Here is a 224993-nt window from a genome sequence, read left to right as displayed (position 1 = left end):
CAGGAAGGTGCGGGAGGCGGGGCCGCCCGGGGTGAGGGTTGTGTGAGGTGAGGGAATCTCGCGGGGTCTCGGAGGCTCCGGGCGCGGCGGCGCGCGGTGATTGGCCGGCGGGGTCACGGGGGCGGGGCCGCGCCGTGGGGGGGGCTCCGCACGGCCGCGCGCGGTGGGCGGGGCGCGCCGGGCGCCGCGCGGTGATTGGTCGGGGGCGGCTCTCGCGCAGCCCAGCGGGCCGGGCGCGATTGGCTGCGGGCGGCGTCGGGCGCGCGCCCCGCAGGGGGGGGGGAAGCGCGTGCCCGCGGCGCGGCGCGGGGCGGCGGGACCAGGTGAGAGCGGGGCCGGGGCCGGGGCCGGGGCTGGGGCCGGGCGGGGCGGGGACCCGGGGCCGCCCCCAGACCCTCCCGCCGCCCGCACCGCGGGCCCCCTGCCCTCCACCCCCGGCCCGACCCCCCCGGCCCGGCCGGCCCCGCCCCGCCGCGGGTCGCGCTGTCAGGGGCCGCTGCGTCCTGCCCTGCGCCCCCTCCCCGGCCCCGCGCCGCCCCGTCATTCATTCACCACTTTCTCCCGTCCTTCGCCCCCCCCCCCACCGCGATCCCTGTCCTGCCCCGGCCCTTCCCTTCCTCTTTCTGTTTTGATCTTCTTTTAGCCCCCCTCGCCCCCCTCTCCTCGCCCTGCGCCCCCCCTTCACTTTCTCTGGGTCCTTGTGTGTGTTTCAGGCCTTCAAGGAAAAGTTGCAAACTCCCGAGTTGTTGCTGCTGTGAGGGAGCAGGTGCCTGGAAGGAGGGAGCAGGTGTCTGGAAGGAGGGAGCGATGTAGGAGGTGCCCGGGCTCAGGGAGGTTCGGGGGACACATGGAGAGGGTGCGGGAATGGCAGGGCTAGGCCGGCCAGCCCTCGCGGGGTGTTCAGGGCAGAGGCTCCGAGCCCTCCCTCCGGAGGGAAGGGGGATTGATCACGGTGTTTAATTTTTATAACAAGACAAACAACAAAAATAACCAAAAGTGAAGGAAAAACCCCACCCCGGCCCCACCCCAGCTGCCCAAGGATGGAGTTGGAGTAGCCAAGCCCGGCTGGATGCTGGGGAAGGGGTTGGCGCCCGCACACATGAAGAGACTCCCCGAGTTGTTTGGCTTCGCGAGGAGATAAGGCCAGTGGAGCTCCATGTTTTTAAAGGTGGGCCGTGTATGATGAAACCCAACTTCTTTTAAAGTGTAGCAGATTTAATTTTTATGGCCAAATGACAGCTTGACCCAGTTGTTATCCAATCAAAGGGCATTTTTTTGAATGTCTCTTTGTGGCACAACAGCCAACGCAAAAATGATGGCGGCTTACAATGGCGGTACGTCTGCGGCAGCAGCAGGTCACCACCACCACCATCACCACCACCTTCCTCACCTCCCTCCTCCTCACCTCCATCACCACCACCATGCTCAGCACCACCTGCACGCCGGCTCGGCGGCCGCGGTGCACCCCGTGCAGCAGCATGCCTCCTCGGCCGCCGCGGCCGCCGCAGCCGCGGCCGCCGCCGCCGCGATGTTGAACCCAGGGCAGCAGCAGCCGTACTTCCCATCCCCGGCCCCGGGCCAGGCCCCTGGACCGGCTGCAGCAGCCCCAGCTCAGGTACAGGCTGCAGCAGCTGCTGCAGTCAAAGCGCACCATCATCAGCACTCACAACATCCACAGCAGCAACTGGACATTGAGCCGGACAGACCCATCGGATACGGAGCCTTTGGTGTTGTCTGGTGAGTAGAGACAAAAGTGAACCGATACCTCCTTGTCATTCTTTACCTGATCATAACTCATCCTTGTTTTTGTCATTTGAATCAGAATACCAGAGAGCTGCTTACTGCGAGTTTTTTTGCTGATTCTTCTCCGTTCTTAGAAAGTTGCTTCGCTTGTTCGCGTTGGCAGAACGAGGTTCCCAGTGGTGAGGAGCCACTTCTGACTAACAGCCCACCCTGCCGTTCTCTTCCGAGACAATGCAGCTTGTTTATGCCCTTTTTGTACCTTTAATTAGAGTGTGCATCCGTGCAGCTAAGCCGTGCTTCCTAAAATTTCAGGTTAACAAATGAGCATTAGAATATTCATTTTGACCTGGCTTAAGAGTCAGAAATGAAAAGCGTATGAAAATGTCTTCCTTGTGCAGTCACCTGTCAAGATCTTTGTCTCACTGCGGTTTGACCCGCAGTAGTGCTGTGCGCTGCCTAAAACAGCACAGCTGAACTTTGCTCCCCTCTCAAAAATGGAAATGGGATTTCCTGCCTCGCTCGAGCTCTGCCTTAGCTCTGCCTCCGGCCCTTTTATCCCCCAGCCGCGTTTCAGAGGAGTCTGTCAGCACAGTGGAATCTCTTCTAATGCATTTTGTGACTACCTTAGAGCTATGTATGTAATTAGTGCCCTTCAGGAGCACTGGCACACAACTGGCAGCAGTATATATATATATATACATACATATATATATAAATACGTATTTGTATGTAAATGTTTTTCAGCGTGCCCTGTTCTGAGCTGTGCCTGGGAAGCGTGAGGGCTGGCAGGGGGTGTTCTGGAGAGCAGCCGTGTTGCAGCGCACTTCCTGCAGCACCAATGCAAAGTTTGCAGCGTGCAGCTGTGTGTCCCAGCCCTCTGCAGCGTGCCCAGCCGAGCCTCGGGGGTGCCCCAGCATTTTGCTTTGGGCACTGGCTGAGCTGCAGCTTCACTGAGAGGAGTGGCCGGGTCACGGTCTGGGCCAGTGGCAGAGGGCTCAGCAGGGCAGGCCTCAGGAGAGAAAAACCCTTCTGCCTGCAGCCCAGCCCTCCAAGCTGGCCATGCTTTACCAGCCCAGTGTTGGTAGCAAAATGGTGTTTTCTGAGAAGGCCGAGGGAGCTGAGAGGTGTAGGGCAGTGTTGTGGTGCCTTCCCTCCGAGCTGGGGAGTTCATTTGAACACCGAGTTCTCCCAGTCAGAGGGGAGCTGTTGTGCAGTCAGCACTGCCGTGCTCTGGCTGTGGTACAGCATTAAAAAGTGGGTGTAAAAGAATGAAAACTGACAAGGAGTCTGCTGTAAAAATTATCTGAAGGTATTTCCATCAGTTTGTGTATTTTTGAAGTGTGGAGCTTTTATAACTTAATTTGTCATGGTCTTTGCTTAAATTTATGCTGTTATGTAAGATCAGCCCTTTTTACCGGTGTTTTGTTTGCCTGTGCAGTTCCCAGTTCTTTATTTTCCCCGTCCTGTTCTCCAAAAACAAGGTGCAGAGAGAGAGAGAGAGATCTGCTTCCACAGTATTCAGTAGAATGAAAGGTCAGGCTTGCATATTTAAATATAATATCTCAGAGTGCTGAGGGGAGGAAGGCAGTGTGGAGGGAAGGGCCTGACTGACATCAGGTAGGAAAGGCAGAGCCAAGAGCATCCGCCCATCCCGGGCTGTGCACCTGCGGCCGCCCGGCAGGACCTGCCCCCGGGGGACTGTGCCTGCAGAGCTGCAGCTACAGCTCTGCTTGGAGGTAACAGCAGCTTGGGAAGGAGAAAACAGCCAAGGGGGAGGGTGTCAGCTGAAAGCAGAAGCTGGGAGCTGGGATCCCTGCGGCAGAGCTGGGGCTGCCCTGGCTGAGGATGTCATTGGTGGGAGTGAGTTCCTCTTGGCTCACGTGTGTTTGAGTTCAGTGGTCACTGCTCGGCTTTTGGCATTTCGTATTCACTTCTGCTGGGGAGTGCAGGCTCAATTTAGGAGTCTGTAAGCAATAATTAAACTGTATTTTAGTTTCATTCAAAATGTGGAAGAATGCCCATGTAACTGAATTTTAGCTACGTGAGATAAGTAAACACTGACTGGAGTATTTATAGTTTGAGGTGACTTGGACATGAGCAATGTGCACTTGGGTTCAAGCGTGGCTCGGATTCACAAAGCGACTTTGGAAGGAGGATTCTGTTGTTTATCAGTATCTTGTCTGAGCATTATTTGTGCTGATAGGTAACTGAAAAGTTTCTGTCAGTGCTTCTGAGGGAAATGGGTGTTATTCCACGGACAGCTGGAGTATTTGCAGCAGTGTTTCAGACTCTGCTGTGCTGTTTGGGAGGTAGAGCTGACCTGCAGCTCGGTTCAGCGCTCAGCCCGTGGTGTTGCACTTCCCGTTACCCCAGCCAGAGATTCTCTCTTGGCAGTTGAATTAGCATTTGTCATTAGTTCATTTGTCTGGTGCTCGATGATGTTTCAGGGTAGCTAATGTGCTGCTGGAGTTTTTCACTCGTGAAGAGCCAAAGGCTCGTGCTTCAGCACTTTGATTATTAACCCCTGCAGGCGGGGGCTGATGGTGTCTGTGCACACAGGCCATGTCCCAGCTGGGCACACGGCTGGGGGAATCAGCTGTCCCTGGCACAGCATCTGCTCTGCCTGCTCACCTGGGATGGGGATGCTGCAACAGGGCAGGTGTGCAGGGACTTGCCCCAGGTCCTGCAGGTTTGTTTCCCCACGCTCTGGTTTGGTGAATTGCCACAAACCTAGTCGTGTTTCTCATTTGCCAAAACCAGAGCAATTTGCTCTTGGAGTGTTCCCTGCTCCCGTGTTCCTAAAGTGCTGAAAAAACCCAGATTTTAATGTCAGCAGCAAGCTCTGTCTGTGTCCTGCGGTTCAGACTGAGCAGGGCTGAGTTTTGAAAGTCTTGTGTCTCTTCCAGAATAAGGAGCTGTCCTTTGGAGAAGTGCTCCCAGTTTTGCTGGGGAGACATGCTGCTGCCATCTGGTGGGGTTCCTAAAAAAACAATAATAGTGATAATTAAAAAATGTATTGATTGAACCTGCCAAGGCTGATAGGTTTGAAATGAGGGGTGAAGGCTCAGTCCCTCTGCAAGAGGTGCTGGTGGTGTTCCCTTGCAGGATTCCTGGACTGGTGGGGAGGCTCTGCAGCTGCAGGAGGGTTGTGCGCAGTGCTGACTCTTGTTACTGGTTCAAGGTGGTAACCCTGCTGCTGAAATGCTGTGCAAGTGTCCTGTTGGTTGGGATATATCCACTCCAGTGGGATAGGAATGTAAGGTGTGGGGGCATTCTACATGTCTTCCTTGTCTCTTAATTGTGTGAAGTTACTGTTGTTCATTAAAGACTGTGGAACCAAGCAGTCTCTCTAAATAATGTCAAATCCTTGTTAAAGTGCATCTCAGTGGAAAAGCTGTTATGAGTGATGATAGAAGAAGGTATTTGAATTAATATTTTTAAAAATTCCTGATTTACCCCATTTGAAATTGTGTGTGGGGGTTAGTGTACTTGCTTCTAATCCTTTTTATTCAGAGGTCACATGGCAGAACAATGTTCCAAACAGTTTGGCTGTTGGTGTTGACACAGGACGTCATGTTCAGGCTGCCATAACTTTAAGGGGAGAAATAATTTAACCTTAATCTGCTGTTCACTCCTGGTCTGCAAAGGCCTGAAAACACCAAAGTCATTGCTCCCTAAAACCCCAAAGAATATTGCCTACAAGGGGTTGTTGCCTGGACCCTGGAACTATTTTAAGAGGGTTTTATCCCAGCACTGATACTAAGCACAGCAGCAGGAAAGACGTTTCCAGGATAAACTGATAATCTCCCGTTCCTTTAAAGGAATGTGTCCTGCTGAGCAAGGATGCAGCGGGGATTATGTGTTTGGGACAAAATGGCTAGAATGTATATTAAGGAAAAAGAGGTGTTATGGCTTCAGAGGAGTCTGAAATGCGGCAGAAGTTCCCCTTCTGCTGTCTGATACTGCTGAAAACCGCAGTGATGTTTCACATAGTTAATGCTATTAATGATGCAAGAAAAGTTCAGCAAAAGCTGAACTGCAGACGTTTTTTTCATGAAATTTATTGGGATGTTTGGTGGGAAAGGTTTGTTCTGAAGTTAAAGCTGTCTGTATCCTTTTCCAGCCCCTCAAACCTCACCTGCTAACAGAACACAGTCCTTAACCATTGGGAACTATTCTCTGCTAATTAACAATTAGGTGGACAATGGTTTGCTGTGTAATGTGACATTTTGTTTGTTGTTATGCTGGGGTGGGAACATGAGGGGCTCCATCCCTGGGGCACAGGGCTGTCCCAGCCCCTGTGGCATCGCTCCCAGGGCGCAGAGCAGGGGCAGGAGGGAGGATGAGGGGTGTTGGCACCGGGGTGTTTGTCTCCCCAAGTCACCTCCCCCCAGCTCTGTGGGGCTGGGCTTAAACCAGGACAGTTTTCCACTCTTTGTGTTCTACTTGAGTGAGTTTGGCTGTTGTCTGGGGCTCCTGATGCAGACAGACAATGATTTCATAAGAAAGAGGCCGAGTCATTTTTATCCAGTTATTGGAGGGAACCGGGAGGATGCCTGAGGCAAAGGAGGCAGCACTGGTGATGGGCACGAGTAGAGTGGGGCTGGGGTTTCACATTCACCATCACAATGGAAGGAGCTGCAGGTGATCATCTTGCATCCCCATACCAGTATTTTTTATAGGGTTCCTTTATCTAAATTGAATTCTGACCGTATTTGTGAAGAAATGTAGTAGAACAAGGACCCTATTCAAGTTTTTCTGTGTGGGAAATTTTGCAAAGCTTTATGTGTTGGAGTGGTTGGGGCTTTTTTTCAAATTTCCTGAAAAGAAAAATTCTGTTAACATTTAAATGACTGTTTCCCAAATGGAGTGAATTAAATGAAATGGATATAATAACTCCTTGCATTCAAATTAGACGTTGGGATTAGGTGAAATTCTATCCAAGTAATATATGAGATTGTTCATTATTGTCTTGTAACATGATGCAAGAAAGAAGGAATGTGAATAACTTTTTTTTTTTTTTTCTCAGAGTTGTGTGAGGACCATTTGGGATAAATTAGTTCACTGTAAATTATGCCAAGGTCAGTGTTTCACAGGTCACTTGAAATGCAAGTTGCTTTGCAGCACCTGCAGACCTTGATGTTGTTTGTATCCACACAGGGCTGGATGCTGATAATCCAGTTAGATCCTGGTAGCATTCAGTGTTTCTTCTTTTTTCCTCTGAATTCTGCAGATGTTACAGCTTGTGACTGGATTTGCAGTCTAATATTGATTTTCCAGAAGACATATTTCAGATGTTCTTTTCCTCTGCCCCCCTGACTCTTTCATCTCTTTTTTAGAGGATATTTAAGTTGTTGAATTCCCTAATCCAAAACAGAGCTATTGGTGTTTTGGGGGGTTGAAAGTGTGAGAGTGCAGCCCAAAGTGTGGGATCCCCCAGAGCAGGAGATAAAGGCCATGAAAGGATCTGGGGAGAGGCTGCTGGATGTGCCTGGGCTGCTTCATTTCTGGGGGAACAATGGGATAAAAAGAATAGCTTTGGGCAGGTAAAGTGGAGGAGGCCTTTGGGATATGTTTGAAGTGCTTTTTGATGACTTGTAATGGTTGTATCTGGGTCTCATGTATCTTTAATCCTCTGGAAAGTTCTGCCTTCTGGTCTGGAGTAGGTAACACGCAGCTGTTCTTGTGAGAAAAGCTGGCTCAAAGGTGTGTAGAGTTTGCTTAGAAGGAATTTGTGTTCATTAATATAATTGGTGATGTTTTTAAAAAGGCATTTTAAAAACCCACAAAGAGCTTTAAGTGCTAGAAAATCTCACAGTAGGTGCTGTAAGTTTTGGTTTATTGGTAGCCAGAGTAACTGCTGCACCTGGTGTGTAAAAGTAGACCCCTGAGTAAGGTGGGAGATGCTTAAATCAAAGTGGCAGATGGCAGGCAGTACAAACATGTATGAAAAGGATAGAGGCTTCTGGGTCAGTGCTTTATTTATTGATGATAGTATTTGTTCATAATCTGCAGTGATGGGGGAAAAGTGGATGGGATAGGCAGTGAAGGGGTGCTAGCTACAGGTGGTACAAACTGTAGCCATTGCCTGTCTAAGAGGGGTTATAAAAGCTAGTGTTGTTGTAGCAGTAATTTTTTTTATAATAACATAGGTCATATATTTTCTTTAATTTTTCCCCCCCACTGTGTTCTGACTTTTTCATCACTTCTGCCCGTTTTTCATATTTTCTACCATTGTCTGTGGTACTTGTTATGAAGTGCAGCTCACCAACAGCATGCTTAAATGAAAACAGTAGTTTGGAGATGAGGGGTGAATTGTAGAAAATAAATAACGTTTCCCTGTGGAAATCTCTGGAGCTCCATCCATAGTGCATTGTAGGAGAAAGCTGGAGAAGGGCAAAGTCATCTCTGTAAGACATGGTCTTCCTTGGTGTGTCCTGTGGGTGCTTGCATGGGCTGCAGCCTGCTGTGTGCAAACTGTGAACATTGGTGATTCCAGCATGTGGCTCCCAGAACTGAGTCTCATTTGGGGAAATCCCCAACTTGCCTTAAAATCACTGAGGTGCTGATACTTGTGAGGTTGGATTTAGGGCTGTGAGTCTGCTGAGACCCTCGATCAATGAAATTGTCAGCTCAGTTTGTGGTTCACAGCTCCCTAATTTTGCTGTGAGTTCCCTGAGGGGGGTTTCAGTAATTGTGGAAAAATGCCAGTGGTGTTTTCAGGTGAACTCAGGTGTGTGGAGTGAGCGCACGTGGTGCTGTTCAGGCTGGTGTGTGCCAGTGGGCACAGCCCTGAGAGCTGCAGGGGACGACTGCCAGGTACCAAAATGCTGCTCAAAACACACCAGAGCAATACACCAAACCTACCAGAATAAATCTCCATCTCAGTATTTAAAGCTGCATCATCTTTTCTTATGCAATCGTGATGGATAAATAAAGGCAGACTTACACCAGCCTTGATATGAAACAACTTCCATGGCTACAGCTCTGGAACATGGCCATGTACAGTCTTTAAAAGTGCTTAGTAAGAATTTGAGCTTTAATCTTGAGGGCTGTGCAGAATCAGTGTGTCCTGGTAATATCATCCTTTAATTTCCTGATGTGGTGTTTTTCTACAAAAAAATGGAAGCATTTGTGTGTGAGTGGAATTTTTATGCTCTTTATGCTGTTGGATATAACACCAGAATGGTTATAGCATAATCATTTTGTAAAATACATATTCTCTTATTTCTTTAATTTTCTTAGAACATGGTATGATGGTACTTTGGTGTAATTCGAAAAAAGAAAAGGTTTTTCAGAGCATTCTGTTAAAGAACTCTTGCAGGAAATTTTGTGGAAAAGTGAAATATACTGGGAGCTGTAGTAATCCTTGGACTTTAGAGGAGGGTTTTCTTTCCTGCATTCTCTTTTTATATGAAAATACATTTTAATAGTTGCAAAAAAAAAAAATTGCTCACCAGAGCACCAGTTTCCATGTCCTTTTGGAATGGTGCTAATCCCCAGTCTGCTCCTGGTCCAGAGCAGTTTGTCTCCATTATCTGGGGACCACCAGGCGGTGCTCAGGGCTTTTTTAGTTTTGCAACCTAAGTGATGTCAGGGCAGAGCCTTTGCTTAATGGGACCAGTGAAGTTGGGGATGGTATTGAGCTGGTGGCCAAATAATTCTTCAGGGTTTGAGCTAGTTTATTGTGTTTTTTCTGAAGAGTGACTGACTCCCTTTTCCCTTGGCAGTGTGTGTGGAGTTGGCTAGTGCCGGTAAGACACTTTATTTAATATAAATCCATAACTCTTGAGGATTATTTGTCTGTGAACAGCAAAGTGGACTCCATGAAGGAGCAGTGCTGTTCCTGAGCTCAGCTGCTGAAGGGTGTGCTGGCACTGTGGGTCAGGGAGGGGAGCCTGGATGTGCTCTGGGCCAGGGGACTGGCATGCTCTGAAATCCTTTCTATTCAGCCTTAGCTACTTTGGTTCCTAATGGGTTAAGGCATGCTGCAGGAAATAGGGAAAGGTTCTCTCCCAGTCCATTTGGAGCCCTTGATTGATGTAGGGCACTCCTGTCTGGAGCAGAGCTGCAGGTCACTGGCTTCTGAGCACAAGTGTGTCTCTGCCTTTTAACTGGGGCTGTTTGGCTTCCTCCTGCCTTCGTTTTCCAAGGCCCTTGGCAGCCCATGTGAGACTGTTTGAAAGCCCTCAATTAGAGTTTTTTCCCCCCAGAGTCTGCACAGTGGCAGGACAAAAGCATTGTTTAAAGGCTGTTCTCATCTTGCAGTAGAACTTCTGTTTGGGTGTTTCTGTAAGTTCTGCTTGGAAGGGGGATTTCTTTTTGGGTCAGGGAAGAGAAGGCATCATTATTTCCGGATTGCTTGCCATCCATCTTTGTTAATTTAATCAATTCCTAGGCTAGCGTTTTTGGTGAAATGAAGAAAAGAATTTCCTGAGCCTGTCGGTGCTCTCTGGCTCCCCTGTGTTCTCCTGATGCGTTTGAAGTGCTGGAGACCAGAGCTCCTTGATGTTGATTGTAGCTCGTGGGTATGATGATGAAGCAGAATTGCAGTTTTTGTTGTTGCTCTGGCTGCAGGAAGGGCTGTGCATCGAGCAGGGCAGCAGTGCCCAAGGTCACAGGTGGGCTGTGTGCAGGGCTGTCCCAGCACCAGGGGGGCAGCTCACACCTGCTCTGGGCTCCTCTCAAAACACAGAGTGAGGACAGTCAAAACAGCACAGGGGAACTGAGATACTATTTCTGTTTTTGAACACAAGTGGGGAGTCTCCCAATCAATTCACATTTTTCAAGTAACAACTCTATCTCAGTGACAGGACGTATCAGAACAGATAGGAATGGACCCAGAAATGAAGAGCTGACCATAGTTTTGTCAAGGGCACATGTCCTCTGAGTTATTGTTCTCAGAGTCACTGTTGTTAACATGATGTACAGGTAAAGACCAGTGGGTTTAGTGCTTTTTGTTTTCCTGTAGTTCAGCATATGGAAATGAAAAAATCCCCAACTACCAAACAAGAACCAACCAAGGCTTGTATAAAAATAATACCCAGCTTTTAAAGTGAAATGGCAGTGAGTAATGACTAGCATCTACTTTATTCTTATGTCTAAATTCAAATAGTTGGGGGCAGAAGCTCCCACACAGTAATTGCTGTTAATTTAAAGGGACAGTGGCCTGCATTATTAGTGCTCTGTCCAGTGCTGCCTCACCAGTGAATATTCACATCATGAATTACAACAAAAGCATCTGAAACTGAGACTTACTAGAACCCTCTTCAGGTTTAAATCTAAAAGCTATTGCAAGTTGCCATTTATGATGTGGCAAGAAAGGGTTTTATCTTCTTGTAGATGTGGACTGTTTGTGGAGAGGGGAGTGTCTGTGTGCTGGGGACTCCTGTGTCAGTGAGTAAAGCAGACCAGCCCAGATCCTGCATTCTGCCAGTCTTTGTGCACCACTGTTCTAACAGAGAATGTCCTACAGCCACACCGAGAGGCAAGGATGTATTCAAAAAATCTCTTTTACCATGGATCACTTGATTTAATTGAAGACAGTAAGAGTTCTACCTAAGAGCTTAACTAAAAGCAGATTTTAATTATTAAGTGGAAAGTACATTTGATTTGTTTTTCAATTATTATGGATACCTCAAGGTATCAAAGTGCTTTTCTGAGCATATTTGCTCATTGATTGCACTTGAAAAGTCGGGATTAAGGACTTGCACCGTGCCTTTGCTGGCAGGGCATTCACATCCTCACCCAAGCCTGTAAGCTGAGCTGCAGCTTCCCTTCTGCCCCTGCTGAAGAAACAATGCATTTTTCTTTAGGTTTGGATTGCTTATTGTTTCTGAAGCAGTTGAGGAAAAGTAGGTGAATGTTGACAGAATCAGGACCGGCTTTGACCTACTTGTGGCTTTTTTTCTGATCTCTGTCTTGGGCATGTCACCTTATCATTTTTAAGCTACTGTTTACTCATGTGAAACCTCATCTAAAACATTGAGAACTGACAGGTGTTTGGTAATTTGAATATTAAATGTATATATCATCACTCCCACAGTTGTTCCCAAGGAGATTTTGTCACTTACCATATGACCCAGTAAAGGGAATTCTATAATAATTTTATTTCATCCTGAACTATTGTTTAAATTTCAGGTTTGAAGTATTTTAGAGTCATTAATTTCATTCCCCTGAAATTGCACCCATGGTAGTGATTCCATCTGTTATCACAAGGTTTTTGACAGACTCAGAATAGAGAAACATAAATTAGGATTTTCATGTCAGTTCATGGAGATCACTTGAAGCTAAATACAGCTGTGAAATGAGGAGGTCAAAGGGGAGTCCTGCAGGTCAGACCTTGCTGTTTCTGTGGATGGAGCTGTGAGTCCAAACCAACTGCAGTGTAACACATCAGTTAATTTGGTTTATAACAATTCAGGCTGGTTTTCTTCTGGTGGGAAGAGGGAGAGACACACTTTCCTTGAAGATCTTGTAATATTTTAAACATTTCTGTGAGATGACATTTTGTGGGTGAGTTTTAGGAGGAGGAAAAGGCTGAGGATCACTGGAGCTGTGCTGCCTCCAGCACCTGGTACAGGTCACCTGGCACTGAGACATGAACAGGGTTGGCTGGCTCACCAAAATTTAGATTTTGCAAATTTTACAGCATTTCAGACATTTGAATAGTAACCAAACGACCTCTCACAGAAATTCATCAGGTACATGTTGTGCTGCTGCAGACACGAAGGAATTCTGAGCAGTCCCACTCTCAGCAGGCTGTTCACTCAAAGGTGCTGTTCACCTCTGCACTTCAGTGTGTCTGAAATTGCCTTTTGAATCTATTGAAAAGGAGTGGTTATGGCTCCAATGTAATTGAGACTGTCAAGGAAATAGGTGGAATTTTTACAGCTCTGTGAGACTTGATGGTATGTGACAGAGGATCATTCACTCCACTGGCCCATGCTAATGGGAGACTGATGTGTCTTTAAGCGCCCTGGTAATAAATAGAAAACGGATTTTTACTTTTTTTTCTTCCTTCTTTTTTGCAAGGCTGCGGGTCTTTCTTAAATCTTCGTTAACATGTACTAAAATATAAAGCACTTCTTTCATGTTCCAAAAATATCCCATCTGAGACATCTTCTCGACTTTTGGACTGTAGAGGTTATGAATTTATTTATTTCACACTTGTGTTTTGACGTGTCCCTTCTGTTCCTGCAGTAATTCAGAGGAGGAATGACTGGGCAGGGTTGAGCACATAGAAATCTTTACATAGAAAAAAAAATTGCAGCAGTTTGCAATAATTTACGTGAGTAAAATGTGCAGGGGAAGGCTGATGTGAGGTGCCTTGTGCACAGCCCCAAGGACACAGCTGCTGATGTGTGGCTGGGCCTTTGAGCACCATTGTCACAGGAGCTAAAGGATGATCCTGAGCTGCCTTTCTGGGAGGGAGGCAGAGCTGACAGAGCTGTCAGATGTGCTGCTGCTCTGGCTCTCTGCTCCTGCTCTGGTTTGTTCAGCAGCAGAGCAATTGAGATGTCTCTGCTCAGTGTTTACTTTGGCTGTTGTGGAGTGTTGGGGTTGGGAATTGCAGCATCTTACAGGCTTAGTGTGTATTTTAAGTAATATTATAAAGTTTGTGATTCTAGTATCCATGCCTGTGCAAGACAAATAAAATACTGTTATCTAAATTAATTTCTGGTGAAGAGAATGGAAGAGAAAGTGGCAACTACGAAGCATTCTGGGTTTCAGTTCTGTGTCCTGTATTATTGTAGAATACAGAATTCCTGTGAATAAAGAATGGGCAGAGTAAGCTGAAACTTGAAAGGTCAGTAAATAAGATTTGCCTCTTCCAGCCAAAAACTTTGATGAATGCTCGTGGATTTATCATCACTACAGAATTTGGGGAGATGAGTATAAAGAGCAGTAATTCATATAATTAAAAGGTACCCTCAACCTCATAGATATATACATATTTATTTGTGTATATGTATACAAATACATCAAAGTGCTGAGGCTCAGTCCTTAACCAACTGATACAAATATGTCCCTTGGTGGAAGCAGGGAACACTGCTGTAATTACTTTGAAGTACTGGGTTCCACATATTTGTACACTCTGGTTTGAATCCTCCTCTGATTTTCTCCTATGTCAGGAAACAGCCAAACATGATTGTGGTGAAAAAAGGAACGGCTGCAGTAGGAGAGATGTCCCCTGGAAGTGTTGAGGCATTGATTGGGATGAGTTGGGATTGCTGTGTGATTCCCCCAGGTGATGAGGCACAGAAGAGTTCAGTCACCACATTCTGGTTTTTGTTCTGTCCTTGTCTGAGCTGTGGCAGTGGGAGGGGCAGGGAAGTGCTGCTGGAGCAGAGGTGCTGGCAGGGTTCCTCAGGAAGAGAGGTATCAGTCAGGGATGTGACCAGAGACCTTATTAACCTACTTTGCTCTGGAGGTGCAGAAATACTCCAGGAACTGTGCCAGGCCTGCAGGCTCGTTGGACGTGGAGGAGAAGGTTTCTCATCTGGGCTTTTCTTGGTTGGCTGGTGGGAATGGGAATAGAGGTCAGTGAATTGGGGCAGGAATGTGCATCTAATAGTGGTGTAAGCTTTAAAAATAAAGAAGAAAAAACTGTAAGAATACATGGAGCTTTATGTGTTTATTGGGCGTGTTATTTATTTGTGAACATCACAGACCTTACGGAGCTATGCCATTGGCTGAAAAAAAAGAATTAAAAATGGAATTAAAAATGTATCTGAATAAATGTCATGTGTAGTGTAGTAATTTATTGTAGCTGTGGTTCATATAGGCAGTTGAGAAGTGAATAAAAAGGTCTGAAGCATAGTCAGAAAATTTTGTGTAAATGGGGAAGTAAATTTCATTCGGAAAGCAGTTTCAATTTTAAGCTTCCATGAAGGAAGACAAATTAAACATTTTTAAAGATATTAACCATAACAGTATCCCTTTAATTTTCACTCCTTTCTTTTAAGTAAGATACTCTGAATCACTTTTTGTTCAAGGAGACAGATTTCTTGCAGTAATCAGTTTTGCTTTTAGCTCTGATTTGTAAAGAATAAGTGATAATGGCACACATGCTGGAGGGTGTGATTAGAACCAACGTTAAAAGGCTTTTTAGGACATGGATGGTTGGAAAAGGAGCTCTGGAGAGGTCTGCATTTAGCAGGAGCGAATGAAGCACACCTTTGAAGTCGCTTAACCCTTTCCCATAAAATACCTGTTAGTGGAAGTGAAATCTGGATGTTTTCTTCAGGCTCATGTGAAAGTTCTGCATAAAATCTGTTAGCTTGCATTCAGGCAGTTCTTTCCCTGAACAGATCCCATACCACTGAAAAGACCAGTTCCTGAGGATATGTGTTAGAAGGGCTTGGCTATTTGGAATAACTTACAGGTTTTTTGAAGTGCCTTTGGGTATTTTTTGATTAATTTACAGTATTCCATGGAGAATGTTGAGAAAACTTAATGAAATGCTGAGAATGCACATTGGTAGTCAGTTAATTAAATTGTCTTTTTGTGTAATCTTCTTAAGTAACTTATTTTCTGCTCAGTGCCTTTCCAACAAACACAAATTGTTGTTCACATGCAGATTCCTGCATGCGAAACCTACTTCACTTGCCAAAATATTAAGAAAATATTTAGCAGCTGGAGTATATTTGTATAGGTCTCAGATGTCTAAAAGTACAAGAAGCTTTTACTTTTGTCTGTGAGCACCTTCACCCAACTTTTGCCAATCCAGATCAGCCTGCCCATGGCTTCTTGCAGGTGTCATTTGTGTCAATGAGCACTCAGAGTCCTGCAGCTCATCCCCAGGCACGGGTGAAACAGGGAACTGTCTGACTTGGCTTCTCTGCCTCAAAGTTAAATCCAAGTGAAATCAAAGTTTTGCTCACTAGTATCTCCTTAGCTATCTTTTTTTCCAGTTTGCTTTCATATCATATCTCTCAAAGATTTTTTTTTTTTCACCCACTGTAAATATTTCATTTTAGTATCTTTGAAGTATTGCCAGCTGGAGGCTGCTACAGAGCAATAGTGACCTGAAAATCATTAACAGCACATCCAGTGCTTAAATAGCTCGAAAAATAACAGCTGTTCTTTTTGATAATGTCTTTTAACAATGAAACCTTATTTTTCCATGCTTGTGTGCTAAAAATTCTGCTGTCACTAGCAGCTCTGCCTGTGTTTCACACTCTTCTGTGGTGCAGCTACCACAGGTTTTGGGGTTTTTTGGAAGTCCCCAAAGTGCTGATGTGGATTGGTGGCCACACATGTCAGTGTTTGTGTCCTGCTGAGCTCCTGGGTGAGCAGGTATTGAGCACAGCTCACAGGTGGGATAACAGAAATGATGTGGTTTGTCCCTGGGCTGTGTCTCTGGCCCCTGGTGGGTGCAGGATGCTCCTCACCCCTGGGATCCCAGGGTGATCCCCACCTGGGCTGCTCCTCACTGGGGACAGCCTCGTGCTGGGGTTCAGAGCAGCTTCCAGAGGGCTCTGGGCATGGCAGGAAAGTGAAGAGGACTGAGCACTGCTCTGCTGTGATATTTTCCTCCTTTTCCTAATGAATCTGTGGGTGGCTTTTCCTTTAAAAATTATAGCTGAAATGACTATGAATATCTCCTTTAAACGAGATTGTATCAGCTTTTGCATCTCTCAGACAATGTGTGTACAGCCAGAGGGTAAAACCCATTATAAAGCCACGCTAATTGCATGAATGTGTGTGCTAAAACTCCCTTGTTGTGAGAAATCCAAGCAAAACAAACCTGGCTCCTGGTGATCCCTGTGCAGCACTGCTGAGGGGAGCCCAGGTCACCCTGCTGGCAGGACAGGGTGGGGTGGCCTGTGACACACACTGTACACACAGCGAGAAAAGACTCCTAGGAAATCAGAAAATTGGGTTCCTCAAATGGTTATCACTGAGGGGGCTCTACTGGTTCTGTGCACTCACTGCTGGGGGAGGCATCTCTAGAGAAACAGTTCATGTGTTACCCTAAAGCCTGAAAAACCTGAAAAAGAGATGAACCCCACCTCTCCCTGTCCCTGCTGGCTTGGCACAGGCAGTGTGACTGACTGAGATCCTCTCTGACATTTGCCCAGGCTGCCATTGTTCCTGAACAAGTGTCTGTCTGTCCTGCCTTTGTCCGTGCTGCTGGCTGTGTCTCGGTGCCAGCCCAGCTGTTTGGGGCAGCCCGAGCTCTGCCCAGCTCAGGAGCACCACACTCCCAGCTTTGGGCTGCAAAACTCTCTTTCAGGCTGCTGGAGTTAGACAAAACCACTTAGCATTGAAATAATTTAACTCCCATAGGAGTTGTCAGCTTTAAAAGGTGTTTTATGTGCGTTGGGTCAGTGTGGGACGTGGACTGCAGTCTGTGATGGGAGAAAACACTGCTGGCAGCAGGCAAGGTCAGTGCAGAGCCTGAGCATCACCTTTGTCCTGTCTCCCTGGTGTTTGAATTGTTCTAATGGTAAATTGCTAAAGCAGCTGCTGTGCTTAAAACCTCAGCCTGTGTGGACACATTTCTGTTTTTTCCTTCAGTAAAACATCTGTTGCTAAATCTGCATGTATATATTGGTTTCTTTTCTAAAGGATTTCACGCTTCCTGCTTATTTTCCTCACCTCTCCCCTCTGCTATCCAGCAGTCCATTAAATGTTGTGGGTCAGTTTTTGTCACATTTTGGTGGGGCTTTACAGAGAACAGAAACTGGTCTCATGGCCTGTGCCTATGTGCAAATTTTATGTACCCAATCTAGCATTTCCCAGATAAGAGATTTGATAAGTGCACAGCCTCTCCCTGCCCTTGAGTCCTGAGAATCTTGTGGGTTTGTGAGCTTTTCTAAGGGATTTTTAATATCATCCCATGCTCAGGTATATTTTGAATACACCACGATGTGACTGATTGTGATACCATGTACTGAAAAGGTGGCATATTGGGCTCACATGCCCTTGAGTGTGAGCTGTGCTGTTTGTTTTAAAGTGGTACATCAAACATGCCTGGGTGAGCAGCTGAAATGCTTGTGGGACCAGGTCACTTACATATCTCAGGGTAAGGCTTGCTGGAGCAGCCTGTGTCATTAAGAGTCAAGTAACTGAGGAAAAAAGTTCACTGACTAATAGGAAAAACTTGCAGAGTAATCCTATTAAATTCCCTCCCTTCTGGTAAGTCCCGATGTAAATTTATAGATATTCTCTATAAATGTGAAGGGAGGTTTGTTTCCCTGATAGAACAAACTCCACCAGCAGTTTCCCACACCACCCCAAGAACATTCTTTCATTATCTTGCTCCTGTGTAATAATTGCACGGAGCAGTCACAAACTTGTTTTTCTACCAGTTGAAACTACAGAACAATGTGTATGCCTTGACCTGGATTCAGGGAGAGAAAAAGTCACTGTTGGCATAGACTCCACCTTGAAAATTTGCCATCAGTGTGGCAGAGAGTTGCTAAAGGCTTATAATGCGTAATTGAAACGGCTGAATGCCTGCAAGGATTCTTTGAGATAAGGATTGTCTTTGAAAACATTTTAACTAGAGGTCTGGATTGTGTCATTAATCTCTTCTGTAGTCCTATTACTTTTTAAAATTGTATTATTTCTGGTGTGATTAGCCTGCGAAGTAAATAGAAGGTGCAGGTTTTGTAAAGTATCTTTTTTCTTTATGTGTTTTATGTCAGGCTATTTTAAAAGCTTTTTATGTAGTTCTCAAATATAGCAAGACATACATGCATTATGTATAATCAGCAGAACAAAAGGGTTTCTCATGACAGGACAGGGCACCCAGTGCCCTTCAGGGGCTGCTGGCCCAGGGCTGCTCTCCTGCTGGGATTGTGATGTGCTCCCCAAAACGAGCTGGCCCAGCTCCCCTGTGTCCCTGCAGGGATTCACTTGGGATGGCTCCACTCAGAGTGTTGAGTGCTGTATCTCCCAGCTCAGGGTCACTGTTCAGTGTCACTCCCAAAGGCATCCTTAGAGCTGAACTGTCTGCCTTGATACAAGATTTATTCGCATATTTTTGCCCCATACCTATATATAAATTTTTGCTCAGTTATTTTTGGTTTGAATCTTGGTCTGTGATCTCTTTATCCCCAGCTGCAGTCGGTGCTGAGTGAGTGGAGCCTTTGAGGCTTCAGTAGTGTGCAGAAAGTGCAGCGGTGCCAGTGCTGGAGGGATGGAAAGAAGGAGGGAGGGATAAAGGGATGGATGGAGGGATGGATGGATGGATGGATGGATGGATGGATGGATGGAGGGATGGAGGGAGGGATGGATGGATGGAGGGAGGGATGGAGGGAGGGATGGATGGATGGATGCATGGATGCATGGATGCATGGATGCATGGATGCATGGATGGCTGGCTCCTGCCTCCTGGGCCCTTTGCTGCAGGATTCACCTGTGCTGGGGTGTCCTCACAAAGCAAGGCAGGGAATTCAAATGGGTTCTTCTGAGAGCACCAGTAAGTAAAGCTGCCTTCCTAGCTGTTCTCTCAATTAGCTCCTAGGAGATTTTCCTGCTTTTCTAGTTCCTCCTGGGGATATGTGACCTGATAGCATATTGCTATAAATAATTATTTTACTAGTATCAAAGTAGGTACTGTACACAAACACAAAGCAACATTTTCAGCATCTTTTTTTGGATGCTGTAAATACCAGGTTTTCAGACAGGCTGTTTCCTTTCTTCCTTTCTTGTTTCTGTTCTTTGGAATGACAGTTCTGATCTTCAGAACTTGCACTGTTAGTTTTGTGCTGCCCCTTGAAGTGGAATTGCTGGTGAGTGGCACAGAGCTCCCAACCCAAGGGAGGTGAGGGGCAGGCTGGCATTGCTGCTGCTGTGGGGGAAGAGCAAAAAAAGTTATGCAGATTGTGTTACTGTTCATATGTAATTAGCATTGATATGAGAACTTTAATTAAGGCAACTGGAAGCTGCTTCATGGTTCTCTGCAGAGCAGGTGTGAACTTAGCTCTAGATGGTCGACATCCACCTCCCAAAATGCAGTTTCCATCTGTTTTTGGTGAAAGCTGACTGTTGATTTCTGTGTCTTGTGCAGCCATCGTTCTGTAGAACAGCTGCAGAAAATGAGTGGGTCCAAAGCCATCAAAAATCCAATTTTAATACCTTTCTGCAATGACCTCCACTTGAAACATTCTGGTTCCACATTTTAACATTTCCCTCAGTTTGGGCAGTGGGAGGGGAGTACTTCTGGCCTTGTAAAATAATTTATCATGTTTCAGACTTTGCCTGGAAATGTTTTGGGCTACTATTCTAAAACTGAATTCTCTTCTTCTACTTTAATATTTTATTAGAAGTTGGGAATGACCATTTTAATCTGGAATTCAATTAAAAGGACACCTTTTAAGGTCATCTGGTAATTCTGTGTGGAGGTATGGCACTATCTGAGGAGTGTACATGAGTGTAGGTTTTATTAGCTTGATTTTTAAACTAGTAAAAGGAAAATGTTAGCAGTTTTTACATTTCATTTTCTTAGACGGGAACTATGTAAGATGTTTTACAGTAAAAATGGGATGTTTGTTTAAAATACACATTCAAAGCTCCCTGTATGGAACATTTAAATAATTTCTGTGGAATTTGCTTTGACCTGGAGCTGGTTGTGGAGCTGGACATTGAGCAGGGACATCCCCAGTGGGCATGGTGGGAGCTACTTTGGGGGATTTTGTTATCCCTGCTGCAGCAGCTGGATGAGCCTGTGCTGGGCACTTCATCAAAACCTCCCACAATTTCACCACTTTGGGCAAAAATCCTGGAGAAAATAGGAAATGCATCATGGATTAGAAGCTCTTTTGAGATTGTTTTTAGCTGTGTTTGTCACCACAGAAATGGTGTGGTGTCACCTTTGCCCCTTGTTTGGAGCACAGAGGTGCAGGGCTGTTCACAGGCAGGCTGAGGTGCTGCACTGACTTTGGATGGGTTGAACTGGTTTGCAGTCAGATGTGGTAATTGGGAGTGAGGTGGATATCTGAACCCCCAGTTTAATTTTTTGTTTAGGTATTTAAAACATGGACCTGAGGCATAAGGAGCTGCCTTGCATATCTGCTGTTGAGTCACACAAGAGAGAAAAGCCAGCAATTTTTTAAGGACAGATATAGTTATCAGGGTGCATAGCTGGATGGGGATTCTTTGCACTGAGATGGAAGTTATTTTGGTCATCCCAGTAAAATTGTGCATATACTCTGTTCTGTAGTAGTGTTTGAGAAACTCACCTTAAAAACTGGGATTGGGAATTGAGCACCATAATCTCCTTGCTCTAGTTTTATGGTTCTCATTATAAAATTCTATTTTCAGAATCCAATTATTTTAAATTAAAATACTTGCCATGTGCAAAGCACCTTATAATTCCTGAGCTACTATACTTGCATTCCATAAGTTGTGTTGGAGAAAGACCAGTATCACTCCTGTTTGACACTTGTGGAAACTGGAGCTTCTCCAGATGTGAAGTGATTGGTGACAGGCCAATGAACAGTCTTGCACTTGCCAGTGCTCTGCCAGAACAGGATCATTACATCTTTTACCCTCTTTGGAGAGGAAGGAGTGAGCAACAGACTTGATAAAATCCAGTCTGGATAACGGAGTGTTTTAGTGAGGTGTTTTTGGGAGGTGAAGGGGGTGTTGATCCTGACATCCCTCCAGGTGCTGGTGTCCCCATGAGCTCAGTGAGAGGCACTGCTGGGCTGGGTGTGTGCTCCATCCATGGAATGGTCACATCTGTGACACTGCCTCTGCAGGACAGTGCTCAGTGCCCTCACATTAATGCTTTTTTCCCTAGAAATGTCTTCACCTTGTTTCAGACTTAGAAAAAACCAGTCTAACAGGTGTGTGTGATGTTCTTTGTCTTTTATTCCCTAGGTCAGTAACAGATCCACGAGATGGAAAGAGAGTTGCACTCAAAAAGATGCCCAACGTCTTCCAAAACTTGGTCTCTTGTAAAAGGGTCTTCCGGGAGTTGAAGATGTTGTGTTTTTTTAAGCATGACAATGTAAGTAAATTCAAGCTAATCTTGGAATCTTTCAGAAAAGCTAAATGTAAAATGGAGCTCTCTGTACCAGAAGTGTGTTTTGTTACAGGATATTTAAAATGCTTTCAGAGCTCACTGATTTTACAGTGATCAGATTTTCTGGAAACTCTGATATTTCTGTTACTATAAAAATGGAACTATCAAGAATCTAAGGACACACATGATTTCCCCTCCAAAGTGTTTGCAAACAGACAATCAGACACTTCTGCCCAGTCTTATTTTAGGCTTTGGGTGAATGTCAGGCTGCACAGAGCTGTGTCAGCTGGACCCTGTTCCTTCTGAACCCTTCTGTCCCTTTGCTGGTCCTCTCCCAGACCTGCTTTAGGTACAATCAGTCAGCATAAGTTAAAACTTTTAAGCACTATTGGGGTTGATCCATGAAGTTTGGAGTGCACCTGCAGTTTGGGTGCTTCACCCAAATGCCATGAACATTCCTAGGACAGGACCCAAATGCCCACACCAAAGAGTATCTTTTTCTGTGAGAGGATGTGAATTCTCTGCTTTTCTACATTTTTGCTTTCTTCTGCCTTTTCTACCTTTTGCTTTTTCTACCACTGAGCTGCTTATGCAGAGTGGGAACAACTTTGGGGTTTGCAATTCCCATGTGGAAGCAGTGAATCACAAAACTCAAAGACTAAAGGCAAAACAAAGCGTAATATCTTCTGCTTTTACATTTCTTTCCTGGAATTACTTCTTTCAAAGATTTTATGTTTATAGCTATTGTAGAGAAACTACTTTTTATTGGATAGGTAAATTTGTGCTTTCAAACTACTGCTGAAACATCTGGAAAAATTTCTTGAGTTAAAAAAGAGAGACATTGAATGTACAGAATATCTGACATGGTGGGTTATTAAATTTACATACCTGGTGAGACAGAACATTGGTCTGTCTGTGGGGTAGAATAAAATGAAGCCATGTGAGAAATGTGCAGTCTGTCTTTTGGAAAGGGATTTGTTTCTGTTTGGCTGGAACAGGCCCTGACCTTGTGTGGTGTTTCCTAGGTACTCTCTGCCCTCGACATCCTCCAGCCTCCACACATTGACTATTTTGAAGAAATGTATCCTAAATGTAAAAATAGAACATCTGTGCTGAGGTAGGTGTGATTTTCATTAGCTTAGGATCTGCCGATGTTGGTGTGGTCTGTGAAATGGAACCACAGAACCCTGAGCCTGCCTGGGGACAGCTTGGTGTGAAGAAGTGAACCTGTGGCTCCCAGATCCCCAGGCTGGTGTTGGAGGTGCAGGGCTGAGCTGAGCCCTGGATTCCCTGAGCCAGGATCAGGGAGTGTGGATCTGACCAGCAGGTCCTGTGCTGCTCAGGGCATTCCCCAGAATATTGCTGTGGAAACCACAGCCAGGAGTGAATCTCCTCTCAGTTATTAGTGCTTGTGGTGGTTTCAGAGAGTTCTGCCTTCACAGGCTTTGCCAGCTGACTTGGCAGAGAGGTTTCAGGGGCTGGCAGGGCTGTGGTTTCCTTGCTCAGCCCTGTCCTGGTCAGCACAACTGCCCAGAGCTGTGTCCCATGAGTTCTGTGACCCATGAGTTCTGTGTCCCTGCCTGTGGGCAGTTCTGCCACTGAAAAACTGAGGGAAAACTTGACATGAGTGCCATGAATTGGTTTGGCTTTTTATCTTTTCAGACCTGGCTTGGGCTGTCTCCTAGCTGTGAGTAGGGAATTTCTGCTTTCTGAAATACTGAGGAGTGAATCCCTGAGCTGGGAGGGCTCTGACTCTCACGGGAGGAGAAGTTCTTTGTCACTCCTGTGGTTAGATTTGGGCAGGTTGGGTTTTGTTGCTGGTGAGCCTCAGCTGCTTTTTTGTGTGACCCACTTTACAGTTAATGGGTGGGAAATTGTCATTATTTTTAGGTAACCTGAACTTTTGAAATGTGGTTTGATCTATTTATATGAATACCTTGGATTGGTTGGTGAAGAAAGTAGGTGTAATCAACGTGGTGATTTTAACCAAAGTACAGCACAGTTTGCTGGTGGAGAAACACATTATTTAGTTGAAAATACTGCTGTGCTGTTCTGGGGCTTTTTCATATGAGTTTGCATAAAGCTTTAAAATTCTGCTTTGATATTTCTTTCACGTGAAGAGCATATAAGATGTCTTCAGAAACTGGATTTTGGTTATGTGCACTAGTTCAATGCCCTCATTTAAACAAGTCATATGAGTTTAAATCAGATCTAGGTTAAGGATTACTCCTTCTGTGTAATTGTACAATCAAGAATATTTAAATGGGATAAGCTTATTTTTATGAGCTTGGCTGCTGCCAAGTTTTGAATATAAAACCAAACTGGTAGTTTCCTTCATGGCTAAGTGACTTTAAGTCATTCTGAGTAGTGTTCTATAGGGCTGTCTTTTTTATATCTTTGGTAATTTCTTGACTCTAATATTGGCAATAGAAGACTGTTGCTCTGTGTAGTCTTCTTTGTCCTTTCTTTAGAAAAAAAATTACAATAACTGCATTTAGGACCCTTAAATTCCTTAAAAGAATGAATTAGTAAATGTTTTGATTTATATACCCACTTTTAATTGCATGTTTTTCTGCTTACTGTAGTGTAAGGAGAGCTTATTTGAGATTGGTTTGAAGAAGATCAGGTAAAGATGTTCCATTTTTGGGGATACAGCTGTCAAACCTTCCTTTGTTGATCCTCTAGTAGAGTTCCTAAAGATATCACAGGGTTGTTCCATTTTTACAGTAGGACATATTGAACAGTGATGAAAGTGTAAAGGGCTGGAGTTGGTACTGAGTGATTTCCTTTGTTCTTTCCAAAGGGTTGTAGTGCCCTTTTTGAGGAAAGAAATGTAATAAAAGAATGACTAAAATGATGTGAATGATGTGTTGCAAATGAGCTGGTACAGTTCATTTCAATTATTCAGTGTTTCGTAGGTACCAGCAGGAATTGCAGAGTGTATTTTTTAAAGGGAACTAATTATAAAACCACCTTGAAATTTTAATGATAAATTTAAAGATTTCTTAGGAAACCGGTGATGAATAAAGGGATTTTATTCTAGTTAGATTTTTGTTTTAGGATGAAAATTCCTGGCAAACACTCAGATTAAGATATAATTTGAATTAATAATGAGGTTTTTGGTTGAAGATCTTTGTGGCCATTTTGAGTCTTACAGGTATTGATGTTTTAATCACCAGTATCACCTAGTGCACTAATGAACGATTGATAGCTCTTTTTTCCAATTACAAAATCTTCCACAGTTGACTGTAATACTGAATTCAGCAACTGCACAGATGTTCTTCTTTAAGAACTATCCAGAGTTTCTGTGATAACTTTTTGGAAACTTTACCCATTAAAGTGAATATCAGAAGCTGCTGAAAAGTTTCCAGGGTGGGGTCTGGAAAGGATTTGAGTATCAATAAAAAAGATGGGCAGTGACTGTCCCAGAGAGGTGACACAAGTGTTCCCTGCTCTGTGGGGTGGAGCAGGCAGAGAGGAGCAGGTGAGATGTGTTCTGCAGGCACACAGGGTCAGTGCCAGCCCTGCTGTGCCACACTCACCCTGGACAGGATTTCCTTCTGAGCCATGGCTGGGGCGAGTTCCTCTGGGCAGCACCCAGACCTGCTGGGCAGGGACTGCCAGGGGTACAGGGGTTTGAGGGATGCAGAAACCAAGCAAGGCACAGTCCCAGCCACGAGGAGAGTGCCACCTCACCAAGGGCACTCCATCCCTTCCTAACATTTATCTGTCACTTTATAAAATCTACCAACTCAGCAGGTCCCAGCCAGCAGAGCAAGTCGGGTTCTTTTGTGCCGCGCATTTGCTTTGATAATTACTCTGAAGCAAATTGGTACATTTGTAGATCTAATTTTATACAGCTACTTAACTAATTACTGCTGTCAGGAGCAATTTCTCTGTGGTAGCAGTGCAGGGTGGTGGTGTGCTCAGCCACAACCAAGCCTGGCTCTCGCAGTTATAAACAAGCTGCAGGTAGCAGTAAGAGGGCTCTGCAGCCCTGGCTCTGTGCTGGCTCTGAGTGTCCCAGCAGGGCAGGCTGCAGGGTCCCAGCCACGAGGACAGCCTGGTTTGTCACAGCAGAACCTCCTGCTCCTCTCAGAGCCTGGTTAAATTACCCAGAGACAATAATCAGATGGCTGCTGCCGGGCTAATGGCACCTCTGAGCCCTGTCAAGGGCTTTGTTTAATGCGCCCCAGACCTGGAGTGGTGCAGGTGCCATTTCAGGCCCTCATTTAATTTAAGCTGCTTTAGTTGGCATGGCAACTAGTTGAGACATCTGGGAGACATTATGCTGGGGATTGAGATTTAGGAGGATTTGTGGTGTAGCAAAACAAAAATCTTGTCATAATAAAGTGCAGAGTAATGCTTTTGGGTTTTTAAAAATGTTTTGCTTTGAATTGAATGTAAAGATTTGTTGCAGGTATAAGGTATACTGCAAATTTTAAAAGTCTGGTATAAATATTTAAAAGGGTCCTTGCTAAAGGAAGAGAAAAATTAGAGGACTACAAATTATGGTGCTGCAGGGTTGGTTTTTTTCTTTATGAATTCTTTATGAATGCAGTTTTAATATTTTTTTTCTCAAAAAGTTGGAGATATTTAATTTATAAAATGAGTTTTTGTGTGGTGCTCTGTTGGCTGATGAACCCTTTGGCCAACGGGGATTTGGCCGGGAGAGGGTTTGTAGAGCAACAGATGAAAGCAGAGCATTGACTGAGTGGAGATGAAAGGAAATAAGCATTCAATATCATTTAACATGGGGCAAATGTGCTCTACCTCCTTCAGCCACAAATGTGATAATAACAGAGTTTCTGTTTCCAATGTGACTGCTAACCTGAGCTTGTAAAGCAGTGTTTTTAATTAATGCCTGTAGTGCCCCAGTATGTATTGTGATGATTTCTGTGTGTTGTTGTTGTCCCACACCCAGGACACTGTCAGGGTGCTCTCCATCCCTGGTGGAGGTTTCACCCCATTCCCTGCTTTAGGAACCCCCTGAACACACACAGAGCCCCCTCCCCTCAGGCTCAGTTGTAATTTGCCTTTCAGTAACTTTGTACAACCTCCTGTTTTCTTCCACAAGCCGTTTTTTATTTTCATTCCTGTAAGAATGTGACCTCTGAAGCAGCTTTCTTCTCTTTGACTCAATAGTTCTGGGCTGTAAGAGCTCAAGTAGGAGTTAGTGAGTGTTTCAAGAGATTCTGTGCCTGTTGTGCTTTTCCTTAACCCTGAACTGCAGCTATGTTGTCACTGAGTTGATGCAGAGTGACCTCCATAAGATTATCGTCTCTCCTCAGCCACTCAGCTCCGATCATGTCAAAGTTTTTCTTTACCAGATTTTAAGAGGTAATTTTTCTTCTTCTAAAATTAATGAAAATTATGTATAAATATTTTTTTTTTCTTTTTCCTAATGTTTATTCTCAAGACATTCTCATATTGAATAAGCTTCCTGTAGGAACTTCTTTTAATTTCATATTTGAATAAATACCAAGAATGAATTGTTGTAGCTACAAGAGCGTGGCACCCCTGCTGCCTTAAAGCACTGTCAGGGGAAGAAAAGTCATGCTTTTAGAATCAGGGAACAGAAAGGATGCCTAGACTGAACCAGATGGGTAAATATGTGTAATTATACCCACTTAAGGTAAAAATTGTTACTGAAAAACAGAGCAGTAAGAGGTATCTGAAAATTCCAGGGATTAGCAGAGTCTCCATGCTATAATCAAAGAGATGATGTTTTGCTTTTGATTTGTTGTTTGTTGGATTTTGTGGGGGAGGGGGGTTTTTATAAAAAGACTACTAAATTCCCTTTTCTGCCTATTTTATATACTCCAAAGTGTTACCCTGTCATTAAGTGACTGAGTGTGCACAGTGGCTGGGAGCTCCTTTCAGTTATAAAAACTGAGGCACAGGCAAATTCTTTACTGATCAGGAGTTGCCAGACCTTCCAGGAAAAGTTGTCAGCCTAAACTTCTTTTAAAAGGGAAAAAAAAAAATTATTTTAATTTCCTTTAATATTTCAGGTCTGAAATATCTACATTCTGCTGGCATTTTACATCGAGACATTAAACCAGGGAACCTACTCGTGAACAGCAACTGTGTCCTTAAGGTGCTACTTATATTTATTGAAGGTGTTTGTGTGTGTGTGTTAATTTTTAAACATAAAACATTCAATTAATAAATTCAGTGAATGAATGAATGAAACACTTTCCCTGAAAGTCCATGTAAATGGATAAAAATCCCAGATTTTTCAAAAAGTAGGAATGAAGGAAACATCTGTCTTTCCCCTTTTCTCCCTGCCTCTCCCCACCTTTCTGAAAGGAAGAAAGTGAATTCCTGAGTTTGCTTTGGGGGGATCTCCTGTGCCTGGGAGGGGCAGGGGATTCTCAGGGTGCCTCAGTGTCCCTGTGCTCCTCAGGGGAAGATGACACTTTCATTCACCTTGGCACAGGGAATTTTGGAGGACTGAGGTGTGTTGTGCCAAACACAAAAATTCAGTGTTGCTCACATGGATTTGTTAAGAATTCTAATTGGCAAAGTTTAGTCTCTTAACCCTTCTGGTTCAAGACATTTTTAACAATTCTCCCAGCTCAAATGAGCAGAGCTGAATCTTGAATATTTTGAGACATGTCATGAACAAATGAAGTTTGAGTTGAAATCCTCTGTACCCAGGGGCTGGGCTTTTTGTAGTGTGAGGCTTTTTAATCTTTCAGATTATAAATATTGTAATGCCAGTTTAGAACGTACTGTGATTTCAAATCAAACTGTGGGGAGTTTAAATGGCTGTGGAATGAAGCACCATGATTTCTCCTGTCCCTGTCCCCTGGCCTGGGCAGTCACAGCAGCTTGTCTGTGTGCTCAGCGCCAGCTGGGGCTCCCCTGCCTCCTCCCGGGAGCTCGCCTGTTTGGAACGCAGAGAAGGTGTTTTGGTTGTTTTAATTGTTCTATTTACCTTCTCAATTTAGATTTGTGATTTTGGATTGGCCAGGGTGGAAGAGCTAGACGAGTCGCGGCACATGACTCAGGAAGTTGTCACTCAGTATTACCGCGCTCCGGAGATCCTGATGGGCAGCCGCCACTACAGCAACGCCATCGACATCTGGTCTGTGGGCTGCATCTTTGCAGAGTTGCTGGGCAGAAGGATATTGTTCCAGGCACAGAGTCCCATCCAGCAGGTATCCATCCTCACTCTCCTGCCTGCCGCTCCTGCTGCGCCTCGGGGCACTCGGGGAGGGGCTGGAAGTGTCCAGGGAAGGGAATGGAGCTGGAGCTGGAGCTGAAGCAATATCTGCCTTTCACCTCTTCTCCCTGCCTCTCCCCACATCTCTGAAAGCAGGAGGGAGAAAATCAGTCCTTAAGTGTGAGCTGGGGGGATCTCCTGTGCCTGGGACAGGCAGGGGGTTCTCGGGGTGCCTCAGTGTCCCTGTGCCCCTTGGGGGAAGATGACCCTTCCATTCACCTTGGTACAGGGAATTTTGGAGGACTGAGGTGTGTTGTACAGCTGTGCCCCTGACAGGAGGGGACACCAGGGGGGCACAGGGACAGGATGTGAGTTTGTGCCAGCCCTGGAATGTGCTCTGTGTGCAGTGTCTGAGCTGTGTGTGTGTGCTCTGTGCAGCTGGATCTGATCACAGACCTGCTGGGCACGCCGTCGCTGGAGGCGATGAGGACGGCTTGTGAAGGCGCCAAGGCACACATACTCAGGGGTCCTCATAAACAGGTACTGACTGCCCCCTGCCCCCTGCCCACCTCACAAACAGCTACTGCCCTGCCCACCTGCCCCAGGAGGGCTCCACATCCCAATTCCATCCTGTGGGCTCTCAGAGCTGTGTGTGCTGGGAGCAGGGCTGAGCTGACCACAGCTGGTTGAGGTGCTCAGGGGTGGGGTTGATGTGTGCTGAGTCCAGCTACTGTGCAGACAAGGGGGCTTTTCACCAGCCAGGGCCATTTCTGGCTTCTGCCTTGGGCTATTGTTGGACCTGATGACCCAGGTGGAAGCGTCCCTTTTTGAGGTGACAGTGTTTTGATAGCTACGTTGAATGAAATGTTAAATTTAAGTGTTAGTACTGGCAAGAGACATAAATTAAAATTGACAATATAATTCAGAAAGCCCTGGAGGGCTGCTGCACTGCCAGGATCAGGAGTGTCAGAGAAGGAATTCACCCAGAGCCCAGGGCAGAACCTCCAGCACCCCTGAGCTCAGACCTGAGCTGCTCAGGAAGGCCCAGCCAGAGGCTGAAAGCTGAGATACAGCATTCAACACAACTGGAGTAAAAGTTAGTTTTAAAAAAGGCACCAAACCAAAGGAAAAAGGCAGGATGGAGTCATTGTGCTGAGTGGGCAATAAAAAGGGCAAATGCAATATAGTGTAAAGAGATACAAAGAAATGCTTGTGCAGGCATCTCTAGTGCAGGGATGTGGCTCTGTGGCCCTCCAGTAGGGTCATTTGTGTGATTGCTAACAAAATTAATAAAATTACTGGCCTGTACTTGCTCCAGCAGTTAAGTTTGCATCTTTATTTTTTGCATGTTGAAGTAATTTCTCAGGTCTGCTCACTACAATAGTGGTTACCATAGAAATGAGCATTGCATGTATATTCTGCTTTATTATTGACATGTGGGAGTTCTGCCTCCCTGGCACTTGGGATCCACTACATAAAGTTGTCACTGTTCCATTTCATGACAGGATTTTTTAATTTGAGCATTAATAATAGGAGGATTTCCGTCAGATATTCTCTACTAGTTTTAAGTCAAGTTTATTTTTCTGCTGTCATGTGCTGTAAGAGTTGTGACTCCTAAACCCAGTGTCTTAAGGGAATCCTAAACAGCAAGTGAGGTGAAAGGGTATAAAAAGTTTCCACTACAGATTTAATGTCCTATAGCCACAAAGTTGGGAGAAATACACTCTAGGAGTTAGTTCTGTGTGTGCTGGGGAGAGCAGTGTTCATTCTCAGTGGAGTGCCATGGGAGCTGCTGCCTCATTGCCCCCTGGAGCCAGGGGATGCAGAGCATCCTGATTAGTGATATTTCTGTTTTTATCTTGAAGCACACTTCATGTCTGAGTGCAAATTCCTGGCTTTTCATGTTCTGAAATTGAGCTTTTGCTGGTTGTAAGTGGTTAAATGTTACTGCTTTCCAAATTAGACTAATAGGGAGAGAAGCCCAAGTTAGAAACGGGCGATTGCTTTGTCACACAACTATTTTTACTCGCCGTAGGTGAGCGCAGTGGGAGAGAGGGGTGAGGCATTTTGCTGCTCCGTGTAAAAATAGATTAATGCCAGAAGTTTCTGATGAACCCCCCCTCCCCACTGTGTGCTGGCAAAGTGGGGATTTACATACTCCACAGACTTTGTCAGTTTGGTATTTAAAAGTTCAAGTGGAGTGTGTCCCAGGCAGCCCCAGGGTGAATGAGCTGTCCCTGCCCCTGTCCTTGTCCCTGTCCCTGTTCCTGTTCCTGTCCCTGCTGACCCCTTCCCAGAGGAAAATGTGTGCAGTCCATCCCCTGCCTGCTGTGATCCCTGTGCTGTGGGACAGAAAGCCAGGAGGGGCAGAGTCACCAAGCACTGCAGCTTTATATTCCATAGACTGCCCTGAGAAACAAGGCTGGGAAGTGCTCAGGGCTGTGTCAGCTCAGGGTTAACTTGGACTGATGTCATGTGGAGGTGTAATTCTTATTTATACTGGGAAATTTACAGCAGCCCTGACATCCTGCACAGTCCTTCTGTCACTGTCAGTCAGATGTGGATTGCCTGGGCAAGGAAAAACAAAGTGTTCCATAATTTGGGAGGGATTGGGATTTAAAAATGAACTGCTGGAAATGATGGAGTTAATCAAACCCCAGAGCAGCTACAGCTGGGAGTGGTGTCTGTATAGAAAAAGACATAAATAAAAGCAGGTTTTTCTGGGGATTACATCTGAGCTAAGGGAGGCAGTGATCAATCAGCCCTTTATGGCAGTGGCTGGGTTTGTGGTGGTGGTTATTGTCGTGCTGGAAAGCGTTAGGTGCCACTTGTCCCCTTTAACAAGGAGTTTGTCCTTGCTGTGTGGAACGGCGTGTGTGGGAACAGGGCTTTCCTGTGATGGATCTGACAGGACACTCTGTGCTTCTCTTCCTCCCATTCCCCCTACAGCCATCCCTTCCTGTCCTATATACACTCTCCAGTCAAGCTACACATGAAGCAGTTCATCTCCTTTGCAGGATGTTGGTCTTTGATCCAGTAAGTAGGACTGAAAATCACCTCTAATACTTCTGCTTTGAACAGTTTCTGCTGCTTAAATGAGTGTTGTAAGTCAAGGGCTGCTTTAGCTGGCTTCCTTCTACATGGCATTGCAGTGCTTTTGGTCCATAAAAAATGTAAAAATATCGTATAATTGGCCAATCAGTTTCCCCTGGAATGGGGGTTTCACGTTTCAAACGAGTGGTCCTGGGAAGGAAGCTCTGGCAGTGGGAAGGATGAGGCTGTGCATGACTCATGCTCTTTTCCGAGCTGGGTGTAGGTAGCAGAACATCAGCTACTTTGATGCAGTTCTAATTAGGGACACGGGGGTGTTCCTGGTCTTGCAACACACGAAAAATTCCTCCTGCATCCCCAAGCACAGAACAGGATCGTTTTTCCACTGAGCATCTGTTTTTCTAATAAAAATGCACTGCTCTGGATTTTGGATTTTATTTCTTGGGACATTGTGGAGAATTGTCACGAAAAAATCTGATATGTGAATTGATAATCTTAATGATTTAATTCCCACAGAACCCCCCCAATGTTGCAAATGTAAAACAGAGTGACTGCAGTGCAAAGGAGGCTGGGAGTTGATGAAGCATTTAGAAGCACTGCCTTTGGAGTCTATTTTTTTTAAATCCTAAGATTGCATTGCTGAACAGGACCATGGAAATGTTAAACCATTAACTTCCACATTAAAAAAAAACCAAAACCAAACCCTTTCTGACTCCCTCACCACTTAGAACGCTGTTTTTCCCAGCTTGTTTTTATTTATTGCAGGAGTCATAATTTTAAGGTTATCTGGACAAAAAAAACCATTGAAAAACCTGTTCCTAAAAGCCATGGTGGTGCTGAGGGTTTGCCATGGTGGCTGTGAGCAGGGAGGTCGGTGCCAGGCTGGTTTGTGAGCCTCAGCTCCCCTCTAGTGGCAGCTCTGACACAGCCCCTCGCACAGATGATGGGTTTGTAAACAGCTGAGCGTTCCAAGCTCTGGACACAGCCTCACTGTTGCTCTCTTCCCTCCCCATGCTGTTCCCAGTCCAAGAGGATATCTGCTAAGGATGCCTTAGCTCACCCCTACCTGGACGAGGGGCGCCTGCGGTACCACACCTGTATGTGCAAATGTTGTTTCTCCACCTCGACTGGCAGAGTTTATACCAGTGATTTTGAACCCATCACTAACCCCAAATTCGATGACACTTTTGAGAAGAACCTCAGTTCTGTTCGGCAGGTTAAAGGTGAGCAGGAGGAGCCTTGCGCTGCAGCAGGGGGGAGTGGGATGGATGGACTTGGGATGGACTTGGGATGGATTTGGGATGGACTTGGGATGGACTTGGGATGGATTTGGGATGGACTTGGGATTTGTGTTCTGGATCCACACAGTGACCCCAGTGCTGCTTCCTTTGAGGTACTGTTCTGGAAATAATTCCTTTTCACCCAAAAAAGCAGAATTGTCAGTGTTCTGAGATCAGGCAGTGGCACAAGCACGAGCTGACCTGCAGAACTCTCTGGATTTCAGACCTCACCAGGGCCCATCCCTGGTGCCCTGTTCCTCATCCTCTCGTTGGAGGATGGCACTGGGGGAAGGGGAAATCGCTGTGGGGCCTTTTGTGGCTGTGAGGTGTGACCTCCAAGCTGTCCTGCAGAAAGGGGCAGCAGCAGCCAGGAGCTGAAGCTGAGCAGTCAGATTTAGGGAAGCTGGGGCTCCTTTATCCTCACTAAAATGTACTCTCAATAAGGGAAGTTCTATTCCCCTCCAGTTGACATCGCATTTTACTGAAGCCAGAGGTGTTAATGCTGTGTTGTTTTGTATTTTTCTCCTGTGTACAGAAATAATTCATCAGTTCATTTTGGAACAGCAGAAAGGAAACAGAGTGCCTCTCTGCATCAACCCTCAGTCTGCTGCTTTTAAGAGCTTTATTAGGTAACTGTATGTAATCACATCTGATATTAATTCCCATTTATTAGTAGTACATCCAGAATGTTTTAGGTTTTCAGTTCCTGAGAATAGGAAGGGCCCATAGATAAAACCCTTGTGAACTGTTCTTTTGAATTCTTCTAGAATTTAAGTTAAACGTGCAAAAGTTTCAAGTAAAAGAACAGAAGTCAGACTGGAAGTGAAACTGGGAAGGTTGATGAGTAGTGGTTGTAGAGCTGTGCAGTGGAGGAGAGGCTGAGGGGTGAAGATATGCAAAGGAATCCTGGCTGTTGGTGCTCAGTGCAGGAGGGCTGGGGTGAAGATTGCAGATAAAGGAATCCTCACTGTCAGTGCTCAGTGCAGGAGGACTGGGGTGCAGATTGCAGATAAAGGAATCCTGGCTGTCAGTGCTCAGTGCAGGAGGGCTGGGGTGCAGATTGCAGATAAAGGAATCCTCACTGTTGGTACTCAGTGCAGGAGGGATTGGGGTGCAGATTGCAGATAAAGGAATCCTCACTGTCAGTGCTCAGTGCAGGAGGATTGGGGTGCAGATTGCAGATAAAGGAATCCTCACTGTCAGTGCTCAGTGCAGGAGGACTGGGGTGACAATTGCAGATAAAGGAATCCTCACTAGTGCTCAGTGCAGGAGGATTGGGGTGCAGATTGCAGATAAAGGAATCCTGGCTGTCAGTGCTCAGTGCAGGAGGACTGGGGTGCAGATTGCAGATAAAGGAATCCTGGCTGTTGGTGCTCAGTGCAGGAGGATTGGGGTGATGGTTGCAGATAAAGGAATCCTCACTGTCGGTGCTGGTGGCTGTTGGCGGGGTCGGGCTGGCTTTGGGGTTTGGCTCTCCCCGGGGTGTTTGGTCCCCCTGGGCAGTGGGGCTGTGGCCAGGAGCCCTGCAGTGGCACTGATGTGTGTGTGTGTGTGTGTCCCCTGTGCAGCTCCACGGTCGCCCAGCCCTCCGAGATGCCGCCGTCGCCGCTGGTGTGGGAGTGACCGGAGCCCCCCGTACTACTGAAGATGTAATGTAGCTTTCCACTGGAGTCTGGGATTTGCAATTCTGGAGGTTAATCATGCTTGTACTGTAATTTTACTAATGAAGTTTTAAATTAACAACCACTACTTGTACAATATGAATAATACTTAGAAATGTACTAGACTTTTAATCTTGTAAAGTGGTTGTGCTTTTAGAAGAAAATATTTTACCCAGAGTTGCACGTGTTTTATGAATTCTAGTGCAGCTGTGATGGCTCAGCTCAGAACAAACAATTGAACCAAATTCGGGGAGGTTTTTCTTTTTATTTTCTTTTTTGTTTTTCCATTTTTTTTTATTGAAGTGAGATTGTACAAACAGATAGACATACATTTTGATATTGAGCCATTCCTGAAGATTTTGGGTTTTCTAAAACTAAGGAATACAGAAAACTTGACTGCGACCAATCATGAAGTCCCTGTGGGTGGCGGTGGCCATGGGAAGTGACCACGTCCCCTGATGCCCAACCCTATAAATAGCTTCTCACTAGAGCTGTGATGGTGATGTGTGCTGTTCTAAAATCAAATGTTGTGAGTAGAGAGAATGAGTTTGTGACTAGGAGAGACTAAACTTCTGTTTCCTTACCCAGTATAAATATATATATATATTTAATCTATTTTTATTAGAAGTTTTTCTGCTCTTTCTTACATAAAACCCCCCAGCATGCATCTTCTATGTGTGTAAATAATTCCATTTATGGGCTAATTTCAGAGATCCCTGACATCATTGCTGTATAGAGAGAAACTAGCTTGCACATTTTAGGTCTGTGAAATTTTGTGAGAACTTTTTCCTGCACTGGACAGTTGAGAGAAAAAAAAAAAAAGAAAAGGACAAAAAAAAGCACATAGGGAATTCTGTTAATTGTGTTTGTGTCTTTAGGCAAAGCTGTGGAAGTCTTGAAATGTCACAGTAGTAAATAACTTTTATTACTTTTTGGCTAATTCTTTTTCTGTTGGAACACTGAATTCTGTGCATATGTATATATGAACACAAATTGAAGGCCTCTACCTCCTGGAGTATACAACTTGGTTTGTTTACCTCCACATGATTTTTTTTTTTTTAAGTTTAGTGTGGAGACTTGAAACTTGAATGTCCCTTCCAACTTTTGTATTTAAAACAAGACTAGAAAATTGAAGACTGTTTTTCACCTGTACAAAGGAATACTAAAAGGTGGTCTTAAAATTTGAGCCTTGGTCTGGAGAGAAACCATGGTGTTTGTTATGGACAATTAACTGTTAAAGTTATTGTAAGTTATCTGTATTTAGCAGAGTATTTTCAACAAGAGTGATCTGAGCTGGAATTGGAGACTATTAGTAAGTTATGTTTGGAAGTTTTAACTTCAATGAAGTAATTATTTGCTGTGAAAGAGACAAACATTGAATAACTGAACAAAGATGGTGCAATATCTTTGTTTTTTATGAGGCTCCTGAGAATAAAACCAACTGAAGCATTTCAATTCACTTGAATGAGAAACGTGTTTAATTATCGAGCCCCAGAAGACACTGGTATGAAAGGTAAAATCTCAGAGGTTGGTCAGTTAATGTGGCACACTTGCTGGTCACTTTGTAAAATGTAGATTTGGAGTACAGTGGTGAAAACATTAAATGTGACATTTGAAAACGCGGTGCTGCCGTCGTTCTTTCCTGCCCGCTCTCCCCCGGGGCTGCTTGGGCTTTGGGACGGTTCCCAAAGGATGGAGCCCTGCAGAACGGGACCTGGGCAGCGCTTGGTACCGGGGCAGCCAGGCCGGAACGGGACCCGGGCAGTGCTTGGTACCGGGGCAGCCAGGCCGGAACAGGAGCCGGGCAGCGCTCGGGCTCTGGAGCTCGGCATCCACACGTCTGGGGAGGAAATGGCTTGGTCCGAGGTGTGCGGGACGGGGGGGACAGAGCCGGGCTGGGGGGCGCGGCGGTGGCACCGCCGGGAAAGGGAAGGGGGAAAGGGAAAAAAGGGAAAAGGAGAAGGAACAGGGAAAGCCGCGGGGGCGGGGCCATGCCAGGGTGTGGCAGAAGGGGCGGGGCTACGTCAGGGTGTGGTCGAAGGGGCGGAGCCACGTCAGGGTGTGGCCGGGGGCGGGGCCTGTGCCGCGGGACGTGGCCGCCGCCGGGCGCGGCGGGGCGGGGCCGGCGCGGGGGCGGGGCCGGCGCGGGGCGGGGCGGGGTGCGCTGGCCATGGCGGCGGCTCCGCGGTGGCGGGAGCGGCTCTTCGCCCTCTATTTCCTCTCGCACATCCCCATCACGGCGCTCATCGACCTCCAGCCGCTGCTGCCCGCCGGGATCGCGCCGCGGGCCGTGAGTGGCGCCGGGGACCGGGCCGGGATTCCGCGGATGCGTGCGGGGCATCCGCCGGTTTGAAGGGTCCGGGGGCGGCCTTGGCCGGGTCTCGTGTGTGGGGACAGCGGGAGGGGAGAGGAACTGCCGTGAATGTGTGAACGAGCGGCTGGGAGGGAAGCGGTGCTGGTGCCCGCGGGATGAGTCACAGCCGGGTCATTCATTGGGGAGGAGCGGGAACGGGAACGGGAGAGGGAGCGGGAATGGGAACGGGAAAGGGATGCTCCGTCCGCGCTCGTTGGCCGTGGCGGTGCAGCCGTGGCCGGAGCTGCCGTGGCCGGTGCTGCCGTGGCCGGAGCTGCCGTGGCCGGTGCTGCCGTGGCCGGAGCTGCCGTGGCCGGAGCTGCCATGCCCGGAGCTGCGGTGCCGGGACGTGGCGGCCGCTCCGTGCCCCCCGCGCCAGGGCGGCCCCGGGAGCCGCTGCGGGGTCAGCGCTGCCCCGGCCGGGCGGTGCGGGTGTTCCCGTGCCCGGAGCGGGCTGTGCGTGTTCCACAGCTGCCCCAGCACATCCCTTCCCTGGGAACGGCCCCGCTGTCCCGGGTCCCCGCGCTGGCCCGCGCCACGTGCCCGGACGTGGCTCCTGCGGGCCCGGGCATTCCCATCCCGAGTTCTGCTCCAATCCCTGCCAAAAACGCAACAGAGAATTGTTGCCGCTGCAGATGCAGGCATGCCAGCGGCCGGATTTATTAGTAAAAATCTCTGGTTTGCTGGGTTTTGAACAAAATCGTAGAAGACAATGAACATCATAAAATCAATTGAAATAACGGATGGCAGATAATTAGTTCAGCCCTCATCATCAGGGTGCGGTCGGCTGTCACCTCCTGTTTGAGTTTTACAACTGATGATTTGTCTTTGCCATCGGAATTGCCTGTAGGATTACTCCACTATAGCAACGATTCTCCATTAATAGTTAACCAGCAGATCTCAATGCCTATCTCTCAGTTCAAAGTCCAGCATAAAGCCATGCTGGAGTTTACATTTCTGTCAGGGAATTAATTGTGACTGAGTGAGCCCAAGTGCTGGTGCTGAGCTGTTCCTGCAGCAGCCCTGGGAGGGAGCCCCCGGCCCATCGGGAATCACAGGCTGTGCCCTGCTGTGGTGGACGGCAGGGACTGACTGTTGCTTTGGGATTTTTCAGCTGACAGACCTGTTGCAGCAGTATGCAACTGCCTTCAGGGACCCCATGATGCTGCAGCCCCCGGAGTGGTTCAAGGCGTTCATCTACTGCGAAGCCTTTCTCCAGCTGCCCTTCTTCCCCGTCGCTGCCTACGCCTTCCTGAAAGGTGGGGACAGGCCAGGCTGATCGAGGCCACGTCCTGGGGGCATTTCTGCAGGACACCCGCTGCTGCTGCTGCAGCAGAGAACATTTTTGTACCATGAGTAGGGGGCTTGAGGGATGTGCTGTGGAGGGCTGGGCTGCTAGGGCCCACACGAGTGTTCTACCTGAGAAGGCAGCACAGAATAAGGTTTTTCAGAAACAAAACCTTGTAGCTACAGGCTCTGGTCAGGTGCAGTCATTTGTGTAACTACCATCAGATTTGACATCTGGCTGATTTCCAGGGCAACTAAAGGTCTGGGTCAAGCCTGTGTACTCATTTTGTTACTTTAGAACTTTCGGGATCACCCCTTAGTTTGAAATTGCCATCAAGGGACAGAAATTTCCTTGGTTTCTGCTAGTACTGAGGGTTTTTTCTGCTCCTTATTCAATCTGAGTGATGGCTTACCCTGGCAGAGGCAGCAGTCAGCGTTCTGTCACAAGCCTTGGAATTCTGGCTGTTTCAAAATACTTCAGTATTGTTTCCTTTTTGCTTCTGTACAGGTGGCTGCAGATGGATCAGAACTCCTGCCATTATCTACTCCACCCATGTAGCCACCACTCTGTTTGCCATCCTGGCCCACATCCTGTTCCACGACTTCTCCAGGTCGGAGCACGCGGGCCCTCAGACGCTGCGCGAGCGCCTGGTGCTGCTCTCCATCTACCTGCCCTACCTGCTGATCCCACTGCTGCTCCTGTTCACCATGCTCTGCAACCCCCACTACAAACACGTGGAGAAGAGGAAAAGGAAGTAGCTGGCTCTGGAGGTGGCACACACCAACCTGGGCTGCATTTGGTTCTGACCCTATGCTGGTGGAGTCCTCTGGGACAAACGTTTCCCTCGAGTTGGCTGCAGCTCTTCCCAGAGCACTGGTTGCTGCAAGGAAAAATGGAATTGGTTGGAGTGCAGAGCCCTGCTGCCACCTCACACAGCTCTGGCAGGGGCCTGGGGTCGGCTCTGTGCAGGGCCTCTCTCCCAGGAAAATGGACTGTTAACCCTTTGGTGTATAACTCTGTGAGGGGACACACACACACTCACTCACACTCTGCAGCTGATACTGTTCTTCCAAGGTCCCTTTTTCCAAGATGACTGTTTGGAAACCACTCAAGTAGGAAATTTGTCTTCCAGCCACATATTCTGAAGACCCCAGTCCATTATACACAGATTTGCAAAGCTGTTCTTCTGAAGCATTTCAAATCATATCATGATTCTTAACTTCCTTGCCTCTTCCTTTAAAATTTCCACTGCCTTTGCTCTGCTTCATTTTGATTAATTATAAATGTTTGATCAATGATAAATGTGCCCAAATCTGGGTTTATGAATGCTTAAAGTTACCCTTGACAACCAGGAGTACTGCCTAGAGGATTCTGAAGTACTTCAGGAATTGTGTCCAAGGAGTTGGAAATTACTTTCTTCCCTAAAATCACTGCTGGTATGGAAATAAATAACTAAATGCATTAAACTGCATTCAGTCTTCTTCAGGGAATGGCTGAAAACTTACAGTGACCATGAGGTGGTGGAGAGTTCACAGAGTAGATCCATGTATAAGTTACAGCTACAGACAGAAGTTCTGTGGTTGGGGCTGGTTTTAATCTGGTGAGGTGTCACTGGTTTCCCTCATCAGTCTGGTGTTCCTTCCTAATAATGCCCATGAGAGGATGCAGGTCTCATATTATGACAGTCCTGAATGGACATTCCTCAGGAACATGGCAGAGTTCTTAGTTCTTATGTAGTTTCTGCTTTTTTGTGTTTGTCCATTCTGGAAATCATACATTTCTGTCTTTTTTTTTCCTAATTCTATAGAAAAAGTAACATGGACGATATAGATCCAATACTGCTGCTTGTGTGCAAACCCCTACACTGAAAAATAACAGAGCAGGAGCAACCAATTCTGGTACAGCCAAACAGTCTGAGAACAATAATTTATTTTCTGATTTCTATGAAAGAGCTGTAGAGTTCAAAAAGAGACACAACAAAACGCCAGTAGCATTAATTCAACTGTAATTTGAATTAGAACTACTGACTGTACAAAACTGGTATAAAATCAAAGGCCAGAACAGTCTGTGCAGCTGTGAGCTGTCAGCCCTCCTTATTGCCATAGTACCCTCCAACCGAGGCACAGCCCTCCATTGTACAAACCATCTGCACTCCTGCACAGTGGGAATTGCATATTTCTGAAATTCTCAAGATTCTGGAATGGTCAAGTTTCCATTGAGTTGGTTTTTATCCTAAAATCCTCTATTTCTGGAAAATGAACTGGTCGATGAACTCGTTCTGGTCCGCTTCGATTTTGCAGAGAGTCTCGTACTCGATCCGGTACCTGGGGGACAAAACGGGGTCCAGGACCCCCCTGTGTGAGTGGGTCAGGGCAGCCCCTGGCAGGCTGGGCTACCTGTGTGAGGAGCTGGGCTAGCTGTGAGTCACCTGTAAGCAGCAGCTGCCTGAGTCACACTGAGCAGCTCTACAGGCCTTTATCAGCCAGATAAAGGCTGATGGGTGTCTGAGTTCTGCCCTAGCTCAGCCCTGAACTCCTCAGGATGAGCCTTCTTTGGTTCACTGCAGGTGACTCTGGGCCTGTGGCATCGTTCCTGTGTGCTCTGACACACCTTGATGCAGGTCTGAACCAGCCAAGGGTCCCAGAGCACAGGCTGTCAGCCCTCTGAGCCTTCCCCTCCTGCACAGCACCCCACAGCACTGAACATAAACCAAAACTCACCTTTCCAGCTGCATCTTCTTCTCAGCTATCAAAGCCTGGAGCTGCTGCTCCTGAGCCTCCCTCTGCTTTGCGATGGACTTGAGCTGGTTGCGTGCCCCGATGGCCTGGCAGGAGAGGCAGGGGTGTGTGCAGGGTGCTCGGCTCACTCCTCCAGCCCCGTTCCCTCCCAGCAGGCTGGCTGGGCCATTCCAGCCCTGCCAGAGCAAGGGAGGTGCTGCCGAGCTCCTGAGGGGCCTCTGGGGCTTCCCCCAAGCTCCAGGAACAAAGCCAGGGACTCCTGGACACCATCTGGGCACTGCTCCTACAGCCAGACAAGCTCAGGCTGCCAGAGGCTCTGGAGCACAAGTTCTATCAAGACAGAGTGATTAAAAACCACACTGTTCTGTTTCTGTGCAGAAATACAGACAAGCAGGGAGAGCAGGACTGGCTCATGTGGAAGTAATGTGACAGTCACAGGCTCCATTAATTCATTAGCATCAATTAAAATTCTCATTAATATTAAAGGCCCGGTTAATGCCAGGGGAATGCCGGCAGGATGCTGACAGAGCATCAATCATTGTTTCTGCTGTAAACAGGGAGGGATAGAGAGGCCCCACACAGGACAGCGCACACGAGAAGCCAGAATTAACTGCACAAATTAACTGCACGGTACCTTCATCTTCTCACTCTCTGCAGCTTTGGCCAGCTGGTCAACGAGCTCAATCAAGCTGCCCACTATTTTCTGAAATTCTGCTGTTTCTGTAAACAAAAAAAATTGTCAAGTGATACCCAGAACCGCCCTAGAGATCTAACGCTCCTGCTTTGTACAGTTTTTAGACGCAGCTGTGGGTTTAGAGTTCAGTGCAAACAGCCCTGCTCGAAGCTTTGGGCTTTCACTAATCAGAGGAGAAGGGCGGAGGTGCGGGAGCGGCCCGGCCCGGCACTCACTGTCCACGAAGGCCCGGCACTCCTCACGGAGCTGCGCCGTCTGCGCCGCCACCTCGGGCTCCAGCACCCGCAGCTTGTTCAGCTCGTCAAAGTGCAGCCCCGCCGCGCCCAGCGCCGCCTGCGCCATGCCGGGCCCGGCGGCACTGCCGGGGGTTCTGACAGCACTGCCGGGGCTCTCCGGGCACTGCCGGTGCTCTCCGGGCACTGCCGGGTTCCTCAGGCTGCTCCGGCTCCGCCTCCCCGCGCTGGGCCCGCCGGGAGCCGCGGAAACTCTTCCGGGCCGGCGGTTCCCGGGGCGGGCCGGGCTGAGGGGCGGCTGTGGCGGTGGTGAGTGACTGAGGGCGTGGGGCCGTGTGTGGGGCTGGGCCGCCTCTGCTCGCTGCCTCTGCTCGCTGCCCCGCTGGCCGGGGCGCACGGAGCCTGTGCCGGGCCCGGGCTGTGCTCGAGGCCCGGGCTGTGCTCACCGTGCGGCCGGGGCAGGCCCGGGCAGGGCCCGCGGGCCGCTCCGTGTGACCCGCGCGGGGCCGGGCCCTGCCCGGGGTGCGGGACGGGTTCCCGCTCTCCTTCGGTTCCCCCCGAGCCGCTCGGGTCGCTCTTTTCCCGTTGGTGCTGAGCAGGGCCGGGCCCCGCTGTGGGCCATTGTTGGCAGCCCGGCCTGCCTCCCACTCGGGGCGGGATGTGCGAGTTTTCGGTCGTGTCAAAAGGGGCAATTAGAGATTTTGTGGCTGTTTACCTCTCAGCCCCTCAGCGAGCACTTACAGGAGTTGGGGCTGGGCAGGCAGTTTAGCTTCTTTGCTGGTGTTTGCCTCGTTCTTCGGTCGGAGCAGCGAGAAACTGCCTGGAGGGACGGGGCTGACCGCGGGCTGCTCTGGGGAGCTCGGTCGGACAGGCTGGATTCCTGTCTCCTCCTGGCTGCTGCTACAAACACGCCACTCTTCTAAAAAGGGGACTTTGGGGGTTTAAAGGAAGGCAGGACATCAGTGACAAGCAGTGGTGTAGGTGGTGGGGAGTCTTTATTTTCTTTATAAATTAGATCTGCGTTCTCTGGTCAGGGTTCCAGGATGGATAAAGGGGAGTTTTGAATGAGAGGAGTTACCAGAAAACAGAGCATTGTGATCCATCTTTTCAGTGTTGAGGCATTTGAAGGGACATTTGTGTCTCCAGTTAAAAGCCTGGAGGGGCAGGAAGCTCTTCCAGGGATTTTCAGAGCTGGGATCTTTTGGGAAGCCGAGGGGGAGCTGAATTCCAGCAGCGTTTGAGCTGAGTGGTGTTTGCAGTGCTGGCTGGAGGGACAACAACAGGAAGTTGGCAGAGTTTCACGTGCCTCAGTTGTGACGTAGAGATAGTTTTAGCTGCATGAATTGCCTGAAAAAATAGCTAAATCGAGTTTGGTCAGGATGTGTGTAGCTGTGTCCTTAGGAAGTGTCTCTTCCGCAGGGTGACATCCGCGTCTGTGTGTGGAGTGGCCGTGCTGACCCCCAGGCCGTGCTGACCCCCAGGCCGTGCTGACCCCCAGGCCGTGCTGACCCCCAGGCCGTGCTGACCCCCAGGCCGTGCTGACCCCCAGGCCGTGCTGACCCCCAGGCCGTGCTGACCCCCAGGCCGTGCTGACCCCCAGGTGATGCCAGCCCCTGTACCGTGCTGACCCCTGTGCTGTGCTGACCCCGAGGTGATGCCAGCCCCTGTGCCGTGCTGACCCCTGTGTCATGCTGTGCTGACCCCCAGGTGATGCCAGCCCCTGTGCCGTGCTGACCCCTGTGCCGTGCTGACCCCTGTGCTGTGCTGACCCCCAGGTGATGCCAGCCCCTGTGCTGTGCTGACCCCTGTGCTGACCCCCAGGTGATGCCAGCCCCTGTGCCGTGCTGACCCCCTGTGCCGTGCTGACCCCTGTGCGGTGCTGACCACCAGGTGATGCCAGCCCCTGTGCCGTGCTGACCCCTGTGCCGTGCTGACCCCCAGGTGATGGTGAACCCTGTGCCGTGCTGACCCCCAGGTGATGCCAGCCCCTGTGCCGTGCTGACCCCGAGGTGATGCCAGCCCCTGTGCCATGCTGACCCCCAGGCCGTGCTGACCCCTGTGCTGTGCTGACCCCCAGGTGATGCCAGCCCCTGTGCCGTGCTGACCCCGAGGTGATGCCAGCCCCTGCCCCGCTGTCCTGGCCCGCTGAGGCGTGACGACGGCGGCACCACGGCGGGGCTGGCCCGGCCCACGCGCTGCAGGGTGGTCATCTACCTCCAGAAGGACATGTCGGGGGACACGTGCCTGGGCAGTGCCCTGTGCCCCGCCGTGGGCCACAAGCCCAAGGCCGGCGGGCTCAAGGCGGGCAGCCTGGGGAACAAGTACGTGCGGCTCAACGTCGGGGGCTCGCTGTACTACACCACGGTGCAGGTGCTCACCAGGCACGACACCATGCTCAAGGCCATGTTCAGCGGCAGGATGGAGGTGCTCACCGACAAGGAAGGTAAGGGAACGCTTTCATTGGTGACAATTATGTAAAGCAGCTGGGCTTTGGTGGTGGTTTCGCTCCATTAAGCATGTAGAGAATGATGTATGCCAAAAATAACTTGGAACAATCGGCAGCCAAGTCCTGTTGGTGCTAGCAATCCTTTGGCTTTGTAGGAATACCTGTTTTTGTTACTCAGATGAACTGGGGAAGGACTGGTCTCTTTCCTGCCCTCACAGCTGGTGAGCAGATTGTTGGTGGGGCTGTAAAGACTGAACAGACAGTCTGTGGGTTGTCATTTCTGTCACATCGAGCAGTGGCATTTTTCAAACCACGCACGTAGGGAGGGACGTGCAGTTTTCAGCTCTGAGGCTCATAATAGCCTGCCTTGCTTTGTTGAAAAATGTTTTTTTCCCCCTTTTCCTGAGCACCATGTTTCAGTTGTGGCTCATGGTGCCATGATAACGTTTAGGGCTCCATCAGGCAGTGTGTCACCTCCAGCTGGACACAGGATATTTTAAATCCCTGATACATAATAAAGAGCAGAACAAGCAGTTTTATGCAAGAGCCTCAGCCTGAATGGAAAACAAGAGTCATATTCTGATAGCTCCAGCTGGAGAGTCCAGCAGGGTTTAGCTTATTTTGCCAGTAAACTTCCTAGATTGTTTTCTATACCTAGATTCCAAACATTTTTCCTGCCTTCCACATTATGGGAAAGGGTTTGGCACTGTACTGAGCCTTGTGCATGCATCCCACGCTGCTATTGTTTGGCAGCAATCAGACATCCTGTTTCCTTAGGGAATGTGACTTCAGGGATTTTGTAAAATTGCAAGAATTTGTCCGTTTGCTACTGCTCATTTCCTCTACTTCATCCCCTCTGTGCTTCCTCCTGGTCTCTGTCCTGTTCTTTGCTCCTGTTTGGGGACTAGAACAGCTTTTCCCCTACACTGAGTTTTCTGGGCTGATCTGCCTTTTAGCATCTTCAGAACATTTCTCTCCCTTTTTAACTCCAAACAGCAGCAGCAGATGTGTTTGGAGAATTGCCTTGTTAGGCCACAGAACTTACCCAAATCTATGTCTTGCCGACATTGATGAATTCTTTCTTGTAGTCCTCCCTTGGCTCTCAGAAGTTTCTCAGTGTAGCACTGCAGCTGGGTTCCTGTGCTGGAAGCTCAGTGCTTTTAGCTTGGGGCTTTGCTTTTGGGGTGCTGGAAAGCAGTAGGAACATTTGGGCAGTACCAGAGGGGCTCCCCTGTCAGGTTCTGTTCTGGAACCAGCTTCAGTTTGCTCCAGGTCAGTAGGGACTTGCACTGGGTGGGTGGCATGGGAGAAGCGTCCTGAGCAGTGTCAGGAAACCTCAGTGCTGTTTAACCTCTCCAGGGAGCTTTTTCTAGCCTCTCGTGTTGAGGTGAGTGAAATGTGTTGGTTGTTTTTCAGGCTGGATCCTTATAGACCGTTGTGGGAAGCACTTTGGAACAATTCTAAACTATCTCAGAGATGACACGATTGCACTTCCAAAGCACAGGCAGGAGATCAAAGCGTTGATGGCAGAAGCCAAATACTATCTCATCCAGGGCTTGGTGGACATGTGCCAAGCAGCCCTGCAGGTAAGAACATGAATCCTGTCACGTGTTTCATGGTGCTTTGCTTTTAACATTTACTTAAGACAACTTGAGAGATTATTTCATGGCCTTAGATATGTCACCAAGTCTGAATAGGACTTTTTAAAATAGGATGTAGTGAATAGATGGTGAGGGATCTGGGGACACGGCCTGTCCAGCCCACGCTTGGTTTTTGCTCTGTGTCCTGAGGGCTGGCTCGTGTTGGTGACATCCTGTTCTGCCATCTCCTGCTCAGTTCACGGGGCTGATGCTCTTCTGGGCAGTGGTTTGAGTTGATTGAAACTACTGCAGACTCCTTCTATCCTTTTCTTCAAGAAAGGATGGAATAATAAACCCACTTAAACCAAGTATGACTAGACCTTGTCCGTGCTATAGCTGAGGACATCCACCTGCATCTCAATATTTCAATTACTGCTGCCTTCCGGGGATAGGAGTTCTCTGCTGTGGCTCTGGGTTGCAGAGCAAGGTAAGCTCTGTGGTTGCTGTAGCAACCCAGAGCTTTTTCCTGTGTATCACAGGGTTTGGAACATGGCTGGAGGGGCTGAAGGAGGCAGCAGCAATGTCAGCTTTAGCATTTCTCTCTTATTTCCTCTCCTTCTTCTTTCATTAAAACAGGACAAGAAAGACTTGTATGAACCTGTCTGCAGCATCCCTATTATCACATCTCCAAAAGAAGAGGAGAGACTGATAGAGTCATCAATGAAAGTAACTGCTCTTATCAACTGTGGATTTATGCTAAATGTGTTGAAAAACATAGAACTTACCTTTTCTTCTTTTCTCTCACTCCCAACAGCCTGTTGTTAAACTGCTGTATAATAGAAGCAACAATAAATATTCCTACACCAGGTATGTCCCTTCTTTTTTCCCCTCACTTTAGTGGGAAAATTTCTCTTTGGCTATGGGAGTGGAAGATGATGATGGATGATGTAACTTGGCTTCTTTTGGTTTGTTTTGGGTTTTGACAACTGTATCTTGCTTTGTGGAGTAATTAAGGCCCTACATTGCATGTCCATCAATAAAACTGAGTTTTTAAATAGTGTATTCAGCCTGGCAGTGAGTCTGTGGTGTGCAGGATGCAGAGCACATGGCCCTTCCAGCACACCCCAGCTGACTCTGGGCTTCTGCTGTCACCAGGCCAGAGAGCTGCAGAGAAGTGGGCTTTGATGTAATGGTTTGGGACATGGTGCTGTCCTTATTAATTGTGTAAGTTGACCTGTGAAGGCTGGTGTGTTTGCTCACGGGTCAGAGCAGTGTGTTTGTGTCTGAAATGGGCTGATACCCTCTTTCCCTGGCAGCACGCGGCAGTGAGTCACTACTGATTTGTATTCTGCGGCTGGAGCAGCGCTGAAAGCTGGCGGAACAGGCAGAGATGGCTGCCTGGAAAGCCCTGTTGGTGCTTTTGTTGCTGTGTTTCAGTAACTCGGATGACAACCTGCTGAAGAACATCGAGCTGTTTGACAAGCTGTCGCTGCGCTTCAACGGCAGAGTGCTGTTCATCAAGGACGTGATCGGGGACGAGATCTGCTGCTGGTCCTTCTACGGGCAGGGCCGCAAGCTGGCCGAGGTGTGCTGCACCTCCATCGTCTACGCCACGGAGAAGAAGCAAACCAAGGTAGTGGAGCCTCGCCCGCCCCTGCTATGGGTTAGAAATGGTCGTGGTTAGCTTGGTGAGCCTGCAGAGTTTCTCTGACTTCAGGAGTTAACTTCTGGTTTGCAGTGGTGCAGCTGAGGGGCCAAGGTTAAGAACTGGAGATAACTGTATTCCCTTCTAGAGCAATCTAAAAGATTAGGTGAGGGAGGTGACCTGGTGCTGGGAATAACCTTCTACCAGAAATTTTTTACTCTCTATAATGTGTGGGTTTGTGGCTTTCCACATGCGGTGTGTGTTCAGTTGTTATCCTGGATGGACGAGGAGCAAGACACGCTGTGTGTTTTGTAGGTTGAATTCCCCGAGGCACGAATTTACGAGGAGACACTGAATGTGCTGCTGTATGAAACACCCCGGGTCCCAGACAACTCCCTGCTGGAGGCCACGAGCCGCAGCCGGAGCCAGGCCTCGCACAGCGAGGACGACGAGGGCTTCGAGCTGCGCGACCGCGTGCGCCGCATCCACGTCAAGAGGTACAGCACCTACGACGACCGCCAGCTGGGCCACTAGCCTGTCCTGCAGCGGGGCCACTAGCCTGTCCTGTGTGCCAGCCCTGGCCTGCCCTGCAGCACAGCCTGCCCTGCAGCACAGCCTGCCCACCTCACCTCCTTGTCCTTGTGCAGCAGGGAGGGATCCCTGCGCTGCCCACCCCTCTGCACCGGGCGCCTCGGCCCCCCAGAGAAGCAAACGGGGATTTGTGTGCACAAAGCAGCACTAAAGGCTTGGAGAACTGAGTTGTGCACCTTGTGCTTTACCTGCAGGCTGGCTCCTCTTCCTGCTGGGGAGGGGGGATTTGGAATGCTGGTTCTCAGTTTGTGGTTGCTCTTTCCTATGTAATGATTTGCCAGTTTCCCCCCTGCCGTGAGCAGCACTGCTCTTCCTGACTGAGGTGGTGTGGATTGAAAAGCTCTTTCCAGACTGCTGCCCTTTCAGGGCTTTGTATAATGGAACTTGCAGTTATTCAATCAAGAGACTGAAGAGAGAACTGGAATGTGGCTGCTCTTGGCAGACACTACAGGGGATAACCCCAGAGGAACACTGAGCTGACCAGTCAGCTGCACCTGTGCTCTCCCACCCCTGTGAACACCTGCAAAGGTTTGTGTCCCAGGAGAGTGGCTTTAAAACTCATTGATTCCAAGGCAAGCTCTTCCAAAGTGGTAAGAATCAAGTTATCAGCCTCCCCATGTGGAAAATGGAGATCTCTGAAGTAATGACTTGTCCTGGGAGAGGAGAATGGGTTTGGTGACAGAAGGAGCCTGACGTAAGCAAACCTGAGCAGGTTGTGGCAGGGTTGCCCTGGTTGAAGCTTGTCACAGTGAAATCCTGTTTATATAAACAAGGGCAATCTGGGGAATTGGTTTTACATTAGTTTCCTCCTGTGGCCTAGAAGTGCTATTTAATGTTAAATTTCTCAAGCAGCAGGGGAAAAATTGCGGTGGCTGGAGAAGTACAGGCTAAACTGTTTTCTAAGGCTAGAACATGTGAATTCAAGTTCTGTGTCCTGAATTCCTTCTGGAGTGTAGAAGTTAAAGAAGAAAAACAACTGTGAAAATATTGTTCTAGCATGGAACTGCAAGAGGCTTTGGGCACAGGAGAGAGATGGCTTAAGCTGGATTTTAAACTGAAATAATCACTTTTATTACGAGTGTCTGGCTGGGTGCTGATTGTACAGGGCACTTCAGGAGGTGGGAGTCAAGTCTGCTCTGCAAATGGAAATTTCTGAAAATTTGCTGGAAACGGTTTCAAGTTTATTATGAAAAGCCATTACTGTATTTTTAAACATTTGCTTGTATGTTTGAGCTGTAGGCAGCAGCTTTGCCACTGTCATCCATGGTTGTTCCTGCTGGCTGCCCACTGGGAGCCAGGGCTATGTTGGGTGTGTTCCACAGCTGCCTTTGTGCTCCCGTGTCATACTGGGTCACAAAGCTCCAGATTCCACAGTGGTCAGTCCTGGACTGCTTTGGCCAGTGCCAAACCTACCTGTAGGATTTAAAGAAAATTGCTGTAAAAGCCTGACAAGAAAGCAATCCCAAATTAATGCAGGGAGATCATAAGGAGAATTGAGATGTAGGTGGTTTGGGCGTAATAGAAGCAGGAGAGGGAGCAAAAAATTATTTGCACTCATTTAGGTTTTTCAAAATTAAATTGTTGTGGGTTGGTAAGAAAACACTAACAGACTTTTAGGATTTTCTTGCCTGTACATGGCAGGATTCACTTCATTCTCCTCACATTCAGGAAGCAGCATTGCACAGGGATCGACCCGCCTTCTTGTGAAAGGCCTCTTGAAATCTCTAACAATCCTAACAACCTCTTTTATACTGCTTTCTGCAAGTTTTTGTTTTCCAGCTGGTTATTCTGTTTTGCCAGGGAAAATACAGCTGTTGAGATTAGTTCCAACAAGATTTTTGTGGCATTTCTCTCTAATTCTGCTGGAGCGTGATGTGGATTTTTAAAATTTTATCCCTCCACTGATGCTATTTAATTTGAAGGCACCAGCAGAGGCTGCAGTGATGGGTCTGTGCTGCATTTAACAGCTTCAAGTTATTGTCTTGTGCTTTTTCTGTCTTGTAACAAAGGCTGATGCCATTTAGAAAACACATGTGGCACTTCTGTTTCTTGGCAAATTATTTATATTACTTTTTTGTTACTGTCATAGTGAATGTTAACAAAATAAGTGATGCTGATAGCCTTGCAAAACTGCATTTAAATGAAATTAGAAGCAGAAAAATGTCATATTTGCATTTATTTTTTTGGGGGAGGACAGGTATGGGAAGTGGTGTGTGAAAGAGAATGTCAGGTCCATTTGCTGCTCCAGAGGTTTTCTGTACTCACAGGATTTATTAATGAAATGGATCCAACTTGTCAATTATTGCACTGTAAGAAGCAGAGAAAAGCTGGTGTTTTGGTTTCGTTTTCCTTTCCCTATTTCCCACAGCCAAGTAGTATTTATTTTGAATTTAGATTAATTAACCTGGGAAGCAAACAGTTTTGAGAACCATCTGGGTTGTGAGAATCTTTTACCAAGTGCAGAGGATCTTCCTGGTATTGTGGAATGTGGAGTGAGAACTGTCAGCAGTAATGAACACGGTTAAAACACCTGCAGACATCCTTTTCATTTCACTGTTGTTCCTCCTGAGTCTGTCTGGACCTGCTCCATGGGGTGTCACTGGATCTCCCTTGCCCCAAAATCATGTCCTGGGGTTGTCCAGTCTCTGTCCCACCAGGTTCCGATCATTTTGAGTGCTGAAGTTGTGATGTAACATGTGCTTTGTGTTCTCACCTTAGCCAGTCCTTACATAATTGAAGGCTATTAATTACTGTGACAGGAATGTTCCAGACATTCTGGAAGCTGAGTTTGCAGCCTGGTGTAGTGCAGAAGCAGCAGCAGTGAGCAGCATGATGCATTTAAGGGCAGCATTGGTGGGTTTGCAGTGAGCTCTCCGAGGGTCCTCTCTGCTCACATTAAGCACAGATTATGACAACACAGGTTTCTAATTATATGCATTTGTCTGCAAGTTGAGACTTGTACTGCCTTGCACCCAGACCATCACAGTGGGTGCATTAAGGATGTGCCCAGGAATTTGGAGTAGCCTTTGGGAGAAAAAAGATCCTCTTTGCCCACTTGGAGGGTGTGAACAGCACTGCTGTCCTCTTCACTCCTAAATTCACAAACCTTTGTGCACTCAGGCACTGCCTGGCAGAGGGGCGGTGGGTGGGAGCCTTTCCCTGCCCAGCCCTGTGCCAGAGGGTGTTTCCCAAAGCAGTGCCATGGCCCTGTGCAGGGAGGGAAGCTCGCTGTCAGTCGGTGCCTGCTGGGCAGCAGCTCTGGGGTCGGTGTGAGTGAGAGCAGAGCTCTGCAGGGCTCAGCTCCGAGACAGCAGCCCCTGCTTAACCTTCACCTTGACATTTTGTGTTTTCAGCTAAAGGAGACATTTACCCTGCTGAAACGTTGCACTCCAGTGACTTTCATCTTTTGCACTTCTTGGTTAAAACAGAAAATCAGTGATGGACGGGGCTGTGCTGGCACTGGGAGCTGTGTTTGAGTGGCCATTGCTTGGTTTGATTTTGTTCTTGTCGAGGTTTTTCATTTCCAGAGTTCTCTCCAGGCAGTACTGGGTGGGTGTGCCCAGCAGCCCCTGCCTTGCACAATCAGGCTGTGCTCTGTGACAATCCTGACACTCAGTGCTCACAGCCCCTTCCCCCGTGCTGGGAGGGCTCAGGTGTGCCCGGCAGGTGAGTCCTGTGCCCCTCCCTCGGGCACACGGACACACGGCAGCTCTGCTTTCTGTGTGCCTGTCACTGCTCATCCAATGCAGCGGTGGTGAGACCCTCCCCTACCTCACAGGGTGGCTGACACTTAATCCATTTATTGGGGGTAAAGGATTCTTTTGGGTTTCTATGATATTTTATATCCAGAGGATAGCAAATATGATTGCTGATCTTGTGTAAACTGATATTCTGTGATCAAGTTATTTTCTTAGAAATTCAAATCTTAGAGATTTGTTTTATTTTCATGTCTAACTTTTAAGGGTCAGTTTTACAGACAAAGTACCTGGTTAATGCAGTAATTAATCAATTACCTGTTGATTAAAGTGTTTCACCAGTGCATTAAATGGAAACAGAACACTAATTTTTAATAAAGTGATATATTTTGTCTCCTGTGATTTTTCTCCAACATCATAACTTGTTTTTGGTGCTGTTGGCCTCTGGAACTTTTTGTTCCCCACTTGTGATCCCAAATGAGAATTTGGGGCTGAGCTCCTGGGCTGGGACCAGCAGTGGAGCGGGGGATCCTTGTCATGGTGTCCCCCTGTCCCCCTGCCCTTTTCCACCCGTCTCTCGGTCCTTTTATCCCTGTCCCTCTGTCCTTTTATCCCTGTCTCTCTGTCCCTCTGTCCCCCGGTCCCCTCTGTCCCTGCCTCTTTCCACCCTTTCTCTCTGTCCCCCTTTCTCCCTGTCCCTCTGTCCTTTTATCCCTGTCCCTCTGTCCCTCCTGTCCCTTTATCCCTGTCCCTTTATCCTTTTATCCCTGTCCCTCTGTCCCTTTATCCCTGTCCCCCTGTCCCTCTGTCCCTTTCTCCCTGTCCCTCTGTCCCCCTGTCCCCCTGTCCTTTTATCCCTGTCCCTCTGTCCCCCTGTCCCTTTATCCCTGTCCCTCTGTCCCTCTGTCCCTTTATCCCTGTCCCCCCTGTCCCTCTGTCCCTTTATCCCTGTCCCTCTGTCCCTTTATCCCTGTCCCCCTGTCCCTGTCCCCCTGTCCCTTTATCCCTGTCCCCCTGTCCTTTTATCCCTGTCCCTCTGTCCCTTTATCCCTGTCCCTCTGTCCCTGTCCCTCTGTCCCTTTATCCCTGTCCCTCTGTCCCTTTATCCCTGTCCCCCTGTCCCTTTATCCTTTTATCCCTGTCCCTCTGTCCCTTTATCTCTGTCCCTTTGTCTCTGTCCCTCCTGTCCCTGTCCCCCTGTCCCTTTATCCTTTTATCTCTGTCCCCCTGTCCCTTTATCCCTGTCCCCCTGTCCGCTGCCCGCGCACAGCGCCCCCCCGCGGCCGGGCGGTGTCCCCGCCCCGCCCGCTGACGTCACGCCGCGGTGAAGATGGCGGCGGGCCCGGGTCGGGAGCTGTGAGCGCCCCGGGCCCGCCAACATGAGCTGCTCGGCGGACGCCGTGAAGGACAGGCTGCTGTGGAACGTCAAGAAGGAGGTGAGGGCCGGGTGAGGGCCGGGGGCTGTGCGGCGGGCAGAGCCCCGCGCTCCGGGCTCCGTGTTCGGGCCGCGGGTCGGACCGAGCGCCGCGTGGGGAACGCCCTGAGGCCCGCGGGGAGCGGAGCGGGGTCTGTGCCCCGGCGGGGAGCGGGGTCTGCCCGCCGCAGGACGGGGGAGCGGAGCGGGCTGTGTGCCCCGGCGGGGAGCGGAGCGGGGTCTGTGCCCCGGCGGGGAGCGAGGTCTGCCGCCGCAGGACGGGCTGTGTGCCCCGGCGGGGAGCGGAGCGGGGTCTGTCCCGGCGGGGAACGGGTTGTGCCCCTCGCAGGACGCGCTGTGCCCCGGCGGGGATCGGGCTGTGACCCCCGCAGGACGCGCTGTGCCCCGGGCTAGCGGGGCGATGCTGCTCCCGGACAGCCCCGGCTCTGTTTCTCCGGGCGCACCTGGAGCGGGGATGCCGCTCGCGGGGCTGATGCTGCGGCAGGAGCTGACTTTGGCTCCCGCTCTCTTTCCCGGAGCTTGCCTTCCCCGTAGTGCTCGGTTTTTATGACTTTTTCCTTACCTGCGAGCTTTAGAGGAGAAGAGGGGAAATCGGGGGTAAGAAAGTTGTTGCTGAGGTGTCTGTGGCTGAGCCGAGCTGGCTCCCCGGCGCCCTGGCACCTGTGCCCTGGGAGGGTTAATTTGGGTGGTTGCTCCTGCACACACCTGTGTGCCATTCCCGGGCTGGGGCAGTCAGAGCCGTGTGTGCATAAAGAGCCCGGCCCCGTACCTGAGCGGAGCTGTTTGGTCACGCTCGCCTTTGGGCTGGTGGCATTTCATGCTTGCTCGGGAGGTGCCCGGTACCTGCGGGCGATGCTCCGTGCCCAGTGTTTGGCAGGTGCCCCGTACCTGCGGGCGGTGCTCCGTGCCCGGTGCCCGGCAGGACGGACAGGGAGCTCGCTGCGATGGCATCACGCTGGAGCAGCTCCTGCCGCTCTTTTAACTCAGCAGTGAAGTGAAGATGTGAGGCTTATCCATCATAGCAGTAAGGAGTATTTTAAACAGGTACTGCCCTCCTACTCGAAGCAGCAGGAGCCATCAAAGTTCACATGAAAAATTGTTGCTATGGGCAGGGTTCCCGAGCCTGTCTCCCATGCCCTGGTACTCACTAATGCTGGAATCAGGAGCTGCAGTCAGCGTGGGGAATGTGGAAGGGGCAGACACATCAAGGACAGTCTGTATGAGGAGTGGCAGGACCGTGTCCCAGGATGACCCAGCCAGCAGTGGCTCTGGGCAGGTGGTACCTGCTGAATGCTGCCATGATCCTGCCACTTCCATTCCAAATCTCTGCTTGAACTGGAGCCTTGGAGCTCAGGCTCAAAGTGTAAGGCTTCCTTTAGAAGTGGGTGCACTTGCTCTCGTGAGTAATGCTTGAATATATAAATAAATCTGATAAATGTTTTCCAAGTGTGAACATTGCAATCTTGTGCTAATGCATGAGATGGAAAGTGAAATGGATTTTCATGATCTGAGGAGAGGTAGTGGTGGGTAATTAAAAAATCTGAGTCTAATTTGCTTTTAAAGTCTCTAAAATGTTTTTAATTGGACTCTGGTTTTTAAATTACTTCAATAATGCTTGAAAGTGTTATTTGTACCTTCTGTGTCATCTGCATTTTTGTTTTGTCTCTGATTTGTTTTTTCCTTCTCCAAATCCTCGCTAGTGCTCTTTTAGAGCTCTTACAGTGGCTTGGCTTTTTAGGGATTGGCTGGAGCTTTCCAGCCTAAAGTAGCCATGAGAGCCTTTTTTTGATGATAAGCAGGTTGAGGTGACACCCCTCACCTGTGCCCTCACAGAAGGAAGGGCCCCTGTCTTGCTCACAGTAAGAAAATGGCTCAGGAGGCAGTTGGAGACACTGAGATGGAGATTTGATTTGTCATCAATAATCAATTGACAGAGGCAGGAATTGAGCACAAGCCACTAGTAACCACCCACCAGATGATGCTGCCCTTAATGACTGTAATTAACTTTTTCCAATAGAATTTTCAGCCTCATTTTTTATCATGTCTCACTTCACGCAGCCACTTCTGCGTGCTTGCTGGGAGAACCTGACTCTGTGTCCGTGTCTGTTCTCAGAGCCCCCTTCCCTTGTCCTTTAAACACAGACTCTCTTTCCTGTGGAATTATTTTCCCATAACCTCAATATCCAAAGGAGTTCATAGGCAGCAGATTCTTTCTGTGGGCTGTTGCACCAAGCCTGTTAAAATTCAGTTGTTTTTTCAAAGTATAGGACAATCATCTCCAAAGTCACTTGGTCCAAAGTGTTCAGTTTATTTTGCCTCAGTCTCTCAGTTAAAACTTGTATTTTTCCTTTGGGAAATTTAATGCTGCTTGCTTTTCCTCAGATGGACTTTCAGTTCCCATTGGTAGGGAATGTATTTTGTTGGCTCTCACAGAAAGGAAGACAAGTAATGTGTTTAGAAAATGTAACTGCTGGGATTCATGCTGAGGCCGCTTGGAAGTTCACGTTTCAAGCATTTATCTCTCTCTGCAGGAAAATCTGTTGTGACAAGCAGACTCATAAAACAGGCTTTTTTCTCTGGCCATTTCCTTTTGCCTCCTGAAATGGAGGGTTTTGCCATTTCTGGATTTAAACAGCACTTTCTAGCTGTGAAACAAACAGGATAACAATAACCTTAGCAGCTCTACCCTGAACGATTTCAGAGCACTTCAGAAACTCGATTGCTCAACTTGCAACTGAAATGTAAGGACTTCTGAGCAGAAGTGCAATAGTTATTGAACAGCTTTTATTACACTCCAGTCTTTCATCAGGAGTAAGGAGTCAGTGCAGCAGGAGCTGTCAATAAAGGAGGTGAGCAGTAGCTGCACAAGCTGAAGAAGACATGGATGCTGGACATTAGGTTTTCTCCTTTGAGGAAAATATACCATAGACTTTAACTGTGTTCCTGATTATTTTGGTACGTTATGAGCATTCTTCTTTACCATTTTTAAAGTTTCCTTATAATAAAATTATAAAAAATTAAACATGAAGGCATTTCTATTGTGTATTTCTTGAGTGAAATTTATTAAATAATCCATGTATTATGATGTGTGTTTGGTGTTTGCTTCTGAAAGTTTTGGCCCTTGTAGGAGGTGGGAGAAAGTGAGAGCAGAGGCTGTGGGAGCAGCTGGAGGCTGCAGCCCCTCCATCCCTTGCACAGACACAGGGACAGGCTGATTCCTTCCCCGTGGGGGTAGATGCTGATGTTTCTGTTAATGAGATTAATTTGCAGTTTGGTCAGGTAGCTGCTAGTGGGTGTTTGTGGAGGCTTGTGCTCAAAAAGCTCCATTGTCAAGTGCCTCCCAAGAACAGAGACAAAGCAGCAGAATTCCCTGTGAAGAGCTGTGCAATATTGCAAGGGAATAAAGGAAAATAGCAAAAAAAAAAAGCTTGTGTTCCATTTGATCAGAAACACTTGCTTTAGCTCCTTGCCTGGAGCATCCACGGATTACGTGGCAGTGAGGGATGACGTGGGATTGAGGAACACTGCATTCCAGCTTTTGAGTCTTCTCATATCCTGTCTATGCCTTAAAAATGTTTTCTAATAACATTCAGTTGCTCTCCAGAAAATACATGGAGCTTGCTTGGCATCTGGTGGCAGTGGGGAACACACAGTGCCTGCTCTGGAGTCTGGGCTTTGACATCTCCTGAGAGCACAGGATGGTGCTGCTCTAGAAAAGTAGGGTTGATTATTGAATCTGAAACCCTTTTCTTTCTCAGTTTTTATGCTCTTAAAGTTTTTGTTGACTGAGGTCTAAATAACATGCTGAGCTGATTGTGGTGCTCCTGGGAAATGTGTGGTAGCAATGAATTGGCTGCTGAGCACTTGGGCTGTTGCTCCTCGAAGCGACTCTCCTTCCTCTCTGTTCAACTGGATTGGAATTCCAGTTACTGTTCTCTGGGATGCTGCGACTGATTTCATGGTCTGTAGTCCTGGTTTCATGTCTGTGACCTGTGCCCAGGCTGGTGTGACTCCATGCCAGCATGGTGACTCTGCACCAGGGCAGACTCTGTGTTCATGCCAGTGGCACATCAGCCCTTTCCTCCAGAGAATAAAACTGTGCCAGGGGAGTGCTGAGTACACAGGACAATCCAGATGTGAGTGCCCATTCACGAGACCTCCTCACACCTTTGCTTCTTCCTTGATACCCTCTTACTCCTCCACCTTCAGCTGCTTCACTGGGAGGTTCTGAGTTCAAACAGCCATGTCAGAAACGCCAAAGGAAAGGAACAAATTGCCTGGCTCAAAGTTTGTGTTGTCAGGCCTCAGGTGTGAGCAGTGAGCCAGGTTTTATAAAGTGCAGAAGACTTGTTTTGAAGTCCTCAGCTATAAAACACATTCTACTTTCAAAGCCTCTTACATGTTTGCTTTTTCACCTCCAATCTTTTCTTTGCAACTCAGAGGGCTCCTGTTTGATAAGGAGCACAAATTCTGGAGGATCCACTTGATCCAGAATTTGGAGTGAGGCAAATGCCATGCGTTGAAAGGCTCGTGCAGCAAGTAGCAGAGCTGGAGCCTGCTGCCAGCCGGGCTGGGGGTGTAGGAGTGGGCACAGAGGCCCCAGGATGATTACTGGGGGAGGGGAGGTTTAATTACAGCATGCAGAATTGGTCTCACAGATGGCCTTGCTGGGGGAGGAAGCCCTCCAAACTGGAGAAGCACCTCCACAGGCAGCTGCAGAGCCCAGCTGTCCATGGAGCACTGCACCTGCAGCTTCTGCTGGTCCAGCACTGAGGGGAAATCTCAAAACCTTGGGACCTGTCAGTGCCATGAAGTGGTACCCAGGTAACTCTAAATGTTGGAAGAAGAGAGTGTCTGGTTAAGTCTTCTGCCATGGTAGCAGTTACTTTCATATATTGAAAGTGAATTGGCATATGTTTAGTCAGTGTCATAACCCTGTAATTGTAGCTCACAAATGAGAAGTCAAAAATGATGGTTGATTTGTATATGGAAGAGAGCAAGCTCTCCACAGACAGGAGGAAATGAGTGTCTGATAAATGAGTTGGAGATGAGTTGGAAGCCAGTGAGCTTTCCTGTGGTGTCAGGCTGAGGAAGCCATTGGGGACACAGGGGAGGAATCACTCCAGAGGAACTGAGTGACTACAGCCTCTTGCCAAGAGCTTCATTGTAAGAATTGTCTGCTTCTTCTTTAATTTTTGGAAGTCAGTAATTTGCAATGATTTCCCTTTGGAGCCTGACACATCTTGAGCCCTGAAACCGGAAAGGAACTTTGCTTTAAATCATTAAAAAGTGCGATAAGTGTAATTTTATTTGGTACAATTGTTTAATTGTGTCTTGAAGTGAAAACTGAAGGCACTACCTTCTCTGTAGGTACTGTAATAATTTTGTATGCTGTCTGGTGTAACAGAGCTTCCAAGGCATAATTTGTAATTAGGGGGAAGAGGGCCTGAACCTCTCTGGGAATGTGTGCCTGTGACACTCAGGGGTGCTTTGTGCTTGAAATAGAGCAGAATGGCACAAGTGGAAATGGGACATACCAACACAGTTTGGTTCCATGAGCAGAATACTGTGTGAAGGCCAAGGATGAATCATATAAAAACTCTTTCACAGCTCTTTGGAACTTATGCTGGAGAAGTTCTTTTGGAGGGTACTGTAGGCACACTGAAATCTGCCAAAAATGAGGGTTTCACCTCAAACAGACCTGTCCTTGTTCTGCCTTGTTTCCTCCAGCCCCTCAGGTTTGTTTGTGCTTTCCCTCCTTAAATCCATTCTTCTCTGCAAAATGTGGAGAGTTGTTAAATCTGTTGGTGAGGGAAAAGGGACAAGCAGTGGTTGAAACTGCAGCTCCCAAGTGCTGATTTTGTTGGGATCATACAGTCATTTCTCTCTGTTCATTTTAGGTGAAGCAGATCATGGAAGAAGCTGTCACCCGGAAATTTGTACATGAAGACAGCAGTCACATCATCGCCTTATGTGGTAAATGTCATGTGCAAGAACTGACACTACCTAACCTTGCTTTTCCTCTAGACATTTCTTTTCTCTGCTGTCAGAGGTAAATGCAGGGATTTAGATATTAGAATTCATAGTGTTCAGGCCCATTTCACCTCTGTATTTGCTCCATGTGTGTTTACATTACAAATTGTAAAGAATTGTAAAGTAACTCTTACTAAAATGTCATTATCCGAGCAGGTGGCCTTACTGCAGGCTGGCTGGGTGTTCCAGGGAGCTCCCACTGTGGTCTGCCTGGTCCCTGTTCCTGGAATCCTGTCCTGGAAGCTGTGATGGGGAGTGGGGTGGCAGCTATTTCTGTTAGACTCTGCTTGGCCAAAATTAGGAATATTTTAAAGTCTTCATACTTGTCTCGTCCTCCTACTGTGATTCCAGCTGGTTCTGTGTTCTGAATTCTTCATAATCTGAGGAATTAATAACTCTGCACTGAGCTGCCTCATTATTGCCCAGCAATCCTGCCTGTCCTAAGGCAGGACTCCAGCCTGCTGCTGCTTTGAACGGAGGCCTTGATTAACCCCAAGCCAGAAGGTGAAGCTGAATGTTCTGTTTTTACTTTGGCTGATAGAATGGAGAAATCCCTTCCAGCAGATTTGGCTAACAACTCCTGGCTGCTGCTCTCCTGTGTGTGCAGTTCTCTCCCCCACTCCAGTTTCATGTGACTCTTCAAGAGGTTTTTCCCTTCTATTTAAAATTAGATTGGTTCAGTACATGAGTCATTTTTGGTGAATCTTCGTTACAAATATAGAATTCTTGTGAATCATTTTACTCTCCTGCTAGGCTGAGTTTAGCAAGAGTCTCTTAAATACATGATGGCTGATTTCAGGGTCACTCTGCATCAGTAGCTGGGCAGTTTGTAGCTGCCCTAGGTCCTGAAGGTGCCAATTAAATGGCATGTGCTCCTTGTCCTGGAGGAGATGCTCCAGCTCTGTGCCAGCCTTGCTGTCCTGCAGGAATGGTGCCTCTGAGCAGGTCAGCTGTGCTCATCCAGCAGGAGGGTTTGTAGCCTCAAGGACTGCTCCAGGCTGTGCTCTCTGCCTGGCTGCTCTAGAAGGAAAGCAGTGCCATGTTCTCATCCCTGTGGAGAAGCAGTGAGTGCAGAAGATTCTGTGTTTGCCCCTAAGTTACGTCCCAGGGGCTCTGTCATCCCCTCTGATTTCTAGATCTGGCTCTGTGCTTCAGAGCCACAGCAGCTCCATTTGGCTGTGCCTGATGTGTGCCACTGTGGGACAAAACTCTGAACTCTTTGGGCTGGGGGTTGCTGTGGGGCGAGTTGCACTGCTGCTGCGTGGCCAGTCAGGGCACAGTGCAGCACTGCAGGTGTGTTTGGAGCATCCTCTGTGGCTGTGCCTGTGCTGGCTGTGGCAGCCTGGGCTGTGAGAGGTTTCCTTGGGAACAGCAGTGACGTGGGGCTCTGAGCTCTGTGCAGCAGGGCTCTGCTCCCGCTCCCTCCTGCCCAGTGCCTGGAGTGCTCTCCCAGGAACCTGCCCCTTCCCTGCCCTTCTCCAGTTCTCAGGGACAGGGGGAAGACAAAGGAATATATATCACATCTCTGTTTCTGCAGTTACCTGAGGAGTATCTACAGGGTTCCAGTTCAGCCCATTACACCTACAGCATTTGTCCAGAAGCTGCCTGCACTTTGCTAAACCTTTTCTGTGTGGCTTCCCATCTTTAGTCTGACAGTAACATGCTGCTTGAAGCAATTAAAAAACTTGTTTAAGTCAGCTTCATACTGTAGGGTTTATTCATGAATGCCTCAGACATGGTTGTCTAAATTATCTCTACATTTTCAGTATCTACTTTGAAATGAGTCTTAGTCGTTTGTTCTCTTTGAAAAATATTTTGAGTGTATTAAATGAAATAATCCTGAATTCGCCATGCTATAAACTAATCACTGTGGAATTCAGGTGGGTTATAGAGAGTTGGTGAGTGTCACAATCAAATACATGTTGTTTAGGTGTAAATCTAGCATGCCAACTTGGCAGAGGGAATATACTTACTGTGTTTTGGGGAAAGGTTAGTAGTAAACATGAATAAAAATAGTAACTTGGGCACTGTTAAACATGCAGAATTTGGCTTTTCATTGAGATTTCAGTTGAAATTAAGGAATGGATGAACTGCACTGAAAAGCTTTTTTAGCCTGAATAATAAACCTGCTACCAGTAATTAAACCCGTTAATTAAAACATGCAGAATCCCTTTGTGGCTGAACTGAAAGAGCTGCAGAATGGTATTTAATGTACTTGGGGCTTCTTGTAAACCTTGTTTGAGGATGGAATTGCACGTGTCCCTTGGGCTGTGAGGGACAGGAGGGAGCTGGGGGATTCCACTGCTGCTCCTGGGGGATGCACCTGAGCTGTGCAGCCCTGGGTGGGTTTATGGCAGGGGCATCACCAGGGCCTTTCCTGTTCCTGAATCTGAACTCAAATCCTGTAAGACATTGAGGCTCTTCTATCAAAGAAAACAAAAAATGCCATCTTCTTTTTGTTTTTTTTATGCTTTGTAGGTTTTTTGGTATACTTTGGATACTTGACCTGTGCTATTTCTTCCCATCTTCAATTACTAATATCAAATTTACCACCAGTGTTGGTTACACTCCTTCACATTTGTTTTTCATTTTCTTCAGTGTCATTGAATAGTCTTTGCCTTCCAAATCTGTTCTGAAACTGCGTTTAGACCAGACTTACACACCAGAAATGTTTTTCCCCTTTTGAACTGAAGCAGAAATTTTGCTGTTTCTGGGTGTTACAGTACTGCTCTATCCTGATAGATTTGCTGAGGATCTTTGCTGCAATTCCAGATGCAGAGGAGAGGAGCAGAGAGCCTCTCCTGGAGGAGCTGAGGAAGCTTGGCTGCATTAACCTCACCTTTCTCTTTTTCCATCCCCATTATGCATATTTCTTTTCTTCTCTTATTAACTGATGAAAATGACTGTTGGTTTTTTCCCTGGGTAATGGTGTGTTTAAATAACACAGATCTTGAAAACAGAACAAAGCCATGTCACGATCTGTCCAGTCATGCACTGGGAAAGGTGACAGGGTTTGACTGCAGAGCTGGATCTGGATATTAACTGGAGGTGTTTGTATGGGACCTGTGACTGCTTTAGTCATGTGTGCAGCCCTTCAAACAAAAGAAGATGAGGTGCCTGCCCGGGGGAGCTTGGGAGATAATGAATTCCCATTAGTAAGCAGCCCTTGGTGCTTTCTGTGTGTGAATAATACATCAGAGAGGTGGCCTGAGGGCTTTCAGGGGACTCTGCCCAGCCACAGAGAAGGGACACTTGCCTGAGCACAGCCAGGCCAGCCCAGCCCTCGGAAAGCTGAGCCTGTGAAGCCTTTGGTGGGTCTGGACATGGTGCTTGAGGATGTCCATGCACAGACAGGTGTGTGCAGCAGCCCTGCAGCGCTGTGAGTGCCCCTGGCCAGCTCTGCAGGTCCATCCTCCTTCTGTGGGTGATTCCAGCTCTAGGAGCACGATGTGCCAGGGAAGTGTTACCATACTACTTCTTGTGTGCTCCTCCTGGTTGTACAGCAGCTCTTTCAGCTTCCCTGCATTTCCTGCACTCAGAGACACTCCAGTGCAGTCTCGACTTGTGGCAGGTCAGAGCCTGATCCATGGCTGCCTTTGTGCAGCACTCCCGAGCTGGCATTTGTGCCTTGTGCTCCTGCTCTCAGCTCCTGCATCGTCTGTGTACATCAGGGCTGCATGAGCATTTATTGTTCTCAGAAACAGAGCAAGGAGAGCTATCACCCACAAGTGCTTCTGAGATGTCTGTGCTTCAGGCTGTAATTCCTCACTCGAGATCTGATGTGTGGGCCCTGTATCCATCCGTGGCAGCTTCCTTTCACAGAGCCCTGGGGCATCTAGGCTTGGATAATCATCAGTGTAAGATGCTTTCTCCTTCAAAAAAAAGAGGGAGCTGTTATTTGAAATAGCTCTGTGTCACTGAGTATCTGTTCACAGCAGAAGGGCTGGTGTGTTCTGAGAACCAGAGTGGCTCTTGGGTCCTCTTCACAGTTTAGAGCCAATGCAGTGTGTGACAGGATTCTCATTAATGAATGTGCTAAACACTTGCTGAGATTGGGCTTTCTATGGAGCACTTGAGCAGTTACTGCCCAGCTTCCTAAGGCAGATGAGTACTGCATTCCTTCTGGAGGAGGGAGGTGGAGGAAAGCTCGTGGGGCTGAGTTTTCTCTTGTGGGGCTGGGTTTTCTCTTGTGGGGCTGGGTCTCTCTTGTGGGGCTGGGTGTTCTCTTGTGGGGCTGGGTTTTCTCTTGTGGGGCTGGGTCTCTCTTGTGGGGCTGGGTGTTCTCTTGTGGGGCTGGGTGTTCTCTTGTGGGGCTGGGTGTTCTCTTGTGGGGCTGGGTTTTCTCTTGTGGGGCTGGGTTTCTCTTGTGGGGCTGGGTGTTCTCTTGTGGGGCTGGGTTTCTCTTGTGGGGCTGGGTTTCTCTTGTGGGGCTGGGTATCTCTTGTGGGGCTGGGTTTTCTGGAGCCACATAGTTGAGATCTGGTAAGGGTCTGAAATTTGAGGGCCTTGCACATCTGTAGGAGCACAATCAAAGAGCTTCAGCTGAGGTCATGGATGAACCTCCATCCCCGCTGGCAGAAGAAAACCAGGAATCCTTGGAGCATGAATTTGACTCCTGGAGGCCAGACAGGCAGGGTGCTCTGGGATGGGTTGGTGTCTGAGCTGCAGGAGGGGCTGGCACTGCTGGTTTAGTCTCATTGCTGATGACCCCAGGGTTAACCACAGCAGTTTCCTTCATTGGGCTTTGGATGATGACTTCTTATCCCATTTTGCACAAATTGTGTTTGAAAGAAAACACAATTTGGTTCCCATAATTTTCAGCTGGAGTGAGAGCATTCCAATTCTTCTGAGAATCAGCCCCATTAGGAAGAGGTGTCTTATGCTTTGGGGGTTTTGGCTGATTGCCTTGGGGCTTCTAAATAGCACCATATTCAGATTTGTCAGAAAACAAAGAATTCCGTTTTCTCTCTTTTTTCCTTAGCTCACAGAAATGTAGCTTCTGTAGAAACAGATGTAAATAACCATTGCCCAACCTGACAGTTGATCATCTTAATTCTTTTGGGTTTCTACCCATGGCATTGATTTTTTAAAAAATGAATATAATCTGCTATGGAAATGCAGATCTATCACGAACAAAACACAAGTCTCCCTGTATTTTTGCTCCTATTTAGGAAACAAACATTTTCAATGATGAATAATGCTTAAAAAATAGTTTACAGAGATTCTACCTCACTTGATAAACACATTAGCCCAGAGAGTGTACCAGAGATGATCATAATTGGGGGGAGGCAAATATTTTTTCATGAACATTTAGAAGGTTTTTGATTTTGTTCCAAAGATGATGCTTAAATTAATGAGTGGTATGCTGTAGTGGGGAGGAAAAAACCAGAGTGAATATTAGCTATGATGTGAAATGAAAGAGTTTTTGAACTGCATGTGTTTTTAGCTTGAGAAGTGAAATAAAATCTCTTGTGCTTTTTAGAGAACTCTGCTAAACATTTTGCTTTGATCCTGAGCCGTCAAGTTGGATCGTTTTTAATACTTAGAGAAACTTCAGTAATATTGATTAACCCTTAACACTATTTAATAAAAACACTTATGTTTTCTGAAGGTTGCTGAGATCCTTGAGGCTCAATGATCATGATTTTAAAGAGGAGCAGTCACCTAATTTCAGCCCTGAAGTTTCCCAGCCACTTTAGAACTGGGAGTTGTCCATTTGGATACTATTTTTTTTTATTTTCTAGGGAATTATGGAACATAGGATGTTGTGTGGCACAGCCCAACACCAGCAGGTTGAGTGCAGGTGCACAAGGGCAGGTTTGGGTGTGTCCTGTGCAGCCCTTTGCTGCCAGCTGGCACTGGGTACCAGTGACATGGCAGGCTGGGACTTGGCAACAAAACTGGTTTCAAACTGGGCAGATCTGTGATCAGCAGGATAAAGCAACAGCAGCTGGAGATTGTGAGCATCTGATGGCTTCTTGATCATCCTCCTCTTTTCACTTGTTTTTAATTTCTTCAGCCTCATGCGTTCAATTCCCTGTGCACAGTTTCCATGAAAACAAGGTATTTAGCTGCAGTATTTCTTCCTGTCTAAGGAAAATCTCATCTGCTAAGTACACCTCATAAATAATCTTTCCACAGGCCTTCTCTTCTCTGCTCACCACCCTTCCAGCCCCAGAACTCTCATTTCACAGTCCATTAAGACATGTCAGAATTTTCATAGAGCCAAGAAAGGACAAAGCCAAACTTGTTCACCTGACCCTGGAAGAAGTGGCAGTGGTGAAGTCATAAAAAAGTGACATTTTCTGAAGCTTGGTGGGCACCGTGATTATTTGAACTGTAAATCAATAACATATCTGCACTTAATTAAATTCAGCAGTGAGCACTGCAGAGAATGTTCCTCAAAACTGGCTGGAGTTAATGAATTTTGAGATGGCTGCTGTTAACTGAACCATACAAGGGAATTACCTGAGCTGTGCTGATTTATTCCCAATGCAGAGCTGCTCTTCTGCTCTGTGTGTGATGCGTTGCTGCCTTTTTATCTGGCCAGTTTTTGTCTGTGTTTGTTGTTGGTGCAGTGACAGTAGGCAGGCTTGGGATCACGCTGGGCAGTGCAGTAGTTACTGAGCTGTGTGCACACATCCCTGTAGCCAAAAGCAAGTGTACCTGTGTATGACCTACCTGTGTGTGCACAAAACCACCCAGGCATGCTTTTCTGATATTACCAGTTTCTCCAGAAGCAACTAAATAATCAATTTTTGGGTCTTCTTAGAGTATCAGATTCCAAAAAGGGGAAAATGGTTAATTTTCTGAGAAATGGATGAGTAACCCCATTTCCCTGTCCCAAAGGTTCTCGTGCTATGACCCCTGAAATAGTTTGTGCTGTCTCTTCTGCAGCAGTGCAGTTTGTGCCTCCTGGCCATCACCTGGTTCTGGTTTATCAGAAAGCACCACGGCCAAGGTGCTCTCGTGTCCTTTCAGAGGTTCTGCAGCTGGAGGTGACTCTGCCAGCCTGCTCAGGATGTGACATTTCCTTCCTGGCTGAGCTTGGCCGTGGGCGATGCTGGCAAGGTGCGGTGGGATCAGTGCCTGCCTGGGACACAGAGCCAGAGGAAAGCCCTGGGGACTCTGCCAGGGAGCTGCTCCCTCCCTGCTGAGCTGTGTGCGTGGGAGGGGTCCCTTCCTGCTGTCCTGCCCACCTGGGTGCCATCCACACAGTCCCCTGGCTTGGAATGGGCTGGCATCTGTGTTGCAAGATGTGCTCCCTGCTTGGACGTTCTGCAGTGTAACTGGATAAAAGCCACGGTGTATTCAGCACATTCAGTACAGGCACATTCTGATCAAGCCAGATGTGAGTGTATTCCAGCTGTTCTGGAACAATTCTTGTAGAAAGGAGCCTGGAGAGGAGAGTTCTGACAGCCAGTGCTGCTAGTCTCAGTCTGGGGGTGAAGGTCACACAGATAACCTGCCCCCAGTCCAGGGGTGCCTTACACAATCAACTGGACATGCATTAATCTCCTGTCCTGTGGAAAATACATCGTGAGGCAATCCTGCAGCAAATTCCTTGCAAATGACCCCTACATGTGTTACAGGCAGTTGGGGACTGATCTTACCCAATTTCTTGTGATGAGAGATGTCACAATGGAATAATTAAATATTGGGGCTCTAGGGACAGTCACTGGGGAGATTGCCCTCAGTGGCAGCTGCAGTATTTATTAATAATTAAAGCTGGGCCTGCTGTGCTTTTCACTAATTTTGTTTCATTAATATTTTATTGTTTTAAAGAAATAAAAAAAAGCAGTGAAGGTGGGAAGAGAGCCTGTTTCCTAAGCAACAGCAATGCACTTCTTTGCAGTTATTTTTAAAGGCGGGTTGCTTCATTTAAGATTTGGAATCAAATTGCTGCATTGCTCCAGGCATCCGGAAAGCTGCTTTTCTTTTTTTTCTTTTTTTTTTAAATTTCTAATTGAAAGACAGAGCAAAGCAGTTGCTGGGTTAAGAACTGTTGTGATGGTTGCTAGCCAGGAGCTGGGCTGTGCTGTGAGGAACTTTGCCTTGCTGTCACCATCCCTGTCCCCAGGTGTTTCTGTGTGCCCCAGGCTGGCCTGGGACTCAGGTTAGTTTTCAGGGTCCCAGCAGTGAGGACAGGTCTTTCTTGGATGCAGGAGCCTTCAAGTACAGTAAAGAGGAGTCTTGAGGGAATGCTCAGCACCTGGCAGTGTTGGGTGTAAAGTGCCACAAAGCGCTGCCTTCTGTCCAGAAGAGCTGCGAGTGTCAGAGCAGATGGAGTGCCATTTGTTACTGTCAGCAGTATTTAACTGCATGTCCACGGGCTGCCTGCTGCCACCAGCACAGGAGAGCCCTGCCCGGTGCTGCCCTGCCCTGGGCACACACCTGGCACACAGAGCTGGGTATTTTCCCTTGCCTGTGAATGAATGGTCTGTTCTCCTTCATCCCTTTGTGTGACTCCGTGAGTCATCTGCAGTCTCACTTCAGAAGCTGACAGACAAGGAAGGCTAATGTTTTGTTTTGATTTGTTTTGGTTTTTTTTAATTTGTATTTCTCATTTCCTTTCCCTGCAGCAGGTTACATGAGACCTGGATACATTTCTGCTGCACTCTTGCAAGGCTGGCACAGTGCAGTGCAGTGTTTCACTGGTAGCCATCAGGGCATAGTGTGGTTCTGTGGGGCACATGTAAAATGGGGTGAAAATACTCAGAGAGATTGCAGTTCATTTAACACTGCCATGATCTCCAGTTCATTTGTGTGCTGCCATTATCTGTAGTTGCAGGTTAGACACACACTCATGCCATCTGATTCTGAGTTCTGTGTGTGTGCCCCAGCTCTGCTGTTGGCCCACAGTGCCCCGTGGCAGTGAGGTGGTGCTGGCTCAGCAGCAGCAGCAGCAGCACAGCCCCATGACCGTGTCCCTTCCCCAGGTGTGGTGGAGGCGTGTCTCCTGCACATGCTGAAGCGCAGGGCTGCCGGATTCCTGCGCACCGACAAGGTGGCTGCACTCTTCACCAAGGTGGGCAAGACCTGTGCCATAGCTGGAGACGTGTGCAAGAAGGTGCAGGAGCTGCAGCAGCAGGTGGAGAGCAGGTGAGCTGAGCTCTGTGGTGCAGCTGTGTGTGCACAGGCTGACCAAGAGGGACTGTCTCAACCATGGCTGATGCAGCTTTGCCTTCTTTGTGGCTGTAGATGTTTGTGTCTGATCAAGCTGGCACTGAGCAAAGGGGCAGAGATGGGCAGTTGGGGCTTTGGTGTTTCATTTTGCCTCTCAGTACAGCAGAGGAGCACATTCAGCCCACACACAGCAACAGAAGTGACTAATGACTGGTGATTGCAGAGGGCTCACAGTCAGGGTATGGCTGGACCAGCTTGGGCTGTTGGTGGGAGGGGAGGGGGTGGAGGGAGGAACTCCAGAACAGACATACTGAAAAGTTGTTTTGGCATGCTCCTGCCAAATCAAGAACAAATTTGTAGGTATCATAGGAGAAACAATTAAATTAGTGGATATGAAGAGTGATGGGAAGAAGGATGTTACAGCAAAAGCTGTTCAGTACACACTGGACTTAAGCACAACAGAATCCTGGAGTCAAGGACTTGAGGTTACTGAAAGTCTTAGACTCCTTGCAGGTGGTGAGTAGGAAAGTTAAAATTTTCCATGAGTGTCTTGTCCTATAAGCTCAGGACAAGAGCATTTTTATTTCTGTTTGTAGGCACTGCTGAGCTCTAAGGGTTCTTTGCACATCATAGGAACTTTAGCTTCTGATCAATTTGCTGTAAGAAGGGCTTTGCTGAGAGAGCTTGTCTTCAGTTATTGACAGTTATTTAAATTGGCTTATAAATAATTTATATTTCTGTGTAATTTTCTGACATTTGTCTTTATTAGACTTGTAATTATCAGACTTTGTTATGTAGTTTTTGACAGCTGTGTACCTATTTTTGATATGTTTTAAATTGTGCCTACCAATACAGACTGGAATTTTATTAATTTTAGTTTTTTAAATCCTGGGAAGAAGGGTGTTTTGTACTGAAAATTCACCAGCCTCTCTCCTGGTTAAGAGCCCACACAAACACCCCTCTAGCCACCAGAGAACTTTGGCTGTGTCCTCTAACAGAGAGGAGCAAATGAACTTAAATTCTGGGATTTCTCTTGGACAAATTTTGTGTGATTTTCAGCTATTAACAGCCACGAAATTGAAGTGCTGTAGAAGATACACACAGCAAGGATACTGTTGGGAAATGCTCTGCTGGATGTAGGAAATGAGACAGAAGGCTCTAGCAGTCTGATTGTTCCTGGGACTGGAGCTTAAGAAAAGCCCTGTTTAGGATACAACTAAACACTGAAGGAATGGTTCTGGTGTCAGTGGTGTCCTCCTTGCTTGTAGGGCCTGGGTCCCTGGCAGTGCAGAGGAATTACAGAGCTCACCCAAACCACCCCAAACAAATGTGTTAACTCCATGTCACTGAACAGTTTCCTGAAAGGGAACCCAAGTGCTGGCAAAGAACCTGAACGTGTCAGGGGTTCTTTCCTCATTAAGGCAAAATGGGACCACATTCTATTTTAAGGGGGAAGTTTTCTGGGAAAGACTTTCGGAGGGTTCCTGTTCCCTCAGCCCAGGGCAGTGTGTGGAGAGCCAAGGCACATCCCCCTGTGCTCTGTAGCCCTTTCTCCTGCAGCTGCACTGTGTCACCTGAAGCAGGAGGATGATGGAGCTGTCATCAAACAATGCACATTCTGACTACTTTTATTTTACCACTTTTTGTAGGAAAAACCAGCCAAATGGGCAGGAACCCCTCAAAAGGCAGGGATCAACCACAAGCAAAGCACCTGTCCTGACACCTCAGGCCATCAAGCACATCTGGGTTCGGACAGCCTTGATTGAGAAGGTGCTGGACAAGATTGTGCAGTACATTGTTGATAACTGCAGGTAAGGAAAGCAGCAGAAGCACGGGGATTTGTTGGACTGATGCATTTAGGTGTCTGCAGCGAGAGATTTCATCAAAGGTCTTTGGCAAACTCCCTGTGATGCAGGCTTCTGGTAAGATGAAAACCAGTTACATGGGCATTTAGAAAAAAAAGTACTTTAGTTTTCATCATTGACAGTGTTTCAGGCTTACAGAAAACCTTAACAGACATCCAGCTTTCCAGAAATAAGCTACAAACCTAACTTCAGGTATATTAGATGCTCATATTCTAATGGGACCTAGACCTTAGTGGAATAGAAATATCTTCTAATAGGTCACAAGTTGAAAATAATCCTTTGGAACTTTAGGATGTCAGGGAGGAAAATGACTTTTGTAGAAGAAAGAAAGGAGAATTAGAACAGGAGGAGTGAGTGACATAAAACATTAGGGTTGTGAAAACAGATTCTTTGAATCAAGTTTCCTTTTTAGAGAAAATCAAACTTTGTGTAAAGTAGAAGTCTTCCCTTGCAAAACCAGAGAAGAACATCAGTGCTTTATGGATGTATTCTCCACAGACTCCTGAAGAGGCAAAGATGAGTCCTCTCTATTCTGTTCTTGCTTCCTGCTGCCCACATCAGCTCTGGTTTGCAAGGAGTGGCTCTTAGCTCTACCCTTCCTGCCCTCCCATAACCCATGATACAGAATGGGGCACAATGAGGACAATCTCCCATAAAAAGAGAAAGGAAGGGACCCTAAAGCTTGGTGTGGTCCCAGAAAAGCAGTTTGCTGGCAGGGGTGCTCTTGTTGTTCTGCACTGGGAACGCATTCTTGTTCACCCAAAGCCAGTGGGTCTGAGCAAGGATGAGAACTGAGGGCAAAGCAGCTTATTTTCACAGTATTTTCCAAGTTTGTGTTACTGTTTTCCTTGTCATCAGCTTTATTTTCGTGATGTATCTTGCCACTAAAAGCAAGAGAATGGAAGAAAGGTCTTTGTGCTGTTCAAGCAAACTGTTGCTCTGGGATATGTAATGCCAGCTTGGATTTTATGAGCTGTGTGCAGAAGAGACAGAGGGAGGGTTGGCCGTGTCCCAGAGACACAGTTAATGAAAGCATTTTAGTCCACTGCCTCAGTGTCTGCAGATACATGGGTACAAGGGGTTTTAATTTCTTTTCAAGATAATCCACAGGAGACTCATCAGGGGAGTTTGCTCTCAGTTGTTCATCACTGTGTTGTACATGTTCACCTCACTGCCCTCCCCATAGATCAGGTCCTTCAGTGCAGGTGTGTGATTTTGAGAGCCTGACTTGGTGAATAAAGAAAACCTTTTCACAAGGCTTGTTACCTTGCATTTTTGTGTTATTACTGCTCAAATGCTCCATGTTCACATCCTTCAGCTGTTCAGTCCTGGAGGAGGAGCAGGTGCTTTAGAGTTTGAGCCCCATCTAGTGAACAGACCACAGAGGACAGTGGCATTTGAGAACTGTGGGTGTTTGGAGTTTTTGGCTCTGTGGGGTCATTCCAAGAGCAATGTAGTAGTTAATTGTTCTTCACAGTGTTTCAAGATGTTTCCTCACAGATGGAAGAGATATTTAAGAATGTGTGGATTGTTTTGTCTCTGTGGAAAATGGACAAAATTGCTTGCAGAGAACTATTGTTTGTTCCCATATTGCAATTCTGCCCGAAGCCCCAAATCAAATATATTGGGTAAACACACTGAGCACAAGGCAAGCTCCTGCCTCTCCAACCTCAGTTGAAAAATAGATGAGAATATCCAGGGACCCATTGTGTTAGACCTGTAGCTAAACCCAGGCTTTCAAATGGTTCATACCAACTAATGTTTTTAACTGGGCTCTGATCTTTTATTCCTAGTAAATACTATGAAAAAGAAGCTTTGCTGGCAGATCCTGTTTGTGGCCCAATACTGGCTTCTCTGCTAGGTGAGTTCTTGCAAAGTTACAAGAAGTGAATTTTAGATCTTGTATGTAGTTAACTATTTAGAATAGAGCAACAGTGAAGATGTTTTGGTGCTTACGAGACCAGAAGAGACTGATCATCTGGTTTTATTAGTAATTGTATTGATTGGATCAGAAAGCAGAATGGGAATGGATTTTTACTGAATGCCTGCTGGCAGTTTGTAACTGCTAATGCTGCTGGACAGGTGCTGGACACAGGTACAGTGTCCTACAGGAATACTCTCATACAGCCCTGGGTAATAGGAGGGATACATGATTATAATGTTGTCTGTATTGTGGGCTGATCCCGTGGGATCAGTGACCATTATTATTCACTTGGCTTGAGAAGGAAACCTCACCTTCAGTGCTCAGCCAGCAGGATAGCACTGGGTTTGTCTCTGGACAGCCTCAGAAGGCTCTCCCTTGGTCTCTTTGCCAGTTGGACCGTGTGCTCTGGAGTACACCAAGCTCAAGACAGCTGACCACTACTGGACAGACCCCTCGGCCGACGAGCTGGTGCAGCGGCACCGCATCCACGGCGCCCACGGCCGCCAGGACTCGCCCTGCAAGCGCCCAGCCCTGGGAGTAGGTATTCACTGTGTGCCTGCTCCGAGTCAGGGCACGGGCTGGGCATGGATCACCCTGTGAGGGTAAATCTGGAGCAGCCTTTCTTCTGTCACAGAGCTTTATCACAGATCAGAAGTCCATTTGGGCCACAGTGTTCTCTTTATCTGTATGCACAAAAATTTGAGATCCAGCACTAAATTCTGTGGCTTTTGATGGTTGTGATCTGACCGTGTAGTTCACAAGAAATTCAGAGTTAAGAGTGCAGGTGATTTCTCTGCAAAGGCCCCTGGCTGCACAAGAGTTGCAGTCTCTGGAGGCTGAGTGTTGTGCAATGTTGTGCAGTGCTGTGCAATGCTGTGATGTGCTGTGCAGTGCAGAGCTGTGCAGTGTTGTGCTGTGCAGTGCAGTTCTGTGATGTGATGTGCAGTGCAGTGCTGTGCTGTGCAGAGCTGTGCTGACTGCCCTGTGTCCCGTGTGTGCAGATCAGGAAGCGCCACTCCAGCGGCAGCGCGTCCGAAGATCGCTTCGCTGCTTCTGCTCGGGAGTACGTGGAGTCCCTGCACCAGAACTCCCGCACCCACCTCCTCTACGGCAAGAACAACGTGCTGGTGCAGCCAGTGAGTGTGTGCAGCTGGGGCTGGGCTGGGGGAGGCAGGGCTGTGCTTGGGGTACAGCTCAGACCTGCCAAGGCTCCCTGCATTCTGTTCTCGGCACAGAGCTGCCTTCTGCTTGGCTCTCCTGTGCTGGGGTAGATTTGACATGAAATGCTTGCATGCCTGACCACTGTCAGTGAGCAGTGGGCCTGTAGGCAGGAACAAACAGCCTGGATTGTGTTTCATAAACCAGCTGAGTATGTTGTGGTTTTTCCCCTCTTTCCAGTAGCACTATTGTGTACCAGTACTTTTGCTGTTAGGGTTTCCCTCAGCACTTCCCAGATACTGCAGCTTTGGAACTTGCATGGCATAGAAGGACTGGAACATATATTTAATGCAGATATTTTGTGCACTTGAGTCACCTGGGTTGTCTGTTTGTTGCTTCTGTGAACAGAAAGATGACTTGGAGGCAATTCCTGGGTATCTCTCCCTTCATCAATCAGCTGACAGTTTGACATTAAAATGGACTCCAAACCAGCTGATGAATGGAACCCTTGGAGATTCAGAACTGGAGAAAAGGTACTCATTGCATTCAGGAAAGTTGGGAAGCACTGTGTAACCTGCTGGGGGAGCACCAGGAAAGAGGAAGGGGAGGGGAAGAGGGAAGCAGAGGTTGTACAAACCTGATACCAGAATATCCAGTGTGGAGAAACTAGCTTTCCTTTGCTGTTTATTTGACTAATAATTTACTTTAATTGACCAAATTTAATAAGCAGTTATTGACTTAGCAGAGTCTTTCTGTCAGGTGCTTGGAACTGCAAGCATTCCTGGATATGGAAAATACAATGTTTCCTGCACTTTCCTTCCCTTTCAGTGTTTACTGGGACTATGCACTGATTGTGCCACTGAGCCAGATCGTCTGCATCCACTGCCATCAGCAACGTAAGCATAACCTTAAGCACATATTCCTCAAACAAACAGGAGAGCCACTTGTTCCCTCGGTGTTGGGAGCACCTCTGACTAGTTCTGGCCATGTGGGAATGAGTGTTAAAATCTCCAGTCCCAGATGATAGAGGATAATAACTTTATGAGGCTTTTAAAGTTTGTTGTATCTTGAGTTTCTTTGGGACTAAAGGGCTGATATCATCCTTACATCACACTGTGCCTTCCAAAGATTCATTTATCTACTTAGAGATGATCCCAAATAAAATTTACTTAGAAGGTGAGGGCAGAAAGCAGGCTGTGATGTAACAGTGTGGACTCCCCTTGTCCTCCTTGCAGCAGAAAGCAGATGGACACTAGTGCTGGTGAGCCAGGACGGGACGCAGAGGCCTCCGCTGCACTTCCCCCAAGGAGGGCACCTCCTTGCCTTCCTGTCCTGCCTGGAGAACGGGCTCCTGCCCCGGGGCCAGCTGGAGCCCCCGCTCTGGTCCCAGCAAGGAAAGGTACTGCTGCTTCTGGGGAGCTCTGGGCTCAGGCTGCTCTTGATAGCTCTGCTCCACAGGGGCTGGGCACTGACCTCCAGCTGCTTCATGGTGAAGCAGGATGCAAAATAACTCCATTTAGTCCAGTTTGCTTCTTGTACACGTGGTCCATAAAAATTGTTCATACCTTCATTACCCCATTGAGCAGTGAGCTGGAGTCTGCTGTGGCATCAAGATACAAACCCACACAACAGAAGTGAGACTGAGATGGAGTGGACAGAGCTGCTCCCAGCTGCTGCTGGGGTGCCCAGCTCCCACAGATTACAAGAAAAAACTGGTTTAGAGCACACAGAAAAGTAATATTAAGTGCTCCTAAACCACCAGCTCTGTATGACTCCACTGTTTCCTGCCTCACCTCCTACCAACGTTGCAAGTTTGGAGATTTAAGATGCCAGAGGTCTGCAGTATTAGTTTGTTGTACTCTGTTAGTCACTCATAGCTGACTGTATGGAATTACTATTTTCTCTAGGGCAAGGTGTTTCCAAAGCTTCGAAAACGGAACAGCAACAAATCAGTGGACCTGGAGGAGATGCCAGCTGAGGACACATCCACAGACTATGTCTTCAGAATTATTTATCCTGGACACAAGCACGATAACAGTAAGTGCCTCTGTTCTGCTTTGTTTAAAAAAAAACCACCAACAAAAAAACAAAAACTAAAAACCAAATCAGGCATCTGAGAAAATCGTGAAGTAATGTCCTGGGAAGTGCCTGCAGGTGACAAGCCACGTTTTTGTAAGGGGATAAAAAATCAAACTTCTGATAATTTTCACTGAGAGATAATTGGGATCAACAGGTACATCTTAGGTTTCTTTAATGCAGTGAGACTTGTTATCTTAGTGGAAATGGAGTTGAGGTGGGAATCTTGTTTTTACTCTGTGTTTTACAGAGGAAGTTTTCAAAATACTCCCCTGGGCTTGCAAACTGAGACTGAAACAAAAAAGATTGCTTGACTAGCCAAGAGCAGTTTTGCTCCTGAAGTGAGGATATTTTTACTGGCCACAATGCTTGCTCATAATGTTGTTACTAGGAAAAAAACCCAACTATAAACTCTTAAAAGTACCCCAAGAACTCCCTGGGCTAAGTTTTCCTGGCTTGGAAGCACAAACTTAACAATGGATAAATAAAGGCCCTTCCAAGGAAATGAAATGAATTCCCAAGCACCAAACCACCTCATGTCATCAGTGAATACAAATTCCTTACATGCAAGAAGGCTTTGAGCTAGTTCTCAAGCAGCTTGTTCAGTGTTATTCTCCTTGGCAAAGAAGCAAGAATTTCCTGGGAAGATCAGAGCCTGAAGTTTACAGGGGATTTGGAGTTACTGCTCATACTGGGACTTAGTGCAGCTGGGGAAGCAGGAGTCTCCTCTGCAGCCTCCTGAGCCTGGGCCACAGTGCCTGCTGGGCTTTGCCACAGCTCCTGGGCTGGCACAGGTGAGTCCGTGCACACACCAGCAGAGCACCTGGTGCCTTGGCCTGGTGCAGGGGCTGCAGGTGCTGTGCCAGGCAGGAACTCTGCCTGTCTGCAGAGCCACACACAGCTGGGAGTGAGGGTTTGCTGTCCAGAGGCATCTGGCACAGGGTTCAGAGCAGAGTCACAGCAGCTAAGGGCACAGTGACAGAAGCTAGCTGGAGCCTAGAATTCCCGTGGAGCTTTGCTCAACAGCATACTCAGCTGCTGCAGGCTGGCACTGGGATCTCTCTCCCTTGCCATGGTCTGCCATGTGTGCTCTCACAGCCTGTGCACACTCCAAGGCTGGCCTGAGTTTGGTGGAGCATGCTTTGTTTCTGTAGAAACTCAGTTTTCACACCCATTTACAAGAGCTTGTCCCCTTGAGCAGAGGGCAGGATTCAGGTCCTTTGTCTTTGCTGACCTTTTGAGCTTTCCCACAGCATTGAGTTCTTTCTTCTTATGCTCCTCTTTCACTATTTTCTTTGAGCAGTAACTATTAACTACCACCACTTAGCTGCCAGCCGCTCTACCTCTGTTGACGATGATGAGGAGGAGGAAGATAAGCTACACGCAATGCTATCAATGATCTGCTCTCGGAACCTCACAGCTCCTAATAGGATGAAAGGTTTTTATCCTCCTCCCCCTGTGCCCCAGAGCTCTCTTGCAGCTCCTTCCACTGATGCATACAACAGTGTTGGCATTATTACAGGGAAAGACATTTCACCATGAGATCTGGAGGTGACTGTGCAGAGAGGCTGGGAATGGCTCACAGCCTGTGGGGACTGGGAGCAGCATCTTCCCTCTCCCTCCATGTATGTGCTGCTGAGCAGCAAACCTCCTGTGGGGGGGCTTCCTGCCCCATCCTTATAAAGGCTGGATGCTGGAGCAGGTTCTCAGGAGAGGAGGAGGGAGGTGAGAGCTTTGTGGTCTCACAGATGAGGCAGCAGAGTGTGCAGAGAAGGCTGTGTGGAGATGCAGAGCCTGTCTGGGGTTGGTGCTTTCATTCCACTTGCATCCATAGGCTGGGGGTGCTTCAGAGGATCAGCTGTGAGCTTCACCACCCTCCACTAATTTGTCATCTATTCATATTATTTAAATTGGTATTCTCAAGATGTGTGTGCATTTAGCATCCAGTAGTTTAGCTCCGAATTCTGAGAAGTCCTTGCTTTCCCTGACACCCTGGACTGGTGGGACTGACTGCAGGAGACAGTAATTGCCCTGCATTGCTGTACAATGCCAGAGTTCTGGGTTAGACAGGGTATGAAAGGTGTTCAAGGAGAGCCTCAGTTCTTCTAGGCTGCCCACACACTTCTCCCAAGGGAGCAGCCCCTGGAAATTGATAAAGCCTAGCCCAAGTTAATAAAGAGTTCTTGGAAGGCATGGATGGAAAGAAGTTCCAAAAATAGCGTTCCCCTTGAAAAATGTCACTTTAGGAAGTTTCAGTGTGTCCTAACTGATTGTGTCTGGATATGGGCTAAAATGGGAAGGAGAACATTTAACTGCCACATCCACTTTAAGCATAAGGAGCACAATTTAGTCTTTAGTCAGGTGATAGAATATGGAAGTTACCCACTAGAATGGCTGCCAGGTGTCTGCTTTTGGTTATTTAATCTTGAAGGGGATGGTAGAGGTAGGGATGTGTCTGGGAATAGCCTGGCTGGGCTGCTGTCTCTCCAGCAGCCCCATCCCATAATGACAACACTGTTGTAGCAGGTTTGCCAGCCATCTGCTTTGACATTTTGCAACATGCTCGACTTTTGCATGTAGCTGAAGTTACAGATAACACCACTACAATTCAATAAAAGATGCTGTTCACTCTAATTCTTCACTAATTCAGGTACCTTTCATCTGAATCTTTAGGTTCTGTGGGGTTCTTTCCTTGTTTCTCTAAAAAACAGAATAAAAATTTAAAACTGAAAAATCCAATTTTCCTGTCTACAGAGGGGAGGTAAAAACTAATGATCTAAAATGTTTATCCAGTGGTTTTTATTTGAACCCAACAAGAAGCTGCAATAAAGACTGGGTCGTTCAGCTCCTTCCTGAAGAATTAAGGTGAAGAGCATTTTTGCATCACACTTTGTTTTGTGAAATGAAACACACATGACTGCTTCCGCATGAGCCTGTGCTTTTTCTGTTAACAAATGGGTTTACTCCATTCCCCCCTCACCTCTGCCCACTTTCTAATAGGCACTCCTAAAATGCTTTGTGCTACCTTGATTTAAAATGCATGAGATGGTTTGGAATTGCCCCCCCCACCACTCAACAAATATCTGTTTTAAAAGCACGGCCCAGGGGACTGGATTTTGCTTGTAACTGTTAATTTAGTGGCATATTATGACATACATTATTATATTTGCCTTAATTTTAATCATGGGTGAGCTGAAAGGCCAGTTATTTATTATAAACCAAAAACCCCACGAGTTCAAGTGCCAGCTGGGAAGGCTGAAGGGCTGAAGCCAATCTTTCTGAAGGGAGCTGCTGATTTTTTGATTTGCCTTTCTGAAGCTGGTTAAAAAGGCAAATAGATTTGGTGGAGCAGGGGTAACTCAGGAAGCTGCACTGTACAGTTGGATCACATACTCCTGTAGAGAGTATCCTTTTATAAATATGGTGTGGACATTTGCAGGACTGGAACTGTCCTTCTGTGCTAAGTATTTTAGGATCTGAGGGGGAAAGAAGCATCTTCAGAAAGTTAACTGACTCAGTTTGCCTTAATTTCTTTCATGCTCCAGCTTTCACTGTAGCTGGACCAGCAGCTCCATGGCTGATTCCAGGAACTGCAAAATGAAATTCTGAGGCCTGAATTAAATAGAAGGTTGGGCTAGATGATCTCTTCTGGCCATAAATAACATTTCCAAGAACCAGTTGAGTTGTTACTGCAGCACCCTTTTCACTATTCTCTTGAAATGTGAATTGGGATGTGCATGGGCAAGAGAGGGGCAGGTGGTGAAGGGGTTTGGCTTCCTGGGAAGGGACCCTGCACAGCATGCTGCAGGTCCAGAGCAGTGCTTCTGAGGATGCTGCTCTCTGTGTCTGGAGCCAAGGTCCAGAGCCTGTTGGGAAGTGAAGCACAGGAGGAGGAGGGGGAGAGAAGGGAAAAGGCTGATGTCCTTGTGTTTGTTTGGTTTCTCCACAGACACCAGTGAGATGATAGAGATGCAAGGCTTTGGGGCACACCTGTCGTGGCAGCTGGAGCACTGCAGCCAGGGCTCCTCCTGTATCTCCTGCTCCATGGGCAGCTCTCCCTATGACATTCCCAGCTGCTGCAACTGCATCCACGACCGGTGAGCACGGGCTTACCTGGGGACTGTGTGCATGCCACAGTAAAAGCAGCAAGGTTTGAGTGGTTCCAGCACTCAAGACAGAGTGAAGACTTTCAAGTAATGATTTTCAAGTGGTTTCTAACATAAAAAGATGAAGTTAGGCAGCAAGAAACTTAGTTTATTAAACTGTGCTCAAGTCACATTTTGATAGAAAAATTGCATCTAGTTCTTTTGTCTAGTAAAATACTTCAGATCTAGGAACGTTATCTTTACAACAATTAACAGTTGAATGAAGGGCAACAGTTCAATTTCACACAGTGCACCTGCAGCAATTGTGGCTGTGTGTGCTGGGGGGAAATGTCTGGGGCCAAAATGTTGGTGGGGGAAGTGCTTTAGTAAGTGGAGTTTGTTATTATTGTGTCCTTTAACTAAATAAATAAATCTTGGTGCAGAGAAAAAAATTGCTGTGTTTAGGACACAGGGATCAGCATGGAATTCTCTCTCCTTACCACCTGCTCTTGTCCTGTTGATGCCTCTCCACAGAACTCCACTAAAGATGTTGTGTGAAAGCATGAAGAGGCAGATCATTTCCAGAGCCTTTTATGGATGTAAGTGAAGCTTCTTATATCTGGCCCACGTGGTATCCATATGTTTATCTAAACAACATGGGATGTTTGGCTTACAAAGCAGTCTGACCCTAAACTCAGGGCAGTGTGTCAGTATTTGTGAGTTTTGCAGCTGGCAGTGGGAGGAGTGATGACAGTGAAGACAGAATGTGGTTGTACCTGGCAGGGGAGGGAGTACATGATGTGGGTGTTGCTGGTCTGTGTCTGGTCTGCTCAGCCTTTGTTTCTGCTGTAATTGCTCATTCTCACACAGTGCAGAGGGAGCTCAGTGCAGGCAGGGCTGGCCCTGGGGATCCCAGGTGCCCTGAGCAGGGCTGTGGCTGTCCCTGGGGCTCCCAGGTGCCCTGAGCAGGGCTGTGACTCTCCCTGGAGCTCCCAGGTGCCCTGAGCAGGGCTGTGACTCTCCCTGGTGCTCCCAGGTGCCCTGAGCAGGGCTGTGGCTGTCTCTGGGGCTCCCAGGTGCCCTGAGCAGGGCTGTGGCTGTCCCTGGAGCTCCCAGGTGCCCTGAGCAGGGCTGTGGCTGTCCCTGGGGCTCCCAGGTGCCCTGAGCAGGGCTGTGGCTGTCCCTGGGGCTCCCAGGTGCCCTGAGCAGGGCTGTGGCTGTCCCTGGGGCTCCCAGGTGCCCTGAGCAGGGTGTGACTCTCCCTGGGGCTCCCAGGTGCCCTGAGCAGGGCTGTGGCTGTCCCTGGTGCTCCCAGGTGCCCTGAGCAGGGCTGTGGCTGTCCCCGGTGCTCCCAGGTGCCCTGAGCAGGGCTGTGGCTGTCCCTGGAGCTCCCAGCCCTGCAGCTGTGCTGAGCTCTCTGTCCCCAGGGCTGGCACACTGCCGGCACCTCTCCACGGTGCGCACGCACCTCTCGGCGCTGGTGAACCACAGCATCGTGCCCCAGGACAGACCCAGCAGCGCCGCCGCCGGCCTCACCAAGGAGGTCTGGAGCAAGTACCAGAAGGACAAGAAGGTCAGTGCCACGTCCCCTCATCTCACTGCTGTGCTGGGCAGGGAATCACCTGCGGTGGACCCCAAGAAATACCAAAGGTGCTGGACCACAAGGTCACTTCTCAACTACTGAGACATGATCAGTTCTTACAGCCTCTCCTCTCCTTTGCTTCTCTGATGATGGCAAAGTTATAAACTGGTATTAAAGCAACTGATCTATTCAAATGTAGATTATTTTCATGGAAGGCATGACAGCCTATATTAGACTGGATTTCAGTAAGGCCCTAAAGGCTTGAATCAAGCTGCAGAATTTATTTAGTGTCCTGCATGTATTTCACTGTCTGTACTTAGTGTGAAGTGTCTCTGAGTGTACCCAAGTTAAATACAGATGTATTGCCTTCAACACCTCTTTCTCCTGGCCACTGCAGAACTACAAGGAACTGGAATTACTAAGAAGAGTTTACTATGGTGGGGTCCAGCATGAGATTCGGAAGGAAGTGTGGCCATTCTTGTTGGGTCACTACAAATTTGGCATGGCCAAGAAGGAGATGGACCAGGTAAGCCATAGGTTCTGTGTAATCTGAGTTACATTTGCAGAGTAGGTTTTGTTTTCTGAATAGCAACTGGTGGTCTTTATTACTGGGTAATAATCCCAAGAGAAAGTCACTACTGAAAACATGAGTAACACATGCTAGCAGAGGGGCTTTGATACCATACTTTAGTGTCAGAATGTCACTAAATGAGAGCTCGTTCTTGAAGTCAGGGAGTGTGCATCCAGCTCTGCCTGTGGCATGCACGTGCCCTGAGCACACCCTGTGTCCACAAATTTGTCACTGAGAAAATGGGGAGACATTGACATTTGGATGGGAATTTTACTCACCTCTCTTTTATATGGTGTGTTAGCTGTGTGCTCTTTGAAATAACTCCCTTTTCTCCATGGTTCTGCATGTGCATGCATGGACTTCTGCTGGAGCTGGGAACAGCCCAGATGGACTCTCTGGAGTTGCTGTGTGGTGGTAAAACATTGCTTTTCTGTGACATCACCCAAAGATTGGCTGAACTGGATGGAGCAGTAATGAGGTTTGGCCTGGAATATAAATAACACATTAATTTGCTTTTCAGTTAGTGTTATTACCAGGGAGGTAGCACTCATGCAGTAGCTGATTCTGTTCTGGATTGAATTGATAAGGAGTGGTTTATATATCAAAACATTTGGCATTTGCTAACTCCCAATTATTTTACATGCCAAGGAGTAATTTATGTCCCTGTGAGCACCTGCAGAGCAGAAGGGCAGTCTGACCTCCAGCCTTGCCATGGACAAATCACTGTCTTGCAAACAGGGCACTTCATAAGCAGCTCCCTTTTTACTAAACACTGCTGTGGCAATTTGAGTTGTTTTCCTCCCAATAATCTTTAAAAGCCTGTTCTGAACGCAGATGGAGAAACAGAGCCCTTCACTGTTCAAACTGGGTCACAGTCCAGATTCTCCCCCCTGAATCCAGTCATCTTAGTAGATGTTTATTACAGATTTTCTGGCTGTAGTGTGTACATCAGGAGTGTTCTACTGAGCACTGCTCCATTCTTTTTTTAATCTCAAATCTTCAGGAAGGGGAGGATGTTGGAGGTTTCTTGCATAGATTGCATTTTGCTGTCTTGGATCTCCACAGGTATATGAACTATCAGATTTATGATGCATGTGTAGAAATAAAAGGTAGGTCTGGAAATGAACAAAAGGACCCAGATGCTTCGTTTTTAGAGTGGGAGATGTGAACCCATCTCATGGATGCTAGCCCCATCTCCAAAGGGCACATGCATTTGTACAGCTGGAACACAGGGGATTTGGCAAGGAGAGATAAATACTGGAGTCTGTAAGATAGGAATTACAGTAAATTCATACAGAGATGTTACAAGATAGGAAGGATCTGATCTGCAGAACACAGGCTCCCACAGAAGATTTTTCTCCCTGAGTTTGTACCCTACTAACCCAGGGGTATTCTGAACTTACCTGGAATTGTAATGAGCTACTCAACACCAGTAGTAAACAAGAGTAACAAGTGACTCCTCAAAGGAATGGCTTGTTGGAGGCTGAAGCTTGCTCTGAATGTAGGAGTGTGTTAAATGAGTGACATGAAAACAATCATAACACCTGCATGTACAGGAACTTGTCGTGTCCTTAACTGAAGTCACTGCAGGTGATTTATCATCTTTGTGTTCCAATGGCATTTTCCCATTCCCAGATGTGGCTGTCCTCCAGCCCTCCATAACTGTTGTATTTTATGATTTATGGCTCGCCAGCTACTTCAAGTGACAAACAGCCTGCAGCTCTGAGCAGGAGAGCTTGGGCAGCAGCTCAGCCAGCCCAGCACTGAGCCTGGAGCCTGCTCACAATTGTGGCTTCTCTTCAGCTCCTGACAAGTGACAGAGTAAAATTGCTACATGTCCCTTAACAGCTCAAGGGGGTTTCTGTGGCTGCCTTTCAAAAGAGAAAGCCACCAGTGACAAAGACCTTTATTCCTGTGGTGCCCAGTGCAGATGGATTTGGCCGTGCACTGATGGGGCTGTGGGAGCTGGGATTACAGAGTTTCTCCCAGGATCTGACTCTGTTCAGGCTGGTGTCTTTAAACTGGAATTCTTCACAAGGGCTGTGGTAGAGCTGGAACAGAGGAGTTGGAAGAGGTGTGATGGAATTAGGGATGATACAGGCAGAGGCAGCACTTGCTCTGTAGATTGCATTTGACTTCTTACATGACATCTTTTGTTCCATCACACCACAGTGGCACAGTGCTGTTAGTAGTGTATACACCTGCTTATATGGATCCTTTCTGGTGCCTACAGTGTTACTAATTCCCTGCATCTAATCCCCCACACCTGACTACTCCTCTCCAGTCACAGGGGTGTGCTGCTGCAGCAAGAGGGCCTGGGCAGCTTCGGGCTTTCAGTCTGAGACCTCTCCCTTTGTTCCTCCCAGTGTCAGTGCCTTGTGGCAGCAGGGCAGTGTCTCAGGATGTCTCTGTGTGCAGGTGGACGCAGACATTGCTCTGAGGTACCAGAAGGTGATGGCTGAGTGGAAGGCCTGCGAGGTGGTTGTGAAGCAGCGAGAGAAGGAGTCGCACTCGGCCACGCTGGCCAAGTTCTCCTCGGGCAGCAGCATCGACAGCCACGTCCAGCGGCTCATCCACAGAGACTCCACCATCAGCAATGATGTAGGTACTCCCTTCCCACTCACCCCCTGGACTGGGCAGTGCTCAGCACCTGCAGAGGTGCAGCCCCTGGAGGCAGAGATGGAGGTGAGCACAGCTCCTGAATCCTGGGCAGGCATTGGAGCTGTGGTGTCTCCATGTCAGAGTGAAGAGCAGGTCTGAATTTTGGATGCTTACAGCTGTTCTTAAGCAGGACATGCCTAAGGGGCTCTCAGGTTCACCTACAAAGGCAGATCCCCTCTCAGCAGAGCAACAGCTCTCCAGATCTCCTCCTTGTAGGTCCTTCAGTCAGCCCCAGCACAGGTGATCACTGTGTGAAGCGTGTGTTCGTTTTGCACGTCACAGGTGTTCATATCTGTGGATGAAGCAGACTCCGTGGAGCAGGAGCCCAAGGGGCAGGAGGAGCCCACGCTGACAGCAGCCCCTGCAGCCCCTGCAGCCGTGGAGTTCGACTCGCCCGACTCGGGGCTGCCGTCCTCCCGGAACTACTCGGTCACCTCGGGCATCCTGTCCAGCATCGACGACGGCCAGGGCGGCTCCTTCGAGGAGGGGGCTGAGGAGGAAGGCAGCACTGAGGGGGGAAGGACTGAGCTGGGCACACCCTGCGTGCAGAGAGCCAAGGCAGGGGTGCTGCAGGCCCAGGACTCTGTCTCAGAGGAGCAGCTGTGTTCCCAGGATTATTTGGTGGATGTCGCCTCTGTCTGCGCTGCGTCCTACACGGTAGGTCCCACCTGAACTGCCATCCTCTGCACAGCACTGCTTTCCTAGCAAACCCTGCTGCTCCTTCAGACAGCACTGAATGAGAGTCCCAAACTAGAACTGCAGCTAGTGGGATGATAACTGAGGAGTTTGCAGCAAAATATTTTCATCTGGATTTTGAGCTAGATTGGAAATGCAGCAGCAAGAAAAATTTGGGTGGTTTTTTTTAAGTAGGAGGGCAAGACAATCATTGTGGTACATTTCTAGCAGTTAGAACTTTCCAGGGCCTGGGGGTGTAGACAACATACTGCATGTAGGATTCTATTGTTACTTAAATCAAGCTAAAACCTTCATCTAGTCAAACTGAACCACAACCTAAATCTAGATTTGAGATGCCACCACCTCTGTTGCTCTTGTCACACAGCAGCATAGTTTTTGCTTCTCTCTGCTGAAGTTATATAGCTGGAAATAGCCATTTGGAAATAGGACAGATTTGGCACATTTCCCAGTGAAAACAAATGTGTTTTACCTGGCATTTTTGACAGTAATTGAGTATTTCGATGCCTTCATCTGCTCAGAATACAATTGTACAGTTTCTGGCTTGGTGATTCTCAGAGCAAATCTGCACAGAGTCCTGGGAATGCTGTAAACCTGGCAGATCTAACTAAAACTTCTCTGTTCTAGATAGAGTTATTGGATACTGTTGCCTTAAATTTGCACAGAATTGATAAAGATGTCCAGAGATGTGACAGGAATTACTGGTATTTTACTGCTGAGAACCTGGAGAAGCTCCGAAATGTCATGTGCAGGTAATGAGCTTGTAAACCCAACTACTTTCTCATTTCCGTCACAATCCATAAGTTAGTCTGTAAACTATAATAATATGCAAATAACAGTCAATAAGAATTCTCAGTAATTAATTTAAAACAACTTGCCAGAAGGAGGAACAGGCAGGATGACAGCTTAGAGCATGGGTCCAAGTTTGGAAGGCAGATTTGAGATTTCTCAAGTGACAGCCCCTGTTTTAGAGAACTGTTCTCTGGATATACTCTGAGGTTTGGGTTTCTCCTGATCAGGATGATTCCTCCATGCTCAGAGGGCCACTTTACCCAGCAGCAAACAGTAAAGGGCAGTGAAATACTCTGGGAAGTGTCAGAGGGTTCTGAGACTCACACCTTCAGCAGCTGCTTAGGATTTGTCCTCACATATGGAATCAGCCTTCAATGCAAGGATTTCTTCTTTCCACAGCTATGTCTGGGAGCACCTAGAAGTTGGTTATGTCCAAGGCATGTGTGACCTCCTGGCTCCTTTGATGGTTATTCTTGACAATGGTAGGAAGGGTTTTCCTCTGGGATGTGCTGGTATCCTTAGTGAGGTCTTTCCTTAGAAATGCTGTTTCAGGAGTTGTCTGCATTAACCAGGGCTGGGTCACCAGCAAAATCAAACCTGCAGCTCCTGATTTGTGTTTCCTCCATCTGTTGAAATGGCTAACAGTAGTGTTTTGGGGCTGCCCTGTCACTCACTGATTTGCAGATTAAATTTTACCAAAGTGAGTAAAATTACTGTATTCTGGCAGTTGCTGATGCTGAAAAGTCAACTGCAGGCTGGGTTCTTTGAAACATAACTGGTAAAAATGGTCCAGAGTCAGGAACCAGCCTCTCTTTCATCTAAATCCTGGGATTCAGAGAACAGCAAATGGGAGGACCCTGTTTTTCCCAAGCCCTGCAGTGCCATTATTTTGGTTCAAGAAGTCTCAGAACTGCCAGCACTGAGTGTCTGCCTTGTCCCTGCAGATCAGCTGGCCTACAGCTGCTTCAGCCACCTGATGAAGAGGATGAGCCAGAACTTCCCCAATGGAGGTGCTATGGACACACACTTTGCCAACATGCGGTCCCTCATCCAGGTGAGTCTGCTCTAAGGGATCTGAGGGAGCACAAGGCTGGGGCACAGGCTCAGGACTGCCCTGGTGCCACAGGGAAGGGCAAGAGCTCCAAGTGTGGGGTTCAGGTGTGACCTCAGAGCTGGGCAGGAGGAGCTGAGAGTGGATTTGTGGAGTTACAGCCTGAGAGCAGAGGCGGGGGTGGAGATGGACATTTGGCACTTGTTGAAAATCAGCAGGATCTACACCTTGTTCCTTGGCCCTTTGAAGTCATGGTGAAGATGGACTGTGACTCCTGAGCTCAGCACTGAGTCAGGACACAGCACTGGCACCCACAGCAAAAGTTCCTGTGCTGAGCAGCTGCTCTGAGCACAGGAGGAGGAGCAGAGGGGCAGTCCAGCACCTCTGCCCTTGGCTGCTTCCAGACCACATCCTGACAGCTGATGTTTTCCATTCTAGATTCTGGACTCAGAACTTTTTGAATTGATGCACCAGAATGGAGATTACACTCATTTTTACTTCTGCTATCGCTGGTTCCTACTTGACTTTAAAAGAGGTAATAATATTCTGTGCCTTGTGTTTAGAGTTGTGTAGAACTGTACAGCTCTGTGTTTTGGTGTGAGTGTCTGTCAGGATAGTGAGTGGCAGCACTGCAGAGTTTGTAGCCAGGAAAGGTAATGCAGCTCTGAGATGAAACAGCACTGGAATGAGTCCAGGCTTAGAAGGGGGCGTTGCAAATTCCTGATGATGTCATTGGAGCCAAGTTCCTGCCAGTGCAGATGCCTGTTTGCTCAAGAAAGTGATCCCAGTCCTCTGTAAGCTCTGACCCTCCTGTCTCTGCCTGTGATAGGAGCAGCTCAGGAGTGGATGCCCTGTATTGTGTGGGAGCACCCCTGGATCCCAGGATCCTTGCACAAGCACACTGCAGCAGAGTTGGTGCTGGCAGGCCCAGGGCAAAGCTGAGACTCACCTGGACTCGTGTTCAGGCCTGCAGCCTGTCAGGTAGCCCTGGAACACCTGGGCTCCTGTGCTGCTCTCTCATGGTCACTGGCTCAGGGACCTTCCTGGCCTGGCTCTGCACCACCCCACCCCAGGCTGGGCCAAGTGTTCTTCAGTCCAGTTTGGTCCTTAGGTGCACAAGTGACAGGAGGTGGCTGGAGGAGAGGGGGAGAGGAAAGGGAGGAGTCATCAGGGTCTGGTCATGGCTGAGTGAGGGCTGTAGACATTGGTGAGGGAGGAGGGACGTGGTCAGTTGAATAATCAGATGCTCTTGTAATGTTTATTCCCATTCAGAATTGTTGTACGAGGATGTATTTACAGTGTGGGAAGTTATTTGGGCAGCAAAGCACATCTCTTCAGAACATTTTGTCCTTTTCATTGCCTTAGCACTTGTGGAAGTTTATCGAGAGATTATCCGTGATAACAACATGGACTTCACTGATATCATCAAGTTTTTTAACGGTAAGAGCCTTTTTGATAAAAAGTAATGAGACTTTACTCTTTCTCCCTTCCTGTCTGGTGCAGTTCTTGTTGTGACAAATCCCTGCTCATTTTAAGCTCTGAGTCTCAGTGCCGGGTCCTGCAGCACAAGGGATTCATCCACTTGTGTCTTTAATTGTCCAAAAGCAACCCCCTGGAACTCTGTGGGCTTGCTGCTTGTCACAGTAATTAATTAATGCTAATGCTACAGGAATATCAGTGGCAGGGCAGGAAGGTGGTGCTGACAGTTCAGATGTTTGTCTGTGTCTCTTAGAAATGGCTGAGCACCACGATGCTGCAGAGATCCTGAGGATAGCCAGAGACCTTGTCTACAAAGTGCAGACCCTGATTGAGAACAAGTGACCGTGGCCAGGCTGTCCCGGGGCCTCGCTGGGAGCCACTGGATGGAGCATTCCTTGCACTGTAATTCCAAATGGTGTTCTAATTGCATCTTCCATGTAATGTAATAAATAGCAAGGAGATGGTGACAGACTTTTAAAACCTGAACTCTCCCTTCACCAGATGAGGTTGGTCTTTGATAGTCCTTGTTACACTCACTTTGTATTTCTAGACAAAACCTTTTTGCATTCTCTGTCTCCCTCTCTAGAAGAGATCTGTCCACATCTTGGCGATTTGAAAGGGGGGATTTGACAAACTGCACCATTTCTATTTTGACTTACTGCACCTGTAAAGCCTGGATGCACCTGGTGTGCTCTGCCAGAAGCTGCAGTGGAGGCCAGGCCAGGCCCCTGTGGCGAGCACTGGATTGGGTCCTTGGAGGAGCTCGGTCCTGGACTCGCTGTCTTTGCCTTGAACATGGAAGAGAACATGTCTGAGCTCATGTTGCTGAAACATTTGGGTTTGTATTTAGCAGTGATTAAAGCTGATAAGGTTCCAGGCTGGGAGGATGGCCTTAACCCAAATGCCACAGTTGGTGGGAGCAGTGAGGGCCTTGGCTGACTGGCTCACACTGCTCAGCCCTCACAGCCCACACAGCCCTGCCTTGGTTCTGCTTTGCAAACTGCCAGGCCCTGCTCTGGGCTGCTCAGGTGAGCAGGTCCAGCCCCTGAGCTGTGCAGAGCCATGTGGATTCACATCCCCTGGAGCACAGAAGGCAGTGCCCAGCCTGGGCAGGGGCTGGTGGGGCACGGTGCTGGGCTCTGCACGGGCACAGCTCTCACCTGTGCTGTCCCCAGGTGTGTGCTGCCAAGGGAAAGTGAATCTCTGGGTCAGCCAGAGGGAGGGAGGAGGTTCTTGCTCCTGCAGTCGGCTGCAGATTCCACAGACAGTTGTGAGCCACGTCCTGGCACACAGGGTCCTGCAGCCCCTGGCCCAGCCTGGACAGGTCCGAGCTCATCCCAGCCCCGGCACTGCCCGACCTCCACTGCCCCCACGGCTGCTCTGCAGTCCCAGAAGTGCTCCAGGTGTGTCTGTCTGTTCACTTGAAAACTGAAAAAGTATTTTTTAAAAGAATAAGAAGAGTGAGAAAAAACCTCCAACTCCCAGACGCCGGGGAGTGATGGATGTACAGATAATACTGCACTATTTTCCTTTGGTATGTTGGGAATGTTCTGTACAGCTGTTTCACACAAACCCAGTCTGTGAACTTTGCTGTATTTGTTAGAACATTCTGTCTGATTGGATTTTATCAATGTTGTGTATTATTTATTTTTGTTTGGAGCAGACTATTCTCTTTATTGCTCAATTATTTATGTTTAAATGTAACTTATGAATAAATACTTATTGTCAAGGCATCCCGTGAAGCTCTTTGGGAGCTATTTCTCTTCCCCCAAGGTGATTCCAGCAATGGAACAGGGATGAGGCTGTCTGGGAGGACAGGGTGAGATGTAATTAATGTTTCTCTGATGAGCTGCATAGGCTGTATTGCTAAAGGCAATAAATAGGTCACCATGAAGCAGTCTCCTGAGGCCCCTTAAATGGCTTTAACCCACTGGCTGAGCCTGAGCCAGCCCAGCCCACAAACAGAAACAGGCTTATGACAAGTGTTAAAAAGTAAGAGTTTGATCCTGAAATTTTAGGCCTGATTGTGCTGCAGCTGCATTAAATTCAGCTGAGCTGCTGGACTTCCAGGGGAGATCCTCCTCCATCACTCCCTTTCCTTGTTCAAAGCCCATAAACTCCTCCAAATACATCTCCTCTGCAGCAGGGCTGGTCCCTCCTCAGTCTCACCTGCAACTGGCAGTTTTTGCAGCTGTGTTCCAGGTTTTTAAGCTAAAGTTCCTGGGGAGTTATGGAAAATTTCCCCATTCCACCAGAGAAAGGCCCAACAAAGGCCTCTGCGTGCTGGGGTGGGTGCAGCCACCCCTCAGCCACTGCTCCTGACAGCTGCTAATCAGGCATTTATCCCTATCAGCAAGGATCAGCCCTTTAGGAAGTGCAGCCAAAGCCAAATGAACTCCAGTGTCCCTGTGTCCTCTGAGTTCACCCGTCTGCCTGGTGGGACTGGGGTGGGCACCACACTGGGGTCACAGCTGCCTCTGCTCCCTCTGTCCTCCCCCACCAACCAGGCTCAGCAATTTTCAATGCAGTTATTTACACGCCTGGTGCTCCCCCAGCCCCTCTGCTGAGCCCCAACTCCCCCTGGGGTTTGACTTGCCCGGTGCTGGGTGAGCGTCCACGTCCATCACGGCCAGGGCTGGAGACGGGAGCAGAGGCTGCAGCACCTGCAGGACACAGAGCAGCTCCATGAGAGGCAGGGCTGGAGACGGGAGCAGAGGCTGCAGCACCTGCAGGACAGAGAGCAGCTCCATGAGAGGCAGGGCTGGAGACGGGAGCAGAGGCTGCAGCACCTGCAGGACAGAGAGCAGCTCCATGAGAGGCAGGGCTGGAGACAGGAGCAGAGGCTGCAGCACCTGCAGGACAGAGAGCAGCTCCATGAGAGGCAGGGCTGGAGATCCCACAGCAGGGACGATGCTGCTCTGTGGGACCCCGGTGCCCTGCAGCAGGGAGGGGTGGGCTCCCCAGCAGGGGAAGGGCACAGGACAGGGCACCACTGCCCAGGTTCTCACAGATTCCTGAAGCTGCACAGGCTTTGCTTTCCCCCTGCACGGCACTGCTGGATCCAGACACGGCCCTCGGGCAGCTCCAGCCCCGTGGATCCGTGACACGACTGGGAAGGCACTGCTCTTGGAACTGGGAAATCACAAACAAAGTGAGGGATCTGCATGCAAAGCATAGGGAAGCAAATGCAGAAATCTGTTTCTGATTTCAGTGCATGTTTATTTCAGTTTTATATTTATTTCAGGCAAGTGCTTATTACATGGATATCATTCATGTTGGATACCTAAATTCTGGAGCATGAAGAGCCAGTATTGTACAGCTGAATAGTAAAAATACAATATGTACAAAATTAGTTGCTTTTTCACATAGCAGATGTATCCAAACACATAAAAATCTTTACAGTCTAGTTTGTCAATATTCAGTATTTCAGTAAATTGGTAACACAGTGACACGTCCTCACTGTAAACACAGACTGCACCTGCCCAGGTGAGCGCGGCGGGGGCTCCTGTGAGGTGCGGGGGGACGGGGGCTCCGGGCTGGGCTCAGGCAGCAGCTCCAGTGACACATTCCTACCGCGGGGAGACGGAATAAATAAAGAAATGCTGCAGGCAGGAGGGAGGGAGGTCAGTGCAGTGACAGAGCAGGGGGTCCCTGCTCCCACCACGGCTCCTCACCCAGCGATGCCCAGGCTGGGGCTGACCAGAAGCCAACAACTCATCGGGTCTTGCAGTCAGTCCCTGACCTCTCGCTCTGTCAAGCCCCCCACACCTTTGGCTCGGGTTCTTAAGGCGGATCCATAAGGCATTGGCAGCAGCGCGGGCAGTGGCCGGAGCCTCGTGGCCAGCACGGGCCAGCACCGCGGCCAGCGCGGGGCCAGCGCCGGCCACAGCCCCAGCCCGGGGAGGATGTGCCTGCCTGCCAGGGAAACACAGCAGGGACGGGAGGGGAGCCTGGGCATCTCCCTGGTGAGCAGCGCTCCCTCCCACTCCAATTCCCACTCACAGCACAAGGAATGGGCTGAGCCAGTTCCTCCAGAGCAGAGCAGAACCTGGTGAGGAGCACCACGACACCCCCAGCCCCTTCCCCCCAAATCCCAGCACAGAGCAGCCCTGACCCCAAACCAACAGAGGCCACTGGGGCCTCCCTTCACAGCCCCAGGCAAGGACTGAGCCAGCCTGGCCAGCCAAACAAACCTCCGCCAAAACTGCACCCACCAGGGCTGGGCTCGGGCTGGTGTTTAACAATTCAAGTTTGGATTATCAAGTTCTGTAAAACAGGGACAGAAAGAAGCCATGACTGATTCTATCCACAGCCCATTTTCCTTAACACTAAACATCCGCTTCTAACAACTTAAATTTCACTCACGGAGGAAATAACCTAAAGATAGTGTTATAATCCATTTTAATCTGTCCCAGATGATAACAAGGGATAGAAAACAGGCCATAAATTATGAGGGTTTTCCTCTCCTCACCCCCATAGCTTTTAAAATGAAAAGAAGACTGGAATGAACAACTGTTCAGAAAAACACAAACCAAGTCTCAGAGGAGCTGCCCACCTCCCCTCCAGCTCCACGAGCCCTCTGCAGCAGCCACTGCAGCAGCCACGGATCTAGCTGAGCTAATTAAGCAAGTGCCTGAACACTGAGACAGGCTGAGCCAAAGTCCTGCCCAGGTAAGCAGAGGTCAACTGGTTCATGTGGCCAAGGCTGCTCGCCCCACTGGGGACACTGGATCCCATCACAGGAAGCCAAGGGGCCAAACAAGCACTGACCACGTCATCACAGGGGGCACAGGACACGACCAGAGCCCCTTGCACCCACTCAACCTGGAACAGTTCTCACTTTTTTTTCTTTAAATGCAAAAAACACCCTCAGGATGCAAACCAGTCCAAAGAGACACAGGCTACATACAAAAACCAGACACAAGAAGCCTTGCATTGCATGTCTACAGGAATCTACCAGGCGTGCACACGGACAACCACACCGACACCGACAGCAGCGACACCTCACCTCCACCTAAACCACCCAAGGCATTTTTTTGTTTCTTTTGTTACAGAAGGCCACTTTGAAATAAAACAAAGAAAAAAAAGACAAGGAGCCCAACAGCAGGGGCAGCAGCTGGCTCAGTGGGATGATGAACGTTCCAGAGGTCTCTGCAAAGGGCTGGCCCCTCTGTCCAGCTCTGCTCAAGAAACCAAACCCAGCTGTGCCAGAGGCCAGGGCACAGTGTGACACTGGAGCCCTTCTGGCCTTCAGCACACCACACCCAGCCCCAGCACGGACAGACAGATGGACACACACACACACACACGTGCAGAAAAACCCCAACAGCAGCAGTTTGGCTCCAGCCCTTATCTCCCATGTGAAATGGGGGCACCAGCTGCCCCCACTGCGCCCCTCGGATCCCACGCAGCAGCTGCGGGGAAGATGGGAAATCAGATCACTTCCCTGGCTAAGATAAACTACACAGATCTGGCTAATTCTCACTGGTGAGGTCAGGAGTACACTCCTGTATCTAAAGTGTCAGCGTTAAGAGCTCTTTTCAGGATCATTTTAAAGCAGCAGTCTGGGTTCTTTGCCCTCTGCCTGCAGCTCCCTGGCAGTGGCTTTGGCAGGCTCAGCCCAGCTCCCCCCGGGGCTCCGTGCCCCAACATCTGCCCAGCTGCAAACACCCCGGCCCTGCTGGCCGAGCTCTGAGCACAGGCCCAGCTCCTGAGCAGGGTTTGGCTGTGGGCTGCAGGGGCACTGCCCTCAGCAGAGCCACCTCCACTGCCCAACAGGCTCCGAGCCAGGGGGACAGGACAGAAAATCCTCTCAAACTAATACATAGAAACCCCATTTTCTATTGTTTCTGTGGCATGGTTACCAATAACTAATATTATTCAACAACAGAAGAGATTTCTTGTAAACTTCATATTTATTGATTTTTTTGGGGAACAAATTAGCTCTTATGAATCCCCAAGTGTACATATATATTTATATATAGCTTTCTCCATAGGGAAAACATATCAAAGGAGGACAGACATTCCTAAAGTGCCCCTTGTCATACAGTACTGAATGGGATTTCTAAGAGCATCAGTGTAAATCCAAAGTTTCTGAGCAGGAATAACAGAGGTGGAAAAGGAAGGGCTGTGGCTGCTCTTCCCACAGAACAGAGAGGAGTTTGCTGACTTTAAAACACAAACAGAAAAGTCCCTAAGAAACATTTCTGGTGGCCCTGAAAAAGACAGATGAGAACGGGGTACACACAGCATCTAGAGCAGCTCCTGGGCTGGCTGAAGGATGTTCCCAATGGGGAGCCCAACACCCATGAAGGGGATCAGACAGACAGACATGGCACAACTCCAAGGGGAAAGAAAAACGGGCCAAGATACAGGACTGGGCAAGGCAGGGCCCTCCCTAAACTCTCCACGGTGTAGAGGTCTTTGCTCTAAACCATAACTGAGTAGAAGATGAGGTCAGCAGCACCTCTGTCCATACAGCACAGGCCACTCAACAGCCCAGCACAGAGCTCATCTCCCTGGGGCTTGGCCAATGCTCCTGCACTGAGCCTGTTCTCTACCTGGCTCCTTCCATGAGGAGAATTTGCTATTCTGTGAGTTGGAACAGTAAAAAAGGCAGAAACACACGTCCTCCCCCTCCTGACACTGCTGCAGAAGGCAAAGCCACACTCCCTCCTGAGCAGGAAGGTGACCTCCTGCACAGACTCAGCGTTGAGGAGTTTCAGATGAGGAGAAACTGAACCAATACCACCAATCTCTCAAATACTGGCACAGCAGAGCCTCCTTGGGAAAGCCAGGAGGACAAAGGGACAGCCTGGCCCTTTGCGGGGACAAAGAACAACCAAGTCCTGCCAACTCTAGGAGTCCCCCAGTGTTAATGGTGCACTGGAATGAGAACAATCTGCTTAAATGGGGTTCTAGGAAAAGAAATCCTTCAAGGATTGTCCATTCTGCAGGAGTTGTGCTGGCAGCACAGCCAAGAGCTTCCCGAACCCAAGGATGCATGAAAGAAAAATAAAACAAGTGGAAACTGGGGCTCTATGAACTTCACACAATTCCCAGTGACACCTGCTCAGAAGGCACAATCACCCCTGACCTCTGCAGTCATTCTCCTGCCTCCAGACCAGTTCTAACTGGGGCCAGTATGGAACAGGCAGATGCTCTCAGTTACACCCTGACACTGCTCACAGCAGTCCTCAGCAGGTTGAAGTGGCTGGAGTGAGCAGGTGTGCTGGGCACAGAATGGATGCTGTTTTCCTGCAGAGTCCTCAGTCCCACCTGGAGGCAGCCAGGCACGTGCTGAGGTGCTCAGCCACCCCCTGAGGGACAGATGTGGCACCGTCCTCCCACCCTGCCCTAGCAGAACAACTGCTGCCCACAGCAGCACTTTGCCTCAGTAAGGACTGTGGAATACTTGTTTTAAAAAGAGAGGAAGACAGAAAGGAGATCATTCACAGCAGTAGCTACATACACAGTGCAAGGACCAGAACATCCAGCGAGCAGCCAACACGTCCCAAGCAGCCTCCTGGGCAGGCTGGCAGGTACCAGCAGAGCCACCCTGCATCCCTCCTCTGCTGGCTCTCTGGGATCTGCCACTGGCCTCACACAGCTCTGCCCCAACCACCGGGAAGGGGAACAGGAGGGTCCTGAGGGATGAGGGTTCTTTGGTGCACGTCTCACTGTCAGACACGAGCTCTCACACCGAACTCCTGCAGAAAACCCTGATCCTGCAGAAGGAGAGATTCTTCCCTGACAAAGGAACAAAGCTGTTAGCAATGCCTGCACTCTGGAAGGGAACCACATCCCCTTTATCCCCTTCCAAACCCACTGGCTCCCGCACCAAAGCGTGGTCAGGACAGAACAAACCAGCAAACATAAAGCCATGCAGCAAATCTACCTCATTTCTCTTGCTCTTCCCGTCCCAGGTTCCACTCACCAGGCCACAGAAACGCCCTGCAAGCTGCCAGCACAAAGTGTGTGCCTCTGCCAAACAACAAACCCGAGAAACCTGGGGGGGCTTGGACTGGCAGGGGGGACCCTGACCAAGGCCATGCCACACACAGAGATCTGCAAAACCAATTATTGCATCAGCAAACCAAGCCAGACAAAATACAAATTTCCCCAAAAACATCCAAACAAAGCATTGTCAATCATTAAAATAATACGAACCAGTAATTTTTTTTGACATAGCTATAAAAATCAAGTCATTTATAAAATGGCGACAAATCAAGTCCGGTTGTGTATTCTTTTTCCTTTTATTAGACAGGACAGAGAATTTCCTTAAAATGCCATAACAAGTCACAGTGATTTTAGATGGTTTTTGAAATGTAATAATACCTTTAACATGGTTTGACTCGTGGTTTGTTGTTGGGGTTTTTTGTTTTTTTTTTTTGTCACTGTACTCTGGTCCACCAAACCATCTATCTTATAGTTTCTTGTTTAGAGAGGACACTCTGTCTTCTTCCTCCAAAAATGAATTTTGTCTCATAATCCTGCAAAATAATCAACCTTACAAAAGGCCTTCAAATGTTATATTTATATATATATGTATATACATATATATACACACACATACACACATATATATAAATATAGACTTCTATGATTTTTTTTCCCATTCTATGCAATGTCTCAATAAAGAGATCAGCAATTTTTTATTCTACAAAGAAGCAACACATAAAGAGGGCAAAATTAAAGTCTTAAGAACATCATATCCATAGTTCACTCATTACACGTAAAAGGAAAAAAAATCACCATGAAGAACTGTCTCTGCAGCCTGCGGGATGAGCGGCCCCGGGCGGGCCAGCCCGGCCCTGCCCCGGGCATCCTGCGCTCCCTCCCCGAGCCGGCGCGGTTGGAATGTATGGAGTTTCCTTAGGAAAGGTTCCCAACAAAGACCTGGCCGCCGCAGGTCCCCTCTAGGCCAGCTTGAGCGTGCTGACCGGGAAGGAGGGCATGGTCACCATAGTCACGGGGTTCAGCACCGTCTGCCCCACGAGCTGCGGGTGATGAACCACCTGGGCGCCCACGGCCGGCTTGGCCATCACGGGCTGGCCCAGGCCCGTGCCGTTCACTTGCTGGTGCGAGATGGTGTGGGCGATGTGGCTCACCACGGGCTGGCTGACGGCCACGGGTTGCGGGTACAGGGGCAGCTGCGGGCCCAGGTGGGCCATGTGGTTGATGGTGGCTGGGTGCACAGTGATGTGGCCGATGGGCTGAGCAGCAGTGGTGAGTTGCACGGGGCTGGATGTGGAAGGTGCAATGTGAGCGATGTGCTTGGTCTGTGGACCCTGAATGACGTGGTTGACAGTCTGGATGACCGAGGCGTGGGTGGTGGCCGTGTGGGCGATAACAGTCGATTGCACGGTCGAGGCCGCCACGATGTGAGTCTGTGCGGGGACGATCGCCTGCGGCGGGACCAGTGCTTGTGTCTGCAGGGAGGGCTGGGCGTGGGGCTTCTGCTGGATGGACACGTGTGGGGGCAGGACCGCGGGCAGGGGGGCAGCAGCACTGGGGGGGACGGCTTTCAGCAGCTCTGGGTGCTGGCGCTGGCTGAGTTTTGGTAATGAGTTCACTGGCCTGTCATCTTCCATATCTTCATCCATGTTGTCTTCACCCTCTGGAAAACACGAAAGGGAGAAGCTCCCATAAAAAACAAGCCGAGCACCAACTGGACCGACGAGCCTCCCTAAAAGGCAGCACCAGCAGCAGAGACGTGCAGGAGGCGTCCCTGAGCTGCAGGCTGGTGGCACAATGGCACGGCACAATGGCACAGCATGGCACTGCCCCCTCCTCACTGCCTGTGGGACAAGGACCCGGAGCCAGGCAGGTGTGACAGCTCAAAAACCCAGCTAGAGCAGGGTGCTCCCAACAGACTGGGCAGGCAAGGGGAGCACCACGAGCAGAGGCTGACAGAAAGCACCTGGCTGAGCTGCCTGGGCTGAAGTGGGCTCCTTCTGGGAAGAGGAAGAGGGTTTCCTTTCCTGGCCACTTGTTGCACTGATTGGCACCACTCCTTCTGCTCCCAGAGGAGGAAGGAAATAGCCATGGAGAAACATGGCAGCCAGTCTCTTGTTCTGGAAAATGGACTCTTGTCCAGTCCAGGAACTAAGGAAGCAAAAGAGGAACATACTAGCCCTGAGATGAGGAAGACAAGCCTGGCACCCTGCACTGCCTGTTCTAGTGCCAGCCATGCAGCAAAGAATAAAAATCTCTGAAGATACAGAAGCAGCAGAGAAGACACCTCCCCTTCACAAGCTCTGGGTAGCAGCAGCTGGATGCGGTCGCTTTTGGCAGAGGGAACAGCTGGCACTTCTCAGCCAAAGCACTGCTACTCCCAGCTTCCATCAGACTACACCTGCAGCTGCTCCAATGATCTGAGGTGATCTGAATGATCTGAACAAACTCAGGCTCTCCCTTCCCAGCACCGGCCGGATCGTCTGCCTGCCATGCCAAGAGCAAATGCTGACTCCAAGGAACTGCTGTGAGTGGCTATGCACTGCTACAGCCTCCGTGTCTCTGCAAAGCTCTACATCCACAGCCTGCCTACTCTTCCTGCTGCAGAGCCCTGGTGTGGAGAGAAGCATGCAGTCTCCTGTCTCACTGGAACCACTCGTCAGATATCCATTAGTGTCATTCCATCTTCACTGGAATCCTCCTCACGCAATGTGAAGGTTCATTAAATGCTTCAAATGCTCTGGTGATCCTCCCTGTACCAAATCCTTCTGTATGTGCTGAACACCCTCCCACATCCACACAAATACACTAGGATGCCCACCTCCAATGAGCAGGGCTGCAGAGCTGTGCAGGAACCAAGCTAAGTTTGGAAAGCAGGGATTTATCTCCACAATGAGGTTGGATGTGCAAACCTGCACTTTGTATCTACCTGACACTGATGCACAAATTTCAGTTTACTTCACGTAAGCAGCACTGTGTTGTTAACAACATCAATTACATCATTACAAACACTCCAAAACCTTTCCCTTTATTCTGAATGCAGAGAAACCCTGACACTGCTCAATGAAGATCCCACCACCCCAACCTAACTGTGTCAATGCCCTTCCTGATGGTTATAAAGAAAAGAGAACAGTTATGGGTACCTGATGCTGTCGAGGTAGATGCCTGGTCATCCTCTGGCTGAACTGTCTGTCGAATAATTCTGTCAATCTCCAAGACATCCATCCACTGGCTCAGCTCGTTCTTCAGCTCTGCCAGCCGCTGCTGGGTAGCGATCTTCTCCCTGGCCAGCCGCTCCATCTCGTGCTCATATTCTTTTTCCTTCCTCTTTAAAGTCTAAAGTCAGAGAAAAGAAAAAGAGATACAATGAGAACAAAGATGAGAATAATCGACACTAATCTGGTCACTCTCATGTCCACAGCTCATTATTTTATATTGCTAGTTATGCTGGTGTAAAATGTGGTCACAGCTGTATTTACAGCTGCCAAATCTGGGCAGAAGGGGAAGGACAAGAGCTGCAGAGGAAGCATTGCTCTAGTTTTCTGAGAGAAAACTGATAAGGTCCCCAAATTGAAATACTTAGAAGGAAAAAAAAGCAAAGTACTGATGAGCTTCTGTGCAACACACACCAGATCAAGAGCTCCCGGCCTAGGGAGATGGTGATGGTAGAACCCCTGCACCACGGGGAAACCCTGAGGTCAAACACCAAGGAAGGCACATCCTGCCCTCTCCTGCTAATGCCTCCTGGCACTGGGAATCACCACATCCACCAGTAAGGTCAGGGGAGCTGCTGCATCAGTCAGCACAGTACAGAAAAATGCCCTACACTGCTGCTGGGAAATACAAACCACACAGCTGAGGGGAATCAACTACTCAAGGCCTGTTCTGTGAGTTTTTAAGCCACTGCACAGCCATAGACGTGGTCTCCCAACCCAGGGTCACACTTATATATTTGCATAAAAGAGACAAAAGTAGGTGAAATCTTACTGCAAAACCACATACAGACTCTCCATTTTCTGAAGCTAAGTTTCACCACTGGGAATTTAAATCCCACACACACTTCTGAAAATACCAGCCACATGGAGCCCACACGGGTGCTCCTGCTCCCTCACTGCTGGCAAGCACTGAGCTCCAAAGCAAAGCCCACACCTGGCAGAGGACCAGGCTCAGGTCTTCTTAACACATCTCTTTATTTCTGTCTCAGATTCCCCAGGATATTGAATACAATCAGAGCCTGACCTCACTAGTTCTGCCGGTGTTGTAGCTCAGGTTTGCTGGGAAGGACCTCAAAGCCTGCTCAGCCAGCCTTTAATGCAGCCTAAGGCAACGGAGATTAGGGCAGCTCCTGCCACTACCTTTGTCCCGGTAAGAACAATAAAGGAAGTATTTTTAAAAGCACCAAACTATGTGTGTTAGCAGGGCACAACCACTGCAGGTATGTCAAAGGAGACACTTCCTCTCCCTCCAGACCAGCTAAAAGCTCCTCAAAACAGAGGGTTGTCAGGCAAAGGGGGCAGCTCTTTCTCTCCTGCTGCTTTTCAAGCCAAGCCAGGCAGCAGACAGGCCAACACCACAACCCCACAGCTCTGTCCTGGGCAAGCCCAGCAGCCCTGCAGCCCACTGCAGGGAGGCAGCCATGGGGACAGCCAGCCAGGCAGGATGGGGACTCCTGGAACCCTGGCTCCGCACCAGCCCTGACCTGTAGCCCAGAGATTCCCACATGGCTGAGGCCCAAATCCACAGGCTAGTTTTAAAGTCTCTTTCCCATCGAGTGCAGCCAAAGCATTTTGCCTGACTCAGAGAAGTCATGTACTCTGATGCCCTTGCTCAGGGGTGTGGGTGGGACACAGAGCGATGGAGAGGAAGGTGAGGGTGACGAGGAAGGTGCTCCTGGATCACACATGTGACTTGTCTGAATATCCTCCCCTCACTATGGCATCAGGAAAGAGGGAAGCAGAAGAAAGGCTGGGGCTGAACTGCTGTACAAACGTGAGCCTAGCCTCTCTGCAGCATCTCCCCAGAGCTGCTCTCCACGCAGGGCACGAGAGGACAGAGCAGGAGCAGCTCTCCAGGAGGAGCAGGCGCGAAATCCCTGCAGCGGGCACAGCACACGCATATTCAAACAGATTTGGCTTCACTCCCTGCTGTGAGAGGAGACTCCCAGCACTGGGGGAAAGCACTACCACCAAGCATGAGCAGGGCAGCTGGTAATTAGTTACAAACTTTTAATTACTAGGAAGGCAGGCAAACCCTTAGCAAGTACCAGGAGGAGTCTCCCAGCCAAGGGCGCCAGGGAGTTCACTATGTCACTCTGCAGGCACTCCACAGGCTTTGGGATGTGGCAGTGGTCCAAGCCCAGCCCTAAGGCTCTGCCTCCCTCAGTGCCAGCAGTCCCAGCCCTTGACTGGACGCCAGCTCCCGGCAGCCCCTGGCTGGGTCTGCACCTCCTCCCGGGCTGGGCGCTCTCCAAGGGGAGCTGCTGGGGAGGCTGGAGCAGCAGATGGGCTGGAGGCACCGGTAATCTTTCAAAATCTATTCTGGGATGCAATTCACTGCAGCTCACTTGGTAAAGATGATCTCCAGGCTGAGCTGCTCTGGCCTAATGAACTGGGTGGGGTTAACTGGAGCCCTCCTCCTTCTCCTCTGAGCTCCCCTCCGAGCATTGCCCCGCTCCCTGCAGCTACACCTGGGTGCAGGGACTGGGAGTGTGCCCTGCACTGGGATCAAGAACAGCCCTGGCCCCACAGCAGGAAGGAGCACTCATGGAGGGACAGGGAGCAGGGACCCTCCTGCCCTTGTTCCTGTCACCAGGAGCAGCCACACATCTCCCCACGCGCCCTCTGACCTGGCACCGGCACCCCGGGGCACGCAGCTCTCTGGCACCCACCTCCTGGCAGATTTATTTTCTGCAAATCATCCTGCCCACATCATGTGCCAGGACTTCCCGTCAGTCAACAGAAAATCCACAGTGACAGCCAACCCTGAGTCACTGGACTGTGGTCACTGACCTGCCCCTGCACATCCAAACCTTCAGAGACACTCACTGATCCCAGGATGTTTTTCTAAGGCAGGAGTTCCTGTCAGCGCTATCACTGAGCCCAGCCCATCCCAGACTGCTCTTTGCAAGCACCAGGCTCCAGCACAGACTCTCCTTCTTACGTCTGTCTCCATCACTGAAGCATTTCCTTTTTTCCTGTTAAGCAATTGGGAACCCTGGTTGCCCAGGCAACTGTTACACTGCAGTGTGAGGAACCTACAGAAGCTGTGACTTGAGAACTCTTATTTTTCGCACTTAAAAAAAAAATTCCACATGAGCATCACTTAAAGAGTAGACCCTGGCCCTGCCAAGGGGGAAACTGAGCTACCCCAGAAAAAAAAATCACGGATTTCCTCATACTCCTAGTGAACACATCTATGGCTTTTGATGCTTGGGAAGTTTTGCTAATCAACTGCTGTCTCTGGCGAAAGCAGATGATGCTGCACCCCGAACACTCTCAGTTGTGTTGAGCTGAAGCTGAGTGAGCCCTTTGCAGCAGAGCAAGGAACTGACTCCCCTGCCAGGCACCACTGCCCAGGCACAGCAGGGGCTGCTCCACGGGCGGTGGAAGCGCTGACAAGGGCAGTGGTGAGTGCCTTCATCTTTTATTTAAACACCAGCAACCAAATTAAAATCCACCTGTGGGTTTGCTTTTGCTCCCCTAGAGTATCTGACTGTCCTCCTGTACCTGTCAGCTCCTTGGCAGCCTTTATCCACCTGGGTCATTGAAGCGAGACCAGACAACTGCAGTGACAGCAAAGCCCTGACACAATTCCAGTGGTAACCCTTCCCCACTTTGTGCCCACTGCTCTAGCTGTTCTGGAGCCACTATTTGGTCCTTGTGTGCATCTCCCTGTCATTATTTGGTAAATGAACCATTGCAGGTCTGCAAAACCAGCACACCATACACCAACTCCTGCTCTCCTTGTGTAGCAACAGTAATTTGTTACTGCAAAGAATTTTTCATTTTATAGCTGTCTGTAATTCAACTGCTCACCCTCATGTCAAGACTGGAAATAATGTCCCCAACGCCTTCCCTGAGCCTGCCTCAGGAATGCTGCTGGCATTAGCAAGGTTTAAAAGGCCTTATTACACAGCTCCTCTCATAAACATTTTATTAGCAGTTTAAAAACACACTTTCAATTATGAGCTTTTCCAAAGCATACTTCAGCTCTTTTCTTCTCTTACATGGCATTTGCTGATTGAAAATACCTCATCAATGAGCAATCAGGAGAGTGATTTGCAATTTTGAGCCAGATTCTTTCAACTCTCTGCTCTGAGGATCAGAGCTGGTGCCACAGAGTGGGACATGCTGAACTGGGGGCTGCTCAGCTGCCACTGAGCTGCAGGACCTGCAGCACAGACCAGACCAGCTGGGCAGGCACTCCACTGCATAGAGCCTTGATTCCTACGTAATAGGAAAAACCCTACATCCTAATAAGGATTTTTCTTGCTGGGACTGCCATGGTGCAGGAGATTCACAGCAGGAGCAAGAATCCACCAGCCTGACTCCAAAAATGCTCCAGCCAGGACCAAAGGAGTGCTGGGGAACAAGCTGCCCCCTGAGAGCCCCAAATGGAACCCACACAGCCCCAACAGTGGCCAAGGCACCACACTCACCTGTAGGACTTGGGGATTTCCCATCACTTCTATCAATTCTGGGCATTCCTACCTGGAATGGTGCTAAGGTTCTACGTTCCTCAGCTGGCACGAGCAGCTTGTTGACAGCTCAGCACCCACAGCAAGCTCCCCCTGAGCCCACCCAGAGCCTGTAGAGGTGGGAGGTGAGGAGCCAGTCCTGCAGGAGCAGGGCAGCGTCCCCAGGCTCTGCCTGCACCCCAGGGTGACAGCCCCAGCAGACCCTGCCCTCTGCCATGGATGCTCCAGCCCCTCTGCATGGAGCAGCCGTGTGTGAACCCCGGCTGGTTGCCACGGGAACCAAAGCCATGGTTTCCATGGCAACTGCTCCATTCTGCGGGCTCTGGCGATGAGATCCCGCAGCGATGCCGGATGTGCCGGCCTGGTAGCGCCGGCAGCCAAGGACAGAACGCAGCTGGGGCAGGACGGGGTCAGCAGAGTGCTGCGGCCACCGGGCACTGCCACCGGGCACGGTCACACTGACTGCAGCCACCAGGCACTGCCACACCGACTGCAGCCACCGGGCACTGCCACTGGGCACGGCCACACGAACTGCAGCCACCAGGCACTGCCACCGGGCACGGCCACACGGACTGCAGCCACCAGGCACTGCCACCACCCAGGGCCACACCCACTGCAGCCACCAGGCACTGCCACCACCCAGGGCCACACCGACTGCAGCCACCAGGCACTGCCACCACCCATGGCCACATTGACTGCAGCCACCAGGCACTGCCACCACCCAGGGCCACACCCACTGCAGCCCCTGCTCAGCACAGCAGCACGGCCTTGCTGCCCCAAGCACAGGCTGAAATCACAGCAGCCTGGCCCACAGCCCCGAGACACGAACAGACCGTGCTCAGCACCGGGAGAATGGGGCAAGGGTCTCACCACAACCAGTCCCAGGGGACAGGGAGAGGGGACAGCCTTCGTGCAAATGGGGGGAGGCACAGGACAAGGACATCAGGCTCCCACTGCTTGTGCCCCAGCTTCAGCCTCCCAAGATCTCAAACTCAACCTTCACACCAGGACCAAACCCAAAGCCTGCAAGGTAAACCAGGGACTGTCCCTTCTGTCCATGAGTGTGACCAACAGCCAAGCCATGGGTGTTTGCCAGCAGCCTCTCACCCAGCTCTGCCACAAGGATGGCAGCCAAGGAGCGCTGCTGTGCCCCAGGAGGTGACCTGACCCTGGGGCAGGCACAGGCACTGAGGGAAGGAGCATGTCCTCTTGCACAGCCTGCACACAATTCCCAGGGAAGGAGCATGTCCTCCTGCACAGCCTGCACACAATTCCCAGGGAAGGAGCATGTCCTCTTGCACAGCCTGCACCAACTCCCAGGGAAGGAGCATGTCCTCCTGCACAGCCTGCACACAATTCCCAGGGAAGGAGCATGTCCTCCCTGCACAGCCTGCAAAAATTCCCAGGGAAGGAGCATGTCCTCCTGCACAGCCTGCACCAACTCTCAGGGAAGGAGCATGTCCTCCTGCACACAATCCTCAGGGAAGGAGCATGTCCTCCCTGCACAGCCTGCAAAAATTCCCAGGGAAGGAGCATGTCCTCCTGCACAGCCTGCAAAAATTCCCAGGGAAGGAGCATGTCCTCCCTGCACAGCCTGCAACAATTCTCAGGGAAGGAGCATGTCCTCCTGCACAGCCTGCACCAACTCTCAGGGAAGGAGCATGTCCTCCTGCACAGCCTGCACACAATTCCCAGGGAAGGAGCATGTCCTCCTGCACAGCCTGCACACAATTCCCAGGGAAGGAGCATGTCCTCCTGCACAGCCTGCACACAACTCTCAGGGAAGGAGCATGTCCTCCTGCACAGCCTGCAACAACTCTCAGGGAAGGAGCATGTCCTCCTGCACAGCCTGCACACAACTCTCAGGGAAGGAGCATGTCCTCCTGCACACAATCCTCAGGGAAGGAGCATGTCCTCCTGCACAGCCTGCACACAATTCTCAGGGAAGGAGCATGTCCTCCTGCACAGCCTGCACCAACTCTCAGGGAAGGAGCATGTCCTCCTGCACAGCCTGCACACAATTCCCAGGGAAGGAGCATGTCCTCCTGCACACAACTCTCAGGGAAGGAGCATGTCCTCCTGCACAGCCTGCACACAATTTTTGGCAGGTCCCAGCAGGGCAGGCACCACCCACCTCTGCTCGCCCTGGCTGCAAGGGTAGGGATGAACTTACAGACAGAAATACTTCCCAGAATAGGAAATCTGCCTGCAGCAGAGCAATCACAGAAAATGAGACCATGCATTGGTATTTACATTTATCATTTCACACTGATAACCACACTTCAGGCTCCTGATAAAAGAGACATCAGGCCATAATCTGTGATCAAAACCAGGGCTGGAACGTGGCTGTTTGCACTGACCTGTCAGAGCCACCCTCCTGAAGCACCACACTCCGGACAAAGTACAAACAGTCACTGGGGCAGAGGGGAGAACAACCCAAATGAGGAAGACAAAATATAAATTCAGAAAAAAAACAACAAATGAAAAAAAAGAACAACAACAACAAAACCCCAAAACAAAATAAAGTAGCAACCAAGTGGAACCCACAGATCAACAAAGCAGGGAAAAGCAGAGCCATCCCCAGGCCCCATGCTGGCTGCCACCAGGTAAGCAGATCCAGTTTAATTCCTTGATATGACTCCCAAGGACACAAGAAATTCAATTTTAAAATAACTCAAGTATGACTTGCAATCACTTGGTGTTAAAATTTTTGGTCATGTATTTTGCTTTTCGTATTTTTATTTTTTAACCAGTCTCTGTTGTTCAGGAAAAAAATGAGACATTTCTAATGATTCCAGATGCCCCAAAGACCCTGAAATACCATGGTGTGTTTCTTACATAGAAAATTATCCCAAACAAATTAAAATAAGGAAGTAAAACTTGAGAATTTTTAATTTCAAATTTAATTCTGCAGCAATTTAAAAAAATCAGAATTTAAAAAAATGTGGGAAATATGTTTTTGAGATTAAGTGTCATAATTTTCTGTAAACAGAAATGAAGTATGCTCCATCTCAAGAAGAGATTATTATTATTATTATTAACAACACAACTCCTGGATGCAGGACTCCAAAGCTCTTCCCAAGCCTTTGTGATGACAAAGGATGCTGCATGGACAGCTCCAGAGGGCAACAGGCAGGTTTGTGCCTTGGAGCCACAGGCAGAGCTGTCTGCCAGGGATGAGGAGATTTCTGAGCAGACACATTATCCCTACATCCACTTCTGCAGCGTTTCCTTGCAGGCATCTCTGCGCAGCTGCTGCAAGAGCCAAGGCAGAGTTTTGGGTGGGTGCAGCCCTCCCTTTGCTGTCCTTCCTACACTCTGGCTCAGGTAGCAGGCACAGGTAAGCTGCACACCTGAAGGGACCCTGAAGGGAGCAGGGCAGTGAGGGCTGTGTCTGGGACAGGACACCTCCCAAAACACCGTCCTGGCAGGTGAGGGCAGTCGCAGGAGCCCAGGGCTCTGACAGAACCACTCCCCCACAGCACAGCAGCAGGTCCCAGGTCCTGGTGACTCAGAGACTGGTGCCATCCTCCCACACCACCTCTCCTTCCTGTTTCCCCATCCATCTAAGGAGGTCAGTGCCAGTTACTCACACCCAGCAGCTCCACCCACGGCCCACGGAGCAGATCTGGGTCACCAGAGGATTTCTCTCCATCCATCTCCCTCACTGCCAGGGCCACGGTGGCAGTGGGAGGACACAAAAGGCAGCTGTTAAACAAACTGCAGCACCTGTGTGAGGCCAGGAGGCAGAGCTGTGCCTGGGTGCAAAGCTCTGTCTGTGCTGGAGGGGCTGGGTGTGCCCTGCTGTGGCACAGCAGCCACGGTGCCACCGTGCCATGGCACCCTCACTGCCACTGCTGCTCAGACAGCCGGCCCAGGGGCTTGGTTCTGGTTTTTGTCTGGGGCTTTGCTGTGTTTTAAAGGCAGGCTGCTTCTGCAATGTCACACACAAAACAGAGCCCGTGCAAGCTGTAATTATCACTACTCTCATTAGGGTCCATGTGCTGTCTCCCCTCCCATGCCAGCTCTGACAGCAAGTGGCAACCAGAACAGCAACAGCCCCCAAACACAGCAGCTACCACCCAGCAGCATTCCCAAACCCTGTGCTGCAATCCACATACAGCCTGGTTTGGTTTTTACAACCCTGACTGCTTCAAACTACTACTACTTAAATGACAGCAGTGGAACAGGTGTGGATTCTCTGACAATTACAAACACACTGACAGATTTACAGCTCCATTCACCCTTTCCAAACTCTCGTGTACAAGTAATAAGTGAGATACTTCAAAAAAAATCATCATCCCTCTTGGCAATGGTTAAGAAACAGCCTCCAATCACTCAACAAGGTCCAAATGCTGGACATTTTTAATCACTATTATGCGACGTTTTGTGGCCAATCCTGCAAATAAAAATGCCCTGATGGCTCCCTGAATGAGCTGCCTTGCAAACAGGTCCTGCTGCAGCTGGAAGAACAGCAGGGAATTAAACACTGTTTTTTTGAAGGTCTTATTTCTCATTGCTTTCTGAAATCTACAGATAACACCACGTTATATGACCATAGCCTATGGATGCTGGAGGCTTTCATTACTGGCACTGAGATTCAGCCTCATTAGACAAGATAGAATCAGTGGATCAGGTCAGGTAAACAACACGAAGCAGCACAGCTTGGCATCTGAATGCTGCTCACATGAGGGAGGCACGGCAGGCACTGACGGACCTGACTCTAACCAGACAAGTTTTACAGAAGATGAGTATATTCACCTCATAGCTGGCACAGAATGAAAATAACAGTTACAGCCATCCTTGTCAAGGTGGGGAACTGAACAGAACTCAGCAGCACGGTTTGGTTTATGCATTTTGATCAATAATCCAGCCCACAGAGCCTGAATGTAAATGAGTTCTGGTCTTTAACAACAACCAGTGTCAGACTGTGGGTTTGTGTCTGCAGCCCAGCACCTCCCTGCACCAGGATGTGGAATGGCTGCAGGGCCCTCTGCACCCATCAACACCCAAATCCCAAACCAGGCACTGCTATGGGACCCAAACATCCACTGGTCTTGTTCTGGTCCTCTGCACACAGACAGGGATGAATGATTGTGCTTAGGTACCAATGAAGTGACCGATAAATAGACTAAAAGACAAAGAGATGCTGTGAATCTTAAAGGGAAAATTTAACCCATGTAAAACCAGTAGATACTGGTCGGTTCACATGTCCACAAGATCAGCTTAAAAAGGGCCTCACAAAGGAATTTTACATGCACTCCTTGGACAGTACTTTAGATTCATTCTACCCTGAAAGGAGTCAAATCCATTGATTATTACTGGCATGAATGGGAAACTATATAATTCTTAGGTGCACAACTCTTACTTCAGGCAGTTTGAGAAGCCAAGGGAGATGAGGTTAGGATAAGCAACTTAAACATCACAAATGATTAGCAGCACTGGTGAGCACAGCTAAGTCACAGGGAAATTTCACCCTTCCTGTCCCTTCCCAAAGTAACAAACTGGCCATACTATAAATCCTCAGTTCAGTACAGCTATGTTTTGTCTCTAATGCCACAAGCAGGGCTGCCAGAGGACTTCTGTGATTTTGAAAGCACATTGTTATTTAGTCAGCATTTCAACTGTACTGGGGAAACTGGCCAACAACAGGACCTGCGGCACAGCCCAAGACTGACGAGTTGGGCTGGGCTATGTGCCAGTTGTCCCAGTGTCACCTGGTGAGCAAATCACCTGGATGTCATCTGACATTAAAAGTACAATAGAAAACACCCCGAAACTGGAGGGTGTTCAGGTGCCACAGGGACAAGCACAGTCTGAGAACACAGAGTAGCAGTCCTGCTTGAGGGCTTCAGTTAGCCTGCAAAGAAGATGATTCCATTTCCTAGGGGGAAGGAATCCTTCAGAGACACTCAAAGCCAGCCCAGCTGCACGGGCTGCGAGCCACATCCAACATGGGCCGGGCTGGGCCGTGCTCCCCGCTGGACAGAGGGGCTGTGGGGGGACAGGCCTGTCCCTTACCAGGGGACACTGCTCTGCAGGACTGAGGGGCTGTGGGGGGACAGGCCTGTCCCTTACCAGGGGACACTGCTCTGCAGGACAGAGGGGCTGTGGGGGGACAGGCCTGTCCTTACCAGGGGACACTGCTCTGCAGGACAGGGGGCTGGGAGGGGACAGGTCTGTCCCTTACCAGGGGACACTGCTCTGCAGGACAGAGGGGCTGTGGGGGGACAGGCTTGTCCCCTGCCTGGGGACACTGCTCTGCAGGACATGGGGACAGGCCTGTCCCCTGCCTGGGGACACTGCTCTGCAGGACAGAGGGGCTGTGAGGGGACAGGCCTGTCCCTTACCAGGGGACACTGCTCTGCAGGACAGAGGGCTGTGGGGGGACAGGCCTGTCCCTTACCAGGGGACACTGCTCTGCAGGACAGAGGGCTGTGGGGGGACAGGCCTGTCCCTTACCAGGGGACACTGCTCTGCAGGACAGAGGGGCTGTGAGGGACAGGCCTGTCCCCTGCCTGGGGACACTGCCCTGCAGGACAGAGGGGCTGTGAGGGGACAGGCCTGTCCCTTACCAGGGGACACTGCTCTGCAGGACAGAGGGGCTGTGAGGGGACAGGCCTGTCCCTTACCAGGGGACACTGCTCTGCAGGACTGAGGGGCTGTGTGGGACAGGCCTGTCCCTTATCAGGGGACACTGCTCTGCAGGACAGAGGGCTGTGGGGGGACAGGCCTGTCCCTTACCAGGGGACACTGCTCTGCAGGACAGAGGGGCTGTGAGGGGACAGGCCTGTCCCCTGCCTGGGGACACTGCCCTGCAGGACAGAGGGGCTGTGAGGGGACAGGCCTGTCCCTTACCAGGGGACACTGCTCTGCAGGACAGGGAGACAGGCCTGTCCCTTACCAGGGAACACTGCTCTGCAGGACAGAGGGGCTCTGTGGGGACAGGCCTGTCCCTTATCAGGGGACACTGCTCTGCAGGACAGAGGGGCTCTGTGGGGACAGGCCTGTCCCTTACCAGGGGACACTGCTCTGCAGGACAGAGGGACAGGCCTGTCCTTACCAGGGGACACTGCTCTGCAGGACAGAGGGCTGTGGGGGACAGGCCTGTCCCCTGCCTGGGGACACTGCTCTGCAGGACAGAGGGGCTGTGTGGGACAGGCCTGTCCCTTACCAGGGAACACTGCTCTGCAGGACAGAGGGCTGTGGTGGGACAGGCCTGTCCCTTACCAGGAGACACTGCTCTGCAGGACAGAGGGACAGGCCTGTCCCCTGCTTGGGGACACTGCTCTGCAGGACAGAGGGCTGTGTGGGGACAGGCCTGTCCCCTGCCTGGGGACACTGCTCTGCAGGACAGAGGGGCTCTGTGGGGACAGGCCTGTCCCTTGCCTGGGGACACTGCTCTGCAGCAAAGCAGGGACAAATTTGCGAGGTGCCCAGCGTTTTCACTCAGGTCCTGCCGGCAGGGAAGTGAAGAACAAGAGCTGAGGCGGCCCGTGTAACAAATGGCCTTGGCTGGAGTTGAGTGCTGGTCTGGACCCACGGGGACACCCTCCTCAGCCGAGAGCCGCAGCACAACAGCCCACACCGCCTCTAGCTGAATCACCAGCTAAAGGGATTATTAACTTCCAGCTGCGTTGGGCCTCATTTCCTTTGTGCAACAGTGTGCTTAATTGCAAATTCTAATTTACTGTTGCAGAGCACAAGCCCAGGTCCAAGGATAAATTAAAATGACAGCTCTATGGGAAGTTCGGAATTTGACTTTCTAACTTATCTGATTTGATGCAGATACAAATATTTAAATCCAGCCAAGGAAACAAACAGCCCGTTTCTAAGAAGTTCCAGCTGGGAAGGGGGAAGGAAGGATTTTGTAGGAAGAGAGGCTGCAACAATCAATGCACTGTCACAGTGCCTGCAGGAGCAGAACGGCCGCTGTGCAGAGCTCTGGCCTGTGCTCCTCCCCTGCGAGGCTCATTTGGGTTTGAGTTTTCTGGGCTTCTTTTTCTCTTTAGTGAAAAACTACTTTGCTATCCTGAGAGTAAGAGCTTTTACTTTAAATCTCTTTTGTACAATTGCCCTGATCTCTTCTCAAGGGAAACACTGAGCCTGTGAGTGAAACACACGGAGCCTGGCACACGATCAGTGGCCATCCCCACACTGATAGATGTTAGTTTTGTTGAAACAGATCAAACCTAAATTCAAACAGCAGTAAAAAAAATTTTAAAGATTATTTTTGTTTCTGAATGCTGAAATTTCAAATCAGATTTCTAATAATGTGGTTTTTATTCAGGCAAATACGCAGTGCTCAAGTTTTTAGCACAACTGAATCCTGTGACTGAGTCACAGACCCACGGATTTGGCGTTGCCAAGGAAAAGAGTGCTCGGGATACTCAGGATACTCCCCGAGCAGCTGCCAGGGAGGATGAGGAGGAGCAGGCGATGAGGAGGTTACACAACGTCACAGCCGCGGGGCAGCGAGCCAGCCCTGGGCCAGTGCCAGCTCCCGGCTGCCAGGGCAGCCCCGCCACGCCAGCCAGGCCTTGTGCTCGCCATGTGCTCCCCGCGCACGTGGAGCCGGGCGCTGCTACGGCCCGAGGTCACCGTGACCTTCTGGGCCACGCCAGGCCAGTGCCCGGCTGCAGGCTGGCTGACCGACCTGCTCTGACAGCCACAGATAGCCATCCTGGCCCAGGACAGCACACTGACCCATGGACAGCCCACTGACCCATGGACAGCCACAGACAGCCATCCAGGCCCAGGACAGCACACTGACCCATGGACAGCCAGCCATCCTGGCCCAGGACAGCCCACTGACCCATGGACAGCCACAGACAGCCGGCCATCCTGGCCCAGGACAGCCCACTGACCCATGGACAGCCCACTGACCCATGGACAGCCGGCCATCCTGGCCCAGGACAGCACACTGACCCATGGACAGCCACAGACAGCCATCCCGGCCCAGGACAGCACACTGACCCATGGACAGCTGGCCATCCTGGCCCAGGACAGCACACTGACCCATGGACAGCCGGCCGTCCTGGCCCATGGACAGCACACTGACCCATGGACAGCCGGCCATCCTGGCCCAGGACAGCACACTGACCCATGGACAGCTGGCCATCCTGGCCCAGGACAGCACACTGACCCATGGACAGCCACAGACAGCTGGCCATCCTGGCCCAGGACAGCACACTGACCCATGGACAGCCCACTGACCCATGGACAGCCGGCCATCCTGGCCCAGGACAGCACACTGACCCATGGACAGCCACAGACAGCCATCCTGGCCCAGGACAGCATACTGACCCATGAACAGCACACTGACCCATGGACAGCTGGCCATCCTGGCCCAGGACAGCACACTGACCCATGAACAGCACACTGACCCATGGACAGCTGGCCATCCTGGCCCAGGACAGCACACTGACCGACAGACAGCCATGGACAGCCAGCTGGTCAGTCCCAGCCCAGGACTGCGCACCCCAGACTGGCCATCAGAGAGGCTTCTCCCACAAACTACAACATCAACCTGCCAAAATCCAAAGAAAGGCTCAGATCTTCTCTAATTCCCATTACACTTCCATACAACCACACCCCCAAAAACCACTTTTTGGAGCAGCACAGAGATTGGCTGGGTAAGTCAGAATTTGTCCAGACCAAAGGCTCTCTATTTGCACTAAAATGCAGCAAAGCTTTCAGTTTTCAGATGAATTTAAATTGCATTACATACTACTGATTTCACATTCACAGGGAACATATACAACAATTTATTTTATGCTACCATTAACCACCTTCACAAACATTAGACAAGCAAATGGCAACACTTATTTCCCTCCAACTACAAACAGAACTGATTTTTACCTGTGCTTTCTCCCAAATTCACTCCTGGTGGTGCCTCAGCCTTCATGCTGCAACCTCAGATTCCAGGCTTTCCTTGCCTCCAAGCAAATGACTTGTACTCACATGTCCATCTCATCAAAATTTTGAGACATACCATATCTTTCCAGAAATCTGTCTTTTGGTTAAGCAAACAGAAAAGCTCCCCAAACTATACATATTAAAATTCAGCCAAGCCTAGAAGGAGCAACTGAAGTTCACTGAGCCTGGATCTCTCAGATCACCTGAACTGCCTCCTCCCTGCCACCAGCACTGCTGATAAGGATGGTTTGTGGCTAACATGGAACATCCAGAAGGGGAGTTTCTCTCCCCTTTGCTCTGCACTCCACAGCCAGCTGTGGTCTCTGCACAGCCCCAGCCCCCCGAGCGCTGCACGTACCTGGATGTATCGCAAGGCACTCCTGAGGACGCTGAGGTTTGAGGTCTTCTTGTCATCTACGTTGGGGATGTTGCGCTTCAATGTCTCAAAGCACTCTTTCAAGTGTGCACGTCTAAAGAAAACACAGGTGGGTCGTGAGCTGCCAGGAGACAAACCAGAAACAACTCCACCAGCCGGGAGAGCTTAACTGGGGCCTTAATCCAGCAAAGCACCTACACCTGTGCATAGCAGCCCCTCAGCACAGCATGCCCACAGCTGAGCCAGCCCAACCCAGCACAGACTGGGCCTGGGCTCTATCCCAGTTTGTTAGGAACACTGGGCAGCCTTCAATAAAATATCTCATCTTACTGTGCTGGTGCTTTCACTGTCACCATACTTCCAATTTAGCTAGTCAGGCTTATACGAGTCTTGGGTCAGAGATGTTTATTCTGTATTCACACTGTACACTGACCCCTGATTTGGGGTATTTTACTCCTTTTAAATCAAAAGAGAGTCACACTGTTATGCACTGTTATTGCTTTGCAGGATCAGGGTGGTTGGGATGCGATGGTGCAGTTTAACAGAACATATTGGGAAGCAAGAAATGCAGAATTGAGCTATAAGAAAGCCAAGCAATACTGCAGGATTCAGAAAAAGTCTCTAAGAATTTTATTCAGGTTATCTGTTTAAAAAACAAGCAAACAAAAACCCGCCAAAGCCAAACAAATATTGACAGACAATAGGTCAAAAAAAAGAAGGGGAATTACAATTAAAAAACCCAAACCCCTGGCTTTCTACGCACCTGTTCTTCTCCAATTTATTATGTACTTCCCTGGTCCCAACCCTGTAACCCAAACAGAACAAAGATCAGCTCAGTGTCAGGAAGAAAACTCCTGCCTTGCACCTGTGCCTGCAGCAGTGTCTGTATGTCAACATGCAAAAGCAGCAGAGGTGTTCAGTTATCACTGGTTTAACATCAAGTACATATACATTTCTGCCTATACTGTTTCAAGATAAACTCAATACTTTACATGTGCACCAGATGAGCTAAGCACTGTGCACATAATGCACAGAAGATACAAACAGGTGTAATGTGTGTGTATACATGCAGCATGGCTACTATCAACAACAGGGAAAGACACAAAGTATGAATTTTAATTATTTGTACAGACCCAGAGAGCCCAGATTCTGACCTGGCTCTGACCTATGCCTACACTCCAGTGGGAGAAGGTTTGTGCAGTTTCAAGTTCAAGTGTATGGGATTGGGCAGACACTTCCAACTGCTTTGGGTTTTCACTGTGTGTGAAACAACACAGCTGAGGATAAACATGGAATGAAGAGAAGGAATTCTCCAGTCACTGCTCAAGGAGAAACCAGAGCGAGTTCCTGGTTTTGGGGTTTGAGTCCACCCACTCTCCGAATCAGAGGAATATTTTTAGGAAAAGCCAAATAAATACACGTTATCTCAGTTTTTCAGCTACAGCAGTGATAAGGTACATGAGCAGATGTGGAGATTTCAAGCATCTTTTATGCACTGTGCAAAGTAATTATTTGCCTTTGACCAAAAATACATTGAGGTAATCACATTTAATAAATTGCCACAAATATTTGACAGCATTTTCCCATTAAATATTTACAGGCTGAAAAAGACATCTTTTCTGTGTTTATGGAGCAATGCTGGGGGGACACAGGGGTGATGCTGTGCTCCACACTGGCACCACAACCCCCCCAGCTCCCAGGGCAAAGCTCAGCCTGACACAGCACAGCAGCAGTTTGTGGGTGCCCTTGCAGCCACCCCACTGCCCACAGCCCAGGCAGCCAAACTTGTGCAGCTTGCCCTGGTGCCCTCGTGCCAGCAGAAACCTCCCCAGCCCCCTGAACCCACACCACATCAGTGACAAGGTCTGTTGATTTGTGCACAGACTGACAGACCCTTCCTGCAGCAGACAGGCTCTGGAGATCCCAATCTTCTTAGAGGAATTACACTGGCATTTTACTGAAGCCTTTATCTTCACAAACTCCTATCTGCATTCCTTTCGCTGTTCCTTTCTATGCATTTTGGGATTGCTACATCCCAATGGACACTGTGAACCTTTTTCCTGTCCACAATACTTCTCCTCCAGCCCCCGTGGGATTCGCACACCATCTCCAACACCACTGCCAAATGACATCCCCCTGCTGTGGCAGCCAGAACAGAGGGCCAGACAGCACAGCCAGGAGGGAAGACTGAACAGATCCAGGTCACTTATGCTGCAGGAAAACTGAGGGGCCAAAGGAAACAGGTAAAACTGCTGCGAAGAAGGGAATGGTTTGTTCTCCCAGTCCACATGCAGTAATACCAGACTCCCTACTGGGACACTGTGGTCTGCAAACAACCACCTACAGAGAAGGCAGGGTCTCCACCAGCCAAAGCCCTTAAGAACAAGCCAGACAAACACTAACCTGGAGCAACATCAGAGCCACAAGTCCTGTCAGAGGGTGAGGGCAGACTAAAGAGCCTTCAGCCCCTTCCAGCTGCAAGATTATGAGCATGCAGGAGGCTCTTAGCACTTACAGCACTGAGAAACTGGAACAGCAACTAAAGTGATCTGTCCTCAGAATAACATCTCCCAGATCCCATTCCAGTTTTCCAGAAAGCTCCCACAAGCAGCAGTGCACTTTGATTTCCCTGACCAGTACAAGCAGAGACCTTTTGCCAAACATAACACGAGATACCACTTGAGATCAGACAGGCAGGGCTGGGACTTGCTTCCTAACACAGCTCTGGCCTGGAAAAAAATCCTTATACAGAATCTTACAGTGTGGAGTGAAGGAGGAAAATAAAAACCCATCAAGCTAAAAAGCCCTACTCTCAGCGATTCAAAGACATTAAACATCCACATCCACCACTATCTCTGATCTGACAACACTCTGCACAAGCAGGAGCCGCTCCAGAGAGATGCAGCTTTGCCTGGTTGCTGCTGGACAGACACACAGTGCACTCACCCTCCAATTCTCTTCTTGAGCTCGATGGGTTTCATGTCGTCTGCCGGCGCCAGCTTCAGCGCGCCGAGCGGCGCGGGCGCAGCCGGGTGCTGCAGGGGCTGGATGGGCTGTGGCACCACATGGTGCTGGGAGATGGCCAGCACCGGAGCCGCGTAGTGCTGCAGCTGCTTGGGGCTGCCCGACGGAGGGCTCGCGGCTTTCCCGTCCGGCAGCGGCGGGCCCGGCGGCCGCTGGATCACCGGGGCCACCGAGGGCGCTTCCTTGGGGACACTGGGAGTGCTTACGAGGGGCTGGTGGCGCTGCACGAGCGGCGGCGACAGCGCGGTCTGGGCTGCTTGCTGGGGGGAACTGGTGACAACTGGGATGGGAATGACTGAGATGGGAGCTGCCAGCGGCGGGGGCGGCAGGGGCACCGGGCCCGGCGGCGAGATGGGCACCAGCAGTTCGCTCCGGGGCTCCTCGGGGGACAGGGCGCTGTTGGCCCGTGGCACGCTGGCCTTGCCCGCCTTCTTCTGCTCCTGCTCCCTCTCCAGGCAGAGCTTCTCATGCTTCTCATTCTCCTCTGAAAGAGAAACACCCACAGTGAGCAATGGCGCTTCTCCGGGCCCAGCCTGCAACCAGCATGGGCAGGATACAATACCCTGAAGTTCCAGTACCTGGGGTTTTATACTACCCTGAGTAAATCCCAGTTCAATGGACACTGATACAAACACATCAGGGCACCTCTTTATTGCTGGGGGTTTTAATCAAGCTCTTAAATTTGGCTTTGATGTCCGTATGTCCCTATATGTTTTTAGACAAAGTAAATGAAATCTGTGTGGCCCGACTAGCAAAATAAACCTCATCAAACGCAATCCAGGGCTCTGGCTTTAATTGCGTGAACATGGCACAAACAAAATTTATTTATGCAAGTCCTGTGGCGCCAGTGGCCCTGGCATCTAGACATTGCTCAGCCTTAATCAAATATCTCCAAACCCACCATCCATGAGGCTCACCAGATCCTGCTCCTGACAACCTCTGAGGAGCTGCAACAAAGAGTGGTGCAGCAACCTCTTCACAGTAATACACAAATATCTCGAAAATAAAAGTTTATTTTATCAAGGGAGGGATTGGGGAAAGGACGTGAACAGTTGGGTGTTCTGTCTTACACAGTCACCAGTATCAGTTAATCCAGAGAAAACTCTAAGAAACATCCCAACAGAGCCTCTCCCAGGAGAAGGTTGGGCTCGACTGAAACACTGAAGCCAGAATGTGTATTTAGGAAATGAAGAGCATGTATACTGTCACCTGGAATTGCCAGGTTATGTTCAGCCCCCCAGTGATCTTCAAGAGTGCAGAAACTACAGAGAGCAACAAAGGGAAAGAACTCTTATTCCTGATTCTGAATGCCCTTTGGTACGTGTGACCGTACAGCAACACCAACCCAGATTCAGCTGACACAATTTCCTGGAGTTCAGCTGCAGCAACAGCCCGAACACACCCCAGCCTCCCTCAGCAGCACACAGCCAAGTCAAGCAGGCAACAAGGTGAGCACTGTCCTGAACCCACACCTGGAGAAACCACCCCCAGGATCGAGCTCTAGCACCGGGGCTGCAGCCCCAGCCTCAGCCTGCAGCTCTCACAAAAGCACCACACACAATTCTGACATCAGCAAGGAGTTCACAACAATACCGTACTCCTCCTCCCAGGGCTGCCCAAGACTCAACCCCAAAGTTTTCATTCAACTTCTGCGGCACAGGTAGGGAGGGGATGAGTGAGCAAAAGATCTGACTGACTCCAAAACAGGAGGGAGGTTGCTTAAACAGCAGCTGAGCCTCAAAGCTGCATTTTTCTGTATTTTCTCAAAATAATTCAGGGTATTATCAACAGTTCCTTAAAGAAAGAAGCGAAGCGGCACAGGATGGCAAAAGCCCCAGCAGGAATCCCCTGATGCAAACACAAATCTCAGCTACCGACAATTTCGGAGTGGTTCGGCTGAACAGCGTTAATAACTAATAAAGAAAACCCCTTTGTCTGCAGATCTTGTGCTCCAGTTTGCTGCTGGTCGGCAGCCAGAGCCGTGCAATGGCCTGGCACAGGGTGCCCGAGGAGAGCCAGCCCCAGGAGCTGCTGACTCACGGAGCTCCCCAGCACCGGCCTGGGACAGAGCGAGCGGCCGCAGGCTGACCAGCACTGCCTGCCCCGCCGCACGGCTGACCAGCACTGCCTGACCAGCACTGCCTGCCCCGCCACACGGCTGACCAGCACTGCCTGCCCTGCCACACGGCTGACCAGCACTGCCTGCCCCGCCACACGGCTGACCAGTACTGCCTGACCAGCACTGCCTGCCCGGCCACACGGCTGACCAGCACTGCCTGCCCTGCCACACGGCTGACCACAGCCCACACTGCTCCCACAGACCTCAGACTGCACCGAGACCAGAGCAGGGAGCACCACAGGGGCCATGAATGGGTCTGGTGAGGACAGCAGGGCCTGGCCGGGCTGCTGGAGGCGACAGGGCCGCAGCAGAGCGGAGCACCCAGCCAGGACAGCCCCGATCTGCACAGCCCAGAGCAGGAGCTGAGTGGGATCCTACAACACTCACGGGGAAGGGACACAACGGGGGAGCAAGGTTAAAGCAGGCATTACTGATCACAAGTATTTATGTAAATGTCTCTGCAAGCAGGTGCAGCCCTCGGGCTGCTGACAACCTGCCAGCAAGGCCTTTGGTGTTGCTCCCTTGAGCTGAAGAGTCTATTTCAAGGATTTTTTTTTTTAGTCAAAATCTAACACTGAAGAGCCACCATCCTGTAGGGTCTGACCTACCCACAGGCAGAAAGGAGCCCGGCAAAGGACTGGAGGGCCCTGAGCCACCTCTCTGGACAGAAACCCTTCCAGAGGCTGCAGCACACTGCCACGGGCACTTCCAGAATCCAAAGGTGCACCTCAAAATCATGTGTGATTTCCACTCATTCTTCACACCAAGAGGACTGAGGACAGAACAAACCATGGCAGTGAACCAGTCCTGAGAACCCCCAGGGGATCTGAACCAAGCAAGAGGGGTCCTGGAATCCCACCCTGCCCACACCACTCTGCTTTCCAGCACATTCACATGGCGAGAGCAGGCACCTCGGGTTCCCGGCCATGCCACCCCAGCAGCAATGGGACAGAACAGCAAATCCTGTCCTGGGAGAGCACAAACAGGGTCAGCACCCCGGCCCAGTGGCCTGCTGCTATTTTAGGGCCTCGACAGTCCAGCAGTACACAGCACCAGGCACTCTTTGTTACCTAATAATCTGCTGCATTTAAATATATCTCGTTGCTTTTGCCTGCCCTGGAAATGCCACCCATCTGTCACAGCAGTGCTGTCAGTGCCAGTCAGGGAGCGGCGGGCAGAGCCACCCGTGCCCTCGGGCCAGCAGCAGCCAGGGCATGGCCTGAGCCTCCCAGAACCGTGCTGGAGAGCAGCCTGAAGGGATGGCAGTGCCCTTTGAATGCTGCTGCTTTTCACCAGGGACACTATCAGTACAAAGCGTTTATTGAGGGCGTGTGCCTTTGCATAGCCAAGCATCCTAACTCTGTGTGTGCTCAGTGGAGAACATCTCTAACTCCAGGAACAGTGAGGCAGTTCTGTGGTGTCATTTTCTGAATGGTCTGAGTGTTTTTCTGAATCATGCAATGCTTCTGGGAGCTTATCCTGCATGCCTTGAACGGCTCCAGCCCTGGGTGTCACTCACACTGGATATGCAGCAAGAGTGACTCCAGGCTCCTGCCAGGTACACAAGAGTCTCCAGGTATTTACTACTCCCAGTGTTGCCCTGGAGGGGGACGCTCATGCCAAGAGGAAGGGCAGGCTGGAGCCTGGAGGTTGGTTTCTGTTCCTGCAGGTCCCTGGCTCTACAGGGGAGAACCAGGAAGGGGAGATAAGAACAGTCAGCAGAACCGGAGCCCAGCAAAGCTCAGCATCAGCCAAGCAAGCTCTGAGTCACAGCAAATGCTGCTGACACCAGAGGCTGCAGCACACAGCCACGGGCACTTCCAGGCCCAGAACAAGTTCACAGGAGTGAGAACCCTTTGAAATCAGGACCCTTTCCTCACTCCCTCTAAACTGACAACAGCACAAGCCCCACTCTTCTCTCCTACCTTAGCTCAAACCTCACAGTTCGCTGTCCACCCCTTGGCACGGTTGTTTCTTCACCAGTGACACAGCAGACCCAAGACATTCCCAAAGCCCTGTGAGCCCCTGGCCATGTCCTCAGTGTGGAGCTGGCTGCCAGGCCCTGGTGACACTTGCACAGGGCCACTCGCCCTGTGGCTCTCAGTGCTGTGCTCACACTGCAGCCTGATACAAACAGTCCCACTGCCTCTCTTCACACACTCTGGGCCTTACCAGCACCTCAAACCAACTACACTGTGTTTTAGGAGCACGCTGTTCACAAAGGAACCTGCAATGCTTCACACTTAGAGCTCAGAAGTTCACAATACACTCCAGAGAACCACCTGGGGGTGGTTTAGGGGTTCAGAGACCCCTGCCTGACACTCTCCCTGCTGAGTGCCCTTGCTGCACTGCCACTGCTGTCACACACTGGTCACCACTCACTGCTAACAACTACAATACTCAGATCTCCACCTTCTCAGCCAGAGGATGATGACACCTCTATGTGATGTCTCTAAAGGCAAAGGAAAATCAGCCTTCAAGTGAACTATTCCTCCTTAGCACCAACCAGTACAGACCATTAGTGAAAACAGTGACCTTGGTATCCAAACCTGAAATTGGTTAGGAGAAATGACAAGGTGATCCTCTTGCCTGATAAAATCTAGGGAGCACACACGTTATTAGTGCTTTATGGAGACACACGGCTTACAAGGAAGCATTTACTTTCAACAAAACCATCCCAGCTTCTGGAACACAGCAGGGAAACACCCTCAAGAAATCCTGAAGTAGTTCATCTCCCAAGCCCCAAAGAAGAATCAACGATACCTAAATAAATACCTGGCAGACATTTCTAAAAACAGCTTCTCCAGTCTCTACAGATAATTTACATTGTGCTTTAATAAGCTATTCCAGTGCTTAAATGAAATCCTGCATCAGCTCCAGAGTAATTTTAGTTGCATTTTAGTTACTCTTTGTGAACAGAAGAAAGAAATAAAGGGTGAGGATTTAACAGCACTAGAACAGAAAAGAAAACAGATCAAGACTGCTAAAAAAATAAAACCATCATGGAGAGACTCATGTGTACAGAAGGCCCAGGACCATCGTGTCCCCAGGATGCCCTGTCACAGCTGCAGCACCACAGCTCGGCGGGCTGGAGGGATGGACAGTGCTGCCGTACCCTTCTGTGGCATTTGGGATAAAGTGCAGGAAAGAACTGGCTTTGACAGGCCGTGGGCACCAATGCCATGGGCTGACTCTGCTCCACCATCCAGGGAGCTTCACCTGGGCAGCCAAGGAGGTGAGCTGTCCTACACAAGATGGGCCTGTGCTTTGCCATCGGGAATCGGTGTTTTTATGAGATAGGGAGACAAAGTAATGCACCCTGAGAAAAAGCATGTATTTCTGTCAGCTGAACAGCTCCTGTGTCACAGCTCAGAGCAGGAACAGGCACTGCTGACAGGCAGGACCCAACCCTGCTCCCACGCACATGAGGACACCGCTGTCCCTGCTCCTGGCCCAGGGACAGAGGCACACACTGCAGCAACAGTGAATCATGACATGCCTTAAACGTACAGCTTGGAAAAGAACAGTAAACATGCACTGACTTAATAAACAGTATTATAAACAGACTAGGTATCCTGAAAGCAGACCAAAAAGCCCACAGAGGTGTCCTCAGAGGAAACAATGAGACCCTGCTTCATCCATTGCTGGCAAGTGTTCTGCAGGCTACTTTGAGTCATGTGTTACACAGCCAGCAAACACACAGGCAGCACGGTGTGCGTGTTACAGAGCCAACATAGTGTGTGTGATACACAGGCAGCACAGTGTGTGTGTTACAGAGCCAGCACAGTGTGTTTGCATGTTACATGCCAAGCACAGTGTGTGTTACACGGTCAGCACAGTCAGTGTGTGCGTGTTACACGGCCAGTACAGTGTATGTGTGTTACACGCCAAGCACAGCGTGTGTGTCACACAGGCACCACAGAGTGTGTGTTCACAGCCAGCACCCATGCTGCTCGTGTGTTTGTTACACGGCCAGCAAGGGAGCACAGACAGGTGAAATGAGTTCAGTGAGTCATAGCTAAACTGGATCTGGCAGATAACAGCCAGCCTGTTAGGTAAGCATGTTTGCTCCAGGTAACATTCCTCGATCCTGCGATGAGAACAAGGGCTCGCTGCTGCACTTTCATCCCAGGGCTGCACCAGGGTTTGTTTCCACAGGCTGCTAACTCTAGCCAGCTTTCCTCTCAAGGAAATGAATGGAAGTGTGCAGATTACCCTTTAGAACCCCATCTCCGTATTTGAAAAAGAGAGAAGAATCAAGGGTATCTAACCATCAAACAGGGAGTCACCACCATCACCTGAACTGGCTGCACCAAGGCAGCCATCCCTGCAATCCCATGACAAAGTCTACTTGTCAGAACAAGCATGGCACTATGGCACTGTTGTCCTTGGAACTGCAGCGTACCTGGAAGCCTCTGGAAAAAGATAAAACTCACACCATGTCTTGGCAGGTGCTTTGACCACCCCTGAAAGAAACCCAGGTGGTTTGCTGCCTGCAGCAGCCAGCGAGGCCAAGGCCACACAGCCCCAGAAATGCTCAGGACCTGTGTGTGTGAGACAGAGCCAGTGGGGGCCAAAAAGCCCCACAAGGTTTCTGGAGATGCATCCCAACATTACACTGATGAGATCTGACAGAATGAAACAGTGAGAGACCACACTGAGCACAGCCCTGAGCACAGCCCTGAGCCACTGCCCGACCACGGACACCAGGTCTGAGCAGGCTCTCCTCCTCACCTGGCACAAGGAAGGTGGCACCCCAGCCAAAGGAAACCTTTCTGGCCACCACACACCAGGCAATTAAGTGTGCCCAAATGGCAGGTAGGTGAGATGGAAAACCCAGAACTGTGCTTGCTGTGGGGTCACTGCCTGCGCTGTCACCACTCAGGAAAGAAATGGTGAGAATGAACTGTGCAGCATGAAGAGAGCAGCAAACACAAGCTGGGCAGTCACAGATGAGTATCTGTGGGAAAAACCCTACAAAACAAGTATCAGTTACTTGCAATTATAAAGAAATTTGTTTTTCTTAGATCATGAAACATTCTTGGATTAGCCTAAATTCAAAGAAATCATCATCACCCTCTAATCCAAGTCAAATGTCTCAGAGCTTGCACAGACAGAGAAAGGACCCCAGGCTGTGGGTTTGTGCCCATGTAAACGAGTGTTTACATGCCTGGGAGGCACATGCTTACAGCAAAAGGGTTACAACAGCAGGCACTGCTGTCAGCTGCAGACCCAGCAGCCCTCAGATGAGTTTAGTATATATATTTTTTCATGCTGTTCCCAAAATTGACTGATTTTCGGGCCATACTGGCCGCCTGGAGCTCCACAGTGTAACTGGGGGTATAACACAGACCACAACACTTTTCAGAACACAAGATTTCAAGGGGGAGGAGGGGAAGAAGGCAAGGCAAGGAAGCCGGCGCAGTCCGACTGTTCTTACTCATTCCTCCCCAATCTTTCCCAGCTGCTCCTGCTTGTGCCCTCCCCTGACACCTTCCTGCCACCCAAAGGTCACTGCACGGCTCCTCCCCGCCGTGCCACAGTCTTCCTGGTGCTCACACTTCCCCGAGGTGGCCACGTTAGCACTGACGCTGGTCCTGCAGCGAGCCCAGCCCTCAGGTGTCTGTGCAGGTGACTGTGCCCCCGAGCAGCACCCAGGGCACGGGGCACGCCCGGGGCAGCAGCTCCGGCCTGCAGCCCTTTGTGTACCGAACACCACATCCCCGCACCTCCTGTGGGCTGAGAACCTGCACATGTCTTTTCTTTGCTGTGTTACCCTGCCCAGCAGTTCCTGCCCCAGAATTGTCCAGCAGCACCAGGCAGGTCCCTCCTGCTCCGCTGTGACCCAGCCAGCCACAGCTTGGACCGGCTCACACCATGCTCCCAGGGCACGGGCAGTGCCAGGGCAGGGGAAATTCTCTCCCAGCAGCAGGAGACAAACCCAGCAGCCCGCAGAGGTGGAGCCCCGGGTGTTTTACTGCTGCACCCTGAGCACAGCGGCCACCTGTGAGCACAGGGCTGGCGGCGGCGAGGGGACTGTCAGGCTTGGGAAGCAGCACCGGAGCTGCCACCCACCGGCGGGGACCGCGGACCGGGCTGCCCCTGCCGTCCCCAAAGGCTGGGGTGTGCTCCGGGCTCGGGAATGCTCCCGGCCTGGCGCGGCCCCTCATCACCGCATCCCCCGTCTGCTGCGTGACTCATCACCGACACAATGGGCGGCGGCACAAAGCGCCGCTCCCGCCGGTCCGCCCGACTCCCCGCGCCGGGGCCGCCGCGGGAGCGGGGCCGCCACCGCTGCCCCGCAGCCCCGCGAGGGCGGCTGCCCCGCCCGCCCGGCGCTGCCCCGGGGCACGGATCGCCGCTCCCGGAAGGCCGGTGCCGCCGCGCGGGCGGAGCGGCGCGGGGCCCGCGGGCGGGGGGCGCTCGGCGCGGGCGGCACCGCGGGGATCCCCGGCCCCTCCCGGCCCCCGGGCGGGCCCGCAGCCCCCGGAGGGGCCGCGCGGGGCGGGCCCGCGCGCACGTGGTGGCGGGCGGGGCCGAGCGAGTGACGCGCCAGGCCCCGCCCCCCCGCCGGCCGGGGACACGCAGCGCGCGGGGCGGGGGCGGCGGCGCCCCCGGCGGGAGCGGGGCCCGGCCGGGGCAGCCCCGCCCGCACGGAGCCCCCGCCGCGCTGTGCCCGAACCGCCCCCCCCGTGCCCTGACACTGCCCCGCCCGTCCCGAGCTTCCCCGGGCCGGATCCCGCCGGCAGCGCAAAGCCCGCGCCGGTGCCCCCCCCAGCGCTCCCCGGGGGCAGTGCCCGTGTCGCCCCGGCCGGCCGGGGCTGTCAGGCGCGGCCCCGCGAGGCGCGGGCGGGCGGTCACTCACCACGTGCGGTCTGCTGCTGCTGCGCCTGCCACTCCAGGAACCGCGCCGCCTCCAGCAGCGTCTCGATGCTCATGGCGCGGGCCCGGCCGCCGCCGCCGCCGCCGCCGCCCGGAGCGCGGGCCCGCCCCGCCCGCGCCGCCCCGGGCTCGCCCCGCCGGCCGCAGCGCTGGCGACAAGATGGCGGGTGGCAACAGAAACACAACAGGCGGGCGCTGGCGCGGCCCCGCTACTACGCGGCGGGCGGCGCCAAGACGTGGAGTGGAGCGCGGGGCGCCGTCCGGACGGGACGGGGCGCGCCGAGCCGCGGCGGGCGGCCCGGGCTGGGTACGCGCGGGCACGGCCCCGCAGCCCCGCCGGTCGCGCGGGGCGGGCGCGGCTCGAGCCGGCCCCGGGGCGGCCGCTGGGCGCGGGACGTGGCGGCGGCCGGTCTGGTCCGGCGGCGGCGCGATCCGTGCTCCGCGTTTTGCGGGCGGCGCTCCCCCCGCAGTGCGCTCGCGGCCCGGGGCGCGCTGTCAGCGCGCGCGGGCCAATGGGCGCGCAGCACAACACGCGTGCTGCCCTCCACATGGGCGCCCCGCGCCGCCGCGCGCCTTAAAGGGGCCGCGCCCGCCGCGCCCCGCGCACGTGCGGGCCCGCCGCCTCCGGCGGGGCTTCCCCGGCCCGCGCCGGCACCATCGGGCCGAACGCTCGCCCGGGACAGCGGCCAAGGCCCGCGGGGAGGGCCCGGCCCCGCTCGGACCCCGCGGCGCTCCTAAGTCGTGTCCCATCCCTGCAGACCCTCCCTGAGCCGCCCCGCGTCACGGGCTGCGGGTGCGGGTGGCTGAGGGCTGTGCCGGGGTGGCTGCACGGAAAACCCGATCCCTTTTTATAGAGAAAAGCACGGAAAAGAGGCAACCCGTGTGAAAGGGTCAGCACACGCAGTGCCGGCTCGCCGGGAACACCTCACACTGCGGCTTGTCAAGTAACCCACGGCTAACGTGAGCAAGGCTTTCCTTTACACGGCCCCTTTGTCAGCAGCTTGCAAAACCAAATTGAGCTTCAATTATCCACAAGGAATTTTTCCATTCTAAGTATCTACCTTTGACTGACTTCTGTTTTTTGCAGGGAAAAGATATTGAAGTAAAGGGAAAATAAACTGGTTAGAAAACCCAATAAAACCACCAGATTTTCATATGAGAATTTTCATTTTACCTACAATGACTGAGGAATTTACAAACCGAAAACCACCCTGAGGAATGGCCCCTGAAGGGGGCAATCCCAAACCCTTTAGAGATGGGCTGCATGGTTTGTGGAGCTTGGGGCAGGCTCTAAAGGTGCTTGTGTTCCCGTGCCAGGGCGATGTCTGGTCCTTGCTCAGCCTGTGGCTGCTGGCCTCGTGCACTGCACGCCCATCTGATCCTCCTCTGCAAATGCAAGGAGTCATTTCCTCCTGGGCTCTGCCATGAGCTCATCCCTGTGCCATCAGAATTCCTCACAGCAGTCATGAGGGCAGTGTCATCACACATCAGCAGAAGATGTAGACAGCTATGAGCAGAAGAGGTGGATAAAATACAGAGGCAGATGAAGCCTGGCCAAAGGAACTCACCTGGGGCACCTTTGGGCGGGTGTAGTCATGGAGGGACAAACTCATTTCTCATGGAACTCTTCAGCTGCTTTCCAGTCATCCCTGCAAACACCTCCCCAGCTCCCACAGTGAATGAATGGAGGAGTTTTCCCACCAGGAATGCCTCCCCTGAGCCAGCCCAGCTCCCCAGAGCAGCCCGGCTGTGTGCTGTGCCCAGCCTGTGTGACAGCACTGACACTCACCCAGCACCTCGGGGAGCCCAGCTGTGCTGTGCTGAGCTGGGCTGTGCAGTGCTGTGCTATGCTGAGCTGTGCTGGGCTGTGCTGTGCTGTGCTGTGCTGTGCTGTGCTGTGCTGTGCTGTGCTGAGCTGTGCTGTGCATGCTGTGCTGTGCTGTGCTGTGCAGTGCTGTGCTGAGCTGTGCTGTGCTGTGCTGTGCTGAGCTGTGCTGTGCTGTGCTGTGCTGTGCTGTGCTGTGCTGTGCTGTGCTGTGCTGTGCTGTGCTGAGCTGTGCTGTGCTGTGCAGTGCTGTGCTGAGCTGTGCTGTGCTGTGCATGCTGTGCTGTGCTGTGCTGTGCAGTGCTGTGCTGAGCTGTGCTGTGCTGAGCTGTGCTGTGCTGTGCTGTGCTGTGCTGTGCAGTGCTGTGCTGAGCTGTGCTGTGCTGTGCTGTGCTGTGCTGGGCTGTGCTGTGCTGTGCAGTGCTGTGCTGTGCTGTGCTGTGCTGTGCTGAGCTGGGCTGTGCTGAGCCGTGCTGTGCTGTGCTGTGCTGAGCTGTGCTGTGCTGTGCTGTGCTGTGCTGGGCTGTGCTGTGCTGGGCTGTGCTGTGCTGTGCTGTGCTGTGCTGTGCTGTGCTGTGCTGTGCTGAGCTGGGCTGTGCTGAGCCGTGCTGTGCTGTGCTGTGCTGTGCTGAGCTGTGCTGTGCTGGGCTGTGCTGTGCTGTGCTGTGCTGTGCAGTGCTGTGCTGTGCAGTGCTGGGCTGTGCTGTGCTGAGCTGAGCAGTGCTGTGCTGTGCAGTGCTGTGCATGCTGTGCTGTGCTGTGCTGTGCATGCTGTGCTGTGCTGTGCTGTGCTGTGCTGTGCTGTGCTGGGCTGTGCTGAGCTGTGCTGTGCTGGGCTGTGCTGTGCATGCTGTGCCGTGCTGTGCTGTGCTGGGCTGTACTGTGCTGTGCTGTGCTGAGCTGTGCTGTGCTGTGCTGTACTGTGCTGTGCTGTGCCGTGCTGTGCTGTGCTGGGCTGTGCTGTGCTGTGCTGGGCTGTGCTGTGCTGTGCTGAGCTGTGCTGTGCTGTGCAGTGCTGTGCTGAGCTGTGCTGTGCTGGGCTGTGCTGTGCTGTGCAGTGCTGTGCTGGGCTGTGCTGTGCTGTGCTGTGCTGTGCTGTGCTGAGCTGTGCAGTGCTGTGCTGTGCAGTGCTGTGCTGTGCAGTGCTGTGCTGTGCTGTGCTGTGCTGAGCTGTGCTGTGCTGTGCAGTGCTGTGCTGAGCTGTGCTGTGCTGGGCTGTGCTGTGCTGTGCTGTGCTGGGCTGTGCTGTGCTGTGCTGTGCTGTGCTGTGCTGAGCTGTGCAGTGCTGTGCTGTGCAGTGCTGTGCTGTGCAGTGCTGTGCTGTGCTGTGCTGTGCTGTGCAGTGCTGTGCTGTGCTGTGCTGTGCTGTGCTGTGCTGTGCTGTGCTGTGCTGAGCTGGGCTGTGCTGGGCTGTGCTGTGCTGTGCAGTGCTGTGCTGAGCTGGGCTGTGCTGGGCTGTGCTGTGCATGCTGTGCTGTGCAGTGCTGTGCTGAGCTGTGCATGCCGTGCTGTGCAGTGCTGTGCAGTGCTGTGCTGAGCTGTGCATGCCGTGCTGTGCTGTCTATGCTGCACGACTGCCACTCTGCAGGGCTCAGACTGGTCAGCTGGCCCTTCAAAAAGCTGACAGCCTGACAGCAAGGTGCCTTGGGCTTCTGTCCGAGGGGAGCACGCAGCTGGGACAAGCACTTTGCAGGCCAAGCTGCAGAGCTGCAGACCAGATCTGGTGTGCAGTGCAAAGTGCAGTGGCTGCAGGTCCCATCTCCAGCCGGCTCTGTGACCCCACAAACCGCTCGGGTTTACAGCGCTCTCCTGATGGGCTGGGTTTGGAGAAGGAATTGCTGCTCTGCCACCAACCTGCTGCATGCACTGCACCCCTGCCCTGGGCCCTGCCTGCTGTGCCACTGCCCAGCCCTGAGACCTGCGAGGGCTGCAGGGCTTTAGTGGGTGAGACTGAAAATCCCAAACCAGACCAGAGAAATGAGTCACTAGAGGAGGTTATGGAGCGTGCAAGAGGCAGTGCTCTGACTGACTGAGGGTGCTTGATTGAGCACAGCTTTTGAAAGAAACCTTTTCAGGTGCCATACAATGGTTTAGTCCTGTGCTGGGTTAATGCTTTAGCAGGAGGCAAAACATTCCTGCCTGCTCACATCTTTTGCAACACTAATCTCCAAGGAGAGTTGTTTGTTTTGAAACCTTGAGCTCTGTGGGCTCTTGACTGCTAAGCTGGCTCCTAGCTCTGGCAGCTCACAGCAGAAATCAGCGTCATTAAACATTCATATCTGAGCGATGTTTCCTGATTAAATTTATTTATTGCAAGTCTTTGGACCTGGCTGACGGAGCAGCTTGGGTACACATCTAGAATCCAACAGCTGTATATTCACCCACCTCTGGAGGGCTTTATGGAAGGGTTTTCGCTGAATCATTTGACATTTGCTGGGGACAGGGATAAACCAGAGCACTTAGATTATCTGGGTTGACTTTGTGAACACTTTAGGGACAGTGTTTAAAACGCTGCATATGTGTTAGAAGTACCAAGAGATGCAATTTCTACCCCATTATGCTGCACACTTGGGAAGAGCAGGCACTGGGCTGCCTGCACAGCCCTGTCAGGCACAGACCTCAGGGGCTCAGGGCACCAAGAGTGGCTTGGTCTGAAGCCAGAGCTGTCCTTCCTGTCAGCCTGCCCAGCCTGCTCGGGGTTACACTGCTCCTCCTCACCCGGGCTACTCCTGACAACAGCCCACGGGCAGGAATCTCTGCCCAGGAAGGGAAGGCTCCTGAGCAGGTGGCACTGCAGGTGGCACTGCTGGAGCTGCCACACCCACTTTCTGCCTCTTCGGTTTTCAACTGAGGTTTTAAAACTTTCCTTTGATTGATTTTTTTACATCTTCTCTAAATATTAGATGTAACTTACAAGAATTTAGACCTTTGGTCTCCTTATAAGCATATATAGTTTCCAAGGCAAGCCTTTTTATCTGTTTTGAGGGATTGCCCAGGGCATTTTATCTTCTTATCTGTGTATTATTTCCTGTTTAGTCAGTCCTTTAGATCGCATTGGATGATACTCAGATGGCACAGATATTGATCTCTACTATGTTGAGCCTGAAGGAAATGACTCCAAAGCATTCTGAGTGGTGAATTTGGATAATACCTTCATCATGAAGCTGGGCTGCTGTAAATACCTTTCTTTGTTTTGGAGTTATTGATGGCATTATATAAAGTTTGAATTGGCTTAGATTTATTTAGATAAAATGATGATGATGTTCATATATAGACAGTGCAGGAAAAAGCAGCAGTGTTTGTGGGGCTCATCATCTTCCCTCACATCCACCCTTCTCCCCACAAAACAGACGAGATGTGAAAGGAGATGAAAAATGTCCATTTGAGGATGGCTCTGTCATCCTTGTGTCTCACAATGCCTCACCCAATACCCTACACATATCCCACACTAGGGATGTGATGGATGTAAAAAAAGCTTCAGCTGTGCAGATGTGGAAGAATAACTGCAATGGTGCTGGAGATGTGACAATCTCCTTCCTGCTCTTCTGCTTGTTTCCTTTCTGCACAGTTTCTCTGTGCTCAATCCATCCTCAGGATCTGTGCATCCCTGACCGGCAGTGAGTTTGGCTTTCTGGCAGGATTCATCTCTGTGACTTTTCCCCCAGCTCAGAAATTACTCTCATTAATTTCCTGACTTTTCTGAGGTCACACAACTCTATGAGCCAGGGCATCACCCCCAGCGCTGGTGGCTGTGCAGGGACTGAGCTCTGTGTTTGCAGCCTGGCTGGAAAGCTCTCAGCATCCATCTGCCCCAGCTGGGCTCCACAGCTCAGCTTCCAGCCCAGGGGAATTCTGCTCTTCCCTCACTCTGAATAAGCAACTTTTCAGTTCAGGCATCTGAATAATCTGTCCGGAGTCACTGGAATATGTGACTGCCTTAAGTTTTATCTCCTGGTTAAATACTTTGTTGCTCAGGGCCTAAATTACAACTGAACATAAATTATTAAATGAGTGTTAATTCTGCCTTTTCAGGCTTCACACCAAATAAGAAATCCCCCCAACTGTGCTCACATGAAAGCAGGAGTTTATCTCAATATTTTCATTTTGAAATTCAAGCACTGAACGCAGAAAAACCCACAAGGGTGAAAATAATTAGTGCTGTTTCTTACTGAACCATTCTGACTTCCTCTGTAATCCTTTTATTTAGAGTTTTAATGATGAATAAATTCTTATTGTAAATATTTAGTCATGGAGAGTGGTTAAGCAGGACGTGTGATGAACAGGTCTCACGCAGATCTGCTGATACGGCTGGAAACTCTCCTGGCACCCACCCTGGGGCAGGGCTGACACCGGGGTCTCACACACTCCCCAGGCTCCTCCTGGTTTTTCCCATTAATCCCTGCACTGGATCGTGAGTTCCCCATCCAGGACCTTCAGCACAACATGAGGACAGTCTGTATTATGCCAATAATATGTAATATTATACGTAATTCATAGTATTTTTTACTATGACAGCACACACTGCTGGAGGTGAGCTCAGGGGAAGACCCAAAGCCTTGCTGGTCCCGGGCTCACTCCTGGGCTGGCTTTTCCTGGTGTGTTGCTGCATCCCGGGGTCTTCACTTGTGCAGGGGGAACCGGGCCGTGTTTGAGCTCCAGATGGGGCTGCTGTGGAAACACGGGGCACTGTCAGCTCTGCAGCTCTCCCGGCAAGTGAGAGCCTGACCTGGTGTGGTTCCAAACTCTGTGCAGCAGAACGTGCTGCTCAGCTGCGGAAGAGCAGGGGGAGGGAAAGGTCCATCCAAAGTCCACAGGTGCGTGCTGAGGTCTCTCAGGTCTGGAGCAATGGCTGATGGAGCCACAAACAGCAAACTCATCACCACAGCCTGCTGCAAATCCGGTCTGGGACTGAAACACCTGCTGGGAATGGTAGATTTTAACCCACAGAATGCACTGAGAAACAATTCTTCTCCCCTGAGAACTGGAATGGCCTCTGCGTGGCTGGGACTCACCCCGGGACAGGGCTGACACCCTCGGGACAGGGCTGGCACCCCGGGACAGGGATGAGACCCCGGGGACAGCGCTGACACCCCCAGGACAGCGCTGACACCCCCGGGACAGTGCTGACACCCCGGGACAGCGCTGCCCCCCGTTCCCCAGCCCGTGTCCGGCGCTGCCGCTCTCCGGCTCCGGACCGAGCCCGGGGCCGCCCCGCACTCCCGGCAGCCGCCGCCAGAGGGAGCCCCACGCAGCCGCATCCGCAGCGCTCCCGCAGCGATCCCGGTTCAGATCCCGCACTGATACCGGCTCTGATCCCGCACTGATACCGGCTCCCATCCCGCACTGATACCGGCTCTGATCCCGCACTGATACCGGCTCCCATCCCGCACTGATACCGGCTCCCATCCCGCACTGATACCGGCTCCGATCCCGCACTGATATCGGCTCCGATCCCGCACCGATCCCGGTTCAGATCCCGCACTGCTCCCGGCTCCGATCCCGCACCGCTCCCGGCTCCAATCCCGCACTGCTCCCGGCTCCGATCCCGCACTGCTCCCGGCTCCGATCCCGCACCGATACCGGCTGCAATCCCGCACTGATACCGGTTCCGATCCCGCACCGCTCCCGGCTCCAATCCCGCACTGCTCCCGGTTCCCATCCCGCACTGATACCGGCTCCGATCCCGCACTGATCCCGGTTCAGATCCCGCACTGATACCGGCTCCGATCCCGCACCACTCCCGACTCCGATCCCACACCGCTCCCGGCTCCAATCCCGCACTGATCCCAGCTCCAATCCCGCACTGATACCGGCTCCGATCCCGCACCACTCCCGGCTCTGATCCCGCACTGATACCGGCTCCAATCCCGCACCAGCTCCAGCTCCAATTAAGTTGTTAAAAACATGACAAACCTATCATCAATGTCTGAACACAGCTTAAACCCACACAGGGGTGTATTAAGCTCTTCAGGGACAGTCTCTGCACAAGGACAGTGCAAACACCAGCTGAATTCTGTGCCAACATCCACTTTTATTTTTAAATGTATTCTACCATATACATGTGAAAAATAGAAGTGCTTGAATGGCACAAGCCAATTCAATTTGATAAAAGGTCTGCAAAAGGGTTTTATTTAGATTTTTGATGAACAGCTTTATGGTTCATAAAAAGACAATTTTCCTTTTGCTGTTTCTGTGTACTCATGCTTGTATCAAACAATTGGATACTGTAATATATGGCCATGTCAAAATGGAATGATAGCAAAAGCACGTTTTAAGGAGCAGTAGCTCTAAAAATCATGCTTTGTGCTTGTAGTGGGATAAGACTCCTGGACACTTTAAAATAAAACCTCAATAACAAAATGATGGCAGAAATGACCTGCCTTTTTTAAAGCAGATATAAAAAGTAAGAGTTGATGGTTTGGCTGTGTCCTACCACAGTCACCTGCGTCTGCTCTGGGAAGGGCCAGGGCCCTCACAGCCACGGTCTGGTTTGGGAGGCAATGTGCACATAAATTATTCAGCACTCTCAAATCTAAAAATCAATGCTGTATGCTGCGTAATCCAGCTTAATGTAGCAGCCAGAAAACTCATTTATGAGCAATTCTAGAACAGGTTTTCCCACAAAAGCTCCAGGTTGTGATAGGGGCGGGAGGCTGTGCCCTCCACGGTACACACAGGCACCCACGGGCAGGTGACAGCAGAGCTGCCTGCACGCTGACCTCCCCTCGCAGGGCAGTCACCAAGGGCTCTGAGTCAAACGGTGACAGAGCTTTTACACTGTTCTTACTCTCTGGAGCAGCAGCACTGCTCCAGCTGGAGCCCTCACACCCCTCGGGGCCCAGGGGCTGCACCTCCGTGACCAACATACATCACAAACAAACAGACACCAACAGAAAATTCATTTACATTCCCTCCAGCACCACACACACCCTATCAGGCCTTCAATAATTAATATTCTGGCTTATGATGTACCTTTCACCCCAGGATCTCAAAGCACTCTGCAGTGTGTGGGGATAGATTTTTATTTTGCTGGAGTAAATAGGGTAGAGAAAGATTAACTGATTGACCAAGGTCATGCTGCGTTAACGTTTTATTTCTGCTCTGGCCTTTAACTGGGTAGCTGCTGTGACCTTGGAAAGCTGGAAGAAAACTGCATTTTAAAGCAAACAATGTAAGGATAATCTCCCCTAAAGTGTACCATATGTTTGTGGTTAGACAAAAGAAAAAGCATCAGAAGAACTGCTGGTGGTGCGAGTGTTTGCAGCATTCTCTAGGGTATAATAGCTGGGAATTTCAGTGGAGCCTGAGAGAAGTGGATGCAAACCTCCCCTCCATTTCAAGGAAAAATGGTTGCTCAGCATCCCCGAGCTCTGCTGGAAGATCGAGCTCAGTTATGCAGGGAAGTTCCTCAGTTGGAAAAGCTGAGGTGAGGAGGTGCTCAGGAACCAACCTGCCTTGCTCTGCCCATGCGTCCACCGCTCCCACGAGCTGTGCCCTCCCCAGCTCTGGCTCCCCCTGCAAGAACCAACCTCAGCAGCCCCTCCTTTGGGCCTCTGGGGTAATTTTATCCCTTCAGCACTCATCAGCCCACGGGGTGAGCTCTGGGTTACCTGGTGGCACAGACCCGTGCTGGGAGCCAGCACGCTGCCCTCCTGCACAGATCTGCGCTGCCACCAGCACCAGCCTGGCTGTCCCAGGGCTCCAGCTGGGCTGTCGTCCTCCTGCAATGAAGATAAACTTAACTCATTGCCAGTGTAATCTCAAGGGGATGAGGATGTTGTGACATTTGACTGTCTTTTCTTGTGGCCCTAAATTGATGCTGTGAAGTCACACCAGCGACAAACCCTGACCAGAACCCTCAGACAAGAGCTCTGGGCAGGAAAGGAGCCACTTGACTTGCAGAGAAAACAATCTTTTTTCTTCTCAGCTCCCCCAGAAGTGAGTCAGTAGGCCTGACGACAGAAAACACAAGTTGCCATAGAAACTCGCATGCCTTCCACCAGGCGGAGAACAAATGTAGGCCAATATTTCTGCTTAGCTGGCTCCTGCTCTGCCCGTGCAGCCCAGGGCTCCAGCAGCAGCTCCCAGTTATTTTGCCCCTAACTGCACCAGAGCCGTTCCCCACCACCCTGGGGATGCACACACAGGGACAGGGACCCCACAGCTGCTGATCCATCCCCAGGCTGTGGCTGGGCACCCCAAACGAGGAGCCACTGACCGCAGCAGCGATGGGAAGAGACACAGCAGCCCAATCCACCCCAAGCAGCATCTTCCCTGGCCTTTGCTATGAGCCTGGCAGGAGGGCTGGAGGAAGAGTGGCTTTGAAATGGAATGTTTGTGCTGGGTTATTCCAGCCACCTGTATTTAAACAACTCCTGTTTCTCATCTGTAAAGGGTGATGCTCAGCAGGGTGCAAAGGCACGTGGGTGATCGTGTGTGCAGTGCTTGAGGAGCACTGGTTGTGTGACGTGCAATCTCCACTGAACCAGCCTTTCCTTCATTGTGCTCCCTGATCACAGCCTATTCTTGGGCTCCAAATTTAATGGTACCACAGGGCAAGTTGCTTTCCTTCTTCCCTTGTTTTTTGCTTTTTGATTGCATTTTTCTGTGGATTGCCCAGTGGCCTCCTGGATATTCAATGGGCTGTTACATGGTAACCAGACCATGAGTAAAACCAATCTAACAAAAGCAAGAAAGTCCACTTTCACCCTATTTTTACTGTGATTTTTTGTGACTCACTTCTAAGGAAAAAAACCCCTAAACACAATAGAAGTTTGAAACTGCATTGGGGCACAGGGTAGTGTAAACCCAGCAGCCAGCTTTTCTCACTGGATAGAATCCCCTGCCAGGTTCTTGGAGCCCAGGATAACACAGCCAAGACACAGCTGGGCCCACGCCAGCCCTGTGCCCTGGACAAGCACTGGTTCCATCAGGGCAGTCAAAGGAATCTGACCAAAATGATGGAGAAGGCCTTTTCTCCAGAGCAGAGCCCATAACCCAGACACCAGGATATTTGTCGGTTCAGCTCAATGGTCCCTAGAAATCAGGTTTAATAATTTAATGGTTTAAAGAGCTGCCCGTGGTTAATGAACGGGCTCAGGATCTTGACAGCTGGAGAGACAGGTGGTGGGTGGTAACACCTCCTCTGAAAGGGCCTTTGGTTTGGGGACAGAAGGGAGTATCTCAGTTTGTAAGTGATCTGTGTCATTTTGAGACTGTTTGGTTTAATATAATTTCAAGTCTGTCCAGGTAAAGAGAGTTATCTGCTGATTGTGAATGAAGATATACCCATAACACCCAAACTCCTACTGTACATTTACTTCAAGACATCTTAGCAACTAAAGGTTTCTTTTTGCTGTAAAATACTCAGTGAAAGAAAAATAAAGCACTAATGAAACTGTTTTACTCTTTAAAAAATGGCAAAAGAGGGTGGCCCAGCCATACTCCTCCCCTGCTGGATTGCAGCAGCCCCCCAGAGCTGCCAGGGCTTCTGCAGAGCTCCAGAGGGCATGAGGAACACCCAGCTTTATTCCTGCATCTGCTGTGGCCTTGGGAAAGGGACTCCAGGCCCTTCTCTGTTTACCCTGACACTGACATTGGTTTTTTCTACCTTGGAAGCCTGTTTTCCATGACAAGGTCTGCCTGTTTCAGTGGTGACACTAATGTCACCCCCATTTTTTAATAGTTACTGCAACACAGCCAGCTAATAATCACTGGGTTTATTTTAGATACCTGCTTTGGGAGAGCAAGAGTCAGTAAAACTTCTTTTGCAGCTGAAAATCACTTCATGGTTTTAACAAAAGTAGAACAAAATTGAAGAGAAACTTTGCAGTGTTTTCACGGGGGATGTGAGGGTTTAATTCTGCGGCTGCCACTGCTGGATTCAGTATGTGGGGCACTTCCCACTGGGAAGGAATGAGTAAGATAGTTGAGAGTTAAAAAAAATAAAAGTCCTGAACGTACTAGAAAATGAGAACTTGAGACTGTGCTAAAAGTCAACAATAATTTCTAGAAGGTCAAAAATTTGCAAGCACCAAAGCTAACTCTGCAAACAGGATCACTTGGCGAGCTCCTGCCCCGCTCACGTCAAGGGGCAGCTCACAGCTGCCTTCAGCCCCCGTGTGCTGGCTGAAGCCATGCTCACACAGCCTGAGAAGCAGAGTCTGCCCTTTGTAAGTATAAAAAAGTCTTGTAAAATATAGAAACCACGCAGAATTACAACTGGGAAATCCTTCGTTCAGAAGGAAAGCAAATCCTGCTCTTTGCAGATGTAAAAGGCAGGAGGAAGGTGATCCCTGATCTGAGCACAGCCAGGACTGTGCAGAGCTAAAGCCAAGGCTGTGCCCGCTCCCAAAGCTTAGGCAGACCTTGATTATTTCACTGGTCCCACTATGGCCCAAGAAAAAAGAAGTTTAAGGTAACAAGTGAGCATCCTTTCTCCATCTCGATCTCTCTGCTTACAACAATGTATTCCTTCTCACTGAAATAACCTATGAAGTTCAAAGATTTATGTTTGACTAGAAGATTTCAGTTTCTGTAGGAGCAGATGTAGAAAGTACCAGTATTCACACGCTGGATTTGTGCCTACATTGAAAGGAACAGTCTAAGAGAACCACAGAAGAAGTTTTCTGTTCAGGAATAAGTAGCAGGTAACCAACTTCCCAGTATGGTGAATTTATATGTTTCTCTCCATACCTACCAGAGCACCCTTGTACAGAGCTTTACATGTTGAGAGGGAGTTAATTGGTGAGCGATCAAAGATTTCTGCCTGGTAATTTACAATCATTCCAGGGCAGGATTCCCGTGGAGAGGAAAAGCAGGCATCAGTAGGATGCTAAATGATGAAAGGCTCCTATGGAGGCAGTTATATATTCACCCAAATCTCCTGAAAAAATGCAGCAATCTCCTAAGAATTATAAATCTGCTTTTCTGCAGAGGAGCCCCATGGTCAGCGCTGTACATCCTCTGTACCACAAAAATGGAGAGTGACAAAGAGTGACACCTGTGCTCACGGTGTCACTGTCACCAGGGGCTGTGCACAGAGCCCCTGTGCTCACAGTGTCACTGTCACCAGGGGCTGTGCTCAGAGCCCCCTGTGCTCACGGTGTCACTGTCACCTGTGCTCACGGTGTCACTGTCACCAGGGGCTGTGCTCAGAGCCCCCTGTGCTCACAGTGTCACTGTCACCAGGGGCTGTGCACAGAGCCCCTGTGCTCACGGTGTCACTGTCACCTGTGCTCACGGTGTCACTGTCACCAGGGGCTGTGCACAGAGCCCCCTGTGCTCACGGTGTCACTGTCACCAGGGGCTGTGCACAGAGCCCCTGTGCTCACGGTGTCACTGTCACCTGTGCTCACGGTGTCACTGTCACCAGGGGCTGTGCACAGAGCCCCCTGTGCTCACGGTGTCACTGTCACCAGGGGCTGTGCACAGAGCCCCCTGTGCTCACGGTGTCACTGTCACCAGGGGCTGTGCACAGAGCCCCCTGTGCTCACGGTGTCACTGTCACCAGGGGCTGTGCACAGAGCCCCTGTGCTCACGGTGTCACTGTCACCAGGGGCTGTGCACAGAGCCCCTGGGCTCATGGTGTCACTGTCACCTGTGCTCACGGTGTCACTGTCACCAGGGGCTGTGCACAGGGCCCCTGGGCTCATGGTGTCACTGTCACCAGGGGCTGTGCACAGAGCCCCTGTGCTCACGGTGTCACTGTCACCTGTGCTCACGGTGTCACTGTCACCAGGGGCTGTGCACAGAGCCCCCTGTGCTCACGGTGTCACTGTCACCAGGGGCTGTGCACAGAGCCCCCTGTGCTCACGGTGTCACTGTCACCAGGGGCTGTGCACAGAGCCCCTGTGCTCACGGTGTCACTGTCACCAGGGGCTGTGCACAGAGCCCCTGGGCTCATGGTGTCACTGTCACCTGTGCTCACGGTGTCACTGTCACCAGGGGCTGTGCACAGGGCCCCTGGGCTCATGGTGTCACTGTCACCTGTGCTCACGGTGTCACTGTCACCAGGGGCTGTGCTCAGAGCCCCCTGTGCTCACGGTGTCACTGTCACCTGTGCTCACGGTGTCACTGTCACCAGGGGCTGTGCACAGGGCCCCCTGTGCTCACGGTGTCACCGTCACCTGTGCTCATAGTGTCACTGTCACCTGTAGTCACGGTGTCACTGTCACCTGTGCTCACGGTGTCACTCGAGGGCTGGCATTCCTCCAGACTGCCCAGACACCTGCCTGTGCTCAGAGCCCCGAGCATCCCAAACCTGCCTTTTCCTGCACGGCCAGGCTCTGCTCTCGATTCCCACACCATGCTGAAGGCAGATGTCTCGTCTGGTGCACGTCTGCTGGATTTAACTGCCCGTGTTCAGTGTACCAAATTGTCTTTACGCGATTAAGAATCGAAAGGAAATGTTTTATACTACTGGAAGGTGTGCTGTGCTAGTGATTTCAACTGGTTTTAATAACCCTTGATAATTTTTTCTCCTGCTTTCCCCCAATTTGAAAGCTCAATTAATTTTGAGCTACTACTTTGTCTATCATTTCAACCACATGTGGCAGAGTGAGAACTCATGCGAGATAATGGTTAATTTTTGGTATTTTCTGCTGCCTAATGACAGGTGTGCTGTCCTAAATAATTAGCTTTCAAAAAGGGATCCCCTTAACCCTTCTCTGAAACTGGGTAGTGATCGCGGTTTTACTTCATTAAGCTCTTGACAGCTCAATGTACTCACATCTGTTACTGTTTGGTAGTTTGATTCCAAGAACACAAATCGCTTCAAGAACTGGCAACAAATTCATTCAGGCTCATGATGCAGATCAAAATCCATCTGTTTGCTAATCAAAAGCCATATTTTAATCGTAGTACAGCAGTGGTGTCAGCAATACCCCAGCTTAGACCTTCTCCCTGCCCTAAACACGACACGTAGAACTCTTCCTGTAAGCTGCATTTATTTGAATAGGATGTTTAAATGCATCATGGAGTCTGATATTTCAGCCCTTGCCTACAGGATTTGATCAATCTGCTAGCCCTGAACAGTGTTATCTGACAATTTGTACCTACAGGCTGAACCTGAAAGTCTGTTACATCAGTCACTTCTGATACGATTCTAAATTAGAACAGGAGAGGAAAACAATGTGATTAATCAAACTTTAACTTGAGTTTCCAATTATTTGTTTCATGGGTTAAAATCCTTTGCCTACCCTAGCCATGATAAAGCTGACTGATGTCCATGGAAGTCCACCTGTGCTCAGGTGTTTGGGAGGGATTAACTGAGGAACTGCAGTTTCATTGTTCCCCAAACTTGGAGAACAGCCCAGGCTATTCCTGGCCAAACCCCACAAGCTCACCAGAGATCACCACAGCCCTGGCTGTGCCTGGGCTGGGCCTGGGCCTTGGCAGAGGAGCTGCTGCCTTGGAAGGACAGTCCTGCTGAATGCACACCAGCGTGGGAGCAGCTCCTGGAGGAGCTCAGCCCTCCTGGGAAAGGCCAGGGACCAGCAGGGCTGTCAGCTCTGCCCTGGTGGGAACAGAGCACAGACCAACCACGGAGTGTCCTGCCCAGCAAATGTGTCCATTGAGCTCTTGCAGGTTGTGGTGCTGGCTGGAATTCTGCTGAAGCCCCTCTGGGTGCCATGAATTGCAGCAGTGAAGCCATCAGTAAATTCCTGACCCAGTGAAAATCCAAGACGTTTTGATGCTAATTATAGATTTCACCCATTATTTTCTCTACTGTATGGTAAGTCAGTGAGATCTCAGTTTATTCCTACCTGGAAAGAAATGTCTAAGGGATTTTACAAGCTGGTTAACCCATGACCACTGCATTAAGGCTCCAAAACAAATGTAGCCCATTTGTTCAGGGATGACAGATTAATAAATTGTTCCACCTCATTATCCCTGTAATTCCTGATGGCATCGCTCGGAGGAAGTCTGGCAAATGGCATCGGCCAAAGGTCAGAGCTCCTTTTTCAAAAACAAGATTATAAACCTTAATACAAACATAAATGATTCAGTGGATTTATGAAAAGGCAGTAGCAGTCCTGGGTCAGGCTCAAACCTGCACAGCACTGTGAGAGCAGAGTGGAGTGGAGGCTGAGGCAGCTGTGAGCTCGTTCCTGGCTCCTCTCACACCAGTGCCTGTCCCTGCCTGTGCAGAGGCTGCTCTGGGCTGCCCCGGAGCCACAGCACCAACAGGCTGGCTCCCAGGCCCTTCCTCTGCCTGGAACATCCATTCCAAACACGAGTGGATGAACAGGAGCTCAGATGGAGCTCTGCAATTCCAAAGCCATGAACCAGGATGACTTTCTCAAGCCAAGCTTTAAAGTAGTGCCTCATTTTAAGCTTCTTCTTTGCTTTGCAATGTCCCTAATAACCTTCAAGCCTGCAGAGTCAGATTTGCAAGTTTCTGTCAACAACTGCAAAAATGAATAGAATATTCAAAGTAACAAAACTCATGCCTGCAGGAGTGAAGGAAAAAGGGAATATAATGAAAGCTGTGATGAAATTATGAGACCTGCAAGCTATGAAATACAACTTTTAATATACAAAGATGAGACCAGTGACAAACATGCAGAGGTTTACATATTGATTAGTCTTGGCAGGGAAGTTCATAGCAGGAAAGTTGTGGCTCAAAACAATCCCTCTTGATGGTGACAGCTGTGCATTTTCTATGTAAACATGTGTAAACCTAGTGAATAATGTGTAGACTAGAGCAAGCCAGAGAAAACTACATCACTAAGCAAAAATACTCCTTCTAGGAATTGCTTCTACATCTGTGGAAATTGGTGAAGATCTGCCAAACTGTAGAGTGGACAGTTTGAAAAGGATTGTGAACAGAGCTGAACACCACAGTGTGAACAGGGCAGTGCAGGCACATCCTGAGCAGCACGTGAGCAGCACAGGCCAGCATTATGCTTGGAGCTACAAAAGCTTTTTGCTTTCTGAGGAACAAATAGAAATCATACAAACACACAAGTTAAGACTGTCTCATATGCTAAGCCTGACAAGGAGCACAAAGTCATCTTAAACCAGCCAAAAACAGTGTGAGGAATTCGCCTCATCCAACCATGTTGGTGAAGGGGGGCAGAGGTGTAGGGTGCTCTGACAGGAATAAAACAGAAATGGGAAAAAGGAGAGTTTATTTAGATAAAGAATCACTGAAAAGTCCCTGTCAGGATATAAACCAAAGCTGTTCCTTGTCGTGCACACACTGAGATCTGTGAACTCAAACAGCTGAGGCAAGAACTTTTCTCTCCCCCGACAGAGCTCAGATACAGGAATCTGGTCCTGGCTCTGTGGGCAGCATTGCTTGTGCATGGACCTGCCAGGGTGACTGTGGCAGCCTATCACCCAGTTATAATCTGCTTTGCTACTACAGAATGGATGAAGTAGATAAAAAATTAAAAGTTCCTGTGAATAAAGATGCCAAGCAGAAACAAACATGAATTTTTGTTTGGCAGCAAACAGCAAACACTCTGTCACTAAAGCACCTGGCATTTAAAATGTTGATGTTTGTATCTTTCTCTCTGAATATTTTAAGCAGGAAGAACTGCTCTGGAGAAAGGATTATAGTAGGGAAGGAACTATAACCATCAAACTCAGCCATGTTAGAGATCAATCCATAATGTCACTTCACTGAAAAATTACTTGTATTTCACCTCCCTTTTTCCAGAGGTCTTTAATTCTCCCTCTGCAAAGGAATGTTATTTTTGCTGTTCAATTACATTTCAACCATTCAATCAGACTCAGCTCTATATAAACGTATGGATCCTTGTTTCAGATTCCCTTGCTCAGCTTTTACTTCATGAGCAGAAGAGCTGTGTGCCAAGGTCACAACTGATTAATCTTGACCCGTGAACCTTGAAGAATAAAGTCTTACTATAAATGTATTACTCTACATAGTAAAAGCAAATGTACTCTGTATCCATGACAAATAATGAACTGATTTTTTCTGGCTTTACTCTTCAGTTGCCAATTAAGCACTTAAATACAAGATCTGTAATTCTTTTGGTAAATTATGTGCCTACAAAAGGAGTGAAACCCTTTGGCCTTTGAGCAGGTGTGATGAAGGTGTTTTCTCATCAGGTATTTTAGGAAAGGAAGCTTTGCCAATCTTGTGGAAGCTTGAGAAGGAGCTGCCACAGCCACACTGTGACATGGACAGTATTTACAAGTGTATGTGTTTAAGGCTTCCAGTGGTATTGTGGCAATATTTCTGTATTACTGGTACTATGAATATTTTAACATATATTTCTGTTAGAAATTGGGCCACAAGACAGAGGCAAGTGGAACTATTTAAAAAAAAAAGTTTGCTAAATGGATACCATTATGCAAATTTAATTATACATAAATAAAACAAATAAATAAAAGCAAAATGTTGAGAGAAAAACCAACAAAAAAGACAACATCTACATTCAGGTCAGTCTTACAACGCACATTTCTCACGGTGTGTGCAGTTCACTGGCAGGCTCTTAGAAGAAAATGAGGTTTAGTGCAGAACAGGCCTCATAGCACTGGCACTTTTGTGTTAATCAGGAAACAGCAAAATCAAAACAAATTTAGCAAGCACTTCTTGTTACTGCAAGCAGGCTGTCTCCAGTTGTGACAATGAAATTATCTGTGCTCGATGGACACTGTGGAATCATTTCCACAGTACATTAGGGCAGGCTCACATGGCTGTTTGCAGCAGGTGACTCCGTATTGCTCACAGATCTGAGGCCCCATGCAAGCAAGAGCATGATAAATCTATTTTTATCTTTAATCATTCATTTGGAAGCACTGACAGGCACATTAGGGACTCCTGTCTAAAATTAGTTCTGTTCATGCTGGAAGCAACCATTTATTCTACCAAGCTATTTGTACGCTTAATGTCAGAAGACTTCTGGGAGCTGTTCCTGGTTTTGTGTGAGTTTTCTCTGAAACACCCGAGTTTGTTCCTGGAACGTGGCATTGCTCTATGAATTGTGTGTCATTAAGATCTCTGTTAACTGTCAGACCACAAGCAAAACACAAATGTCTCTCTGGAAGCTGAGCAGTAAGAGAGGAAGATGGCTCAGTTTGCCATCAGGAGGGGTGCAGCAGCCATCCCAAAGAGAAAGGGAAGATCCTCCACCTGTGACATGCCCAGGGGTCTGAGGCCAGCAACAAACAAACATTCTGATCTGCATTCACACACTCTGATCAGATGCTTTAAGGGCACTGAGAAACCCCAGCTCTCTTTATGACACTGCATTACCAGTTCTAGTCACCACTTCTGCTTTTGGTTGTTTTTTTTTTTTTTTTCACTCTGAATTCTGAATATTTGATATTTCCTCTTTGCCTCTTTTTTGCAATATCGACAATTTTCTCACCCTGATAATTACACTTCTAAATGCCCTCAATCAATAATCAATAAAAGAACAAAATCCCCAGGGGTGGTTTTATTTTTTTGTTGGTTTTGGGGTTTTTTTGTTTGTTTGTTTTTGTTTGTTTTGTTTGGTTGGTTGGAGTTTTTTTGGGTTTTTTTATAAGTTGCATTTTCCCTGGTCTTTGTCGCATCCACCCACGTGTCTCTTTGGTCCGTGTCACCTCTTTCCATGTTCCCTCCATCCCTCCATCCCCGATCCCAATTTCCCTCCATCCCCGATCCCTGTTTCTCCACATCCCGGTGGGTCCCGGGGAGGGTCCGGCCGGAGGATAAAGAACTTCATGGCCCGAGCCCCGCTCCGATGCCATCGCTATGGTGACAGTGGGGACGGGGACCCCCAGACCCTCCCGGTGTCCCCCAGAGCCCACCCGGACCCCCCATCCCCAGCGGGGACCCTCCGCGGCTCCGTGCGCGGCAGTGACAGGCGGCCGCTCATTAACGAGCCCGTTAATCACCGGTAGTGGGGTAATGAGGGGCTCCTGGAGCCCGGCTGTCACCGAGCGGGGACGGGGACAGGGACAGGGGGACAGCGGCTCGTGGGGCTCAGGGGACAGCACGGGGGTGGGGACACCGAACAGGGGGAGCTGCGGGCAGGGCGGTGAGTGCGGGATGCGGGGAGGGACGGAAGGAGGGATGCGGGGCGGGATTCGGGGCGGGATTCGGGGCGGGATTTAGGGTCAGATGCAGAGTTAGGATGTAGGGTTGGTTATAGGAGCGTACCTGGCGGGGCGGGATGCAGGAGGGATACAGGGTGTGATGCAGGGTTAGATGCAGGGCTGGGATGCAGGCGGGATTCAGGGTTGGGATGCAGGCGGGATTCAGGGTTGGGATGCAGGCGGGATTTAGGGTTGGCTACAGGAGCAGGTTCTCCCCCGCTGCCTTGCGGATCCCCACCCTGCGCACGGGCTGGGAGCGCAGGGACGGCTCCGGCCCGGGGCTGCTCGCGGGGGGGGCGGAGCTTTGGGCAGCCACCGAGTCGTGGGTCTGCAGCAGCGACTGGGACACACGGGCGGGCACCGCGGTGTTCTGCAGGGGGACACGCAACCCCACGCGGCCCCACGCGGCCCCACGGGACCCCCACGCAACCCCACGCAGCCCCACGTGACCCCCACGCAACCCCACGCGGCCCCACGCAGCCCCACGCAACCCCACACAACCCCACGCGGCCCCACGCAACCTCACGTGACCCCCACGCAACCCCACGCAGCCCCACGAGACCCCACGCGGCCCCACGGGAACCCCACGCAACCCCACGTGGCCCCACGCGGCCCCACGGGACCCCCACGCAACCCCACGCGGCCCCACGGGACCCCCACGCGGCCCCCACGGGGCCCCACGCAAACCCACGCGGCCCCACGGGACCCCCACGCGGACCCACGCGGCCCCACGCGGCCCCACGGGACCCCCACGCGGACCCACGCGGCCCCACGGGACCCCCACGCAACCCCACGGGGCCCCACGCAACCCCACGCGGCCCCCACGGGGCCCCACGCGGACCCACGAGACCCCACGCGGCCCCCACGCAAACCCACGCAACCCCACGCGGCCCCACGCGGCCCCACGGGACCCCCTCGCGGCCCCACGGGACCCCCACGGGGCCCCACGCAAACCCACGCGGCCCCCAGGGGGCCCCACGCGGCCCCACGCAACCCCACGCAGCCCCACGTGACCCCCACGCAACCCCACGCGGCCCCACGCGGACCCACGGGACCCCCACGCAACCCCACGCGGCCCCACGCGGACCCACGGGGCCCCACGCGGCCCCCACGCAACCCCACGTGGCCCTCCGTGACCCCCACGCGGCCCCACGCAGACCCACGAGACCCCCCAGGCGAATGCGACCTGCCCGGCACGTGTCCGGTACGTGTCCGGCACGCGACTGCCACGCGACCGGCACGCGACCGGCACGCGACCGGCACGTGTCACGCACGCGACCGCCACGTGTCCGGCACGCGCCCGGCACGCGACTGCCACGTGCCCGGCACGCGACCGCCACGTGTCCGGCACGCGACCGGCACGCGACTGCCACGTGCCCGGCACGCGACCGGCACGCGACCGGCACGCGACTGCCACGTGACCGGCACGCGCCCGGCACGCGACCGGCACGCGACTGCCACGTGCCCGGCACGCGACCGGCACGCGACCGGCACGCGACTGCCACGTGACCGGCACGTGCCCGGTACGCGACCGGCACGCGACTGCCACGTGACCGGCACGCGACCGGCACGCGACCTGCACGTGCCCCGCACGCGACCGGCACGCGACCGGCACGCGACCGGCACGCGACCGGCACGCGACCGGCACGTGACCGGCACGCGACCGGCACGCGACCGGCACGTGGCCGGCACGTGCCGGCCCCCCCCCCCCCCCCTCCCGCCCCGGGCCGTTCGGCTCCCGCAAGATCCGGGCCAGCTCCGCCGCCGCTGCCGCGCCAGGCGCACGATGTCCGGCAGGATCTCCTGCACCAGCACAGGCTTGACCCCGCGCACCGCCTCCAGCTGCCGCTCCTGCAGCCGCTCGTGCGCCTGGGGACAGCAGGGACAGGGCAGCGCTCACCGAGGGCGGGTGACCGCGTTCAGCTACTGCTGCAGGTCGCTGCAGAAGCGCAGCAGCTCCTCCACGGGCGCGTCGTCCCCGCGGTACTCATGGACCCCAGCAGTGTGAGGATTGTGTTTGGTGGCTGCAGGCTGAGCTGGGATCCCAGCAGGGCACCAGAGCAGCTCCCAGCTCTGGGCACGGTGGCCTTTGGAGGGCTCAGGAGTACATGAAACAATATTGCACATCTTAGACAAGTGCTGGTGCTGCAGCCCTGCTTGTTCCCCGGTGCCCAGGCAGATCTCAGAACAACAATCAGCTTTGCTCACGCCCCAAGTGCCCACAGACCCAGCGAGACCTGTTCAATCCCTCTTCCGGACACTGCAGCTCTTCCCAAGGTGGGAAGGTGGAATGGGTTTGGCTGGCGCACAGCTCCCGAGGATGGCATGTCACAGGTGCTCTCTGAGTCCATGTGTCTGTCACCATGACAGATCCCTTCTCCCGCTCCGTTCGCAGCGATTGTTCCCGTGCTTGGGTCGCTCAACCACTGGATGTCACTGTTAGTCTGAGCACATAAACGCAAACAGCATTTGTTTGGCATTAGAAAATGTTTAGAGACATGAAATGATGTCTTTAATCATCATCGGGATGAAACCAAGGGCACTGCAGAGGGATCACCTCTTTCTATGCTAAAGCGTTTCTCACAAGTTGAGAGTGCAAGAAGTGCCTGATTCAGTACGGGCTCTTTTCTCTCATGCGGTGACTCATTTGTGAAGCCGATAGCAGCTGGCGTGTTCTCGGTCCCCGCGTGTCCCGGTCCGTGCGGGGCTCCCGGCGCGCACAGCCCGGCCCCGCTGCAGCATCCCGGCACCCGGAGCCCACGGAGCCCGGCTCCCTGTCTCCCTCACATGGACAGCCCGGCAAAGCCTTCCAGAGCCTGCCTCAAGCACAGGGACACCTTGAGAGATTCATTTCCAAGCCTGTTCTCTGTTCAAACTGTCCAGAGTCCCACTGACACAAAGCATTCAAAACAGGAGCTGTCACAACATCCTTTTGTGTTAGGAGAGGAGAATGGGAAACTTTTATTATTTTTCTCCTAAAATCTGCAAGTTAAGATAATCTCACGTTCTTCTTTGTAGGGTTAAAACCAGAAGAGCCATTTCTCCAAAAGTTTCCAAAAGATGCTCTGGCCAAGTGACTGTGGGGTGTGAGCACAACCTCACAACGAGAACAACATTGGGGAACAAGTACAAGGTAAGGGAGAATCCATCCTCGGAGAAGGCAAAGAGCGTAAAATGAACATGAAAATAATAGTGATAGAAGCAACACTGATGATGAATAATCCAGCTCCAGGCTCAGTGCTCCGTGTGCTGCAGGAGAGCCCAGCAGACCCCTCAGAGCAGCTCCGAGCAGCCGGTGCCGCCCCGGCTCTGAGCCGCGTCTGCCGGCACCTGACACCCACCGACACAACGAGAACAGGCCTGCTTCAAGAGAGGCATTCGAAGAAAAGTCATTCGAAGCAATTTTACAAAAAAAAGGATGACTGATTTGTTTTACAATTATTTAAAATAATTATTTTAAATAATGACATTGCTCTGAACCAATACTGTAATTTTAACACAGATATAATCACTGTAAATTACATTAAGAGCTTGTCTACAGACAAATTGCATTGCTCTGGTTATAATGGGATTGTTGAAGCTCAGCAAATCCCCAAATCCAGGTATGGCTGAAATCACAGAAAAGGAAGGAAAAGAAGTATACCAAACCCCTCAACCTTTTTGGGCTGACATTGACGTGGCTTTTTCAGTCAAAAGAACTCCTAACTAACCAAAAGGATTGAATGAGAACAGAAGAAAGTGATACACCGTCCTGAAACAGGGAACTGTGATGGCAGCAGTGCTGAAATTTTCATACATTTGAACTTGAACAGATCTAGAAGTCCTGGCTAATGAAGTTAATGGTGAAATTCCCCCCTACTTAAGTGGGAACAACAGAGTCCAGAGCAGTAACTACCTGTACCAGATTCTGCCTCCAAAGCTGAAAACTAGAAATGAGAAGTGACCTAAATATTCAAAAATTACTTAGTAACTGTTAGTGAGTCTATTTTTGAGTGGATATCTGCAGACTCCTCAAAGAAACTTGATCACCAGAGATGTAGCTTTTACAGGCAGCACCTTTTAATGGATTTCAGTTTGAGGCACATTGAACCACTAATCACTTCAGTGAAAAACTGGGTCAGAGTTAGCCCCATCTTCCCCAAAGTGCTACAAAGTACATTTAAGTGTATATATATTTATATATAATTTTGTATTCTGCTTAGAAGAGATGGCAAAGTATAGTGCTGAAATCCTTTTGGTTCATATTCACTAAGGGACAGCAATAAAAACACCATCCACAGGGCCTTTTCTGCTAGGTCCTCTTTCAGCCCTGTTCTCAATAGATAATAAAATTTGTATTTATTAGTGAGCTCAAAACCCTCTACAATTTCTAATGCACCAGGCAAAGACAGTGCTATTTTGTACCAGTTAATTAGCAGGTGCAACATGCAGTAAGCAAATGCATTGATAAGTTATTTATGGCTGCACGGACCTGTACATAAGAAAACTGGGATAAATAAAGGTGTATCATTTCCCACTGATATTTCCACTGTGTTTTACCACAGGTCCATATTTGTAGGCTTTAGCCAAGGCCATTTGTGGCCGGCCCCGTGGTCAGTGCAGCTCGGTGGGCAGTGCTGGCCATGGGGCCCAGGTTGGCGGGGAGCACGAGCTGAGCTCCTGTGCCGCTCTCGTGCAGCCTTTAGGGCTCCATTTCAGATGCTGTTCATCACCAATGCCTAAAGGTGACACGCTCACTAAACAGGCCTGCTGCAAACAATACCAGATAAGACATAAAAGACATATTGGATTACCCAGCCCACATCTCCAAACGCCACAGAAATGAATGCCAAACGCTGTGGGGTTTGTCACTTGCAGCATGCAGCAGCCTTTCCATTATGCATTGCCTGATCCTTTGCCAGATTTCTTCAGGAAAACCAAGTGCTAGGATGAATGGGAAGAGCTTGTCTGGAAGCCACGCTGTGGGAGCTGGGCAGGAGGACACTGCTGTTCCATTCCTCACTTGCCCTGATGCCCTACCTGGTCCTCCCTTCCTTGTTCTAACCCACTGTCACACAGTGGAACTTCCTGCCCATGCAAGTCTTACAGCTAACAATTATATCACTGTTACTATATTTAGTAACTAATCTTAATGCTATAAGTAAACTCAGGACCCCAAAATTGATTAGTATTTCCCAGATGATGAGAACTATTAAAATTATGAGGATTGTTGCCAATCCAAGACTGCTGCAGAAATAATTTTGCGCCAAGAAGGCATTCTGCAGTGGAGGAGAGCTGTTACAAATAACTGCTGTTACAAATAACAGCGTCCTAATTCCCAGTGCAAATATGTTGGTAACAGCTCTACAGACAGTTGGGCTGGGAGAAGCAAACCCAACTAGATGAGTTTAATTTCCCTTTGGTTTGCAATTACTCTTTACAGTGCCACTATACGAGTCCACGTGTTGGCTTTGAGCTGCCAGCTCCTCAGGGCAAGGTTTAAATTAAGTACTCTTCTGTTTTTTTCTTTTTTTTTTTAAATCAGGAAACTATTTATATTCATTTCAAGCTTTGTAATCTGCTCCAACCTACTGTTCCAAAATAACAAACAAAAGAATACCCAAAGCTAAATGTTGACTCTACATCCCCTTTACCAGCCTCCTATTTAATCAGCCTTGTGGCATATTGGAAAACAGAGCATTTAGTTCCACTTCATTATTATGGGGGTAAAAAAAATCTTACAGTCAGGCTTAAAGCATTCAGATACCTGAAGCCATATCCTAATCTGCACAGCATATGGGTGTAAAACAGACAGGCAATTTTTGTTTCCTTGGGGCAACACTGTTGATGGTGTCTGGCAGGGGCTCTCTGTGTTTGATCAGCTCTGAGCACACTGCCAGGCTTGTCTGTCAGGTAATGGGTGTGTGGGTGTCAAGGGGGGCAACAGAGGGACTGGAGCAAGGAAAGCTGAAATTAGAAATACACAGAGCTTAACATCTAGTGCACACTGAAACGACCATGAACCTAGCAGTGCTGTACTGAAAGCCACCTGCAATCAAAGCAAAGAGTTTTACCCTTCACATATCCTGCAAAATCCTCCCTACTGCCTATCCAAGAGCCTGCCCACAGCACAGTTTGGGATCACTGAGAAGAGAGGCCAGGAGAGAGAGGTTATTGTAACTGGAGAAGACTCTCATCCTCTTGTGGTAAAAATCTCCACGGAACTCTGTGGTGTCATAGACATTTAGGAACAGGATTCCATAATCCCTGGGATGGCAGCTGACTTGATGACAGCTCAGTTACAGATGGTCATTCCAATTGTCTGGTCCTTCAGCAGGTTCTTAACTGGCATCTGAGATGTGAGGTCAGTGATAAACAAGCCCCATATCACATTAATGACAAAGTGATAATATCTTTGAAGTCATTTGGGTTTCGTTCTTCCACATGTTGTTCTCCAACATTCTGATTTTAAAAAACCAAACAAATGTAAATACTATAAAGCCTGATGATGCTGGTAAAATAGTCAATAGAGATTGAATAATTAATTAAGAAAGAAAAACATTATCTGGGGAAGGCCCTACCTAGAACTTTTCATTTTGAAATATTTGGAGCAGACCATTAATTCCTCTGTTTTTCTCTCTGACTGAGCACTGCCTTCATCAATATGACTACATTAGTTCCTGTCCTTAGAAAGTGACATGAAAACACCTTCTGCTGGTTCGAAATGATGGAGGTTTTCTAAAAACAATCGTGTCAGAACATAAGAAAGAGGCACAGAGTCATCATTTCTTTATATTTCACATTTAAAGTCAAAACAAGACAATGAAGAATTTCTGAACCTAGCCACCAATCAAAAGCTTCTTAAGTTGTTTTTCGAAATAAATCATTTTCAGGGACTAAAATTGCTCAGGCAGTTCATTGTGTAGTGGCCAGAGATGACAGACATGCTCGGGCTGCTGGTGCACACCGTGGGGTTCCTCTGCGGGCGGGCAGGGTCAGCCGGGGATTGCCGTGCCCGCTGCTCGCCACCTGTCCCACCACCGACAACCAAAACCTCGGTCTCACACAGCCTTTTCTCTCTGAAATTCCCCTGGGGAGCTCTGCCTCCCTGCGTGCGCGGCCGAGCAGGGCGGTCTGGGGTGCGATGCTGAGGTTGCCGAGCTCTGTGCGCGCCGGGCAGAGCGGCACGCCGGCTGCAGAGCAGCTACACAACGAGAGCTGATTTAAAACACAGACACGTAAGCACGGCAGAAACCACACCTCCGTGGGATGGCCCGCGAGGATCCAGCGGGCAGAAATGGCACAGCGCACTCCTCCCAGCGTCATTGTGCCTGTGGCAGCTGCGGCGGGGGAGGAGGGCGGATGATGCAAGGCGCTCGCACGGCGCTCGGCGCTGGCCGGACCGCGGCGCTCCCGGAGCCGCCCCGAGCCCGAATGCGCTGGCACCGGCACCGGCACCGGCACCGGCACCGGCACCGGCACCGCGGGACGGAGCATCGGCATCTGCTGCTCCCACCCGCGCCCCCCACCCTGCACACACACTTTATCCAGCAGCTGTGAGATTTACTCCACCACCACCGGCTCTCAGTCACTTCTCTTCAGAGCGCATTACAAAGGGTAATTAAATGGTAGTAACGTCCCCAGTCTTAACCCTATTTAGTAGATAAAGTGGATAATTGAGCACTGTTAGCTCCGTTTTGCCATGGAAACTGGTGAGAGAGGCGAACACAAGGTCACAGGGCCACTCTGAGTCAACTCAGGATCACAGTACATCAGTTACTGTCCCCTTCATATAAAAATGCTGGGATAGTCCATTGGCCTTAAGGAGTTACGGATCAAAACTGCTATTCCTGCCTCATCACTGAGACGTCCAACACAGAGAAGTATTACATGATTTAACAAACAGAGTATTTGAGAACTTGAAAGGAGTACTGGTTTGTTGTATTCCATCTGCCAAAGGAGACGCCAGCCTCTCCTTCAAACGCTCTCCTTGACGCAGCTAACTGTCTCATATGCATATCCTTGTATCCAGCAAACCAGTGAGATGTGACCGATCTGGTACCTGGCCAGCGAGGCTGAGATGTCAGTACCTGCAGCTGCCCAGGCAGAGCACAAGGCCCTGCCATGGCTCTGTCAGTTTGTCACCTGTGTGACTGCACACAGCTCTGAGATGCTGGCCAGGCCTCTCCTCTGCCCTGAGCACCTTCCCGTGCTGACCGTGAGTCACGGGGCTGTCGCTGAACCTCTGCATCCTGCAGCCTATAAATAGCTCCATTCCTATAAACTATTATCTCACTTTCAGCCAGTCCATTTGCCTCATTCTGAAATGTTTATCTTGCTCTAACTGCCAGCCTAAAGGTGGAATGCTATTTTCAGCCTATGAGAAGCTTAAAGAGAGATATATTTTAAAATACTCCCCTTTTCTTTATTTTTTAAACACCCTAGTACTTATGCAAGATGCTACAAAAGGAAGATCTCTATGTTTTTACAACATTTGAATAAAACTGACAAATTTTCTCTACTTACCTGGTATCTAGGGAGTGGAAAAGACTTCAAAAATTTTTGGCTTTGCTCCTATGGCAGACCAGTAAGGTTTGAGAAGAGCCCATGTGCACTGCCTCCAGAGAGCCACTATTGTGGACAATGGCTGTCCCAACAAACAGGATCATTTGAACAACAACCTCACTGGGCCATTCCAACTCCCAAATCCTGCCTATCTTTCTAAGCTTTCTCAGAAAATCCATTATTATACTCACATAATCACAATAAACTTTGAATTTTATACTTCCATTTAAAGCCATGGAAAATTTGTGACCGATGTCAGAGTATGAAAAGCAGACCCATCAAATAATGTGTAAATAATGAAGAGCATCTTGCATAACCCACTGAGGTGAAAAAAATCTTTAAAGGGCAATTGCCTTTACTGAATGTTGAATCAGTGTGAAAAGCAGATTTCGAAAGCTGTCCTTATTTCTAAAATTCTTGATGAGAACTAAGTGGAGCATTGTTTCTTGCCCAGTAATTCAGGTATAATCAGGCGTGTTCCACCAAAACTACTCAAAGCAAGTCTCCAGAAGCCCAAGCCTTCTGGAGAAATGGGAAGCTGGAGCTGCACAGGGACTGGACTGGGGGTGTGGTGATGCTCCCTGTCCCCGTGGCAGAGCTGCCCTCTCGCTTGGCTCCAAAGCAGTGTCATGGTTAATTGGATGCTGAGCGATGGATCTGGCCACCTGGCACCCTGTCTGGCTCCCAGCTCATCATCAACTCACTTGGCAGACTGAGTGGGGAACTGGCCACCTGGCTAATGTGGGGGCTACAGGCTCTGCTGAGCCCATCACTGCCCTGCTCAGACATTCTGAGATTGTGAATACCGACAGCAACTTCCCTTTTCTGCTGTGCTCACCTCTCCCATCACAACTGGTGCGCTCACAGCCAAACACCCAGCTCATGACACCCTCCTCTCCTTCCTCCTGTCTGCCACAATGGACAGACACAGAATCCTGCCTTAATTGATAAATGGGAATAAAATGAGCTACTTGCCTTCTCTCCAATTTCTTTGAATTATCCCGAGTCCCCTACCCCCACTCCATCCTGTCTTGCTTCTCACCATCATTCTCAACACCCCAGATTAAAATGTATATCAGCTGTTGAGTTGCACAACAATTTTTCTGAATGGTGCAGTCTGTTGAGTATTTTTCTAATTAGTAAAAATACTGATAAATTAAGAATAACATCAAAACAATGAACTGGACAAAACTGCTGTGAAATCAGACTCATGCCTGAAGGCAAGATTCTCCACTTGCCTTTGCACCCTGTTCTATTATTAGCACTTGCAAAATCATAGTAAGGTCACAATTTTGATTTTATTTTTTTCGAATTTGTTTCGCATATATGTAAATTACTCCACAAGAAGCAAGACAATTGAAAATGAAAAATGAAGTGCACAAAAATAAATCACTACAAATGTAGAGTGCTGTTGGTGTCACTCAGTGAAACAACCCAAACCACACAAAAATTAATTTTACTACAAGATCTTAAAGGACTTACAAGTCCTTGCATTTTCTTCTCAGTTTCCAGTGTACCATAAGGAGGTTCCACAGTGGTTTTAATCTGGTCTGGGGATGCAGTAAGTAGCTAATGTCAAGCTCTTACATCCATTACAAATGATCTGAAAAGAATGTACTTCACTAATCAAATCTTTGCACAGAAATGTGACCCCTGCTTGGAGCTGGCTGTGTTCATTGGTGTTGCTCCCCTCTTTAAATCAAAGATTAATTTTTACTTTGAAGGTCCTGCTCCAAGTGAATACGGGGGGGCCTTTCCATAAGCTTATAGAAGGAGGAAGAAAGCATTTTAGATATTAAAGCAAGCATGAATGTTAACTAATGAAGCTGCTGTCTTCACATTATTTTTAACCTTTTTTTCAGCTGGACAACTGATTTTCCCGCATCCATGCTGGATGAAATTTCAGGAAACTCCTCCTGTTTGTTAGGGAGCCCTTAACAGCACGAGCATCATCTCTGACAACCCCTGAGCAGCCTTTACCTGGTGAGCCCCACCAATCAAACCACTGACAACCTCCACACAAATTCATGGGTGAGTCAGGAACACATATTCCAAACCACAACCCCCACCAGCCACTGAAGGAACTTCCCTGCCCTGCAGAAGCCTCTTCCCACAGAGCAGCATCGCTCCCCTCTGCAGTCACCACTGCAGTTGTCTCTCAGGTCACTCCAATGCTCCCTTGGGACATGGGGACAAAAGGCAGTGCCATGCACCTGGCTCTTAGTGCACCTGCTAACCTCCCTGCGTTTCCAGCACCTTCCATCTGGACCACAGAGCCCTCACTGTTCAAGGCTGACACTAGAAAGGTTCCTGCTTGCTTATTTGACCCCACTTCTCCATTCTGGCTTTACAGCCACACTTAGCTCCACTTTGCTCCCCGTCATGTCTCAGAGCTCACATAAACACTGGATGGCTAATATTAAAAAAAGAAAAAAAATTGAGTCACTTTAGTTGATTTTCAGTTTCAGCCGGGCTACAAGAGGCTCCCTTGTGCTCCCTGACACTGTATCCAAGCTTGAATTACCAAGTTATTAGGTAACAGCTCACTGGCACAGGCTCCTGCCTGCCTGTTCAGGGGGCTCCGCTCTCTCTGAGCTCAGTGCTTTCCATTTTCTGGCTGGTGATGCATCCCCCAGCAAGGACCCACATTATTTTCAAATCTTCAGTGGGTAATGGGCTGCTGAACATGTTCGACTGCCATTTCCAAGTGTGACATTTAGCACTGATGGCGTTTTATTTTCCCCATCTTAGGTGTCAGTAGAACACTTGTTGCTGTTTGCTAACAGGCTTTGAAGATTTCCAGCAGGGGACAAGGCTTATGGAAGTTGTGGGACAAGGGATTTATTGCAGAACCTCAGCATCTGGCATTATCTTAGGAGAGTGTGTGCCCTCTCTCTGCTGCAGCAGTCCCTGCTGACACTGACCCCAACTGGAGCCGAGCACTCGTAAGCAACTCAATTTTAGTGTCCTGTAAAACACTTTTTCCTTAACTGGTCTGGCAACCCCAGAATAGCTCTGTGCACCCTAATTAATACAGTTTTGTAAGTAATGACAGATAATACTATCAAAGTCTATTCCTAGAACTTAGGGATTAACTCACCTCATTAAAATGTACACATTATGCACAGCAGGACTACTAGACAACAACTATTTTAGCCAGTCCAAAGATACTGTGTTCTGTGAGAACTAGAATGATCCCTAGCTGTCCTCTACTTCCCTGTATTCAGATTTTAATAATCTTTTTTTAGATGACTACATAGATATCATAGCACTGAGCACTTTTAAAAACCTAAAATAGACTACATTAGCTTAAAATTCTAGGTAGTAAAGAAACTCGAGAGGAGAGAAACATAATTAACTTGGAGCATGGAAAGATTCCCTTGTGGGAAAACCATCCTGAATTAAAAGAGGTGGTTTGTACAAAGTACCTAATGGTGAACCCAGAACCTGGCAGGTTACACACTCCGAAGGCTGATCTACCAGGCTGAAGGTAGAATGCTTTTGGTTTGTTTTCCCCAGAGAATTTGTTTTTAGCCATTTGAAACTTACTTGATTTCATGGTTATTAAAATGCAATCACCACCTTTTTCAGTCTTTGTTTTTTTTTTCTGTCAAGAAAATAAAAATAAAAGCTGTGTTGCTGCAATTGCCTACAGGTATCTCTGTGCATTCAAAGAATGCTTCTGAAAGCTCTGCTGGCAAACAGAGCCCAGCTCTGCTCCCCTGAAAATAAAGGGTGAAGGTCTCCTGAGCACACAGACAAGGTAGGAGATGGAGTTTTCCCCAAACAAGTCAATTTTTATTCCTCATAACTTACTTTTTCCTTTCAACTCACAACAATAACTCTTAGCCTGATTTCTTCCTGCTTCTGCAAGAGAAGCTCAGTGATCTGGGGGAGCTGCACACCCCAGTGCTGCAGAGCCGAGCTCCTCCCCTGGCACCCAGCACTGGACGTGCCTGTTCCACAGACGGCCAGGTGGCACAGAGGCAAATTTTTCAGAACTGTCTGTTGAGGTATTACAGCTGAAAATTTTACAGTCCAGACTCCCACAGTAGTTTATTACTGTCTTACCATAATTCAATTACTTTCTAACAGCCTTACCTAACTCTATTATTCTGGCACATTGTTAATCAGTTGCCCTTCCCAACACTGTCTGGTTTGGTTTTGTTTTTGTTGTTTTTTTTTTAAATGATGGTTACATTGGCAACTTAAAAGAAAACAAAGGGTATTTCTTTCAGCTGTGTTATGTACCATCAGGCTGATTAATTCTGAGCCCAGAGAAAAAAGAATCCTAGGAAATATTGCTATGGGAGAAACCAACTTTGCAAACTCAAGCTCCTTATTTACACAGTTCTCAGTTTTTAAGGACAGGTCAGCATCCCTGGCTGCATTATGTCCCCCTCCATGGGTCCTTAAAAGAGGAAAACTGGTTGGTTGGTAGGTTTTAGAAAAATCACAGAGTAGCTCTGCAAATACAACATATCAGAAGACTGTACAGATCAGACATGTTAGAGCTCATATCAAAAATCTGCTTTATCAGTATGCCAAAAATGTTACGAGATATTTTGTATTGTCTTGTGCCACAAGATGACAAAATTGTTCTAATCCAATCCCTCCTTCTCAGACCCTGCTTAATAATGAAGAAGATGCCATAGGAGATAAAGTAGTGAATACAGATAACGCAATGAAGCCTGAAAATGGGGACAGAGAAAACTCTCCAGGCCAAATGGAAATCTACTGGGACTCTGTAAATGAAGCAAAGAGGAGTTCTTTCCTACGTTTTTAGGAATTAGTAAATCATTCTCAATTAGAAATCCTTCTCAATTCCAAATACAGATAGTCATTATTTATTAACAGCATTTCTAACCAAGGATATCACCATGGATTAGAATGAGAACAAACTGAACTTCACAACTGTAATTTTTATAATTCAAGTCTGACATCTTGTTCCTGGTTAGAGTTGTGGATCACTCCTGGCTAAGTAAGAGGGAGCACTGGTGTAAAATAAAGGGTGAACACTGCAAAAATCATCTGTCATCTTGAGAGCCCACTTCACCCCATGTCTATCCCAGTCATAGAAAATTTATTGAACTATGAAACTATTCACTAAAACATTCTATTACATAACTCCACTCTCCTTACAGTGCAGCTCTAACTGGCACCAGTGGAAGTCTTGCCTGTAAACTCTTTTATGTCACGGTTGGATGCTGATTTTTTACCTTGAGGTAAAGTTCTATTCCCTTTTTCACAGGGAGATCTTAAAACCACAGAACTCAGTCTTTTATCGTTTTTTTTAGGTAATACACATTAGTTTAATGAAATTTGTTTAGAACTTCCTATTTGGAATGAATACAGAAAATCCAGTGGAGAGTCAGGGACAATTGATCCTTTCTGAAGCAATTTTAATTAAGTACATTTCTTAACCTGGCCAAAAATGTCACATCCTAAAGTGTATCTTTTTCTAATTATGTGTATAAACATAATAAGGTCACTGAGGGCACTAAATGATGCTTAGAACAAATAACAGAAGTACACCAAATGTCTGAGAGAGCTTTTCAGCCAGTAGGCTCTGGAGACATAACCACTGTTCTCTATAAACATTGCAAACCAGTTGGATGATTAATTCCATCACAGTCACCAAGAGCTTCACCACTGGTTTGGGAAAAGATTTTTTTCCAATACTTGATAATATTACTTTTATGGTGACATTTACTGAAGCACAAATATAAACAGACCACATAAACATGAATGAATAATACAGGCATTGGAAAGGTTTTAACAAGTATTCAAGAGACATGAAATGATTTGCCCCAAAGAAGAGGAGTTCATGAGAGGACAAAGCACAGGACATCACTGTGTATCAGTGTTGAGAATTTGTAACTTTTCCAAAAATGGACAGATATTCCTTCTTCCTTCCCTTTCCCTCCCTCTTGGGACTTACAGTCTCACCCAGCAGGGACTGACTGAGCAGTGTTCCTGTTCATGCACGGCTGAAGGAACCCTTTCACTGCCTCTGTCCTTTGGAAGCTGCACTCCCCTGGGCAGCAGCTGCAGCCCCCAGAGCCACAGTGAGCTCTGTCCCACACCGTGTCTGTGTCTTTGCTGTCTGACAATGGTTTTATATCTCAGGTTTTTTCTTCTGTTTACAATTTTCAGCACATTTACTAGAAAATACCAACAGGTGATGCCTCTAGGATGCCCACTTTCAGAACCATGTAAGATAATATTAATTACAGCTGCTCTCCAGAGGGAAGCTGGGGTAAAAAGGCAAACCAAGGTTCCTGTTTCCTGGTGCCATGTGCCATGAGGAGCAGCCCTGCAGTGTTTCATCATCAGCCAGCAGCACACTGAATCACAGCATCACTAACACTCCAGCATCACTAACACGTGTAATTGCTGCAGAAAGGTTCAGTTTAAGAATGTGTCAAACATATAATTTGATCAGGGCGTGTGAGTAGCCATGCATGGTTGTTGGTGGTGCATTCTTACAGCCGTGAATCACACAGCACTTGAGCCACCTACCTCCTCCTTGTAGGGAAGCTGCAATATTCTGTCCTGTTGGAAAGAAACCTGCACTGGCCTTTTAGAAGTTGATGGGGCTCTCAGCACACATCTATTTCAACCTCTCAGCCCAATAGTTAGACCAGTAATATTCATGATGTTGCTGAGAAACAAGAGTTTCTAATCTAACAGACAGTTTTCATTTTCTGGTAATAATAGATATACTAAAATATAAAAACTAAAGCAATATAAAAAATAAATGCCACAAAGGTGTGGCATTTACATTTCTGACTAGCTCTATTTGTTGTAAAATGATGCTGTTTTTAATGGGGGATATACTTTCTGTTTATTAAAGCAGGTGCAGGTTTGTCAGCTAACAGGCCGTACTTTAGGAAAGCAGCATTCATTTTGCTGTAAGGGGAAGTATTTCTGCTCAGGATTATATTGACATGTAAGATTGAAAGTCATCTTCCCGGTAGGTGCTGACCAGGCCCCCTGCATACCTCAGCCTGCAGCTGCAAATCTTGGAGCAGCGCCGGTGCACTCCAGCAGCAAAGCCCATCACAGCGCGGGACGTGGGACACGCAGCTGCTCGGACACACCTGCGGACACGGACAGAGCTGTGACACCAGCCCCTGGGCGACATTCCCCATTTCCCACATCTATGAAGGAATCACACAGTCAACATCTTTCTCTGATATCCACAGATTGAGTGAATAAAGAGAATTTGTCCCATGAAGTTGTGTTTGGAATGCTGCAGCACCCACGGACAGAGACCACACTTCCCCGATGTTTTACCGTATTTTGAACAACAGATTTGTGCTGCAAAAGCACAATTTAAAGAGCAAGTTGGAGTGGACAAGGACGGTGAGGTACAGCAAGACTTGTGCTAGTCCATGAAACTGCTGAATGGCAGCTGAACTGCAGCTGTGCAGCACATCTGGGAGAGCCAGGAGCGATGTGTCCGATCCCGAATACCTGCACGGGCCTTGGCAGGAACTTCCCACGCAAATCAGGTACTAATACACAAATTATCCTGGTTAGCTATGAGAGCCCATGATGACCTAATCTGCATGTTCACCTGCAGCAGTAGCATGAGAGCTATGTGCAGCTTTTGCAGGCAAAGTGCATGCCCCAATTAGATTAAAAGGTGGATGCTTTATTAGCTCTGCACCACTTTACCATCCTTTCAGCTGGAATGTGCATGTTACTGGCCTTCCCTGTAACCCAGAAAAACATTTTAAGGAAATAATCCACTAAAAATATTGAATTAAAGTTTTTAAGTAAGCATATTTATCCTTGAATAATAAAATTCTCATAAATTTTAAAATTCTGGGAACAGAAAATACCTTGTTTGACAATAAATACCTTCAATTAATACTCCTATGTTAAAAACTTTAACAAGGTTATTATAGGCAACACTTACTTTCAGTCTGACAGAGAAAGGATATTTTTAACGTCCCACTCACTGCATGGGGACAGAGAAGGTGAATGTGAGGCCAAGCAGACACCAATTACAAGCTCACAAAAACACGGAGGAAGCAGCAGATAACCTGGGACTAGCAGGGAGCAATGGCTCCAGGGCGAGCAGCCTGGTTTGGATAAGGGCCTGTCAGGGGACACCAGTGCAGGCAGAACTGATAAGGGGCTGAAATGCTACTTGTACCTGGACTTTCACCCTTTGGCTCTAGGAAAAGAGCTGTCACGTGAGTTTAGAGAAGGAACCATGTGAAAGCAGTACCATCATGGACTATCAAAGACTATGGAAGTGAGATACAGAAACACATCATCAACAGCAGCATGAACTCTTTATAAGCTCTCTGTGATCAGCAGTCCAGGTGAGATGTAGAATGGAATAAAAACAGGCATGGCAGTAAAACTTCTAGCAGTAAAACAGGAACACTTGGTGAAAATTTAGTTTTCTTTTCCTTCATGCTAAATTAGAAAAATTTTACTGTAACAAGGGAAGACTTTGCACAGGGCCAAGGTTCCCCACACAGGAACCTCAGAGACAGGATTTGTTTATCTTCTTTTCAATGCTATTGAGAATGTCATTTAGAGTGGGACACACTTACAGATTTCCTCTTCCTTATGTTTATAATGTAGAGGAAAGGCCACATGAGTACTGGGAGTGGGATTTCTAAAAGTTTTGCACCTATAAAAACAATAAAGTGGAAAAGTCGCAGTTCTAGAGTCTTGCTTGATCCACAGAGAAGTCACTATTCACTAGTGAACAAAAAGAAGAAAAAACGCTCATTTCTTGTGATTTATCCCAGTGACAGGGTTAATGACACAGGTAGACATGCCCATTGACTCATTAAATTGAATTGCAAGACACAGCTAGAAGTTAATTTTCTTTGGTATGTGCTTAGGCACCTTGTAATGACAGTATTTGTGTCACTGGAATTCAGTCCCGACCTAAAACTGCACTGATCTTTCAGTTCAAATCTGTGGAGGCATTTCCATGCAACTCTTTCTGTTCCAGAGCTCTGTGGCTGGAACAGCTCACATCTTTTGTAGGTCAGGCACCGCGACGGACGTGAAATGTGTACGGGAGCTGGTGCAGTGGTACAGTCACTGCAGGTGCTTTGCTACACAAATATGTGCATGTGCAGAATATTAATGACAACTTTCATTCAGAGGCAACATATGAATTATCAATGAATCCAGTTTCCGTGTTTAGCAGGAAGTGTGTGGCAAGGAACGTTTGGAATCATAATCTTGGCTGTAGTAGCTATTGCTGTGTGTGCCACCCCAGACTGCACAAACTCCCCTGAAGAAGCCTGGCTCGCACTGCAGCAGAGCTGTGCAAGCTGCAAACACCACCTTTAGGGATATTCTGAGGGAAAAACCTGAAGCTGAGATCAGGAGGAGCTGTGCAATTTGGGTCTGCCTGTCCCCACTGAGGCGCAGGGTCCGTGTTTGCTATTATCAAGGTACGTGGTGGCAATCAAGGAAATGATCAAGAAAAATGGGCTCTGAGACTCCTCATGGTCCAGGCGTGCTGGCAGCTGGGACTTCTTTTCCATTCTAGTATCAAGCAATGATACTACAAGGAAGGCCAGCTGTAAAAGGAGAATAAAATACCAGTGTCCTAAAATTTCTGGAGAATTCATTAATCCCTGCAAACCAGATTTAATATTTTGGGTAGACGCTAATTGTCACTTGAACACACACCCCAAAATACTTGAAATATTAGAATTTTGAGGCTGTCAAAGCAGTTTTACCTGCTTTGCAAGTAGATGGAAGTGAAGCCAAGGCAATTTGGGCAATCATTTGAAAATCTTCCCCTAAATTTCAGTCCCCTGTGTTTCTTATGTTGCCTAGGTAATAACCCTGAGGAGTGCCTGTGTGGTGTTTGGGTTTGCACAGCCCTGTCTTGTCTATTGCTGTATAAAATAAACAAGAGTGAAGGGCCAAGGCCCAGCACAGGCAGGGCTGACACCAGCACACTCAGGTGCTCTGGGTACAAACACAGAGATCCATTACATAACTGTTACATTAGAAATCTTCGCTGCTACTCGCAGGAGTAACAGATAAGACTGCACAGCTTTTGATTACGAAATTTTTAGTGTCCCTTGAAGTTTCTTTCAGTTTTTGCCGTCTAGATAATTTTCCTCACGGAATTACCTCTTCCATAGGGTCAGCATTTCAGAGAGCTGCGTGGCCCCACTCTCGCTGCATTGCTGCTGTGCTGGAGGTGGCTGTGGTCACCGTTCCTGGGGCTGCAGGGCTCTGGGACCCTGGGTCAGCAGCAGGGTCTCTGCCAGCACAGCTGCAGGGCTCAACATGCTGGGCTGTGCCCGGCTGCCCCTGACCCCACTGGGGATCAGAACAAACTGAGGGCAGAACCCTGCTGGACAGAGCTGCTTGGCTGTGTTGGTCACAGCAGCTGGGACAGGAGAGAGCTGCTTGGCTGTGTTGGTCACAGCAGCTGGGACAGGACAGAGCTGCTTGGCTGTGTTGGTCATAGCAGCTGGGGCAGGCAGTGCCAAGGCTCTGCTGTGTCACCTCTGTGAGCGCATGGGTTAAAGCAGCAGTGCTCTGTGCCTCAGTTTACCATCAGAACTACCATTTTGAGATACCACACAAAGGACAATTTGAGATGTAACTGGATGCGGTTTGTGGATTATGAACGTTCAGTTCCCAGTGTAAAGGGCGAGTGTTTCTATACTGACCCTGTGGGGGTCACAGCAGAGACCCCAGAGCTCCCGGGACACGGAGGTGGCGGACACAAAAGATTGGAACGCTTCACCCAACTCTGGTGACTCCAGATCTACGGAACAAGGTCACTCACTACAACAGAGCTGTCCCAGGAAGGGATTCCTGAGAGGGGACATTCGGAATGCACTACAGTGCTGCGGGAGGCCGGGGGCGATGTGGTGTATCCGCGGTGCCTGGTTTCCAGTGCTCAGTGCACTGTTGCTGTGCCCGACCTCCGTGGCTGTACGCGGTACCCCAGCCTGTCCCCGGTACGCGCCCCGCACTCCGGCTCTCCCGGTGTCCCCGGGCCGCCCCCTCAGGCGGCCGGCCGCGCAATGCACGCCGGGACGCGCGCGCTGCACGCCGGGACACGCACCCGCGCCTCGGCCGCCCAAGATGGCGGCGGGCGGGCCGTCCCCGCCCCCGGCCGCGCATGCGCATCGCCGCGGCGGCCGCGCCGCTCCCGCCCTCCCTCCCGGCGGCCGCGGCGCCTCTGACAGCGCGGAGCGAGCGGAGCGTCCCCGAGCGCCGGGACCGCGCACCGGGACCCCCGCACCGGGACTGCGACCCCATACCGGGACCCCGACCCCTCACCGGGACGCCGCGCCGGTGAGTGGGACAGGCGGGTGGCGCCAGCCGCGCGCAGCACAGCGAGGCGGCGGCGCTGGCGGGGCTCGGTAAGGCCGGGGCCCGCCGTCCCCCCGGCCCGCGGGTTGTCCCGGCCGTGGGCCCGAGCCGCTTTCCTCTCCGCTCTCCCCCTCCTCTCCCGCTCCCCGCCCTCGCCCCGCTCCCCCCCCCTCTCTCCTCGCTCTCAAAATGGCGGCCGCGCCCGTTGGTGAGGAGGGACCGGGCGGGGCGGGGGGCGGCGGGGGGGCCGGCCCGGTGTCCTCCCCCCGGCTCGGTGTGGGGGGGCTCTGCGGGCCGGGGCGCGGCTCCCCCGCTCCCCGCGGGCCCCGGCCCCGCGCCCGCGGTGACTCTGCAGGAAAACAGGGCCCGGCGGGAGCGGCGGGGCGGGCGCGGAGCCGCCGCCGGGCCCGTGTCCCCCCCCCCGCGGGCCGCGCCGCTCCGTCCGTGACTTAGCAAATACCGGGAGGAGGCGATGGGCCGGGGTAGATCCGATAAAATAGCCTTCAGGGACGGTGGGCCCGGTGTGTGCGCGGAGGGGACCTCGAGCATCCCTCCCCGGTTGCTGCCGGGGCTTTCCCCCTGTCACCCTCTCACCGGGCAGGGCCGGGCGGCGGCGATGGCCCAAATCGCCAGCGCGGCCGAGCACCGAAAACAAGACGAGAATTAATAATCCAGGGAAAGGAGTAGGTGTTGTTTCAGAATTTGTCTCGCATCCCCAGTTTTCCTGCAGTGCTCAGCAGGGCAGCAGCGATAGGAGGTGGCTCAGACCTTCAGAACCAGCTGCAGTAAAACGGGGGAGGGAGGTCTAATCTCTCCTTCTGGGGGTCATATCGCTGCCTGGATGGCTGCAGGTGCACAGGCTTCCCGTGAAAACCTTATAATATTGCTAAAATCCTGTATTAATTGCTACTCCCGAGGTTTTGTTTCGGCAGGAGGTTATACGCAGGCAGGGCTTTTGATGGAAGTTGGGGGGTGGGAGTGGTGCCTCCCTTGAAAAGTTTGGGGTTTGTTCAGTTCTGTGGGCGTGAGATTTTATTTTTTTTTTAATTTTATTTTTTCTTTAAGGTGGATGCAGTTAAGCTTGACCTTTAATACCAATAATAATGTGACACCTTCCCTTTCTTTGCCATGGTATCACTCGAACCATTCCCTCGCCGATAGTGCTGCAGCAGTGGGCTTGGTTGGTGCAGGTCAAGTCCTTTCATAATGAATTGCCTACCAGGGATGGGGGAAGGTTAATCTAAGCTATATTAAAAATCTTTAATATACAACATTTTAATATAATTAAATGCTTGGGCGTATTGACCTGGCTGGATTTTGTGGTGATTCTTTTAAGTGTATGTTCCTATGACAGTATTGTTCATGGCATTAGGAGGTGGTGGTTAAAGAACCTCCGTTCAGTGATGATCATTTTGTAAATGATTGTGCAGCATTTGGCTGGTTTTCGGCAGAGAGAGGGTCTGCTGTCAGAATGTTATTTGCCCTTAGAGTCATTTTGTTAAGTAGGAAAATCATGTTGGGGAGCTAAACAAAGAAAATATTTTTAAAATGTAAGATGCATTGGAAATACCGGTCTTGTTCTCGGGCATCTCGTTTTTGTGTGTTTCTGTTGCTGTTCCCATGTTTGTGGATGCTGTGAGCAGCCATTGAGCAGGGAAGAGACTGGGTGGAGTAAGGAGGCAAAGCTGCGAAATGGCTCGGTTACCCTTTCAGAGCTTTTTTTTCCTCCCTTTGCCGGGGTGGAGGAATACTAATTGCCGTAACAATGAAGTCTCTTCTTTAGAGAAGAATCTAATGGTGCAGGAAGCTTCGGAAATGAAACAAATCTCACATTCTGTTCTGAGGCTGATTTTTCTGCAGGGTGGATTTTGATTTGTCTGGCAGTGAGAAGTGACCAGTCACTGTTGCAAAGCCGGATTTTTTTTGTCTGATAACCGCTCCAATTTATCCACTTACATATGCACTTGTTGAATTGATTTTATTTACTCTTTAGATAAGAATTGCAATTTCTGTGCGGCTGTTTTACACACAAGATTTTCTGGAATCTAGAGAAGCCTCTGTATTGTGGCTTCATGCTGTTATTTGTTCATGGAACTTCTTGGTTAGAGCGGATTATGGGTGGGCACACAGAAAAAGACAATCCCTGGTTTCTCTGGTGACCACAGTGGAGTGACTGCTGTCAGTGTTCAGACTGGATTGCATTGCCCTTCGTCATGTGCCAGGTTCTTGTAAAATAACATCTCAGGATTTTGGGAGCCCTTTTGAGCACTGTAGCTCTGGAAGAGCATTGCTGTCCCCCTTGGGTTCTACTGCTCAAAGTTGTGCAGGAAAGGCGTTTGAACAAAGGATTTGTGAGAATACAATAGGGATTGGAGGAAACACCTAGGAAGGGCTGCCTGTGGAAGTGCTCTCCTGTTCCACATGTGCCTCATGGCATTCCCACCTGATTTCAGTGCTGATTGGAGCAAGTACAGCAGCGAACACGGATGGTTCTGGGGTTTTGCTTTTTCATGGGGGTTTCAGTTCTGGAGTGCAGTTTGTGATAGGAGATGGGCACACAAAAAGGAGACTGTGTTTCTCTTAGTGTGCCCAAAATTAAAATAAGGGACAGTGGTTTCTGCATTATTTCTTCTTCATTCACTTGGAGTAGATGTTCCAGAATTCAGTGGCTGCATGAGCTAAATGACTGAGTCTAATGCGTATCCAGGCTAAGGCCAGTGAAGAGCCCTGTAGAACATTTTCCATCTTAACAGCTTTGGTTGATTTTTGCCCTTGAAATGATGGCAACCACTTTTTCTACAGGAGTAACTTGTTCATTTGGGTTCTGCAGAAGCAAAAGGCATCAACAGTTCCTTTCTGGCTGCACGTGGGCTCTGTCTGGCCTGTTCTGCTGACTCCTGTGCCTGTCCTGGCTCCTGTGCTCCTCCCAGACTGGGAGCTCAGGTTGTCTTTGCTCTCAACTTGCTGTCTATCCAACTTGCTATGGATGGGACAGCTCCAGAATCAACATCTGCTGGCTGCCTTGTCCTGCACTCCAACCTTGTCTTCCATGAAGAACTCCACAGCCAGTGTCCATCATTAATTTTAATGTGTTTATACTTTTGTGGAGTATTCTGGACAAACAATAGCTGGGCCCCTCTGCCTCATGGTAGCTCAGGTATAGAGTGCGTATGTTTGTAAGTTTTTTTGCAATCCTCTGTAGCTGTCTTGTATTCCTGAACTAGAGGAGTTGGAATTACCATAGTAGGAAGGAGAGTGACATTTGAATAGTTCAGTTTAGGTCAGCTCTCTTCTACTTGGTGAACTTCAGGCCCATTTTCTAAACTAAAGGCAAAGACTGGGAGAGCAGCTGAAGCTTCCTTGGAGTGGGCACTGAAATACTTGTCAGGCTGAAAATAAGAACTATGTAGGCCTAAATTCAGGAAATCTAGAGGACAATAGAAATCTGTAATTACTATTAATAGGTAATTATTTCAGATTTCCATTAGGGTGTGGGGGAGTCTCCAGCCTCTAACATGTAATTTGTGATGGCAACTGAAGATCTTTCCCAAGGATCAGAGCCGTGTGTGCTGATAGAATGGTGCTGGGGCTCTCCTGTGAGGTTTGTTGCAGAGAAGTTGTTAAGTTATGCACTGTCCATACTTGCAGATCTGTCAGTGACGTTAGGACTGACTCCTCTTTCTCCCTTTTATAAGAGCTTAAGTATCATTGGCAGGACAGCCCAACTGCTAAAAATGTATTGCACTGGTGAAGCCTTGCCTGGGTTTAGGGGCTTTTCAGGAGCTACTTCATTACCTGACACAGGGGAAATGGGGCTCCTAATGTGGCTTTGAAGGGTTTTATTAATGGGTGATATTGCTTTGTCTTTTGATCTGCCTGACAGAGTAGGCTACACTTTAAGTTTTTAAAAGTAGGCGTTTACACCAAGATACAATCCTGACCTGTTTAAAATCAGTTTTCAGGTATATAATGGAGTCTCCTCAGAATTCTTGCTCTGAATGCTGTCCATGCTAGGGAGTGTGAATGGCTGTGCTCTGTGGGCAGGATTGTGTCATCACTGGGGTGCAGAGGTGAGGTGGGGGCTGTAGCTGTCACCTCAGCTTAGTGGCCAGGTCCTGAGCCTGGGTGGAGTTACATGTCTGCTTTTCATGTATTACAGTTATTTTAGAACAAAACTTTTCTCCATTCCTACCGTTTTCTAAGATCTGCTGATGAGCAGTACATATTAAAAGCGTTGGTGAGAACCAGGATTTTGTCTGATGAAGAACAGAATCCCAGTTTTACCCTGGAGATGCCAACTGCTGTGGGTTAGCCCAACAGATGTGTGCTGGTAAACCTGCATCTTATCTCAGTTGTTTAAAGAAGGGCCTTTTCTTCTCAGCTGTGGCAGGACCTGCATGAGGCAATAATGTTTGTCTCATTCATAATGTTTAAAAGCTTATTCTGTTTTTTTTTTTAACCTCCTGTGCTCTCCTTAAGGGTGTGACTTAGGCTCCCTTGCTTTTAGTTCACTGTCTTGGAAGCCACCTATCATTTCACTTCCTTCTGGCATGTACTGTCAGGAACTTTCAAAGGAAAATGTTACTTACGAAGTAAGTGCATGCTGAACTCCATTTCCTTGGGACTGTAAAGATTTCAAAACTGGTGCTGTGCTCAGCATTGTCGCGCTGACCAGTAACAAGAGCACTGATGCATGTATAACTATGTAAAAAAAATCAACATTATTAATTCAAAGTATCTGCTAGTTAATACATTTGGAATTATTTTCGCCATTTCCTTCTTACTGGTGCTGCTTCTGAGTGAGCTCTACAGCTTGGCTTGGCTGCTTGTGGACTTTGGATAAGGAATATGATTAAGTGAATGTAATAAATACATCTTCATGGTTGTGATTCTGTTGATTCTGAAGACTTACCTGACATATTTTACTAGTAACTACTTGCTGCAGCCTTGAGAAGGTGTTTCCAGGGATGGGACCATCCATGGCTGAGGTTTGCAGGTGGTGCAGCAGCAGTGTCTGTCCTGTAATTTCCTTGGATCCGTTGTTAAGTAGGTCCCTGCTGAGGGAGTTGGTCGAGGGCTGTTCAGAGGCACCTTTTGTTCTGGGGCTGGCTGGTGACTCAGCTGTCACACCTCTTGTGAGGTAGGTGACAGGCTCTGTGGCTTGTGCTGTGCTGGATTGCATCTGGGATAGCGCAGGGGCATTCATGGCTGGGATTATTTATACCTTTCCTCTTGTATCCATGTTAATTGTTCCCCTTGTGCTCCACAAACCTTAAGTTATTTTGGTTTAATTAGACGGACAAGTGTTCCCCCTCCCGACTCCCCCCGAGATTGGCTCTGCCTTGTTTTGCTGCTTAATGCTAAAGCAAAGGTGTTAAGTTTATCCTTCTTTAAGACTAGAGGAAAATCAGCTGGAAGCATTTAGGCTGTTTGCTGCAGAAAAATGACAGTTTCTTCCATCAAGAAACAACACTGGCAGCTTGTCTTGTGCTGGATTCACCTTCTTTTTGGGATGAAGAAAGAGATTGGATAAACAATTTGGTTTGTTTAAATGCTCATATCTTTGCAATCTATTAAGAGGATGATGTCATTAATGAGTGTCTGTATGTATTTTAAACAGATGGTGTCTGTTAAACCAGTAATGCTAGAAGTTTCTGGTTCTCTCACCTTCAGCTCTGTTTTAGAGACAAGAGTGTAGTAGGTAAAGGTGGGTGATAAGAAAGATGAGACACCTCCTACCAGAACCCTGATTTCATTATTTTTGTACTAGTGTCATGAAGGGTTGAACACTCTTCCCTGTAATAGAATAAGGTGTTATAGATGACAATTATGATGAGCTTTTTGTTTTGGGGTTTTTTCCTCCCTCTCCTGTGGGCAAGTGAGGCCATTTTTGGTCAACAAGCTTTGCAAATGGCTGGAGGATGATTGAATAGTGGAAGTTCTGTCTAGGTTCTTGTTTGGATCTCTTTGTGATTTACACCTTCCCCTCTTTTTCAAGTATTAGCATAGGAGTTCCTTTAAGTTTCCTTCTGGTTATTTTTCTATATAAATTTAATCAATTCATGGTCGTTTTTGTAATATTACATTTCCAGTATAACAGGCAATTTAATGATTGAATTATTTAAATTTGGATATAGTCCCGTGACCTCCTTTACAATTATAAATCTTTAAAAAATTACTTAATTTTTCAAGCCCGGGAAGCATGGGAGGAAGAACTGAGAACAAATAATTTCAAACCCATTGCATGCTGCTGGCAGGTGTATCTAAGTGCAGCACTCTTCTGGTGGTCTAGAACTGCTATCCCAGAAGGTGTGTGAGTTGTTTGACCTAGCAATAATGAGACTGGAAAGTGCCCTGCTGGAGCCATCCAGCTGAGCCTGATGTGCTTTGCTGTGAGCAAGTGTTGAGTAGCAGTGTGTGACATGGAGTGTGTAACTACCCCTGCCTGCTGTCCTGCCACTGTCACAGCACTGTGGGGAGTGCTGTCAGGAACCTTGGCACACCTGTTAGAGCTTTATTTGCTACTGCAGCCTGCATTCTTCCTGCTAGTGCTAGCTAAATTTACCTGCATTTTCACACAGAATTGAACAGGCAGATTAGAAGAAGGATGTTTTCCCTTGTTTTCCACCAAAGCCTGCACGCAGACCTCAGGCTGGAGCTCTGACCTGGAGGAAGCTCAAAGGCTCTTAAATGAGATGATGTGACAGTGGTCAAGATGTTTCTCCTGAGAATTACTTGTATCATGCTTCCATCAGAATTGCAAAACTGACGTGGTACGTGGAGAAAAAAATGTTAAGATTGAATTAATTTTAAGTCTTGTTTAAAAAAATATTTTCTAAGCAAATTTGGTCCAGATTCCTCAAAGCCATTTAGTGTTGGTGCCTGGGAAGATAACGAGGCCAGAAATGTGTTTTGTTGTTTTACAGTCCTAAAGGTGGGCAGTGACTGCCAGTGATGTGTTAAAAACTTACCTTGAAATAATATGGGAAACAGACATGCACAGGAGTTGATTTCAAAATGCACAGGCATTTCTTTAGGCAGCATGCTGCATGGAGCAGCCAGCTTGCTCCTGCTTTATAGCATCTTGATGGCATTCCTTAGCTTTATTTTTCGGATGTAATTGCAACCTGCATTCCAAGTCTTTGGAACATAGGCTCTATATCTGATCTGCTACAGATTGCTTTCTAGTTCCCCATGGGTTTGGTGTTGAATTATTTTCAGAACTAAACTACTGTATTGGGGTTTTAGCAAAAGCTGTAAAAGTAGGTGAAATGGGGAAGAAAACAGGCATACAATTTTTCACTTTTTTCATGTTAAAAATATATTTCCTTTGATAAACCTGTAAGTGAACGGAAAGGGAAAATGTTTTTGTGAATTACTACAAACACTGCACAGAATGCTGTGCTCTGTGGATACCACATTGATGTATCACACAAAGTGTTGACCTACGGGCGTTTTGAGACTTCCCTTAATTGCAGAATAACAGGCTTACTAAACATATGAATTAAAAATAAGGCTCAGAGTTGTAATTCAGATCAGATTTGCTTCTTGTTTTGTTTTTCCCAAATCAGATAGCTGTTGGAGCTCACTTTGTGGTAATCCCTCAGCTTTACTGATGTAGGCTGAAAAGTGGAAAAAAGATTAACCCAGCTCATAAATGAGTAGCTTTCTCATATTCTCCCACTCACCCCTGCTGGCTTAGCAGGTGATGGATTCCAACATTTTCTAGGATAAGGTCTGTTTGCTGCACTAAGAGCAGCTGCATGGCTGTGCCTGGGTGATTTCTGCTGTGGATGAGCTTTCCTGCAGTAATGGGGGGCAAGATGGAGGCAGGAAAGGAACTGGATTATTCTACTTGTAACTGTTTTTCTTTCCTATCAACAGATAGAGACATATCTAGGAACTCTTTTCAGGTCCAGTAGTTATCCCCAGGAACCATGGATATTACTTCATTTCTATGGAATCTGATTTGGAGTACGTTTGTGGAAGGAGTTGTTCTATTCTGTGGCTTGAGTTTGATAAAGCAGCTTTTTGCTCATGGACTTTAAAACAAAATCAGACCCATTAAAAATTAGTTTAAATTAAAAGTAAGTTTTCTTGTATACTTGGTAGGATTTAGCAACATAATCCAGAGGTTTAAGAGAGCAATTCATGGGATCTAGTTCTTCCATAAGGACTGTAGCTCTAATTGCCTGGGAATACTCCCAAATAACTCCTTTAAGTTCTCTTGTTAATGTTATGAAACAGGATACACTGTTGAAGAACCTGGCAAGGACCTCCTGTGCCAGCAAGAGACAATGAAACAAGAGTTTCTCCTTTATTAATGCACAAATGAATCCTTTCAGCTTTAAAGAATTGTGGAATTTAATTCCGATTACATCAATTCAGTTACTCTTTTTGGTGGCCTTTGGTTTTCATAAGTAACTGGCCTTTCACTGGGATTGTAAAATTAGCTGAAGAGAGGGAGCTAACTGAAGTAGGATTTTGGGTATGTTAACGACTCTAGGAGTTTTCTTTGAGGTAAAAAAACCTTTTAAGAATGATAGAATGTGTTAGAGAAACCACTTGAAAGTTGGTAGCATGTAGCTGGACACTCCAAAATACTTAAAGTCTTATATGGGTTACTGGCATTTGAAATGATAAATTAAGATCCAAATTTGGACCTAAATGTGAGTAATGGAAAAACTCTTAACTGATTTCAGAGTGTGTGCCCAGTTTTGTGCTCCTGATACTGGTGATGGCTCACGTGGCTTTTTAACACCCAGATGCTTTTTGTGGCATTTGAGAAAGTGACATCCAATTTTGTTTCCTTCAATAAACGTTCTTGTAGAATATAATTGAAAATGTTGTCATAATAATACTTACAGAAAAAATGGTCTTGCAGCTGAGTTAACAGAATTATTAGAATTCTGAAAAAAGGGCGAAAATGTGCAATTCCTAAAGCACATCAGTGCTGAGCTAAAGCTTTGTTGAGCTTTCAGAGCTGCACTCTGCTGTCTGTTCTGTATCTGCTGATACTTCAGCTCTGTAACTGATGCCATGTATCTCTTCTAATTTTTAATATAACGAACTACAGTTACATGTTTAGTGTACAAAGCTTGTGTTTCTGTGGGGAAGACTGTTTATGGAGCCTAAGCAGCCGTCATAAAAAGTGCAGAAACTGAATGGATTTCCAGTGAAGTTCCTGGAGGAGCCATGGGCATGTATTTGGGGTGGGCACTACCAGATCAGGCTGCTGGACAGCAGCAGAGCGAGCCTGGGGTGGTGCTGGTGTGTGGAGCAGTTCACTGCTACTGCCAGTGTTGGGAGCCAGGGAACGGAGCTGAAGCTGATTTTTGGTCTTCTTACACCTCACTGTGGTGGCAGAGCACTGCAGGGACAGGCACTGGCACAGCTCCTGGGAGATGGATCACAGCTCAGCTGGGAGTGACTCCACTGTGACTCTGAACAGCAGAAATGGGCACTGTCAGTTGAGCCGTTTCAGGGGTTTGTTAATGGAGTTGGTCCTTAAAAGTGTTTTTGACACACTTGATAGAAGCAAACGAAGGTGGTGAAGAGCCTGATGCTGAGGTTTGTTGTGATGGTGGAGTTTGGTACCTCAGGATACACTTGTGAAAATGTGGGTTTGGAAGGGTTTAGGTATATAACCCAAATTTTGGTACTGTTCAGCATCCAGTGTACTTTGCTAAACAAAATCATAATGAACTCTGAAGAAACTTACTAGATTTTAGGAATTTTAATTTTAATTTTGCTCTTGCTTGATGCTGGTTCTGGTAAATGAACAAGTATTTTTATCAGGTTGAGACTACAATGCTGATTAATTAATTTGATTCCCTAATCTGTTTCTCAGTTTTATTTGGAGAATACTTAGAGAAAATATTTAAGTGTCTCCTGAAGCAAGTATGAACACAGTTATAGAAATGCCTACAAGCCAAGGTGTATCATTTATTGGCATGGCATACAATGAGCTGAGGGGAATCTCTTGCCTGAAAGTGATTATTTTTCCTTACCTCATGGCTGTGACTGAGCGTGCAGCTATTGTGCTTGGATACCTCCTGCAGAGCTGTCTCAGCTAACAAATGGAGCTGAACTTGTTTCATTTTGCTGTTGGTGCATTTATGACTCATTTGCAGGTCTCTCACTAAGTTATTGTGAAGTTTTCCAGTAATCTAGGAAGCACTTGAACCACACCGATAGCTATCAGTGGAAGAGTCCGGTGTTTGAAGCCAGGAAGCAGCAGCAGTCTGTTGAATCCTCTTAGTCAGCCTGGGAGGAGGGTGTTGCTGTCCGTGCCAGCTCGGTGTGCCCGGTGCCAGCGTGGCGTGGGGCTGGCTGGGTGCCCTGCTCGGTGCCCAAGGGTGTGTGCTCCCAGGTGGCACGGGCTGGGCAGAGCCAGGGGGCAGAACCAGGGGGCAGAGCCAGGGCAGAGCCAGGGGGCAGAGCCAGGGCAGAGCCAGGGGCTGACTGGGCAGAGCCTGGGCAGAGCCTGGGCAGAGCCAGGACCTCGCAGCTCCTGCGGTGGCAGTGAGTGTCCTCAGTGTAGTGAAGCTCAGGAATCTTTGAACCCCACTTTAGGCAGAAGGGGGGCGATGGTCAGACATGAAGAGACAGAGGGTCCCATTTATTTATTTGTTTATTTTCAAATGAGAAGGTCAGAAGAGCCTGCACTGTGCTGTTTTCACCTTCCCTTACAGGATAGGGTTCTTCTGCTTTTCAGGTATTTCTGTTTGGTTTGTTGCTCTTCATCAATAATTCTGTGTTTTAGAAGCTTGTGCAGGGAAAAATTGTGGCCTGTGATGATTCTTGGCTGTCTGTTTTTAAATTAATTTCTTTTTAAGGATTATGCTTTAGTGTTCCACTCTCTAGTCCTGCAGCACTGGAGGATTGAAGTGTGCCTGCTGTCCTTACTGCTCTGATGTTCTGCCAGTCCTATGTCTAAAAGCTGATCTGTAGCTGAGTAGAAAGATGGGCAGGTGGCATGAGGTGCAGTTGCCTGCTGAGGATCTGCTCCTGTTAGTGGGGCTGAGGAGTATGTTTTGTGTAGGTAAGGAGTGTTTCTGTTGTTGTAGAAAGCTGTGCAGGTCCTGTGCTGCCAGGAGGAGTGAGAGGTGCCCATTGCATGTGCCGTGCCTGTGCCAGCGACAGGCGTGCTGCCAGCTCCTGATTTTGAAAGGCTTGCAAAGACACCTGATACTGCTGAGAACACCTGTAGCCCTCTGTTACTGTCCCTTTGCAGAGGTTTGCCACTTGGTGCTTTTGTATGTGCAGGCTGTTGATAAGGAGTCAGATAGGTTTTAAGTTAGAAACTGCAACTTGTAGGAGGAGTTGGAGGGAGTAAGTGGGTATTAATAAAAGGCACACAATCCTGGTTCACAATTAATTAGTAGCTATTACTCCATGGGTGGCTAAGTTCAGTGTGCTTTTTCCTGTATTAAATAGTGGACAAACTAAAATTCTTATGCAATCTAATTCTGTCTTGACACTGCCTTAGTGGAGTGCCTTAGGATGCTAATACAAAGTGTCCAGTTTCAGGCAGGGTGTGATGAGTGGGTGGCGGTTCTTTGTGGGCTGTGTTTGTTCCCCAGGGATCCCCAGAGCCCCAGCTGCCTCCCATGGCTGAGCTGTTTGAGGGTAACACGGTGGTGGCTGGCAGGTCATGGAGGAGGACTGGTTGGTCTTGCTTTGCTGAAGCCTGTATGGCACAAAGTCTGCTCCAGCTGGAAAAAACATTAAAAAAGTGCACATAGTGGTACAGGTGTGTAATTAATGGTGGTCCTTTGGGATTTTTGGGTTTGGACACTTTTGCTTGACTGGGTTGTTTGTGTATGGGGGTTTTGTTTGTTTTGTTTGCAGTGGGTTTTGTTTTTGTTTTGTTTTGTTTGTTCTGTTTTTGTCTATGAAGGAGGCAGTCCTAAAAATACTTTGCCTTCTATCCAGGTGGCTTCATAGTTGAAAGTCAGGAATGCTGAGCCGAGTGCTTGGAACATACCCTTTGTGCAGGAGTGAGATCCTGTAGATCAGTTGGTTGGTGGCTTTGGCTCAACTGTAATTTGCTAATAGCAGGAGTAGCTGCTTTACCCTGTAGCTGTTGGAATTTATCGAGTACTAGGATCTGTTTCTCACTAGCAATTCAGAGTTAGATTGTGGATCAGCCCAGGTGTTGGGGAGTGGATGTGGGATATGGAGAAGTTTGGGGTTACTTTACATTTGACTGGGAAAATGCATTTCTAAATAGGTGACATGTGAAAGATGGCTTTACAAACGCAGTTGCTGTTATTTTTAGACAAAGTGCTGTAATTGCATCTCCCAGATACCACAACAAAATTGATGAGATATTGGGATTTTTACTGTGCTGCCCTCGCCGGTCCCGGTCCCGGTCCCGCTGTGCTGTCCCCGCCGGTCCCAGTCCCGGTCCCTGTCCCGCTGTGCTGTCCCCGCCGGTCCCGGTCCCGGTCCGGCTCACACCGCGTGTGCCGCGGCGCGCCCTCTGCAGGCGCCTCTCGGCACTGCCGGACCTTCGCTCTGATGTTAATTAACTCCCTCGCCGTTAATTTGCGGGTGGTGCCCTGCTCTGTGTGAGCGCCGCACATCTCTTGAAACACGGTTGTCTCTTTACCTGGCGTGAATTAGGTATAGGACAAGAGGAAGTGAAATGCTTGCTTCTGTTCTCTGAAAGGATGCAGCCCATGCTGTTTGTTTTCAGCTGAATTGTTTCTGAAATAGCTATTGGGGAAGAGGTTAGACTAATTAAAAGAGGCATTACCTGTTCAGAGTGTTCCTATCCTAACTGGCTTGCAGGGCATGAATAAGCAGCCGTGAGTGGTACAAGCTTACTATTTTCCTTCTTTCCTAGCAGGCTATTGTTTACAGGAGGCTCCTTAGTGAAATTGTTACTGAGCTGTGATACTGAAGTCAGTGTAGCTGTGTGTCTAGGGAGGGGCAGAGGCGAGGCAGAGGGAGCGTGCAGTCCTCAAGCAGTGGGTAGGAAGTTTACAAACCCACCTGGTGTCTCTGAGCCTCTGTGTGTTGCCTCAGTTTATCTCGGTGTTCAAGGCTGTTGGTCAGTCAGACTGGCTGAGCAGCTGAGCGAGTGATGAGTTGTGTGCAGAACCTGCCAGGTGTGCCAGAAGTGCCATTTCAGCACTTCCGTGCTCCTGGTGCTCACGAGGTCCCCGCAGTGCAGAAAGCAAAGGCGGTGCTGCCTGCGTGGGGTTGGTGATGTCGCTGTGGCAGAGGTTAAAGCTGCCCAGTCGAAGCAGGCTGTGTACTGAGAATGCTGCAGTTCCTGTTTCTGAATCAAAGGATACTAATGAGAGTGTGTTTTGGAAAGGCACAGCTCCACTGGCTCGAACTGTCTCAGGTTGGGTTTCTGCCGTATCCCGAACTGGCTGCCGTTGCCGGAGGTGTCGTGATCACTGCCCGAGCCCAAATGCAGTAATGGGCCTGTGGCAGCTCTTCATGGTCACGGTGCCACTCTGATAAGATTGGGTGACTGTTTAAAAATTTGCTGTGCCCTAAATGTGGGCGAGATGAAATATTAATTCTGGGTAAACTGCATTAACACGTGACTGAAAAGAAAACAAATAACAATCTGTTAGTCAGAGATTCTTTGTTACTCCCTCAGGTGGTGGTACTGGAGTGGGAAAGGTGGGAAAAGTCATTTGTGCGCTGCAGTTGTGTGGCACTGTAGCTGCAAGGGCCCGTGCTGGGGTAGAGCTGGAGTCTTTAAAAATACTGTTTGGATAAATCTAAGAAAGCTACCTGAGGAATGTGTGTTTTAAGGAAACAAATCATGTCTCTTTCTTCTCCATGTAGATGGATTGAATCTTCTGTGTTGAATGCCTCTGGATTTCCTATTGGATTTCACGTCTGGGGAAATACTTGTGATTTAAGCCACTGTGGCAGACTGAATTGTGGATCCTGGGTTCCCAAGACTTTAGCTCTTGAGGAGAAGCCACTGCTCGATCACGTTAACCTGACATCTCAGCCACGATGGTGCTGTCACAAAGGCAACGAGATGAACTGTAAGGGATCATTGCTTTTAAGTTTGTGTTGCATTTTTATTAGTCTTCAATTGTTAGTGTTTGTTTCCAAGTAGATTTTGGAGTGTCTCTTCACATGCTGCATGTATTTGCAATGTTGTTTTGTAGAAATCGAGCGATAGCAGATTACCTCCGTTCCAATGGCTACGAGGAGGCATATTCGGTTTTTAAAAAGGAAGCTGAATTAGATGTGGTGAGTTCAAACAAGATTCTTCATCTGCATTTTAATTTAGAAACCTGTCAGTTTTATGGCATTTGCATCTGTTCTGAACCTGTGTCTGTTGCCTACCTGTTAGCTCAGACAGTTTCAGCACTGGAGGTGATGAACTCATACAACTTATTGCCTTGTCAGAATAGGGAAAAATAATCATTGGGTGAGTTGGCTGTTTCTGAGCAAATGGTTTTGTAACCAGATTTGCAATGGTCTGACACTGTGCAGTTTTGGAGACTGACTTCACTGGGAATCTTTGAGGAAACAGGAAGACACACCTGGATTACTTTCGTCCTCTGCTTTATCATACAGAGCCAATGTTGGAAGGTTTTTTTTTGGGATTTGAGTTGGGTCAGGAGTTAAGTCATTGCCTGAGTCTGTTGCACACTTGGTGCAGTAGGGGGGCAGGCTGAAACAGTTCATGGAAGTTTATCATCCCATAAGGCCAGGTTGGATAGGGCCTGAAGCAACCTGGTCTAGTGGAGGATGTTCCTCCCTGGCAGTGGGGTGGAACAAAAGGAGATTCAAGGTCTCCTCCAACCCAGACCAGTCTGTGATTCTGTGACCAGCTTTGGTAAGCAGCTCTGTTTGCTTAGACTGTACAGATGCCAGTGACTCAGACCAGTCATTCCTTTCACCTTCATTCTGTTGATTTGCCTTGGTCACAGGTGATTTGGTATAATCTTTAACTTTGCCACCTATTAGCATAGGAAGTGTGCATTTCATATGGCTACAGCTGGATTGAGTAGTAAACTTCTGTGTGCTGGGTAAATCCTCTGGATAAATCCTTGGCTTTTCTTTATTACATATTTTGCATTGTTCTTTTTCCAAAATACTTTGACTTAATTTCTCCAATTTGCTACTAGTATTGAATAAATAAGTAGAAATGACAAATTGAAATACCATACTTATAATTGAAAATCCTAGTATCATTCCCCTATCTGCCTCATCTATCGACCTAATTTAGTCTCCTCTTCCCAAAACTTAGGAAAGCAATCTAAATAGGTTAGATGGTCCTGAGGGAAAGAGAAAATGCAGTTGCCTAAAGTTTCATGACTTTTATGCAAGAAATTCTGAATTGGAGTGGGCTACTCTACAGAGGAAAAAAAAGGTAAAGGCTGAAATTGAGTAAATTGGAAGGATTGATGTGTAGCTCTACAAAGACAGATTTAATTTTTGTATGGATTATTCATGCAGATAACTCCAGCCGTCTCTGACCAAGGTAGCCAGTCCTCAGAGCTTTTATCTTCTGTGGAGTAGGCCTTGGCATGGTTATTTTCTGATGTCTGTTGTCTGCATCTCATTTAGAATTATTGTAGCATTAGACTGTAATTTTGTGATGGAAAGAAAGGCAGCATTTAGTTACTTCTGTGTCTCTGATGTTTATTTTTCTATGTTGCTTTTTTTCCTCTTTAAATGCTTCTCAGAATGAAGAGTTAGATAAGAAGTATGCTGGACTTCTGGAAAAAAAATGGACATCTGTTATAAGATTACAAAAGAAGGTAAGTAGAGATGTGCTGGATATACAGGTACAAAAAGTTAGCACAGAAAGCATTCAGCATTCATGCATGTGCAGTCCTGAAGCTGGAGAGGCAGGAGGTGCCTGAGGCAGCTGTGAGTCGGGAGATGGAATCTCTGTGTGCAGAGGGTCAGGCTGGGCTAGAATGGAGGAAAAATCAGTGCTGCCTCTTGTCCTTGGCCATGGCCCTAGAGGGAAGGAGCCATTAGCTCCAGTGCATTCCAGTGGGGGATTGTGCTGCAAGTGCAGAGTACAAAACTCTTTTTAGTCATGCTTCAATGGCTCAAGAGTGTCTTAAAAGCAAAAAACCCTTAAAATCAGTGTGCTAACAATGAAGTCCTATCCCTTGTGCAGGTTAGTACAGCGAGGGTTTATTAGCCCTCCAGTGTTTCTGTTGTTGGTTAATGTGTGTGCTAGCTCCAACAGGACACAGAATTCCTGCAGCAGTAGCATTCCTTTTTGTTAGCACAACCTTCTTTGGTAGTTTGGCACAATAGTAATTCAGATGTATTTGTACAGTGTATGAGTAAAGGGGATTTTGTAGAACTTCTTTTTCCTTGTGAAAATATTTAGGAATTTGAAAAGAATAAATGATTAATGATTAAATTATTAAGAATTAACTATAAATTATTAAAGAATAAACTATAAGTGATTAATTTAGGTTTGATTTTTAAAACCAGTGCTACTGAATGTTGGTAATCAGGTTTGGTCCATGCAATCTTTGCTTTACTGTGAGTTGTTATTTGGATTACTAATGCAAGAAGGTGAATGAGATCTTGTATCAAACTGGAAATGAAAGGTCTCTTTAAAATTCATACACTTAGGTAATGGAATTAGAATCGAAGCTGAATGAAGCTAAGGAAGAATTTACATCAGGTGGACCTCTTGGTCAGAAACGAGACCCTAAGGAGTGGATTCCTCGTCCTCCAGAGAAGTATGCGTTGAGTGGGCACAGGAGTCCTGTCACTCGAGTCATTTTCCATCCAGTGTTCAGTGTTATGGTCTCTGCTTCAGAGGATGCCACAATAAAGGTATGTGTGTGCTCCAGACAGCTGGCTGTGGAATGGGTGACATCAGTACACTGAAACTTGTTCTCCTACTGGGTTTATAATGCTTAAAGTTAGCTGAAAAGCACTTTTCAAAATGCACAAATTCAGTTAATTTATAAGTAACAAAACCTCATAAAAAGTGATTTATTTTTCTCTACTGTTAAGCTTTTTAGGGCTGTCTGTCTCTTGGTTGATTAATGATTGAGCAAGGTGCCAGCCTGGCCAGCAGAGTGCAAGTGTGAGGCTGGAGAATACAGAGAGCACTGGGCTGCTGCTAACAGGCTGTCTGCTCCCTTTCAGGTGTGGGATTATGAGACAGGAGACTTCGAGCGAACCCTGAAGGGGCACACAGACTCTGTGCAAGATATTTCCTTTGACCACACTGGCAAACTCTTGGCCTCCTGTTCTGCTGATATGACCATTAAGCTATGGGATTTCCAGGGCTTTGAGTGCATCAGAACTATGCATGGTAAGGTATAAAGGGATTGAGTTAGCAGTCTGTGAAGTTAAGAGATGTTATTTATTTATATTTTTTTAAATCCAGGAAAACTGCTGATGTGGAAAGGGGTTATAGACCAGAGTATTTTCCAAAAGAAAAAGGGGGGATGTAGTTTGATGCTTTGAGTGCTCTGTAAATAGGGGATACATACACTGTTTATGGAATGAAATAACATCTTAAATCTGCTATGCATGATAGTGTGGGAAACATCCCATAATGATACTGAAATAAAATGACAGAGGGATTTTAGCTTTAAGTATTAAACGTTTGCTAGACAATAAAACTGCCTTCAAATCAGTGGGATGCCTTCCTTCAGCCCTCAGTGGTGTTCCTGCTGCAGGAAGGGAGGAATCGGTGCCAGAGGAGCTGTGGCTGCTCCATGCCTGGTTTGGCTGTGTGTGTTTGATCACATGGGTTTGAAAGCCATAGGAAAAATGAGAAAGTACAACAACCACAGCTATTAGATTCTAATATTCATAAAACCTCAAGTTTACAAGTAAAGATTATTCCATAAAACATGCACTGCTGCTGTAGCTACTTGACCAATATTAAAAAAGCAGCAAGGCTTGCGTACTCTGTGAAAACTCTACCAGTGCCACTTAATGAAGGTTTTATTTTGCTTTTAGGTCATGATCACAATGTTTCTTCGGTAGCCATCATGCCCAATGGAGATCATATAGTTTCTGCCTCAAGGGATAAAACTATCAAAATGTGGGAAGTCCAGACAGGGTAAGTGCACTTGTGAGCGAGCAGCACCAGAACAAAAGCGAGAGAAACCACTGTGTGTAGAAATGGGACACAGGACTCTGAGTGTCAGCAGGCACTGTTTGAATTGAGAAATGATGGTGTGCCGTTCAGAGTAATTCACTGAAGGATTCCGCCTCAATCATTAGGCAGAGGGGTTTAGATGTTAATACTGACTAATTAAAGCTGACTGATTTTGTCTTTCTAGAAGCTATGAGGGTAGGTCTCCAGCTCATAACCAGCTAGGAAAATAAATTCACTGAGTTTAAAGCGAGTATCTGTTACCTTTCTTGACACAGATCAAGGTGTCTCCTGAGTTCTTTTTGTCTTCTGTTTGGTTCATTCATCAGTTGTCTCTCTAATACCTAAATGATATGTAAATCTCTACTTGGTCTTAAAATACCAGTTCAGTGCAAGTAGTCATGTCAACTTCATTTTCTCCCAAGTTTCCTGCTTTTTGCCATAACAAGTTTTTGCTAGCTCTTAGCTGTCATTGCTCTCTCACATCAGCATCCTCTCTGTGAACTCTTTATGGTGTGCTCCATCACCTGCCAGGATGAGCGTGTGTGCACTGAAATGTTTTATCTTGGCCATGGAGAGTGGGTTGTGTCCTCAGCTTTCCAGGGCACGTGCAGTGGGTGGTGGCGCCGGTGGCTGAGTGCTGCTGTGTTTTTTGCACAGTTACTGCGTGAAGACTTTCACGGGGCACAGAGAATGGGTGCGCATGGTGCGGCCCAACCAGGACGGCACCTTGATTGCCAGCTGCTCCAACGACCAGACGGTGCGCGTGTGGGTGGTAGCGACAAAGGAGTGCAAAGCTGAGCTCCGAGAGCACGAGCATGTGGTAGAGTGCATTTCCTGGGCTCCCGAGAGCTCCTACTCCACCATATCAGAAGCTACAGGATCAGAGGTAATGTTCCCGGGCTGTTACACCAGCACACACTCGAGACAGCTTTGCCATGCTCCGTGTAGCACTGACAGCCCCTGAGCTTTGGGCTCACAGGGCCTGGCAGGTACAGCAGCTGTAGGAGGACTTTTGAGTATCTTGGTGTGCAGCTAAGCCCTGTCTTTTGTGGTTAGGACCTGTCTTTGCACTAGTGAAAGTGAGCTTGCTCTGTTCAAGGGGGGTGAGAGTAGAACCACTGTCTCATATTGCAGCAAGGAAATGTGTGAAGCAGCTTCTTTGGCAGAATGTGAAGATTATGAGGATGCTTAGCAATTGGAAGGTAGATGGGGGAAGGAGCCAGTCAGGAATGCAGAATGAAGGTGCCTTGGGTGCAGTGTGTGTCAAGGAGTCAGGCACCAACTGCTGTGTTTTACTGTACAGCTACTGATGGGAGAAAACATTCCTTAACTAAAATGAATCCCAGTTGTGTGATCACAGATACCTCTTCTAGTGAGCCTCAGAAAAGGCTTGCTAAAGGCCAGAGGAAATTTCGTTCTAAGGATGTTAAAGTATAGAAGAAAGGAACTAGAAATTAATTCTAGCTTCTAGTTAACCCTCCAACCCGGCATTGCTGTTTCACCCTCTGCCTCCAAAGGTCTTGGACACCCCAGGGGAAAAGTAGCCACACTGAACACAGGGACTTGTCTAGTGATGGCTTTTACAGGTTATTTCAGTCAGATTTCACTTGACTCGCTAGAAGATCCTTACACACTTTTAGTTGTAATTAACCCGAGAGTGCGTGTGTCCGTCCTGCGGCCGCGCGGGCTCTGCGGAGGCGGCTCCGCTGCCCCCTGCTGGTGGGATCGGGCACAGCCGCCTGCCCTGCACACCTGGACAGGTGAGAGCTCGGCCGGAGCTCGCTCCGTGCATGGGCACACGCACAAGTCACTTAAGAGCAGGGAGTTCTCAGAAATTCCTAACCCTGCTCCATTGCGTTTTATGAAGAATGTGAACACAAAGGTATCTGTGAGCTGCGTCCTCGTTTGTCCCGAGATGTGGCACTTGAGCTGTGTCTGCTGTTAACAGAGGGTATCATGCAATAGCAAGTGTGAATTCAAAGCATTACTTGGCTTGAAATCAGCAGGACAAACAACCATTTCTTTTAACAGACTGTCTAATTCTGCTATCATTAGTACCGGTGCCTGTGACTTAGCTTTGTCAGCATAGCTTTACTCACTGTTAAGCTGTTGTGTGATCTGATTTGGTACTAAGCAATATCACTGGGATGGGGTCTGCTTCATTCCTCCTCTTCCCATTTCCGTCCTATGTGTACCATAACTTAAACCATAATTTTCTGTAGACTAAGAAGAGTGGCAAGCCTGGGCCTTTTCTGCTGTCTGGATCCAGAGACAAGACCATTAAGATGTGGGACATTAGCACTGGCATGTGCCTTATGACACTTGTAAGTCCATTGGTGTTTTTTCTGGCAGTCATAGCTGCATATGTACAACCAGTTTTAATGAAATGTATTATCTTGCATGCCATGTTTTCAAGAGAAGCCAGAGTTCTAATAATGCAAATGCTGGAAATACAGTTTGAATGGCTTCTGTAGTTCAGATCTTGTTGTTGCTAAGAAATACTGACAATCTCCAAAGTCATACTGTGATGTAGGTTCTGTGATGAGTAGCTTGGTTTGTTTACAGAAATGCTGGTAACGGTCTGAATTTTGTTTTCTGTGAAATATCACATTGTTGGCACTTGTGGGACTTGCTGTGGGCCATAGGCTGCTGTTCTCAGCTCAGATTCTGGCTGGACTGGGTGGTGGTGCTGGGGCTGGAGAGCAGAATTAGTGCAGATCACATGAGGACTGCTGTTTGTTTGCCTTCAAGTACAGGAACTTGCATTGTTGGGAGAACTGATAGGTGTGTATAATAATAGAAACTGGAGATAAGCTGTGAGTTCTGAGAGGTTTCAGGAGCTGTCCTTGCCGGGCCAGGCAGGGGCCCTCAGTTTGCCATCGTGTGAGGTGTGGGATGCTCAGCTCTCAGCCTGCTCACTGCTCTCTCCTTGTGCACAAGGTGGGCCATGATAACTGGGTACGTGGCGTCCTGTTCCATTCTGGGGGAAAGTTTATTTTGAGCTGTGCTGATGACAAGACTCTCCGTGTCTGGGACTTCAAGAACAAGCGATGCATGAAAACCCTCAACGCGCACGAACACTTTGTTACCTCTTTGGGTATGTATTGCTCCTCGAGCCAGAGCTGCTGCTGCCCTGCTGCCTGCACTGGGCACCAGGCTGGCATTCACCTTGGGGCTCTAGTGGCACCTTGTGCTCTCTGTGTAGGAGAAAGGAGCTAGAAATTCAAATCTCTAGTCAAACCCCCACCCATGTGAGTTGTAGAGTTGGAGTGTGCTGGATTTTTTTGGTTCTGCTGCCAGTGTTGAGCATGGATAAGGATGTTAACTGACAGGGAGTTCTGGAATCTGTCACCAGTGTGCAGGTGCCTGGGGAGGGCTCTAGTGTCAGTGCTGGCCCAGCAAAAGGAAAAGAAGGGTGTGCACAACAGTCAGAAAAGAGTTAGTTTGAATTCCTGGACATTCCAGGTTTGTGTTACCAGATCTTGGTAATAGCATGAGAGAATTTGGCTACAGAAGCACAACCAGGAGCTTTGGAATTTAGCCTTTGAGCTGGTAGAATTGCTTTGAACAAGCAGTGCCCCTCAGTGAGAGTAGGAAATGCTGAAGTTCTGGGTTCATTGGTAACGTGAGCTTTTGTCTCCTGGCAGATTTCCACAAGACAGCCCCGTACGTGGTGACTGGGAGTGTAGATCAAACAGTAAAAGTGTGGGAGTGCCGCTGATGGAGTTCACAGTGACCCCTTTTCCTCTGGATGCACTCAGATACCATGGTTACCCATTGAGCTCTGTTTAAATAAATATTGTCCTTTCATGTAAATTATTCTGGATGTAGATTGAGCTTATTAAATGTTACACACAAAGTATTCATGCATGGTGAATCCAAATTGTATACTGTAAATTTACATACGTTGTCTAGAAGTACCATAGGTTTAAGAACATGGGCTGGCATTGGTCACATCAGACCTGAGAAGGCAGAAGTGGGATGCTTGGAATAGGGCACTTAACTGAATAGTTGACAGTGTCGTTATGTCGGATAATTATACCTGTTTTTCTTTCTGCTGTCTGTTGGTGCCTGAATTGGTGACCTCATTTGGGAAAAGTTTTGTAGGGCTCTTTCAGAAATGTGTATCTATGTAACATCACTTAAGTGTGCTTAATAAATCTTCTCTAAGAATACTAGATAATAAGGCTGCAATTCAGAATCTTCTGAACCTTATATGTAATTAATGGAAATTAATGAAACTCTGGAATATTTGTCATGAAACATTTGCCAAATCAACAGAAAACACTTGTTTTGGCCTCCTATCACGCAAGGGTTGGTATATTTATAGAACTGACTGTAAACCTGAAATAAGACAACAAATCTTAGTCGCAGCTGATGTGATAAATGTATTTATTTTTTATTTGGTCATTCAATGGTTAAGCTGTGCTGTTAAACTAAGTTTAAATGGTTTTTTGTTTGTTTTTTTTTTAATGCTAGACAAACTTCCAGGAGGAGTTGTCCATCCCACTAGAGTTTAGTGATCCAGTTTCCAGTAGAGCTTCCTCTCCCAAATGACTGCCGTGGTCCAACTTGCTGTTTGCTTTCCATGTTTGTTAGAGATGTGCAATTCCTATTACACAGCAGGATCAAAGGACACTTCCCTCATTCACTGGCAGGAAATTGGGGTATACAGGTTTCTTGGTTTCCTTAGTGCCTCCTTGGACAATGAGGTGATCCTCACCTTGGCAATGTGGCTCCAATAAAAATGTCCTGGGGTTTGCAAGTGCAGAAAAACCTTGGGCTGCAGCATTGAAATGCTTTAAAGGAAGCACTAAGTATCTGAGAATCAATTTGACAATGGCAGGTCAGATCCATGCAGGCTTCTAAAAGATGCCATGAACAAAGCCCACACCCATCTGTGGGAATGATGCTAAACATTAAAACCAAACCCAAATCCTATCAGCAAAACCAGCCCAGCTCAGTTACTAGTATTTATGTTGTTTGGTGTACACAATTTTTAATTTGCATATCCCTAAGGTTACATATTTTGATCTGAAATTAATGAAAATATTATTAATATTTTAATCAGCATTTTGGTGACATATTCCATTGTAGATAACCAAGAATTACAATACTTATCAAACTAACCAGGTATTTTTAAAAATCAACTTTAAAATGGACAATACAATGAAGTACCAGGCTGATGTTTTAACAGGTGAAGTTGTGCTTTATTTTATTCCTTTGGTTTAATCCATGGCTTTTAAAATGACCATTTTAAAGCTGAGAGTCCCTGACCAGCATAGGGTGGGCTGGAGGGTGAACACACTGCACTGGTGAGGGCGAAACTTCCACAGTCAGCCCCGAAGGACCCGTTGTTCTGTGGGAGGAGCTGGGTTGGGGTGTGGGATTCTCTGGGCAGCGGTGGAGAAGGGGGGTTCTGATGTGGGGGTTTCAGAGCCAGTTTATGATCCTGGCTGATCTCTTAAAGCCAGTGGTTTCTGTCATTCTCAGTGTGTTTTGCTGCATAAGCATGCACGAATAAAGTCTGTTTTGTTTGTTAGCTGCTTGGACTGGAAACATTTGCTGCTTTTTGTCCTATTGGAGAATTCCAGATACAAAAGTAGTGCATCTTCAATCCCTCCATGCATCTGCAACTGTAAAGTAATGACATCTGTTTACTTCCTGGTAGGACCTAGAAACTTTATTTAAGTCTAAAGTAAACCACCCTCATGTACATAACTCAAACCTGAATGAGAAATTAAAGGTACCTGTGATGTGGAAGTTGTCTACTGCATTTTTTCCCTGTAGCAAAGAAACATTTACCAGGACCCCTGGCCCCAGTGCTGGCAGCAGTGTCCCTGCTGTGAGCCTCAGCCCTGCTGCTGTGCAGAGTGAGCCTGCTGGGGCAGCAGGGAATGATCTCAGGGATGGTCCTGAGCGGACCAAAGCTGAAGCCCTGGTTGGAAGGGAGCCACACCACAGGCGTGGGAGTGAGGGGACACTCTGGGACATGCTGTGGGACTGTCCCCACTGTTACTGTCAGCTTGTGCTGTGCCTTTGCTGTGATCAGAACTGCAAGAGTTAGGTTACTGGGTCAATAATGAAATAAATGCATTGGAGGGGGCGAGAGGTTTGCTGGTGCTTTGGCACTTCCTGACTAAACCTGGCAGCACGTGCCAGGACCCAGCTCTGGCCTCTTAGCAGAGCCACTGCAGATCCCTGGGCTGAGCCTAGCATGGGCCATGCCACACGGGCCAGAAAGTGCAGCATTTTTTGTGGTTTGGATAGAAGCTGGAAACTTGATGTTTTATACTATCTTGCACTTCAGAAGGGGAAACAAACCCATCCTGCTTTTTTGTGTGGTGTGACCAATGTGTGCCCGGGGCACTGAGGAAAGGAAAACAACCCCTGGTTGGTAGTGACTGGGGACTGTGGGCATGGGGTCCCTGCCTCTCCTCTGCCTCTTCCTGTCCATGTGAACTGCCTGAGAAATCACTCAGACAGCTCCTGACTCCCCTGAGAGCTGTTGAAAAGGAAAAATTACTTTGTTTTCGTAGACAGTGGTGGCTTGGTAATCCTTTAATGATTTGAATATTGCAAATGCTGAGTTGAGTGAAGGAGAAGCGCCCTTGGAGTGAGCTGTTGTGTCCAGCTGTATATAACGTCCGTGTATGAAATCAATACCGAGAGTCCTGTAGCAAGAGCACGTGCATAGAGGGGTGGGATGGCCGGGGGGGAGCGGGGGGGTCGCGTTGGATTTGCAAGTCACAACTGGCAGTAACTGGCCTTTTTATCTTTCCACTGTGTCATGTAAGTAGCTGCTTTCCTGTCCTCCCTGTCCCTCAGGCTTCCCCGAGTTCATTCTGAAGAGAGGTTAGCAAAATCCTCACGCTTTAGAGTCGATGCCGACATCGACGTGAAGGCAAATGTCAGATGTTTGTTCGAGCGCTGGTAGAGGTTGCAATTGGAGAGAACAGTTCCCAGGCTGTAGGAGTTAACTGAAGCTATTGACACAATTAAAACAAAATCGGTAAAGGAATGTATATAATACTGCTCTGTGTTTTACAGTAAGATTTGTTGCTCTCAGACTGTGTAAAACAAAATTTATTCATGTTTTCTGCATATTAAAAAAATCTTATTGTACCAATTGGTAAACTATTAAATGCATATAAAACTAGATGTGGTTTTGTTTCCTTGGATGCAAGAATTAAAACTATTTTGAAAAAAGCTATTGGTGTTTCACCCTCAGATTTTGCTCCCACCTGCCTTGCCCTTGCTCTGATTTTAATTTAACTTGTGCTCCCCTGAGGCTGCAGGAAGTGGTTTTGAGCTGGTTCGTGGCAGCTGGATTGGTGAGAGGCTTTGTTGGTTGATGGGGTGCAATGAGGTGCTCCAGGAAATGCTCTGGTGGGCTGAGCTGGTCTCACAGGTGGGCAGGAGAGCCTTGTCCTGTCCCTGGCACAGGCCAGCCCTGGCTGGGTTGGGTTTGGTTGGATTTTCCCTTCTCTTTCCCTGCTCCTCCCTCGGTGTTGGAAGTGGTGAGGGCAGTGGCAGAGCGTGGCTGTGCATCCTTGTGGGAATTGCTCTGGCTTTGAGGCAGCACAGGGCAGCTGGGTGCCTGCAAAGCTGAAGGCACTGCGCGGTGCTGGCACCATCTGTTCTGCTGTTAGGGTCCTGTGCCTATCTATGTGTGCTTTGGTTTAATTTCTCCCTGTGATTTGGCCCTAATTGCCTTGAGTACTGTTTCGAGGTGGGTCAGGGCACATCTTCATAATGGAAGAGCATGGATGTGCCTGTGAGCTTGATGTAGGGAAGGAATGAAAGGGCACTCCTGCCAGCTGAGGGCTGTGGAAGAGCTGGTGGGGGGTACTTTGCAGTGGGAGCAGACATGGAATGAACATTTGGAGGAGGCCCACTTGCATTTGGGAGAAAAACCTGAGTCTGGGCTCTGCTGGAACCAATGTGTGCATGGCCTAGAGGTGATTTTTGGGGTGAGGGTTGAAAGGAAAGCCTTGTATGTCCACAAGCAGTGAGTTTCTCACAGGGAGCACAAGGCAGGTTCAGGTGTAAGTTGCTAAGAACAGTATGGGCAGTTAAATTGAATTTCCCCTCTTAGCTGGGTGAGTTGTTGCTCGTGCAGCAAGTGCTGTGCTGACAGCAGCTCTGTAGGTGTGAGATTGGTTTGGACCAGCTGTTCCCAGTCCCAGTACAGCACTGATGGGCACTGAAACATTTTTCAGTGGATGGGTTGAGTACCTGCCTGCCTCCAGCCCAGCTGGGTCCCAGGCCCATTTGAATCAGTTTTTACACTTGTGTTTAAGAACTTGTGAACAGAGTAATGAGAACCCCCAGAACCCAAGAGGTAGTGAGGTACAGACAGGTGTTGTAAATGTAGTTTTTTACCAGCCTGCATTGCCTTGGAGCCTCAGTAGTCAGGACTTGTGTCTTTTAGCTTCATTTCATATGGGTACAACATCCCCAAAGCTGTGTCCCTGCTCCCACATGTCCCCTGGGATGGGAGGGCAAAGTGACTCCTCTCCCTGAGCACAAATGGATTCTGAGAGCAGAGGGTGTGGGTCCTGCCCCCTCTGGGCTGGGGTTGTGACTCTGGTACTGATTTATAGGTTTCAAAGCCTCCAGGTCAGCTGGTTCTGTTCTCGCCCCCCGCCCCAAGAACAGGAGTGATGGCTCCAGTGCTGGTACCAACACTTTGCACCAAACAGTAAAGAAACAAAAAAATACCTGCAAGAGTTTAAAAAGCTTTTAATGGACTTGTAAGACACTAGTAAAAGAAAAATCTTGTAGGAAAGATGCACTGTAGTCATTTATTGATTGCTTTCCAGGAAATTCAGAATTTTTCTAATTAGGAGCAAGTTCATTTGCAGTGAAGACTCTGCCTTGTTGCCTCCAACACCTCAGAGGCTGCTCCCTCCTATCCCCCCTGCCCAGCCCCAAGTTACAAATACCTGTAGGGTCAGACAGGAACCCGAGGGTACAGAGCACAGGGACAGCACTGGGCTCCCAGGGTCAGTAAAAGAAGCAGCGCGGATTAGCACGGGGCACGATCCAGGACAGACAACGCGAGGGAGGGAGAGGCTGGGGCTGCGGCCAGCCACTGTTCTTCTACTGCTTGATCTGCTTGGAAAACAGGACATTCAACTCTGTCGGCATCCCAGGGCCTGCAGCAGCCACATCTTACCTGCTTGAGGACAGTGACAACCCCAGGATGTGCGTGGGAGGGGACAGGACAGGCGGATTGCTTTAGTGGCACTTGCCATTCAGTACCGTCCATTGCCAGCAATGGCAGCTCCCAGCGCCAGTCCCAAAACCAGTGTGCAAAACCACCATAGATTAAGGTATTTGCCAGAGGTTTCAGTGCTGGGGGAACTTCAGTTTTTATTTAAACCCCTTCCCCAAAACCTGGTACTTTCTGATGATTCCGCCAGGGTCAGGGGCCTCAGCTCGGTGTCTACAGCTGCTGTTGCAAATGACACCAGGTCTCTATTCCTGAATTTTCCTCCCCTCTCCGCTGCCCTAAATAGGGCTGTGCTTCCCTCCTCACTCTCCTTAGCTCAGCCCTCACTTGCTGCATTCCCACCTCTCCGAGGCACTGGGGTTTCCACTGCAATGGAAGTTTGTGCGCTTTTTTAAAGATCAAGCCCTCACTCTTTGGATACAGTATCCCAAGTTACTCAGCTGCAAGCAGAGCACAGGTGGAACAGTGAATATCATATATATATATCTATATATATATATATCTATATATATATATCTCTATCTATATCTTTACCTTGAAAATTAGAATGTGAATGTTACAAAACCCCACTGAATTGCCAAACTGCCAACCAAACATAGAAAAAAATGGTTAAAGGAATCCCATGGCTATATCCTGATGTAGAAAATGCTGTACATCCCCCACTTCCACATGTCACAGGCTTCAGTCATCTCAGCAACACAAATATGGCTGTTCTTAGCACAATCTTGAATAGTGACTGGGGGGAAAATCAATCTTTTGGCTTGGAATCCACGTTTTACAAGAACGCGGAGCAGTGATGGGGCTGGTTCTTTACTGGTTTAGCAAAGCAGTGTCCTTAGTCAACATAAAAATGACCTGAGAAATGTTACATTCCTCCAGACAGTTCATTTGGAATTGATATGTACAAAGTAGAAATAACTGCTGCGCACACACACGACACGGACACACACACGGCAGGAGGGCCCCGCGCGCCAGGACGGGTCTGTGCTGCCTCCGGCCACTTCCCCTCGCGTGGCAGACACAAGCTTGGGCAGACAGATTACATTGCTCAGATTAGTTCTTTGCATTGTGTATTAATTGTACCAGTGCAATAACATTGTCAAAAAGGAGGAGCTGCTCCAAGGGCAGCTAAGGCCCTGGGCCAGATTCAGAAAAGGGTGGTTTAAACTTTTTTTTTTTTTTTTTTTTTAAAGCGAGGTACACATTAAGCAGAGCTCTGTGTTAAGGGGATGGCAGCAGAAGGCATGCTTGGCTCCGCCTCTTTCTCCTCCACTTTGTCCTCTGCTTCCAGCTGTTCCCCACTTTTCATGCTTTCCTGGAGCTGCTGGCGTCGCTGCACCTCGGCTTTAAGGTTCTCCAAGTCTTTTTGGCTGAAGGGGAAAGCAGTAAGGGGAGCAGGCATTAGACTGGCCATGGGAATGGTGAAGCCCCAGGACAAGGTCATGTTCAACAGGGGGAACACTCCTTGCACCTCCCTCCCCCACAGCTCAGCCAGGCCCCAGTTTGCTGGCTGAGTTTGAACAGAGGCACCAGGATCTGCTCCCCCAGTGGGGCTGGGGCAGAGCAGGGGCTTCATCTCCCTGATGGCCACACAGCCTCCAGCTGCTCATGCTGCATTTGTACCACCAATGACTATTTACAGCCTTAGAACAACAGTCTTGGCTCAGGTCAGCTATTTCAAACATTATCCCAACCACATTTTCAACTAGAAGAATAAAAGACAATTCATAATAATTTAAAAAAGTAATCTAAGAGTCCTGCTGTTCGCAGTGGTCTTGATGATCAAGGCCTGAATTGGGATCTTGGCTAAAACAAACAAATCCTGGGAAGCTGGTTTCTGCTCTCTTGCGAACTAAGACAATACAGACTTGATTTCTAAAGGCATAACCCAGAACAATCACTGTACCTTAGTGGAATGAAGAGAATTCCATTGATAATGTTCAGCTGCTCCAGGACACTGGCCATACTGGGAGCTGTGAACTACATCACAAGGGAAAAGAAGTTTTAGGAGTAAGAACCTAGAGAGGACTCTGAATTTCTAAGCACTTCTCTTTACCAACAGCTGAGAAAATGCCATCATTTGCATTATCTACCTCTGTATATCCACAAGCTTCCCACCAGCCCCTCTGGGGACTCCTGCTGAACCTGTTAAATACATTGCTGTGCCAGTTCCAAAATGTGTTGGGTTTTCCACCCCGCCTCAAGTGTTTTAACAAGGGTAAACCCTTTAGTGCTGTTTTTATGGGTTTGAACCTCTTCACTGGCCACAATTCCCAGGACTTTTATTTGATTCAAGGTCCTTGTGCTCCCTTCATTGCCATGAACTCCTCAGGGTTGTTGTCAGCTCTCCACAGGGAGAACACCCACACACAGAGCACAGTCCCACTCTGTCCTCCCTGCAGCTGGAAGCCTCTTTCTCAATCTGCTGGGGTACAGCCTGGCAGGGAGAGCACCCATGGCTCAGGCTGGGTACTGTGCCAGGTGTGGAGGCAGGCAGGAGCAGCTGGGTTTGGCTCAGGAGGGCCAGTCTTTGCTGCTCCATGTAAGGTAAGACAGACCCTCCGTGCTCCCTGCCCAGCCTCCCCAACCACAACATCCCTGGAAGGAGAACAAAGCACCTGGTAGATGACAGCATTTCTGAGGATGAGGAAACTGAAGTACTTGTGGGTTGAGCAACCTGCTGCCTGGCAGTGAGTCAGCAGCAGGGCAGGGTTGTGTGCAGGTGTGCCAGGTTCTCACCCCAGGAGCTGTGCCCTGCTGCTTCCCAGGGACCCTGCAATGCTGTGCTCCATCCACCACAGCATCTGAGCCACTGCCCTGGCAAGGGCCTGGGAAGGGACAACTGCTACTCCTCCTGACAGTCCATGTCCCTCAGGAGCAGCTGGACACAACTTGCAGCTGGCACAGCAGGATGCCCAGTGCCCTGGGTTACCTTCAGTGGCATGATGTTGGCGTTGGAGCCATTCTTGTAGATCTCGTTCATTGTGCGCTGCAGAGCCACTGCTTGCTGCGTCAGGTATTTCAAGTACTCGGAGCTCTCTTTGGTCTTTTCATGGTGTTCACCGAGCTGATGGGAAATGGGGAAAAAAAAAGGTTCAACATCACAAGTGAGAGCAGGACCCAACCCAGGGAACACACCTGGGTGCCAGCTCAGCCTCCCTATGGGAACTCAGCAGAATGGGTTTTACCTGCCTTGGCATTCAAAAACCAGTAAAACAGTTCCTCTTGGGAGCCTTATCAACATTGCACGTTTTCATCAAGTGGGAGCATATTTGCTGGGTGAGCAGCATTCCCTGTATTGGGCTCTTCTTCAGGAGCTGCATCCCAGCATCCTCCCCACCTGGACCAGTATTCCAGCATTCCCCGCACTGGGCTGTGCCCTCAGCCAGCTCAGCTGAGTCACCGCGTGCAGACGTGCTCAGACAGCCCTGGGCTGGGGCAGGAGTTTCACTGAGCAGCAGCCAGGCTCAGAGCTCACTACCAAACCAGTTTGGAGCTGGTATTTACAAGACTGGTAGGAGAAAACTTGGGAAGAAGTTTTTTCCAAGCCCCACCAGAACATGGGGCCTTGTCCAGCCAGGGGTAGAGCAGAGACACAGGTGCAGGAAGCTGAACAAAGACTCCTGGCATAGCAGTGGGCAATTACTGCACAGGACAGCAATTCTGCCCTGGCCCTACAAGGGCTCCCTGGCATCCCTCAGAACTGTTTGCAGGAAAGGCCTCCCCAGGGGCCAGGCTGGGCACTGGTTTGCAGTGGACCTGCTCAGTTCTGGCCCTGCAGTGAACAAACACAAACACAGTGGGGTCACTCATCACCTGGTTCTTGTAGATGGTGTAGCCTTCCTTCTCATGCTGCAGAGCCGACCGGAACTCGGCTTTGCTCTCGTACACTCGGGCAACCAAGTGGTGGCTGAGGGAAGGAAAGGGTGCAGTCACTTCTCTGAAGAAACATTTCTGTGCTGCAGTGAGTGTCACTGTGCCATAACAGTGTCTGGGCTGAAAGTCTTAACATGAGTGTGAGAGGAGACTGAATGCAGCACCCTGGGAGTTGTTCTTGCCAGCCCAGCTGAGGACTCACACTACACTCACGAGGCTGGATTTTAGTTGGAATGCTGAGAAGTGACCTACAGAGGTAAAGACTGAGCTGGGCATCTTTTGTTCTGCATCCAGGAAAGCTGAAGGCCACAGCAGGGAGCCAAAGGGAGAGGCACATCCATGGGAATACCTTGGGGCTGGATTTATTAACTGGAGAGGAAGTCTGCATCCCTAAGCCCTCAGGCAGAGCCAGACCTGAGTTCCCTGGGCTCTCGCCAGCTGGGAGAGCTGACTTTGCTTGGACTGTAGGCCCTGGTGCTTCTGGAATGACAAAGAAATTGCTGGGTTTGGCAGTGTTTCTCTGGGAGGGGATGGGTCTCTCCAAGCATCCCAGTGCCACTGAGGGACAGCTGAAGGCTCTGGACCCTGCACATTCATCAGCAGCTGGAAAACAAGGCAGGCTCTTGCAGGGGCTTATTCAGGTTTATTTGCAGCCTGGTGGAGAACAGAGGGGTGCAATGTGGCAGCAAGAACTGGGAGTGGGCTGTGCCTGGCTGACAGAGACAGTTCTGCACTGAAGGACAGAGGGCATCCAGCACTGCAGCAGTGGGCACTGGGAGCAGATCCTACAGGTGTCACCAGTCCCAGCTTCCTTGGGAACACACAGAAGCCACTCAGGGTTTTTATTCAAATACAGGACTTTATGGCAAAGGACAAAAGCACATTAAGTGATTTGCAAAGATCCCTCCCTGAGGGCTGGAACAATTAAACATGAGCATTTAACATGCTGTCCCTGTCTCCCAGTGTAACTCCCTTACAGGCTCTCCAACTTTTACTTCCCACATTTTTCTGTTGAGAGTCCACAGGGACCAGGGTAATCTTGACAGATTTTGTGAGCAAACAACATCACAGCAAATCCCACAATTAACCTTAAGAACAACGGATCTCCATCCTTTGAAATAACAAACTTGGATATGCACCATGACCTTGGCTCTGGGACAAGAGTGAATATGCAGTTCCCAAGCCCAGACCCTCCCATGTGAGTGCTCAGTGACTGTGCTCGCTGTGACAGCAGTGACCCAGCCCAGGACCCCACCCTGCCTCACCTCAGTGCAACCTTCAAAGACTTGGAGCCGTGGTACTTGGAGCTGATGGCCAAGGCGTTCTCCAGGAACCGCAGGGACAGGTCATACTCCATGACCCCATGGAGCACCAGGCCAATGTTGTTCTGCACAGAGAAGCCAACAGGCATTGGGGCATTGGGAAGGACACACTGACACTGCAGTTCCTGCTCTGTGAGCAGCAGGACCCCACAGGTGTGTCCCTGCCAGAAGAGCTGCAGTCCCTGCAGCAGTAACGTGACAGGGACCAAACAATCCTGGCACAAGGGAGGGAACAAACTCTCCAGTTATGCCAGTGCAACAAGAACATAATAAACAAAGGAGTTTTCCTAAAGTGCTCAAACCCCATCTGCAGTATCCCAGTGCAGAGCTCAGCACAGAGGCTGACCCTCCCAGCTGAAGGGTCAAACTCATTTTTTCCTTCATCTGATGGCACCAACCAGTAACAACCCAGGCAGGAAAAGCACTGCCTCAATATTTGTTTCTAACAGCCATCATATGAGCATCTTAAAGGGCAAGAGGTTTCTCAGAGATTAGGAACTTGAAGACTCTTAAACAAATTACTTACATCTAAGAGTGCCATTTCTGGGTGATCCTCCCCAAATACCAACAGCATGAGGTAGCGTGCACGGTACAGCAGGTTCAGTGCTGTCGACAGTTGGCTGTTTGCAAAGCAGTACAGAGCCAGGTGCATCTAGGACAACAGAAGGGACCCACCATTAAAGTAAAATAAAACTCTCCTTTCCACTCCTTTCCTCAGCTGCCATTAATAAAATGTCTTCCTCACTGGTTAAAGAAGGACTTCAGCCACTTTGAAAAGTCCAGTCTGCTGGCTGATGCACAGCCCCACTGAGGACACAGCACTGAGGAAACTGTGTGTTTTATTTCAGTTTCTCTTAACACCCCTTGTGGACTATTTCCCATCTGACTTGGATATGTATGTCATATTCTGACTGTGCTTTGGGGGGGATTCTTTGCTCTTTTTGTTTCTGACAGAAGCCCAGGGCCAAAGCCAGGAGAATTAATGTATCTAAATAAAGCTGCAGTAGACAAACACTAGAAACCTAGGTGAAGCAGGACGAATAGTGAGCATGCAGGACACACTCTGCTTTTCACTTTGCAGGATCCTAAGAGATGATGAAGTGGAGAATTCTGGAAAGCAAGCTGCAGAAGAAAATGTAACTGTTTTCCAGCTGCAGACATGAACTAAGGCTCCAGAGTGCAGGCAGACCCGAGGTGCTGCTGCTGCCCCCATACTCACATATTCCTGGATGGTGTTGGGGTGTTCGATGCCCAGGACCCTCTCGCTCATTAGCACCGCTTTCTGCTGATTGCTTAAGGCCTGAACAGAACAGGACAGAGCTCAGGGCAAGCCACACCACGCTGTGAGCTTGAGCAAGCATGGGGAAGGAATGAGAGCACTGAGGAGATCCCCTCAGAGCCTCTGCTCACCTCTGAGTAATCTCCCATGATGTAGTTGAGCCGAGCTAGCAGCCTCAGGCAGGCACAGATTTCTACATGCATAGCACCATACACATTGTTGAACAGGTTTAAGGCTTCATTGATGAGCTCACAGCCCTCCTTCAAGAAACCTAAAATATATATATATATATGTGTGTGTAAAATAACCCTTAACACTGCTGGAGACAGAAGTGGGATACACAGACACAGGTCACTGTCCTGGGGGAAGGTTATCACTGCCCTGACCCATCCTTGCTCACTGCTGGTGGTTTATAGCAGTGTTCCAGATGGTCTTGGAGACCAGGATTCTCTACCAAACCCAGGCTGTCAGGGGTGTCCTGGTCACGTCCTGGCCATGCCCCACACACCCTGCTCCTCCCATTATCAGTGATCATCCCGAGAGGCAGAGGCACGTGGGGTCCATACCTTGCTGAACTTTTGCTTGCCCGCTCTGGAAAAAGTGGAAAGCATCGGAGGCTTTGGGGTTTACATGCTTCACTACAGGGAAGATGTTAAGAATATCCTCTTCTGTGAAAGTGGGCTTGTGCCTGTTGTCGAAGTTGTACTCCTTCAGCAGGATCTGGAGGGACCAAAAAGAGTGCAGGGCACAGTTACCACTTCCACAGGCACATGGCAAGAAAAAAAGTGAAGTTCCAAATGTGGATTCACAGTCAAAGCATTTCTGGTACCATGCCCTGGGACAGAACTCTCCAAGGTGGTCAGATGTAGGTGTGCACCACCACCTGTACATGTACGTGGTGACAACACTGAACCCGTGGCAGGAGAGCTGCTCCAGCTGTTGTCCCACAGCCCACAGAGCAGCAAGAAGGCAGTGCAATTGTACTGGGGCTAGTTGTTCTTCCAAGGGACATGCCAGCACGTTTACCCTAAGAGGGAACTGGGTTAGAAATCTCTGTATTCCTGTGAACATGAGCACCACAAAGACTGTGGGGCTCGTGCTGTGCCTGAAGAACAATTGCACTTGCTCTTTGTGTTCCTCAGCACAGAACATGATGGCAAGGGAGGGAGGATGTGGATCTTACCTGGACTCCAGTTTTGAGGGAGATTTCACGGAGCAGGGTGATTTTCTGTAGATTATACATTTCAGCTGCTTGGTCAGCATTCTCACTGCAGAAAGCACACACAAGCTTCAGCTCTCAGGGGAGTTTCTGCTCAAGGACATCGCTCCATTGTGGCTACCCGGGGTCCCTGAACAGCCAGGTGCTAACTCAAACCAAAGACTAAGACTGCAGAGTTTGCCCACGGTGTGTCAAACTGGCAGAGCACAGCAGTGCTTTTACAGAAATCCTCCATGTGTTCTCAAAGCCCACTGCAGTGTTTGGGCTGAGAACCTTCAGCTCTTGGTGAGGAGTGAGCACATCCCCTGACACAAGGGGATGATCACTGTCCAACTACCAGAGGTTGGGTTATCCAACTAGTCATGGCTTTTCTCTTGGGCCACTGCATTGGTGCTGCCAGTTCACAATGTTCCCTTTCCTTATTCCCCATCTCTGCTCAGGTACCAGAGCAGTTGTCCTTTTTTTGGAACAGAAGTTCCCTTCAGCCTAAATCATTGTTGATATAGACAAGTATCTCTGACTATACTACTTGAGCTTCTCACCTTCTGATCCCCTCTGTACCCTTAGGAAAGGTTTCCCTTCCTCCTCTGCCTTTCATTAAAGATCCATGTAAGTCCCTTAAGGGTACAAATTTTATTTAAACATAAATCAAAAAGGGAGGTTCTGGTAAAAAGCAAGAGCTACAGAATTTTGGTGAATCCAGGGACGAGCCAAGGTCACCTGCTCCACTTACCATTCAAGACTGAAATCAAAATAGTTCTTTGCTTCTGAACAAATATTTTTCCATAGCTCCTGAGGGGTCATGCTGGCCCACGCAGTGTTATCAGCATTTCCAAGGTTCCTGTTTTTCCTTTTCTTATTCTTCTTCTTGGAGACCAGCTCATCAGCTGGAAGATGGGCAATGGGATTTGGGAAGGAGCTCAGAAAACAGTTGAGGAAGTGGCTGATGGCAGCAGATAAACCTGACAGCTCCACACCCTACAGTGAGACACAGAGTCAGTCAGGAGAGACACCTGCCATGCCACAGCCCTGCTCCAACCCGAGCCTCACACACATCCAGCCCTGCAGAAACAGGGGCACCTTCCACCAGAGGGACAGGAGGCAGTGTGTGCAGGGCCCCTAGCACAGACAGAGTTCTGTCCATGCAGGATTAAATTCGTGCCTACATACAGAAATGGGCTGTTACATTTCAGGCTGCTGCCTGGGACAGAGAAAGCACAGGGTGCAAAGAAGATTTTGGCACTGGAACCAAGCCAGGTGCATTGCTAGGCTGTGTGTGAACAGGTACAAGGATATGTAGTGTTGAGCCAATTAAAAAAGCTTCTTAGAAGGGCAAAAGCAGCACTTTAAGAGGAAAAGGTATTACAAGGAAAACAAGCTATGATTTCACTTTTTAAAGCCTCCAAACAATGAGTGAGGATCTGGGGAGGAAAAGCATGAATGACTGCGCTCTGAGAAAGCTTTCTTCAAGTGGGAACTTGTTTTCCCTTCCACAGAGGGCTGTACCTATTTCAGTACTAATGAGCTTGTACTTGTTGTTGCCACGCAACCACAGGAACTGCCTAATGAGAGGAGAACCCCAAACAGCTCTGTTTGTGGAAAAAAGTCATTAGGGAGGACACACAAGGCAAGAGGTCAGGCTGCAGGTCATACCTGGAGGTATGTCTTGAAGATGTGTTTGGCTGATCGAGTGATCAATTCGCTGATTCCGATTTTCTACCCAAAGAATAAAGAACAGACTGAGTCCATTGGCAAGAAAATGGAAAAATACACTGGGCTTTTGAAATGCTTCTTTAGCAAGATGTGCAGGAGATACACTGCTCTCCCTGCAGCACAGATCTGCAGTGCTTTGACAGCCCTTCTGGAGCCAGTGAGGAGCCCTGGCCCTCTGTGCCTGGTGCCCACAAGCCCCGGGTGTGGCTCAGAGCAGCTCCAGCAGTGCTTCAGGGGCTGCCACAGCCCAGCCCTGCCTGCTCCTGGGCAGCCACACTCACAACACTTCAGAGTTTGAGCCAAAGCCCAGATGTGTCTTAGAGGCTTAAAAAATGCACAGCTGAAAGTCCAACCGTGTTCCTTCCCTGTTACTTTTGGGAATCCTTGAAGCAATTCTCTACCCCAAAAGATACTCACAGTTCCTAACATTATGAAAGCCATTAAAGATTTAAAAAAAAAAAACAAAACCTCCCCAGCCACCACTTACAGGTCATCCTCCCTCCTCCCCTATTTTTGAAGCTGTTTATTTTTACACAGAGAACAACTGGCCAAGTGGGAATCTCCCTGGGACAAACAATGGCAGAGCAGTTTGAACTGTGTGATGCTTACAAAGATGTGATCCAGCTGTGCACGGCCGGGGGTCTTGCTGATGAAGCTGATCACCTTGCCCAGGTAGCGCATGTTGATGCCCCTCTGGTGCATGGCCTCGGCCAGGGTGGCTCCATCCATGGGGAGCACTGTGTGATCCAGGCAGTCCTTCACCTGCAGGGTGTGCACAGACCTTGTTACTGAGGGCAAACAGGAAGGAAAGAACTTCCATTAAAAATTAAGAAAACCCCGCCAGGAGGCAGGACAGGCATTCCCTGGTGCCACTGCTGAGGGTCACCCTGAAAGCAGGCAGTGACCCCAAACAAGACTCCTTTGGTGGGTAACACCTGCTGTAACCCCAGGGACCACCATGGTAGCACAGGCAAGGGGGACACCTGCAGTTCCAGGCCAGTCTGGGCCGGGTCTTTGCCACTGGGGCCAGTTTCACTCCTCTGTCTCACTCTGTCTCAGCAGGGAGGAGCAGCACTATGCTGTCCAGAGGCAGAGGCAAAACAATTCCTACTTGTGCAAGTAGCAGGGTGACCCTTCTTTAAGGGCCTCACAGTCAGTCACTAATTGCCATTTCAAATTGAAAGAGTACGTGGAGCTGTGCACACATAACTGATAAGGACAAATAGCACTCGCATGTTGTGTTGCAGTGCTGATTAGCAGTTGTTTAATTCACGTCATGGACTAACACCAGCCCCTCTCTGATATGCACAGGACTACCTGCTACAGCAGCTGTTCTGCAACCTGCCCTCACACAGCCCTGTGCAGTCTTTTGGGTTTATATACTGGAGTATCAACTAGCTTGTAATCAACAATCACCGAGCCCTTTTCTGACTCACCCACCCCCTTTTTCGTTTAAAACTGAATAGCTGGTTCTGAAGGTTGTGCTGACTATAGAATTAGTGGATTTAGAGTTCAGAAGAAACTTTCCAACAAGGAAAACCCTCTCCTACACAAGACCAACAACTCCATGACCTCTTAGAGTAGAGCTCACGAGTTCTCCCCTGCCAGTTCCAGTGCCTGCTCTGACAGCTGCATTAGCCATCAATTCATCCCAGGAAGGGAGAAACTGGGATTTCTTATCTGGCCAGGTGCATGGGTAACATCCAAAACGCTTAAGACTTACAGAAGGAGTTTTTAATGACTGCTATTAGTAAAAACAATTGCCCAGTTCACTTCAAATTATTAGTCACTGACTGAGTCACAGCCAGGGTCAGCTAAAACAATAAGCTGTGAAGGATGCCCAGGGCTAGGGAGGATGGCTCATGTGGTCTCTATTGTCCTAAACTCTTAGCAATAGCTTTAATTACCAGTGCCAAAATTTTTTGTTGGATTGAGGTGAGAAAATTGTGTCATGATGTAAGATGGGAAATGGAAAACCCCTCTGTGCCTTGCATGCAATGCTCATGCTGCTCCCTGTGGTCCCCCACCAGTGCCAGAGCCTGCAGCTGCTCAGGTGAAGCTGGTGTCCCAGAGGTCACCAGGGCCACTGCTTGCTCAGAGCAGCATCACTGCTGGCTCTGGGTTCCTTACCAAGCCTGGGATCTGGCATGTCAGCAGGAATGCAGCAGCATCCTTCAGCAGCTGCTTCTGATCCTGCACCTCCTCTTTGCTCGACTCAGGGAAGTGAACACCTGGGAGAGGAATGGAGAAAAAACATCAACCATAGCAACAAGTCCTCTACACTACACAAAGTAAACAGTAAGAGCATGTAAAAAATTAAGAGTAATTGTCTCCCTGGAATTAAAGATGCTTCAAAAGCTTATCTCAAACTATACATGTTTTGATGGGAGGAGCATTGGCTGCTGTGTTCAGGCAGGGGCTGGGCTGTTCAAACTCAGTGGTTTGGCCATTCAATCCCTGCAATGTGCCTACACACTGCCCCAGTATTCACTCCCCTCTGGGAGCCTCTTCTCCATTTCCCAATAAAAAATACTGCTCCAAGTAATGGAAATTCATGTGCAATGCCTGTGCCTGATGTGTGCATGTCAAAGAGCACTGTGACTGCTCACTGAAACGTTACCAAAACAAACCCAGCCCTTCACCGAGGTCCCAACATCAGTCGTTCAACTACAAATGTTATTTTTTGTGTAAACTACTACAAAAGGATCAAATTTCATTTTTTTCCTCCCTCTGCTTCTTTTCACGTGCTCTCAGGGCTGGGATGCTGGAGGATCACAGGAGGATTCTTGGCAGCAGCCCACAGTCCTGCCCTGAGCACACGGTGGGAGACGCTCCCCGCCTGCACTTGGCAGCTCCAGCTCTGCAATCACTGCTGCTTCCTCTCTTGTGCATCTCTGTGCCTCACACACAGCCCTGCACCATGCCCAGCCAAACAAAAGCCAGCAACAGTCTTGGCTACAGAACAGTTTTGTCTGCAGCTGGCTGGGCACAGAGCTGCTCCCAGCTCTGGCTACACGTACCTGGTGAGAAAATATCTGGGTTAAACCGAATATCAAATGAGGTGTCACTAATGGAGCCCACAGCCTTGCAAGCATTCCGAATCACTTCTCTGCTTTTGGGATCCACTAGAGCAGGAAGAAAAAGAGAATACAAATGAATGTGGAGCTCAGGAAATGACAGACTTAGCTATTAAATTAAGTTTTGTTACTAAAAACAGCAATGATGGCGCATTATGAAGAAATCCATTATAAAAACAATCAATTGTAAAGGAGAATGGCTGGAAAGTCTGAATAAGAGCACATAAGATGACCCAAAACCCCCAGGGATATCCCCACCTCCAAGCACAGGCACTCAGAAATCCAAGCCTGGAGTTCCCAAAGGTGCCTGTGCACTGCTGGCCTCCTGCCTGGCCCCTGCACGCCCCTGCCCTCCCCAGGCCAGCCTGGCTGGGCTCAGGGAAGAGCTGAGGGGCTGGTGGCCTTGCTGGGTTCACACACCTCACTCACCCTGGCCCCGTGGGCAAGTCATTCATCAGGGTGTGAGCAGCTCTAACAGCCCTGTCAGGCAGTGTCCTGTTTAACCAGCACCCATCACCCCACGCCCAGGCTGGCGCTGCTCCCACCAGTGCCAGCCCACCCAGCTGGTGCAGAGGGTGACACACCTGCTCCATCGTCAGAGGCGATGGTCTCAGCCAGCTCCTTCACCTGATCCAGCCCGCTCACGCCATCGTCCATTTTCCCGTCCTCTGCCTCGGGCCTCTCGCTGTCTGCGGCGCCGTTCTCTGCAGAGGCACCATTCTCCAGTGCAGCTGAGCTCTCCTGCTTGTTGGCTTTCTGCTGCATCAGCTGCAGCGCAGCCAGCTTCATGAATAAGAGATACCTGCAGTGAAGGGAGAGGGACATTCAGCACAGCAGAATCCCAGAGCCCCAGACGTCTGGAGCATCCCATTCCCTGAGCTCCCTTGCCTCACCAGCACCAAACATCCCACCACAAACATGCCTACAGCAGTGCCCACAGGTTTTTTCCAGCCTCTAGAAACAAAAGTAACATTCAGGACACTAGGAAAGTCTTAAAAAGAAGCATAAATCCTTCCCATTCCCTAGCCATCAAGTGGAAAAGATACCTGCAGGGAAAAAAAGAACTTCTAAATGTTTGGACAGGAATCAACAATAACAGATCTGGAGACTAAAACACAAACCATCTCTTTCACTGGCTCCCTGTCCAAACCCCTACTGTTCTCACCTCTTATTAATTAAGTTTCTCTAACTGCATTTACACAGTCAAGCAACGGGGCCTTTAGCTGCTCCCTTCTGGGAGCTCTGCTGGGATGCTTCCCAGGACAGTGCAGCAAGGTCATGATGTGAACCATGAGCAGCTGCAGTGGAGGAAGGGGGAGCTCTGCTCACCTGTGTTCTACAAAGGCATCAACAAGCTCTTGCCGGAGACAGCAAAGCTTGTGTCTGTGCTGCTTGGGGAACCCCATTTTCTTACATTCCTCTGGCATCTCCTCCCCTTCGACAGGCAGGAAGTTTAGATCTGGAGGGAAAGTGCGTAGCAGGTCCAGGATGTAGTGACGCCCATCATTGCCAATAATGCCTTTGCACTCTACTGAGGAGCACAGCTCCACCTCCTCATTTTTGTCGTTGAGAACTTTGTGCTTCTGGATCTTCAGCGGCCTGCTGGTCTTCTCCAGCAGCTCCAGGTACTTGGGGTGTGACACAACTGTCTTGCCAAAGTCTATTGACCCATAGATGACACTCTGTTCCTGCTCCCGCTCCAAGATGCCAGGAATAATAGACTGAGCTGTCACCCTGTAGCCTCTGTAATCCACCACAACAGTCCCCAGCGTGTACAGCCCTTCCACATCCACAGCATTGTAGGTCCGCACACCATTGAGATCGTTGGTGGGAGCCACGTAAGCAGCAACGTCTCCGCCAAAGTCCTTGTAGTGGTCACGGACGTCAAAGCCCAGGCTGAAGAAAATGTTGTTCCAGATGAACATCTGCATCTTGGTCTCCTCGCTGGGGTTGATGGCCATCACGTTGCCATCGATGACAGCCATAGCACCTCGTGTTGCTGCTGCAGTGAAGTCGCTGTGAACCTGGAGGCACGTGGAGAGAAAGCGGGCTCAGGACAGGACCTCACGCTTCCAGCGCCCTGCTCAAAGCTCCCTGACAATTTTCCCTTTGCTCCTCTCCTCCCAATAGCCTTCCAGCAGGCAGGCAGGTCCACTGGCTTCCACTGCTGCGAGCCTAGCTTCAGCACAAGCCCCAGGAGCCAGAACAGGCAGCAGAGAAGGGGCTGCGTGAGGAGCTGCCTGCATATCCCAAAGTTACCTTGAAAATGGCTCGTTCTCTCAGCAGCCTCTCGGGCAGGTTCTTGCGTGGCAGCTCCCGTGTGGTCTGCAGCTCCTCATTCCAGTCTCTGGTCTGAAAGAGGGAGGGAAAGCCTTATGGCATGCAATGCACTGTGTGGGAAGGGGCTGGGAAGGAGCATTCCTGCTTCACAAGGCAATTTGGGAGAGAAGGGAGAGAAAGGGGCAAGAATTCAGGCTGCTGTGGAGCTCAGAGAAAGCAACTCAGCAGCAGGAACAAACACACCTCGAGAGTGGACTTTATTCAACAACAGTTTGGGACAGATCTTTCATCAGCCCAGCCAGTGCAGGGCAGTGTCACTGCAGGGGCAGCACGGTGCAGGTGTCATTAGTGCTGTGGTCACACTGCAGGCACGCGCTGCCCACAGCTGGCCATTGCTGCCCTGCACCACTCTGTGCCAGAAAGCTGCAGCTGAAGCATTTGGAGCAGTCTGCTCAGAGTCACAAGAGCCATTCCAGGCCTGACTCCCATGAGGAACTGGTCTGCCTCCTGTGCAGTGGCACTCTTCAGAGAAGGACACTGAATTTATAAACACCCGAGCAGAAGCTGCTCCTCAGTCACTTCTGAGCTGCACAGACCCTGTAGTCAAGGGCCCTGTGAAAAACAAGGATTCCTGCAAGTTTTCCCTTCATGAGCAAAACTCTCCCACAAATAACGGGTCACTTTTTGGAAGTTAACTGGTTTCAGCACAGATGGCAGCAGAACTTTTGCCAGTGTCATGAGGCAAAGCAAGAGCAGTACCTGTCCAGGTATGTGCTCCTCATAGCCCAGTCTGGAAGTGTAGGCGTCCTCTGCCCGGACACAGTCCATGGCGTGCTCTGCTTGTGGAGCTGTCCAGCTGTACACTTGGAAAGGAGTGGCTATCCTCTCAAAGGGGTGTCTCTGAACCCTGGTTCGGGAGAAACAATTACACATTTATAAAAGAAGAGTCCTTTCTATTCCAAGGGAATTTTCACTGTGCTTTCACACTGGTCACGATGTCACAGCAGCCCACAGTGGAAATCCAAGCACTGCTGAAGGCCTTGTGTAATCTGTCTGCTCTCAGCAGGGGCTGGGGGCTCATCTGTAGCTACTTCTGGCCCAAGAAGCAATACAGTACAGTAATTTTTAAATGGCCAGATAGTCACAGTGGTGGCTGGAGGCCACTACTAATTTCAGCCCTCGTCTAGTGTCACTTTCATCTCCTTAATGAAGCCGGAGCAGAGCCACACAATGTGCCTGTCAATCCACACCCTGCTGAGCCGAGGCAGTTCATTAAGTAACTCTGAAGAATGACAGCCTTTTGCACAGACCCACTGTCCTGGAGCAGAACAAATGGTCCCTGCAGCAAGGACAGGAGAATCAAACAATGTCTTATTGTTGTGTTATTATTCTAAGAGCTAGAGGAAATTACAGAATATTAACATGCACAGACATGTTTAAAACAACCAACCTCTCTCCACCATAAGCCTACACAAAGCACTCTTGTGTTACTTTCACTGATACTTGTGCTTCAGTCTCCTTTGTGGATCAGGGAGATCCTCAGGGTGCTGCCCTGTTGTTCAGTCAGGTGCTCTGTGGTTCTTGCAGCTCACACTGTCCCAACCACCCAGCACTACCAGAGCTCAGAGAACTGGCACTGCTGCAATCCCCACTGCACCAGTGGGATCCAGCTCCCCAGAACCAGCTGAGCCTCCCCTTCCCACTCAAGGAACTAGAGAGGAAGAAGCACTGCTACCGTTTCTTCTGCAGAGCAGAGAAGTTTTTTTTGAAGGTAGGGCTGATCTGGTTAAGTAGTTCCACCAAGGAATGACTGAGAAAACTGGGGTTTGCAGGTTTGGGGTTGAAGTTGTATGCAGTAGACCTGCAAGAGAAGAAAAGAAATAGTCACAAGCCATTGTCATACCTGAGACTTTCCTAGGAAGGTGGAACATGACTGAGAGCTCCTCATGCATGCACAGTATCAAAGGCTGCACCATGTGCCCTTGCCTGCAAAATGGGAGACCATGAGGCAAATGGGCAGCAAGAACTTCTCCCTGCATGAAACAGCCAGCCTGTACCTTGCCCTGATGTTTTTTAATTTAGACCTTCTTCAGCCTTCCTCAGGATCAGGAGACACTTCTATTTTTATAGCTAGGAAGGACTGATTTCACTGAATTTCCCAAACACACCAAAGGTGCCTTTGCTTAACAGAGAACCCCCTCAGCACAGCCACTCCAACAGGCACAGCCCCAACAACCTCTCACAGTTATCATTAAAAAAGCAAAAAAATGAATTATTTGTAGTCAAATCTACACCCAGCTCAGGGAGTTCTGACAGGCTGTGCTTTTGCTTTAGGGCAAAATGAGATAGTTGCAATAGCCAGGAAGGAATTTCCTCCCAACTCAAAATGCTCTAAATAGCTGATGACATTATGGGATGTTTAAACTTTCCCTAAAGCACCAGGCATTTAGCCACTGTGGAGAAGTGGTACCAGGCATAACTGAACAGCCCAATCCAGTATAGCAACTCCCACAAACCCATGTGAGCAGTGAATTAAAATAGGCTGTTTCTGCCAAAGGAAAAAAAAAAAAGAAAAGCTGCAACTGTTTGTTTGTGGGTTGTTTTCCAGTTGGCTGCTGCAGGGCAGGACAGGAGGAATCTCAGTTACTCACTGGTTCAAGTAAAATCCCCGGGTGGAGGCAGTGATGCTGACGTGCCGATCCTCCACCGTGATGACGTACAAGTACATGAGGTCCCCGTGCATCTTCCTGTTACCCGGGGGAGGGTTCCAGCCACTCATTGTCAACACCTTTAGGCACTGCAAAGGCTACAGCAGAACACAACAGAAGCAACTCCATCAGCAGGAGTTAATGTCTCTGAGTTAGAGGCATTCAGTGTACATGCCAGGTCCCTTTTACCTGCTGCCCTTGCTCGATTCCAGAATCAGAACTTACAAACACGCCTGGTCTCCAGAGCATGGCTTCCTGAGCCCTCTGCAGTCCACTAGTTTGCCTTTCACACCACGAGACATGGGTGAAAACAGACACCCTGGGCCTTTGGGCTGCACAGGGTATGGATTTCTTGCTGTACTTGTTTTCAAATGGCAGCTTCTAAACCAGAATCTGAGTGGGAGGGCATGGGAAAGCTAAGGGCAATCTGTAGTGACCTGCAGAGCCTGTCTCCAGGACTTTGCAGAGGAATGCTGCTTTCCCTTCTCTGCCACCCATCCCAGCAAGCCTGGCCCTTCCACACTCTGCACATGTACAGACTCCATGTCCAGTGTTTTGCACACCAGCTCCTGGACTTTATTCTTTTGGCTAAGCAGTGCTATCCCAGCACTCATTAAGCACCAAGCAGAGCAAATCCCAAAGTCCACTTCAGCTAAGCTGTCAATCCCTGACCACCATTTGCTGTAAGGAATGTGCCAACAGCTGTTTCAATGACATAGGAGAACTCTACCTTCCAGTCTCTGTTCTGGGGCTGAAGGGCACACAGGGGCCTCTCTTTGCTACCTGGCAGGATGTGTTCAGGAGGGGTGCAGTCAATTTGTTCCATTTCTGTACCTTTCTTCTTCCGTTTTCCACTGTCTGGAATGGACAGAGACATAAAGTCAGTTCTGAAAAGTGAGCATTCCCTCCTCCAGTCATCATTCAAGGAGGGATGCAGAAGTGGTCCAAGCATTCTCTGCACTCCTAAATGACACAGGACAGCTGATTGCTACTGTGTGTTTAACTGAGCAGAGGGTCAGGGAATTAAACCACTGACCACACCAAGAGTCTTTTTGACCCGTACCTCCCAGGTCTCCTTCAGTGAAGACGCTCAAGAAGGACAGTGAGTTACAGTCCACGCCATTGAAAGCATCTGATGGGTCAAGGCTCTTCAGAAGGTCCCGAATGTGGCGCACGTGTATCCTGGCTTCTCGCACCGTGTATGGCTCTGATGAGCAAAAAGTGAGGAAAGAAACTGGAATCAGACACTTGCTTACTCCTTTAGCACACAGATCTCAAAATGGAACCACAGGGAAGACCCGACAGGTGGCCAAAACCCCTCCCTAAGAAAACCCTCACTCATTTCCTCCCAAGCCTGGAGGAACTTGCCTTCCACCACTTTCAGCAGTGAGCCCTCCTGCAGCCCTTCAATTGTCTTCAGCTCAGCAAAGTTATCCAGGACGTTGCCATCCAGCTGCAGGGAGAAGCAGGTCCGATGGCAGGTATCCTCCCGGTCCATCAGAACCTGATGGATTTCTTGCACCATCTCTTGAGGAGAAACCTTAAGAAGGTAAGAACCCAGACAATTATTGTTTACCCTCCCACATGCTCTTGCCAAAGTTTGTCCCTCAGCTGCCGTATCAAAAACCTCTCAGACCTCTCTCTCCAGGTTTGGAAAGGCAGACTCTACCTCCTTTCTCAAGAACATCACTTCTGCTCCTGCTGGGAGGGCACTGTCACCTCTGGCAGGGTCAGCCACCCGAGTTCCACCCCATGGGGCTCGGCACCCAGAGCAGTAACAGCCAGGCACTGCTCCAGGCACTTGGCTCTGCACAGAGGTGACAGAGGCCAGCCAAGGAACAGAAGGTGGTGGGGGAAACAAGGGGCTCTTTCCTTATCCAGTCACATCACATTAGTGGTGAGACCTTGAATGCTGCACATGGAGAAGAGCCCAGTTCCTCCTCCTGTGTGTGTGCCACACTTCCACACAGCTCAGGAGAGGCCAGAGCCACCCTGGGCACCAGGGCTGCTCCCCCACCTCTGCTCCAGCATCACTGACACTGCTGGAAAACCCAGAGGACTTAGGGTAGTTTACATAAGCTGCTGTAAACAACACAGCCTGCTATTATTAGCCTATTAAAACTAACAGCCAGGGGGATTTAAAGGAGACAAAAAGCCAGTCTGAGATGCAGCTATTTCCACAGGGGATGGGATTTTGCTGCACTCTCTGCCAGTCTTAGGGAGATAAGAACTCCCCACTGGGTTAGATTCCAGATCCTCTCCCCAAAATAGTTTTTGGTGAAGTATCAAGCTAAATGGGACCAGGCCTGTCAGAGCCCATCCTGACCTGGCAGCACACCACTGTCCACATGATGTGAGGCAGAGCTCTCCATGCAAGGGAAGTGGAGACTGCATTGTTCCCTGAGCTGTGTTAGCACCTGTCACTGCACCAAACCCAGGCTGGCCTGAAGCAGCATCATGTCATAACTGCTGAGCAAGCAAGGGATTTTCCCTTCCTTTCCCTTCCCTTCCCAGAAATCATCTTTTCACCACACTTCTTTAAAACAGCCCAGAAGTGGGAAGGCCATTTTCCCTGTGCTCAGCTCCATACTCAAGCCCTCTGTGATAGACAAAGAGCTGCATCTCAGTGAGTTCTCCTTCCCCTTGGTCCGCACCTGGGATCCAGAACAAAACACCCTCCCTGTCCTTGCAATGCCCAGGGGCCCTGGGCTAGGCAGCCTCTTGCTCATGTCTCTTCCTTCATTTTTCTCAAGGCACTGGCAGTCACCTTCACCCTCCATCCTTTGCTGCCTCCTTCCCCACTTAGTCCTGGTCAGCAGAGAGGTCAGGGAGCTGTGAGGAGACTGTGGGGGCTAACAGGGGCCATCCCAGGCACTGCCTCCTCCCTGCCTGGCTGAGAGGATCTGGCTAAAACACTGCCCCCCACCTCTGCTCCCTTCCCAGCTGGCAGGGGCAGGTACCTGCAGGGAAAAGGGCTCTATCCCTGGTGCACAGATCTTGACAGTGAATCCCGTGTCCTGTATGACGATGACCTCCTGGTCGTTGCCATCTTCTCCCGGGTCAGCCTCCTCGTGGCCGTTCTGCTTGGCATCCTTGTCGCCCTTGAGGCTGTCATGTGGGCCGCTGCCATTCATCAGGGCCACGCCAGACGGGTGCTCTGGGCAAGGAGAGAGGGGTTTAGACAAGGTCCTCTCTCACAGGCTGGCCTGGACACCGGAAAGCCAGAGCCAATCAGGGGCTAAAAGGCAGGAAGGGTTTTATTCTGCACTTGCTGTTTACTAGACAGAGGTGTGCCAGGCCCTTCCCTCCCTTCCTCACAGCGTAATTAAGGCGCTCTCACTCGCCTGCGGTGCTTGCATCTTCCACAAAGCATGTGCAGAGAGGGGAGGGAAGGAGAGCAGGAAGGATGGGTCAGTGTACACCACACTGAGCCGTCTTAAGAAGCCTCTTAATTAAAAAAAAAGGGTGTGTGGTGCTTTGCGGCCCGGAGGCAGCTGTAACCTCTGCACCAACACGTAAAGAGCAGAGAGGAGAGGGAGGAGAGCAGCACACCACGGTGACTTCCGGAGCTCCACGGCCCTCCCAGCCTCCGCATTCCAAATACCTCACAGAGATCCCGCGGTGCCAGGGCGAGGCTCTGCTCCGAGCAATTCTATTCAAGAAAACGGTGACGACATTTTAAGTGCTCGTTTAGACAGATGCGTCACAGGGCCGGGGAGCTCTGTGCACCCACCTCACGCTCCGAAATGGATTGTTTTCTTTTCCAGTGAGGTGAGGTGGATGGTGTCAGAGAGCTGATAAGATCTAGGAAGCTGCCAGTCTCCCAGAGCAGCCCACACCCTGCGAACCAGGCTGGGGACACTAAAGAGGACTGAGGGGCTGCCAGGAGAAGCTCAAGAGTGGGAAGGGATGAGAGAGATGGCAGAGTGCCCCTTGCCCCCCGCCTGCCAGGTCAGTGCCCCCAGGGGCACCACAGCACCCAAACACCGGGGGCAGTGGGTGCTGAGAGCAGCAGGACTCGTGTCCCCCAGGCTGTGCTGCCAGCAGGGCCAGCACACTCAGCCAGACCCCCAAGGCCACACACAGCAGCCCCAGCCCGGTGCTGTCAGGAACCCACTGCAGGCAGCACAGACAGAGCAGGTGGGACAGAACAGGCAGCAGGAACAGCCTTTCTGAAAGGCTGCACAGGGCCAGCACAGCTCCAGGCCAGGCTAACGCCTCCAGGCAGCTCCAGCTGGCAGGTTCTCTCCTCATCCTCACCTCCCAGCAAGGCAGCAGTCCCCACTGCAGGGGCAATGGCAGCTCAGACTGGCACTGAGGCTTGAGGACCCACGGCTGTCACAGCCAGTCCTTCCCCACCAGCCCCAACTGCTCCTGCACCCACAGAAGTCATCCAGCCTTCACCAGAACACAGGAAGGGGATGGCACCACCACATCCCCTGCACAATACGAGGCTGCAGCAACAAGCCCTGCAAAAGCATCTCTGGAGGGTCATGTCCCTGTCCCAGACAGCTGCCAACCCTCAGAGGTGACTGTCAGGGCTGACTGAGGACATGGCGAAAAGGCAAAAAACGCAATGAGAGCACACTCGTTCCAAAAGGTAGCAGGTAGCAGAGCTACCTCACACAACCTCAACTGCCTTCAGCAGCTCAGCAGCTGCTGCTCGTGTTCCCTGTCACTGTGCATATGTCCCCAGCACTCACTGCTCATTTCCTTGACAGATGAAGCCATGGGCAAGTCAGACGAGAGGCCTGGCTCCAGCAAGCTGCTGTCATGCTAGGAAGGAGGAAGAAAAGCTCCATGCAAGAGTGCCTCAAGAGATGTGGTTTCAGAAAAACCACACCATGCCCAAAGGGCTGGGGAGAGCCCCTCGTCACACCCTGGAGCCAGCACAGCCATACTGCTGGGCTGCCTGAACACGTGGGGATGTGGAGGGAGTGCAGACAAGGCACCGTGGAAATGCTGCACCTGGGGCTACCTGTGCTGCACACAGGCTGACCTGCCGGGTGCCCCAGCCAGGCTCGGCCCAGCCCCTGCCCACCCAGGCAGGACAGGATCCCTGAACTTCTGGTCCTGCTGTGGCAGCCAGAAAGGGGCAGAATCTGGCTGAAAGCAAGGCTGGCACTGCAACCCATGTACACACCAGTCTGGAGCACAGCAAACACCTTCAGCAGCAAAGGGAAGGGAGACAGGAGAATATGAACACAGCAAAAGCCAGGACCACACTTCTGTTTTCACTGCTCACTGGTGTAAGATCACCAAACTACCCAGTGTTTCAGAAATCAGAATACTGTCCCTAGTCAGCAGAAATACATGTTCACACCTTCCATCCCTCTTTTCCTTACTGAGTGAAGGCAGGGCCAGCACAGCTCTGCACTTTGTGACAAGAGACATGCAGAGACAACACCTTCATGTCTCCTTATGCTAGAGGATCCAACTCCAGCCAGCACAGTCCTAAGTCTAGAAACCAAAGTGAAATCTGGACTGAGAAAGATGTGCTGTGCAGCAGGCTGGGATGTGAGCCAGGCAAGGCTTTCCAGAGGGGTTCCACACAGAATGGGCATGTTTCAAGGAAGCATCAGCCAGCCTGGAGGCCATGCAGCCTGCTGGATGCTGACTCACCTGGTTGTCCCCAGGGAAGCAGGGCTGCACCCACCTGCCTTAAAGTGGGTCATCAGTTCCTCCCACCCGCTGCAGCCCAGCTGTGCCATGGCCTCAGCAGTGCTGGCAAGGAGGCACATCACAGGGCACTCGTGGATTTCCAGGATTTCAGCCCACTTGAGACAGCAGGAGAACACCCTAAAGACACCTGCAGAGACCCCTGTCCTGTTCCTTGCTCTCAGTTGAAGCCCCAGCTGTGTCTGCCACGCACTGCACACCCCGGATGGCTCAGGGAAGGCGTCTGAGTCACAGGGAAGCGGTTCCACCCGCTCCGGGGGCAAACCCGGCCGCTCCTCCGCTCGGCTCACCGCCCTGCTGCCTGCTGCACACGGGGATCCCTGCCGGCTCACACAGCTCCACAGGCACCTCTGTGCTCCCGACCGAAGGCTGTGACCTCTGCTCCCCGCTGTCACCCCAAGGGATGTGCCTGTCCAAGGACCCTGCTCCTGCACTGCACCCGCAGCTCGTACCCGCAGGTGCGGCGGAGGCTGCTGAGCTCCGGCCGTGCTGGCTGGTGGCTGAGCTGTGACACGATGCTCTCAGTGCTGCCCTGAGCACCGCGGGGCAATCCCTGAGCCCACGGGGAGCGGGGCACGGCGGGGCAGAGCACGACAGGACACAGCAGGGCACGGCCGGGCAGCGCCGCGCTGACCCGCACGCGCCTGTCTGCGCTCACACCTGGCACGAAGGATCAGACACAGGATTAGGTTTCACCTCTGTGCCTGGACAAGGAGCTCACACGCCAAGGTGACAGGGCCTGCTTTAGTCACCTTTCCTGTTTACAGCCAGGCTGCGGCAGTGCGGGCAGCTGGGGAACCCCGGCGTGAGGGAGGGCACACACCTGAACCCAAAACCTGCACACAGCAACAGACAGCACAGATCCTGGGAGAGCTGGTTAATAACTGATTTATGTCCAAACAAATCTTCTAAACCAAAGTCAGACAAAATCCTTCTCCAAGATTACCAGACCCAAAAGTCAGCAATATTACGTTGCTGGGAATTAGCCTGGTCTGCAGGCACTGCTCTGACAGTGAGGAGTTTCCCTCCTGAGAAATTCCTGGAGAAATTGTTAGAGGGACAAAACTAAAAATTAAACCCTCTACCTTTTCCAGCACCAACTTTTGGAATGCATTCCCTGTTATCAGCTCCAGTGCCATTTTGAGCAGCCAGCTGGCTGGGGCCCACTGTCCTCAGTGCACTGCAATAATGCACCGGGTGAAGAAGAGAAGGAACATCCCATCCTCAGCACAGCTGAGGGAGCTGCTCCACCCCTGCAGCTCTGGCCTGTCCTCCACCTGCATGCAGCTGAAGGAAGCCAAAGGCTCCCTGTGCTGGTCCCTCACAGCTGCACACTCCCACCCAAGCTTCTGCAGATCTGCTCCCATCCTTTACAAGGACCATGTTTGCAGTCACAAACAAAAGAGGGATTTGCCTTATGAATTGAGAAAAAGAAGTTTGCTTTGCTGACACAGACGAGGCACAGACAGGTCCCTCTGTGGCACACACCCAGGTGGGACACCTTGCCACCTTCCTCCTTCACCTGTGAAGTTAAAACATCACCTCTGCTCCCCTCCCCTCTCCCCTGTGCTGCCCCATCCCACAGGCACACACAGCCACCCACTCCTGTGAGGGGCACATGGTGTGGTGGCTCCATGCAGCAGGACAGAGCCCCTGGGACTGAGCACCTGGGAGAGGGAGCTTCTTTTTCTTCCTCTTCTTCTTCTGCTGCTGCTGCTTTGAGAGCAGAACCTGTGCCTGGGAATCAGGATCACAGCTGGAGCTAGCACTGGTGTCCTGAGCCTTAGGTGACACCTCAGCAGGGGGAACAGGCGGCACAACTGCACTTGGAGCTGGCAGGGTTTGCCCTGCACTTGATGGCACAGCAGAGGACGGTGTCCCAGGGCTCCCTGGGGAGGGAGCAGGAGCTCTGCACCTCAGCACACTGTCCAGAGCCACCGAGGCTGTGTCCAGGCACACGGCCACTCGCCCCTCGCCGTGGCCCTGGCCAGCAGAACGTGCTCCGGGGCCCGCGCTGCCGTCAGCTGCCGCCACGTGCTCCTCCCGGCGGCAGGATCTGTGGGCTAAGCCGCTGTCCTCAAGTTTCACACGGCTCTGGCAGGCCTCAAGTGACTGAGCATGATCGCCCAGCCCCGCCGGCCGGTCCCCAAGGTCGGCTGGAAGGACAGGCACTGCTCGGGATGCCTCTGTCCGCTGGAGCAGGCCGGCCGTGCCAACGCCGGCTCTCAAACCGCTCTTATCACAAACTGTCACCATTCCTTCTTTGTCCTTGGTCTCGGGTAGGTCTTGGATGTATTCAGTGCCCTTCTGCAGGGTTCCAGTCACTGCCTCACTGGGGATGATGTCTGGATACAGCCCAGCACACCGGGCAGCTTCTGGCATCTCCGGGACGACAGCGCAGCTTGGGGGAGACTTTGGCGACTTTGGAGACTTTGGCAAGAGGGGCGACCTCTCTTCGGGTGAGCCAGAGCTGCGTGGCTGGAAGAGCAGATCGGTGACTTGCCTGCAGCAGTTTGCAAAGAGGCTGTTCCCCATGCCTGGCTCATGCAGCTCCAGTCAGAATTGCCAGCTGTGTTTCACACATACACTGCAGTCCCCACAAGGCACGCACCCACGGGCAGCCCGTGCCCTCCGCTGCCCTCTCGCCGTCGGATGCTCTCTCCAAATTCCTTCTTGGCCCCAGCGTGGCAGGGCACAGCAGGACCAGCAGCTGCCCCCACAGGATCCCACGGCCCGTGTGCTCACCAGAACTGGATGCTGGGCTTGCAGCAGCTTCCCCAAAGCGCTGCCTGGGGATCCTCACCCCAGCCGGGACACGCGGAGCGGCCGCGCAGCTGCAGCTCTGCTCCCCTGTCCCGCAGCACAGCCGCGCTCACACGGGCTCCAGGCACTCGGGGGGATGCTGGCGGGGCTGGGGCAGTTAAAAATAGCCCGATCTCGAGTGCCACACCAGTGCAGCCTGGGACGAGCGCTGTGCCAAACCCGAGCAAGTGAGATGCATTGAATTACAAGGCGAGGGCAGTTACTATGGCACGCCCGGGCCCAGCACAGCCATCCATACTAAGCAGGGAGCACAAAGCATTTGAGCACTGAAACAGTAAGTAGTTTCTAGACGATTTTTTCCTCCTCTCACGCTGCCCTGCCATATAAAACACAAACAAGCCACAAAACCACACATACAATCCCCTAACACTTCTCTCTCCACACTACTTAAAGAAAATCACGGCAACTGAAGCAGAGGTTATGGAGCTGGAGCTCTCTCCAAGCACCAGGTGGGCCGGGGAGGCCGTGGCCAAGCTGGCCATGCTGGCCTCCAGCGAGGCCATGCCACAGCCTCACCCTCCTCACCCTCTGTCCTGGCACCCTCCAGGCACCCCTCCCTCGGCAAAGGACAGGTCTTGGAGCTCTGCAGCCTCATGACTGCGACCCCTCGGCCCCTGAGCCGCACCAACTTTCAGATCACATGGCATCGTGCTTTTCTTGTGATTTTTGAAGGAGTTCAGATGTACGATAGCCTCCTCTTCCTCCTCACCAGTAGGCCTCTGGGAAAAGGAGGAATCTCCTTGGAGTACCTGGCCAGGTTTCATGAGGCTGAGCTGCATTTCTTCAACTCAGCCAAAGCAAGCTCACAGCAGCGTGCATGTGTTAGCTCTGACCTGGTGTCAGCTCAGCAAATGCAAATTACATTTTAGCTGAGTAATAATGACACTAAAAATATAGTTTAATGAATCCAAATAAATTGACTCAATGAATAGGCATTAGCTGCAGCCCTAATGAAAACACTTCTGCAGGACATCCCGTCAGGGGAGGTGGGAGACCTGTGGAAGTGCCTCCTTCTGCCTCCCCTGCGGAAACCACAGCTTTCCAGGAACTCCCCACTTCAGGGACAACAAGGACTTCTTTTAATAAGAGCCCACAGTGAAACATTAGAGCTGCTCTACTGCCATCATTTAGCTCAAATTGGTTGTAAGACATCTGTGGGCAGAGGTACAAGCTCTGTATTTATTTCTCAGCAGCTTCACACCACTGGGACTGGCTCAGAGAGAGCAGAGCACGGTGAGGCTGCAGCCTGCAGTGCTCTGGGCAGGGCCAAGACCCAGCACATCCACAGGGTCCCACAGCTGCTGGCTCAGGCACTTACAGGTGCTGAAATGTCCTGTGATTTGTCTGGCAGCTCCAGCTACCCACCCTGCACTCTCCACATCTGGGAACTACATTTAAACCCATTTGTAAACTTTCTATCTGGCCAAAACTTTTCAGGAACCTAGCCTTGAAACTGGCTGTCTGGGTGACCCTGCTACAACAACATGCAATTCAAACATCACAGAAATCAGGCACAAAGAGTAGGACTAATGCAAAGTGCAAAGATCAGCACCAACAAAAACATTAACGGTGTCAGGAAGAGCGTGTTTCTCAAATTTCAAGAGAGCCGAAGGAAGGAATTGTATTTCAGACAGAAACCAAGAACCGTCTAATTCTACAAGTCTCTGTACCTTACTCTTGTGCATACCTTCGTTTCAGAAGGCTACTGGGACAGCAAGAGCAGGGTACAAGCTGCTGCTCTCTGGGCAGGGTTTGCAGGGGAGATCTGACAGCTATGGTGTCCTCAGCTCTGGGGACAGCTCTGCAAGAGTGTGCTGCAAGCACAGTGTGGGAAACCTGCCCATCCCATAGGAACCCCTGTGCCAGGGACACGGAGTGATCCCCCCAGCTCACACAGTGCCTGACCCGAGCTGGCACCGCAGCCTGACCTGCAGCTGAGCCCTGGCTCTGGGGACCCTGCAGGCGGCAGGGACACCAACAGCAAAGAGCACACAGGGTACCCACACGGCACGGCTTGCTAACAGCCAGGACCCACATTATTATTCCCAGTCTCATCCAGCTCCAAGGGCAGGAGGCTGGCTAGTGGGGAGCCTGGGAAGCAGAGCTGGTTTCAGGCTAATCCGACCTGCTGGAGCTCCAGGCAAGATTCATGATCCTGCAGTTTTATGTCATTGGACACAACTACATACAACTCCTGAGCCTGCAGCCTCTTCAACAGCTTGTAGCAGAGACTTTAAAGTGAAAGACAAACCAAGGAAATGCTTTTTTAGAAAAACATGCCAACCAAAAGCTAATCCCGAGACAGCCTCGCTGCTATGGCAAAACCTGACCTGCTGCCAGAAGCGACAGCCACTGCCACCACAGGAGGAACCACGCGCTGGTTGTCGCCTTTGGCACGCTGTCCAAGCACTGCCCCAAGGATGGCATTGCTTCCCAAAGCAAATAATAAAATGCGTGAACTTCAGTCCAGTAAAGCTTCTAGAAATAACAACTTTCCAGCACAACCAATGGAGCACGGTGCAGGAAAGCAAAGCAAGTGCTGGGAAGCTGCGCCAGGAGAGGGGTGTGCTGCCAAGTTTAGTCATGTACAGACAATGAAGGTAAACACAGGACTCTGCAACACGGTGCTGGTTTTACTGAGCACGAGGCAGTTCTGAGTCTGCAGGTGGATTTATCTCTGTGCGTGTTCCTGACCTACTTACTTCCACTTTTCAGCTGGGAAACCCAGGAGCGAGGCTGCTGAGGCAGAGCAGAGAGGTTCCAGTGGGAGCTCAGCTCTCATCCCGCTGACAGAACCGCCCAAACGTGATCCCCTCGGGATCCCATCCCTCATCTCGCCATACAGATGCTGTGTTATCACACTCCTTTCCTCTTCTTAACCTTGTGGCAGTGATCAGATTTCTCTTGCACAACTTTCCTCTGACTGTCCCCCCCTCCAAGCCTGTTACAGCTGCTTATTAATAAAACCCCTGACTGCCAGCAATTCAGTCCTTTCCAAAACATCAGTGGACCTCCAAGGTTGGGCAACACACAGCGATAGCAGATTCCCAGATTAAGAATCAGCCTTCTGACCTTGTTGCTAATGCACAGCTACACTTGTCTCCACAGCAGTTTTCCATTAACACCTGCATTCTCTGCTGCTCTAACAGAAGATGTGTCTGAAAGCAGGGCTGGTTGGGGAGCTCGGGGACGGAGGGACTGAGCTAGGAAAAAACAGATCTGGGCAAGGCAAGAGTGAAAGACATTTTATGGTAGCTAGAAGCATTGTAAACTTGTGAGAAAAGCCAGCAAAGACTGCAGGAACAAAAATAATCCAAGAAATGCTGCACACAGTGGCTGTCTCTGATCTCACACCAGCTGACAGAAAAGGTAGCTTAACCCAAAAATCATTACAGGAACCCCAACTGTCCATGCACTCGTGTTTCTGCACTCAGAAGGACAGAGCAGTCTCAGGAGTTTCTAGGCTGGGGCCAGAGAGCAGCAGGCACCAGCCCTCTGGCCTGGCACAGAGCCCAGCACGGAGCCTGGGTGCCTGGCACAGCCCAGGGGTGGGCTTGTGCAGCAAGGAGCCCCGGCTGCAGGTGCTGAGAGCTGCCCTCAGACACAGCCAGTGCCTGCCCACACGGGTGCTCTGCAGGCCACACACAGCGGGGGAACACCAGAGCCCGTGAGGCGGTGCCAGGGTGGCCAGGCTGACCCTGCTCCTCCCAGATCCCACAGGAGCAATGCCAAAACACACCGAGGATTTTTCCACCTTCCGTCCTCCCCCAGCAATCAACCGTGGCTGGAGAGGCATGGATTACACAGCATAACTTTTTAACCCAGTTGCTGGCACTGCAGGCGTGACGCTCGCTTCAAAATCCAGCACGTGGGTGACAGGGGGAGGCCACCAGCACTGAGCTTCCCACTCTTGAACAGCATCCAACCTGCTCCACTACCAAATGGAGCGAACTTTGCTTTAGTGACAAACTTCAAAAATCCACCTTGATACCATAAATCGCGGGGGATGGAAGCAATGTGTGGGTCAGTCAGAGGATTCACGTGCCTCAGGACGAAGGCCAGCCACAAGCCACGCTGCTTCTACACCTTTTGGTTGTACTTTAGAGACCAGAGAAAGGGCCAGGCTGAGATGGGTGCTCAGGCTTCTTGAAGATACAAACCCCAGGCTGAGCAAACCCAGGTGGAAGCATTTCAGGGCCGGTGCCAGCCCGGGATCTGGCACTGAGAACAGTGAGGACGTGGAGCTGCACACTGTCCCTGGCTCGAGCCACTCAGGTTCCAGCACAGAGCAAGAACAGACAGCAAATAACTAGTTAAACCTGCAATTTCCAGCTGAGATGTCGAACAAGCCTCTGCCCTTTCCAGGAAAGCTCTTGCTTCTGAGTATTCTAACATGCCAGCGGCGCCCGCAGCCCGAACTCCCAGGCGGACCCAGCCCTTTGCTGCCCACCGGGCCGGGACACCGCGTCCGTCGGCGGCAGCACCGCGCGGTGCCCGGGCCGGGCTCCGCTCCCGCACCCCGAGCGGCCCCACGGGCACGGGCACGGGCACGGCGCTGCCGGCCGGGCCCCCCCGCGGCCGCGCGGTGGAGCGGCCCCATGAAGGTGACCTTCACCGGGCCCGGGGCTCCCGCTCCGCCGGGGGGGGGGGGGGGGGGGGGGGGGGGGCTGGGGGAGGGGGCGGCCCGCCCAGGCCCGGGGCGCCGCCTGACCCCGCGGCTCCGCCGGGCCCCGGCCCCGGCTCGGCCCCGCTGCGGCACGGGAGGACAGCCCGGATCGCGGGGCCCGGCCCCGCTGCGGCCTCCGGCCTCGGCAGCCAGCGCAGCCTCGGGGCTGCCAGGAGCGCTCCCGAGGCACGGCGGGGGCGCCGGGCCCCAGCGCGGCTTCCCCGCAGGAGCGGAACCCCGGGCCGCGGGAGCACGGCCCCGCGGCGGGGCGCGCCCGGGCCGCTCCGCCGGGCTGTCCCCGCCGGGACGAGCCGCCCGAGCTGCCAGAACCGCCCCCGGTCCCCAGCGCGGCCCCGGCCCCGCTCTCGCACACCCCCGTGGCCTTTCCGGCGGCTCCCAGCGCCGCTGCAGCAGCGGTGGGTTCGCACCACGGGAACGGGCATCCTCGGGACGGGCATCCCCGGCGCCGCAGCCCGGCCCGCGCTCCCGCCGCAGGCCCGGCCCGGTTGCTTACCGGGGCGCTGCTGCGTGTCGGCGGGCCGGCTGGCGCGGGGTGCCGGGTGCTGCTGCTCGGCGCCCTGCGCGGCCGGCACGGCGGCCGGCGGCATGTCGC

The 224993-nt window shown here is 49.6% G+C and overlaps 8 protein-coding genes across 16 annotated transcripts; 5 read left to right on the top strand and 3 right to left on the bottom strand.

The window, feature by feature from the left end:
* The first annotated feature begins 1082 nt into the window (after positions 1-1082).
* NLK (nemo like kinase) lies at positions 1083-36512 on the top strand. Of its 2 annotated transcripts, XM_033078444.1 has the most exons (12): positions 1083-1168; positions 1302-1737; positions 21583-21712; positions 22753-22808; positions 26961-27067; positions 27742-27827; positions 28684-28893; positions 29337-29438; positions 31848-31934; positions 32974-33172; positions 33765-33858; positions 34798-36512. In XM_033078444.1, the coding sequence occupies exons 2-12, from the start codon at positions 1313-1315 to the stop codon at positions 34850-34852; spliced, it is 1551 nt and encodes a 516-aa protein (XP_032934335.1). In that variant the 5' UTR covers positions 1083-1168; positions 1302-1312; the 3' UTR covers positions 34853-36512. The 2 variants fall into 2 exon arrangements, with proteins under 2 accessions (XP_032934335.1, XP_032934334.1); XM_033078443.2 differs by lacking the exon at positions 1083-1168 and having other exon boundaries at positions 1273-1737.
* Positions 36513-37039: 527 nt separating this feature from the next.
* Positions 37040-39997, top strand: TMEM97 (transmembrane protein 97). The gene is made up of 3 exons (XM_033078490.1): positions 37040-37180; positions 38358-38502; positions 39039-39997. The coding sequence occupies exons 1-3, from the start codon at positions 37061-37063 to the stop codon at positions 39287-39289; spliced, it is 516 nt and encodes a 171-aa protein (XP_032934381.1). The 5' UTR covers positions 37040-37060; the 3' UTR covers positions 39290-39997.
* Positions 39998-40424: 427 nt separating this feature from the next.
* IFT20 (intraflagellar transport 20) lies at positions 40425-42376 on the bottom strand. The gene is made up of 4 exons (XM_033078491.2): positions 42179-42376; positions 41904-41989; positions 41252-41355; positions 40425-40855 (listed from the first exon to the last, which is right to left on the bottom strand). The coding sequence occupies exons 1-4, from the start codon at positions 42303-42305 to the stop codon at positions 40774-40776; spliced, it is 399 nt and encodes a 132-aa protein (XP_032934382.1). The 5' UTR covers positions 42306-42376; the 3' UTR covers positions 40425-40773.
* Positions 42377-44165: 1789 nt separating this feature from the next.
* Positions 44166-52555, top strand: TNFAIP1 (TNF alpha induced protein 1). 2 transcript variants are annotated; one of them, XM_033078380.1, is made up of 7 exons: positions 44166-44205; positions 44308-44639; positions 46059-46228; positions 46859-46948; positions 47037-47089; positions 47660-47855; positions 48183-52555. In XM_033078380.1, exons 2-7 carry the CDS (start codon positions 44423-44425, stop codon positions 48399-48401), a joined length of 945 nt encoding a protein of 314 aa, XP_032934271.1. In that variant the 5' UTR covers positions 44166-44205; positions 44308-44422; the 3' UTR covers positions 48402-52555. The 2 variants fall into 2 exon arrangements, with proteins under 2 accessions (XP_032934271.1, XP_032934270.1); XM_033078379.2 differs by lacking the exon at positions 44166-44205 and having other exon boundaries at positions 44292-44639.
* Positions 52556-53472: 917 nt separating this feature from the next.
* Positions 53473-90417, top strand: SGSM2 (small G protein signaling modulator 2). 5 transcript variants are annotated; one of them, XM_033078211.2, is made up of 24 exons: positions 53473-53589; positions 59489-59564; positions 68561-68723; positions 70397-70558; positions 72406-72473; positions 72928-73073; positions 73538-73672; positions 74103-74227; positions 74523-74590; positions 74933-75093; positions 75602-75731; positions 77074-77208; positions 79720-79867; positions 80390-80454; positions 81283-81428; positions 81835-81963; positions 84427-84609; positions 84952-85326; positions 85990-86114; positions 86554-86636; positions 87099-87208; positions 87644-87740; positions 88478-88645; positions 88938-90417. In XM_033078211.2, exons 1-24 carry the CDS (start codon positions 53533-53535, stop codon positions 89024-89026), a joined length of 3144 nt encoding a protein of 1047 aa, XP_032934102.1. In that variant the 5' UTR covers positions 53473-53532; the 3' UTR covers positions 89027-90417. The 5 variants fall into 5 exon arrangements, with proteins under 5 accessions (XP_032934102.1, XP_032934103.1, XP_032934101.1 ...); XM_033078212.1 differs by having other exon boundaries at positions 74930-75093; positions 88571-88645; XM_033078210.2 differs by having other exon boundaries at positions 74930-75093.
* A 1465-nt stretch (positions 90418-91882) lies between these two features.
* Positions 91883-126720, bottom strand: MNT (MAX network transcriptional repressor). The gene is made up of 6 exons (XM_033078272.1): positions 126639-126720; positions 117577-118138; positions 115394-115435; positions 114613-114724; positions 99784-99976; positions 91883-98303 (listed from the first exon to the last, which is right to left on the bottom strand). The coding sequence occupies exons 1-6, from the start codon at positions 126709-126711 to the stop codon at positions 97603-97605; spliced, it is 1683 nt and encodes a 560-aa protein (XP_032934163.1). The 5' UTR covers positions 126712-126720; the 3' UTR covers positions 91883-97602.
* Positions 126721-166249: 39529 nt separating this feature from the next.
* On the top strand, positions 166250-191659 carry PAFAH1B1 (platelet activating factor acetylhydrolase 1b regulatory subunit 1). 2 transcript variants are annotated; one of them, XM_033078047.1, is made up of 11 exons: positions 166250-166394; positions 180228-180436; positions 180563-180647; positions 182093-182167; positions 183009-183215; positions 183534-183702; positions 184359-184461; positions 185158-185386; positions 186723-186824; positions 187441-187597; positions 188148-191659. In XM_033078047.1, exons 2-11 carry the CDS (start codon positions 180405-180407, stop codon positions 188219-188221), a joined length of 1233 nt encoding a protein of 410 aa, XP_032933938.1. In that variant the 5' UTR covers positions 166250-166394; positions 180228-180404; the 3' UTR covers positions 188222-191659. The 2 variants fall into 2 exon arrangements, with proteins under 2 accessions (XP_032933938.1, XP_032933939.1); XM_033078048.2 differs by lacking the exon at positions 166250-166394 and adding an exon at positions 166577-166620.
* A 1569-nt stretch (positions 191660-193228) lies between these two features.
* On the bottom strand, positions 193229-224959 carry CLUH (clustered mitochondria homolog). 2 transcript variants are annotated; one of them, XM_033078156.2, is made up of 26 exons: positions 224895-224959; positions 214173-214369; positions 212581-212752; positions 212276-212419; positions 211943-212070; positions 211156-211310; positions 210240-210365; positions 209264-209411; positions 208484-208576; positions 207554-208248; positions 206809-207026; positions 206168-206272; positions 205278-205378; positions 203757-203909; positions 203088-203150; positions 202168-202412; positions 201399-201483; positions 200782-200935; positions 200347-200486; positions 200156-200236; positions 199463-199588; positions 198880-199001; positions 197555-197648; positions 196671-196805; positions 195645-195718; positions 193229-195108 (listed from the first exon to the last, which is right to left on the bottom strand). In XM_033078156.2, the coding sequence occupies exons 2-26, from the start codon at positions 214344-214346 to the stop codon at positions 194943-194945; spliced, it is 3897 nt and encodes a 1298-aa protein (XP_032934047.1). In that variant the 5' UTR covers positions 214347-214369; positions 224895-224959; the 3' UTR covers positions 193229-194942. The 2 variants fall into 2 exon arrangements, with proteins under 2 accessions (XP_032934047.1, XP_032934046.1); XM_033078155.2 differs by lacking the exon at positions 224895-224959 and adding an exon at positions 218559-219698.
* Positions 224960-224993: the final 34 nt, after the last annotated feature.

The sequence above is a fragment of the Catharus ustulatus genome, chromosome 22 (assembly GCF_009819885.2).
Source record: "Catharus ustulatus isolate bCatUst1 chromosome 22, bCatUst1.pri.v2, whole genome shotgun sequence".
In the NCBI taxonomy this organism is placed as follows: Eukaryota; Metazoa; Chordata; class Aves; order Passeriformes; family Turdidae; genus Catharus; species Catharus ustulatus.
This window is presented reverse-complemented; position numbering and strand designations above follow the sequence as displayed.

Excerpts from the sequence above, each read along its gene's own strand:
- NLK (XM_033078443.2), top strand. The coding sequence starts at position 1,280 with ATGTCTCTTTGTGGCACAACAGCCAACGCAAAAATGATGGCGGCTTAC. Across the intron at positions 27,828-28,683 it reads ACAGCAACTGTGTCCTTAAG|ATTTGTGATTTTGGATTGGC; the intron begins GTGCTACTTATA and ends TTCTCAATTTAG. Across the intron at positions 33,859-34,797 it reads GCTTTTAAGAGCTTTATTAG|CTCCACGGTCGCCCAGCCCT; the intron begins GTAACTGTATGT and ends TCCCCTGTGCAG.
- TMEM97 (XM_033078490.1), top strand. The coding sequence starts at position 37,061 with ATGGCGGCGGCTCCGCGGTGGCGGGAGCGGCTCTTCGCCCTCTATTTC. Across the intron at positions 37,181-38,357 it reads CCGGGATCGCGCCGCGGGCC|CTGACAGACCTGTTGCAGCA; the intron begins GTGAGTGGCGCC and ends GGGATTTTTCAG. Across the intron at positions 38,503-39,038 it reads TGCCTACGCCTTCCTGAAAG|GTGGCTGCAGATGGATCAGA; the intron begins GTGGGGACAGGC and ends GCTTCTGTACAG.
- IFT20 (XM_033078491.2), bottom strand. The coding sequence starts at position 42,305 with ATGGCGCAGGCGGCGCTGGGCGCGGCGGGGCTGCACTTTGACGAGCTG. Across the intron at positions 41,990-42,178 it reads GTGCCGGGCCTTCGTGGACA|AAACAGCAGAATTTCAGAAA; the intron begins GTGAGTGCCGGG and ends TTTTGTTTACAG. Across the intron at positions 41,356-41,903 it reads CAGAGAGTGAGAAGATGAAG|GCCATCGGGGCACGCAACCA; the intron begins GTACCGTGCAGT and ends CTCTCCTGCCAG.
- TNFAIP1 (XM_033078380.1), top strand. The coding sequence starts at position 44,423 with ATGTCGGGGGACACGTGCCTGGGCAGTGCCCTGTGCCCCGCCGTGGGC. Across the intron at positions 46,949-47,036 it reads TGATAGAGTCATCAATGAAA|CCTGTTGTTAAACTGCTGTA; the intron begins GTAACTGCTCTT and ends CACTCCCAACAG. Across the intron at positions 47,090-47,659 it reads AATAAATATTCCTACACCAG|TAACTCGGATGACAACCTGC; the intron begins GTATGTCCCTTC and ends GCTGTGTTTCAG.
- SGSM2 (XM_033078210.2), top strand. The coding sequence starts at position 53,533 with ATGAGCTGCTCGGCGGACGCCGTGAAGGACAGGCTGCTGTGGAACGTC. Across the intron at positions 72,474-72,927 it reads AATACTGGCTTCTCTGCTAG|TTGGACCGTGTGCTCTGGAG; the intron begins GTGAGTTCTTGC and ends TCTCTTTGCCAG. Across the intron at positions 80,455-81,282 it reads TTCCAGAGCCTTTTATGGAT|GGCTGGCACACTGCCGGCAC; the intron begins GTAAGTGAAGCT and ends CTCTGTCCCCAG.
- MNT (XM_033078272.1), bottom strand. The coding sequence starts at position 126,711 with ATGAGCATCGAGACGCTGCTGGAGGCGGCGCGGTTCCTGGAGTGGCAG. Across the intron at positions 118,139-126,638 it reads GCAGCAGCAGACCGCACGTG|AGGAGAATGAGAAGCATGAG; the intron begins GTGAGTGACCGC and ends TTTCTCTTTCAG. Across the intron at positions 114,725-115,393 it reads AATAAATTGGAGAAGAACAG|ACGTGCACACTTGAAAGAGT; the intron begins GTGCGTAGAAAG and ends TGTTTTCTTTAG.
- PAFAH1B1 (XM_033078047.1), top strand. The coding sequence starts at position 180,405 with ATGGTGCTGTCACAAAGGCAACGAGATGAACT. Across the intron at positions 183,216-183,533 it reads CAGAGGATGCCACAATAAAG|GTGTGGGATTATGAGACAGG; the intron begins GTATGTGTGTGC and ends GCTCCCTTTCAG. Across the intron at positions 187,598-188,147 it reads ACACTTTGTTACCTCTTTGG|ATTTCCACAAGACAGCCCCG; the intron begins GTATGTATTGCT and ends GTCTCCTGGCAG.
- CLUH (XM_033078155.2), bottom strand. The coding sequence starts at position 219,426 with ATGGGGAACAGCCTCTTTGCAAACTGCTGCAGGCAAGTCACCGATCTG. Across the intron at positions 199,589-200,155 it reads CCAACACCATCCAGGAATAT|ATGCACCTGGCTCTGTACTG; the intron begins GTGAGTATGGGG and ends CTGTTGTCCTAG. Across the intron at positions 199,002-199,462 it reads CAGAAATGGCACTCTTAGAT|AACAACATTGGCCTGGTGCT; the intron begins GTAAGTAATTTG and ends TTCTCTGTGCAG.